The 237847-nt window shown below is 43.5% G+C and overlaps 2 protein-coding genes across 4 annotated transcripts; one reads left to right on the forward strand and one right to left on the reverse strand.

Moving 5' to 3' along the window:
• The first annotated feature begins 37252 nt into the window (after window positions 1-37252).
• SLC9A7 (solute carrier family 9 member A7) lies at window positions 37253-164713 on the forward strand. 3 transcript variants are annotated; one of them, XM_027607350.2, is made up of 17 exons: window positions 37253-37698; window positions 95222-95421; window positions 98755-98832; window positions 104609-104685; window positions 107583-107695; window positions 118013-118118; window positions 118440-118581; window positions 120287-120392; window positions 121821-121909; window positions 122002-122115; window positions 124715-124826; window positions 128540-128693; window positions 137647-137706; window positions 141819-141882; window positions 151067-151149; window positions 159039-159144; window positions 162982-164713. In XM_027607350.2, the coding sequence occupies exons 1-17, from the start codon at window positions 37374-37376 to the stop codon at window positions 163231-163233; spliced, it is 2181 nt and encodes a 726-aa protein (XP_027463151.1). In that variant the 5' UTR covers window positions 37253-37373; the 3' UTR covers window positions 163234-164713. The 3 variants fall into 3 exon arrangements, with proteins under 3 accessions (XP_027463151.1, XP_027463152.1, XP_027463153.1); XM_027607352.2 differs by lacking the exon at window positions 37253-37698 and adding an exon at window positions 86729-86769; XM_027607351.2 differs by lacking the exon at window positions 137647-137706 and having other exon boundaries at window positions 37254-37698.
• Window positions 164714-169781: 5068 nt separating this feature from the next.
• Window positions 169782-194851, reverse strand: CHST7 (carbohydrate sulfotransferase 7). The gene is made up of 2 exons (XM_027607383.1): window positions 193155-194851; window positions 169782-170391 (listed from the first exon to the last, which is right to left on the reverse strand). The coding sequence occupies exon 1, from the start codon at window positions 194654-194656 to the stop codon at window positions 193196-193198; it is 1461 nt and encodes a 486-aa protein (XP_027463184.1). The 5' UTR covers window positions 194657-194851; the 3' UTR covers window positions 169782-170391; window positions 193155-193195.
• Window positions 194852-237847: the final 42996 nt, after the last annotated feature.

The following is a 237847-nucleotide window of genomic DNA, read 5'->3' on the forward strand; positions in this document are numbered from 1 at the left end:
AGCACAAGCAGGGGGAGTGGCAAGCAGAGGGAGAAGCAGACTCCCCACTGACATCCATTCAAATGGATGTCAGGTGATATGTCATTGTGGTTTTGATTTGCATTTCCCTGATTAGTGATATAGAGCATCTTTTCATGTACCTGTTGGCCATGTGTGTGTCTTCTTGGGAAAACAGTCTATTCGGGTCCTCAGCCCATTTTAAGATCAGATTGTCTTTGTTTTTGTTTCTATTCAGTTATAGGAGGTCCTCATGCATTTTGGATATTAATCCCTTATCAGATCGATGGTTTACAAATATTTTCTCCCATCCCACAGGTTGTCTTTTCATTCTGCTGATTGCTTCTTATGCTGTGCAGAAGCTTCTTAGTTTGAGGTAGTCCCACTTATTTATTTTTGCTTCTGTTGCTGTGCCTTTGGTGACATATCCAATGTAGCGTATTTTGAGAACACTGCTTTGACTGGTTCAGACATGTGGTTGGATAGTGTAGCCAAATTTTTGGAGGTTTAATTTTCACTGCTTGGTTCAAGTTGGCTCCCCATATAAAGAAACAGGAACTGATGTTTAAAATTCATTTCAGATGGCAGCACATTTACTAATTCATAGGGCTGGGAGGGAACTTCATAGAATATTTATTTAGCTCCTGTCTCCAAGCAGACTTATACTAGACAAATAGAGAGCAGGCCTTTTAAAGGGACTAGGAGATTTATCTTAAAGAAACCATGGTATAGTGGTTAAGAGCACACAGTCTTTAAAGCTAAACCACCTGACCTGAAGTCTGGTTTATACTATGAACTAGCTGTGTGACCCTAGACAAGTTATTTACTTTCTTTGTGCCTCACCATCCTCATCTGTGAAATGGGGATAATGATAACACCTACTTCACTATCCCCTAGATGAGTTAACACATACAAAGGCATAGTAAACACTCAGGAAATATTTACCATATTAGTAAATCACTCCAGTGTTTAATCACATCTTCAATATCAAAAGCTTTCCTAAGCTTTTCTTTTTTTTAAGATTTTATATATTTATTTGTCAGAGAGACAGAGAGAGAGAGAGAGAGAGAGAGCACAAGCAGGGGGAGGGGCAGGCAGAGGGAGAAGCAGGCTCTCCGCTGAGCAGGGAGCCCAACGTGGGGCTCGATCCCAGGACCCTGAGATCATGACCCAAGCCAAAGGCGGATGCTTAACTGACTGAGCCACCCAGGCGCCCCCCTAAGCTTTTCAATATGTGTTTCTAAACTCATATTACAGAACAAAAAAGAAGAACACGTAAGGGAGAGTCTCATTTGTATTTTACCTCCAGCCATGGAGATAAGAGTATGTTTTCATTTAATAAATACAGATTGAGCACCTAGAATGTACTGGGCTCTGTGTGAGAGGAATAAGAGACAGTACTCCTGATCTCAAATCTTGCATTTTATCATAATGGAAGAAACAAAACACATAAATAAGCCAAACCAAGATAGCCATAGACTCTAAAATTGCTGAGACAGAATTAAACAAGGCACTGTGATAGAAAGTACCTGGCAGGGGTAGGATAGGAGTCGCGCCTAGATGGGGTTGTCGTCAGGAAAGGTCTCTTGGTGAGCATGACATGTCAGCTGAGACCGGGAGCATGAGAAGGAGCCCGACACAAGGCGCGGGCAAAGGAACAGGTGGTAGGCATTTTCAGGAAAAGGAAGAAACAGGGAAAACATACCTCTTCTATATTTCTCTGCTACTTAAAAACACCGTGAAAGTCATCGTTTGCTGGCATAACAGAAAACTGCTGCCCAGAGGTCTGCTCTCCATTATTTCTGTCATTTTGTTTCATTCGTGAGCAGATCACGGTGTTTCATGATTACAGCAAACTGTAAAGACTGCGCGTGCAAGAGCAAGAATTTAGACCTGCAGCCGAGGTTGATCTGAACACATTTGATGATACGATGCGGTCAACTTGACCATCAGAGCTGCTCCTCCCACTCATCTTCCAAATGATGCCCTTTTTTTGTTTGTTTGTTTACAACTCTTAGTATCCGATATTGATTAAAAATAGAAAAGGGTAAGTGAACAAATACATATACATGATTACGTTTTCAAGAAGCTACTCTTTGTGGAGGTATACAGGAAAGGGGACTTTTGGGAAGCTATTGATGGGAACTGGGAGTTTTATTTTTATTTTTTTTAAAGATTTTATTTATTTGAGAGAGAGAGACACACAGTGAGAGTGAGAGAGAGAGAGAGAGAGAGAGAGAGAGAGAGAAAGGAGAGGGAGAGAGAAAGCAGGGGGAGCCCAATGTGGGGCTCGATCTCAGGACTCTGGGATCATGACCTGAGCCAAAGGCAGACGCTTAACGACTGAGCCACCCAGGCGCCGCTGAAAAAGTATTTAGAACACTTAAAACAAGGCAACATTTATTCTTTCTTCTCGTCTTCCAGTGCGGGGGTCTGTGGACGGCTCCTTCACCATGGCCCTGTTGCTCTCTGAGCCAGTGTTACTATCTCTTCATTGCTGAAGCCAGAGCCAGAGGACCCACACAATCACCAAGTCCGGTCACTTCTCCCAAGTCAGTCCTCGCTGTCATTAATTTGGTTCGGTTCTTATCATTTATATCCTTCGGAATTACAAAAAGTAATCTCCCGGCTGGTGTGGTGCATTGCAGTAGTAGCCACAAATAATTGCTGCTCACTCCATCAAGAGATGGACTCTCTTTCTCTGGTCCTTGACCCTGGGCTGGCTGTGAGACTCGATGTGCAGCTGAAGCAACATCGTGTGAACTTCAAGCGTGAGACTCGAGGGAAATTGTGTGCTTCGTGTCTTGCTCCAGGAACACTTACCCCCACTGCCATGGGGGCAAAGCCAGACTAGCCTGCAAGAGGATGAGAGCCCGTGTGGAACGGAGATGAACCATCTCATCTGAGCCACCCTAGACCAGCCTGCCCCCCAGGCGCCCCAGCCGTTGACAGTAAACGCACGAGCCCAGCCATATTCCTACAAAGTTGGCTTAGATCAGCAGAATTGCCCATCTGAGCCCCGCCTACGTTGCCAAACCACAAAGTTGTGAAATAAAAAAATATGTTTCTTTAGGCCATTAAATTTTGGGGTAGTTCTTTTCACAGCAAGATGCTAATCGATAAAACTGACTCCCTGGCTTCCAGTTTTGGCTCCACCACAGTCAGTGGTCTTTCTAAAACATGACCCAATTATGATGCTCCCCAATGTTCTCCCATCGCTTTTGGGCAAAACCCACACTTCTCGGTTATGTCTTATCTTTCACCGTAATTTCCTGCAGTTGCCCAAGCATAAATTGTATTTTCCACCCCCATGCCTTTGGGAATGCCTGTTTGGGGCTGCACTGTGCACCCCCCCTCCAAATTCACACGTTGAAGTCCAACCCCCAGGACCCCAGAATGTGACCGTATTTGGAGATGGAGCCTTTGAAGAGGCAAATAAGGTAAACTGAATTCATGTGGCTGGGCTCTAATCCAATATGACTACTGTCCTTATAAGAAGAGGAGGTTAGGACCCAGATAGGTACGGAGGGATGACCATGTGAGGACACAGCAAGAAGGTAGCCACCCGCAAGCCAAAGAGAGAGGCCTCAGGAGAAATTCTGCTGCCAACACCTTGATCTTGGACTTCCAGCCTCCGGAACTGTAGGATAATAAACGTCTATTGTTTAAACCACCAAGTCTGGCATTGTGTTACGGCCATCCTAGCAAACTAATACAATGCCATTCCTTCTCCCAGGAAGTTCTTCCAAACTTCAGTACACCCGCACCTTCTACTTCTTCACCTGGCTAATTCTGACTTCACACACTGAACCCACTGCCTTGGGGAAGCCTTTCATAATTCCCTTCATGCTGGTCTGTGGCCCTGGTCTGTGATTCCTCCCCTGTATAGAGCACTTATCCAGGGGTATTAAAATTTTTGTGTGTGGTAAGGGGATCCTAGGTGGCTCAGTTGGTTGAGTGTCTGACTCTTGGTTTTGGCTCAGGTCATGATCTCGGGCACATGAGATCGAGAGCCTTGCCTTGGATTCCGCACTCAGAGTGGAGTCTGCTTGAGATTCTCTCCCTCTCTCCCCTCAGCGTGCTCTCTCTCTTTCACTCTCTCTAAAAATAAATAAATAAATCTTAAAAGGTTTTTTGTGGTAAGAATACCTAACGTGAGATTTACCCTCTTACCAAAATTTTAAGGGCACAGTACAGTAATTTTAACCATAGGCCCTATGTTGTACAGCAAATCCCTATTCCTTAATCATATTGTATAACTGAAACTTTACACTCATTGTACAATAATGTCCCATTTCTCCCTTCCCCCAACCCCTGAAAACCACCATTCTACTCTCTGCCTCTATGAGTTTGACTCTTTTAGACACCTCATGTAAGTAGGATCATGCAGTATTGTCCTTCTGTCACTGGCTTTTTTCACTTAACATAATGTCCTCCAGGGTCATCCTTGTTGCCACATATGGCAAGGTTTAGTTCTTTTTAGGGCCGAATAATATGCCATTGTATGTTTATATCACATTTGTTTTACCCATTCATCCATTGATGGACAGTTAAGATTGTTTCCACACCTTGGCTACTGTAAATAATTCTGCAATGAACATGGGAGTGCAGATATCTCTTCGAGATCCTGGTTTCAACTCTTTTGGATACATACCCAGAAGTGGGATTGCTGGATCATAGGGTAATTCTATTTTTTATTTTTTGAGGAAACTTCTTACTGTTTTCCAGAGTAGCTTCACCATTTTACATTCCCACCAACAAGGTACAGGTGTTCCAATTTCTCCACCCACCAACAAGGTACAGGTGTTCCAATTTCTCCACATCCTTGTCATCTTTTGTTGTTGTTGTTAATAGCCTCCCTAACAGGTGTGAGGTGATAACCTCATTGTGATTTTGATTTGCACTTCCCTGATGATGAGTGATATTGAGCATCTTTTCATATACCTGTTGGTCATTTGTGTGTCTTCTTTGGAGAAATGCTTATTGAAGTCCTTTGCCCATTGTTTAATTGGTTGTTTCTTTTCTTTTCTTTTCTTTCTTCTTTTTTTTTTTTTGCTCTTCAGCTGAAGGAATTCCTAATGCATTGTGTATATTTCTTCTTTAAAAAGATTTATTTATTGATTTGAGAGAGAGAGAGAAAGAGAGCACATCAGCAGGGGGAGGGGCAGAGAGAGAGGGGGAAGGAAACAAAGAATCCTTAAGCAGACTCCCTGCTGAACCCAGAGCCAGACGCAGGGGTTTGATCCCAGGACCCTGACATCGTGAACTGAGCTGAAATCAGTAGTCAGCTGCTTACCTGACTGAGCCACCCAGGTGCTCCCCCTTATACATTTTGGATATTAACCTCTTATTGGATAGTTGGAAAATATTTTCTCCCATTCCATAGTTTGCTTTTCCACTGTTGATTGTTACCTTTTCTGTTGCAGAAGCATTGCAATTTCATGTAGTCTTGCCGGCTAGACTGTGAACACCTAAGGGCGAAGAGTGTGCCTTTCACATCTTAGCCCCAGTGCCAAACAGAGTGCCTGGCACACGGCATATGTTTAATAAACACTTGTTGGAATAAAATCCTGTCACTTCCTGCCTCCACATCGTCCCAACTCTGTGTATTTGTTTGCTCATGCTGCCCCCTCACTTGTAATGTTCTTCTGCACATCTCCCCAAATCCAAATCATACATAAGATTCACCTTAAAAATCATCATTCAGAGCAAATTTTCTCCATCGCATCAGCTAGAAGTAATCACTTCCTTTGAATGCCCCTTATTTTATATGTAGCTCACTTAATGGATTTTTGTTTGTCACATTGCCCAATATCTAAACCCCCTACTTCTGTTGCTCGTCCTATAAAGTTTTTGAAGGAGCTCACTTTCCATTGTAAAATCAGAAAAGTTGGTGCTTGCTTTGCCTGCCGTCCTTGAAGCTAGGGGGCTGGCATGTGACCTGGCCTGAGTGATTAAAACACATCTGCGTGGCACTTTGTATTGGAAGGCAAAGAACTTTTTCAAGATTTTATTTATTTATTTGACAGAGAGAGAGAGAGAGGAAGAGAGCACAGCAGGGGGAGAGGCAGAGGGACAGGGAGAAGCGGGCCTCCCACTGAGCAGGGAGCCGGATGCGGGGATCATGACCTGAGCTGAAGGAAGATGTTTAACCGACTGAGCCACCCAGGTGCCCAGAAAGCTGGAAAGGTAAAGAACTAACAACAGTGAGGAAGCTGTCTGCTGGTGGTGGTGATGGCGGCAGCAACATCCAGTCTCCAGGGCAGCCATGCTAATGAGACGCCAGGACCCCATGGTCACGGTCTAAACTGCAGCCTCCAGGAGTCACAGGAAGCAGCAGGGGTGCTCCTGCTGGATGGTTTGGGGATGTAGTTTGGCCTGTGCTGGCTGTCTTGCTTCCCTTGGTCTCTGCTCATTTTCTGAGTGTGACATTCCAGCCTTACCAATGGTTCTATGGAAAGCCGCCATCTGTGGCTGGAGCAGAAGGGTCCTGACCTATAAAGAATGGTAAGGTCTTACCTCCCACCTGTCAGAATGGCTGAAATTAACAACACAGGAAATGACAGATGTTGGTGAGGATGTGGAGAAAGGGGAACCTTCTTACGCTGTTGGTGGGAGTGCAAGCTGGTGCAGCCACTCTGGAAAATAGTATGGAGGGTCCTCAAAAAATTAACAGCAGAACTACCATATGATCCAGCAATTGCACTACTGGGTATTTATCCAAAGGATACAAAAATATTTATTCGAAGGGGCACATGCCTCCTGATTTTATAGCAACATTATCAACAATAGCCAAATTATGGAAAGAGTCTAAATATCTATTGACTGATGAATGGATAAAGATGTGGTGTGTGTGTGTGTGTGTGTGTGTGTGTGTGTGTGTGTGTGTAATGGAATATTACTCAGCCATCAAAAAGAATGAAATCTTGTCATTTGCAACAACATGGTTGGAGCTAGAGCATATTATGCTAAATGAAATAAGTCAGAGAAAGACAAATACTGTATGAGTTCATTCATATATGAAATTTAAGAAACAAAACAGATGAACGTAGGGGAAGGGGGAAGAAAGAGAGAGGGAGGCAAACCATAAGAGACTCTTAACTATAGAGAACAGACTGAGGGTTGCTGGAGGGAGGGGGCGGGGGATGGGCTCGATGGGGGATGGGCATTAAGGAGGTCACTTGTTCTGTCGAGCACTGGGTGTTATATGTGAGTGATGAATCACTAGAGTGATGAATCACTAAATTCTACACCTGAAACCAATTTACCATATATGTTAACTAGCTAGAACTTAAATAAAAACTTGAAACTAAAAAAAAAAAAGATGAATAGAAGAAAGAATGGTAAATTCCTGTCTCCCATTGAGGTCTTTCATCCATTTTGAGTTTATCTTTGTGTATGGTGTTAGAGAATGGTCAAGTTTCATTCTTCTGTATATAGCTGTCCAATTTTCCCAGCACCAATTATTGAAGAGACTATCTTTTTTCCATTGCATATTTTTTCCTGCTTTGTTGAAGATTATTTGACCATCGAGTTGAGGGTCCATATCTGGGCTCTCTCTTCTGTTCCACTGGTCTATATGTCTGTTTTAGTGCCAGTACCATGCTGTCTTGGTGATCATTGCTTTATAATATAGCTGGAAATCGGGCAATGTGATGCCCCCAGCTTTGTTTTTCTTTTTCAACATTTCCTGTGAGACAGGAATCCATCAAAATCCGAGAGGAGAACATAAGGCAGTAACCTCTTTGACATCGGCCACAGCAACTTCTTTCAAGATACCTCTCCAAAGGCTAGTGAAACAAAAGCAAAAATGAACTTTCAGGACTTCATCAAGGTAAAAATCTTCTGCACAGCAAAGGAAACAGTCAACAAAACAAAGAGGCAACCCACAGAATGGGAGAAGATATTTGCAAATGACACTACAGATAAAGGGCTGGTATCCAAGATCTATAAAGAGCTTCTCAAACTCAACACCCAAAAAACATAATCAAGTCAAAAAATGGGCAGAGGACATGAACAGACACTTCTCCAAAGAAGACATACAAATGGCTAACAGACACATGAAAAAATGTTCATCATCATTAGCCATCAGGGAAATTCAAATCAAAACCACATTGAGATACCACCTCACACCAGTTAGAATGGCAAAAATTGACAAGGCAAGAAACAACAAATGTTGGAGAGGTTGTGGAGAAAGGGGATCCCTCTTACACTGTTGGTGGGAATGCAAGTTGGTACAGCCACTTTGGAAAACAGTGTGGAGGTGCCTCAAAAAATTAAAAATAGAGCTACCCTATGACCCAGCAATTGCACCACTGGGTATTTACCCCAAAGACACAGATGTAGTGAAAAGAAGGGCCATATGCACCCCAATGTTCATAGCAGCAATGTCCACAAATAGCCAAACTGTGGAAAGAGCCGAGATGCCCTTCAACAGACGAATAGATAAAGAAGATGTGGTCCATATATACAATGGACTATATTAGCCATCAGAAAGGATGACTACCCAACTTTTACATCGACATGGATGGGACTGGAGGGGATTATGCTAAGTGAAATAAGTCAAGCAGAGAAAGTCAATTATCACATGGTTTCACTTATTTGTGGAACATAAGGAACAGCATGGAGGACATTAGGAGAAGGAAGGGAAAAATGAAGGGGGGGAATTGGAAAGGAGTGATGAACCATGAGAGACTATGGACTCTGAGAAACAAACTGAGGGTTCTAGAGGGGAGGGGGGAGGGGGGATGGGTTAGCCCGGTGATGGGTATTAAGGAAGGCACGTACTGCACGGAGCACTGGGTGTTGTACGAAAACAATGAATCATGGATCACCACATCAAAAACTGGGGATGTATTGTATGGTGACTAACATGACCTGAAAAAAAAAAAAAGAATGGTAAGGCCTTTGACGGCAGGGTGCTGACTCACTGAATTCACTAACTTAATTACAGAACTTGTACATAGGAGAAATTCATTAAATATTTCCTGAGTCAATGAAAAAATAGTGACTGTATAGAGAAACCAATTATTTATAGCTTTCATTGGTGTTAGCTTTTTGCAACTCTCATCAATATCGTTTCCTTGATATGTGGGTACTTACCTTCAACACACTATATTTAGAGAAAAGATGTTAATTACTGAAACTGATTCTATTAATCTTTAATGGCCACTATAAACTATAGTTTATCATATATATTATCATATATGTACTTATCATATATAGTTAAACATGTATATGATTGACCCCAGATATTTCAGTATTTGGTGAAATGGAGAGTTAAGAGGAGTACTTTGATAATAGTTCTTTCATGATCTGTGTGGCTGAATATGGGGAAGGAAGAAACTTGGGTAGAAGACACACTTTTTCCAGGGATGATCTTACATTCATCCATGCATAAGCAAGTAGAAGGCTACACATGAAGAAGGGATGTTCTTTTTTTTTTTAATTTAAATTTTTATTTTAATTCCAAGTAGTTAAGTAGGCGATGGGGATCAAGGAGTGCACTTGTTGTGATGAGCACAGAGTGATGTATGGAAGTGTTAAAGGAGTGATGTTCTATGAGAACCAGTGTGTGTGCATTTGATTATAAACATGGCTTTTTCCCACCCACGGATACACTGAATTTAATGCACAGACGGTGATAGAGGAAGCTTATCTTGGTCAGTTCAAGCAAAACTGAAAGAAGTAGATTCAAACAAATAATAGTTGGACATGAGATTTCTTGTTTTGTTCCTGTTTTATTTATTTATTTTTACAATCTCTTATTACGGTATTATATTACAATATTGTAGTAAGAAAAAATATCCAGATGACAGATGCCCACAAAATGTGAAGCTATGGTAGTTAATTTTGTGAGACTGTGCCTATGATGCAGAAACCTCTCTGAGGGTTCTAAGCCATAAGAATCCTCCCGTTACCTGATTATACCAAAAATCAGGTAGCTCCAAAAGCCCATTATATGCCATTCAAGGATGTTTATTAGAAAGTAGAATAGAGATCAACTCTGTTTTGTTCTGGTTCATTATTTCCTGCTTTTCATGTGTATCTCTGCAGCACTTTGCTCTTTTTCCAGGTCTGGCTATTGCTTCTAATAATTGCTGTGACATTTTTCTTTCCTGGCTCTGAGAGATTGTGGAATATGGTTGGTCTGGAAGAATTTGGCATGGCTTGAGTCTCATGGCTCGTTTTTTGGTGAAAAGAGGAACAGACTAAAACCCTGTAGTTTCAGTTTTAGTCAGAAACAAACCTAGCTCTTAAAGGGAAATGCACACAATTTTGCCTTCGGAATATGATTTAAAAACCACCCTTTTCTTTCCTGAGCTCCTTTCAAAATGCACTGTATCAGCTGGGGATGTTTTAGGCCAGTGCTGTCAAGTAGAGATTTCTTGATGAGATATTCTAAAACTCCAGCTGTTTAACACATTAGCCGCTAGCTACGTGTAGGTATTGAGGACTTGAAATTGGGCTAAGTGCAAATGGGGAGGGGGGCTGAAATTTTAACTTAATTTCTTTTTAATTAATTCAAATTAAAATTTAAATAGTTACATGTGGCTACTACATCATATAACTAGTAGCCAGCCGAGGAGCGATAAAGCCATCTGGTAATACTATCGAGATGCAATCCTTTCCATGTTTCTGCCCCAGTATCCTTAGTATGCAGGCTTTGATCCTTACGCTCCTTGCCTTGTGGCTGCAAAGGACCACTGTGCCTTCAGCCGTCATATCTGCATTCCAGTAAGGAAAAGGAGGAAGTGGAAGGAGAAAAACTAGAAATCATCTGTATATGTCGCATGGCTACTCTTAGCTATAGTAGAGAGTGGGATACAGAGTGCTTAGTTTTTATGGCCTCTGTAGTAGAGGTAGGCAAAGAGAAAATAGAGTTTGAGTTAGCCAATCTATAATGTCTGTTTCAACATCAAAATTTATGAGACCCTCATGGATTACAGAGAAACTAAATATGTGCTTAAAGAAAAATAGCTGATTAGGTAGCTGCCTGGCAAGGGGACAGGCAGATATCTGGAAGCTACCCCAGTGATTCTGGTGTAAAAGTAATTGCACCCATTTTCAGTTTACAATATCAGAGAGACTTAAATGCAGAAAGAAGTGATATGTTTAAGATCATACAGATAATACCTTAAGGAGTAGAGGTTCTCAACCTTGGTTGAGGAATGGAATTACCTGGGGAGGTTTAAAAAGTCCCAATGCCTAGGCTACACCCCTGACCAATTAATTCATCCTCAAGGGGAGGTGTTTGGAGTGTAGCTAAGGTTGAGAAATGTGTTGTGGTTACCTATTGCTGCATAACAAAAATACTCCAAGAAGAATTACACAAAATGAGAATAGACCTAGGGAACTCAGTGACTCCATCAAACATAATAACATTCATATTATAAAAGTCCCAGAAAAAGAAGAGAGAAAAAGGGGGACAGAAAACTTATTTGAAGAAACAGTAGCTGAAAATTTCCCTAAACTGGGGAAGGAAACAGGTATCTAGATCCAGGAGGCACAGAGAACTTCCATCAAAATCGACAAAAGCAGACCCACATCAAGACATATTGAATTAAGCTTGCAAAATATAGTGATAAAGAAAAAATAGTAAAAGCAACAAGACAAAAGAAGTCATTAACTTATGAGGGAAAACCCATAAGGCTAGCAGAATTTCAGCAGAAACTTGGCAAGCCAGAAGAGAGTGGCATGATATATTCAAAGTGCTGAATGGGGAAAATTCTGCAGCCAAGAATACTCTGACTAGTAAGGCTGTCATTCATAATAGGAGGAGAGATAAAGAGTTTCCCAGACAAACAAAAACTAAAGGAGTTCATGACCACTAAACCAGGCCTGCAAGAAATATTAAAGGGGACTCTTTGAGTGGAAAGGAGAGACCAAAAGTGGCAGTATAAGGGTAGGAAACACAAAAACAGTAAAAATGAATATATCTGTAAAAAATCTGTCAAGGAACTTGCAAAAAAGGATATAAAATATAATAACATATACCTAAAATGTGGGGAGGAGAGGAGAAAAGAATGGGTTCAAACTTAAACAACATCAACTTAATATAGACTGCTATAAGTAAAAGAGGTTATGTATAAACCTAATGGTAACTACTAATCAAAAACCAGTAATAAGCATGCAAAGAATAAAGAGAAAGAAATCCAAATATATCACTAAAGAAAATCAGCAAACCATGAAAGAGGGAAAGACAGGACAGGAAAAGGAAGGGTCAGACAAAATCTTCAGAAACAACCACAAAACAAGTAATAAAATGGCACGAAATACATATCTTTCAATAATTACTTTGAATGTAAATGGACTAAACTCTCCAATCAAATGATACAAGGTGACAGAATGGATAAAAAACACGACCCATCTATATGCTGCCTATAAAAGACTTATTTTGGACTTAAAGACACCTGCAGATTGAAAGTGAGGGGATGGAGAAACATCTATCATGCAAATGGATGTCAAAAGAAAGCTGGAGTAGCAATACTTATTTCAGACAAAATAGACTTTAAAACAAAGACTAACAAGAGACAAAGAAGGATACTACATAATAATAAAAGGGACAGTTCAACAAGAAGATATCACAATTGTAAATATTTATGCATCACACATGGGAGCAACCAAATGCATAAAACAGTTAATAACAAACATAAAGGAACTAACTGATAATAATACAATAATAGTAGGGGACTTTACCACCTCACTTACATCAATGGACAGATCATCTAAACAGAAAATCAATAAGGAAACAATGGCTTTGAATGACACACTGGACCAGATGGACTTAACAGATATATTCAGAACATTCCATTCTAAGACAGCAGAATACACATTCTTTTCAAGTGCACATGGAACATACCTCAACATAATAAAAGCCATCTGTGAAAAAAACCCATGGCTAACATCATCCTTAATGAGGAAAAACAGAGCTTTGCCCCTAAGGTCAGGAGCAAGACAATGATATCTACTCTCACCACTTCTATTCAACATAGTACTGGAAGTCCTAACCACAGCAATCAGACAACAAAAAGAAATAAAAGGCGTCCAAAGTGGTAAGGAAGAAGTAAAACTTCCACTATTTGCAGATGACACGATACTCCATATAGAAAACCCAAAAGACTCCACCCAAAATCTGCTAGAACTGGGGTGCCTGGGTGGCTCAGTCGGTGAAGCGTCTGCCTTCGGCACAGGTCATGATCCCAGGGTCCTGGGATCGAGCCCCACGTCGGGCTCCCTGCTCAGTGGGAAGCCTGCTTCTCCCTCTCCCACTCCCCCTGCTTGTGTTCCCTCTCTCACTGTCTCTCTCTCTCTGTCAAAAAATAAATAAAAATCTTAAAAAAAAAAAACCCTGCTAGAACTGATAAATGAATTCACTAAAGTTGCAGGATACAAAATCAATGCACAGAAATCTGTTGCATTTCTATACATCAATAATGAAGGAACAGAAAGAGAAGTTACGAAAACAGTCCCAATTACAATTGCACCAAAAGTAATAAGATACCTAGGAATCAACCTAACCAAAAAAGTGGAAGACCTGTACTCTGAAAACTGTAAAATAATGATGAAAGAAATCGAAGATGAAACAAACAAATGGAAAGACATTCCATGCTCATGGATTGGAAGAACAAATAATGTTAAAATGTCTATACTATCCAAAGCAATCTACACATTTAATGCAACCCTATCGAAATACCACCAGCATTTTTCACAGAGCTAGAACAAACCATTCTAAAATGTGTGTGGAGCCACAAAAGACCCCGAGTAGCCAAAGCAATCTTGAAAAAGAAAAGCAAAGCTGGAGGCATCACAATTCTGGACTTCAAGTTATTATTACAAAGCTGTAGTGAACAAAATAATATGGTACTGGCACAAAAATAGCCACATAGATCAACGGAACAGAATAGAAAACCCAGAAATAAACCAGCAACTATGTGGTCAATGAAGCTTTGACAAAGCAGGAAAGAATATCCAATGGGAAAAGGACATTCTCTCCAACAAATGCTGTTTGGAAAACTGGACAGCAACATGCAAAAGAACGAAACTGGACCGCTTTCTTATACCATACACAAAAATAAATTCAAAATGGTTGAAAGACCTAAACTTGAGACCTGAAACCAAAAAATCCTAGAAGAGAGCACACGCAGTAACAGATAGCAACTTCTCTCTAGATACTTCTCCTGAGGCAAGGGAAACAAAAGCAAAAATAAGCTATTGGGACTACATTAAAATTAAAAACTTCTGCATGGCAAAGGAAACAATCAACAAAACTAAAAGGCAACCTACAGAATGGGAGAAGATATTTCCAAATGACACATCCAATAAAGGGTTAGTATTCAAAATATAAATAACTTATAAAACTCAACAGCCAAAAACCAAATAATCCAATTAAAAAATGGGCAGAAGACATGAAGGGACATTTCTCCAAAGAAGACATCCAGGGGTTCAACAGACATGTGAAAAGATGTTCATCATCGCTTCCCATCAGGGAAATCCAAATCGAAACCACAATGAGATATCATCTCACACCTGTCAGAATGGCTAAATTCAACAACACAAGAAGCAACAGGTGGTGGCGATGATGTGGAGAAAATGGAACCCTCTTGCACTAGTGGTGGGAATGTGAACTGATGCAGACACTGTGCAAAATAGTATGGAGATTCCTCAAAAAGTTACAAATAGAATACCCTATGATCCAGCAACTGCACTACTGGGTATTTACCTAAAGAATACAAAAACGCTGATTCAAATGAATACATGCACCTCTATGTTTATAGCAGCATTATTTACATTAGCCAAGATATGGAAGCAGCCCAAGTGTCTACTGATTGATGAGTGGATAAAGAAGAGGTGGTACATATAGAGAATGGAATATTATTCAGCCACAAAAAAGAATGAAATCTTGACATTTGCAACAACATGGATGGAGCTAGAGAGTGTAATGCTAAGTGAAATAAGGCAGAGAAAGGCAAATACTATATAATTTCACTCATATGTGGAATTGAAGAAACAAAACAAATGAGCAAAGGGAAAAAGAGAGAGACAAATCAAGAAACAGACTCCTAATTATAGAGAACAAACTGATGGTTACCAGAAGGGAGGGGGTGGGGAGATGGGTGAAACCGGGGATGGGGAGTAAGGAGAGCACTTGTCACGGTGAGCACTGGGTGATGTATGGAATAGTTGAATCCCTATGTTGTACTCCTGAAACTAATAGAACACCATAAATAACAACAACGACAACACCCCAAATCTAGAATAGAGCCCAGGATTCCATAGGGGGATGCCAGTGTTACTGGTCCTCGGACAACACTTTGAGTAGCAGGAGTGTAAGAGGATTCAAACTTCAAGCGGGTCAGCGGTGTCTTTCTAACTGTCCCTCACCAAGCATAGTCACTCAGGGTCTAGTCCTTGCTGCCTTTGTGAGTGTGTGTGTAATAAGTAATAAACAGTTGTTAGAGGGGCACCTGGGTGGCTTAGTCGGTTGGATGTCTGCCTTCGGCTCAGGTCATGATCTCAGGATCCTGGGATCGAGCCCCGCATCAGGCTCTCTGCTCTGTGGGGAGTCTGCTTCTCCCTCTCCCTCTGTGTTCTCTCTCTCTCAAATAAATAAATAAAAATCTTGAAAAAAAGTTGTTAGAAAGAAAGCTCTCGTCCCCTCCAATAAAAAGATCAAAATATCAGATCAAGCTCAAGTGGTGAGCAAAGAAATAACAACTGAGTTTTCAGGAAGAACCTATGGTCTTCTTAAGCAGTCTCTGTCATTTAGCTAAACGCTTTTCCTGGACAGCCTGGGACCTGGGCCACACAGTGAAGCCCAGGCTCTAATTCTGGCTTTGCCATCATTTACCTGTGCAAGCATAGGTAAATGACGTGTGTCCTTGACTTTTCAGATCTGGAAAATTATGTAAATGCAAATCTCCCCTAAGGTCTCTTTCAGCTCAAACTCATTCCACAGCCCACAGTTTCAGAGAGCGGTTACACTTCTTTCACTGAAAATGTATGTTTGTCCCCAAAATGTAACCGAAGAGACAGTATAGCATATTCTGAGGGAACCTGGCCTGGTTTGCCCTCCTGTTTGGTTGCCTCAGTTAGAAGCACCTGCCTCAGCCTCAGTCCTTTCCAGAACCCTTCCATGTCAACCTTAATCCCCCCATGCCCTAGCCTCTCACCATGATGCCACTGGTCCCTCAGACGGGCCATAGGTCCCTCAGACACTGAATTAGGACCCTGAATTTTGATAAGGACAACCGTTTCTCCAATCAAAATATTTGGCCTCTATGCCAGAATTAATATAATGGGTAATTAGGTTTCGGCTGTGGTAATGCTGTATAACAAACAAGCCCCAAATTTAGTGGCACGCACAAGTGTGTATTTCTCACTTGTAGGCTCCAGGGTTGGTTTAGGCAGCTCTGCCTTGGGCTGCAAGTCAAGTGCAGATCTGCTGTTTAATTCTGATAATAGCAGCTACATGGGTCATGTTTTCTTTTCATGGCAATGGCAGAGGGCCAGGATGCCCTAAACCAAACGAGCACATTTGGTGGCTCTGCTCATGTCAGGTCCACTAGCGCCCCATCGACGGAAGCGAGTCACGTGACCAAGTCTGGACCCCGTGGCACAAGGAAATCTACTCTCCCTCCTTTACTGGGGGTCCCTGCAAAGTCACATAGCAAGGGGTGTGAAGATCTAATTTCAATAAAAGGAGGGAGTAAAGAGTGGGGACAATAATCTCCTCTGCTACAATGGGGCATAGCGTTTTTCTCCCCAATGTTTCATTATAAAAAATTTCAAACATAGAGTATTTGAAAGAATTTTACAGGCAACACCCATATACTCACCACCTAGATTCTATAATTAATAGTTTACTGCACTTGATGAATGACATTAGCCATCTCTCTTTTTACCCATTCATCACTCAATCTTATTATTTTTTTAAATTTAATTTAATTTTATTATGTTATGTTAGTCACCATGCAGTACATCATTAGTTTTTGATGTAGTGTTCCATGATCCATTGTTTGCGTAGAACACCCAGTGCTCCATGCAATGTGGGCTGCATTTTATTTTATTTTATTTTAATTTTTTAAAAACTTTATTATTATTTTTTAAGATTTTATTTATTTGACAGAGAGAGACACAGTGAGAGAGGGAACACAAGCAGGGGGAGTGGGAGAGGGAGAAGCAGGCTTCCCGCCGAGCAGGGAGCCCGATGCGGGGCTCGATCCCAGGACCCTGGGATCATGACCTGAGCCGAAGGCAGATGCTTGACGACTGAGCCACCCAGGCACCCCATTCCATGAGTTTTGACAAATACATACACCTGTGTATCCCAAACTCTGCTCCAGATATAGGACATTATCATGACCTCGGAAAGTTCCCCGGGGACATAGATTTTTCAGTGGTTTTCTTTTTCACCTCACAAATGGATCAACTTGCAGATCCACACGAGGTAGTCTAAAAATTGCCCCACGGCTAAGCAGAACACTGTGATGCCGGGGACACAATAGTCTTTCCTGGGGCAGCCAGAGGCTGTGGTCTGAATTCCAGATTGCTCGCAGAAGGAGTGTGTGTGTTTTGAGAGCCTTTCGGAACTGTTGCCACTCTACAAGGAACACAAAAATGCTCACCCTCGGACCTTTGCACAATTAGAAAAGGCCCCCTTTTCCAAATGGAAGTAGCCCCCACCGGGGCGCACCCTTGGTGAGCAGGAGGTGCCATGGTTTCATCCCGGCTGCCCCGCTCTCTCCCCTTGGCCAGCACTCTTGAAAACAACCTGCACAAGTGTGCCTGAGGCCCTGGGTGACTGCTCTGCTCCAGGCTCTGTATGCTTGGTGTTGGTGAGACGGTGGTGAGAAAGACAGACGAGATTTCTGGCCTCAAAGAGCTTCCGTTCAAGTGGGACCAACTTCTGTTCCAAGTTGTACAATCCATTCAGTGGCAACTGGGAAGTAACAGTAGTTAGAAGCCTGGACTTATAGCTGATAAGTGAACGGTCTATCTATCTATCTATTTATTTATTTTTAGAAAGAGCAAGCGCACGTGCAAGCAGTGGGGTGAGAGTGCAGAGAGAGAGAGAGAGAGAGAGAATCCCAAGCAGGCTCCACACTCAGTGCGGAGCCCCACATGGGGATCAATCTCATGACCCCGAGATCGTGACCTGAGCCAAAATCAAGAGTCCGACGCTTAACTGACTGAGCCACCCAGACACCCCAATAAGTGAACAGTCTAGAGTTGATAAAGACAGACTGAAAATCCTTGAAGTCCAGGTACAGGAAAACACTGACTCTAACCCAGTTGGAATTCAAGTCCAACGGGACAGAGAAACACTTCTTAATCACATCCTAAGGCTTTCTCTTAATGGAGAGAAATTAGAAATGAACATTGGAGCCATGGGGTATATTATTCATTGCCTGTTATCAATACATTCATCTTTCAGTTCATCGTTAGTGAATCATTGCATAGTGCATGCTGAAACATTCTCGATGAATCCTCTCCACTTCTATTATTTGTAAAGTCCCACGTTGAAAGACTCCTTTCAAAGGGTAGTTCTCATTAATGCCTTCAGGAGCCCAGTAGGTTCTGTACCTATGTGAAGCCCTCAGTCTGAGAAAATACACAGTGGGTGGATCCTGGGAAACTGGAGAGTGTATGCCCCTTCACCGTAATTCAAGTATACTAAGTAAATAGAAAAAAAATAGTCACAACAGTATTAGTAATAAAATAAACAAATGAGCTGGTTAATCAAAACATGCTTATGGAATGGGTTTGGCTAATCTGCGACCTCTGAGGTCTCTTGATAGAAATGTACACTTGGTGTACCCATTGGACAGACCAAGTAAGTGGCAGCAGCACCTGTTAGGGTATAGCCCTGTAAGTGGGTCCATTCTTACCTTAGAGTGGAGTATGTTACTCGCACTCTGGGCTGTGCTATCTTAAATAAGTTAAAGAATGAAGAATTGTCAGAAGGACTTTATGCCGCTGTATCAGTTAAAAGTAAGTTTGGCTGCAGACAACAACCTCCTCCCCCTAACAAATAACAAGGTAGAATTTTCTCTCCCATTTCTCTCGGGTAAAGGACATCTGAAAGTAGGCTGTCCGTGAATGGTATAGGATCTTTGGATGTCACTGGGGACACAGTCTCTTCTCTTTTTGTCCTACTGTACTCAGCATATAGCTTCCATCTTCGGGGTCACCTCATGGTCCAAGATGGCAGGTGATGCTCCAGGCCTCAAGTCTGTTTTCCAGGCTGGAAGAAAGAAAATAAAAGAGGAAGGACAAAACATCATACATTGTTAAGGATTCTCCCTGGAAGACCCACCCAATGCTTCAACTCACATTTCACTGAACGTTTAACTTAGCCCCATGACCATACGTCGCTGTAAGGGAGGATGGGAAATGTAGTATTTTGGTTTTGTTTTTTAGCGGGGCACATTGACTAGGTTTCAGTTATCAAGGAAGAAAAGGATAGAAGGGGATATCGAAGGCTGACTAGTTCGTTATCTCTGCAGTAAGTGCAAATAAGTGGCATCTGTTGAAACTACAGGGCTTGAATAAACACTGTATAAAGATTATTTGCACAAAGCTGGTCTTCATTTTTTCAGAAGCCGAGAGAAATGCACATAAGATCAGATTAACCATTTTATTTTATTTTATTTCAAATGAACCATTTTATTATTATTATTATTATTATTATTATTATTATTATGGTGTGTTAATCACCATACATCATTAGTTTTTGATGTAGTGTTCCATGATTCTCAAATGAACCATTTTAAATGAACAATCCAGTGGCATTCAGTATGTTCACAATGTTGTACACCCATCATCTCTCTCCGGTTCCAAAACATTTTCATCACCCCAAAAGGAACCCCTGAATTTGTTAAGCAGTTACTTTCTATTCCCCATTTCCCCCAGCTCCTGGTAACCACCGACATGTGTTCTGTCTTTATAGATTCACCTATTCTGCATAATTCATGTGAATGAAATCATACCACATGTGTCTGGTTTCTCTCACTTAGCATGTTTTCAAAGTCCATCCCCACTGTAGCACATGTTTGCATTGGTTCCTTTTTATGGCTGAATGCAAGAGGAGAATCTTCTTAGCAGGTGCAGTACCACCCTGCCCCGCCACCAACTCCATGCCATATTCTGAACAAAGGCCCCAGCAAAAGTCGGTTGCCTTATACTTGGGTCTGTAGTGTTCCCAAGTATTCTTGTGGAGACAAACGTTGGTATTAAGTACCAAGACCTTGGTCTAAGTACCCTTCCCCATAGCTAATGGATCCTCCATTTTCTTTGAAGCAGCAAGGTGCCCTGCACAGGCTCACAACTGCCCTCAGCCAACCATGACAGACCTGTTCCTTATTTTCCCAACCTCTCTTGCAGCTGCTCAAGCTCCGGGCCCCGAGACCCAAGCAGAAACTGCGGGGCTGAAGGGGTCCTTACACCTTTTCTTGCTCTGATCGTAGGCCTGATGGTCGGAGCTGTGGTACCTTTCCATCACAAATGCTCAGCTGTGCAGAGATCCAGTCCTAACATCCTTGAGGCATCGAATCTGCCCTAGCCACTTCCTACAGAGAGCATTCCTGTTACATGAGAAAGAGAAATGCCTATTTGCCTCAGCCACGGGGAGACAGGTGTTCTGCTGCTTCCAGCAAAAGTATTTCTAATGAATCTGCCGAGTTCCTTTTCAGTGATCAGTTTCCCTTAGACCCATCAGAGGCAAAAATTACAGCTGCCACGGGGGCTCCTAAGCCCACAGTCTTGTGGCCAAACTCCAACTAGAGTCTAAGACAGCACTTTTCTTTCTTTCCTTTTTTTTTTAAGATTTTATTTATTTATTTGACAGAGAGAGACACAGCGAGAGAGGTAACACAAGCAGGGGGAGTGGGAGAGGGAGAAGCAGGCTTCCCGCCGAGCAGGGAGCCTGATGCGGGGCTCGATCCCACGACCCTGGGATCATGACCCCAGCCGAAGGCAGATCCTTAATGACTGAGCCACCCAGGCATCCCCAAGACAGCACTTTTCTAACATGGCTATGGAATCAGAAACCTGTAGTCTGCTCGACTTCATAAAGGCACAAAAGCAAGAGCGCCTGGATCTTCCTGTGTCTCTATGCCCCTCTTGCTTAAAGAAATGGATCATCTATTTATGCCTACGGTCGTCAACACATCCACCAAGTTTCCCCAGGGGCTGTTCGACCTTAGCTGTCATCAACTCGCAGAGTGGTGCACTGCAGGGGGAGCCCTGGCTGGAAGCCCACATTGGGAGGATGCTAAAAAAGAGCTTAAAAAATGCAATACCTACATTTTGCTTAATGTTGTGAGATGGAAACAGGCAGCTAGAAGGGACAAACCTGAGCTGTTAAGAAACGCTTTAAGGAGTGTCTTGCGCTCCTAACAAGGTCTTTGTGATTTTAAAACATCTTGCTAATGAGGGCATTCTCTCCAGTATTTGCTTAAATATTTTCAGATTACTTGAAGATAATTAAAGAGGAATCTGGAGGTTTCCCAAAGCTTTGCTTAAATGACTCACATTTAGAGGAATCTCAGTGTGGATAATGAGAAACATAAAACAAAACTAGGAGTGCCTGGAAATGACTTCGCTTTTGTTCCAGAGAATCTTCATTGAGACTGTATTTTGAAATTGAATCAGGAGGCATTTTTGGTCCTGGGACTTAGAATAAAGAATGAAGCACTCTGATTTGAAGATGACAAAATAGCTGGAAAAAAGCCCAAACCTGTCATGTTATATTTAAAGGTATCTTTTATTTAATTTGGAACATATTACCGGGGTATTGTAGCATTAAATATATAAAAGATATTTAAATCCTTTCAGTTTTCCAGGACTGCCCTGAAATTTAGCTATATATATTTACCAACAGAGATCGTAAGTGGTTCTTGGCAGCTGATAGTCCATAGCAACCGAGCAGCAAAAGTTAAGATGGGGCAGAAAAGACACTGGACAAAAGCAAAGGAGAAATAAGAAGATATAAATTCTAAGTAAAGTAGATGATCAAGAATCTACAAGATGTACCTCAAGAAAATATAGGATTCACAAAATAATTTCTAATTAAATGGTATTGTAGGTATCTAGCTAAACATTAAAAAAACATAACCTCTGCTTTATTTATATATGTCAAATCATTTATTCAACAGATGTTTTTGAACATCTACTATGTACCAGGCGTTGTGCTCAATGCATTGGTTAGCAAGAGCTAAACAAATCCAAAAAGCAACAATTAGAAAAAATACAACAGCAACAAAAACAACAGAAAGACTCAACCCCTGTTTCCCAAAGAGCTTAATGTAAAGCGGGGACATCAACAAATAATCAGGTAATGCGATACAATGTGGGAAGTGTCACATTACAAGTGTACGTCGGGTATTTGGGGAAAATATTGGAAAACAGACATAACCCAGATTAAGGAGGCTTTCTGGAGTGGGTAGCATCTGAACTGGGCCTTCAACAACTAACAGCAGGTGCCAGGGCAAAATGATCAGTACTACAAAAAGAGGAAGCATACACAACAGCCCAGAGGTGTTAAGATTTCTTGACACTCAGGGAAAGTGAGAGTAGGGGCTGTCGCCAGAGATGAATCTAGAGAGGTAGGCCGGGGACAAATCACAAATGTACTAGTCAGGATAGGCTTAGGTTTTTTTTTTTTTTTTTGAGTATAGTTGACACACAATGTTACATTAGTTTCAGGTGTACAACTTAGTGACTTGACAAGTTTATCTAAGTGTAGGAAGTGTAGCTACCATCTGTCCTGTTAGGTCACTATTAAGGTATCATTGACCATATTCCTTACTCTGTGCCTCATTCCTGTGACTGATTCATTCCACAACTGGAGGCCTGGAGCTGCCTCTCCTCTTCACCCATTTGCCCACCCTTACCCTCCTCCCCTCTGGCAATCATCAATTTTTTTCTGTATTTATAGGTCTGATTTTGCTTTTGGTTTGCCTATTCATTTTCTTTAAAGATTCCACTTATGAGTGGAATCAAATGGTAGCTGTCTTTCTCAGGCTGGCTTATTTCGCTTAACATTATATTCTCTAGATCCATCCATGTTGCCTCAACTGGTGTGATCGCATCCTTTTTATGGTTGCATAATATTCCTCTGTGTGTGTGTGTGTGTGTGTGTGTGTGTGTGTGTTTTCCTTATTCAATCGTCTATAGAATGCACACTTGGGCTTCTTCCATAGCTTGCCTGTTGTAAATAATGGTGCAATAAACATAGGGGTTGCATGTATCCCTCTGAATTAGTGTTTTCATTTTCTTTGGGTAAATACCCAGTAGTGGGATTGTTAGATCATATGGTATTTCCACTTTTAATTTCTTGAAGAACTTCCATACTCTTTTCCATGGTGGCTGCACCCATTTACCTTCCCACCAATAGTGTGCTGGGGTTCCTTTTCCTCCACATCCTCACCAAAACTTGGTATTTCTTGTCATTTTGATTTTAACGACAGGTGAGGTTTTACTGTGGCAACAGTCCCAAAGTTAAAAAAAAAAAAATCTGTCTCTAGACTACACGTCGTACATGGGCTTTTCTGTCTTATAATATTCCGATCTCAACTTGAGGCTTCAGGATTCACTGCTGCAGGGGAAGACAGCACAGCTAATCATGCACCTGCTCTTAAATACTTCTGCCCAGAAGTGACACTCATTCCTTTCCTCATTTTATTGGCCAACGTGAGTCAAAGAACCGCTGCAAACTTCAGGGAAGTGAAAGCTACAATCCTCCCTGTGTTCAGAAGGATAAGGGAATTGGACATATGGGGGACCACCAGCAAAATCTCCCAGAGGCCTCAGGTACCACGTTTTGGAATTTTTATTTTATCCCCCAAATGCAGGCACAATTCCAAACAGAGGCAAAACAAACACAAGGAACTCAGCCATACCACTGGTTGCCCTCTGATTTTATTTATTTTTATTTTTATTATTTTTTAAAGATTTATTTATTTATTTGGGGGGGCAGTAGGGGCAGAGGGAGAGGAAGAGAGAAACTTAAGCAGACTCTGTGCTGTGTGCAGAGCCCTACTCAGGGCTCGATCTCATGACCCTGACACTGCAATCTGAGCTGAAACTGTGAGTTGGTCGCTTAACTGACTGCGCCACCCAGGCACCCCAGCCCTCTAACTTTATACTGCGAGTCTCCAGAGACTGGAGTCAGGGTCCAATCAGGAGAACAGAACCCATAGTTGTTACACCAGAGGAGGTGAGAGAGGGATCAGCTACATTGGTTAGGGGAGAAATGAGAGAGCCAAAAAAACAACTGTGAGCTAACCCAGAGAGAATACTGGTAAGAAGCAGCTACTATCACCAGGGCAAGGAACACAGTAGGGGAGAGGAGGGATTGCCAGAACCCGGGCAGTTAAAGGAGAGGCCCAGTGGAATTGATTTGGGGGCCTCCTAAGAGGCTTGGTTGCTGCTGCTGAAGCTGGTTCTGGAAGATCTAAAGGAAACTGGAGGCCAGAGCAAACTACTCCTGCGAGGAAGCCCTCAGCCCCTCTTGTTGCCTTCCGCTCTCCCACAACAGCCCCCCATTGGCAGAAACTAGAAGGACATCCCACCACGGTTCCAGCTTCCACGTCCCTGACCCCTGGACATTTAGCAAACCCCTCCTTTCTCTGTCTGTCCAGCCTGGGGTCTTCCACTCACTGCTGTCTGGGGGTACATCATGCTCCCTGTTTGGTATCCCATTCTTCTATCACCCGTATCACCAATTACCTGTGTTAGGGTGCCGCTGTTGGAAGTACACAAAGTGGTTTTTGTTTTTCTTACTAAATCCTGAGTAAAGGAGTAAGTCTCTAGTTTATTTGTGAAAACCGATCATAGAGCTAAATTTGGACACTTGATTTCCAATTCTAGAAAAACAGGCCCCTAGCCACGGTGCTAAGATTTATGCCCATAGACTTGGTGGAACCTGTGGGTGTGCCTAAACTTAAGGTTTCAGCCTTCCTTTCCTGCCACATCCTGCCACGTTCCAGGGTAACTGAGCTCAGGACATAGCTCTAGGGGACTTCCTGAGGCCTTCACCACCTCTTCAAACTAACATAAAATTGGAGACTGTCCAAGGGCAACCAAAGGGGTCGTTAAGATATTTCAGGGAGGGGTGCCTGGGTGGCTCAGTTGGTTAAGCCTCCGATTCTTGATTTCAGCTCAGGTCCTGATCTCAGGGTCATGAGATTGAGCCCCACATTGGGCTCCACGCTCAGCAGGGAGCTACTTATCCTTTACCCTCTGCTCCTCCCCGAGCTTTTGCGTGCTCGTGCACACACTCTCTCTCTCTAAAATAAATAAATAACATCTTAAAAATATTTTAAATATTTTAAATATTTTTTAAGATGGTACAAGCGCTGGTCTTGTACAGTTGTCTGAATTGGACACATGTACAGAGTCATATAGCCACCACCACAATCAGAATGCAGCACAGTTTTGTCACCCCCCCCAAAACCTCCCTTGTGCTCTCCCTTTATAATTACACTCTCCTTCTCTCACTCACCCCTGGCAATGACGGATCTGTTTTCCATAGCTGCAGTTTTGTCTTTTCAAGAATGTCATACAAATGGAATCATATGGCATACAACCTTTGAGACTGACTTCCACTCCGCATAATGCCTTGGTGATTCATTCAAGTTATTAGGTATGTCAAACGGCTCATTCCTTTTTATTGTGGAGCAGTATTCCATCAGAAGGTTGGACTAGAGTTTGTTTATTCTTTCACCCATTGAAGGACTTTGGGGTTGTTTCCGGCTTGGGGCTGGTACAGGTATCCCCTGCTTTTCAAAAGTTCTCATCAAGCAACTTCACTTTTATGGCAGACCTACATTAGCGCCTGTTTCCTTCCTCTTTGGAAGAAATCAAAAGAGGATTTTTACTTTTACGAAAAAAAGGTGAAAAGCAAAAAATAGCATTGTTTTGCAGGGAGCCATTGTAGAGGAAGCTCGCACCCCGGAGCTGCAAGAGTGGCCCCGCAAGGTCCTTCCCTGGAAACTACACTCAGCGTCTCAGCATCCAGCCGCCAGATCTTTGAACTGGATCTCTGAGCATCTGTGCTTTATCTCCATTTACTTTGTACATCCATTAGCGAGATGTGTCGTAAGGTATCAGAAAAGCCCGAGAGAGGTTATTTCTTTGGGTCTGAGAATGCTCAAAATTTTTTTCCATATAAATTAATGATAACTGCTTCTCCACTTTACGTCATTTCAGCTTATAAAGGTTTTACAGAAATGCTCTACTTTTGGATAGCAGGGGAAACCTGTATAAATAAAGCTGCTATTAACACTCATATGCAGGTTTTTGTACGAACATGTTATTTCTCTTGGATATATACCTACGAGTAGGGGTGCTTGCTCTTATGGATAAATGCATGTTAATTTTATAAGGAACTGCCCAACTGTTCTCCACAGTGGCTACCCCGGTCTGCATTCTGACCTTTGTTTGGTCTTGCCTGTATTTTTATTTAAGACATTCTAGTAGGTTGTAATCATGGCATTGATTTTCTTTTCCTAAGTGGCTAATGATGTTAACTCTTTTCACATCATTATTTGTCATCCACATATCCTCTTTTGTCTGTTGAAGTCTTTTGCCTAGTTGTCAATTGAGTTAATTTTTTGCAAAGGAACGTCCAATTCTATTTTTTTTAAAAGAATGTACTTTCCCCATTGAATTGCTCTTGCACTTTTGTCAAAAATCAACTGACCGTATTTGTGTGTAGACCAATTTCTGGACTCTATTCTGTTACATTGATCTATATATCTATTCCTTCACCAATACCACCCTGTCTTGATTGCTTCATACTTTGTAGCATTATAGTGAGTCTTAAGTTGGATAGTAGGAGGTCTTCAATTTTATTTTTCTTTTTAAAAATTGTTTTGGCTATCCTAGTTACTTTGCCTTTCCTATTAATGTTAGATTTCCCTTGTCTAGATTTACAAAAAAATCCTGCTGGGATTTTGATGGGAGTTGCATTAAATCTGTACATCACTTTGGAGAAAATTAACATGTTTTCTAGGGTTAGCCTTCCAATCCATGAACATGGTAGGTCTCTGCATTTGTCTAGGTCTTGTTTGATTTCTTTCATGAGCACTTTGTAGTTTTCAGCATATAGTACATATTTTGTTAAATTTCTATCTAAGTATTTCCTTTTCTAGTATTGTGAATTACATATTTAAAAGATTTTCACCTCAAATTGTACATTGCTAGTATGTAAAAATATGATAAGATTTTTGTGTGCTGACCTTTATCCTGAGAACTTGCTTAACTTCACTTAATTAGTTCTGGGATTTTATAGATTCCTTGGGATTTTCTAAGTAGATAATCATATCATCTGTAAATAGGAGAAATTTTCTAATATCCCTTGAAAACTCTTCTTTTTTCCTTCCTTTCCTTTTAGTTCCTTCTGGTTTTTTTGTTTTTCTCTTTCTCCAATAGTCCATTTAAAATTATACTGTGATTTTTGCTACATGTGTGCCTTTTATTTATCTTTCCTGCCTTATTGCACTAGCTAGGAGTTCTAATACAATGTTGAATAGGAGTGGTGATAGTGGACCTTCCAGCTTTTTTTCCCCTCATCTTAGGGGAAAGAATTCAGTCTTTAATCTTTTTTTTTTTTAAAGATTTTATTTATTTGACAGAGAGAGACACAGTGAGAGAGGGAACACAAGCAGGGGGAGTGGGGGAGGGAGAAGCAGGCTTCCCGTGGAGCTGGGAGCCCGATGCGGGGCTCAATCCCAGGACCCTGGGAACATGACCTGAGCCGAAGGCAGACGCTCAATGACTGAGCCACCCAGGTGCCCCCAGTCTTTAATCTTAAGAATCATGTTAGCTGTAGTGTTTTTGGTGTGTTTTTTTTAATGAGCTCTTTATCAGGTTAAGGAAGTCCCTTTTATTCTTATTTTGCTCATAGGTATTATCATGAGTAGATGTTGAATTTGTCAAATGCTTTCTCTGCATCAACATGATCATATGCTTTTTTTTTTTCTTTAGACAGTTAGTATGGTGGATTGCATTGACTGATTGCTTCACATTGAACCAGCCTTGCAGTCTCAGGATAAACACCACTCATGGTGTATATGTCTTTTCTTTTTTTTAAAGATTTTATTTATTTATTTATTTGAGAGAGAGAGAGAGTGCATGTGCATGTGCATGGGCACACAAGTGGGGGAGTGTCAGAGGGACAGAGGGAGAATCTCAAGTGGACTCCCCACTGAGTGTGGAGCCTGACAGGGAGCTCGCTCTCACAACCCTGAGATCATGACCTGAGCCAAAACCAAGAGTCAGACACTTAACCAACTGAGCCATCCAGGCAATCCATACTTCTTTTTATACATTTTTGGATTCTATCTGCTAATATTTTGTTGAGGATTTTTATCTCTAAGTTCATGAGAGATATTGGCCTGTAGCTTTCTTTTCTTGAGCTCTCTGGTTTTGGTATCAGGGTAGTGTTGACCTCATAAAATAATTGCTCACTCTCTTGTATTTTCTAGAAGGGATTGTGTGGTATTGGTGTTATTTCTTCTTAACATGCTTGGTGGAATTCACCAGTGAAACCACCTGGGCCTGTAGAATTCTTTTTTGGAATGTTTCTATGCCAAGTTCAATTTCTTTGTTTGTTTGCTTTTGTTTAAAAGATTTTATTTATTTATTTATTTGAGAGAGAGAGAAAGAGCAGGGTAAGGAGCAGAGGGAGAGGGACAAGCAGACAGCACACTGAGCATGGAGCCCAACATGGGGCTCAGTCTCAAGACACTGAGATCATGACCTGAGCTGAAACTAAGAGTTGGATCCTTAAATGACTAAGCCACCCAGGTGCCCCCAATTTCTTCAATAAGTAGATGTAGTATGCTGAATTATGGCCTCTGTGAATATATTACTTTAATGGCAAAAGGGACCTTGTAAATGTGATTAAGTTAAGGATCCTGTGGTGGGGAGATTACCTGGATTGTCTGAGTGGGCCCTAAATGTAATCACAAGAGTCCTTAAAAGAGGGAGGCAAGAAGGTCAAAGGAGGAAGTAGGAGGTGTGACAATGGAAGCAAGATGCTACACTGCTGGTTTTGAAAGTGGAGGAAGGAGGGGCGCCTGGATGGCTCAGTCAGTTAAGCATCCTGCTTTTGTTTTCGGTTCAGGTCATGATCTCACAGCCATGAGATCAAGCCCTGCATCAGGCTCCGTGCTCAGTGTGGACTCTGCTTGAGATTCTCTTCCTCTCCCTCTGCTCCCTCCCCCCTCAAATAAATAAATAAAATCTTAAAAAATAGATGGAGGCTTTAAAAAGAGGGGGGGCTGGGTGGCTCAGTCGGTTAAGAGTCTGCCTTCAGCTCAGGTCATGATCTCGGGGTCCTGGGATCAAGCTCCACATTGGGCTCCCTGCTCAGTGGGGAGTCTGCTTCTCCCTCTCCCTCCCCCTGCCCCGCTCATGCTCTCTCTCTCAAATAAATAAAATCTTAAAAATAAAAGATGGAGCAAGGAGACATAAGGCAAGTAATGCAGCTCCATAAGTGGAAAAGGCAAGGAAATGGATTCTTTTCTAGAGCCTCCAAAAGGAGCCAGCTCTGTGGACACCTTGACTTTAGGTCAGTGAAACTGATTTCAGACTTTTGTTTCATGTGCACTTAAAGACAATGGGTATCCTGCTGTTGTTGGGTAGGGTGTTACATAAATGTCAATTAGATCCAGTTGGTTGATGGTGTTGTTCAGATCTTCTATATCCTTATTGATTTTCTGTGTTAGTTCTAGCTCTTACTGAGAGAGGAGTGTTGAAATCTCCAACTCTAATTGTGGATATGCTTATTTCTCCTTTCATTCCTGTCAGCTTCTTCTTCATGTATTTTAAAGCTCTGGTATTAGATATGTCTAGGATTGTGTGGTGGGCAGTCCCTAAGAAGGTGAGTCCCAATGAACTCACCTCGTGATGCTCATGCTTTTGTGTAATCCTCTCCCATCGAATGGGGGCAGGACCTGGGACTTGCTTCTAACCAGTAGAATATGGCAAAGGTGATGGGATGTCATGATCTTGATTAAGTTATGTTATATGGCAAAGAGGATGAAATGCTTCTTCCATCATTATGTCACATTATGTAAGACTCTCTTAATAGACCAGAGTGAGAGATCATCTTTGTTGGATTGATAAAGTAAGCGGCCATGTTGAGGAAGCCCACTTGGCAAAGAACTTCAGCCAGCTTCTGGGAATTAAAGATGGCCTCTCATACCTGAGGGTGGCCTCCAATGGACAGCCAGCAAAAATCTAGAGCCCTTGGTCATACTGCTGCAAGGAAATGAATTCTGCCAAAACCCAAATGAATTTGGAAGTGGATCTTTTCCCAGTCAAGTTTATGATGACACTGCAGCCTTTGCAGACACCTGGATTGCAGACTCCCTGAAGGACAGAACCCAGTTAAGCTGTGCCATGACTTCTAATGTACACAAACTGTGAGATAATAAATGTGCATTGTTTTAGGTCACAATTAACCTGAGTTTGTGGTAATTTGTTATGCAACAATAGAAAATGAATACAGATTGTAATATCTTGGTGAACAGATCTGTTATTATTATGTAATATCCCTTTTTACTCCTGGTAATTTTTTTTTTTTTTTTTTTTTGCTGGGAAGTCTAAGCTGTCGGATATTAATAAAGCCACTCTACCTCTCTATTATTACTTTTTTACATGGTATATATGTTTTCATCCTTTTACTTTAAACCACCTATGTCAGAGTATTTGAAGTGAGTTTCTTGTAAGCACTCATTTTGGGGTCCTGGGATTTTCTTTTTTTATCCATTATGACATTTCTTTCAATCGATTTGTTAAGACTGTTTAATTTAATGTGGTTATTGATAAGTTTGGATTTAGGTCGAACATTTTATTACTTGTTTTCTGTTTGTTCCCTCTGTTCTGTGTTCCTCTGCTTCCCCTTTCCTGCCTCTTTTTGGGATTCATTGAACATTTGTTAGTATTCCATTTAATTTATCTACTGTGCTTTTACTTTATCTCTTTGTATATTTTAGGGAATACAATATACACACTTAAATTTTTATAATTTTCCTAGAATCAATATTTTACCAATTCAAGTGGAATATGAAAACCAAACTAATATGGAGATCCCTTTATCCTTTTCCCTTTATGTTGTGATTGTGTATTACCTCTACATATACTGAAAATTCCATTAGACCATGTAGTAATTTTTGTTTTCTTTTTTTATAATTTTTGTTTTCAGTCAAAGATCATACTCTAAAGAACTGGCAAAAAGAAGAACTTATCTTCACCATCCTTTTATAGTAGGTCTTCTGGCAATGGATTCTCTCCATTTTCCTCCCTTGGAATATGTCTTTATTTCACTGTCATTCCTGAAAGCTATTTCTGCTGGATGTATTATTTGGGGTTGACAGTTCTTGCAGCACATTAACAGTGTTGCGTGCTTCTTTACGACCTTCTTGGTTTCTGATGAGAAATCCACAGTCATTTGAATTGCTGTTACCCTAAATGCAATGTGCCATTTTTTGTCTTTCTGTTTCAAACTTATTTTGTCTTTCTTGTCCACAGTTTGAATATAATATGTCTGGGCATTGATTCTTTTGAGTTTATCCTATTTGGAGTGTGCTGAGGTTCCTGAATCTTCAGGTTTATGTCTTTAGTAAATCTGGAATGTTTTCAGTTATTTTATCTTTATACACACACACACACACACACACACACACACACACACACACACACACATAAATATATATATATATATATATATATATATATATATATATATATATATATATATACATTTTTTTTTCTGCATCACATTTTCTCCTGCCTTGGGCACCTCAAAGACATGAATGTTAGACATTTTGTTATTATCCTACAAGAGCATGTGGCTATTTTATTTACTTCTCAATTCTCCCCTCTGTTGCTAAGATTGGATCATTTCCATTGATTTATCTTCAAATATACTGACTCATCTTCATTCTGCTATTGAGCCCATCTAATCCCTTTAAAATTTTAGTTATTATATTTTTTCAGTTATAACATATCAATTTGGTCCTTATTTTATCCTTTAATGCTTTTAAAAAAGATTTTATTTTTTTTTTTTGAGAGAGAGAGCGAGATTGAGAGAAAGAGAGAGAGCACGAGCAGAGGGAGGGGCAAAGGGATAGGGAAAAGCAGACTCTCCGCTGAGCAGGGAGTCTGACACAGGGCTCGATCCTAGGACCTGGGATTATGATCTGAGCCAAAGGCAGACACTTAACCGACTGAGCCACCCAGGCACCCCCTATCTTTTAATCCTTTGCTGAGACTTTCTACCTTTCCATTCATTTCAAGATTATTTGCTCTTACTTGTTGGAGCATTTTTATAATAGCTATTTTAAAGTCTTGTTTAGATAATTCTAACATCTGTGTCATGTTTCATCTCAGCAGTGGCATCTTTTGATTGATTACCTTTTCAATAGGCAATCAATAGTTGAGATTTTCATAGTTCTTCATGTGCTGAATAATTTTTGGGTCGTATCCTGGACATTTTTTAAAATTTATTTTTATTTATTTATTAGAGAGAGAACGAGCAGGGGGAGAGGAGAAGCAGACTCCCCACTGAGCAGGGAGCCTGATGTGGGGCTCGATCTCAGGACCCTAGGATCACAACCCGAGCTGAAGGCAGACGCCCAACTGACTGAGCCACCCAGGTGACCCATATCTTGGACATTTTTAATATTATGAGATGGGGCCTTGTGTCTTGTGTTAATCTTATAGAGGAGTATTCATATTTTTGTTTTAGCTTGTAGTCAACATGGTTGGGTCCAAATCACAAGTTCTGGCCTGCCTTTTGTGGATCATGGCTCCAAAGTCAGTTCAGTCTTCAAAAATTTTGCAGGGCTATTTTGACTTGCCCAGCAAGTGTTTTATTCAGTGGCTAGTTTCAGATCTGGGTGGTGATCTGTCTCTTAGTTCGGTTTTCACAGTCTTTGGTATGCTGTTTAGGATAAGATCCACATGCAGGTTAGGGTGAACCTAGGAGCTCATAAACTCTATAGGGTTGTTTTCCCAAGTTGCTCCCTCTCCAAAATCTCGCTGGGACTTTGCAGTTCCTTGGAGTTCCTCTTTTCAATCCTTTGGCAAGAAATCTGAGTCTTTATTTACTTCTCTCTGGCATGCACTTCCTGCAACTTCACCCATGTCTGGAGCCAAGTGGCAGGAGGAAGAAAAGAGAGAGAAAAAGGTGTATCAATGGGCATTTGCCTCCACTGACTTGGGACCATGGCTATTCCAAACCAGAGAGGGAGGTTTCCCCCTCCCTCAGCATTTTAGGTACTTTGGCAGCACTGCTCCCTCCATTGTCACTGTTGACTCAGCCACAATGGGGGATTGCCTATTGGCAAGGGTGTGAGAGAATGGAAAAAGGAAAAATTGGTGTACTTCCCTACTCTCTCTGAACATTAGGAGGTCTATTTTCTGCTCTTCTTGGTGCTCTCTCTGTCCATGTCAATGCCCCCTTCTGGGCTTGGACTGCCTTCAGTTCAGTCCAGTGGCTACTGGAGGGAAAAATTGTAAACTCATTGCCTGTTGTTTTACTTCATTTTTTTTCTTTTTAAAAAAGATTTTATTTATTTATTCACGAGAGACACACACACACACAGAGAGAGAGAGAGAGGGGCAGAGGGAGAAGCAGGCTCCCAAGGAGCAGGGAGCCTGATGCGGGACTCGATCCCAGAACCCTGGGATCATGACCTGAGCTGAAGGCAGACGCTTAACCATCTGAGCCACCCAGGCGCCCCGTTTTACTACAAATTCTGGTGCTCTGCCTCAATTTACCTGGTACAATTGATATTTTTAGAGTCCTCAAATAACTGATCCCCGCATTCTGTTCAGTGGGAGAGAATGGGTTGAGTGTGATTATTCTGTGTTAACTGGAATCAGAACCCCTGTATTGCATAGGTTAGTTTTCATATATAAACCTGTATAGATAATTGAGCATTTTCTTTGGTGTAGATTTGTGAATACTTGGGACAAATCTTCTCATACTCTACCTGAGGCAGTCTCTTTATAGCATAAATATTCTTCTGGTTATCTACTGTTATGGAAGAAATCACAGTTAAACTTAGTAGCTTAAAACAACATAAATCATTATGTGGTCATCCCATAGATTCAGGCATTGATTAGGCTCAGCTAGGTGGTTCTTCCTTGAGAGTCTCTCATACGCTTACCATAAGATGGTGGCTGGGAATAAAATAATTTGAAGGTTCACTCATTCAGGTGTGGGGTATTTGGGCTGGGAACACTAAAAAAAGCTGTCACTCCCGTGGTGTTTGTCTGTATGGCTATGTTGTCTCGACCATGGTTTCTCCAGCATGGCAGCTTCAAGGTAGATCAATTTCTTTTTAAAAAATTCCCAGCTTTATTGCGATATAATTGACATATAACATTGTGTAAGCTTAAGGTGTACAGCGTGTTGATTTGATATACTTACATTTTCACACCAGGACTACCACCTTAGTGTTAGCTAATACCTCCATCATGTCACATAATTACCATGCCTCTCTGTGGTGACCACATTTAAGATCTACTCTCTTAGCAACTTTCAAATATGTACTACAGAATTGTTACCTGTAATCACAACACTGTGCATTAGATCCCCAGAATGTCTTCATCTTATAACTGCAAGTTTGTATTCGTTGACTAACATATCCCATTTATCTCACCTCTCAGCTCTTGGTAACCAATATTCTACTCTCTGTTTCTACAAGTTCAGCTTTTTTAGATCCCACATATAAGTGAGGTCATACATATTTGTCTTTCTCTGCCTGACTTATTTCACTGAGTTATGGGATCTCAAGATCCATCGATGCTGTTGCAAATGGCAGGATTTCCTTCTTTCTCATGGCTAAATATTCCATTGTGTGTATATAGAGCTATATCTACATATCCCAATCTCTCTCTCTATATATATATGTGCATCATATTTTCTTTATCTAGTTATCTATTGACAGACACTTAAGTTGTTTCCCTATCTTGGCTATTGTGAATAATGCTGCAATAAACATAGGAATGAAGATATATATTTGAGATCCTGTTTTCACTTTCTTTGGATAAATACCCACAAGCAGAATCTCTGGATCATGTGGTAGTTCTATTTTTAATTTTTTGACGGACCTCCACACTGTTTTCCATAGTGGCGGTATCAATTTACATTCCCACCAACAGTGCATGAGGGCTCCCTTTTCTCCACAGGCTCGTCCACATTTGCTGTCTCTTGTCTTTTTGATGATAGCCTTTCTAACAGGTGTGATGTGATATCTCACTGTGGTCTAGATTTTTGTACACGGCAGCTCAGGGCTCCAAAATGAGTGGACAGCAAGAGTGTGAGAGTAAGTCAGGCAGGAACTAGATTGTCTTTTATGACCTGGTTTCACAAGTTTTGCAGTCTTTATTGCCACATTGTATTCTTTGAGGCAGTCACAAGGGTCCACTGAAGTTCAAGGGGAGAGGGAACACAGATACCACCCTTTGATGGGGAAGTGGCAAGTTCTGGAAGAGCAGGTGCAATGGGAAATACGGTTGTGGGCATTGTTTGAAAATACGATCTGCCCTAAGTACTAAGAAGTCTGCAGAGAGAAGTTCTGTCCTCGACTTACAGGAACGCAAGAGGGTGTAATATTAAATATTATGATCAACATAACCAGTTTCCAGCAAACGTGGATTTTAGTGTATCTCCAGAAACTAGATCATCTTCCTGTTGTTGTATAACTTCCTCTGTGACTATCCAGGTTTTTGGTGTTTGCAATTTCATTGGGAACCTGCATGGAACTTCAAGATATGTGGATTTTTGCAAGGGCTGGGGTACAGTCGGGACGAATTGGGAACAAGGCTAGCTAAAATCTTGAAGAGATTCCCCTGCTTTAAAGAAGGTACTAAGCAGCTTGCCAGAGTGTTCACCTAGAGGGGAACCAGGAAGGCTGCAGTGCTCCAAATATCCTTCCTACCTAATGCCATCCCTACCCTATTGTTATTACTCTTTACTCTTTTTAGTTAAGCTTTGCTTTCTTCAAGAAATTCTCTTAAATATGCAAACTCCTCTGGGAGAGAAAACGTGAACGGTTGGTATGAATTTCAGAGCAGTTCAATAAACTTATGAGCACAAGGTTAGACACTGGGAATTCAGTGATTGAGAATTTCGTCACTCCAGGGGTGCCTTGCTGGCTCAGTTAGGTAGAGCATGCAACTCTTGATGTTGGTGTTATAGGTTCGAGCCCCATGCTGGGTGTAGAGATTACTTAAAAATAAAAACAAATCTTAAAAAAAGAATTCAATCTCTTTTCTTCCTTGACCAGAGGAACAAGTTGGATTGGAAATTCTAGTTCCTGAGGAATTGTTCCAAGAGGCGTTATCCTCCAGAGTCCACTCTATAATTTTTTTCCAGAGCTGTCCTAAGAATCATCCAAAGACTCCCTGGGCTACCATAAGGTCAACATAAAAGGGCCACCAGGGTAATCTCCACCCTCACCCCCCGCTGCTCATCTAGCAGGAATGGCACCTGTTCAGTTCCTTCTGGTTCAACCCTGTTCCCCAAGAGGGCTAGTTACACAGTCCAGAATAAGAAGTCAGTCTAGTCCCCAAGGGGTGAAGGAGCTATTTTAACGCTTGCACCCCATTCCAACCCGTTATCAGTCCTCACTTTGGGACAGACTTAGAGCAGAGGTTTGAATGAAGCCTGGTAGAGTCTGGGAGGCCCTGAAAGCTGGAAGGCACTGTGAGAGCTGTGGAAAGAGAAGTGGAGGTGGCAACGCTGCTTCGCGAATCTTCGCTTCCCCCAGGCCCCGCCCCCCTGTTCCCCCCCCGTTTTACTGGGCTCAGGACAGCCGCACACTGGCCTGAGATGGAACGCTTCGCGGTGGCCCCAGAGACAGGACCCGAGATCCCCCAGCGCGCGAATCCAAGCTGACGCTCCTGCCAGGCACCGGCGACCTCTGGCGTCGCGATTAGGAAGCGCGTCGGCGACGGCCCAGGAACGGGCCCCGCAACCCCAGACGGCCCGGCCAGGTACGCCGGGACCGCGCGAGGAGCGCAGGCAGGCCCGGGGCCGACGGCCGCTCCCCCTGAGTCGGAGGGCCCCCGCCTAGTGGGCTTCGGCGGCCGGGAGCGCGGCCCGCAGAGCGCGGCGCGGCTGGGGGCCGAACAGGTGCGCGGGCGAGGGGGGCGGTGCTTGGCGATCCTGCGCACTGCGCGCGCCCCTCCCCCACGCGGCTCCCGGCGCAGCCCCGGCCCGGCGCGCGCGGGGGGAGGAGCTGCGGCGGCAGCGGCCACTCGGGCAGGTCGGCGGCGCCGCGGGAACCCGCCGACGGCGCGGGCTGCTGGTCCCCCGCGCGCAGGAGGCGCGGGCGGCCCTGGGGACCATGGAGCCTGGTGACGCGGCGCGCCTCGGCCCGGGACGGGCGGCCCGGGCGCTGCCACCGCGGCTGCTGCTGCTGCCGTTGCTACCGCTGCTGCTGGGTCGGGGGCTGCGCGCCGCGGCCGCGGCCTCCTCTGGGGCGGCGGCCGAGGACAGCAGCGCCATGGAGGAGCTCGCCACGGAGAAGGAGGCGGAGGAGAGCCACCGGCAAGACAGCGTGAGCCTGCTCACCTTCATCCTGCTGCTCACGCTCACCATCCTCACCATCTGGCTTTTCAAGCACCGCCGGGTGCGCTTTCTGCACGAGACGGGGCTGGCCATGATCTACGGTGAGCACCCCCTACCGCGCCTACCACCCCGACACCCCTCCGGCCGCCCGGCCGCTGCGCTCCCCCCGACCCCGCCCCGCTCTGCGCTGCGCTCCCCCTTCACTTGCCAACGTGTTTCTTTTCCGTTTCCCGCTGCCACGGGGTTGGTTCCCAAGGTCAACTGTCTGCATTTTCTGGCTTTCTATTACCGTTAAAAAGAATTCCAGCACATTTCGACGTTTCTTAATCGGGGAGCCAGGAAAATGAAAGGCACAGAGGTGGCCTGGTTCTGTCCGCCGGGTTCTGTTTTGCGCTGCCCCCCCCCCCCCGCATCGCTCTTCCGCACCCGCCCCCACCTCTGCCCCAGTTCAGCTCAACAGGGTCTGTGTGCCGCGGCGGGTGACTATCCTGGGGACCGCGTCACCCCAAGAAGCAGGCCACAGTGAGGGTGGGGGCGAGGGCTGAGGGTTTCTGGGCTTGGGTATGGGCGGCCGGGGCCTGATGGATGCCACACATCCATGGTCAACCTGGGTGAGCGCCCACTTCTGAGATCTATGTTCCCGGGTCTCTTGTTAACAAAGTCGGAGCCTGAAGCGCTGTGAAAGGTGAGCGTGGTCCCGGATCCAGAGTGGTGCACCGACGTGATCAGGCCTAGTCGGGTATATGGGCACGCCTCCCGCTCTTCTGTCCAGGTGGGACGTTATACCCAGGTACTTGGCTTCTCCAAGGGAAGAGGAGCTTTTGTGTTCTTCAGATTTTAACATGGACGTGACTTTGAAGATCCGTTTATAAGTGGATGAAGAGGAAAAGTAGTGAGTGGTTTTAACTCCGGAGTCAGCCATTCTTTTGTTGTGAAGGGTGGGCTGATGCCACCTTCCTTTTCTGGATTTAATAACACACGCTGTGTTCCGCGCAGAGTGGTCTGCACAAATCTTCCATTATTACATGGATGTCAGTTAACTGTAATCTGAATCATCCCTCTCACCACACCCCCCCTCCCGTTATGACTCCAAAGTAGAAACGTATTCTCTTTTTGAATTGAATTCAGCGGAGTTAAGGCCCAGGTGGGCATCCTCATGGGAAATAGATGAGCCCACCTCATGACTATTCCCAGTAGGGAACGTTTTACTTCATCACTTTTACTGGAGGGATCTCTCCATTTAATTTCCATTCAGGGTTCTCTGATAAAGGATGAAAAGCAGAAACCTGAATCTTTAATGTGAAAATTACCCTTGGCCCTGGGCCTTGCTTCTCGGGGCTCTTGATCGGTCGTTGACAGCCCAGGCTCATGGCCACCAAGGTTACAAAGTGCTGTCAGGATCCCTCTAGTTTTAAAGAGGTAGAGTTCTAAACAGATCTGTCACTGAACCAGGACCAGGTCTAAGACTGAGTTTGGTTATTGCAGATTACAGATGTGAACTCAAACTTTGGCCTCGATACCTGGCCACTCTTGAGCTCTGTGGTTTGTGTCAGCGGGTGACAAATGACTAATGCCAAGGCTGCAGGTAAGCTAGGAGGCCTACTGAGCAGCTAGCAGGGTGGGAGTTGAAGCATGTTGTCATTTCAGGTGGCTGACTCTGAGAGATAATGCAAATAAAGATTACCCTTCTATGTCTATAGATAACTATGAGAAGATTTTTATTTTATAGCCTCTAGATCCATTTCATTAAAGCACAGCGTAGAATACTTCCAGAAGGTAGATTGGACAGGCTCATAAATACACGTTCGAGCGCATGGAAAATGAGAATTTAAAAATATTTTTTTTCTGAGGGAGTACTCCATGTTCTTAGGAGCTCAGTCACCTTTATCTTAAGGCCTACAAACAATAGTGGAATTTTCCTGTGCTGATTATGTACTTTTTAAACTCATCTCAACCTTTTAGTCATTGGGGCCCTGCTGCAGTGTACCGTGTCATTTTGTGGTACTGAAATCTGGTTTAATTGATGATTGTTCAGAAAAGGCAACATCATCTCATAACATTCTGTGTCATTTTCGGTTTTAGTGTTACTTTGAAATATACTAAGAAATTTAGTTTGTCAATATGCAATGTCCTAGGTTCTGCCAGATACTAATATTCTGATATGAATGTTTTGCCTCTAACTGTGAGAAAACAGTTGTCTGTCTCATGGATATCTAGTCTTCTGTTTTAGTGCACACACACGCTTCATTTGAATTCTAATGTCATTTGATTAGCTAATTATTCATTATTTTATGGAGGCTATTGGGATAGGGATTCTGAGTTTTAAAAATTCAGTATGAAAATCTTTGAACACTTAAGCGAATATAGTACAGATTTTCAGGACTTCTCTTTGTTAATAATAGTAAGAAAACAGATTTCATTTCTTGATATCAGTAGAGGAAGTGAGTAATTGTCCTGTTGCCTCTGAGTAATAAAGGACAAAAAGACCTAAGGAAACATTTGTTAAGTATCTGCTGGGTGTCGGGTGCCCAACTTAATTTCTGGAGATAAACAATTTCATTTTTAAATGTTGGTAAGTTTTTGAGTGAAAAGAGTTCAACTGCAAGTTTCAAAACTCTTTGAAATTTAAAAAAATGTTAATTTCTGCCCCTTTAAAAATATTTAAGCGGCACTTTAATCTGCAAGGGAAAGTTTTAATATTTATAATAAGTTATATATATAGCCATATTAAAATAAATTGTGATTATATAAGTTTGCTGGTATAAAATATCGCTGGAAGGACAGTCAGTAGACTAGTAACATTGGCTTTTTTTTTTGCTGGAGAGGAACTAGGTGGCTGTGACATGAGGTGGGAGGGAAACATCACCATATACCCTTTTGTGCTTTCCGATTTTTGAATTATGGAAGCCAAATTACCTCTTGGTGTGTCCTCGCCTCCATTCTGTGGCATTTGTGATGGCATTTTAAGATGCTCCTCAAATCCAGTTTGATGCCCACTTCTCCCCATTTTAAACTTTACGTTATCCATTTTCTGTGACCTTTCAACTGTTGATTGTACCCATGGAACTTCTGGAGCCCTGTGCCTGGAATGGACACCAAATGGGAAAGGGGAAAGAGATTTTCCTTCCTTTCCCTCCCTCCTTTTTATTTCATTATCCCCAGCGAAGAGTTGATGTTTTACTAGGAGTGGCGCACGCCGAGAGATCCCATCTTAAGCGCTTGCTTAGATGCAGAGGACCCGAGGACAGTAAGAGACACACTGTGAATGCTCAACATTTAAATGGCAAGGTACAGTTACAAGCACTCCTCCCTGACAACAGACCCAGGTAGCTGTAAGGGCTGGTGACCACAGACCAGACTCTCCTCCAGGGACATTGAAAACAGCGTTCCTCCCCCCCCCCCCCCCCCCCCCCCCCCCCCGCCCCGGCCCTGTGATGGGAGCTGCACACAGCAGTGGACCGGGAGCTTACCTGGCAACCTGTTTTGTCAGGGCAGGGAGCTCCCAGCTGTCTGCTCCTGTACGTGACTAAGTGCCCTCCGAAAGTTCCTGGTCCCAGCAAATCTGTGCAGCAGAAATAGCAAGTGTTGGAGGAAGGGAAAGGTGGCATCAGCAGACTGTGTCAGTTAACTGTGGTTCTCTCTCATGTGTACGCTAGTCCCACTTCCCCCATACTGTTTTTATGACAACTGATAACAGGTCCAAAATATCTCGCTTGGCCCTGGCAGCCCACCACCTGCTTCTCGCTTCCTCCACGGCTATCAGCTTTCCAAGTATGTGTTGGTCAGCCTCTCTGGGTCCCGCGGACCGTGGGCTCCTTGTTGCTTTGTCGGAGCTGAATTGCTAAGCGCGGCCCGAGAGGGGGTTCACAGGGGAAATACAACCCTTTGAAGTAGCATACAGTGAACATTTGGGCCTCTGTGTGAGCAAACATTTTGGAGCCACCCTATTAACCAAGGTTAATTGGGAGCCCTCTTTTTTTTTTGTTTTTTTTTTTTGTTTGTTTTTTTAAGAGCCCTTCCCTTTGGCCCCGTTTTGGGGCAGCTCACTTTGGCACCACATCCCTTGGGTTCAGATGCTGGCTCTGTTACTTACAAAGCTGCATAATATTGGGTAAGCTCTCTGAGCCCCGCTTTCCTCTTTTCAAAAGACGGGGACAATGTCACTCACCTCACAGGATTAGTGTATTATTGAGATGTTGTAAAGGTCAAGTGCAGTGGCTGATAAACACTTGGTAAGTACTAGTTCTCATTCTCACTTTAGACTTTGTGATTCTTTGGCCAGCTTTGCTACTTGAGGCTCATTCAGTAAAGGCCTGCCGTAATTTAATAATGCATCAGCAATCAGTTAGTGGGGATGAGCGGGACTGACTTTTTTTTTTTTTTCGGGTGGGCTATTTGTTAATACCTAGAAAAAATTTACAACATACCTACCCTACTCTTTTAGCCAGCAGTCTCAATTCTTGGACTGTGTCCTTCAAAAAATACTTGCACTAGCACGTTACATAGATGGCAATATTTGTTGTCCCAGAAGCAAGGGGCAATACTCAAGAAGGGACTGGTTAAGTTACAGCACATTCCTGCCAAGGAATACTATGCAGCTGGTAAAAAAAAGAGGTGTTGTGCAGCTACCCACACATACCGTTGTGGGGAAAAACAACAAGGTGCAGAATAGTCTGCATAGTATCATCTCATTTAGTCTTTAAAAATTAAAGTATGCACGTAAACACGTGCACACATTTATATATGATCTATGCTTCTCTGGAAGCAGATACAAACTTACTTAGCAGTGGTTATCCTGCTGTTGTAGAACCAGTTGTTGGGAGAGTGGGAGGGGTGGTGGTACTTTTTTCCCTTTGTACTCTTCTGAATGGCTTGAAATTTCTATGACACTGACACATTACTTTTGCAATGGGAACTTTGTTTAAAAATAAAGCAACTTTCATGTAGCAAAAAATACATTAACACTAAGAGAACACAGGTGTTAGCATTTTCCTTGGATATTAAGATGTTCTTTTTAAAGGAATGTCTAGGCATAAAACTTGCAGTTATTTAAAAGTAATAAATGGAAATAAAATGAATCTTAAAATGAGAAAATGACATTTCCTGAAAGTGTTTCTTAGAACTTTCAGAAGGTAACCTTTTTGGAACGATGTAATTCGAAAATCACCATTTCACAACCCTCAGTGATGTAGACAAGGATTTTTTCTTTCTTTTTTTTTTAAAGATTTTATTTATTTATTTGACAGACACAGCGAGAGAGGGAACACAAGCAGGGGGAGTGGTAGAGGGAGAAGCAGGCTTCCCGCCGAGCAGGGAGCCCGATGCAGGGCTCCATCCCAGGACCCTGGGATCATGACCTGAGCCGAAGGCAGATGCTTAATGACTGAGCCACCCAGGCGCCCCTAGACAAGCATTTTCAATGAATTCCAAAGCTGTAGGGGAGAGGTTGTTGGGGAACATGGTACTTACACGGTGCCAAGGATCACGCCACAGATCGCTTGCCTCTCATAGAGGAAAGAAGGTATCTTTACGGTGGAGAGGTCCAGCAGTCACCATCTTATGTCCAAGTCCTCAAATTTATTCTTGCTCCTTGTGGAACTATCTAGTAGTACGTGCCTCCTGCTGAGATGCAGTAGGAAGCATATGGCTTCACCTATGTAGTATTCATCCTCCAAATGTTTTATTTGAATTGAATTCAGGTTTTAGGCACATCTTCCAGTTTACAGAAAATATAGGGGATAGAGAAACACGCTATCAAATACCATGTGAAAACAATGAGACATATCCAAAACACAGGGTAACCTACAAGACCATCGTCCTGGTTTCTTCAAGAAGTCTATGTCAAGGGAAACAAAAAGACAGGTCAAGTGTCTGTTATGGACTGAATTGTACCTCCCAAGATTCATTTGTTGAAGTCGTAATCCCTAAGGTGATGCTATTTGGAAGTGGGGTTTGGGGGAGGTAATTAGGTTTAGATGAGCTCACGAGGGTGGAGCCTCTATGATGGGATTAGTGCCCCTCTAAGAAGAGAAAGACCAAAGCTCACTGTCTCTATTATGTGAGGATACAGGGAGAAGGCAGCCATCCACAAAGCTGGGAAGAGGGCTCTAATCAGACACTGAATCTGCCAGCACCTTGATCTTGAACTTCCAGCCTCCAAAACCGTGAGAAATAAATGTTGGTTGTTTAAACCACCCAGTCTACGGTATTTTGTTCTAGCAGCCTGAGCAGACTAAGCCAGTGTTCTAAGCTAATGGAGACCAAAGGGGCATATGCAGTCATAGCACAGGAAACTTGACTGGTTCCTGGTTCATGGAACTAAGCTATAAAGTGTTTTGGGGACAGTCAGGGATGTTTGAACACCGGCTTGAGGTTAGATGACATTAGGGAATTACTGTTATTTTTCTTAGGTGAGATAATTGAGGTTATACAAGAGAATGTACATATTAATTGGAGTTGTAAGCTAAAGTATTCAGGGATCAAGTGTATGAGTCCTCACTCATGCAGCTTACTTTCAAAAAGTTCAGTCAAAAAAAAAAATACACATACCACGTATATCTAGGTGGTGGGTAAAAGGGTGTGCTTTATATTCATCTTTCAACTTTTTCATATGTTTTGAAATTTTTATTTAAATAGAAGATTGGGGAAGATGTTAACCTCTCTGTTAACCTCTTAGCTGGTAACCTGTTAAACTTCTCCCTGAAAGGACGTACAGGTGAGGCTGTATACAACCTGTTACTCTCCTTAAATGCTGACATTGAGTAATGCTGTTTGACATTAGTTTATAGGAGCTGATGTTAGGCTTTCTTGACTTGAGAATCAGTAACACCTTCTTAATTTTAATTTTTTGGTTTGATTTTAAAGCTCACATATCTTTTGAAAAATTGCCTCTATTCCACTTGCAAGAGAATAGGTGTTAGGAGGCTTTTCTCTTTTGGTTAAAGCATGCTACTTGGCTTTTCATCAGTGTGGATATTTGTATTAAGGTAACGCTAGCTGTTAAAACAGACCAGCCCCAAATTTCAGTGGCCTAACATAAGAAAAGTTCATTTGTAACTCATGTCATGGGCCAGTGCAAGAGACTGGCAGGTGGTTCTCCATGTGCTCACTCAGGGACCAGGTGCCTTCCATCCTGTGGCTTCCACATCACTTAGGGCCTTGGAACCCTCCCTCCCCAGCCAGTGAATGAGGAAAGGAAAAGAGGATTACATGGGGAGGAGTTTGTGCCAAGCCCAAAAGTGTTGCACATCGCTTTGCCTGTTTCTGTTGGGCAGAACTTGGTCATGAGGCCACATCTAACTGGAATGGAGGCAGGGAAATATAGTCTAGCTGGAGGCAGAGGAACAGGTTTGGAGAGCAGCTAAGCCGATCTCTAATGCAGTATTTGATGAATCCTTTGTCACACATAATCCAGAAAAGAGAGGTTGTAGGATTTGCATGCAGTTTTGTTGATGAGAAACTCAATTTTGTAAGTAATCCAGTTCGAGGGCAGTATATTCATCTGGAGTTTGTGAAGCTGTTTCAATAACTCTTGTCAGCATCACCCAGGAGCTTGTTAGAACTAGCGGGTCTGGCCCCAGACTTAAGTATCTCAGAGTGGGACTCAAGAATCTGTGTTTCAGTACATTAGCAGGGTTGTTTTTTTTTTTAAAGATTTTATTTATTTATTTATTTAGAGCGAACATGAGCAGGGGGAGGGGCAAAGGGAGAGCTCGAGAGGGAATATGTAGCAGACTCTGTGCTGAGCACGGAGCCCCAGGTGGGGATTGATCTCACAACCCTGAGATCATGACCCGAGCCAAAACCAAGAGTCAGATGCTTAACGGACTGAGCCACCCAGGTGCCCCTAGTAGGGTTGTTGTGTTTTTGTTTTTGCTTTTTTTCTAAGTTGAAGTTTGAAACTCATTGCTGTAGAATATTGTTTTCACCATTTAAATACATTCACCTGCTATGATAGCCAGGCACTGTGTTAAGTATTTTGCATACTTCAAGCCATTTAAACTTCACATCAAATGTATGAAGACTGTATCATTGGTCCCATATTGCCAAATGAAGAAATTGAAAGTTACGTCTAGCAGCACATTTGTTTAGGACCATATGTCTGAGATAGGTAAGTGGGAGTCTGCTAAAGGATGAGATCAATATGGTTCAGGATATGTTTGGCCAGGAGAGAGCAGAATCTGAATCCTGCCCCTATGACCTGGTTCCAGGGGTTCTCCGAGGGATATCTATGCCCAGAGTATAAGATAAAGCAAAGTGTACCTTTTTATTATTTGCTGGGGCTTTGGCTCCAAAGTCCAATGTACCACTGCAAGGAGTGAGGCTGGCCAATTTGGAAGACTGGATTTTCCTATGCTACATTGGCCTCGGGCCCTTGGATCCAAGTAGAGCCAAAATACCTGTTTGTTTTCATCCCAAAGGTGTTATGCACTGATTGGTTGGGCCTCCCCTAATTCATATATTGAAATCCTAAGCCCTAGTGTGATAGTATTAGGAGCTATGGCCTTTGGGAAGTACTTATGTCATGAAGATGGAGCCCTCATGAATGAGATTCGTGCCCTGATAGAAGAGACCCAGAGAGCTCTCTTTCCACCATATGTGTATGCAATGAGAAGTCAGTAGTCTGTATTCCAGAAGGAGAACTTCCCAGGCCTGATCATTCTCCTACCCTGATCTTGCACTTTCAGGCTCCAGAACTGTGAGAAAAAGAAATGTCTGTGGTGTATAAGCCACCCAATTTCTGGTACTTTGTTAGAGCTGGCCTGACCAAGACAATATGGCAGAAGGCTACCAGTCGTTACTGGGGAAAACCCAGAGAAACCATCAAAGGATGTTCAGAGTGGCTGTGCCAGGCCTTCTCAGGTGGGAGCAGGTGCTTAAAAGCTTTCTAATCTCTAGACGTCACTATCGCAGAGGTGGGGAGGCAGGTGGAGCTTGGCCTGTCGAGCTCCCAGGTTTCCCTGCTCTTCCTATGCCGGTTCTCCCAGGCATGTCACTGTCTCCTCGAGAGCGCTTCCGAAATCCATGAGAACAGCACCCTGAATGGCAGTGTAGGCAGGCGTATCTGTCTTTCGTTTACTGCTCTCTTCTGTCCCTAGAATAGTGCCAGACACATAGTAGGTGCCATGGAAATATTTGCTTAATGGATTCTATTTTGTCTAACAAACATAAGGTGCTGGTAACACTGCCTAGCATTAAAGGTCCTTCCTTCAAGTTCTCATGCCTCAGATTCATGCTGGCTGTGAAGTTTCTGAGAAGGAAAACTGTATGTGTGAAAACATCTGCCTGAATCACAGCAAAAGCTGTTTCAGGAAGGAGGAATGAAGGGATAGGTGAGTATACATTCGCAAAAAATTGTGTATTTAGCTGATAAGCCACATGGTGGTTTTTAAATTTTTTTACTGTGGCAAAATGTAGCAAAATTTTCCATTTCTTACCATTTTTAACTGTATAATTCACTAGCATTAATGGCATTTGTAAAATTGTGTGACCATCACACCACTATTTCCAAAAAAATGTTTTTATCACCTCAAACTCTGTACCCATTAAAACAGTAATGCCCCCATTCCTTCCTCCCCCCTACTCCCTGATACCCTCTAATCTAGTTTCTGTCTCTACAAATTTGCCTATTCTAGATATTTCATTTAAGTGTATTCACACACTTTGAGTCCTGACTTATTTGAATCTGACTCTTTCACTTGGCACAATATTTTCGAGGTTCATCCGTGTTGTCGCATGTATGTGAACTTCATTCCTTTCTATGGCTGAGTAATATTCCATTCTGCATTTTGTTTATCCATTTATCAGTTCCTGGACACTTGGGTTGTTTCCACCTTTTGGCTATTATGAATAATGCTGCCGTGATACACAAGTATCCGTTTGGGCCCCTGTTTTCAATTCTTTTGAGTATATACCTGGGAGTAAAATTGCTGGGTCATATGGTGATTCTATGTTTAACTTTCTCAGGAACTGCCAAACTATTTTCCACAGCAGCTGCAGTATTTTACATTCCCACCACAAGAATTCCAGTCTCTCCACATCCTCTCCAATACTTGTTATTTTCTGTTGTTGTTTTTTGTAGTCATCCTAGTACTTGTGAAGTGGTAGCTCATTATGGTTTTGGTTTTCATTTTCCTATTGACTAATGATGTGGAGCATCTTTTCATGTGCTTATTGGCTGTTTGTACATCTTCTTTGGAGAAATGTTCGTTCAGGTCGTCTGCCCATTTTTAAATTGGGTTGTCTCTTGTTGAGTTGTAGGAGTTCTTTATGTATTCTGGATGTTAATCTCTTATTAGATATATGATTTGTAAATACTTTCTCCTAGTTCATGTTGCCTTTTTACTCTATGATAGTGTCCTTTGCACAAAAAGCTTTAATTTTGATGAAGTTCACTTTATCTATTTTTTTTCTTTTGTTGCCTATGCTTTTGGTATCCTATCCAAGAAATCTTTGCCAAATCCAATGCCAAAAAGTTTTTTCTTTGAAGAACTTTATAGTTTTAGCTCTTAAATTTGGGTTTTTGGTCTCTATTAATTTTTATATATGGTATAAGGTAAGGGTCCAAATTTATTTATTTTTTGTATGTGGATGTTCAGTTATACCAGCACCATTTGTTGAAGAAACTGTCCCTTCCTCATTGAATGGTTTTGGCATCCTTGTCAAAAATCAGTAGACCATAGATATGAAGGCACATTTCTAGGCTCTCAATTCTATTTCATTGGTCTATATGTCTGTCCTTATACCAGTATCACACCGTTTTGATTCCTGTAGCTTTGTAGCAAGTTTTGAAATTAGGAAGTGTGAGTCCTCCAACTTTGTTCTTTTTCAGGATTATTTTGGCTCTTTGAAGTTCCTTAATTTTCAATAAAAGTTCTAGGATGAGTTTTTTCATTTCTGCCATTGAGATTTTTTTAAAAAGATTTTATTTATTTGAGAGAGAGAGAGAGAGAGAGCACAAGCAGGGTGAAGGGAAGAGGGAGAAGCTGAGCAGGGAGCCCCATGTGGGACTCAGTCCTGGGACTCCGGGATCATGACCTGAGCCAAAGGCAGATGCTTAACCGACTGAGCCACCCAGGCACCCTGCCATTGAGATTTTGATAGGGATTGCATTGAGTCTATATATTGCTTTGGGTAGTATTGTCATCTTAATGATTTTAAGTCTTCCGGTCCATGAACATGGATATCTTTTCATTTATTTAGATCTTTAATTTCTTTCAGCAGTGTTTTGTAGTTCAGTGTACAACTCTTGCACCTCCTTGGTTAAATTTATTTTCAAATATTTTATTCCTTTTTATGCTATTGTAAATGAAATTGTTTTCTTAAGTTCCTTTTCGGATTGTTCATTGCTAGTGTATAGAAATATGACTGATTTTTTTGGTGTTGATTTTGTATCCTGCAACTTTGTTGAATTTGTTTATTTTCTCTAACAGTTTTTTGGATTCTTTATAGAGTTTTATATGTATAAGATCATGTCATCTGCAAATGGAGATAGTTTTACTTCTTCCTTTCTAATTTGGATGCCTTTTATTTCCCTTTCTTGCTTAATTGTTCTGGTTAGAACTTCCAGTCCTGTGTTGAATAGAAGTGATGAAAGTGGGCATCCTTGTCTTCATCCTGATCTTAGGGGAAAAGGTTTCAGTTTTTCACCATTGAATATGATGTTAGATGTGGGTTTTTCATATATGGTCTTTATCACTTTGAGCAAGTTCCTTTTTTTAAAAAAGATTTTATTTGTCAGAGTGTGCACGTGCGTGCACAAGCAGGGGGAGGGGCAGGCAGAGGGAGAAGCAGGCTCCCCACTGAGCAAGGAGTCCAAGGCGGGACTTGATCCCAGGACCCCAGGATCATGACCCAAGCCAAAGGCAGATGCTCAACAGACTGAGGCACCCAGGCATCCCTGAGGAAGTTCCTTTTTATATCTAGTTTACTGTTTTTTGTTTTTTTTTATCATGACAAGGTATTCTTTTTGTCAAATGCTTTTTCTACATCAATTACGGTGATTATGTGGGTTTTTTTCTTCATTCTGTTGATGTGGTATATTACACTGATTGACCTTCATATATTGAGCCACCTTGCATTCCTGGGATAAATTACATTTGATCATGGTGTATAATTCTTTTAAAGTGCTGCTGAATCTGGTTAGCCAGTATTTAGTGGAGGATTTTTGCATCTGTATTTATAAGGACTGTTGGTCTCTAGTTTCCTGTTCTTGTCATGTATTTGGCCTTTATATCAGGGTAATGCTGGCTTTATAGAGTAAGGAAGTATTTGCTCTACTTCAATCTTTTGGACGAGTTTGAGAAGGATTGTTGTTAGTTCTTCTTTAAATGTTTGTAGAATTAACCAATAAAGCTATGTGGTCCTGGGCTTTTCTCTGTTGGGAAGTTTTTGATTACTGATTCACTCTCCTTATTTTTATAGGTCTATTCGGAATTTCTGTTTCTCCTTGAGTCAGTTTTGATAGTTTGTGTGTTTGTAGGAATGTGTGAATTTCACCTAGGTTACCCAATTTGTTGGTGTACGGTTATTCATAGTATTCTCTTATAATCTTTTTAACTTCTGTAAAGTTGATAGTAATGTCCCCTTTTTCATTTCTGATGTTAGTAATTTGAGTCTTCTTTCTTTTTTTCTTAGTTACCCTAGCTACAGTTTGTCAGTTTTGTTGATCTTTTCAAAGAACTAACTTTTGGTTTTCTTGATTTTTTTCTTCTGTTCTTTATTTTATTTATCTCCTCTCTAATCTTTTCATTTCCTTCCTTATTCTAGCTTTGGGTTTGAATTGCTCTTCTTTTTTTTTTTTTTTTAAGTTCCTTCAGGTATACAGTTAAGTTACTAAATTGAGATCTTTTCATTTTTAATGTAGACACTTACAGCTAAGAATTTCTCTCTGAGCACTGTTTTTGCTGCATCTGATAACTTTTGGTACATTATGTTGTTTTCATTTTTCCCAAGTTATTTTCTAATTTCTTTTATGATTTCTTCTTTGACTTATTGGTTAAGAGTGCATTGTTTAATTTCCACACATTTGTGAGTTTTCCAGTTTTCCTTCTGTTACTGATTTCTAGTTCATCCCATTGTGATTGGAAAAGACACTTTGAATATTTTTAGTCTCTTTAAATTTAATAGGACTTGTTTGGTGACGTAAGTTATGGTCTGTCCTGGAGAATGTTACATATGTACTTGAGAAGAATGTGTACTCTGCACTTGTTGGGCAGGGTGCTCTGTATGTGTCTGTTAGATCCAGTGGTTTATAGTATTCTTCAAGTCCTCTAGTTCTTTATTGATCTTCTGTCTGGTTTTTCTATATATTATTGATAGTGAAGTTTCCACCTATTATTTTTTTTTTAAGATTTTATTTATTTGACAGAGAGAGACACAGCGAGAGAGGGAACACAAGCAGGGGGAGTGGGAGAGGGAGAAGCAGGCTCCCCGCAGAGCAGGGAGCCCAATGCGGGGCTCGATCTCAGGACCCTGAGGATCATGACCCGAGCTGAAGGCAGACGCTCAACGACTGAGCCACCCAGGTGCCCCTCCACCTATTATTATAGAACTGTTTCTTCCTTTAGTTCTGTCAGACTTTGCTTTGTATATTTCAGGGGTCCATTTTTAGGTATGTATATGTTTATAATTGCTGTACCTTCTTGACGGATTGAACATTTTACCAATATACATCTTTCTTCGTCTGTTGTAATACTTTTTAAACTTAAAATCTATTTTGTCAGGTAATATAGCCACCCCACTTCCCTTGTGGTTGCTATTTGCATAGGCTATTTTTTTAACCATCTTTTTACTTTTAACCTCTTTGTGTCTTTGTATTTAAAGTGATTCTCTTGTAGACAGCATATAGATGGATCTTGTGTTTTTACCCATTCTGTCAATCTCTGACTTTTAATTGTAAAACTTAATTTATTAACATTTAAAGTAATACTAATAAGGCTGGACTCACTTCTGCCATGTTGCTATTTGCTTTCTGTATGTCTTATGTGGTTTTTGTTCCTCAATTTCTCCATTACTGCCTTTTTTGTATTTGATTTTTTATAGTGTATGGTTTTGATCCTCTTCTTTCCTTTTCTGTATATTGTTATTTTCTTGCTGGTTATCTTGGAGATTTCCCTTAACATCTTAAACTTTTAGTAACGTATTTTGAATAGTACCAACTTAGTTTCAGTAGTATACACAGTCTGCTCCTATACATCTCTCTTCCTTTAGGGAAAGGAATAATATTGTTATTGTCAAAATTACATATTTACACATTGTCTGTTAACATAGATTTATAATTATTATCTGAAATTGCCTTTTTAATCATATAAAAAAAGAAGAGTTATAAACCAAAAGTTTTTTACATTTACTTGTGTTCTTTACCAGTGTTCTTTATTTTTTCATATGGCTTTGAATTACTGTCTGGTGTCTATTCATGTCAGCCTGAAGTACTCCTTAAGCATTTCTTATAGGTCAGTTCTACTCATAAGGAACTCCATTAGCTTTTGTTTATCTGAAAATGTCTTAATTTCTCCTTCATTCTAGAAAGATAGCTTTTTACCAGGTACAGAATTCTTGGTTGACAATTTTTTTTTCTTTCAACACTTTAAATACGTTATTTCACTTTTCTTCTAACCTCCAAGGTTTCTGCTGAGAAATCAGATTTCATTTTCTTGAGGATCCCTTGTATGTGACAAGTCACTTCTCTTTGCTTCTTTCAAGATTCTTTTTGTCTTTACCTTTCAACAGTTCCATTTTAGTGTGTCTCAGTGTGCATCTTCCGAGTTTATCCTGCTTGGAGATTGTTGAGCTTCTTGAATGTGTAGATTAATGCATTTCATCAAATTTGGGAAGTTTTCAGGCATTATTTCTTCAAATATTCTTTCCAGTCCTTTCTCGATCTCTTCTTCTGGGACTTCCATATTGCATTATTGGTCCTCTTGTTGGTGTCCTACAGGTCCCTTAGGCTGTGTTCACTTTTCTTCATTATTTTTATTTTCTGCTACTCAGACTTGATAATTGCAATTGTTCTATCTTCACATTTGCTAATTCTGTCTTCTGCCTGCTCAAATATGCCATTGAGCCCCTCTAGTCAGTTTTTTATTTCAATGATTGTACTTTTCAGCTCCAGAATTCTAATGCTTCCTTTTTATAATTTCTCTCTCCTTATTGATATTCTCATTTTGTTTATACATCATTTTTCTGGTTTCCTTTATTTCATTGTTCATGGTTTCCTGTAGCTCTTTAAACATATTTCAGATAGTTGATTTAAAGTTTTTATCTATTATGTCCAGTATCTCAGCCTTCTCAGGAAGGAGATTTTGCTTGGTTGCTGTAAACCTTTGGGTTTTTTCCAGAATTCTGGAAAAGTTGGTTCTGACAGTTTCTGCTTATTTTTTGATGTTTCTGTGAGGAACAGGAGTTTGTAGCTACCTACTCCATCATTTTGCTGACATTCCTCACCACACTGTGCTTCTAAAAAATTAGATTCTGTATATTTTCAGAGACACTGTGATCTCTGGGGAAAAAACAGTGTTAAGTCTTGTGTTTTGTTAAATTTGTGTACCGTGTTACTAAGCGAGTAAAAGCCCTGAAGTAGTCCTTTAAATTTTATCGTGGGCTACTATCACATGCATCTGCTACGAAGCCAGAAAGAGAAAATTCTAATTAGGGTGTAAGTGATCATACATAGAGTTTAAGTTTATACTCAACAAATCTCTTCTTTACCCACCCCCATCTACCTCTAAAACACATTTTGGGTAAAGACACATTGACCTCAAACTGTCTTGGGTTATTAAAAAAGTTGATTCACAGATAACTTTGTGTTGAATGTAGAACTAAGTGTAGCAGAGACTCCAGGTACCTCCCAATATTCATTCTCCCTTTCATCTTTCTAACAGGACCATGAGTTTTAGCCCAGCATATTTCTATGCAGTGAAAGCACTGTATTTCCTGGCCTCTCTCATAGTTAGGTGTGGTCATATGACCAACTTCTGGCTGAAGACTGGAAGTGCTGTGTGGGATTTGTGCAAAGTATCTGTAAAAGGAAGAGAATGTGCCCTTCTTCTGCCCCACCTTCTGTTTTCTTGAATGTGAATGTTATGCTAGAGCTCCAGCAGCCATATTGGATCCAGAGGTAACTTTGGGAATGGAAGACACTTCTAGCAATACAGTAAGATAGGCGGAGCTGGGATCTCTGAGAGCATAGCGCTGCCATGCTAGACTTGGACTGAATACTTCCAGACACCTTACAAGTGAGAGAGAAATAGGTGTTTGTTATTTGCTGCTGAATCTAATTGTAACTTTTACACCAGGCTCTGGGTTCCACTTGAAACTTGACTGTGATATACCGGGCTGTTTTGCAGACCTGATGTGGATGTTCATGACTACAATGGATAAGACACTGCTTGGGATTCTAGAGGAGGCCAAAGAATAGGCAGTACAGGTCCAGAGAAAGGGTTTGAAGAAAGAGTTAAAATTTAAAGTACCATTTATATTTGGTAACTGCTTGGGCATCTGATGACTGCCCACACATTTGGTGATTTGCTAGAAAGACTCATGAGATTCAGAGACATATATAGTCAGAGCTATGATTTATTACAGTGAAAGGATAAATGGCAGGATAAGCAAGGGAAAAAGATGTATTGGATAGAGTCTGGAAGACTCTAGATGTGGGCTTCCAAAGTTTTCTCTTAGAGGATTCGGGGTAGGGTTTCACAGAACAAGCTTCCTCCTCCAGCAATTAAATACAGCTGCACATGCACCGGGTTTCTGCCTAGGGAAGCTTGTTTAAGACTCCGACTTTTTTTTAGTAAGGACTGATCAGGACTCTTACTGAAATTTCTGACTCCCAGAAGGAAAGCGGGTGTTTGCCATAAATCACATTTGCAAAAACAACTTAGCCGGGCTGGTATGGCAGAATTCAGTGTCCTAGGCACACAAAGCAACCTTATCAATTGACATCGGGAGTATTCTACACACCAAGTTCAAATGGGCTATTGCAAGGATCAGTCATGCAAGCTGGACCTCCTAGAGAACACAGCATCAGGCCTATCATGTTAACCTTTTCCTGCAGAATAACATGTGGTGTCAAGTGACTGTAGCTTTTTGTATTCCTGAGGTTTCTTTAGCTTCATCCACACTCTTTTATTTTTAAAATCATCAGTTTTTTAGATTTATTACTTTTATTTTTGTGTGTGGGTGTACGTGTAAATGTCTTTAGTTCACCTTCATTTTGAAAGATGTTTTTGGTGGGTAGAGAATTCTAGATTCATTTTTTTGTTTGTTTGTTTTTCTCCTGTCTCCATTTCCTGCTCCATCATCTTTTTGCTTGTATTGTTTCTGATGAGAAATGTGATGTCAGCCTTGTCTTTGTTCCTGTGTGTGTAACATGTCTTTCTCCTCTGGTTACTTTTAAGATTTTCTGTTTATCACTGGTTTTGAGCAATTTGATTATAACTTACCTTGGTGTAGTTTTCTTTGTGTTTCATGCGCTTAGGATTCATTTGGTTTTTTGGGTGCATATTTTTATAGTTTCCATTAAGTTTGTAAAAATTTTGGCCGTTATTTCTGCAAATTTTTTTCTATCCTTTTCCCCTGCAGGGCTCCAGTTACCTGTATATTAGACCACTTCTAAGTTGTTACACAGCTCACTGGTGCCTTTTCAGAAATTTTCAGATTATTTTTTTCCATGAGTTTCATTTTGGATGGTTCGCATCTAGTGTATTTTTTTTTTTAAGATTTATTGATTTATTTGAGGGGGGAGAGGCAGAGGGAGAGAGAGTCTTAAGCAGATTTGGCCCTGAGTGTGGAGCCTGAAGTGGGGCTTGATCTCATGACCCTGAGATCATGACCTGAGCTGAAACCAAGAGTCGAGGCTTAACTGTGCCACCCAGGCACCCCCCCAACCCCATCCAGCATATTGTTCATCTTAGACATCATAGTTTTTATGCTTAGAGGTTCTTCCATATCTCTGCTTAACTTTTTGAATCTATGGAATATGTTACAATAATTGTTCTAATGCCCTTACCTGCTACTTCTAAAGTTTGGGTCAGTTTCACTTTTTTTGGGGGGGTGGTGGTCAGTTTCACTTGATTGATTGATTATCCTCCCAATTATGGGTTGCATTTTCCTGCCTCTTTGTATGTCTGCTAATCTTTAGTTGGATGCCAGACATTGTAAATTTTACCTTGTTAGATGCTGGACGTGTTTGTATTCCTAAAAATCATCTTGCACTTTGTTCCTGGATGCAGTTAACTTAACTTGAAAATACTTTGATCCTTTGGGGTCTTGCTTTCATGATTTGTTAGGTAGGTCTGGAGCAGTGCTGGTTGGTTATTCCCACGACCGAGGCAAGACCATCCTGGTTATTCTACCCAAATGTCCTGTGAATTGTGAGTTTTTCCATTCTGGCTAGTGGGGACAGGTACTGTCCCTGTAGCCAGGTATCCTTCTCCCTAATCCTTTCAGATTGTTCTTTCCCCTCATCTGCATATGCTGATCTCTTCTGAATACCTGAGGGAGAGACCCTCTGTGGATCTTCAGGATTCTCTCTCTATTTAAGTCTCCTTGTTGGTCCTCTTCTCATGGACTCTAGCTGCCTGTGTATGTAGACTCTCAGCTTTGTCAGTTTAGGGAGTTGGCTAGACTTTGCCCCAGTTTCCCCTCCCTGTTTTGTGGCTTAGAAACTCTCTTAAGGCGGTAAAGCTGAAGCAACCGTAGCACTCCTCCCATTTCTCCCCATCTCTCAGGAATCAGCTCGTCGTTGCCTGATGTCTGGTGTCTTGAAAGCCGTTGTCTCATGTATTTCTTTGTTTTTGTTTCAGGCATGACGATAAATCCAGTCCCTGTTTCTCTGTCTTGTCTGGAAGTGGAAGCCTTCATTTCATAGAGGAGTTTTGGTCTTTTGTTTTCTGTTTTTTTGGGGGGGTTTTTTTTGGTCATTGTAACCCCCATTCACATCCACTGTGTCTTTTGGTATTTATTTTTTTGAACTGTGGACTTCATATGTGTGTCTGTGTAATTATGTGTGTCTGTATACACACAGACATTTACAACAAGTCTACCATGAGCTGTCATAGTCTAGGAATATGTTGGCTTCTGTACATTTTTACTGTTGAGAGAACAGGGGAAAGAAACAGTTGCATTCATTAGCAGAGTAGGCTGTGAATGAGTCCGAGTGATGCTCTTCAGCGGTATGAATGAGAGAATTGTTGCCTTTCAGTGGCAGTGTTCTGTGGAGTGTTTGTGATGGCACTGAAGAGAGACACCGTCAGGGTGGTCATCTGTAGTGATTTTGATCCATTGTGGGGAAATCTGGTAAAGGGTGGAGCTCTGATGGCAAATGAAGTCTTCCCCATCCACTCAGGAAAAAAGAGGCAAGTAGTTCAGTAGGGGGCAACTGTGAACCAAGGCACTGGAAGACCTGAAAAGCCAAACAGGGTGCACTGAAGCAACCTGGGGCTCAGCGACAGCAGGCAGCCACTGTCACCCCTAGGGCTGACACAGGGAGAAGGTAGCATTACCAGAGCCCAGGAATGAGGTCGCCTGGCAGGGATGGGAACCGCTGCGGGGGCTGCCTAGTGAGACAGGGGACCCAGAGAGAGGGCTGACTGGTGGCAGCTTCAGCCGTGGAGATCACATGGCCATTACTTGAGAGGGGGGAGGGACCGAGGGGACAGAAGGGGGGGGGGAGAGAGAGAGCCCAAGCACGTGCCTCTGCAGCAAAGAGATGGAGATACCCTGGCGTCTGTCGTCTCCCACTCCAGTCTCTCACCGTGCTGCCCATTGGACAAATCTCACTGGAAGCCACCTCGAAGGGGGCCTGGAACTGCAGTTTACCGGGGTTACCCCTTCCCCTCCCCACCCTGTCCCCTGCCAATGTAGCAGAGCACGAAAGGGCAGAAAATGGATCTGAGGGCACAGAAGCCCAGGACTGGCACGGTGACCCTGGCTCAAATTAAAGGCCTATTCTGGTGTGCAGTGTATCCAATACCTGGATACGGCCCCGAAGGGAAGAGAGAAGCTGTGTGGTCAGGTTCAAAAGAACCACTATCCGTCTCAGCAGATGCTGGGGGGAAGGAAGCTAGGTGTTGAGGAACAGGCTGGATCTGCTGTGGTTAATATATGCCTAAAGGATGGGATGACGTAATTAGGATAAACAGTCATTCACATTTGAAATGTTGAAATATATGTGTTAAAAAAAAAAAAACCCACATCGACTATTTTGGAAGCTTACCCTATCAGTGCCCTTTGTATAGTATAATTAACGTTATGATTTGACGTACACATTAATATTTGTAAGCAAGATGGTAGATATTTCTGTAACAGTGTCTTTTTTTCATAGGGCCACCTTAACAGTGATACCCTAGGCTATCTAAGCCCTTTTTTGATGAGTTCAGCTAGGGAAACTGCCTGTCAAGGATGCTAATCTCTCTGACTCATGTTATTTAGTTTCGTAGCAGTACCTCTTCAATTTCTATAATTCAGGTAGTGTTTGGAAAATTCCTAATTAGAGTTGGATTTCTGTAAAAGAGGACATCTTTAGGGGAGTAGGTCACTCAAGCACCTGCTGTGTTCTCAGTATAGAGGGCCTGATTGGGCCGGTGACATAAGGGCAAAGGTGTGATGCAGGTTTGAGCATTTTCCTCTACCTCAAAAGGCCAAATGGGCATCAAGCATTTATGTGTTACAAGAACATACAAGTTTATGAAAACAAGTTCTCTCTTTTATTGGAATTATAGCAAGTCAGGTAAGAAAATCAGTTATATCAAACTGATCAGAATCTCGATTAGATATTAATACTATAGGAATTTCCCATCTCTCTGTGTTTATCTGATTAATGAAAGGTTCAGCAAATTGTTACTTAGTGCGTTGTAATTTGCTTGACATGGTCTTTCAGTATTTCAGATACCTAATCTTTGTGGGAAAGGGCTGCATATAAGATATAAGTACACTTGAAAAATGAATAAACAGCCTTCTGGTTTCGCCTGAGAGATGCAGACCGTGGAGCTCCCATCCTTACAACAAGAAGAAAGCTGGACAAGTTGCAGACCCGTGACTTCTCTTGAATGCAACAGAAAACTGAGATTTCAGGGCATACAACTAACCCCAAATCAGGAGACATACAGGAGCCGCTGCGGGGGCGTAATAGGACTTGAGCGTTTGCTTACCCAGGACAGACACTGCTGGATGTCATGTAAGCCAATAAGATTTTTGAAAAAAGATTTTATTTATTTACTTAGAGATAACAAGAGAGAGAGAGCACAAGTAGGGGGGAGAGGGAGAAGCAGGCTCCCCGCGCCACCCAGGTGCCCCCTTATGATTTTCTTAATAACATTTTCCGTTCTCTAGTTTACTCTGTTGTAAGAATACAGTATATAATGCATACAACATACAAAACATGTGTTAGTCTGTAGTAGGCTACATTATTAGTAAAGCTTCTGGTCAACAGTAGGCTATTACGTTTTGGGGGAGTCAGCGGTTATACCTGGATTTTTGACTGCATGGGGGGTTGGTGCCCCAATGCCTGTATTGTTCAGGGGTCAACTGTTTAGGCGAAATAGCTGATAGCAGAAATGTTGACGCCACCACCATTTGAGAAACTCTAGAACACAGCCAGAAGAACTTAGGGGGAACTTACTGATGTAAATGAGCAAAGTGGTTGTGATGAGAAGTATGAAGGTTTCAGAGGAAGTGATGCCAGCAAAAAAGAGTTCCTCGGATTGAAGGAACATCTTAGCGATATTTCAAGACGTTAAAAGTGCTAAGGATATAGTGTGGAAGCTGATCCTAACCTAGGAAGGAGTATGCCCATTTGCCATGGCATAGAAAAGATGCTTGCTCTGTATTGTAAGTTATAGGACAAGAAAAAGGAAGCAAGCACTGTTCAAACTACTCAATACGTATTTTTTCCCCCAAAGAAATAGCTTTAGTTCTCAATATTTCTGATGTTTTACGGTGCACTGAATAAATATTAGTTTTACTATCTTTTCATTTTCTCTTGACATTTATAGCCAGAGTAAGGGTCTTTAATGCTTTGGCAAAATTTTTTAAAGACCACAGGACAATTATATTTTTTCCCATTGATTATTAAGATTGCTATTCTTCCTTTTTTTAAAATTTTAAATGGAGAGCCTGCATGTGCACGCACACAGGCAGTGGGGGGAGGGGTAAAGGGAGCGGGAGAGAGAGACTCTTTCTTTTTTTCTTTAAATTTTTTATTGTTATGTTAAACACCATACATTACATCATTAGTTTTTGATGTAGTGTTCCATGATTCATTGTTTGTGCATAACACCCAGTGCTCCATGCAGAACGTGCCCTCTTTAATACCCATCACCAGGCTAACCCATCCCCCCCACCTCCCCCTTCGAGAGAGAGAGAGAGAGAGAGAGAGAGACTCAAGCCACCCAGTGTGGACGCGGGGCTCAGTCTCATGAACTTGAGATCATGACCTGAGCCAAAATCAAGTGTCAGACGCTTAACCGACTGAGCCACCCAGGCGCCCCAAGATTGCTTTTCATGCTTTCAGCCTGTATAGTCATTTTTGTGGTTCCCAGTACCATGCAGGACTGTCTACACTATTCAGCAATTAAAAAGAATGAAGTGCTGATTCATGGTAAGACACGGATGAACCTCCAAAATGTTATGCTAAATGAAAGAAGTCATACACAGAAAGGACACCTACTGTGTGATTCCATTTAAGTGTAATATTTAGAAAAATATAGAAACAGAAAATATATTAGTGGTTGCCTGGGGCTGGGAGTGGAAATTGATATTAACTCTAAGTGGGTACCAGGGAATCTTATTGGGGTAATGGTGGTGATGGTTGCATAACTTGGTAAATTTACTAACAAAGATTGAATTGTACACTTAAATTGGGTAAATTTTATGGAATCAAAGTTGTTTTTTCTTAACAATGAAGGTGATGGGGCTCCTGGCTGGCTCAGTCTATGGAGCGTATGACTCTTAATGTCAGGGTTGTGAGTTTGAGCCCCACATTGGGTGTGGAGCTTACCTAAAAATAAAATCTTTAAAAAAATGAAGGTGAATATATATTCCCAAATAAACAAAGACTGAAATAATTTGTTTCTGGTAGATCTGCCTTAAAAGAAATACTAAAGGAAGTCTTTTAGGATCAAAGGAAATGACATTGGACAACAACTCAAATGCACACAAGGAAATAAAGACTACTGGAAAAATGTAAATATATGAGTAACTATAAAAAACTGCATAAGTATATACATTTTTCTCTTTTGTTCTCAACTTTTAAAGAGACATAAAATTGAATTAAACAATAATTATAATGCCATATGACATTTTAAGGTACTAGCATGAAGGAGGTATGTGAAAATGGAGCTAGGATCAAAGAAAGTTTCAATTTCAATAATTCCTTTTTTTTTAAAGATTTTATTTATTTACTTGAGAGAGAGCAAGCGAGAGAGAGAGAAAGCACGAGCGGGGAGGAGGGGCAGAAGGAGAGGGAGAAGCAGGCTCCCTGCTGAGCAGGGAGCCGGACTCGATCCCCGAACCCCAGGATCATGACCTGAGCCGAAGGCAGATGCTTAACCGACTGAGCCACCCAGGGGCCCCAATTTCAATAATTCCTTACTGGAATTAAATTAGCATCACACTGAAGTAGACTGGAATGAAGATGACTATTATAATTCCTAGAGCAACCACTATGAAAACAAAAAAAACCCTCAAAAATATAGTGAAAGAAAACCGAAAGGAATTGAAATTATACATACACCCAGATAAAGGTATGTACACACACACAGAGAAAGTGCAGACATGCATGCCTGTGCCCACAAGGAGGCAGTGAAAAAGTGGCAAAGATCCAAAATGACATGAAACATCTAGAAAATCAATAGCAAATATGGCAGTCATAAATCCAACCATTAAATGCGACTGGATGAAACACTGCAGTCAAAAGGCAGAAATGGTCACACTACAAAAAAATTAAAAACCCTGAGATTCAACTATATGCTGTCTAAAAGAGACACGCCTTAGGTAAGCGTTTCTCAGTCTTGGCATCGTTGAAATTTCGACTGGGTAATTCTTTGTTGAGGGGGTATCCTATGTGTTGCAGGGTATTCAGTAGCATTCCTGGCCTTTATAATATGTCAGTAGTAGCCTTGCAGTTGTGATAACCAGAAATTTCTCCAGCTATTGCAAATGTCACATGGGGGGCGAAATTGCCCCCAGCTGAGAAGCAGTGCTTTAGGTTAAAACACACACACAGACAAAGTTAAAGATGGAAAAATACATGCCAGCTAACACTAATCATAAAAGCACTGGAGTAACTATATTAATATCAGGACAGACTCAAAGACAAGAAGTACTGTTATAGACAAAGAGGGACACTTTATAATGCCATCAGAAAGATACAGAAATTATGAAAAAGTGAAGGTATACGCACCTAAAAACAGAGCCCCCAAACACATGAAGCAAAAACCGACAGACTTGAAAAGACAGATATGCAATTCAACAATAATGGGTAGGAACTTCTGTACCCTTTTCCCAATAATTGAAAGAACAACTAGATAAAAAGTCAGGAAGGTTATAAAAGATTTGAACGTCATCATCAACCTGCTTGACCTAACTGGCATTTACAGAACAAAAGAACAGCAAAATATACATCCTTTTTAAGCACACTTGGAACATTCTGCAGAATAGATTCGATGCTTGGCTATAAAACATGTCCTTATTAAATTTTAAAAGATTGAAATCATACGAAAAAATGTTCTTTGACCTCAAAGAATTAAAATTGGACTGAACAACAACCAAAGGAATTTGGTAAATATCCAAATAGTCTTTTTAGTTTTATAACCTGTATATATAGCCCTTAATAATATATTGTTTAGTCTTGCCTGCTTTTGTCCTTCCTGAGGCTTAAATATGTGTGTATGTACATGTGTATAGATATATTTATATATAAATCTATATGTGTTATATATATATTTTTTTCTTTTTGGATACATGGTACAAATATAAAAGCAGATTTAAGAAAGACGCACTGAAAAAGGTGTATACCGTGTCTATGCCCTTCTACGCATTTCTCCTTGACGTTGTAGTAACCACTTCTGTTAGTTAATTGTTAATCTGATCTTGTGTTTCTTTTCTTAAAAGTAAATACAAATATATGTTCTAATTTCCACCTTTTTCTGCATAAAGTGTCTTATAGTGTACCTGTGCTTTTCATTTAAGTTGTCCTGGAAGTGTTGCCATATTAGATCAAAGAAGTCTTCTTCATTCTTTTGTTTTATAGCTGCAAGGTATTCTGTTGTGTGGAGGTATCATAATTTAGTCCTTTGCTGATGGGCTGTAGGGTTGTTTCCAGTCTTCTTGTAATCAAGCAATAGTGCACTGGATAACCTTGACCATTTTATCCACGTGTGGTTGTCTCTGTGGGATAGATTCCTAGAAGTGGGATTGCTGGATGAAAAGGTAAATACATTTGCAATTTTGGGTGATATTGCCAGATTCTTATTAGAAGTTGTACCATTTTTCACTCTTACCAGCAATGTCTTGCCAACAAGACATCTGTTGTCAAACTTTTGGATTTTTGTCAATTTGAGAGATAAGAATGTGGTCTCAGTGTTGATTTAATTTGTATTGCTCTTATAAATAATATCTTTTCAAATGCTTAAGAGCCATTTCTATTTTTCTGTGAATTGTGTATTTATATTCTTGGCCTATTTCTACAGACTCGTCTTTTTCTTGATTCTAGGAGCTTTTTATACTTTTTATGCTTAGAGAGATTAGCCCTTTATCTGTGATGAATTGCAATTTTTTTTCAGTTTGTCTTAAAAAAAAAAAACTTTATGTGTTTCTCCCTCTTACAAGTTTGTTGTTGCTGTCAAGTAGTTGAAATTTTCCAGTTTTTCTTTTAAGGTATCTGGACTTCATCATTAAAAAGGTACTCCCCAGGGGCACCTGGGTGGCTCAGTCATTAAGCGTCTGCCTTCAGCTCAGGTCATGATCCCAGGGTCCTGGGATCGAGCCCCGCATCGGGCTCCGTGCTCGGCAGGAAGCCTGCTTCTTCCTCTCCCACTCCCCCTGCTTGCGTTCCCTCTCTCGCTGTGTCTCTCTCTGTCAAATAAATAAAATAAAATGTATTAAAAAAATAAAAAGTCTGTATTGAGCCTGCTGTTTAGAGATGCCTTCTCTATCATATACTAAATACCTGTATGCATTTCTGGACTTTCTCTGCTGGTCCATTGGTATGCCTCTATTCATGAATTAATGCCACCGATATTAATATTGTGCCAATATTAATTAGTACCAACGGTTGAGGCCTTTCTAGTATTTTAAAATCTGGTAGGGCTAATGCCCCCATGGCTCATTCCCCCCCACCCCGTTTTCTTGGTTCTTCTTGTGTGCTTAGTTTTACAGATGACTCTATAATTGGCTTGTCTAGTTCCTGTCCAAAGGCCTATTGGTATTTTTATTGGAAGAGCACTGGATTTAGGAATCAGTGTGGGAAGAAAAATTTTTACAGTGTTGATTCTTCCTATTCAGGGGCTTCATGTACCTTTCCATTTTTCAGGACTTTTGCATTCTTCAGGAGTGTTTTTGAGTCTTCCTCTTAAGTTTTACACATTTTTTGTAAACCTTATTCCTAGATATTTTATGTTTTTGTTACTATTATAAATGAGGTTTTCCTGTCCATTATATCTTTAAACTCTATTGTTCTGGGCTTCTTTTCTCTTAAATTTGCTTAGCCACATTATTTTTTTATTTCCTTTAATCTCATTTTAATAGCCCAGGATATTTCCTGAAAGTTGCCAAATGCTTTTTACTGTATTTCTGCCTTGTAATGAAGTAGCTTGAAAATTAATGTAAAAAATCAAAGTACTGAAAATTAATTAGGGTTTCTAGTGTAAATGTTGGTAATGGTGGGATTTATCATAGGTGCCTGAAGACAGAGGAGGCTGAACCCAGAGTGTATTTTGACATTGGTTTGGTGGAGGCTGGCTGAACATGAACCAGAACTTGAAACCCTGCAAGTTAACAGACTGATCACTTGTATTAAGGATACACTGAATAACTATTTTGCCTAATTGTTGAATGGCAAGTGTTAATCAGTATTTGGCCAAGACCAAACCAAAATATCACCAGCTTAGAGTGAACCTCTGAGAGAAATGAAATTGCAGTTTTATTCAGGAATACATAATTAATTGCAATTTTATTAAAAATGTCAGTAGGGGCACTTGGCTGGCTCAGTGCGGGGAGCATGTGATTCTTGATCTCAGGGTTGTGGGTTCAAGCCCCATGTTGTGTGTAGAGATTACTTAAAAAAAATAAAATCTTTAAAATAAATGTCAGTAGTCATATTTTTGTTAATTGCTTTTTTTTTTTTAGTTTTATTTTTTAAGTAATCTCTACACCTAGTGTGGGGCTCTAAGTCCTAACCGTGAGATTGAGAGTTATATGCTCTACTGATTGAGCCAGCCAGGTGCCCCAGTGGTCATATTTTTAAAGTTTGACACTACAGAGCATAGCTTCTCAGCACTCTCAGCTGCTGGATTGCATGGGAGTTCCTAAGGTCATGTGAGTGTAATACCAGAGAGATAACTACAAATTAAATGCAACTCTAAAAGTTTGTTTTGTGATATTATGCATGGTATTGCGCCAGACCATTCTACAGAGATTAGAATTATGTCACAACCAAGTATCTATTATTCTGTCTTGTATTGTTACTTAAAGTTTGACATTTGTTGATGTCTAAATAACAGATACATTGTTTTTCTTAGTGATTGCACTCTTAATTCATGAATTCATTCAAATACTCGCTGTCTGTTTACTTATTTCTTGATATACTCCTTTTTAAAAGCCAGGTTTATTGAGGTATACCATATATACAATAAAATTCATTCCTTTTAAGTACACAGTTTGATGAGTTTTGACATACGTATACACTTACGTGACCACCACCAGCGTCAAGATCTGGAACGTTTCTATCCCCCCGAAAAGTCCTCATGCCCTAGTCTTACTCTAGCCCTTGGTAACTACTGATCTGTTTTCTGTCACTACACTTTTGCCTCTTCTAGAACTTCATGTAAATGAAATCATATCTTAGGTAACTTTTTGTGTCTCGCTTCTTTCAGTTAGTGTAATACTTTTGTGATTCATCCATGTTGTCGTGTGTCATCAATACTTTGTCCTTTTGTATTGCTGAGCAGTATTCCGCCGTGTGGATGTATCACAGTTTACTTACACATTCCCCATTCGTTGAACATTTGGGTTGTTTTCAGTTTTGGGTATTATAAATAAAGCTGCTGTGAACATTTGCCTACACATCTTTGTGTGGGCATGTGTTTTCATTTCTGTTGGATAAATACCCAAGAGAGATTTCTGGGTTGCATGGTAAGTGTATGTTTAATTTTATAAAAACCTGGCAACCTTTTTGCAAAGGGACTGAACATTTTTGCATTCCCAGCAGCAGTGCATAAATTTCCAATTGCTCTACATTCTTACCAACTTTTGTTATTTAGAAATTTTTAATTTTAGCAATTCTAGTGTGAAGTGGTGTTTTTATTGTTGTTTTAATTTGCATTTCCCTAATGACTAATGATGTGGAGCATCTTTTGTTTCTTTTTTTAAAATTGTATTTTATGGGGTGCCTGGGTGGCTCAGTCCGTTAAGCATCTGACTCTTGATTTCGGCTCAGGTCATGATCTCAGGGTTGTGAGGTCGAGCCCCATGTCGGGCTCTGAGCCCAGCGCTTAAGGTTCTCCCTCACCCTCTCCTTCTGCCCCACCCCTTTTCTCCCTCTCTAAAAATAAATAAATAAATAAAATTGTATCTCAAATTCCAGTAGAGTGAACATACAGTGTTATATTAGTTTCAGGTGTACAATACAGTGATTCAACACTTCCATACAACACCCAGTGCTCATCAGGACTAGTGCCCTCCTTAATCCCATCACCTATTTCACCCATCCCCCTCCGCTGTGGAGCATTTTTTCTTATGCCTATTCACCATCTGTATACCTTCTATAGTGCTCTGTTCATACTTTTGGTCCATTTTTAATCTTTTTTTTGGGGGGGTCTTATTGGGCTGCATTTTTTTATATTTTCTGGGTACAAATCCTTTATCAGATAAGTGGTTCACAGTATTTTCTCCCTGTGGCTTGTCTTTTCTTTTCCTTAACACTGTCTTTGGAAGAGTAGAAGTTTTAGATTTTGATAAAGTCCAGTTTATCAGTTTTTTTTCCTTTATGGTTTGTACTTTTTGTGTCAATCTTAATACATTCTTAATTTAACTGTTTTGTATATAAAATTAATAGCTCTCACAGTCATTAATCAGTACTTTCTTCTTGGAATAATAAAGGATCTATTGTTCAAGAGAGTGATAGAATTTCTACACATAAAACACATAAGGCAATCTGCAGTCCAAGTTATAAATAGACTGAATAGTAAGCACAAATGTTTGTATTACTCATACTGTGACGCTGGTCACATGTGATACCATCATGTAGCCATTGGGCATGAACAGTTAAGGAATACCAAACATGACATTGCAAGAGACATTCAGTTACTTCTGAAGACCAGAGCTGATTTTTGTCTAAGTCAAACTCTGGGATATCCCTAATTTATGTTGATTGCTTTTTTAACTGAAGTATCATTGACACACAATATTACATTCGTTTCAGGCATACAACATAGCAATTGGACAAGTCTATACCTTATGCTGTGCTCCCCACAAGGGTAGCTACCATCTGTCACCATACAACGCTAGTACCAGACCAGTGACTGTGTATGACTGTATTCCCTATGCTGGATCTTTCATCCCCGTGACTCATTCATTCCATAACTGGAAGCCAGTATCTCCCTCCCCCCTTCACCTGCTTTGCCCGCCCCCCCCCCACTGATTGTTTTTGTGTGTGTGTGTTTATTTTGGTATTGTCTATTAATTAGAGATTTCAGTCTTCCCATAAAAGACCCAAGTGAGCCCAATCATGATTTTCACAAAATTAAGCCATATTGAATACTCAAGCCTTTACAGGGATACAGACCTTATTCACAGGGACTGCTATGAGAATGCAATGTGGAGGGGGTTATTAAGAAATGAGCTTTATGATCCCTCCGGGGCTGCTGCTTGCTCCTCTGGGAAGTGCGAGAGGGGTTTGGATGAGGCCTGTGGTCTTTAACGTTTCTTGTGTGTCCTCACTGTCGTTCAGGTAATTGAGACTTTGAATATTCCGTAACTTTCCTTCACTGTACCAGAATAATTGTGACTCAGCTTTATTAGTTGCTTAAATGTAGTTAACGTTTTTGCTGATTTTTTCGTATTTAAGAGAGTATGCTAGGGTGCCACATATGGGAAGAAGAAACAAAGAAAAGGTTTCTGTCCCTGATGAGTTGATACACTGAGTGGATCACAAGTATGTACAGTGCACCAAAATCCAGGTCCAGCTGTGTGGCTGAGGTTCGAGCATGTGGGAATCAGCTGTAGGACATAATACAGGAAACCTGTTCAGGGAACAGACTGTGGGCTTTAGTTGCCCTTTTGGAGCCCCACGACTCCATTTCGTTAGGAACTGGGTTGCCATTTGTGAGCGGAGGCTTGGGTGGATTTAGGCCCGGCGCCTGAGAATGACCTTGGTCTGCCATATTCTGTGTCTGCCTCAGTTGTTGTATGGAAGCTGCACCTGGCTTGGGGAGCTATGAATTGGTGTGTGGACTTTTGGCCTGTGTGAGGGTGGTATACAGAATTGCTGGGAAAGGGGGCTGTGGCTTCTCTTTATCAACAAGCTGTGTGGATGAGGGGATAGAAGAAGCTGTGTACTTGGGGGGCTCCTGTGCCCCCCATGGAGATGGAGCTTCTGTCTCCCATGTATTTCCAGTCCTATATCCTTCTCTAAAGGTGAGTACACGTTATAGTAACCGAAAACCTGTTTGGGTCCTGGGAGCGCCTAGTTGCTGGCTTGAACCCATCATGGCTTGGAACGAAAGGTTAGCAGTACAAGTTGGGGAGATGCCTTTAGAGAGGTTGCGTTGGGGAGAACGGGAACCGGAATCAGGGCTATAGCGGTGAGAAGGTGAGAGGTGAATATCTGCATCGGTGGAAAGCACTGAGACTCCTGCTTGCAGTTCTAGCAGATAGTGTAGGGCAGAAGGGAGACAGAACTCCAGCTGTAGCTCTGGTGAGAGGTCCAAATGAGGCCAGGGGCGCTTCCTAGTTGTGTGAATATTTTAATTTAATTTTTAAAAAAATTTAACAGTGCTTGATATATGCCAAGTACTATTCCAGGTACTTTATAACTATTGCCTCCTTTAATTCCTCATACCAACTCTTTACTGGTTACAGAACGGCGAGGCACAAAGAAGTGGAGTAGCTTAGTCAGTGGTGAGGCTGAGATTTGAACTCGGGCAGTCTGGCTCCAGTTTCCCTGCTCTGAGCCCTTCCAGTTCCTCTAGCTTCTGTCCGCATTCTTCCTCGTAGGAAACGAGTGGAATAGTTTCTTTTCAAAAATGTCACTGTTGGGGACACCTGGGTGGCTCAGTCGGTTAAGCATCTGCCTTCGGCTCAGGTCGTGATCCTAGGGTCCTGGGATCGAGCCCCACATTGGGCTCCCTGCTCAGTGGGGGGCCTGCTTCTTCCTCTGCCACTCCTCCTGCTTGTGTTCTCACTCTCTCTCAAATAAATGAATAAAATCTTTTTAAAAAATGTCATTGTTGGTCACTGACTCAGAACACTCATGCAGGTGACAGCTGCCCAGGGTCATGTCATTGGGCAGTGTCCGGGAGCACGGATTCCTAACACACTGCCCAAGTGAGGAGAGCACCTACCCTTTGGCTTGTATGCCTCCCTGTCCCACTACCAGGGAAGCCCCCGTGTTACAGTTGTAGGACCCCACTTCACATCTGTTGACTCCCCCCCTGCCCCCGCTATTGCGACAGGCCCATCTTCAAAATTCCTGGGATCAGAAGGCACATTTCCCCCTCCTCTTGGATCTTTAGAGCCTTTGTAGGGCTCGCAGTTGTGATGCCCCCGCAGTCTCCTGCTTTGCCTTTGCAGAGGGGAACGAGTGAGTTTGCTTTGGGAGGAAACCCAGGCAAAGGTCTGAGCAATGGGCGTGCGCTTGGGGCTTGCTCAGGGGTTCAGACGTTACTTGGTCATAGTTTTTGGCCCTTTCTTGGAAGCAATTCTCAATGTTAACACCTGGACTGTCCCACTCAGGCCCTTTATTCATAGCAAAGAAAGCAAATTGTTCCTTTTCGGGGACGAGCCTTGTAATACATGAACTATCACGTTACCTCTTAGGGGAAGTCTTCCAGTTACGTGTGGTCACGATTTATGTATTTTATTCTTCCTTCTTTTGCTGGGTGGGTAGATCGAAATAGCTCTCTCATCATGATTTTTATTCTTTGCTACAAAGCAGTGATGCGGTTTCTAGGTCGACATTGTCAGCAGCCTGATGTTTTATCACAGGGCACCAGCTTGCTCACATTGCTGGCTGAGCAGAGACGGCTGAAATACACTGAGCGAGCTGTTGTTATTTTCACCGTCCTACTTTGTATCGAATGAAGCATGACAGGTCCCACTCTGTGACCGAAGCTGTGCGTATCAGTTGTTTCCATGCAGCAGCCTAAAATGACAGACGGTTACCCTGCTTACTAGGGACGAATCTTCTGGAGGTTTCCCCCACCCCTCTGCTTTGAACCCACAACAAAACGTGTGTGTGGCACCTAGTGAATTACAGCCCCACTGTCGCAGTGACCTGCAGGCACAAAGAAGGACTGCCTTTGTCCCACAGGAAGTTTTGGAGCTCTCAAATCATCTGCCTCAGGTCATGTTTCATGGTTTTATTGGAATAGGTGCCTGTGAAGACTGTGATCAGCATCCATCTCTCATCTGGTTGCTGTCTTTAATACTCTGATTCTTTATGTGTAATGCCTAAATCAGGCATCAGAAATGGGGTTGATAAAACTTTTTCTTTTCTTCACAGAATTTTAGTTTTTACAATTAACCTTAGAATAATTCAAGTAACTATGGTTTGGGGAGGAAACAGTTCTTGTGCATGAAAAACTCTGTTACTCTGCATTGTGCTCCATTTTTCTGGAAATAACTATTAGCTAGATTAACAAGCATCATCACAGAAACAGTGGTTCTTTAAAAGCCATAGATTACTGCTTTTATATTTACAAAAACCATAAACAGGCATTTCTCCCTTAATAGGAGGATTTAAACAGATGTTTAAGCATTAAGGCAGTGATGATTCTAAAACATGATGAAAATCCAAGTTAAGGCTTTATGTTTGTTTCAAAACCCATATTCATAGGCTACTTCTATGCAAGTGGAACACCTTTGCATTTTGGGGCCAAGTGCTATTAAGGATATCGTTGACCCTGGTACACATTTACCCCCCTGCAAAAAAACCCAAAAAACAAAAAAAAAAACAGCGGCAAATTTTTCTTAGAGCACAGGATCATCAAAATAGATTTTTAGGGGGCGCCTGGGTGGCTCAGTTGGTTAAGCATACAACTCTTGGTTTCAGCTCAGGTCATGATCTCATGGGTTGTGGGATCGAACCCCACGTGGGGCTCCTCGCTCAGCAGGGAGGCTGCTTGAAAGACTGCTTCTCCCCCTGCTCGTGTTCTCTCTCTCTCTAAATAAATAAATCTTTAAAAAAAATAGATTTTTGATTTATCAACCCTTAGAGTAGAATGTAAACACATGTTTAATCTAGTGTTTGGACAATTATAGTTCAAACCATGAGGTTATATGTTGAGATTGAGGATGTGGGAAGCAAAGTTGAAAAAAAAAATGCTTCTCACTGGTGAATGTTACCAATTGCCTCCACTAACTGCACTTACCACATTACATCATCATCTCTTCTCCTCCCTACGTTCACTAGCTCATAAGGCCCGTGAAGGCAAGCCCCTTGATTGCCTTGTTCATGATTGCTCAAATATCAGTTGCAGGAGAGTCTCGGTAAGTCTTCAGTGGGCTGGTGGTTAGGTGTGGAAAGGAGGGTCTTCTCTCTCAATCCTGGGCCTTTGCTTTGGAAGCCACGCTGTGTTGTGATCATTATAACCACTTAAAACTGTGCAGCATCTGAAGATGACTCTGCAGGAAATTGAATTTCGAGGCAAACTTAATTTACGTCTTAGAAGCTTAATGGGTGACATTTAAAAAAAAAAAAAGAGAATCATTTACTTCTAGCTTGGAAGCCAGAGAAATCAGAGGCTGAGGGATGTGCCCTTTTCCCTCAGTCTCTTCTCTTGCAGCTCTGACTTCTATCCAGGACAACATGACATTTGCATCTTTGAAAATTCCACCGTTCTGCTGGCTGATTAGAGTGGTAAAGTGGAAACACGCCTCGTGCGTTCTCTGCCATTCTGGAGAATTAATCAGTAAAGTCTCTTTCTGGCAATTCTCATTAAATGACTTAATTTTAGAAATGGAAAGAGCCTTATCTATTGGAGCACTTGAATCTAAGCAGATTATTAAAACTGTGGCTCAGTTGGTTAAGCGACTGCCTTCGGCTCAGGTCATGATCCCGGAGTCCTGGGATCGAGTCCCACATCAGGCTCCCAGCTCAGCGGGGAGCCTGCTTCTCCCTCTGACCTTCTCCCCTCTCATGCTGTTTCTCTCTCTCTCTCAAATAAATAAATAAAATCTTAAAAAAAACTATTACGAATAAAAACTGTTTCCTGGAATTTTGTAAGACCAACTCAAAGTTAAATCAAACTATATCTTCAGATAGGATCACAAAGATCATCAATACAGTCAGAAAATGTATTTTTTTAAAAGATTTTATTTATTTGATAGAGACACAGTGAGAAAGGGAACACAAGCAGGGGGAGTGGGAGAGGGAGAAGCAGGCCTCCCGCTGAGCAGGGAGCCCGATGCGGGGCTTGATCCCAGGACCCTGGGACTATGACCTGAGCCGAAGGCAGACACTTAACTGCTGAGCCACCCAGGCGCCCCCAGAAAATGTATTTTTGAACCTTTCTTACTATCGTTGTATGAATTTGGACCAGAGGTGATCAATCTTGTGGGAATGGGTGATTTGAAGTCCTTTGTTCAGGCCATTTATTCTTAAGTTTGAATTTCCTTGTACCAGGAGAGCTCACCTTTACCATCTACTCATGTGATGCTTTCTACCACTGTTTTTGAGAGATTGTGCTGTGGGAATTCAGGATATAGACTTGTCAGTCTAAATGTATAGGTGGTTTTTTTGCTCTGACAGATCATCTCAGAGATCCCCAGGGTTTATTTGGATGATGTGCTCCAGTAGATGAGGTTCTCTTCTTTTCTCTTTTCTTCTCTTGTCTTCGTTTTTCTTTTCTATTCTCTGCCAATGCTGTGAGGGAGGTCTTGGATGACAGTATTGCCAGGATGATAGTAAGGTGTGCGCAGGGAACTCTGAAGTGTTGAAGATGATGAGTGTTTATGTGTGAGGGGCAGATGGTGGTAGGACGTGAAATTGGAGAGAGGGGCAGATGCCAGGTCTTTGTGGTCCTTGGATACCATGTTTCCATGGGCAGTGATGTCAGAATTTTAAGCAGGGCTGTGGCACGACTAGCCTTATTTATGTGAGTCAGAGAAATTAGTCGGATAGTTGTCAGAGAATGGATGATTAGGAAACCTGGTGAGATGCAGGGAGGACAGCTAAGAAATTATTGTGGAAAGTCCAGGCAGGAGACTTGAACCAGAGTAAAGATGGCAAATTGGATTGGGGATGAGCAGGGAGAATGCTTGGGAGGTAGGGTTGGCAGGACCGGGAAAGGAAAGGACGTGGCGCTTGGTGGTGCCAAGCTTTTGTGCTAGAATGAGGTAATCGTGCAAATGCTTGAACTGGAACTGCTTTCTGAGGAAAATCTTGTTTGTGATTTTAGAACCTCTCTTCAGCAGGCAAGATTATTTATTTATTTATTTATTTTGTAGCAAATAGCTTTACAACTGACACACCTGGAAACTGTAGCTTTGTAGAGCTTTGAAATGACCAGATAATGAAGTCCTCAGTAATGACCGTAGTCATGTTAGTCATTCATCTTGCTCAGGTCAGAAGCCTCGCTGAAAATACTGGTGTTTGCAAAAGGAATGTTCTTAGAGAATATATTACTTACTATTTCTTCAAAAAATAATTTTAGCCCAAACATCAGGAAATGATAGATTGGACCATATAATACTGCCCTCCAATATTCCATCCACAGAATTGCCCGTATAGAACCAAACTAACATTATGCCTTTAGTTTTCTCTGAGGGCTACTTATTTGTGGAATGCCTTTGCATTTTGGAGAAAAATGTTCTTAAAGCTATTGTTGACCTTTGGTGTGACTCCCCTCTCCCCAGTTTCTACAAAAACCCTGAGACAGAATCTTCTTAGAGCACAGGAGCAACAGAATAATTTTGTGATTTATCAACACTTAGGCTAGAATAGGAAACTCATGTTTAGTCTTGTGTTTTCCATTTTGCTCTTGTCAGAAGAATGCAAAGCTTTAAGCTTATTTTCTATGGTCTCCCTCAGATAACTTTTTTGATTACAGCTTTTCTTGTGTCCTTTGTCTTACTGTGTTCATTGATGTTTTAACTGGATTTGTGTTTCTACTTTAACCAGTTGGAATAATATTTAAAGTTTATTTTTAAGGAGAATGAAAATTTGGGATGACCCTACATCAGTATTTATTAGGATATTTAAGAGGACTGCTTAGATTTCCTTGAACAGCAAATTTTTTCTTAATGACATTAAAATACTGTATTATCCAAACATAATAGAAATTGAAATATTAAAGGGATTTTGTGGTGCTATATGGAACTTGTAGTCATTTGACCCCTTGTATAATTCATATTGATAATATATGTGTCCATTTTATAGCACTTGGAGAACCATTTGAGCATTTTCCAGGAATATAGGCTGCAGTTACAACTTTGCTTTTTATTTTTTACATAGCTCCTGTTCGCAGTGCTGAAGAATGTGACACCCCCTTCCCAATTATTTCATTATTTCTGTGGGAAAATGCAATTAGATTATTCTGGTGACTGTGTTTTTGCATAGCTTATGTGACCAGATGTCCAGGATGAGAACCAAGCCTAGGGTTTTTGTTTTGTTTCTGTCCTGGGCAGCCCTTATCCTTTTGATCAGGTTTCTGGCTTTATCTGGAAGCTAACTGACTTTAGGACAAGGTGATTTTCCCCTTCCCAAAACATCAAGGAACTGGAATCAGAAACAGAGAGAGAGAGAGAGAGAGAGAAAGGGAAAAATAAATTTTGAAAAATGAAATTATCAAAATAGCCTCAAATAGCATTTGAAAGTCACTTGGGAATTATTTGCTTGTGGATATCAGGGTCATCCCTTCCTGTTTGGGTGTAAATCATTTAGATCTCCAATTTGCTGCTGCTGGATATTTTGAACCAGAAGTAGTGCTTTCACAATAGGCTTTGAGTCCTTAGAGCTCTGTATTTCAAGTGTTTCTCAGGGTGAGTCAGTGGGGAGTTTGAGAGCAGATTTGGGCAAGGTAATTACTTCCTCCTCTCTATGCTTTCAGAGCACCTGCCTCTGCGGTAGTACTCCTGCTCTGGGCTAGAGCTTTTTGTCTTACTGAACAGGAGCCTGCCTTAGTCATCGCAGGGCTCTCAGCATCTAGTGGCTGGGTAATGCAGGCAACAGGGAGCCCTTTCTCGGATTATTTCCACTGGTGATAAGCTTAGGTGCTCTGAAAACAAACCTCTTTACCAGATGTTCTAGGAAGGCAGAGTCCTCCAAGGTCACGGACAGGTTCGCTTTACCAGTTAGCCCCGGGGTATGTGGTGCATTCAGGTCCGCTCGTATGCTCACTGGCTAAAGAGTCTGGAGGCTGGTTCAGAGTCACTGTTTAACCCCACAGTGCACACCTGTACTTGAGCAGACCACTGACTAACTCTAGATTTCAGCAGCTTGATTCACAACGCTCAGAAAGTGCACTGCCTACCTTAGAGGGCTTTTTGCCAGGGGGGAACAAACAAATTAAGTAATGTACATATAAAGATTTCTCAAGACTAAAAAATACACTCTATGTGACGTTTTGTCATTCTTAACTAACCAAGGATGATGGCGTCTTCACAAATTTTGATTCAATCCAGAACCAAATCTTCTATCGCTGGACTCCTATTTTGACATCAACGATCATGATATTAACAACATTGTGACCATCTCCAGGCACCAAGTGCACTCAAACCATTATAGAGAAAAAGCTGTTCAGCTATAAATATACCAAACTGGTCAGGTTGGTTTGGTGTTGTCATTGTTGTAATTATCCTCATGTGGAAGAAGGGGCTCAGGGTGTCTCTGGAACCTCTTTTATAAAGTTATAAAGTACTAATCCAATTCATGAGGTGTTCCACCCTCATGACTAAAGCACCTTCCAAAAGCCCCATTTCCTATGCCATCATCTTTGGGGATTAGGATTTCAGCATACTAATTTGGGGTAGGGAGACACAAACATTCAGACCATAGAAATCATTATTTTAAAATCTAACTTAGCAATCTTTTTTCAGCATGTTTTCTTCCATTGGCCATATATACTGGTCTCTCCTTTCCTCCTTGGAACCAGCTTCACCATTCTGTCTCGTTTCCTAATTAAGCAGTAAATAGCTTTGATATCTCACTATTTTTATGAGAACCTTGTTTTTGACTTTTTGAAATTTATCCTTTGACAAAAATGAGAACCAGGAAATAATGTGTACTGTGGTTAAGCCCGAATCATCCGCCCAAATACCATTAGTCCATTGATGTACTTAGTATAATATTCAATTGAACTTTAGAAAATTAGACTGTTGTAGTGACAGTAATTTAAAGATAATGTTAAGGAATTTTTTTCTTGACTTTTTGACGACAGGTAGGATTGATTAGAGGATGAGAAGAAAGCAGATGGTGGGAGGCATATTTTATAGTTATCTATTCTGATAGGGCATTTTACATGTATGTGTTCAATACCGTTAGACATTTGATCCCATTGGTTCTTTATTGTCTGCGTTTATTTCAGAGCTTCTGGTGGTTTTTTTCCCCCCTTGATGTGAGTGGATTCTAAGCCATGACTCTTACATTTCCACAAACATTAACTCAACATTACAAGGCAAGTACTCTTATTAACGCACCTGCTTTACAAGAGAAGAAACTGAGGTATGAGAGGTAATTTGTCCACAGGCATCAAACTAGTAACTGAGAAGCAGAGATTCGAACTGAGGCAGGAATTCACTGACTTAACTTCACTGAAGCAGAGCTGTCCGTTCTGGCTTTGCAAATAGAGCTCATTTAACCTTGGCTGCCAGGAGGGAAAATTGAGGTCCAGGAGGGCTCAAGCAATTTCGCCCAAGGTTCATTAGCTAATTAGCAGTGGTTGGGGCATCCAGGTGTTTACTGTATGTCTGCTACTATGCTATTCCATGTGGGGATAGATATAAAAGAAATCTATAGACCTAATTCTCAAGGAGTTTACAATCTAGTTAGGGATATGGAATAATTTAAGAACTGGGCTAATCTGTGATGAAAATGAATATTGATTATTTTAACATGTAGGGTATTAGAGAAATGAGATATCAATGTGAACAAGGAACTTGGGTAGGCTTTAGAGAATTGAGGTTCATCCAAGTGAAAAATTTTGTGAAAGTACAGAAGTAAAGTAAATGCATCTACAATGTCTAATATATACTAGATGCAAAAAGTAATTTGCTTGGTGAATGAATCTCTCCTCTAACAAATTTATCTTCCAGTTTCATTCTCTCTTCCACTGTATCTAGTCTACTGTTGAACTTGAAATAAGATTCTAAGATCATGTTTTTCTCTTCCAGAGTTTCTGTTGGTTCTTTCTAAAATCTCAGCCTTCCACCCCACGCTATTCTTCTTAACCCTTTTTCTGCTATATATATATATATATATATATATTTGCCATAGCATTTACCGTGTTCTTTTCTTATGTAATTTACTTATTTCTTCTGTTTCTCCCCCGCCTCCCCCCCCCCCCCCGTAGAATGTAAAGAAGTTCCATGAGAGCAGGAATTTCTGTTTGTTTTGTTCATGGATACATATCCCCAAAGATTAGAACAGTGCTTGGGACATAGTAAAAGCTGAAAACTCATTTGTTGAATAAATGTGTGGTCTGTAAGTGTGGAGGCAATGATGAAACCTGTCAGGTCAGATCGAAGGGGGGGGTGGTCCTTGTAGAACATATTAGGAAATAAAATGGGGGGGATGCATTCATTATGGCCAGATTACAGAGGGTTGCATGTTTTGAGGGAAGGTTTAGAGGTTCACTACAATAGGCGCACACATTATTTATAAAGCTGAGCAAAATCTTATAATTCACTTGTCATCTGGGAGGCATCAGGAAATAGCAGAAGGAACTCTTGCTTTGGAATTAAAGTAAATGAGTTCAAATCCTATAGTTTCTGTGACCCAATCAGCTATGTGACCTCAGGCAGGCTATTTACTCTTAAAGGTCTAGTTTTCTCAACTGTTAAGTACTGTAAAATAACCCCTACCTCATAAAGTTACGGTGAAAATTAAGAGATAATGTTATAAGTAAAACCTTTAGAATAAAGTGGATATTCAATAAGTATTTCTTATTCTGCATGGATTTATTTGAAATTATTTTAATGTACTAAAACATACTTTTGCTGTTTGGGGCAAATTACTTAGAGTAGTAGGAGGAAGCAAACAACACTGGGGTGGTGTACTGTAACTGTGGTTTAGGAAAAAAAACTGCCAAATATGAGTAAAAATGAAAAGAAGATACTATATTTGGGTATTTCAGAGCCATGAAAAAAAAAACCCACAGAAAGAACCAGTATCTTTTCACTTCTCCAAAATGGTTTGGAACCTTCAGTTAACTACAGAAGAGAGGAAAATCCCCTAATAATACCGGAGTCACTAATAGTAATGCCTCCAAAAGTACCGAACCACTGGGAAGCCACGAGGCTCTGGGGAAAATCAACCTTTCCTGACATCCTCCTGGGTGTCCCCTTCTGGGCAGGAATCCCACACCGACGTGAGCCTGGGTGCTAACGGGACCCTCTACATAAAATATTTTAATGTTAAGTCCTCTACTTGTTAAGGGTCAACCAAGGAAAACATCCTCCTGGAGAAGCCTTGGACATTTTCTGTATAGCTGTTTGTTAAAGACGACTTCATTATCTTTTTTTGGGGGGGGGGCTAATTGAGCCTTGAGACAGATTTGTTTTAGAGTGAGGATCCAGCAAACATTTATTTCTCTCAACTGGTTTATTTCCTTCTATCAGATGTTGTGACTGAAACAGCACCCAAGGCTTTCTTTCACTTGTCAGGAAACCCAGCACAGCCTGTAACGCTTTATTACAATCACAGAAAGTCAAGGAGGACCATACACTTCATTCCTCTTCCTATGTAGTTTAATATTATCAATTTCTCTTTTAACTGGCTTGCTGTAGGGGACTTTAAAGGCATTACCAAACAACCAGCCTGTACCTGAGACTGATCCATACAGCTTAGCATTTAACGGATTGAACGTTGCTCCAGATGTGATCCAAACACTTTGTAAATAGAATGTCTTCAGAAGACCCTGGTGTCTAATGATAGGGGAGCAGTTTAATAAATGTGGTGCATGCATCCACCCCATTGAGAATGTAGATCCTAAATTGTAAAGAAAATCGGTCCTGTAAGCCCTTACAAGGAGCACAACATGCCACTGACCGGCAGTGAACATGCATGCACTTAGGTTTTGAACAATGGGTAGATCTCAAAAACATAATATTGAGTGGGGGGAAAAAAGGGAAAGGCAGCCCAATCCACCCAGTAAACGTGGCAGAGAAGGCCACTTGTCCCCCAGGATCTGCTTTCCATTTCTTCCATAGGAGTGGGCTTTTAGAAGGAGAAATGGCTTCCCAGAAAGACTTTCTTTTCTCGCCTCTCTTGCAGTCAGATGCGACCGTGTGACCAGGTCCTGGCCGGTGGGTGCGGTGGGGTGGGGTGGGGTGGGAGTCGTGTGCACAGTTGAGAGGCGCTCCCCATAAAGGGAAGGGGAGAGCCTTGTCCCCTTCTCAATTCCTTTCTGCTCTGACTCTTCCGGGAGAGAAAAAATAGGCTCGTGTCTCAGGTAAGCCCCTGGTATTCTGGTCTTGGTTCCAGCAGCTGAACCTGTTTCCCCATGCCCCCATGATACTGTTTCTGGAAGTTTAAAAGAAGCAAAAGAATATTCTGTATTTGTGGATATGTAGGTTTAACCAGCCTTGGACTGGCCAGCGGCTGACATGAGGGGTGGGCGCCGCAGAGGCGGAGGGAGGGGATGGAGCGAAGGAGAGGAAGAATACAGCTGGCTTTCTGTCCCTCCTGTGTGTCGGAGCAGGCCGGGCAGTGATGAAGCGTGGTGATGTCGGCGCGTGTGAGATTTCTGTGAGTGCTCACGCCGCGCTCTTTCCTGCTGGCTTTTAGCAACGACTTTTGTCCCTGTCTGAGGTAAGCGACTGCATTTGGAGGACATACTGGTATTATCCGGTCCCCTGTCAGACAGCCATGGAGGACACAGCCGTAGTTGTCACTGTAGGAGTGAGCCGTGAGACAGAATTGGGAAAACAGACGCTTTTGCAGTTTGCTGTTAAGGCCTGGGGCACAGATGTTGCCAGAAGGCTGGCAGGCTGCAAGGGGCCACACAGGTAGCATGTACCTTGGCCCAGACTCTAGACAGTGATGTCACCCGCTCAAAAGCCGAAACTGTCAGCAGCCTGAGTGACTCTGTCTCTTGGGGCCAAGCTCAAGTTCATGAGGCTCAGAGAGTCTGAACCTAACCGGAGTGCAGAGTTCAGACAAAGTAGACTGTTTTCTCCGTGTAGACAAGCAGCAGATTCCTCTGTGTAGACCCCGAGTTGTTGTCAGAAGGTGACTTAGAGGACAGGGTAAAGATGGAAGCAGTTGGTTGTGATATGCTTCTATCTGGACTGGAAAAGACTGATGGCTCCGTCTCCTTCCTAGGGACAGCTTTGTCCCTCCCCCCCCCCCACGCCACCCAACTGGTTTAGGTCAGGCACTGTTTCCATTCTGTCAGCCAGTGGTCACACGGGTCATCTTACCATCTGACCTTTGGAGATTTGCTTTTCTTCTTCTTTTCACATTGTTTTTCCAAACTGGATACCACACAGTGCACTGGATTCTCCCCAGGTGAATCTAAGGTGCATTCCAACTGGGTCGCTTTGCAGTTTGGGGATTCCCAGGCTCTTCGGGGCACACAAACAGCGAATCTCCTGGCTTACTCCCATAATTTGCCAGTCACATCTAATATATGGCAGTTTTCCTGGCTGTCTGAAGAAAACCTTCATTCTCTTACCATTAATTCTTGGGGACCCTCATGTCTGCCCTCACCCCCATTCCAGGCGCATTCCACGATGTTTTTGGTAGTATTTTTGGGTGAGTTTCTTCCTGGCTACCCAGCTGTCCCTTCTTTCATTCTCTTTCCCTAGGTGCAGAGTTGCCCAAAGTCTAGTCCTTGATCCGATAAGTTTCTTTCACTCCCTGGTCCATGGCTTCAGATACCATTTTTACATAGCTGCCTTGCAGGTCTTTATATTTAGTCTTGACTGTAATTTCTGTAATACAGTCCTGAAACTCATAACTTATTTAAATGAATTTTTGATAAGATAATACATATCATGGTACAAAATGCAAAAGTTCCAAGAAAAGACAAGTGAAAAAGAGACCTCTGTTTGTCCTTGGGTAGAAATTTATCCTATTCTCTTCCTTGGAGGCAAATGTTCTCGTCATTTGGGCCATTTCCACCCTGAATGTGCCATACTCTGAAATCAGTGTATGTGATGACAGAGTTAGCACCTTTTGTTTTTTTTTTTAAGATTTTATTTATTTATTTATTTATTTATTTATTTGCGAGAGAGAGAGAGAGAGAGAGCGAGCGAGCTTGCGAGCATGTACACATGCACGCGAGCAGAGGGAGGTCCAGAGGGAGAGAATCTCAAGCAGACTCTGTGCAGAGCGTAGACCCTGATGCAGGGCTCGATCCCACGACCCTGAGATCATGACCCAAGTTGAAACCAAGAGTCAGACACTCAACCCACTGCACCACCCAGGCACCCCAGCATCTTCCATTTTTAATTCCGGCTTTCCCACTGGACATTCTCACTTCCTGTAAATGCTGTCCATACCTTACCAGCCACCTCAGCTCAAAGCCTTGGTGTTTTCTTTTGCCTCATTTATATCTTTTTATTCACCATATTCCACTGCCTTATTCTTCACAGTGCATTTTGCAACAGACTTTTCCTTTCTGTTACACTGGCCTGTCAACAGCAACCAACCAGATGGTGTGGTAACCTCCCTCTTCACACAATATTTGATGATTCCCCTGAGAACGTGAACGTCCACTACTGTACTATAACTAGAAGGATGGTTGATGGATTGTGTACACGATGCGTTTTTGTTTGCACAACTAGCCTTCAACTGGATTATGGGCACTCAGAGGACAGGAATCATTGTGCGCTCTTTCTGGTATATTCCTTTTAGCACTTGACATGGTCTTATACATCGAGCCAGTTCTCAGTATATATTTGGTAAGTGATGAGCTGAACATTGTTTTTTGTTGGTTTAAGTAAGATGTGGGCATTTTGTTTTAAAAACATGGAAAAAAATAAGTGGCAGGGAATATAGTGGCAAGACGTTGAGAAGATAGGCGGCTATATTTGGGAGCATTTTTACCTTTTCTTTTCCTCGACCTTGTGGTGGTTTTGAGGTAGGTCACTGAGGAGCATGAGGTGACTGCGAGGAAGCCTAGGAGGCTGTTAAAAGAAAAAATCCACGTGAGAAGAATGGTTGCCACTGCAGAACTAGGTGCCTGCCTGTGGGCGACTGACATGGGGCTGACTCACAGGGAAGCGGCTTTGACGGGGACAGGGTTGGGGAGAGAAACAATGTTCATAGGGAGGAGTGACAGTTACCTCTTGCACCTGCGGAGTTAGGGATGTTCGGGAGATTTGGAGGTAAGTTTCTGGAGTGGGGATGGGAAGATCGTGCTGGACCTATGGTTGCCGGGATCCCTGCTTTAAATCTTCATGTTGGGTGGATTAAGTTCTGTACTGAAAAATTGCTTATTATGGAAAATTTCAAGCACGTGAAAGTTGAGACAATACTATTATGGTATTGTCTTGGTATGGTATTATATGGATATAAGTCACCTTTTCTATGAAGTTTTCCTCAACTACTTTTTCACTTAAAAGAATGATTCATTCTGTTCCCTACTATGTCACCTGTTTCTGCCTCTATTTTATGGTGCTGGTCACAGTTTGACTGGCTTTGTAATTAGTTATGTGTTCCCAGGCTGGCAGGGGTGGGTGTGGTGTTGGTAGGGGGCTCAGGAGGGCAGGTTCTCCATGCCTCCTTAGCACCCAGTCCAAAGCCGTCTCCTCCTGGAATGCAGCATACGCCTGTTCAGTACCAGCTCTTAGAAGGATGAACAACAGATTGTCTTTTTTTTTTTTTAAGTTTATTTATTTAAGTAAACTCTACACCAAACGTGGGGCTTGAACACTCATGACCCTGAGATCAAGAGTCACATGCTCCTCTGACGGAGCCAGCCAGGCACCCCCAGCTTTTCTATTATAGCTTCTCCACTGGGTGTTTTGTTTTAAAATAATTTTATCAAGTAGGCCATTAAATATGATATAGTTTTGAGCCAGGTCGAACTTAAACCAGTGAGTAATTACATTTTATTCTGCTCTCATAAGCACATAAAAGATTTTGCTGGGAATATGTGTGAAGTATTTCTTGATGTGTCATTAATGTCGACTCTGGTTATTGACTTTGGATACTTCACAGACACCAATTTCATGACTCAAGAAATTGCAACAAAAATAGGAAAGTAATCTTTTCAGATGCTGTTTTGTTGCCTGCCAAAACTTAAACATATGGTGCAGGGGGATAAGGGCATTATGTTCACAGTTTGGGGAACTGATGCTTCCGTCTGTGTATAATCTATTAATGGTATTTGTTGTCAAATTATAGTTTTTGGTTTTCATGATTTCATTCTTTCAGCAAACATTTTTTGAATGATGACCACATTCCAGACATCACACTGGGTTCAGTGGAGTTTGCGGTATCATGGGGAGGACAGACATGCAATAACAGTTAGGTGGGCACCAGCTAATTTGTGCCAAAGCTGGTGCAGTTTCGGATGAGTCCTGCAGGTGAATAGGAACTGGCCAGGTAGACAGGGGAGGGCACGGTGGGAACTGGGAGACAGACCTGGCAGGGTGGACTGCATGTGCTGAGAGCAGAGACGTCAGAAATGGCCTGGCTTACTTCAGTATTTAGCTATCGTTTTGATTTTTAACAGGAAATATATATATTGTGCACGGTAGAAAATTCAAATAGCTCCAGAGTGAAAATTAAATCCTATCTTTCCTCTGATCCCCGGCCAACTCAGTTCCCTTCCATAGAGATACCAGGGTTATACCTTCATGTGGATATCCTTTCAGGGAATTTTGCTGCATTTAAAAACCTGAGATAGATTTTCTTTTTTCATTTCCCATGCAAAAGGTAGTGTGCTATACAACTCATTCTGCACCTTGCTTTTCTTTTTCTCCCCCACTTAATGCATTGTATGTAGCACTGCTGCATTCTTTTTAGTATAATGGCTACAGACTTCGTTATATGAAGGGACCACAATTTATTTAGCCGGCACCCTTTGGAAGAGGCATTTAGGCCTTTTATAACAATGTATTGTTATCCATCCTGTGAAACCGATTGGAATAAGTGAGCAGTAGTCCCAGAGTGCAGAGCTGAGGGTCATAAACGTATTCGCCCCTTAGTTCAGATTCTGTTAGCAAACAAAAAGTCCAGCATATTTAGAAAAGAACCAAATAGAATTTCAAGAAGTGAAAACCAGTCATTGACATTACAAACTCAATGGATAGAGTAAAGAGCTGAAGAGAGAATTGGCAAACCAGACAAATGGATCTGAAGCAATTATCCAGAAAGTGGTACAGAAAAGCAGAAGGAAACTACATCCACGTGCTCCAGCATGACACAGCAGTGAGCCATGATGCACCAGAGAGCAAGTCACCAAATAATTCATATCACACATAATTCAAAGACATACAAAATGAAACAACACAGATCCACAATTAGACTCTAGGGGCATAATAAACACCCAGTTCAGGGTAGCAGTTTCCAGGGGGTGGGGGGGTGAGGGCAAGTTCAGGTCTTGATTGGGAAGAATATAAAGGGCGCTTAGCTCTCTTGGTAAGGCATTGTTGATCAAGCTGAGTGATAGCCACCTAGAGGTCTGGTAGACCATTCTTAGCCTGATAAAGTCTTGTGAAATGTATTAAATATACAAAAGAGTGTATATAACTTAAAAAGTGGAATAAACACCTCTGTGTTTACTGTCCAGCTTAAGAAACAAAATTACCGGTACCTTTGAACCCCCCCGTGTATATTCTTTCCCAGTTATATTACTCTTTATCCCCTATATGTAGTTCTATTTTTGGGTAGCTGATATATTTCATAGTAAAGATTTTGTAGTCTTGCCATAGTTAACTTACTAGTATAGGTTATCATCAATTTAAATTCCTCCTTTTTTAGAATTGTTGTAACGATCATCTGAGTTAAAAATTATGTATTGTGTGCCTCTGATTAAATTTCTCAACGTAACACATTTCAGTATCTTCCCGAGTAGGTGATGTTTTAAAAGCATTAATGAAAATTAACCTTTTATCTGGCTCCATCAGTTCTGATCACAGAGAACAGAGGTATGGTAGTTTCTTGGCTAGTGCCCTAGGAAAATACTTTTTAAAAAGATTTTATTTATTCATTTGAGAGAGAGAGAGAGAGAGAGAGCACACACAAGCAGGGGGAGAAGCAGAGGGAGAGGGAGAAGCGGACTCCCCGCTGAGCTGGGAGCCTGACATGGGGCTCGATTCCAGGACCTGGGAATCATGACCTGAGCCGAAGACAGATGCTCAACCATCTGAGCCACCCAGGCGCCCCGAAAATGCTTTCTACAAAAGTCTGAGTTCATGCTGGGAGGGCAATACGGGGAAAGTCTCCTTTGGAAGATTAAGAAGAGTCATCGTGGTGGTAGTATGGGAAAAGGAAAGACAGACAAAAACCATCTGTGGAGTAGCGGTTAAGGACCTTGTGTTAGAGCAGTGGGACCTTAACTTTCCATCTGTAAAAGAAAGGTTTCCTAGTTGTGAGGTCGGGTGTGAGTTAGCTGCAAGGCTATTATTGACAGTCTAGAGAAGCCCCCTGCAATTTCTCAGAAATAGTGTATTAGTCAGCTCGGGCTGCTATTAACAAAACACCACAGACTGGGTAGCTTAAACAAGAGAAATTTATTTCTCACAATTTTGAAGGCTGTTAAGTGTAAGATCAGGATGGCAGCATAGTTGGGTTCCGGGGAGGCCTCTCTTCCAGGCTCACAGACGGCTACCGTCTCGTTGTGTCCTCACATGGCCTTGCCTCTGTGCACGCATGCGCAGGAAGAGGAAGCAGGTGTCTCTTCCTCTTCTTATAAGGCCACCCGTCCTATTGGATGAGGGCCCACCTTATGACCTCACTTAACATTTATTTCCTCCTCAAAGACCTTATCTCCAAATTACAGTCACGTGGTGGGGGGGAAGGGGTTAGGGCTTCAACATAGGAAGTTTGAGAGAACACAGTTCAGCCCATAGCAGATAATTTATTTTGGTTGCTTGTCTTTGAATTCAGGTGAATTCTTAAATAGGTTTTGTTTTCTTTAATTTGCAAAAACACACCGTCATCAATTAAAAGTTTGGGGAGTACAGTTCTGTTTCTGTTCATTGATGTTCCCATGTGTTATGTAGGTGCTGTTGTGGGCTCTAGTTTCGTGGCTCTCTAAGATAACTGCGATTAGTGCATCCCATTATTTCCAGTGCTACTGAACTGCAGAGCCTCTAGGAGGGTTGATTCTATAATATGCCTCATAAAAACCACTGAAAGGTTTTTAACTGGTGAGAGTGCTTGAAGTGTATTCATTAATTTGGGCCAAATTCTAAAGGCTAATAAATGTGGGTACCCTTGCATTTTGTGGCAGGTAAGAAGTTGAAAATAAGTAGTTGCTTTTTTGGGGTTCAGAACTAAGTGTCTTTTCCTATAACTCACATAAGGTAATTCTTTGTTAACAGATGGCTACTGGCTAATGTCCCCATAGTCTACTGTCATTTATTGTGTGGCTGTGGTGGGTCAGATGCAGGAATGGCTGGTGAGTACTCCCTGAGCATTGCCCTTGGGAGAATTAGCCCTGGGGATGAGGGAGGGGCTGTTAAAAAGGCCTTCACAGTGCAGTGCAGTTGTTGCTCTGATAACAGAGACTGTGTCCTGGAGATGCATGGTGAGCAGGGTAACCACATACGGTTGTATAGGTTGTGCCCTGAACAATTCCACAGAGCATCTTTCATGTGGAATTCTGCGAGGGCAGCCCTGATTGTGGAGAATCCAGTCCAGTCCTGAGGTATCAGGAAGGGCTTCCCTGCCAGGAAGAAGTGATAACTATATTGTGACCTAAAGGATAAGTAGGGCTTAACCCTGTGAGGATGATTAGGGAAGACAGAGTGCGGAGAGACTTCCAGACAGAAGCTCAGAGGAAAGATTGATTAATTTATGTCAAAGGGTAGCTGGTGTTCATCATCTGAAAGTCTTGGCTGAGCCTTTAAAGAGTGACAGGTCAGGAAAGTGGGTGATAATCCACTGTGGTAACCTTTGTAGTCCTTTGGCAGTTGACTTGAATTTGATTAATGTGTGTAATTGAAGGGGAAATACACAAAACAGCAATTAAAATGTGTTGAGTGATGACTTAGCCACAGGTGGTACTGTCCTTGATTCTGGAAAATGGCAGAGTGTGAAGCAGAAACAAATAAATCATATACCTGGTCTAAAACAGAAAACTGATACTATAATTTGAAAGGTCCCTAGACCTAATCCAGGAATTTCCTGGCTTCCCATTATCTTCCACTCAAACATGTCTGTGAATTTTATTTTAAAAGCATTTTGAAGAAAATGTGTTTAAGAATATGGGTGGTCATCTATACTGTTGGTGTTCGAGGGGTTGAATTAGTGATACTCTCTGTTCCCTACCAAAACTTTGAACCAATTGGGAGATAAAGGAATCAGGTCAAAATCTCTCATTGATTAGTGGCAGAACTTGGAGAGTGTGGTTTAGGGGGTGTGGCAATAATGGGATTCCTGAGGCTGTAACCCTGGATTAGGCAGAAATAATCCCTCCAGCCCTGGAAGTGTTGAGCCAGCATAGGCCTCACCTAGAATGAGGCAAGTGTAATCAGCCTACACTTGGGTGTACCATATTGGACTCCTCTAGTTGAAAGTTCAGTCATGGAGTCCAAGTCTGCCTCCCTGGTCCTAGTTTTCAGTGAAAGGCTCTTCCAGTCTTTCATTCTACACTAGAATGAGGATCTTCCTTTTGTAAAGATCGTCAGAAGGTTATATGGTATATGGTCACGTGTGGAGAAGTGCTATATGGCACAGCAAGGATGGGAAGGTTTTTGTGGTGGCTCACCCAAGAGCTTCATGGGACAGTATAACAGTTCTCCCATCTCTGGTGGTGTTAAGCAGATATCTAAGACCTAAAATCATTTCTTCTTTTTATTCCTGTGACATTCCATATTTGGGGAAGCTACTTATAATTGGTGGTGGTTTTGAATCACAAAAACGTGTTCCATCTTGGTCTTAGTCAAATGTCTGGAATGCCAGCTGCTGGAGAAGAGGGGCATTGGATGGGAGGGTGAACTCTTGACTGATGGGCTTGATTTTCACTATTTTAGTGTCTCATATACTGATCGGAACGAGACAGAACTTGTATCTTAAAGAGCTATGGACTCCGTTTCTTTCTTTCATCAAAGTCATCCTCTATCAGGGTAGCATTACTCCCAGGCTGGCTGTTTGGTGATTCACAGATTTTCTGGAGTATTATCAAGAGTTACTGGATGTGGAGCAACTAGAACTCTCATACACTGCTTGGGGGAAAGGGGTTGTCACAAAATGGCATAGTAACTCTGAGAAATGACTTGGCAGATTCTAATAAAGTTAAACGCACACTTGCCCTATGACTGAGCAACCCCACTCTGGGTATTTACTCTAAAGAAATGAAAACACGTTCATGTAAAACCCTGTTCATGGATGTTCAAAGCAGCTTAACTTGTGATAGCCAAAAGCTGGAAACAAGCCAGCTATCCCTCAACAGGTGAATGGATAAAGAAACTTTTGTATATTCATACAACGGAGTACTAGTCAACAGTCAAAAGGAGTGTTAATTCACTGCTTGGGTGAATCACAAGGTACACAGTTTCCCAAGTGGGAAAAATATTTTGGCAGTTTTTTAAAATAGTAAACATAGATTTACCATATGACCCGGAAGTTCCACTCCTGTGTATCTACCCTAGAGAAATGAAAACATGTCCATGGAGACTTGTATGCAAATATCCAGAGCAACATTATTCATAGTAGCAAAAAAGTGGACACAACCCAAATGCTCATCAACTGGTGAATGGATAAGCAAAATATGGTATATTCATACAGTGGAATACTGTTCAGCAGTCAAAAGTAATGAAGTACTGATACCTTCCTTCCACACAGATGAACCTTGAAAACATTACACTCAGCAAAAGAAACCAGATACAAAAGACTACATATGTTATGACTCCCATTTATATGGAATGCCCAGAAAAGGCAAATCTATAGAGACAGGAAGTAGATCACTAGTTGCCTGGGGCTGAGAGTAGGAAATAGAAAGTGATTACAAATGGAAATGTTTCAAAATTAGGTTCACTTTCTTCGCACACTTGTGTAACTGGGTGTGGAACAGGGTGCTTTCTTTTCTCAGAATTTCAGATGAAGCTTTCGAGCTCAGAACAACCCCTGTGTGCTGTAAACAAGCCCACAGTAGTAGCCAGATGGAACTGGTGATCCTCTACTCCCAATTGCTCATATAGTGGAAGTGAAACCTCCTTAGAGAACAGTGCATCCGTGCACCTATTCCCCAACTCCTTAACAAAGGCTTATTAATAGAGACATCTAAATATTACAGCAGGTGGATGGCAGTCTAGAATTAACAGCTAGCTGAGTGTCAACTTATTCGACTGTCCTCCCAACAGCTTCAGTCACAAATGCAGGAACTGGCACCTGACTCATGGGGCCTAGTTTCTTTAGTGGCTGCGTGGGGTTTTTGAACCACACTTTGTCCATAATTAAATTCCTTCCTCATACCACCAGTTTTTGGATGAGCACATATATCCACTGTATATGGAGGGAGAGGTTTGGTCTTCCTTTTAAAAATTAGAAAAGTTGGCAGTTGTACACCATCAGCCCAATATGCTAATACAGTTGTGAAGTGAGTTGTTTTAGTACCTCCATGGTGAAGCAGTCTTAAATTTTTTTTTTCCTGAAAGAGTCTTGAATTTTTGCATCCTTGGAGTTCACCATCGTAAGCCCTGTCAGATGTCAAAGGAATTTCATCCATCTTTGCTTTCTGTAAGATTTTGAAACTACATTCTTCCCTGATATTAGTCAGATATGTGTGAAATCAGTGATTCTTTTTCTTCAGCAGCTGACATCTTATGTGCTACGTTTCTGGCCCACATATGTAATAGGTTATTTCTCTTTGTAATCGAGAACGCTATGATGTTGATCCGTAAAATCTTCAATGCCTTTGTTGATCTCCATCATTTTTTTGCATGGATACTGACTTTTTTGAGCTTTTAAAGAAACTTAATGTTTTGTTTTAATTCCTTGTAGTTAGGACCTTTTTACAGTTCCCTGTCAGAGGATGTCTTCCAGATCTAGCAGATGAAAATATGCCATTTTTGATTTTTGTACACCTTTATCCTTTTCTTACCAAAATGCACCTCCACAGTCCTAATATCTTACTCTTTCTTGAAGTGGAAGACAGTAAACATGAACTTAATATCATAGCGATGACTCTGTTTCTTTGTGCCATGAACTACAGTGATAATAAATATGAATCTAAGATGCTTGAGGAGTAACTCAAAATCTGCCTTGAGTTAGCAGTGTATCCTGTTGCTTGGTATCATTTTGGTCAAAACTATCAGGACGGTGTTGACCTTGTGTCTTTGCTGTGGTGTTTTATGTTGCCACATTTTCCCACAAGGGGGCAGCAGCATCGCCTTCACTGTCTCTCATCTTTAAAATGGGTGCATTGGGCCCAGGTAGGGAGGGAAACATTTTGTCAGTACATAAAAACAATATTCATCAGTTAATAGCACTTCTAGTATGATGGTGATGGTTACTGGAGAGAGGAGAATACGAGGGCATTTCCTGTAATTGAGGAATTTGTCTGCAAATATAAAACTCCTATAAGGAAAAATTTCCTGTTTCCCCTATATACAATACTCACAGCCAACACTTCTGTAACCAGATGTGTGGGGATTTTCCCACGCCAAGCAGTTCTCCAGCTCTCTGATGGGTAGTGACTGGTTGTCCTGTGATTCAACTCAATTCTGACACTACCTGCAGATGGCATCAGCTCCCACAGGGTAAGGGCTCAGTCCCACAAGAGCCCCCCTCAAACTTCAGATGTCAATCACAAGTCCCAGGTGGTCACCTGCACTTCTGGCCGAACAACTACACATCAGAGGTTCCCATGACGCCCTCCTCAGGTTCGGTCATTTGTAGAATGGTTCAAAGAACTCAGGAAAATAGTTTACTTATTTTATTCCGGGTTTATTATAAAAGGATATAATTCAGGAACAGCCAGATGAAAGAGATACATAGGGCAAAGTATGAAGGAAGGAGTGTAGAGCTTCCGCGCCCTCTCTGGGTGCACTACCCTCCCCACACCTCCACATGTTCACCAACCCAGAAGCTCTCTGAGCCCCCATACTTTGGGGATTTTTATGGAGACTCCATTACTTAGGCATGGTTAATTAACTCATTGGCCATTAGTGATTAACTCTACCTCTTGCCCCTCTCCCCTACCTGGAGTTTTGGGGCGGGGTTTAATTTTTCAACTCTGTAATCATAAAGTTCGTTCCCTTGGCAACCAGCTCCCATCCTGTGGATAATGCAGGAGCCTCCAACCACCAGTCATCTTATTAGCATACAAAAAGACACGTGGCACTCCCCGATTCCAAGGGTTTTAGGAGCTCTGTATCAGGTGTCCCAATTGGGACAAAGACCAAATATATTTCCTATTCTAAATGACAGTATCACGCCTCATCTTTCATTAGAGTAGTAGTCATCGTGAAGACCCTGTGCTAGCATGATTTACCTTCTAGTTACCTCCAGTAACAATGAGGTAATACCGTAATACCATAAAGAAACCGTGAGTTCTGGGAAGCAGCTATTGATTTGGAAGGAGGATAGTCTTCTGTAAATGATTTACTTTGATTTCCTGATGAAGACATGAAAGTGAAATCGTGTGGCAGGTAGCCTTCAGACTCTGCAGGTCATCCTGCATTATGATGAGTGTTGAAGGGCTATGGAATCATCTCTTGTCATGTAAAACTTGATCAGAAAATAACTGCCTGACCAAGGAGTGAAGAAGAAATAATAATAATAATAATAATAATAATAATAATAATAAAAACCAACATGAGCTCCATCCGGAGTGGAGAGCAACCCCAGAGAACCTTGAGCAGAACCCCACTCTGGTGACCTCATCACCATCCTGCCCAGGGAGGAGCTGCGGCTGCCACAGCCAGCCCTGGTCACCATCCCCAGCACTGTGACCCTGAGCAGCAGGGCTGGGGCCCAGCAGCTTCCTGCCACCCCTCCTCAGCCCTGCCACCACCCAACGTGGCTCCGTGGGCAGGGTGGAGGGAGTGGTGACCCACCAGCAGGGACAAGAAGGTCATCGTGACAAAAGTGTAAAGAATAGTAAAATGGTTCAGTGTCAGAAACAAATCTGGTTTCATCCACAGGAATGACACCAAGCTATATATACTTGTCCACTAGACTGCCATAGGGAAGAGAACCCCCAGGAAGCACCTTCCCAGCGCAGAGGGTAGAGAAACTGTGTGGTTCGATGCTCCTGACAGAGGAAAGGGTGCAGAGGCAGCAACTGTTGTGGAGAATGGTGGGGAAAGAAAGAGGGCGCCAGGCCCAGCAGCGCACACCTTACTCCATACAGAGACCCTATGAGTGTTGACCAGAGTCTTCCAAGCCTCCTGTGTAGGGAGAAGGGCGAAGGGCGAAGGGCACTGACAACCAGGGTACAGGAGAACAAAGTAGACCAGGGAGACAGACTGTCCATCAAGGTTAGAAACTTGGGATTCTCATGAAGAGGAGCAGGAAAATCAAGGAGAAGGGACCCACGATCAGCAGCCACCTCAGTGTAGGGACCTCCCCAACTTCAGTTACCAGCACAGACACCCAGGAAACCCTGACCTGCAAGATGGCTGAGAGGCCGCAGCTGGGAAGTCCTTTCCGAGGCTGAGCAGGGAGAGACTAAGTGCTAGCTTACCATCTCCTGCACCATCCCGGTTAGTCACCCAACAAGCAGAAATGAATATGAAATGCCAGCAAATAAGACCTGAACAAAAGATCGGTGCTGAAGACCTCAAGTGCTTTCCCCGTAACCTGATGACCCGAACGAGCTGCATTATGGGGTTTTTATTGTTTTTTCCCCTAAAGACAATATCTCTCTCTTTTTTTTTTTTTGTAATGATCAACATGTTTTTCTTTAAAGGCTGGCTTTTTCTTCTACACCCTTAAAGGTTTTGTTTATTTATTTTAAAGATTTTATTTATTTATTTGATACAGACACAGCGAGAGAGGGAACACAAGCAGGGGGAGTGGGAGAGGGAGAAGCAGGCTTCCCGCGGAGCAGGGAGCCCGATGCGGGGCTCGATTCCAGGACTCCGGGATCATGAGCTGAGTGAAGGCAGACGCTTAACAACTGAGCCACCCAGGTGCCCCAACCTTTAAAGGTTTTAAAACTGTTTTATATCTGCTTGAGATGATTAAGAACCTCGTTTTTAATTTGTAATAAACTTTTATAATTTATTTTCCACAAAAGTCAACCAGGTGCAAGTATCTGTTAATACAGATCTTTAATAATAATAATAATAATAATAATAATGCAGTACAGACACAGAGTTTGGCTTACAGAAATGTATTTTTCTAGGGGCACCTGGGTGGCTCAGTTGGTTAAGCATCTGCCTTCGGCTCAGGTCATGATCCCGGGGTCCTGGGACCGAGCCTCGCATCGGGCTCCCTGCTCAGTGGGGAGTCTGCTTCTCCCTCTCCCTCTGCCCCACCCCCCCCCCCACCAAGCTTGTGCTCACACTCTATCTCAAATAAATAAATAAAATCTTGGGGAAAATAAAGAACTGTAAGGGTGCCTGGGTGGCTCAGTCGGTTAAGCGTCTGCCTTTGGTTCAGGTCATGATCCCGGGGTCCTGGGAGCGAGCCCCGCATTGGACTCCCTGCTCAGCGGGGAGGCCTGCTTCTCCCTCTCCCTCTGCCTGCCACTCCGCCTGCTTGTACTCTCTCCCTCTCTCTCTCTCTCTTTCTGTTAAATAAATAATAAATAAATAAAATCTTTTTAAAAAAACTGTATTTTTCTAGATTTCACATGTTGTTCTTCAACAATGTCTTGAGTTCTCATATGTCTTGGTGATAAGAGACATTATAGAACATTATGCACGGAATATAGTAAACGTAGAACTTTCTTTTTCTCATGGAACTTGCTCCATTAACGGCAAAATGAGATGGGGAGCATTTTTAGCATTCTGTCTTTTAATACCGCTAGCAAAGAACTGACTATAGAGAGAAGTCAGAAATCTTCGCCCTCAGAACTGTAGAAAGTGTCTTGTGGCGATTTATGTTTTCTTCACATATCACTCACTTTTACTGTAGCGTATGGGCCTTCTGTCCAGGACCAAGGGAGCAACAGTCCTTCGCTGTGGAATCACATGCTTATCCACAGTTTTGCTGAGTTTTTTTTTTTTTTTTTTTCCCCTAATGGGAAACCCCACCTGAGACCGGAATGAGACCTAAAGACTCGCAGCTAATTATTTTAGCTGTATCGTAGCCACAGCCCTAAGAAGACAGCTCTGTAGTCCTGGAACCATGATCATATACATTTGCACTGTGGTGTTTAGCTCCCCGAGGGATATAATTACTTCCTCCTTGATACCCAGTACTTGCAGTGACCTAAACAAAAGCGTTTCTTTTCTTTCCGTCTTCCCCCCGCCCCCCTTCCTTGGGTGTGTGGCAAAAAGCAAGTTGCATTTTTAGGAGCTAGAAATTCCTGTGGCCTGGTCCTTGCTGGCAGATGACCACAGGACTGGCCTGAGGGCTGTTGCTGGTACAGATCAAAGCTCAGCAGTTCTGCTTTGTGCTGTCCTTGGCAGAAATGACTTTGCTTCTTATTCCATCTTCCTACCTCAGAAGCCTGAGAAACGAGACACGATCACTTGGGAAAGATACTCAGTGCCGTGATAACCAGGAAAGGTACTGTCCTACCGCATCCTCCTGGTGGATGAGGGACTCGTGCTGGAGGAGGTTAACCCTTTAGAAGGACCATGCAGCTGCTCCTAAAATACACACTTAGTGCCTGGGCTCTAAGATTACTTCTGCATTTCTTAGTTGTTGCAAATCCACTGTGTCGTCATGTCCGTGCTCTTTCTGTCCTTCTGCAGGCCTGATGGTTTGTTCTCCCCCCCCACACTCTGTTTCAGGGCTCATCGTTGGGGTGATCCTGAGGTACGGCACCCCTGCCACCAGCGGTCATGACAAGTCACTCAGCTGTACTCAGGAAGACAGGGCCTTCAGCACCTTATTAGTGAATGTCAGCGGGAAGTTCTTTGAATACACCCTGAAAGGAGAAATCAGCCCCGGCAAGATCAACAGTGTAGAGCAGAATGACATGCTGAGGAAGGTGAGCTGGGGAACACTCAGCCATTGGGGTCCTGACATGATTTTTGACTTCCTGATTCCATCTTGGCCTTGGGGAGAGAAATCCTTGCAAACTCCTGGAGCATGGGTACCTTCCTGGCTCCCAGTTTTGCTAGGAAGCTTTGGGGCTCTGATGAGGAGAAGAAAGAACCAGATGTGAACTTGAGCCTGTCAGCTTTGTTAGGATCAGGAGCTGACGTGGGCCGCCATGTTGTGCCGTGGTTTGTACGTCACCATTCAGCCTGTCTGTCCATGCCCATGTCTTCCTTACGATGTCTCTTGTCAGGGTTTAAGGATGGGGTTGTTTCTTTCTTAAAATAAGATTGGTTTCGGGCGCCTGGGTGGCTCAGTTGGTTAAGCGACTGCCTTCAGCTCAGGTCATGATCCTGGAGTCCTAGGATCGAGTCCCACATTGAGCTCTCTGCTCAGCCGGGAGTCTGCTTCTCCCTCAGACCCTCCCCCCTCTTATGCTCTCTCTCTCTATCTCATTCTCTCTCTCAAATAAATAAATAAAATCTTTTAAAAAAATAAGATTGGTTTCACTTTGGGCACCTGGGTGGCTCAGTCGGTTAAGCGTCTGCCTTTGGCTCAGGTCGTGATCCCGGGGTCCTGGGTTCGAGCCCTGAGTCGGGCTCCCTGCTCCGTGGGGTGTCTGCTTCTCCCTCTCCCTCTGCCTCTCCCCCCACTCCTGCTCTCTCAAATAAATAAATAAAAATCTTAAAAAAAGAGATCGGTTTCACTTTAAGCTCATTTATTCAGTGTTCCCGATTGTAAGTCTTAGTTCTTCCTGGTTCTTTTGCCGTATTCTACAGATACTTACTTAGTGCCCATTCTCAGTGGTGAGTGATGCCAAAGGCTTAATGAATCTTTGGAGGGGGAAATACCTTGTTGTCTTAGGATTTGAGTCCAATAACTGTTTTTCATTTCACGTTGGGGGTAGCTAAAATACACGACCAAGGAATCATGCATCTCTTCACTCGGGTGATTTCCAAGAGAAGCAAGAGATCTGTATTTATCCACTTATAGTCTCTTATTCTGTAGACCCAGGCTTATCAGCAGGGAGGCTTCTGTCTAAGCTCTGGGCGATCCAGGTTGTGGGGAGTCTCTTTTCACATAGAACAAGGCTAATGCGTGTGAAGGCTTGCGGTCAAAGGCAGGGTGTAGCCTGTGCTCTGCAAATTAAATTCTTACTGTTTCTAGGATCTACCCTAATCCTTAAGGAAAATTAGTCTCAACCAGGAGCATAATGCCCATCTTCTCTGTGTCCTTAAAGGCAGTCCTAGTGAACTCTTCTCTCTCAACCCCTCATAAGAATGCCTGGGATTTCCATAAACATTTGTGAAATTAAATGCAACCGAGAAAGCTATTCAGTGCAATCACCATGCTCATGGCTGTTTTGAAATGGCAGCTTGAGTCGGTCCTGGATAGGACGGGGGAGAAAAGGGAAAAGAACCCAACCCATTTCCATCTTTTAGATCATAATAGAAGGTGACGCTGACTTTCGCTCCTACTACCTTTAGGAAAAGGTTGATTCACATCCCTTCCGTTTAAACTTTGCTGCACGAAGCAAAGGTGGGAGAGCAGACAAGGCTGAGATTGTTGTTAGCTAAGGGGCGAAGAGATGTGCTGAGGCAGCTTGATGCACAGGGTTGGAGTAGGTGGCAGGAAACGCTCGTGCTGGTTCCCACGTGACCGTGGCCCCAGCGTCCTCATACTGAGTGTTGTCCAAAGCCCTTTCTCATTCTGACGTTCCCTGTTTTTCACACTACTCCTGTCTTCAGCAAGAAGATCGAATAAAATGTAATTTGCAAGAACCATTTCACTTTTTTTTAGAAGACTTATTTATTTGACAGAGAGACACACACGGAGAGAGAGGGAACACAAGCAGGCGGAGTGGGAGAGGGAGAAGCAGGCTTCCCACTGAGCAGGGAGCCTGATGCGGGGCTTGATCGCAGGACCCCGGGACCATGACCTGAGCCAAAGGCAGACGCTTAACAACTGAGCCACCCAGGCGCCCCAGAACCATTTCACTTTTAATTAGGCTGGTTAACATTTCCAGTTTCTAAAGAGAAATGCTAACTTGACTTTTTTTTCTTTTAAGAGACCGAGAGTGGTGGGGGGAGGGGCAGAGGGAAAGGGAGAGAGAGCATCTTAAGTCCCCCCCACACAGGGTTCCATCTCATGACCCCTGAGATCGTGACCTGAGCTGAAATCAAGAGTCAAACACTTAACCGGCTGAGCCACCCAGGTGCCCCCTAAGTTGACTTTTAATAATTAGAGTGAAGCTTTAAAATTAATTTCAGTAAGAGCCAGTCAATCTACCAACATGAACAAATTCTTTAAAAAGTTTGGGATGTGTATAGACTGCTTAATTCTTTTCTGGATGTGATAAGATTTTGCTCCTTAATAGTTTCAGAGTGATTTCTGGGTATCGAGCCTACAAAGTAATTTCAGTCCCCCTAGAGCCGCCGAATTTTCATGTTGATGTTGAGAAAGCTGCTAGCATCGTTGGCGACACTGATCCAGGCCACATCAGGTCTCACAAAAGGCTGGTCACTCAAAAGAGACTTAAATTCAGTAGAACAGTGTCAATAAGTGGTTCTGTGGGAGGATCCAGAAAATTAATAAAGAATCGTGACAGCATCTTTTATTGCAGTTGAACCTTTATAAAGGCTTGATAAAAATCAAGATGTTTTTATTTCTCATTTAAAAAATGTCGGCCGGAAGCTTTCTGTGAGTCCTCAAAATTGCACTGAACTGTAATTTCTTTTTTATTTTAAGATTTTATTTATTTATTTATTTGATAGAGAACACAAGCAGAGGGAGTGGGAGAGGGAGAAGCAGGCTCCCTGCCAAGCAGGGAGTGCGACGTGGAGCTCCATCATGACTGAGCTGAAGGCAGACACTTAACCAACTGAGCCACCCAGGCGCCCCCGAACTGTTATTTCTTAATATATATATTAAACAACACACCAAGAGCAGGAGTCAGAGTGCTGTATGGAGAAGAACATGGCCATCCACAGGGGGAACTGTGGCATCTCTCTTGTGACGAGTCCACGATTTTTCACATTTATCTTATTTGCTTCGAATATCCAAACTTTAGTCAGTGGCCGAAAATATTAAGTAGATATTATAGCACCAACTGGTATTAAACTGGAAATTGACTTTTCTCCTTTTTTTTTTTTTTTTTTTTTTAAGTAGGCTTCATGCCCAACTCGGGGCCTGAACTCATGATCCTGAGATCAAGAGTCGCGTGCCGTACCAACTCAGCCAGTCAGACACACACCCCCCGACTTTTTTCTTTTTAAACTTTCAGGTAACGTTTGATCCGGAGGTCTTTTTCAACATCCTTCTGCCTCCAATTATTTTCCACGCTGGCTACAGTCTAAAGAAGGTAAGAGGTTTTTGCCAGTATTTCTTAAAGCATGGGGATCTCTGTGTTAAAGTACCTACATAATTTTCTAGTTTTTCCCTTCTCCCACATTGCTTATTACTGTGTTCTGCACCCACTCAGAGATTATAGTTGTCTCATCCTCAGTGATTCAGCTCTGTTTTAAAATCTGGAGTGCTCCTATGTCGCCGATAGGAATATAAGCTGGCGTGGCCGCTCTGGAAAGCAGTTTCATGGTTTCTTGCAAAGCTGAAGTTGAAATTACCATATGACCCCACAGTTTCATTCCTGAGGACTTCTCCCAGAGAAGTGAAAACTTGCGTTCACACAAAAGCTCTCACATAATTGCTCATAGCATTTTATTCATAAGAGTCCCAAACTGGAAACAACCAAAATGTTTTGCCCTAGGTGCACGGTTAAACACACAGCCATACCGTGGACTACTACTCGGCAATAAAATGGAACTACTGACACACACAACAATTCGGATGTACATCAAAGTCATTATGCTGAGTAAAAAAAAAAAAAAAAAAATCTAACCTCAACAGGTCACGTACTGTATGATTTCATTTATATAACGTTCTAGGCATGACCAAAGTATAGGGATGGAGAACAAATTAGTGGTTGCTGTGGGTTAGGGATGTTGGGGGTGAGGGGGGTGTGACTGTAAAGGAGGTCTTGGTGGTGATGGCACAGTTCTGCGTCTTGATCACAGCAGTGGATCCATGAATCTACACATACGATAAAATGACACAGAACTATTCACACACTTTGTCCCGATGTCAGTTTCTTGGTTTTGATCTTGTACTACGGTTATATAAGGTATAACTGGTGGAGGAAACTTAGTGAAGGTACACGGGAGCCCTCTATACTATCTTTGCAATTTCTGTGAATTTGTAATTACTCCACAATAAAAAGTTGAAAAAAAAAAAAAGCTATCCCTATCTATCCTCCTGCGCCTCCGGATTTAGGTTTTCTGTACCAGAAGACATATCTTTTTCCTGCCTACTCTATGGGGTTGTCATAGTATCTAAATCTATATGTCAGCTATTGACACGTCACAGATAGGACATGATTTTATGGGTATAAGCAATGTTATTCTCAATCTAAGTGAAGAATTTGGGAACTCCTTATCAGATCAAATGGGTGATGACTAATTTGATATCTTAAATAACTAATCTTAATGTATCATCAAGGTCATAGCTGCTTTAAAATGAGACCAAATCACTGGTTGTGAAAGCCGTTCTCCGGGCTGAAAAACACTTTAGGTTCTGCAGAGCCTTCCCTCTGTCAGCCTCATTTTCCCAGAAGAAAAACAAATAACAGGCTTTGCCAGTTAGCAATTTAAGTTGTTTTTGCAGTGCCAGTCTTTCGGGCTGTCTGCTATCAGTTCAGTCTCTTTCCTTTTTAAGCAGTCCTTAGGGTGGCACTGAAATAGTTGGTTTGTAGATGGTTTTGCCATCTGTGATTAAAGCTGCCATCAATTAACTGTGTAATAACCATTCTACCACTTGACCGCGGGTATGGAAACAGATATATTCAGACCCTTTGACCTATGCACCTATAGTTGTCATGTGGACACGGGCCTTTGTTGTTGTTGTTTTTTTTCCAACTTGAAAAAATATCATCGGAATTACCTTTGATTTTGTGCTACAGCTCCGTTTGCTTGTGGGGCCTGTTGTCGGGGAAAGAATTCACCTGTAGGCGCCTTCATGTTCTGCACACTTCTCCCGCCAAGCTCGCTCTCTCTCGGTCTCTCTCTCTCTCTGGCTCTGTGGCTCTGCATCTCGTGGTAACACTCCCCAGTGAGGAGTGGGAGGAGGAGTAGAAATGCAAGTCTTAGAATGGTGCACCTTCTCATGCTGATCTGTTTTAGGCTCATATTCTTGAAGCCTTTACCGGGGCACGCCATCTCCTTTGTCTCTTTTTGCCAGCCTGGAACGGAGAGGGAAAAGTAGGGGAGACTGAACCAGTCATGGCCATGGCAACCACACGTGACTGGCCAATTAAGAAGAAGATGAAAGACCTAGGATTCCACTAGCAGCCAGGACTAGGACTAGGAGGTGCCGTACTTTCTTCCCTAAAAGGATGTGGTAGGAGCCGAGAAGGGTGGCTGGTGTGAGTGTAATGCTCTGCGCTCAGAAGACCCGCTTTCCGGGTCTGGTGCTGCCATTTGGCAGATGCGTGACTCCGGGCGGCTCACTCCACACCTTTGAGCCTTAGATGCCTCTCATGCACAGTGGTCCCCAAGAGCACCTTCGTGAGAATTGGATGGGCTCCTCTGTGAAAGTACTTTTTAAACTGTGAAGTCGAGAGTCGAGCACTTGGTGTAATAATACACAAATAAGTGACATGGTCTACCTTTCTTATCAAGGTGTAAAATTCCAGTTCATATCAGCAAATATGAATGGCGATGGCCAATTGTGTGTGTATGTGTGTATGTATGTGTGTGTGTCATTTTAGAATATCTTATGGGTGTATTTGAAGTGGCAGATTTATAGTCCTAAAGTGTGTGTGTGTGTGTGTGTGCGTGCGTGTGTGTGTGTGTGTGTGATAACTGCTTTTATTTATATGGGTCAAAGATACCTTTGTTTATCAAGAAATACACATTTAAGATAACAGTTTCAAAGGCCCTAGTCCATTATCACAAATCATTCAAACACCTATCATTGTGCCCATTTAAAATATTTTCACTCGTTCATTTTCAAACAAATTTCTGATTGAAAACACCCTCACGTGTGCGCTGGAACAATCTCTGAGACAAATGAGACCACGAGAGAATCACTGGGCAGCGTGGAGTCGGCTTCTCAGGCGTCCACACTGAGCCGAGCCACTCCTCCCGACGCGGGCGGGCCGGGGCGAAGACGCGCGTCAGGTGCGGTGGCCGCGTGGAGGGAATGGGGGTCTGGCGTCTGTGCCCAGGCTCTCCGCGCGGGGACTCACCACGCCACTGATGAGCGCGAGAAGCAGCACGCTCTGTGTGCAGCCAACACTTGCACCTGTGCACTGCGGCCACCCTGCCCCCCTGCACAACCAGAGTGCAGCTGAGAAGGCATCTCAGTGATGCTGGTCCTGCTAGAGGTGCACCCTCACCTGCCTCGCACCTACGCCCAGGTATCCTGACCCGGCCCGTCCTGCCCCTGGCAAGCCCAGGAGCTGTGGTGCACACCTGATCCCCCCACATCTGGACCCCTCGACCACCCGCAACATCTAGTTTCTCCCCAGGCCCACAGACTAGGGCTCAGAGTCGGCTCTACCTGCAAACGCAATCTGAAGCACAGACCCATCTTTCTACTAACACGCGGGCTCTCCTCTTCGGGTGGGTCCCGGACCTCCCTCATTCCCACTTTCTTCCGGCCCACGACGTCGCACAAGCGCACCAAAGGGTGCACTTTGCATCGCCCCTCACTCCCACACCCACCCCGGGGACCCGAATCCAGCACGCCCTACAATCGAGATGCCCTCCAGGCGCGGCACAGGGATAATAAAGGCTCCACCAGGCTCTAGTCCGAACTGGTCCCTCTCACACGACCCTGAGACCCGCCTGTCGTGTGTAGGCTCTGTCGCAGCTGTGAGCTCAGAGCTGGGCTACCCAGCACGTGCACCCCCTTCCTCCCTGGGGCCCCACAAGCACTACCAGATCTTCAGCAGCCCACATTCCCTGAGATCTAACCTTCCAGGAGGAGAATCTGCAGCTCTTATATTCCTGATTTTTTTGTTTTGGCAAATATGAATTTGAATTTACTTAATGTATTCAAACCAACCATAGGGATGGTTTACCTAAAAGAGAGCCGAATGGCAAGGGAAAGCAATTCTGGGATTAAAATCTGTTCCTGGATACTTCACGTGAGTTTCCTTGGCCTCAGGTCTATCTTGATGGACTCCTAGCCCTCCCTGATGTAAGCCCTTGATTGAGCTTTTTTAAAGGCAATTAGGCTCATAGATGTTGATTCCTTTTTTTCCCTGAAATCTAAGTTTTTTGAAACACAAGTGGATCAATACATTGACTTAAAAAAAAAAAAAAAGACTGGGGACAGCGACTGACTTAAAAGGCAAACATAGCGTGTCCGTAATATATATAGGCAGCACCCTCATTTGGTGACTGTCGGTGTGGCAAGCCCTTGAAGGATTCTCTTCTGAGCAGGTGGCTTAGGGGCACTAGGCATTCCTTGACACCTTCTTCACAGCCTCAGGGAGGGCCAAGCACTGGGGAAGGCTGAAGCTAAGGCCTCAGATTGTCTGCTTAGAATACTGGCCAGAGGATACCCACAGCCCTCTGTGTGGTCACATTTCCTGGTGTCTACTTGATCCATGCTGAGTTCTCCCTAAGACCCTGTCCTTCCCTGATGTCGCTCAGCTGGCATACTGGGACTCTCTTGCCTTTTAAATTTTTTTTTTTAAGATTTTATTTATTTATTTGAGAGAGAGAGAATGAGAGATAGAGAGCACGAGAGGGAAGAGGGTCAGAGGGAGAAGCAGACTCCCTGCTGAGCAGGGAGCCCGATGCGGGACTCGATCCCGGGACTCCAGGACCATGACCTGAGCCGAAGGCAGTCGCTTAACCAACTGAGCCACCCAGGCGCCCTGCCTTTTAAATTTTTTTAAAGATTTTATTCATTTATTTGACAGAGCGAGAAAGGGAACACAAGCAGGGGGAGTGGGGAAGGGAGAAGCAGGCTTCCCACCAAGCAGGGAGCCCGACGCGGGACTCGATCCCAGGACCCCGGGATCATGACCTGAGCCGGAGGCTGATGCTTAACAACTGAGCCACTCAGGTGCCTCGCCTTTTAAAATTTTTAAATAAAGTATTCCCGGCCCCTATCAAATTAGGTTGTTTTGGGGTTTTTGTTTGTCTGGTTTTGTGAAGTAGTTCTGATTGTCCAATGAGAACAGCCTGTGCCTTGAGGGGTAAGAACCGTGCCTTAGTGTCCCAGGAACAGGGATTTTCCCCATCAGAATATCTCACAGGCTTAATGACTTTATGAGAAGTAAATTCGTGTGTGTGTGTGTGTGTGTGTGTGTGTGTGTTAAGGTAACCAGTGAATGTACAGAAGCATTGAGAGGATTGCAATTTTGCCATCTCTTTCTGAATAATTGCTAGATCTTATATTGGTATAAGTATATATGCTTATATACTATATATAAACTTATAAATTTGCCCATCTTACATGGAACTATCTATTTTTCATTTCTCCACTTCCATCTCTATTGGCCATCTTTCCCAGGCTCCAAAGATTAATCCAGAAGAATATCAGGAGACACTTCAGATGCCATGAGGCCAGATACTTGGCACAGTTTTCTGAGACTGAATTAAGCAGAAAACCCCTTAGGCAGCACTTTCATACTTCATCATTTTCAAACTTCTATCTGTAATGATCTTCTAAGGTACACTAGACCTGGAAGTGACTTGCTGAATCACTAGAGTAAAAGAGTAAAATAGTTTGGGTTAGATCTATGAAAACGATCAGTCTGCTTAAACACACAGACACACACTCTTACACTCACACATGCACTTTCTCAGTGTAACTTAATATAATCAGAGTAGTTTTCTCTGAAATTTACTAAGCCCTTGCTTGCTTGCTTGCTCAGTGATTATAGGACCAGGGATATTTTAAAACCACAATGTTTATAGCTAAATAGCTTTATTCCGGAGTAACTTCAGTTATTACTTGTTATAATGGAAGCTGTAAGTCAAGTTTCACTTTTAAGAGATTTTGTTGCATTTCCTGTGCTCAATATCAGAAATCACAGTGTGATTCCTGCCTCTTGTTTTATTCAGAGACACTTTTTCAGAAATCTTGGGTCTATTCTGGCTTATGCATTCTTGGGGACTGCCGTTTCCTGCTTCATTATCGGGTAAGTTACTCTTTGTCATTAATCAAATTAACATAACTTTCCAAAGAGATGAGATCCACAGGGGCCCGCAGAGTCCAGTGTTTTCCCCAGCTATATTGAGATACAGTTGACACATTACATTGTGTGAGTTTCAAGTGGACAGTGTGTTGATTTGATATATTTATAAATTGCAAAATCATTACCACCCTAGTATTAGCTACCGCCTTCATCCTGTCACATAGTTACCATTTCTTTCTTGTGATGAGAACGTTTGAGACCTACCGTCTTAGCAAAATTCAAGTATATGATATAGTATTATTGCCGACAATCACCATGATGTACCTCAGATCCCCAAAGTTGTTACTCTTCTAACTGGAAGTTTGTATGCTTTGAGCAACATCTCCCCATTCCCTGACAACCACCAGAGTCCAGGATTTCGATGTTTATGATGATGGCAGTTAAGATCTAGGGCTACGTTGTGCAGCATGGTAGCTGTTAGCCATGTGTAGCTGTTTAAATTAAGATTAAGGTAAACTAAAATGAAATAAAATTTACACCTAGTCCCCAGATCTTGGTTCCTGATAACATTCTCCAGTAAAAAGAACCAGGGCACTTTGTAGAAATAGCCGATTCTAGGGCTGGGGCAGCAAATATACAAGATAAGAATGGAGCATATCATAGTGCCAAGAAGTAAGGAAGCGCCCAGAAAACAAACAAAAGGACTTGGGGCGTGTCAAAGAGACACAGGGCCAACCCGAAGGCTCCCCTAAGGCCAATGGCCAGAGAACAACAAAATAAATAACATTGTACTGGACCCAAACTATAAAGTAAACATCTGAGTCTCTACGAATGTTAATAAATGATTGGATGAATAAATCCATGGCAGAGAAGTAACCCATCTCCTGTGCAGAAGAATTCCAAATAATTTATGTCGACCCCACCCCCACCCCCACCCCACAAGAGAGGGAGCTTATGTCCCCTCCAGCTTTGATTGCAGGCTGTGCCTAGTGACTTCCTCCCACAGAGGACACCAGGGAAAAAGGAGGAAGCAAGTGTAGCTTTACAGTGGGGAAAACCCGACATACACCACCTCAGCCAGATGATCAAGATCAGCAGCAATAGTGGTAAATCACGCTGATACTCTGCACCCTTGATGTTTGTGATGAGAATGGCCCTTTCCCTCCCCAAAACATATTACCTCGGTGTAATCTTGAGAAGAGGAAAAAAAAAAAAAAAGATAAGTCCCAGTTGAGGCACATTCTACAAAATACCCCACCCCTATTCCTCAAAACTGCCAAGGTCATCAAAACCACACAAAGTTGGAGAGATCGTCCCAGCCAAGAGGAGACTGAAGAGACATGAGGACTAAGTGTCGTGTGGGATCCTGGATGGGGTCCTGGAACAGAAAAGGGACATTAGGTAAAAGCTTAAGGAAATCAGAGTAAAGTCCGGACCTTAGTTACTTTTTAAAAAATGAGCTGGAAAGCTGGAGGAGATAAAAGGCCAAGGGCCTTTTGAGTCGCCCAAATAGGAGGGGCTTGGACTTGTCCTTTAAGAGAGACAAGCCACTGAAGAGTGACAGGTTAGCTGACCGGTATTGGCGGCAAGATGGGAAAAGGTTGCCAGAGAGCAGCCCCGCGCCCAAGTCTGTTTGTGGTCGAAGGAAATGGAGAAGCAGATGTAGTTTCAGGAAATGTCTGAAAGGAAGGGCAAAGGAGGCTTAAACAGGCAACAAAAGGTAAATCACATCTGCCTCACAGAGTTACTGGGAATCGAAATTGAACTGTTTAAGTGTCTGGAACAGTGCCCGGCCCACAGTAGGGAAGCACTGAGTTCTAGCTATATACTCTCCAAAGGATTCCATTCTGGAAACAGTTCCTGAGCTCCTAGCTTAGTCAGTCTGTTGTTCTCGGTGACCAGGATACAAAGTTGAGCAGGTGAGCCATGGTGTGGTCCTTAAGTGGCAAGAATATTATTATTAGTGTTAGCTGTAGGGTACAGTGAATCTATTCTGTCATTATTTTTATTCCCCTAACCCCTGCAACTGCCACCACCACACGCGCGCGCGCGCGCGCGCGCGCACGCACACACACACACACACACACACACACACACACACACACACACACACATCCTTAGTAACATGTACTAGGCCTTTTAACACTCCTCACTCCTCCCATTTTCTAAGCTCTCCTGTAGGAAATGTGCCCCGGCCAAGTGGAACTGTTTAACTTGGGAGTCTGTCTTGGACCATGTCACACCCTGCATGGCACGAGAAGGGCCCCTGCTGGCCTGCCTTAACCCCTGCAGGGAATGAGACGCCAGCTGTACCGATGGGTACAGTGAGACTTTACTAGGATGTTTACAGCGTTTTGCTCCTCCCCCCCCCCTTTTTTTTTGAAATAATTCTTGGCGGAGAAGGTTGGTCACTTGGACCTCCGTGGCCTGCCCATATCTGTTTTTCTCTCTAGCTTGTCCAGCGCACGCTCATTTCCCCAGCTTTAAACACACTGCCTTAGAATCCTGTCAGTTTTGTACAAGCCACCAATTACACACTGTGAAGCGGTCTTTCCCTTCCCTTGCCTTCTCCTCCATTACCCAGCTGCTTCAGATGCCTTAAAGTTGTTGCTCATCGAGGCCCATACTTGATAGTGGTAAGTAAGCACGACTTTAAGCGGTGGAGTAGTGTTCACCTGTTTCAGCAAGATGGCGTTGACTGCGAACCATTACTTGGTGCCAAAGTCTTATTTGCACATGTTCCTGGTAAGCGCCCAATGACAACAGCTGCCCAGGGTTTTCACGGAGCACCTTTGAGGTGCACAGTCCTCCGGGCTATGCTGCTTGCACACTGGCCAGCCTACTCAGTGAGCAGGGTTTTCGTTTTCTCTTCTGACACAGTTTCCCTTCCCTCCTTACAGAAACCTCATGTACGGTGTGGTGAAGCTCATGAAGATTGTGGGGCAACTCTCGGATAAATTTTACTACACAGATTGTCTCTTCTTTGGAGCGATTATCTCTGCCACTGACCCAGGTATTTTGCATATTTGGCTTTGTCACCGTGGCATTCCATTATTTCAGTCTTAGAAAACGTTCAGAGCAGCCAGCGACTTTGGTTGCAGCCGAGGGAGACTGTAGGGTCAGCATGGAATGTGGAGGAAGAGATCAGGAAGTGGTCTAAGAGTCAGAGGGCTTTTCGAAGAAAGGTGTGCATTTCCCTTCTGTTTTTGTTACTAAGATTTTATTTATTTGAGGGGGGAGAGAGGACGTGCGTGTGTGCATGCGCGCATGGGCAGGGGAGGGGCAGGGGGAGAGGGAGAAGCAGGCTTCCCGTGGAGCAGGGAGCCCAACACGGGACTCGATCCCAGGACCCCGGGATCATGACCTGAGCCGAAGGCACATGCTTAGCCGACTAACCCACCCAGGCACCCCCTTATTATTTTCGTATTGTGCTAAAAAATACATCACAAATTTTAGCATCTTCATCAGTTTTAAGTGTGTACAGTTCGGCAGTGTCAAGTCCCTTCACACTGTCGTGCAACCAGCCTCCAGACCTTTTCATTTTTCAAAACTGGAACTCTGTATGCAATAAACAATAAGTCCCCCATTTCCAGCTCCCTCCAGCCCCCGGTGAGCACCATCCTTCTTCCTGTCTCTGTGAGTGTGACTACTATAGCCACTTTATAGAAGGTGGAATCATACGGTGCTTGTCTGTTTGTGTCTGGCTTATTTCACTCCACGTAGTGTCTTCATGGTTCATCTGTGTGGTAGCACGGTGTCAGAGCTTCCTTCCTTTTCAAGACTGAGTAATATTCCCCTGTGCGTCTGCACCACATTCTGTTTACGCATCCGTCCACAGCGGACACTTGGGTTGCTTCTGCCTGTATTTCCCTTTTGTCTTTCATTTTAGAATGTCTAATATGGCCATAATTTTTACACTTAGCCCGTCTTCTTCCTCAGTGTTGTGCTTTCTCCTTCATTTAGGAAATCATATCATTTCATTTAAATAAGACCTTTTCTTAGTGGAAGTGCACACCGGCACCTGCAGTGAATGTACTGTCCTTTGTAAACTCCTTTTTTGCTCAGTGTTCCTGCATAACAGCACACTGTGGGCTGGTTCCTATTCATAAATCTCTTACCTTGTACTTTTAGAGTGTTAGTCGAGCCACTTCTTTTTTTTTTTTTAAGATTTTTATTTATTTATTTGAGAGAGAGAATGAGAGAGAGAGCATGAGGGGGGGAGGGTCAGAGGGAGAAGCAGACTCCCCGCTGAGCAGGGAGCCCGATGTGAGACTCGATCCCGGGACTCCAGGATCATGACCCGAGCTGAAGGCAGTTGCCCAACCAACTGAGCCACCCAGGCGCCCCCGAGCCACTTCTTAAAAGTGGAATTATTATATGCCCGCCCCGCTCTGCAGCTCAAGAACAAACAAAAAAACCCTCCCTTTTCCAAGTTGGAACCTATAATTAAATCAGTTCACATAAAATAGTTACAGCTATTCCTTCCTCTGATGTCAACCATTGAGAGGGCATCGTCAGCAAAGAACTTACGGAGAAAGAGAGGGTGCTGTCCCAATAGTGGAGGTGGAAAGGTCTTCTCAACATCTGTGATGCCCTCTAGCATTCTGGACAGTAATGATTTTAAAGATACTAAGATTCTCCCCACAGAGAACATTTCTATCATTGCACCGATCTGGAGGGCTCCCACGAGGCATGGTACAGTGGGGAGAACTGGTTTTGTAAATTAAAAGTCTTACCAGCTTCCTAAAAATCTATTATTTGAAAACTTGGGCTATAAAAGAGATAAAAACTTAAGTGCAGAGTTAGAAGGGACCATAAGACCAAATTGACTTCGGCTCAGGTCATGATCCTGGAGTCCCAGGATCGAGTCCCAGGAAGAAATTAATGGAACCAGCAGGGAGTCTGCTTCTCCCTCTGACCCTCCCCCCTCTCATGTGCTCTCTCGCTCTCTCTCATTCTCTCACTCTCAAATAAATAAAATCTTTTTAAAAATAGTAATAAATAACTAACGGGCCATCACTTAATTCAAGCATGTTTCTAAAGAGCACTCCAAAAAATAGCTTTATTATTTTCATATTACAATGTCTATGACTATCTCCAAATATGTGTCTATTTAGAAAAAGATTCAGCATAAGTCTAAGAAAGGTGTTTAGTTTCTCTGAAAATATATTACTAACTATACTCATCTGTAACTTTTTAAAAAAAGATTTATTTATTTGACGGGGGGGTGGTAGAGGGGCAGAGGGAGAGGGAGAGAATCTCAAGCAGACTCCCCGCGGAGCATGGAACCCAATGTGGGGCTTGATCTTACAACCCTGAAATGGCGACCTGAGCCAAAACCAAGAGTCAGATGCTTAGCTAACTGAGCCACCCAGGTGCCCCCTCATCTGTAACTTTATCACTAACTTCTTAAACTAGTCCCACCAATAAGCAAAGGGAGGTTAGTGTAATATAAAGTTCACTGATACTGTTTTCTGACCTATTAGTGTCGCTTCATTTAATTGGATAGAAAGGCTTATTTTTTCAGATCATCTTCCTAATTGTTTACTTCACTTTAATGTGTCCATGCTGTGGTAGAAATTAATGGAAGGCATCACCATGACACACCGTTGTTATTTGGCCTGTGAAGATTGGCACAGTAAGGGTTTTATATAAATGAAAGTTCTAGAAAATTGAAAGTTTAAACTTATTAAACACCGGGACATTCACTTTAACTGCTTTTTAATGGAAATCTTTCTGAAATGTAAACTGTTTTTGTAAATTAAAAGTCTTTTATCGGCTTCCTAAAAATCTGTTATTTGAAAACTTGGGCTGTAAAAGAGATAAAAACTTAAGTGCAGAGTTAGAAGGGACCATAAGACCAAATTGACTTCTTGTGCCTGGTGCATCAAACCAAAATTCCAGTATCAGGATATGTAGCGGATATGAAGGGATCCGAGTCCTTGTCCCTGATTACATCATATTTGGCTCGAGACACCAGTCTTCTGGTCTTGCCGTGGAAGGGGACACCATGTGTGTGGGGTGGTGTAGGTGGTTCTGTGACCCACAGCCATCTCCCTTCTGGTGTCAAGGGTGCCACATGGACTGTTACTTTAGATGGACCCACAGTTCAGCAAAGGACAATGTACATTTCCCACCCAGAGCGCATCTCTAGCAACTACCAGAGAAAATGAGTTGCTCTTCCTTCCCGTGAACCATTATGAACTGATTCCTCTCATTTTAATTCTGTCACTTTTACGCCCCTCCCGTCGATCAGGCCTAACCACAGGCTTCAGAATCTGTGATCGGTCTTGTCGGAGAGTAATTCTCTAGTTCCATCACCCAGGCTGCTCAGGCTCTTGCTTGTTCTTTGAGACTCAGTTCCAGTATGCCACCTGCCTACACACTCTGCCCTTACTCCTTCACTTACTCGCTCCCACAGCTCTTGAGTCAAGCCTGTTTTGTACATAACAATACTTGCCACTTTGTACTGAGTGTTTGCAAGTGCTAAGTGCTCTTTAGTGCACAGATGAAGTGTTCAGGTAGGTTCGTTCGTTGAATGAACAAATTCAGGTTCTTGAATTTTCCTTCTTCCTACATCTGCCATTTTATTTTTCCCCACTACTTTTTAGATGCCTGTACCAGAGGTCTTCAGTCAATTAATTGTCATTTCTTAGTCCGTGTCCAGTTAGAGACAGCTCTTGGGACCCTGCTCTCCCTGATTTCAAGGGTCCCACTGTGGGGGGAGCAGTCCATTTACTCTCCACCTTGAGAAGCCACTCACCCAGTCTGTCACCCCCTCCGTCATCTTCCGGTTGTCCGCACCCACGCTGCTCCTCTTGCTCAGGCACAGGCTGGCTCAGGAGGGGCGCATGGGGGTCCCTGCCTTGATTTATAAAGTTATGGGCAGGGAGCCTGAGAAATTGAAAATCAGAGCAGCCAAATTCAGACCGGGGCCATGTTGTTAATTGTTATCAGTATTAACTGTGTAAGCTAGCCTTTCTTGTCATAGGTAAGTGACTTAGCTGTACATTATTGTTTTGTTTTACTACTGCTAATTGTAGTATTTCAGGAAAACGGTGTTTAAAGTCAAAAGGGCTCTTGAAAATCATGGCGCTCAACCCCCCGCTTCACTAAATCTTTGGACTTGGCTGTGTGCTAAGTTCTCATAACCCATTGGTGGCTATGTGGGGTGGCTTCTGTTTTCCCCTCCAGATTTACTCGCCACCCTTCTCCGCCCTCCTTTGGGCGCCAGGAGGCTGATTTGTATGGAAGATTTCAAAGGTTCCTTTGCCTTCTGGTTTCCCATTGGATTTGTCCACAGGAGAGCACCAGTGGGAGACTGGAGGGAGGGTAGAGATGCAGGGTCTTGCGGGCTGCCTGTGTCCCTTGATCAAAGGACACAGATCCCGTCAGGTGACCCTCTCTACACAGCTCCTGGTTCAGGCAGCCTCGCCTTCTCTGGACCCTCTGGGCTTAGAGATAGTATGGGATAGTCCCTGTTTTCAGCGGCACGTACTTTTCCTCTCTCTTGTGGTTTTCCCATACTCTGCCCACATTTCTATAAACAATCCCTTCACTAAATACTTCTCAAATTGCTCAGTTGGAGGGTGTTATCTCTTTCCTGCCAGGACCCTGATTGATAAAGTCCTGGGCCCTAGGTCTCCTGGGCTGCCAGCCCTGTGCTCTGTTCTTTGAGATTAGCCTCCACCAGTCTGGAGTCCCCGAGTGACTGATGTGACCAGAGGCTTCTGGTGCCAACCCCCAGCGGACATGTCATATGAGTAATGGCCAAAACTTCGCTTGGGTTCAACCACTGAGATTTTAGGAGTTTTGATGCTGCGGCAGAAAGCAGCCCATCAGACAGGGCCTGTTTTCTCATCTCTGAATTAGGGGAAGTGATATAGTACTACCCACCTAGGGATGAGGACTAAATAAAATGTTTATCATAGTGCCTGCTTCATGGTTAGTCCTTAGTAATTGTTGTTATTATTAGCATTGTTAGTTTTTCTTCAACATTGGGTTAAAACGAGATAATTCTTTTTTTAAGATTTTATTTATTTGAGAGAGAGAGAGAGAGAGAGCAAGCATATACGAGCAGGGGAGGGGCAGAGGGAGAGGGAGATAGACAAGCAGACTCCCCGCTGAGCTGGGAGCCCGACGAGGGGCTTTATTCCAGGACCCTCAAGATGAGCCAAGTCAGATGCTTAACCAACTAAGCCACCCAGGTGCCCCCAAACAAGATAATTCTTATGTCACATAATGATAAACTACTAGAATAACGGTTTTGTATTAGTCTGGGTTCTTCAGAGAAACAGAATAAATAGGTGTGTGTGTGTGTACAGAGAGAGAGTGAGAAAATAAGAAAAGAGATTCAGTGAATATAAAGAAGTGCCTCATGTAATGATGGAGGCTGAGAAGTCCCAAGATCTGCTGTTCAAAGGTCTGAAAACTAGGAGAGCCAATGGTGTAGTTCCAGTCTGGGTCCATTGTCCCAGCTGAAAGACCGGCAGCAAGAGCAAATTCTTCCTTACTTGACCTTCAACTGCCTGGATGAGTTCCACCAACCTTGGGCAGGGCTATCTGCTTTACTTAAGTCTTCTGATTCAAATGGTAATCTCATCTAAAACCTCACAGACAAACCCAGAATAATGTTTAATCAAATATCTGAGGCCCCCGTGGCCTAGTCAAGTTGACGGATAAAATTTTTTTATTATTGTTATGTTAATCACCATACATTACATCATTAGTTTTTGCTGTAGTGTTCCATGATTCATTGTTTGTGCATAACACCCAGTGCTCCACGCAGAACGTGCCCTCCTTTAATACCCATTACCAGGCTCACCCATCCCCCCTCCCCTCTAGAACCCTCAGTTTGTTTCTCAGAGTCCATCGTCTCTCATGGTTCGTCTCCCCCTCTGATTTCCCCTCCTTCATTCTTCCCCTCCTGCTATCTTCTTCTTCTTCTTTTTTTTTTTTTAACATATAATGTGTTATTTTTCAGAGGTACAGGTCTGTGATTCAACAGTCTTACACACTTCGCAGCGCTCACCATAGCACATACCCTCCCCAGTGTCTATCACCCAGCCACCCCATCCCTCCCACCCCCCACCACTCCAGCAACCCTCAGTTTGTTTCCTGAGATTAAGAATTCCTCCTATCAGTGAGGTCATATGATACATGTCTTTCTCTGACTGACTTATTTCACTCAGCATAACACCCTCCAGTTCCATCCACGTCGTTGCAAATGGCAAGATCTTATTCCTTTTGATGGCTGCATAATATTCCATTGTGTATATATACCACATCTTCTTTATCCATTCATCTTTGACAGGTAAAATTTATCCTCACAGGTTTTCTGGAAGGTACCACAGACACTGTTTATGTAATAAATAATCCAGAAAGTAAGAATTTTTTAGCCGGATGCCTAAAGGTTTTTCCTGTTGTGTTACTGGATAAGCTGTATTTAAGGATGGGTGAAAGAGATTGACCTTGTGTCTTGTGTTATGAAGATGACATGCCCTCCAGGAACTCTAGCTTCTGGCAGTGCCCCCCATAGTGATTTGAGCAGTGGATGTGTAATTACGTGGAGCAGCCTCATGAGAGAGTCACCATCTGTCCTGTCCAAATTGTTCTTTGCTTCCTCTCAATAAATGAATTAAACTTTTGGGAAGGAAAGCATGAGGGGGACAGTGTAGTTTTAGAATTTTCCTTAATCCCTAACAGAAATGGAGGAAGCCGGGCAGTGAAAGAAAAAACACAGAAATACAGCTACCTGACAGAGGTATTATTATCTGCTGGGGTCAAACCACCAGCAGCGGCGAGACTCAGGATACAGCAGCTGTGCAGGAGGAAACAGAGGGCAGAAGAGGGGGGCCCGCTGATCATTTTTTTTTTAAGATTTTATTTATTTGAGAGAGAGAGAGAGAGAGAGAGAAACAGCATGAGAGGGGAGAGGGTCAGAGGGAGAAGCAGGCTCCCCGCCGAGCCGGGAGCCCGATGCGGGACTCGATCCCAGGACCCCAGGATCGTGACCTGAGCCGAAGGCAGTCGCTTAACCAACTGAGCCACCCAGGCGCCCCTGCTGATCATTTTGACTGCCAGGGAACTTCCCCCCAAGTATTCACATGCAAAAGGAGGGGTCCCCACTTGGAGTAAAGAACTTTGTAGGCATATCGGATAACAACAGTTAAAGCTAGGAGGCACTTTACAGGCTCCCATCTGTGGGTGACAACGAGGACATTGGAGGAGGTGCAAGGCTGCCGAGGTGGCCCGAGCCCTCAGGGCTCTCAAAAAATACCTGGTGAAAATCTTTCTGGAAGGACAGAGCCACTCCCTAAAAATAAACTGCCAAGGACCACAGACCCTGCAGTGACAGGGCATTAAAGGAGAAAGAAAGCTCGGATACCAATGGAGGAGGAGACCAGAGGAAGTAGATTTCATGAGTTATTGAGGGGGTGGCTACACTCAGAGGCCACATTTTCAGTACTTCAATGTAAAACCAGCAGAGAGAGCCCTAGAGCCATGAAACGAGGAAAGCTAGTCTGGGTCGTCCCCTCCCCACCTCACTTAAAATGAGCAGCCGAAGTAGATTGAGATCGGACTTCATGCAAGCATATTGTAAGAAAAAATGAGGATAGCACCTCTGAATAATAAAGTTGCATATAATTAAGTAATATCAGCAAAATAGGGTACAAAGCAAAATATTACTAATATTCCAATAGAAGCTAAAGGAAATTCAGGGGGTGCCTGGGTGCCTCGGTTGGTTGAGCATCGGACTCTTGGTTTCCACTTGGGTTGTGATCTCAGGGTCGTGGGATGGAGTCCCGTATTGGGCTCTGCATTCAGCGCAGAGTCTGCTTGTCCCTCTCCCTCTGCTCTTCCCACCGCCCCCCCCCCCCAACACCCCTGGCTCACTCGCTTGTGCGCTGTCTCTCAAATAAATAAAATCTTTTTTAAAAACCTCAGAAGATGATAGAAGTTAGGAAAGAACTGTATACATCAGGATTGGAAAATTTAGAACTGAGAGGAGTAAACGATAGGCATTGTGGAAAGAGCTGACAGAAAGGAACAGACAAGGAACCCAGGCAGTAGACAAGATGTTTAGAAAAAAAAAAAAAATCTCAAAAACTAAATTTAAAAATGGACAAAACCAAGCAGTAGTGTCAGGGAGTATACATTAGGTGATCAAGCTGCAAGGAAATGCAGGAAAACGATTACTATAAAATGAGGCTGGTGGTTACGTTTGAGTGAAGGAAGGGCCTTGAAATTAGGACGCAAGCTAGAGGTGGTCTTCCAGGGGGGCTGGCAAAATTCCATTGCCTGAACTGGGTGATGGCTACAGGAGGGGTTGGCTTGTAATAACTCACAAAGGTAAATATTTGTTTGGTTTTGTTTTCTAATTGTGTCCGTTAGTAATGCCTTTGGTTGCCAATAGCTGTCCATCTTAGCTAATGGCCCTCAGCTGGTGCCATGGCTCCCTCTACAATCAGGTGTCCCGGCACTCCGTCTTTCCAGGGCACTGCCCTTGTGTTTCAGATACACATTTGCTGCCTGGTGGAGGCAAGATGACGGATACATCCAGCCTCCCCCGTCTCCTCCAGGCAGGAAGAGGTGACACGCACTGCAGGGGAAGTTGGGGAGGCGAGTTTTTAGTTGTTCAGGTCCTTATGGTAGAAACGAACAAAGCAGAAGGGAGTTGGATGTGAGTGTGGAGAGGAGCCTGCCTGCATGCATATATCTAAAACAGAGGTTCTTCACTGGGGGGTGATTTTGCCCCTCAGAAGACATTTGGCAATGTCTGGAGACATTTTTGGTTGTCCCAATTGGCAGGGAGTGTGCAGTGCTACTGGTATCTAGTGGGTAGAGACCAAGAATTCTGCTTAACATCGTGCAATGCACAGGACAGCCGCCCACAAAAGAATCATCTGGCCCGAAATGTCAGTAGTACTGAAGTGGAGAAACTCCAAAATGCTTTCAGGGAGACCATAAGGTCCAAACTAATTGAATGATTTAATAATAATAGTAATACATTACTTGTCTTTTTTAAAAAATATTTCTTTACTTATTTTTGAGAGACCGAGAGAGTGAGCGAGGTAGAGAAAGGGGCAGAGGGAGAGAACATCCAAGCGGACTCCTGCTGAGCGCAGAGCCCGACGTGGGGCTCAAGCTCATGACCCATGAGATCAGGACTTAAGCCAGAATCAAGAGTCACACGCTCAACTGACTGAGCCGTCCAGGTGCCCCCATTATTTGTCTTTTTTACTTTCATTTTTTCACGAGTGTGCACTGGAGTAGAGTTTTCCAGAGGCTGCATAACATGTGATATTGACTATCTGTTGGTCGAATGCAGAAAGAGATAAGAGAACCATCTGTCTTCCATTAATCGAGATAGTAAAGAGATTTGAAAAACTGTAAAACAAATGGCTCTCTTCTCACTTTTTTTTTGTTTTGGAAAATATAATTATTTTTCATTAAAAATGTGTATGTTAAGGGGCACCTGGGTGGCTCAGTTGGTTAAGCATCTGCCTTCGGCTCAGGTCATGATCTCTGGGGTTCTGGGATTGAGCCCCACATCGGGCTCCCTGCTCAGTGGGGAGTCTGCTTCTCCCTCTGTCCCTCCCCCCACTCATGCTCACTCGCACACGCTCTCTCTTTCTCTCAAATAAATAAAATCTTTTAAAAAATAAGTACATTAACATTTGACGGGGTTTATTCCTAATTCTAAATGCATAAATATTTAATTTTTTGTTTTATTTAATACAGTAAATATCAATAGCTATTGCCCACAAAAACTACAGCTCTTTAGGGGCCTCAGTGGTTTTTAAGAGTATAAAGGAGTCCTGAGACCAAAAGTTTGAGAGCTGCTCATCTGGAGAACATCCGATTTTTCAATGTCTAAGAAATGGGAAGACTATGAGAAGTGGAATTATGTCTGGTCTGTCCTAAAAGAAGACTTTCATCATTTCACAGACCTTTGTTAAAGCCTTCTTGGTGCCCTGACCCTGTGCTGGGTCCTGAGAACACAGGGGTCAGTGGGAAAAGGGTTTCTGCCTTCAAAGAGATTTCAGTCTATCAGTGGGGCCAAATCACATTCAGTGTGATTATTTTTGAAGGTTCTGTAACAGAGGTCTTTTCCCAGTGTGATGGCATTGCATTGGAGAGTGCAGGGTTGCCCTGTGGTGTTCTTAGAACCAAGCCTTCTATAAGACCTCACTCAGGAAGATTTGTCACTTTTGTTTCGTTTGTCTCCCAAACCACCCTGTCCCGCCGGAGGTAGGAATCGCCTCTATACATTTGTCACCAGTGGCTTAAGCTGAAACTAATTGATATGCTTCCTGCCCGTTTTTAGTGACTGTACTGGCAATATTTAACGAATTGCACGCAGACGTGGATCTTTACGCACTTCTGTTTGGGGAAAGCGTCCTAAATGATGCCGTTGCCATTGTCCTGTCCTCGTAAGTAACAACAGTATTTCTGCCCCGGGGAAGAGAGCCTCTGGCTTCCGGCGTGCTCTGGGCTCAATTCAGAGGCTTCTCTCAAAAGTGTTAAAGATTGAACTGGGTGTTTTTCTAAATGAGGTTCATCAGTTCTGTCAATAAAGTTATGTTGCTTTGTCCACTTGGCCGCGATCTGAATGCTGATGGCGGCAGGTTGAAGGCCTACAGCACGGGGAGTGCTAGGCAGAGTGTAGATACCTCCGTTTGCTGATCTTTTTAGGTACCATGGTGTAAGGGCAGCGTGCTCTGTTTTAACTCTCTCTTCCTTTTAAACCCCAGGTCTATTGTTGCCTACCAGCCAGCGGGGCTGAACACTCATGCCTTTGATGCTGCTGCCTTTTTTAAGTCAGTGGGCATTTTTCTAGGTATATTTAGTGGCTCTTTCACCATGGGAGCTGTGACGGGCGTTGTGACTGCTTTAATATCCTTTTTGTGGTTTCTGCCCCCGCCTGGGTAGGATTGTGTGCTAGTACACTTGCAAGAACGAGGTCTCGGTTCTTCCTCTCAGAAATGACTTTTTTTTTTTTTTCCAGAAATGAATCTTAAGTCAATGTTTCCACTGGGGTCGGGGGTGGGGGGAACTCCTGAAATGTGTCCCTTTGGTGAAACATGACAGTCGAGTACGTAGCTAAGAGTCTGAGAAAATGGGAGTGTGACTCTAGCATGTGCCTTTGCATTCTCTCCCTCCGGTGAACCAGCTCGGGGAGGACATTGGTTTTGGAAGCGGGGGAAAGAGCCAGGAGGAGGCTGGGGAGCAGGGGCCGCTGCACGGGAGGCTAGGAGGGGGCAGGCTGGGAAGTACTTGAGCCTCACCTGCCCTTGGCTGTTGTGGGCCACGCGGGCTAACGCGGCCGTAACTACCTGGGGCCATCAGTGGGAATTACCGCGAGGTGGCCTTCCTTAAGTGAAGGATTGTATCCCACTTAGTTAAAAATCCAGCCAACCAACATTAAAGCAAAGTGTAGGACAGGCAGGCCACCCCTCGACAGGTGTGCGGAGTTCTTCGTCAAATGTTCTTTCAGTGGCATTTAGATCCCCGCCATCACAGAAGCCACAGATGCCAGCCACGTCATCTCAGCCTGCAATCAGTATACAAATTATCATGGAGATTTTATACCCACAATGTCTATAATAAGTCTTTGCAGTGTAGCACGTATTTTGCTCTTCCAGCATCTCTCAATTCGGACTAGCCCCATTTCGAGTGCTCAGTAGCCACACGTGGCTAGCGACTACCATATTGGACAGCACGGACCCAGTTGCTTTCTCCACAGAGGCCCCTGTGATGCGCTGGGGGCTTGCACTGCTCGGTGAAAGCACAAGGGAGATGGTTCCATGCTGGCCCACTGTGGAAAGGCAGTGTTACAAGGGGACTCTCTGGTCCCCAAAAGTGGCACCAGCCCCTGGAGTTGTGCATTTTATTTCTTCATTTCTCATGCATTCATTAGGCGCCTGCTGTTGGACTCAGGTCATGGCGGCCCACAGAGGTCAGAGTCTCACTGGCCTAGCCTCCCTCCCCAGACCTGCCTGAGGCACCCCCTGCACTGCAAGAACTGACCTGCCAGTCACCCCTCAGGCCAAGACCGAGCCCCTCAGAGCCATGGGCATTGCAAGGAGCACAGAAAACCTATTTCCAGTTGCTTTAGAAAGTTCCATTTTTTTTAAAGACAGCTTTATTGAGGTAAAATTGACATACCGTACAATTCACTCGTTTGAAGTGTACAATTAAATGGCTTTGGGTATGTCACATTATTATTTTTTTAAATTGTGGTAAAATACATATAACGCGGTTTGCCATGTTAAGCATTTTAAGTGTACAATTGAGTGGCGTTAAGTACATCCACATTGTGTAACCGTCCCCCCTGTTTCCAGATCTTTCTCATCATCCCAAACAGAAACAATATCACCCTTTCTCTCCTCTCTCCCAGCCCTTGGAAACCTCGTTTCTACTCGAAAACTTAGTTTCTGTTACTTTAAAAACCAAGCAGCAGCTTTGGGGCCCCCAGAAGAAGAGTTGAAGGGAAAGGATCACCCTTAGAGAACAGGGGGGGCTCCTGGGCTCACCACGTGTGGTTCTCGGTAGCCCCGATAACTTGTTCCCGGAGCCAGGTTCCTTGACAGGGGCCCACGTGACCAAGTTTACCAAGCTGCACTGCTTCCCTCTGCTGGAGACGGCACTCTTCTTCTTGATGTCCTGGAGCACCTTCCTTTTGGCGGAAGCCTGTGGGTTCACAGGTGGGTTTTCCCTACCCTTGGGCTACCCTTTCCTTCCCTGCAGCCCAGGGCTGTGCGAGCTGGAGGGGAGCTCGTGGAACAGCCGCGTGGAGTGGATACACCGCTCATAGAGCGTCCATGTGGAGGATTGCTGGGCAAGGCTGGTGTTCCACCTTAGGAATAATTTTGTTTCCCAGAGCTACACGTTTTTAAAGGATGAAATTTATTGTTTCAAGCTCAGTTGTCTCTGAGTACTCATTCCGACTGTAAGCAGATGTTTAGCTGCAAAGGTTACTGAATTTATTAACCTCCCAATTGTATCATCCCCCAGATTGCTGCTTCTCGCACAAACAGTAACAAACAACAGACAAAATCTGTATCCTTGTAAGGGTAACTCTCTATCAACTCAGATGAATGTGAACGCAGTTTGTCCTTGTTTTGGCTCTGGTCTATTTAATCATTGTTTTTCAATACTATGTTTTTATGATGCCAATTTCATGTATTATTAGTGTGAGTAACCTTGTGGTTTTAGTTCTTCACGTTCTCTCATCAAAAAAAAAAAAAAAATCACTGAATTTTTCCACTAGAAAACTCAAGTACAATTGCTATACATAATCCAGGTAATTGGGAAGCCCTTTTATCCTCTTTTCAAAATACTGCAATATATCTTTATATGCAGCATTATAAAATACCCCACTTCTTTAAAACTTGGCAATTACCTGTAAATGTATAGGCACGGTCCAGGTGCGTAACCAGGGTAACCAAGGCTTGGATAAACGGCACAGTACTCTGGATCCGTTCTGTCTGAAGCCCTGGACCGTGCAAAAATAGAAAGCATTTGCTTGCAATTAAATTCTTTGCTTCTAAGAACAGAGAACAGAGAGGAATATGACAAAAGGATATGATGGGCCGTCATGGCCTTTTTTTTTTTTTTTTTTAAGATTCATTTATTTAAGAGAGAGAGTGGAGGGGGGTAGGGGCATAGGGAGAGAGAGAGAGAGAGACTCTCAAGCAGACTCCCCGCTGAGCGTGGGGCCCGACGCAGGGCTCGATCCCACGACCCCAAGATCATGACCTGCACCGAAATCAAGAGCCAGACGCTCAACCGACTCAGCCACGCAGGTGCCCCACAGCCTCTTTGAAAAAGTGAATGCTAACTGCCAAAAATCAGTGGGAGTTTAGAGGAGAGGAGAGAATGCCCTTAAAACTGGAGCAGGAAGGGAAGTCGGGGACCTTGGCTTTGAAGGAAGGCAGTCAGAAGAAGGAAAGGTTGATATGAGCTGTGGGGGCGAGGGAGCTTTCAGCAATAGGAAACTTTCCAAACTATTCAGGAAGTTGGATATGTTGGGCTTGCCTACCTTAAGTTTTTGTTTCAGCGGGGATTTTTTTCCAGCTTTTTTTTTTCCATTGATTTTTTTTCTCTTTCTTTTTTAAAAAATCTCTCACCAGGCGTTGTGGCTGTCCTGTTCTGCGGGATCACCCAGGCTCATTACACCTACAACAATCTGTCGGTGGAATCAAGAAGTCGAACGAAGCAGGTGAGAGCGAGCTCTGGGTCCTCATGAGTTACCTGTGAATACAAGGGAGGAGACCCACAGGGTTTACTGCTTCCTTTCCCCGTCCTGTGCAGCTCTTTGAGGTGTTACACTTCCTGGCAGAGAACTTCATCTTCTCCTACATGGGCTTGGCGCTGTTTACCTTCCAGAAGCACGTTTTCAGCCCCGTGTTCATCATTGGAGCTTTTGTATCCTTTTCTGGTTCTACCGTTTTCTCTGTGGACAGGTGACCACTGCTGGGGAAGCTAAGAAGAATTCCGTTTTGGGTGGGTGACTGAGCCAGCGCTAGTTCGTGGTGGTGTTTTCATGATGAGAACAAGAAGGTTTATGGGGTTCGTAAAGCTAAATGTATTTGATTTAAGGATTAGCCTGGATCCAAGGTTGTCCTCTCGGTGTGTTCTGTGTAAGTTGGTTTTTCTGTTACACTGGTGCTTGGCAGGTGGTAGCTTGTTTTGTAGAGCACCCTTCTTTTTATTTATTTATTTTTTAAGATTTTATTTATTCATTTATTTTAGAGAGAGAGAAGAGCACGCATGTGCATATGCATGCGGGGGGGTGGGGAGCAGAGGCAGAGGAACAAGCTGACTCTGCCCTGAGCGCGGAGCCCGACATGGACCCAATCCCGGGACCCTGAGACCACGGACTGAGTGGAAATTAAGAGTCAGATGCTCAACTGACTGAGCCACCCAGGTGCCCCTTAAAGCACCCTTCTTTTTAGCAGATCTACAAGTTGGCAACTGTGTCAGTCCCAGAATCATTTTTGTTTCATTGCTCTGTGAATTCCAATCCAGGAGGTTCCCAGTTCGGGAGGCCTGAAGGTTCTGTTACTCTTGTTCTGGACTGCACCCTGGGGTAGGCAGCCCTTCCTCATGCTTTCACTGGAGCACCCCTGCTGTGATAGATCACAGTGGAAAAGACTCCTTTTTTTTTTTCCCAAAAAAGAGAGAGAGAGAGAAAGAAAGAAAGAAGAAAGAAAGAGAAAGAAAGAAAGAAAGAAAAGACAAAATGGAAAAATACTTGGCTCCCTGACTTAGTTCCATGGTGAGTGCAGTTTTTGGAAGAGAGACACAGTTTTAGGGATTGGCTTCTCTCAAGAAAGGAGGCATGTGAATGCCCAGCAGTGGATCGACAGCTCAGAGTTTTGCTCGCTTGGCCTCAGAGCCTATTGTTTTCATCGAAGTGAACTTCTCTGGGGCTTGGAATAGTAGCAGTCCAGCTCAGCGTGGATTTCAAAATACTGAGCCGGCGTCCCTTATTGCTGGGCATTTACTCTTGCCTTTTCTCAGGCCTCATGGGTAACCTAAAAAAAAAAAAAAAAGTGTTTTTCTCTTTTGGGCTTTTCATTTATGGTGCAGGACTAGGGGACACTCAGCAAGCAGCTCGATAGTGACTGTGGCCTGTTGCCATGTGGAGGTCTTCCAGTTAGAGTGTTCTCTGCTTCACCTGGGGCTCTTTTTGTTGGATTTGCACACTCACCAGACGAACAGCTAAAAATCTGGGGGATCAGCGTTCTCGTTCTCGATTCAGAAAGCCCTTGCATATCCTCTGGATTTGTATTCCTAGCACGGCATCCCAGGAGCCCTTGTTTACAGAGGAGGGCTTTGCTGGGCGGGCCACCCAGGCCCCCTGGGAATCCCGAAAGCCGCCTACCCACTTGACGACCTTTGCATGGCTTCTGGGATAGAATGTGCTTCCTAAGCAACTACCTGTTTCCTTCTGTTCAAAACAAAACAACACAACACAACACAACACGGAGCCGGGGCCGGAAGCCAGCTAAAAGCAGAGAAACAGTCAGTCCTGTACCCCGGGGAAGGCAGAAGACCAGAGCAGCGGGCCGCTCTCTGCTGGGCTCTGGTCCAGACTCCACAAGTGACGTTTCCCTGATTTCGGTGCCTTCCACACGCCCCCGTTTCCATGCCTCACCCCTCCGGAAGGCATTTGAGCCTCTTAGGTAGAAAAGTGTCCCCCTCCCATTGAGTGTTGTGACGGATAGGAATGCTGCTTCAGTGGGCCGCCCAAAGCTGCTCACTTGTAGCGTCTTCCTGGTCATGTTGGGCCCCTCCTTGTTGGCCTCCAACTAAAGCTTGTGAGCTCGTACCCAGGAAACTTGCTCTTCACTGTTTGACCTGGAGGTTAGGCGTTGCTTCTTCTTGTGACTTCCCTTCTCACGGGACCCGAGTCATTATTTGCTCCTCTCAGCGCACCCCCCAACCCCTGCCATGGTGCCTGAGCTTATTTCTGGACTCATTTTTAGAGAGATGGCAGACTTGGTCCACACCAGCGTAATTAAATCAAGAAGTTATAACAGGGGCACCTGGGTGGCTCAGTCGGTTAAGCGTCTGCCTTTGGCTCAGGTCATGATCCCGGGGTCCTGGGATCGAGCCCCGTGTTGGGCTCCCTGCTCAGTGGGGAGCCTGCTTCTCCCTCTCCCCCTGCCACTCCCCCTGCCTGTGCTCTTCCTCTCACGCTCTCTCTCTCAAATAAATAAATAAAATCTTTAAAAAAAGAAGTTATAGCAGCACACGTTTAACAGGTTAGAAATTACCTCTGGTGGGAGCCAGGAGGTTGGGAAAGTTGTCTAGTTGAGTCCCCACTTGTTGCTAAGATGCGTTTCGAGGGAGCCTGGACAGCCTGGCTGCCTTGTGCAACCCTCCTGATCTTTGTGCAGGTTATCTCCTGGTCGTGAGGTGTCAGAGCATCCCTAAAATTCTCTGCTCCTCCAGAGGCCATGGGAAGGTGCCATTCTGGAAACCTGTTGGGTCCTTAACCTCTCCGCCTGGTGGTCAGGTCGCCATCTTCCTGGGCAGAGCTGCACACATCTACCCGCTCTCCTTCTTCCTCAACTTGGGCAGAAGGCATAAGATTGGCTGGAACTTTCAACACATGATGATGTTTTCAGGTAAAAAAAACAAAAAAACATACATGTAAAGAAAATGAGCTTTATTCGGCAGGAATGTTAGCATGATTAAGATATCATCAATAAGTTTCATAAAGGGACAGAAGTTCAAGTTCCTGGTTCTTTTGTATCCCCTGCAATGCTGAGTAGACAGATGTACATGTTAGAGTTAATATTGATTTTATAGACTAAACTACCAAATGTGAACATTCTCCCTTAAAATATCCACATCTTCATTTTTATCTTTACCACCTGTGGGACCTGGAGATATTTAAGTATTTAAAGTGCTTGATGATTCTCTGATAGATATTCATAACCCTTAATCTTCCAGAAGGACTCCAGACCTAAAATTAGAAGGGCAATAGGTCTTTAATAAGAAAGAACACAGGCCAGGTCACTCAGTGCCTCCCAGCTGCAGTATCCGCTCTTGTAAAATAATGAAATTGAGCTAATTGAGTTGAGGTTCCTCCTAGCTCCAACTTTCTCTGAAGCATTAAAAAACAAACAAACAAACAAACAAAAAAAACCACTTGCATAAACAAGATGAGCCCCAAACCGGAAGTTAACGCTGTGATAGTTCTGCTTGATTTCATGCTGTCTCCCAGATGCCCCCCTCTCCACCATAAAGCTGAGAAGTGTGCAGAAGCCACTGAGGGGACAAAGGACAGTAAAATATGCGGCGGTAAAGGAAGGAGAGAGCAGTTGGCATGAATTGATGGTGCAGTAAGCGTCAGGCATTATAGAGGAGACCCAAGTTAGAGGGTCTTTGCAGAGCAGAGGGAGGAGATGGTGGGGCAGAAGGCCGCAGTGATCCTTAAAGGTACGGCTGTCCTCCGGGGGGGGGGGGGGGGGGGGAGGGGCTGCGCAAGAGGCAGAGTGAGTAGCAGCCCTTGACTGTGACATCGTAGTTCTCGAGGGCCCTCAGAGTCTTCCTGAACGCTCAGCAGCAGGCACTGCTCGGCGAAGTGGTTGCTGTGCGTAGTACTTGCTTACATCTGCACTGAAATAGGCAGCCTTTCCCTCTGGCAGATGTTCATGGAGCATCCTCTTTTTATAAGCCACAGTTCTGGATTCTGGAGGAGACAGAGACCGCCTCCTTGCAGGGCTCCCGATCCACTGTGGGGGAGGCAGGTGTGCAAAGAGCTAGCTTCCTCTGGAGAGAGGGTGACACGTTGCACATAAAAGGTGTGGAATCAAGGTGGAGAAGAGGAGGGCCTGGGGCCATCTTTACCAGGGGGGCAGCCTTCCACCTGGGCTTGCCAGACGTGGGTCTCACGAGGCAGCAGGTTGGAGAAGCAGGAGAGCATTGCCACGGGTAGCTTTTGCCAGGAAGGGCAGCAGCGTGGTTTCGCGGTAAGACATGGGCTAATGCAGAAAGAGGGTGAGGTTGGACAGGATAATTGCATCTAGGCTGCTGTGAGCCTTCAGGCGGCATCAGAACCACTTGTTGGGCTGGTTCGAGCCCTTTGCCGGGCCCCACCGCCAGAATGATTCTGCAGGTACGGGGTGGGCGCCAAGAATCGGCATTTCTCATGTATTCTCGGCTGCTGCTGCTGAGGGTGGTTTGAGGACCACACTTTGAGAACCACTGTTGGAGTCTGGACCACAGAGAAGCCCCAGGGCTGTGCCAAAGCGTTTGGGCTTGCCTCAAGAGCAGCTGGGCCGCTTTAGAGGTTTCTGAGGAGGCCACGCCAAGATCCTCCTTCCATATCAAGAAAGTGTTGCTGGAAAAGAGCAAGACCAGGTGGAGATAGCTCAGTCACCTGGATAAACTTTAAAGTATGTTCATTATTTCCTGTACTAAAAGACTGAGAAGTACACAGAGCTGTTTAAAGATATCTCCTGTAAAACTTACTTCCTGCCGGGAGCAACCTCACCATCGAAAGGAACTCAGTTCTTCAGAGTGATGAAAAACCCAAGGCTTCTCTATCATATCGCTCACAGCATTTACCTAATAAAATAAAGACACATGGAGCACACAGTGTCTCTCTCCGACCCCCAAGTTTTCTTCTTTGAGACAGCATCCCTTTAGAGGCTTAAATATTGATCGTTGACAAAGCTGGCTGTTGGGTGGTCTAGATGTGCGTGTCTCCCTAACACAGAGTAATAGAAAACTTTGTATTTAGTAATAGAAAACTTTGTTAACTTTGTATTTTCATGTCACTTTTTGGAATCATTCTGTAGTGAATTGTGAAGTTCTCAGATTAGTGAATTTGCAAAATTATCAGGAAAGGTAGGAAACTATACAAACAGTTATAGTGGGTATAACTTTTCATTCTCTCATACAGTATACACAGTCATTGTAGTTCGCCCCCCCCCCCCCCCCCCCCCCAGTGAACAGGAGCTCACACCAAGTATCTGTTAAGGACCATGGATTCAGTTTTTACTATAAAACAAATGATGAGCTTGCTTTGAAGAAGGAACAAAAGAGCTTAGAAATTAAAAACCCACATTAAAATGTGGGTGCTTAATCTTTTTTTTTAAACAAACAACATTTTATTAAATATAAGTAAAATCTAATACAAGATGAAAATATGAGAACTCACATAAAAGAACAAATATTTGTGAATATATATTAAAAGTATTCACAATTGTTTCAATTCCTTTGTGTTGCACAATGTAGATCAAAACATGCTCTTAAAAAAAACATACACTCTTAAAATTAAAGGTGAGTAAGAATATACTTAACTGCATTAATTTCTATTTCGCAGGGTTTCTTTTTTTTAGTATAGTTGGCACACAATGTTACATTAGTTTCAGATGCACAACATAGCGATTCGACTTCTCTCTAGGTTGTGTTGTACTCACTGTAAGTATTTGGTGCTTAATCTTAATACCCATTAATGTGGATGAAGGGTCAGCGAACTGTAGTCCCTGGGCCCTGTTACCATATACTTCACGGCTAACCATGGCTTTTACGGATGGGCATCTACAGTCTGTGTGATGATAGGGGACACTAACTTTGAAATCCAGTTAAGTGAAATCTCCTCCAGAAAGAATCTCATTGTTTTCATTAATGCACCTATATTACAACAAATTGTACTCGGTTATTATTACGCCACTCTTGGTTTTTGTCGATAAGATTTTGTGGAAATTTGTTTTTTCTCTTATATGTCAGTATCCTTGATTTTTCACAGTATCCTTGATTTTTCCCCCCTTGCCCCATAAAGCCTAAGATATTTAATATCTGACCCTTTACAGAAAAAGTTGCCAACCCCTGATACAGATCAGGTTATACTGTTACTTCTCTGTGTGGCTTTGCTGCGGAAATGCTGAACTGTTCTGTAGCTCATGGCACAGAAACCACAAATATGCACTTGCCATATTTATACCTAGCCTGTTACTTTAGTTTATAATGACTGTATAGTGCTTGGATCACAGACCTAGAGAGCTTGTGTTGTTATTTCTTACTTACATTTCTTTTTACTTCGTGTTACTAGCAGGAGAACTATTGCCCTAATAAGAGTGTGCTATTGTCCTAGAATGTGCCATACAAGGTAGTGCAGTGTTTTTCTCATTACATTTGGGGTATTTTGCAAATGAAAACTTCCAACAGGAGAAAACCGTATTCCCGTAAGTTTCTTCTTTCCGAGTAAGACAGTGTGGCTCCCACAGCACATGCGGATCCAGTTTATTAGCCTCGAGTGGCGGCAGTGGATCCGAGGACACATTGTCATTTGGTCTTAGAACCAAATCTTCTTCTTCGGTCCCCACAGGCCTCAGGGGGGCCATGGCATTCGCGCTGGCCATCCGAGACACCGCGTCCTATGCTCGCCAGATGATGTTCACGACCACGCTCCTCATTGTCTTCTTCACCGTCTGGATCATTGGTGGAGGCACGACACCCATGCTGTCATGGCTTAACATAAGGTCGGTCTGAAACCGCAGCCAGTTTTGTGACTAACACGGGGCGGTGGTGGTGGGGGGGAGGGGGAGACAGCTTAATGCGTGGAAGGTTCTTACGGGGTTGGGTTTGGTTTGGGGGTGGGATTGAAAATAAAAAGCAATAAGTAACACTTCAGAATATTGACTTTTCCACGAGAAAAAAAAGGTGGGCATGAAAATTTCTGTTGGTGCGAAAACACAAGGCCTTAGAAACACCTGGACCGTGCTAGAACAGTGACACTAGGGCAGGAATTCCAAAGTTTTAAGGCTGCAGGCAAGAGAACGGACGGTAACTGCCGGCAGTGCCTGGCGTTTCAAGTTCCTTTGCAATCACACCTCCAGCCTTCGAAACAGGCTCATCCACCAGAAGTGAAAAGAGACAATTAGAGTTTTGTTTCTGGGAGGAAACTGTTTGCTCTGTCTCTTCTTGCTCGAGCGTACAAAAGAGGTGACATTTCCTGCATCAGCCTCATTTGTTATAACCTCATTGATGTCCTCTGCCTGTGGTTTTGCAGCTGGGTCAGCACGGAGAGGGCTGACCTAAATTTGAATTTTTTTTTTTTAAGAGCGTTTGAATCCCAGAGGGTGCTGGCGAGCTCCAGCACCTTAGGGTAAGGAGGACACTAGAACAGAGGACAGGAGTCCCAGAGCCTAACTCTGGCTCTGGTTCGAGGCAAGCCCTTCCTGTCTTTGGGTCTCAGTTTCCCCTAATATTAAGTGAAAGCCTGCTGTCAGATCTTCTGCAGTCCCCTTCAGCTCCCAGTGTATGTGCTCTGCCTTATTGGAGGCGCCCCCACCACCTCCCTCAGTGTGGGGGTCCGCGGAGGATGAACGTGATCAGAATGTGACAACGCTCCGGGCGTGTGTGGGTGTGAAGAAGAATTCTCCGAGAAGCCACAAGGTGGCACCGTGTCTTTTGTTTTTTGTGTTTTTTTTTGTTTGTTTTTTTTTTCCTTTCTCTGCTGGCTTTCAGTTCACATTCCCTTCCTCTGAAATATAGAATGCCCCAGACTGACAGCTACAGAGCATACCTAGCTTGGAGGAGAGAGAACCTACAAAGATCTCGTAGTCATCCTTCGAGTCGGGGGCGGAGGGTACTAGAATTTGGGAGAAAACTGGAATTGAAGAGAACAGTCTTCACCCCGCCCCGTCCCCCCCTCCCCAACCCCATCAAGGACTTTTGTCTTGATGACAGCAGGGATTCCTGGGCTTGGCCTCTGCCAGCCGCACCATTTCCGGGCTAGCTAGTCTCAGCCTCACATCCTTGTGGGTCTGCAGAAGCTACTACGTGGGGCTGATAAGTGGCAGTCACTTGATAGCTAACACTTGTGTGATGCAGGCTTTGTACAAGATGCCACACCTATATTAAGACAATCTTCACAACATTCCTATGGAGAAGCCACTACTATCATCTTCATTGTAGAGTTGACAGAACCGAGGCACAGAGCAATAACTTGCCCAGGTCACAGAGCTTTAGGTGGATGAGCCGGGATTTGGGGCCTGGCAGTCTTGCCACCCAGTCCACAGTCTGAACTACTGTGCTCTACCACCTTTGAGAAGGTTGACGGTGTTAGCAACCGCCTCTGTGTCGTGAAATTCGGGATGATCAGAACTTCAAGTTCCTGGTGTGAATCTCAAGATTTGTGTTAAGGAAACGAATTCATCATGGGAATATGAACCTAGAGAAGAAAATGGACAGATTTTTGGCTCTAAACCTGACACATACAATGGTACCATCTTTGTTCTGTGTTAGAATAAGGGTAAAAAAAGGAGGCTTACCCTGAACACCGCTGAGGATCTTTAAGAATCTCGAGATCAGGGGCTCCTGGGTGGCTCCGTCCATTAAGCATCTGCCTTTGGCTCAGGTCAGGATCCCAGGGTCAGCGGGGAGCCTGCTTCTCCCTCTCCCTCTGCCCCTCCCCCGACCCCCTGCTCATGCTCACTCTCTCTCACACTCTCAAATAAATAAAATCTTTAAAAAAAAAAGAATCTCAAGATTGACTTCTGAGATTACTTTCTGCTCCTATTTGGTCACTCAGGAGGCACCCTAGATACTCAGAGCCTGATTAAATCATGTTTGTTTGTCATGCTAGTTTATGAGCCCTCCCACACACTACACACATATATAGGACCAAATAATTTCCCACTGAGAAGGGAGAGTTGACTTGTGACTTTTTGCACTTCTGGCAACCTTTTTCAAAATTGGGCCATTAAAACTGTCCTATCCAGAACTGAGAGTGTGGGTAGCTTTCCCTGAGGCACACAAACTGTATATACAAATATAACTATTGTTGTGGAAATATTGATGTAATGTATAGATAACACGTAGACCATAGCAGCTAGCGCACAGTGAGGGCTCAGGAAATGACGATGTGTGTGACTGGGTATAGGAGAGATCTCGTTTCTCCACATCCTTGCCAGCATTTGGCATTGCCACTATTTTTCATCGTAGTTGTTCCAATAGGTGTGTGGGGATACCTCACTGTGGTCTTACTTTGCATTTTTCTAATGACTAATGATGTCAAGCATCTCTTCATGTGCTTATTTGCCATTCATATATCTTCTCTGGTGAAACACCTGTTCAGACTTTTTGTCTATTTTCTAATCAGATCGTTTTGGTTTTTTAAATTGAGTTTTGTGAGTTCTTTATGTATTCTGGATACTAGTCTTTTGTCAGAAATGTGATTTGCAAATATTTTCTCCCAGGCTGCAGCTTGTCTTTTTTTTTTTTTTTTTTTTAAGATTTTATTTATTTGGCAGAGAGAGAGACAGCAAGAGAGGGAACACAAGCAGGGGGAGTGGGAGAGGGAGAAGGAGGCCTCCCGCTGAGCAGGGAGCCCGATGCGGGGCTCGATCCCAGGACCCTGGGACCATGACCTGAGCTGAAGGCAGTCGCTTAACCAACTGAGCCACCCAGGCGCCCTGCAGCTTGTCTTTTAATCCTTTTAGTAGAGTCTGTCATAGAACAGAAGTTTCCATTTATCATTTTTTTCTTTTATGCATTGTGCCTTTGGTGTTATATCTAAGGACTCTCCATCAAGCCCTAGGTCCTGAAGATTTTCTTCTGTGTTATCTTCTAAATGTTTTTTAGTTTTCTGCTTGACATTTAAGTCTGTGGTCCATTTTGGGTTAATTTTTATATAAGATGCAAGGCTTAGGTTGAGGTTTTATCTTATTCCATTTGCCTAAGACCATCCAGTTGTTCTGGCAATGTGTTAAAAGGACTAGTCTTGGGGTGCCTGGGTAGCTCAGTCGGTTAAGCGTCTGCCTTCGGCTCAGGTCATGATCCCGGGGTCCTGGGATCGAGCCCCACATCGGGCTCCCTGCTCAGTGCAGAGCCTGGTTCTTCCTCTCCCTCTGCCGCTCCCCCTGCTTGTGCTCCATCTCTCTCTCAAATAAATAAATAAAATCTTAAAAAAAAAAAAAAACTAGTCTTACTCCATTGAATTACTTTTGCTCCTTTGCCAAAAATCAGTTGGCTGTATACACATGGGTCTGTTTCTGTTCTGCTCCACTGATGAATGCATCCAACCCTCCACCAGTACCACACTGTCCGGATAACTATAGTTACGTAATAAGCTTTAGCATCAGGTGGAGCAAGCCCTCCCACATTATTCTTTTTTCAAAATTCTCATCGCTATTCTAGTTCCTTTCCATATATATTTTAGAATAAGCTTGTCTAGCTCTAAAAAAAAAAATCTCGCTGAAATTTTCACAGGAATTGTGTTAAACCTATATATCAGTTTGGGGAGAATTGCCATCTTTATTATGTTGAGTCTTTCAGTTCATGAGCGTGGCATGTTTCTTTATTTAGATTGTCTTTGATTTTTTTCATCACTGTTGTATGGTTTTCAGCACACAGTGCCTGTACATGGTTTGTTAGATTTACATCGAAGTATTTCCTCTTTTTTGAGCAATTATAAATATTATTCTATCTTTAATTTCAGTCTCCACGTGTTCATTGCTAGGATACAGAAATACAATTGGTTTTCGTATTTTTTTTAGAGAGGGAGAAGGGGGAGGGGCAGAGGGAGGCGGGGAGAGAGAGAATCTTAAACAGGCTCCATGCCCAGTATGGAGCCTGGTGCAGGGCTCAACCCCATGACCCTGAGATCATGACCTGAGCTGAACCCAAGAGTTGGATGCTTAACCAGCTGACCCATCCAGGCGCCCTAGTTTTTGTATGTTGATCTTGTATCCTGTGACCATGCCCAACTCATTATTATTAGTTCTAGGAGGGTTTTGTTTTGTAACTTCTTGGGGATTTTCTACATAGACCATCACATCATTTGCAAACGGAGGCAGTTTTATTTCTTCCTTTCCAGCCAGTGTAGCTTTTATTTCCTTTTCTTGACTTACTGCTCTGGCTAAGGCTTTCAGTGTGATGTTAACAGTAACATGAGCAGACATCCTTGCCTTGTTTCCAGTCTTAAGGGGAAAGCATTCAGTCTTTCACCAATGAGTGTAATATTAGCCTTAGGGTTTTTGTAGATGCTCATCATCATCAAGTTGAGGGAGTTTTTAATCTATTGCTAGGTTTTTGAGAGTTTTTGTTTTTATCATAAACAGGTGTTGAACTTTATCAAATCCTTTTTCTGTATCTATTGATATCATCACATTTTTCTTGTTTAGCCTGTTAATATGGTGGGTTACATTGATTGATTTTTTTTTCTTTTCTTTTCTTTTTTTTTTTTAGAGAGTGTACATACATGAGCGCGGGTGGGAGGGGCAGAGGGAGAGAGAGAGAATCTCAAGCAGGCTCCACACCCAGCGTGGATCCCAATGCAACACTCAGTCTCAAGACCCTGAGATCATGACCTGAGCTGAAATCAGGAGTCAGACACTTAACTGACTGAGCCACCCAGGCACCGCCCCCTTTTTTAAATTAATTTTCAAATATCGAACCAGCCTTACTTCCCTAAAACAAACTCCACTTCATTATGGTGTATAAATTTTTTACATACTGATGAATTCTATTAGCTATTATTTTGTTAAAGATTTTTGTGGTCTGTGTTCATGAGGGATATTGGTTTACAGTTTTCTTTCTTTCTTTTTTTTTTTTTTTGTACTGCCTTTGTCTGTTTTTGGTATCAGAGTAATCTGGCCTCACAAAATGAGCTGGGATGTGTTCCCTACTCTTCCGTTTTCTGGAAGACATTGTATAGAATTGATGTTAACTCATCTTAAAAGTTTAATGGCATTCTCCAGTAAAACCGTATGGTCCTGGAGACTTCTTTTTCAAGAGTTTTTAAATTGTAAAGGCAATTTCTTTAATAGTTGTAGGGCTGTTAAGATTATCTGTTTCATGGGGCACCTGGGTGGCTCAGTCGATTAAACATCCAGCTCATGATTTCAGCTCAGGTCATGGTCTCAGAGTCATGGGATCGAGCTCCTCATTGGGGTCCACACTCAGTGGGGAGTCTGCTTGAGATTCTCTCTCTCTCTCCCCCCGCAACTCACGTGCTCTCTTTCTCTCTCAAATAAATAAATCTTTAAAAAAAAAGATTATCTGTTTCATATTGGGTGAATTGTGGTAGTTTGTGAAATTGGTCCATTTCATCTAAGTTGTCACATTTATGTTGTTTGTAGCATTACCTTATTATTGTTTTGATGTCTGTGAGATGTATAGTGATGCTCCTTGTTTCATTCCTGATACTGGTAATTTGTATCTTCTTTCTTTTTTTCTTTCAGTCTTGCCAGAGGTTTGTCAATTTTATTGATCTTTTCAAAGAACTAGCTTTTTATTTCACTGATTTTCTATATTGTTTTTCTGTTCTCTATTTCATTGGTTTCTGCTCCTATCTTTATTCTTTCCTTCTTTCTGTCCAGCTCCACCCAGACAGCATAATGAAGCAAATAGGTAAACAATACATATGGTGTTAGTGTGTTGCATTTTCCAAATATGTATAAATAGTGATTACGTAAGTGTAGAAACTGACATTTATAGAGATCACATGAAAAGAAATTTCCTCAGAAATAAAGTAATGAGATTCATTGGTTTTTCTGGCCTGTGGTTTCTGATGTTACTCCGTGACCATGAATCATTTATGTGAACCAGTTTCTTATTCTAAATTTCTTCAGAAACCCCCTGAAGTTCAGTGTGGTGTTTTGACCTCTACACCCTAAGTAAAATCAATACCTACCTGATCCTTACTTCTCCAGGCTACTGACAGAGGCCCTTATGAGGTGTTAAGTAGCTGCTCAGAAGTCAGAAACCCAGGGTAGGATTCCAAGTTCCACCATAAATAATGAGGAGTTAGTTGTGATTTTTAACCATGGCTAAGTCCTAGTCTGTGTATAAAATAAAAATGAATGTGACCTAAATCCAAAGCCAGGTCCCTGCTTTCCAGAAATCCAATGTATCTTTTTCAAATTGGCATGTTGTGATTGATATTTTAAAACACGATGGCAGGGGCGCCTGGGTGGCTCAGTTGGTTAAGCGACTGCCTTTGGCTCAGGTCATGATCCCGGAGTCCCAGGATCGAGTCCCACATCGGGCTCCCTGCTCAGCAGGGAGTCTGCTTCTCCCTCTGACCCTCTTCCCTCTCGTGCTCTCTATCTCTCATTCTCTCTCTCTCAAATAAATAAATAAAATCTTTAAAAAAAAAACATGATGGCAAGACACTCAAATTGTTTTCTGTTAATGCACACACTACATATTTTTCTTAGTCCCTTGAGCAGGTGTTATTCACAAAGGATGTAATCTTGGCAATTTAAAAAAATGGCCACAGGATTATTTCAGCAGAGGAACCTTGTATGTGTCCAGAGCACATTTGGGCAGCATGGTGACCGTTCTCTTTGGCGCCCCCGGCTTCAGGTGACACACACATGAGGTGGTGGTGATGGTGGGGGCGGAATGGCATGTGCCCAGGCAGTCAGATGAACAGGCACCCTTCACACCCCACAGCACAGTCATGCAAACACTCCAGGACAAGGAAGGACACTCTGCTCAGTATAATCCTGTTAGAATTTACGACAAAGCTCTTTGCCAGATAATTTGAAGAAAAAATGCAGGAGCAGCCCTGAACTCTTTATGTAATAGCATTTGTAACTGGATATTTTAAAAGAGTTTAAGGACACCAGCGTGTAATCAAAGGGTGAATCCTGGGACGCCTGGGTAGCTCAGTTGGTTGGGCGTCCAACTCTTGGTTTCGGCTTGGGTCGTGATTTCAAGGTCGAGGGATCAAGCCCCTTGTCGGGCTCTGCGCTCAGCATGAAGTCTGCTTGGGTTTCTCTCTCCTTCTCCCTCTGCCCCTCCCCCCTCCTCCCCCTCTCAAATAAATAAATAAATCTTTTAAAAAAGGATACTGTGAGGTGAAGTACTGGGGCTCTGGGGTCTAAGAGCCTCAGCCACAGTCTTGGTTCCACCGTTTTCTACCTTTGTGACCTTGGGCAACTTATTTAGCCTCTTCAACTCCATTTCCTCACCAGTTTAGATGGGGACGATAGTGTAAGAATAAAATAAATGTGATGATAAATGTGATAAAGCATTCTCTTGTTAAACGTACCATCTGAAAAAGAAAGAAAGGTCCCATCTGGCACATGGTAAACATTTCGGATCTTTTAGCTGTTAATTACTACATATATCTACATCTATATCTATATATACCTCATATATAATATTATCATTACTAATCATAGCATCAGTACTGCTAGTATTGCTATTATTATTACCAGTGAATCTTACATTAATGGAGTCCAGCTTGCTTTTCTGGAATGTGTTACAATTTTTCAATAGTATGGTAAAATACCGAGTCACATTCTGAGCATGTGACTTGTTGAAGTACCACCTTAAGAAGCATATCTCGTTCTCACTTGCATATTCCAGGGGATATCAGTAGCGTGAGCAGTTGGGCATTGTTTTCACCGTTGTCCCCCCACAAGGAGCCCTTCAAAAATGTTTCCCCCCCATTACCTCTTCCAGCGAAATTTTAATACCACAGATCTGCTATATACTTGTTTATGTAGTATGACAGTTTAGAGGACTATAAACCATTATACTATCTAAAACTTTTTGCCTCACAAGAACCAATCTTCACACCCATGGGGGCAATACCACCCCCAAGTGAGAATACATGATCTAAGTGCAGTGGTTCTCAGTTGAGGGCAGTTTGCCCCCCCCCCCCCGCCCCCCAGAGGCCATTTGGCAATGTCTGGAGATATTTTGGGTTGCCTCAACTGGGTAGGGGGTTGCTACTGGTATCTTGTAGGTAGAGGCCAGGGCCCGAAATGTCAGTAGTGCCAAGATTGTGAAACCCTGCTCTTAGTTTGATGGCAAAGTTCAAATGCACCCTGAATACAACCCAGAAATTGTTAAGGCAGGTGAAAATGGACCGTGTCAACTCTAAGGTGCAAGAGAAAGAGAATAGCAGAAGTTGGCTTCCTGACCTTCAGGAACCCTTAGACAACATGGTTTACTTGTGTCAGAAAAAGGGGAAAAAAAAGGCCATCTTTGTCTTCTCAAGTATTGTTGCTGTTTTCAACAATATGATGCTTTTTGCTCTTTCTGTCAAATGTGTGTCAAAGTATGTGTAAACACTTCAGATACGTGTTTAGTAACAACTCTGCTTTCTATTTTTCGTATGGGTGTACCTTGCTTTATGAAACAGGTGAATTCCTGAAAAACTTGTATAAATTCATTTCTGTGAGCTGCATGCATTCCTCTGATTTCCTTACATGATATTTTGAGAGGCTTACCTTCATTCCCAGTTGATCCTCACTTGGCCTCGCTCCTAACATGGTTGCTTTAAATTTAAATTTAGCAGCCTCTCTGCCTCTCTGGGTTTTCGAGAATGCCGACAGTTTGAGAGAGGGTACGGACCTCTCTTCAGAGGGAGCCCACCTCTCCCTTGATGGGCGTGGTCCAGGTCCTGTGCCCAGAGCTCCCGGCTCCCCCGTGCGCCCCGTCATACTCACGTTCCCTTCTTCTGCTGCCCAGAGTTGGCGTCGAGGAGCTGTCCGAAGAGGACCAGAACGAACACCGCTGGCGGTACATCAGGTGACACGAGGAAATCCTCAGAAACGAATTAACCGGGCCTGGCTTTTCTCCTCCTCCTAACCCGCCATGTTTCTCTTTATGCCGTTTGGTCTCTTCTTTCCTTCCTGTGTGCGCCAGCCCCCTGCCCCTTTCAGCCAAAGGGGCAAGAGGTCAGGTCAAGTCTAACCCCTTTCCCACCCCGTCTCTGGGTTGATTGCTGTGTCGGTGTTCCTGAGAGTCTGTTCTCTGTCCCCGCATATTGGACAGTGTGTGTCAACACCAAAGCCGGAGTTGCAAGTGTCTCCCCTCTTAGACAACTGAGCTTAGCATCCAGAGCAGTCCGTTTTCAGAGCCGCAGATACTTTTTCCACAAAGTCTTGTTTGTGATCTAGTAAACAAGGCTTTCCACTCACAAAGAGACTTAGGATTTGACTGGTCTGCCATGACTGGGGTAGGGCTCATACCATCTTAATTAAGCACCAGTGCTCTTTTGAGTAGTTTTTAAAGTATGTAATTGTGTCCTGGTACCTTATGGTGAATCAGAAGATACAAAAGCACTTTTGTTTAAAAAAAAAACAAAACAAAACAGAAGATAAAGACTCTCGTAATGCAGTTGGGTTCTCAGTGTCCACCGAAGTTTATGATTTGATTAGGCTTAAGGGGGCCATGGGGGCCAGCAGAACAAAGACTTTAATGTTTCTTTTGCCCTTCTGCATCTTTATTGGCACGCATCCTTCCCGGCCTGATTCTCAGTGCTGGTAGATAAATCAGTGTCTGAGGGCGGTGGAGAGAAGAGCGAGGCTGCTCACTGGCCATGGGCACTGCGATATCACCAGGCTCCAGATGTCCCCTAACGATGTGTATCTGAGTAATGGAAGCTGTTAAGGTCCCTGGGTTCACACTTTTTTTTTTTTTTAATTTTATTGTATTATGTTATGTCAATCATAAACTTTTTTTCTACTGTTTAAAAACACACACGCACACACGCACACACACATTCACTTTTTGGAGGCCTGACTTTAGGTAGCAGGTAGGTGGCAGAGGAAACCCTTTCTTTTGAAATATCCCACCTTCAGGAAGGAAGGTCCTTTGGGCACTGTACAAGTTATTACAGTTGGGACCTGAGAGAACTCAGACTGTGATTTGGTGTTCAGGGTTTTACATGTAGGTGTGTGTCTCATAGTCTTCCCATTATTTAGGGCCTCAGCCATTCACGTTTTTGAAAAATTATCAGTCGAAGTAGAACACTTCTAAAATTCCTGAGATGGCAGCTAATCAGAATGTACTTACACTCATACCAGAAGGGAAATTATTCATGTTCTTTCTCTATTTTTTCATTCCAGAATGAGCACGTTAGTTTGATTGCTTTATTTTCTCACTTGGTGTGAAACTGAATGAAATGTAAAGTATACCACTAGTCATATTAGCCACATTTTTCACCTGCTCAGTGGCTGGCCACTTGTGGCTCGTGGCTAGCATGTTGGACAGCGCAGATCTAGAAAGTTCTACTGGACAGCGTGGGTCTAGAATCATTCCCAGGTTCCCCCAGACAAAATGTTGAACATTACGAGTTTGAGATGAGGTTAGGGTGGCCCTACTTTTGTGAGTGTATCAAGTTATTTCACCGTTTTGTGCTTTGCTGTTTTGAATTCTGGCCTGGCCACACAGACCCAGGATAAATAGATGAGTTCCTCCAACATTGCCAGAACTTGAATGAAAATAGTCACAACCTAGTCTTCCTAAGCAGTTCTGGTTGAACAAAATTTAATTCTTGTTAACCAAAGTTTTTTTTTTCCTTTTAATAGAAATTAGTTAAAAGAATAGAGGGGGCTAAGTTTCATTTGGCAGCTTTTATCGTGTTTGGTTTTATTTTCATTATTGTAATACAGGGAATCCTTAACCTTTTCTCCTACCCCTAGTCTTCCTATTTCATCTAGGAGAGTAAAGTCAACTTGTTTTATCTTTGCTGGCATGGAAGCCACTTACGAAGGCTAATTACACCTATTTCAAAATTCACAGTATAGAAAGGAGAGATTATTAGTGGCAGACCCAGACTACTACCATATTCTTGGCCATACTGTGCCTCATGCCCTTCAGCTCACATAATCTCATTGCTCCTGCCCCACAATCTGGCCAGGCCTTGTGGCTAGGCTGAGGGCTGCTGTGTCACCTGGCATTCTGGTAGGCTGTCCGAGAAACACCGGGGTAACCGGCGCTCTGTGTCTGCGCTGGGAAGCTCATCTGAGTAAGCGAGTCTGCCATGAAGTGGCTTTGTGCTGCTATAGAACCCACAGAACAAGGCCTAAGATTGGATTCCTAGCTGTTGATCTTACAAATGCTGACCAAGCTACCCTATAGAGGACTTTTCTCTGGGGAACGTGGGTTAAGAGTCTCTAAAATGGGTGAGGGCTCAAAATTCCCAAGAGCTGGGAATTCCATACGTGACCTCTCCTCTTAACACTTTGATACATTGGACACACCGGATGCTTTGAGGCTCTGGTGGGACATTTTGGGGGCAGCCCTGAGAGGCCCCTGAATTGGATGGGTTTCGTGTCAAGAAAATCTCTGTGAGATTTGTTGTTCAAAGATCCCTGAATAATGTCCAGTTATGAGGACAAGCCTCCAACCCTCAGAATCTCCAGCCTGGAAGCAGTCCCTAGACACATAGCAAAGTCCATCGAACTCACTACAAAGATCCTACCAAACCCCAGGCCCGCAGGGAGGAAATCTGCTGTCAGGTACACTAGATTTTAACTAGAACAGTACCTGGCATCATAGGCACTCAATAAATATTTGCTGAATACATGAATTCGTCTTGTGGTTTTAAAACTTTGCCCTCAGCAACATACAGGCTATCTGTTTCCTTTCCCTCCATAGTCCCCCCTTTCCAGGGACGCACACCTTTGGTTAGTGCTTGACGAACCTGCAATAAGACAGGGTAGAGGTTGACTTTGGGAGGGCAGGCACATCTGTGTTGTCTTCTGTTTTCCTTTTCTATTAGTCTCTTTTTTCAAGAAATAACCTGGGCATCATAGGTGGGAAAGAGGGAGGGAGAGAAAGAAAAGTAAGGTGCACACACATGGGGTTTTGTAGTCCGCTGTCTACTCATTGGAGTCAGCACCCCGGTACTGGACGACCGAAGACCCTTGGTTGAGGCCATTCGGCACCTCCCGTCCCAGCTCGGGTCAGACCTGCCAGAAATCGTGTTCTGTTTATAGGTCTTTGCAACACTGGAGGGAGCGTGGGAAGACAGAGAATTTTCCTGGCCTCTTTGTTTTCTCCCCCACCCCCCCTGTGATCGAGGTCACAGTTCTCCACCTCAGAGCGAGGAAGGTACAGGGATGAAGAATTAACAGGTGCACAAAACAACAGTTGGTGTGTGACTAAGCCAAGGCAACTACCCTAGTCAAAGCATGGGATTTGTTGTAAGTGGATTTTGCCACTTTGCCTTTTCTTTCTGTCTTCAGTTGTTGATCTTAAAAGTGTCACTTCTCAGGTCATCTCCGCTGTGGGAGGACGTGGGGGCACCAGGACAAAACGTTCATGATATGCGTGCTCAAGTATTTAGGGGACGAGTACTGGTGTTTGCAACTTTATTTGAATGCATCTAAAAATTTAGATGGGTGGTAGAGAAGTGGATAGACACGCGATAAAGAAACTCCAGCAAAATGTTAATGGTAGACTTGTCGGTGGCGGGTATACAGGTGTTCACTATAAATTCTTCCAGCACCGCCGTGGATATATGAAAAATGGCGGAACGGAAGTTTAGGGAATTAAGAGCAGGTCAGGGCAGATGTGAGGAAGCAGCAGAAAGGAAAAGGCGTGGGGCGTCGAGACCCACGGTTGGATTAACTGGGACCGTCTGGTGCAGGAAGGCAGAAGGACAGTCGCCAGCCAGCAGCCTCAAACAGGGTGTAAGCACCACTTGCCTCTCCTGCCCCCTGGGATCTGACATGGAACATGACCTCTTTCTCACGACTTTTGCATGACAGCCTTCCTCTTCTTCTAGCTAACTACTCCTTCCGCTTCCGGAAGGCGGTCGGCCTCTTGGCTACTTTCAGCCAGCATGGCTGCCGTGGTCCGAGCTAATACTCTCCATTTTTCTCCTTGTCTTTCTCCCTGGTGACTTACAGAGTTGGTGTCGATCCAGACCAGGACCCACCACCCAACAACGACAGCTTTCAAGTCTTACAAGGGGTAAGTCACAAGAGATGCTTCTTCCGGGGGAAGACACTGTGATAAAGGGCTAAAATTTATTGAGTACTTACTATAGGCCAGACATCTTTACGTGGATTCCCTCACCATGAGCTTGACAACAACCTTATGAGGTAGGTCCTGTTATCCCTATTTTACAGATTAGAAGCTGAAGTTGGAGAGTCTCAGTGAGTCATCTACGGTCAGAGGATTAGAAAGTGATGAAGCTGGGGTTTGACCCCAGAGTCAGCGTTCCTAAAGCAACACATTAAGGGGCTAGGCCGGCCAGGAAGAGTGTTGGAGCTAAGTCCCTGACTGCCTGCCTTCCAAGAATGGATAGACTGGATACGTTGGTGACTGGCTCACTGTCACTGGGTCAGAGTCTGTCAGTGGTGCCCAGGCAGGAGAAGAGAGGGCTGGGGTCTGACGCTCCAGCCTGGGGAATCTGAGGAAGAGAGGAAGGATGTGGGTGATTACAGGCCCTCCCGCTCCTCTAGGGCCTGGGATCCTCTACGGTCGAGTTCCTCTCAAGCCCAGGAATGGCAGAGCGGGGGTCCTCCCCCCCCTCCCACCTCCAGGGGCAGAAGGTCACCGCCATGCGAACCGCTAAGGTTTAGGCAGGGTGGTGGCAGCAGTGACAGCCTGGGACAGCGTGCTGGGGAGGGAAGCTGTAGAGGCTGTGATCAGAGGAGCCCTGAGCAGGGAAGAGGCCCGCTACTGCAGAGAATCCCGATGGAGTCTGCGGGGCAGAGAGGAACGTTCTGGCCTGCGGTTTTGCCGTCTGTTCCCGTTACTGTTGCTGCATAACTACCTGCACCAAACAGAGGAAAGGGGAGCAACAGTGTCTTTCACTCACAGATTCTCTAGGTCAGCAGTTTGGAAAGGGCATGATAGGGCCAGCTTGCCTTTGCTCCAAGCAGAAAGCTGGGGGCTGGGGTCATCCACAGACTCACTGGCTCGTACGTCTGGCACCTGGGGGCATTGGGCTTCCTCCCCGATGACTCAGGGTTCCCAGAGCCAGCACCACAGCAAGCAAGGTGGAAGGCCACGTCGCCCTTTCTGCCCTGGCCTTGAAGTTTTCAGGGCATCACCTCTGTGACTTGCCGGTGGTCACACTGAGTTGCTCGAGGCAGCCCAGATTCAACGGGAGGGGGAGAGAGAGAGACCACAACCTCTTTGTGGGAAGAGCATCAGCCAAGTGGCAGACGTGAGTTCGAGCTGCCACGTGACGCTTGTTACATCCCCAGGTTTGCTCCTTCCCGAGGCCAGCATTTCCTGGGCAGACAGGATGGGGGAGGGAGGGCTTATGCTAAGAGCAGAAATTTGTTACCCAAATGTTACTAATGGGCCCCCGGAGTCAAGAACTCTTTTGTGCAGGTTGGCCTCTGAAGTGCTGAGCATAGTGCCTGGCACCTGGGGGCATTCAACAGGTATCTGATGGGCAGACGGGGCGGGGGGGGGGTGGGGAACGGGAGAAGTGACAGCGTGGCGGAAAGCCTTACTGACCACATGCGTGCACGTGGTCCGTGACACTGTGTCGGGCGTTTCTTTTTCTTCAGTCAGCATGGAATTTCACTCCATCCTAAACCCAGTCTACATATGTCAGATGCCAGAGGACCTTCTAAATGACTCCAGCCCCTGACTCAGATTGAACAAGTGTCGCAGATGGTGGTGCTGTGCGGGGTCGGGGATTGCTGCTACAGCTTTTCCTGATTTCTTTCTCTTTGAGGGTGGTCGCATCTTGGGGGCAGTGCCCCTTAAGGGACACAAAGCCATGACCTCTGAAAGAGTGGGACGTTTTAGGAAGAGTTTTCAATGAGCTTCATTGGAGATGATAGGATGCCCACTTTAATGGTGCTCCAGAGGGGCGCCTGGCCGGCTCAGTCGAGGAGCACGTGACTCTTGATCGCGAGGTTGTGAGTTTGGGCTCCACGCTGGGTGTAGCGATGACTTAAAAATAAAATATTAAAACAGGAATAACGGTGCCCCGGAAGACCTTTGAGATTATATTAGAAGCGGCCACTGTGTTGGGAACTTGTGATTTCCATGAGAAATTCTTTTTGAAAAGTTGCCATTGGACTCTAGCTTGGATTTAAGGAGTTTAGAAACCGAGGGCTCAAGAATTGTGCACCTGGAAGCTAATTTAGAGTCTAACAGGGAGATCTTGAAACTCACCCTGAGAAAACCTGGGTGACGTGTCTTTATTTCACTGGAAGGGAAAGAAGGGCTCTGTTAGGATATGACTGCCCTACTCCAAAGCTTCCTCCCCAGGACCGCAGCTGGTCCAGATGAATTTTGTAAGAAAAACAAGCTGATTCCAGCTGGATAGCAAGGGTTTGCACAGATGTCATCTTGTCAGTTCCAGACCAGTCAGACACCTCCGGCCCTTTTGCTGTCTGTCTGTTTGTTTGTAATTGCTGCTGCCTCTGGATTTAAGCATCTGTAAAAGGAAAGGCATGAAATGGTTTGGTTGCTTTCCTGTAGCCGAACTCACCATCCATCTCCTAAGAACCTCACATGGAGACACAGGGCTTGTAACTAAGTTACAAGCTTGCTGTCACTGTTCCATGGAGATGTTTGGGAAAGCAGCAGGTCCTAAGTGCTAAGGGTTCGAGCAGTGCATTCAGTCTGCACAGTGACAGCTAAGACAGTGCTCCCTGCCCTAGGTGGGGCGAGTTTCTGAAACCTCCCTAGTTGGGCCTGGGGGCGATCATCGGTGTGCCCGATGGCTCCCTGGGGGGCCCTTTGGGCCAGTTGTGAATGTGCAGTTGGAGGTGACTTCTGCTGGACTCCAAGTGGCACCCAGTGGCCAGCCCTAGCCAGGAGCTGGTGTCACGGCTTCCCTGTAACCTCCCTCCTCCCCAGCCTCACACACAGTCCTGCAGAGGGTCCTCGGAATCAGTTCCACTGGCATCGTGAAAGTCTTTCAAGATTGTGTCAGACTGGGGGGGGGGGGGGGCGGAAACAAAAGGCGAACTTCAAGCTTGGTTTCCCAGGGCACCTTCTTAGAAGGGACTCATGCCCTTGTACTTAAAGGGCTTTATATCTCTCAGTCCTCCTGGCCTGACCTTCTCGGTCCAGTGAGCCACTAACAGCAGGGCTGGGAGCACTCGGTGGTCATGAGCAACAATAAAACAGAGAAATAAATGGGCTTCTCGTTTTTGGGTAAAATCCTGGGTTCTTGCAGTTTCCCCTGAAATGGATCCAGGTCACACGCTCAGTGATGTCATGAAACTGAAAGCCCAGATGTTTGTTCCCCATCAGAAAAGAAAGGGCAGTTCTCTTTACCTCATCTTCTAAATGATCTCCCTAAAAACAAACAGGAAAGTGACATTTAATGGGAATCAATTTCTTAGGACAGCATGATTTTCCTCGCGGGGTCTAGAAGCCTAAGAGTTATGGCTACAGAACTACAGAATAATAGCTCATGTGGGGGAAGGAAAGGAGCTTTTGGCTAGAACTTCTGGCTTTATGTGAGGGAAGCATAAGAATATTGTGGGCAGACTTGAGCTTCATGTCCCTGGCAAGTTTGACTCATTAGAACAAAACAAAACAAAAAACTCAGTTGCTTTGTTTCTCCAGAGGTCTTGGTGACTCTGCAACCAAAACAAAAACAAGCCCAGCTGGAGGCAAGCTGCCTGGGCTTGGGGGTGGCTTCCCACCCCATTCAAGGGGGACCTTTTCATGCCAGACAGAGACATCATTCACTTCCTTCCCCAAGTTTACAGAAGAGCACTCATCCGGGCGCCCGGGTGGCTCAGTCATTAAGCTTCTGCCTTCGGCTCAGGTCATGATCCCAGGGTCCTGGGATCGAGCCCCGCATTGGGCTCCCTGCTCCACGGGGAGCCTGCTTCTCCCTCTCCCACTCCCCCTGCTTGTGTTCCCTCCCTCGCTGTGTGTCTCTCTCTGTCAAATAAATAAATAAAATCTTAAAAAAAAAAAAAAAGAGCACTCATTGATGGGGCTGCTTTGGAGTAGTGAGGAGCACGCATCCAAATTTATCCTGGCTTTATCATCTCAGCAGGACCGGGTCACAAGCAGGATATTAGTGGAATGTGGAGGAAAGGAAACCACTGGGCTTGTGGTGCGTGTGTGCATGTGTGCGTGCATAAGTACTCGTGCACACAGAAAATCAGCTGTTTATAGTTGCGTTGACATATAACTTTCTGGGTCCTTCCCCAGTTTTTCTCCAGGCTGAAATCTGATACCCGGTCACTTAAATCTTTGACTTCAAACAGTTGCTGAAGGGCCTTTTATCAAGTTCCTCCTCTTTGCTCCCCCTACCCCCCATCACCATGCTTTTCTTTTTTGTTCTTCTGATCTCCCCCACCTTGGTCCCTGAATTCCCTTCTGGCTATTCTTTTTTTTTTTTTTTTTCCTTAGACGTGCAGAATTCACGGGGCACCTGGGTGGCTCAGTCGCTAAGCATCTGCCTTCGGCTCAGGTCTTGATCCCAGGGTCCTGGGATCCCTCCTCAGCGGGGAGCCTGCTTCTCCCTCTCCCACTCCCCCTGCTTGTGTTCCCTCTCTCGCTGTGTCTCTCGCTGTCAAATAAATAAATAAAATCTTTTTAAAAAAGTAAATGAAATCTTCAAAAACTTTAAAAAATTAAAAATAAAAAAGTGCAAAATTCACATTAATTTATTCATGCATTTGACAAATGCTTACTGAGCACCTGTTATGTTTTGGACAGTCTTTCAGGCTCAGGGGCTACATCTGCAAACAAGACACGTGAACCTCCATCCTTAAGGGTGTGGTGACAGTGTGATGAAGGGGACGGGTAAGGGCGAGAGTGCCAGAGGTGAGATCAGTAGATCTGTCTTGCTGCCCTGAGCGTCCCCACGGACCAGCAGCCTGAGCATCACCAGAGATCTTATAAACATGCAGACTGTCAGGCTCCACCTAGGCCCACTGACTCTGAACCTGCATTTTAACGGGTTTCCCACGAGGGTCGTGTGCCCATTCACAATTTGAAAAACCCTGGAGTAGGCATTGTGGAGCTCTTGATTCCCTGTTTTTAAAACCTGTTATTACTCCCTTCTGAGGGTCATTGGCTCCACCATTCCAGGGACAGGAAGAAGAAAGGCCCAAATTGGGTCACATCACTTACTTGCTCTTTTGCTCTGCATTAGATTTCTAGGGCCACCATAACAAATTCCCACAGACTCAGTGGCTTAAGACACTGGTCTTCTATTCTGTAGGTTAAAAGTTTGGTGGGCTCTTCCGGTTTCTCTGTTTCAAGGCCAAAATCAAGGTGTCGGCCGGGTTGGGCTCTGGGGGAGAACCCACTGCCAGGCTCATTCTGGTTGCTGGTAGAATTCAGTTTTGTGGTTGTGGGACTAAAGTCCTATTTCCTTGCTGACTGTTGGCCCAGGGTCAAGTTCCTGTCCTAGAAGCACCTGCATTTCCTGGTTCATGGACCCTCTGTCTTCAAAGTCAGCAACAGTGGGGCGACTCCCTGTCACACTTTGCATCTTTCCTGCTTCGTCTTCCACTGCAACTCTCTGACTCTTTTGCCCTCCTTGTCTACTTTTAAGGGCCTGTGTGATTGCACTGGCCCCCCTGGAAAACCTTAAGTCCATCTACAAAGCCCCTTTGGCCATGTAACGGAACATACAGCCTCCTGGGATTAGGACGTAGACATCTTTGTGGGGAAGGGAGTATTCTGCTCCATCTCTGAAAAAAACCGTAAGTTGCTCTCATTACTGTAATGACCTTAACTTTGAAAATTTATATCTTAATAATAAGAATGGAATGAAATATAACTCTGCCCAGAAATCCTTATTTATTAGTTGTAGAAAAAATATTCCAAAAATAGGACCTTTTGTCACTCCTCAGTTCTGGAAATGTGCTCCTTGAGGGGCAAGTGCTAATCTCATTCCTCTTTGTGTTTCTGGCACCCAGCATGGTGCCTGGCACATAGTAGGTGCTTAATGAATGCAGAAAAAATATATACACTCGTGGTTACATCCTTGAAATATGGGGATAAGGAAAGTCGGCGATACTTTCTTAAAGGGGCTTCCCTATTAATAATGTCAACAAAAAGCTTAAAAATCCCTTGTGTTACTCATAAGAACATAGGGTTACCAAGAGCTGGGGGTTGGGGGAGTTGGGGAGATGTTTAAGGGTACAGGCCTGCAGCTAATAAAAAGTTCTGGAGATCTAATGCACACCATAGTGAATATAGTCAACAGTACTCTATTATAAACTACAAAGTTGCTGAGAGAGTAGGTCTTAATTGTTCTCACCAAAAAATAAATAAATAAATAAATAAACCAGAATTATGTGAAGGGAAACAGGTGGCAGCTCATGCTACCATGGTAATGGTACTGCAACAGAGAAATGTATCAAACCAACACATCCTATGCTGTAAACTGAAACTGACAGAATGTTATATGACAATTACATCTTGCGCAAGACAGTGGCACAGCCAGGAGTAGAGCTAGGATCTGGACCCACAGACTTTGTTGAGAAAGCCTGTGATACTCGTACCTATACCTCTTGGCAGGCTCTGTTGCCTTTGAAACATTTCTCAGAGAAGCCAACCTTGTACCCAGCCTTGAAAAATGAATAGGGATTGGCCAGGTAGTTGTTGTCGGTGGGAGAAGGTGACCATCTGAAAGGATGCTCCAAGTTCGAAAAGCAGCCTGAGCTAAAGACATGGGGCATAAACCCTCCTGTGGGAATGCAGGTTTGGGGGAGCAGGTCCCCACCTTTTCTGTGGGCAGCACTTGAATGGAAAAACAAGGGTCTGCACCTGCAGCCTGAGAAGGGGGCTGCCCATTATAGGATCAGCCTGCACCCACACTGACCCCTGCTCTGCCCTAGACTGCCTGAAGCAGGAAGGGGGCCCCCAAATCGGCAAGCAGCTTTGGTTGTCTTCCAGGTCAGCCTAAAAAATTAGTCCCATTCCACAGATGCTCCCTGATTTCTCCAGAGCCACCATATGTGGATTTCTCCATGTTCTTCCTGTACCTAGTCATGCTTCTGGCACCATCTCTTAGAATAAGAAGTTGTTGAACACCCCTGTTATGAAGCCGCACTTTTTATTTGCTCAGAATTTACCCCTGGTAACCTTTCGGGGCTGTCTTTTAGTTAGGTTAGGACGACAGAGTCAGGGTTTGTGGTTTTTATTCCTGTTTTAGGGGAGGAGCAGATGCAACTGACTTGGGGGGGGGACTTGTCTTGTGCCTGATGGCTTACAGTATCCTTCCTGATGAGGTGTGTCACCGTGTTAGTTTCTTCTTTGGTAAGATTCTACAGGCACTTAGAGCCACGAGCTTAGAGCCTATCACTTTATAAAGAACCATTTAATTTTTCCATGAAGATATTTGCCCCTCAGAATTCTCATGTACCGGGGCGCCTGGGTGGCTCAGTCGTTTAGTGTCTGCCTTCGGCTCAGGTCATGACCCCAGGGTCCTGGGATCGAGGCCCACATCCGGCTCCCTGCTCAGCAGGAAGCCTGCTTCTCCCTCTCCCACTCCTCCTGCTTGTGTTCCCTCTCTCGCTGTCTCTCTCTTTCTCTCAAAAAATAAATAAAAATCTTTTTAAAAAAATGCTCACCTACCACTTTTCCACTCAGTCGAGGGGCATTCGGAAACCTCCCTCAAGTTGGCATTACGTCACCAACTAATTACCCAAAGGAATGATCATGCTCTGCAGATGGAGACATTTCTGTGCCCTCTTTCTTCCACAAGATTTATAAAAATATGAAATGCAGTTAGTCTCTGGGAACTCTCTCTCTCTCTTTTTTTTTAATTTCCTCATCCCTAGAAGGGCTCATTTAACCAAGCCATTTCCACATGTGTCCCTAAATATCCTTCAGATACCCTAGGGACTCTGTTTGTAAAAATAACCTTTGTTATTGGAAACATTAGAAATTTAAATAGTGCTTGCTAATTTCCCTCCCTTTACTTGTCCCTGTGCTCCCCCTTCTCGGACATCTCTGACCGACCCATACTATCTCAGTCACGGGTGGGGCTCACACCTGCTGCGATGTGGAACTCCTTGGAACTGTGGCTCATCTTGCGTTTGGCTATTGTCAGTGGCACCTCGCCTGTAGAGTTGCCTCTCCCTGTACCATTCCAGGGGGTGATGGCAAAAATGACTGCGCCTCCCAAGCAGTCCGTACTTTCAGAGCTTGTCATCCGACGACGCAGAACTCCAGCAACGCCCTCCGATGGCCACAGTCAGTCCGCTCTTTAATAGGAGTAATTGCGCTGCTTATACTGTTTGCACAGAGCAGATGACCCAAGCCTCAAATGAATGTTTGATTTTGCAAGTCATTTTGCCAATCAAATGACAGGGATGTTTGAGTTGGAAAGGAATGGAAGGAGTAACCACTTGAGGGCAGCGGAAATAACAGAAATGCGGGGCCCCTGGGTGGCGCAGCGGGTTGAGCGTCCGACTCTTGGTTTCGGCTTGGGTCCTGATCTCAGGGTCATGAGATTGAGCCCCACGTTGGGGCTCCACGCTCAGCATGAGGTCTACTTGAGATTCTCTCCCTCTCTCTCCCTCTGCCCCTCCCACTCATGTGCTCTCTCTTTCTCTCAAAGAAATAAATGAATCTTTAAAAATAATAGAAATGCCAGTTCCGACCCCATTTCCCTCGCTCACTGCCCCCATCTTCCTAAAGCTGCCAGGGCAACAAGTTACTGCACCACCTGGAAGGCAATGTAGGTGCCTCAGTAAGGACCACCAAGAGCCCGAGGCTGAGCCGTCAGGGAACGACCAAGTGTGACTTCCCCAGGCCAGCTTTGGGGAGGGCTGGAAAGTTGGTTTTATAGAAGCCTTCTTTAATATTCCCTATAGATCACTTTTGGCCCGTTAGGATCTACACTATGTTAGCGTAATCAATCTGCTAAAAGGCACTTCAAGGAAAATTACAGTAAGAATGCCAAAAGAAATTTTGTACTGCACTGAGTTGATCTGTCCACAGACATAACCGAGCCTTTTTACTTTGGGGTTGATTTGTCTGCCTTTTGGATTTATTTGGTTTCTTTCAAGGTATTCCCCCCCCACCCCCAGTATATCTGAAACTTTGGTGATATAGAATGTTTGACTCTGAGCTCAAAATCTCTAAAAGTTATTGGTTAAAAAAGAAGCTTCCCCCTCCCCTCCCCCCCCCCCCACACCCCATTTCAATCCCTTTTCTGCAACTAAACATCTGTCTTCTGGTTTGTTCCTAGGATGGTCCAGATTCTGCCAGAGGAAACCGGACGAAGCAGGAGAGTGCCTGGCTATTCAGGCTGTGGTACAGCTTTGACCACAAGTATCCTTTTCAGTGGCTTCCCTGTATTTGTGAAACATCGATGGTGAAATTCTCTTATTGTCAGTGAACGACTCCTGATGAGTAAGGGAGATGTGTGCTTGGTACAGGTATACTCAGTCCTCTCTTGGGCCACATGCAATGTTCATTCATGACCTGAACCAAAATCAAGAGTTGGGCGCTTAACTGACTGAGCCACCCAGACTCCCCCAGAAAAAGCATTTGACAAGATCCAACATCCTTTCCTGATAAAAAGAAAACCTGTCAACAAATTAGGTGTAAATGGAATGTATGTCAACATTATAAAGGCCATATATGACAGGCCCACAGCCAACATCATACTCAATGACAAAAAGCTGAAAGCTCTCCTCTGAGATCGGGAAGGATGCCCACTCTTGCCACTTCTTTTCAATACAGTATTGGAAATCCTAGCCAGAGCAGGTAGGCAAGAAAAAGAAATTTGATTCTCCAAATCAGAAGGGAAGAATTAAAATGGTCTCTGCAGATTAAATTTAAATTAAAATTGTCTCTGCAGATGACATGATCTTTTTTAAAAGGTTTATTTATTAGAGAGAGAGTGAGCACGGGGAGGGTGGAGGGGCAGAGGGAGAGGAGAGAGAGAATCTCAAGCAGACTCCCCGCTGAGCGTGGATCCTGATGTGGGGCTTGATCTCAGGACCTGAGTTCATGACCTGAGCTGAAACCAAGAGTCAGATGCTTAACCAACTGAACCATCCAGGTGCCCCTGCAGATGACATGATCTTACATATAGAAACCCCTAAAGACTCTACCAAAAAACTCTTTTAAAACTAATAAATTCAGGAAAGTCAGAAGATAGAAAGTCAACAGACAAAAACCAGTTGCATTTCTATACACTAACAATGAACTATCCAAAAAAGATACTAAGAAAACAATCCCAGGGCGCCTGGGTGGCTCAGTTGGTTAAGTGTCTGCCTTCAGCTCAGGTCATGATCTCAGGGTCCTGGGATTGAGTCCCGTGTCAGGCTCCCTGCTCAGCGGGGAGTCTGCTTCTCCCTCTCCCTCCGCCTCCTCCCCCTTGCTCATGCTTTCTCTCTCTCTCTCAAATAAATACATAAAATCTTTTTTAAAAAAAGAAAAACAATCCCATTATGATACCGTTAAAAACAATAAAATACTTAGGAATAAATTTAACCAAGTAGGTTAAGATCTATACACTGAAAACTAAAAAACACTGATGAAAGAAGTTGAAGAAGACACAAATAAATGGAAAGGTATTTGTGTTCATAGATTGGAAGAATTAATATTGTTAAAATTGCCTTATGAGCCAAAGCAATCTATAGATTCAGTGCATCTCTATCAAAATTCTAATGGTGTTTTTTAAAATAAAAACAATCGTAAAATTTGTATGGAACACAAATTACCCTGAATAGCTAAAGCATCGTGAGCAAAAAGAACAGAACTGGAGGCATCATACTCCCTGATTTCAAATTATATTACAAAGGCATAGTAATCAAAATAGTATAATATTAGCATTAAAACAGATACACAGACCAGTGGAACAGAATACAGAGCCCAAAAATATACCCTCACGTATTCGATCAACTAATCTTCAACCAAGGTGCTGAGAATACATAATAGGGAAAGGACAGTCTCTTTAATAAATGGTGTTGGGAAAACTGGATATCCACATGCAAAAGAATGAAACTGGAACCCGTCTTACACCACTCACAAAAATCAGCTCAAAATGGCTTACAGACTTAAATGCAAGACCTGAAACCATAAACTCCTGGAAGAAAACATAGGAGAAAACTCCTGACATTGGTCTTGGCGATGAGTTTTTGGATTTAACCCCACACGCATAGGCAACGAAAGCAAAATAAACAAATGGGCCTACATCAAACTAAAAAATTTCTGTACAGCAAAGGAAACCATCAACAACAAGAAAAGACAACCTGTGGGATGGGAGAAAATATTTGCAAATCATATATTTGCTAAGGGATTAATATCCAAATTATGTAAGGAACTCCTCCAACTCAACAGCAGAAACCCAAAGACCCCAATTTAAAAAATGGGCAAAGGACCTGAATAGATGCTTTTCCAAAGAAGACACACACTTGGCTGGCAGATACATGGGAAGTTGTTCAGCATCACTAATCATCAGGGAAATGCAAATCAAAACCATGATGAGCTCTCACCTCATACCTATTAGGATGGCTGTTACCAAATGTCAAAAGATAACAAGTGTTGGGAGGCTGTGGAGAAAGGGGAACCCCCTCCTACACTGTCGGTGGGATGTAAACTGGTGCAGCCACTGTGGAAAACAGAATGGAGGTTCTTCAAAAAATTAAAAATAGAACTACCATAGGATCCAGCAATCCCCCCTCTGGGTATGTATCCAAAGGAGATAACATCACTGTCTCAAAGAGATATCTGCACTCCCATGTTCATAGCAGCATTATTCTCAGTAACGAAGATATGGAAATAACCCAAGTGTCCATCAGTGCATGAATGAATAAAGATATATGCAAGTGTGTGTGTATATAGTGGAATATTATTCAGCCTTAAAAATGAAGGAAATTCAGCCATTTGAGACAACGTGGTTGAACCTGGAGGACATTATGCTATGAAATAAGCCAGGCACAGAAAGAAAAACACTGCATGGTCTTCCTTATGGGTGGAATCTAGAAAAGTCAAACTCAGAGTAACAGAGCATAGAATGGTGGTTGCCAGGGGCTGGGGAGTGGAGGAAATGGAGAATGTTGGTCAAAGGGTACAAACTTTCAGTTATAAGATGAGTAAGTTCTGGAAACCTAATGTACAGTATGGTGACTATAGTTAATAATCTGTATTGTATACTAGAAATTTTCTAAGGGGGTAGATCTTAAGTTTTCACATCACACACACAGAAAAATGGTAACCATGTGAAGTGATGGATATGTTAATTAGCTTGATTGTGGTAATCATTTCACAATATACACGTATCTAAACATCTCCCACACCTTTAATACATGCAGTTTTTTATTTGTCAGTCATACTTCAATGAAGCTGAGTGGGGAAGAAATTATTCCTCGAAGAGCAACAGGAGTGATCTCTAAAGTCTCTGTAAATTTTAGCGACAAGGATTTCTACTTGTTTAGTTTGGAGGAGAGAAACTAAGAACAGAAGCAGGCACAAAGTGTCTGAAGAATTAGATGAGGAAGGTGCCCATAGTTCATTCTATAGCTCCATCGATGATCTCACAAGAAAATGTGGGCTTTGGCTGCATCAGAAGAGGGTTTGGCTGGATGGGAATGATCCCCACAAGGCAGGAAGAGCAAGTGTGGTACCTCCTTCGCTGGACAAGCCTGAAAATGGAAGAGATGGGCTTCCAATTTAAGATAAGAGGCTCAGCGCGCACACATAGCTCTCTTGTTGTTCCCAGGCCTCCTTGGAATCACAAAAGAGATACTTTGGAGTATTCGCAAGACCAAATGTAGAGGTAATTGTAGCAGAGAAAACCATAGCCCAAGACCAAAGCCAGTTTGTCTAGGTGATTTATTAAAGAATGTTGTAACAGTTGCAACAGGCACTTCCTGTGTCCACAGATCAACTGGTAGCTGTTAATTTTCTCTTTAGGCCATAGCTCTCTAAAGAAAGACTTACTACCTGGGGAGGGCTTGATAGAGAAACAGATCTTGAGGCCACCAAAGAATATTCTCCCTAGAGTAACCTCCCCCCGCCACCCACCCAACTTTGGCGTGGTCAGATTCCCCACCTGCTTGATGAACTGAGAAACTGAATAAAGACGTGGGGGGCATGCCAAAGTCATTCATTCCTATATATGTACCTGCATGTCCTATATATGTACATGTACATATATACATATATATGTATATATTTTTAAGTAAACCCTACACCCAAGGCGGGGCTCTAACTCATGACCCCAAGATCAGGAGTTGTATGCTCTACCAACTGAGCCAGCCAGGTACCCTGCCGAATATTTATTTTTTAATTTTTCTAATAAAAGCCTTAGAGTTGCAAGGCTTTTCCAGTCACAGTGTAAGAACAGGCTATTAGAAAAAGGAGCAAGCAAATAAGAAACTTTGGAAATTAAACATAAAGTTTCTGAAATGAAGCCCCAAAATGGATAGTTTAATTACATGGTGGAAACCAAACTGTTGATCTGGGAGATGAAGCTGAGGAAAAAAGCTGTGAGAATTCAAGCACAAAGTCAGAGATGGGCAAGAGAAGAGTTACGAGATGAAGAGGTCCAGAGTCCTTGAACAGAATCTAAAAGGAGAAGATAGAGACTGTGGAGGAAAAGAAGAACCAAAGAAATAATGGAAGAAAAAAAAAATCCCTTGGCTAAGGGCAGATTCTTGTCTCCAGAGTGGGAGGGCCCACCTGGTGTGAGTAGCATGAATGGACACGTTGGAGCATTCCATAACTAAAGGGGAAAAGCAGGACTCTTCATGGCTTCCAAAGACAAAGACTGGCAGCCTTTAAAGAGAAAGAATCCAATGTGGCATTAACAAAATTGAAGGTTAGAATACCATGTAGCATTGTCAGAGTTCTAGGATGAAAAGAAAAAGTCTGAGCCTAGAATTCTACACCCAAGCTGAGTGGGCAAAAAAAGGAGGGTGGCTTTCAGACATGCGAGAGTTGAGAAAGTTTAGCACTGTGCAGACTCTCTAAGAAGGAGGGGGGAAACCCAACAACAGCATAAGGATCAGATAAAACCAAAATCAGATCCAACTAAGGGGACAGCAATGAAGAAGTCATTTTTTATAACCCAGAAGTGAACAAGATCAAAACAATTAAAAGAAGATCTTGTATTTCGCAAGACACTCAGGTTTCTCTTCTCACTAACAAAGTTTAAATGACACTGTATTACATTTCTTTTAATAGTGTTCTAGCCACGGGGAACCTGGGTGGCTCAGTTGGTTAAGTGTCTGACTCTTTTTTTTTTTTTTTTTTTTTAAGTAGGCTCCACACCCAACACAGGGCCTGAACTTACAACCCGGAAATCAAGACCTGAGCTGAGATCAAGAGTTGAACGCTTAACCAACTGAGCCACCCAGGCACCCCCTAGTGTCTGACTCTTGATCTCAGCTCAGGTCTTGATCTCAGGGTCATGATTTCAAGCCCCTCACTGGGCTCCACGCTAGGCATGGAGTCTACTTAAAAAAAAAAAAAAATAATGTTCTAACCACTCTACTTGGTTACAGGGAATAATATGCATATAACAATATTATTACGAATGCTATTTAGTGGTTTTTAACATTTAGACTCAATTCATAGACAAAGTATAGAAAATTTACTTATCAGTTATAAAATAGAATGCAGATGTTATATATCTGCAGTATAAAATTAATTGTAATCAAAATTAGGAAAAACTTGAAGAGGCAGGAGTATAAATGAATTAAATGTACCATCCTTCGCAGGACGGAGTTAAAAGCCTCTGACTAAAGTTTATAAATCAAGAAAGAGAAAAAACTTATTCTTCTGGTGTAGACACACACACACACACACACACACACGAGTGGAACACTACTCAGCCATACAAAAGAATGAAATCTTGCTATTTGTGACAACATGGATGGATCTTGAAGCTATTATGCTAAGTGAAATAAATCAGAGAAAAACAAATGCTACACTGATTTTACTGAAATGTGGAATCTAAAAAACAAAACAAAGAAAATCCAGATTCATAGATACAGAGAACAGATTGGTGGTCGCCAGAGGGGAAGGAGGTTGGTGGAGTGAAATGGGTGAAGGGGACCAAGAAGTACAAACTTCTTGGGGCGCCTGGGGGGCTCAGTCGGTTAGGTGTCTGCCTTCAGCTCGGGTCATGATCCCAGGGTCCTGGGATCAAGCCTTGCATCAGGCTCCCTGCTTGTCAGAGTCTGCTTCTCCCTCTGCCCTCCCCCGCTTATGCTCTCTCTCTCTAGCTCTCAAATAAATAAGTAAAATCTTAAAAAAAAAAAAAAAAGTACAGGGGCGCCTGGGTGGCTCAGTTGTTAAGCATCTGCCTTCGGCTCAGGTCATGATCTCAGGGTCCTGGGGTCAAGCCCCACATCGGGCTCCTGCTCAGCAGGAAGCCTGCTTCTCCCTCTCCCTCTCCCCCTGCTTGTGTTCCCTCTCGCTGTGTCTCTCTCTGTCAAATAAATAAAATAAAATCTTAAAAAGGTAGTACAAACTTCCAGTTATAAAATAAGTAAGTCATGGGGATATAATGTACAGCATGGGGAATACAGTCAATAATATTGTATTAATTTTGTATGGTAACTACATTTATTGAGGTGATCATTTTGCAATAGATAAAAAAGCGAAATCACTACATTGTACACCTGAAACGAAAATAATATTGTATGTTAGTTATGCCTCAATTTTAAAAAAAAAAAGGTCTTTGGTGAAGTTGTAATTACCAGAACAACTGGATGGGACAGAGACTTGATATTTCATTTTGGCCCTTCAAAGAACTTGCATATTTAAAAATCTATCTGTAAATGGCTTTTTTCTCTCTTTTAAAGAAGTTGTTAGAGGGCCTTTTGTATTTGGGGACTGTGAGAACTTGGCTTTGAACTACCCGAAGCAGGCCACTGAAAGGTAGCCTCGGGGTTCCGATGTGCCTGTATGTTACTCCTTCTGGAATCCAGCCTTGCTGTCAGCTCCGCAGCTAGACTCAAAGTAGCCAATAGGCCAGCAGGGGCCATTCCCAGAAATGTGGTTGGAGGACAGTGGTCAGAGGGGGCTTGTTCGGTTTCGTAAAGAGGTTCAGCAGAGCCTACACCTTGTTCATCGTGGAGTAATTCCCTACAAGGAGGATACTCCAGGGTCTTCCTTCCGTCTCCTCCCAGAGAAGAAGGCTTTTTTTCTCCTGTGCTGAGCAGTAAATATTGATGGTGCTCAGAGCAGTCATCCTCTGGGGTACAGATGACTAGGATACCTCCTTACCTTCCTTTAAATTCTCTTGGCCGTTTCCGCCGTGGAGGTGGCCATGGGGGTCTCCACCTTTTCCATATTGCTGGGGCTGTGGGTACCAGAAACGGTCCAGGCGCTGTCATATCATGACGCATGCTTCCTGGTGCTTCCCACACAGGCTCATGCACTTGATGGCACAGGTATCCACAGACTGACAAATCCTGAGCTCCCAGGGTAGCTGACCTTCACCTTAGGGTGGTGGTCTCAACCGAGGGCAGGTTTGCTTCTCAGGGGACATTTGACAATGTCTAGAGACTTTTTTTTTAAAGATTTTATTTCTTTATTAGAATGAGAGACAGAGCACGAGAGGGAAGAGGGTCAGAGGGAGAAGCAGACCCCCCGCTGAGCAGGGAGCCCGATGCGGGACTCGATCCCAGGACTCCAGGATCGTGACCCGAGCCGAAGGCAGTCGCTTAACCAACTGAGCCACCCAGGTGCCCCGTCTAGAGACATTTTTGTTGTCACGCCTGGGAGAGGGGTCGGGGGTGCTCCTGTCCCTACAGGGCAGAACAGTCCCCTACAACCAAGAATGACCTGACGCCCAATGTCGGTAGTGTTGAGATTGAGAAGCCGATATGCTGTCTCCTGTTTCCAAGACGTGAGCTGGTTGTGTGTCCAAAGCTGGAATGCTGATTGAAACCAAAATTCTCATGCAGCATAACAAGGGAGAAGGATGCTCTAATTAATCAAATATTCTTTTTGCCTGCAAAGCGGGAACTGCCAACCTGAGAGTTAACAGTGAATGCTTAAGGCTGACAGGATGGTTTAATCTTTGATTCAGATTATTGTAGACCCCAAGGATTTTCTGAATCGTACTGGTAAAATGTGGGGGAGGAGGCCATTTGTGGGTAGCAGCCTGGATGATTTACTCTGGGGGATTTCTAAACACGTTGTGTTGGGTGTGTGTTTTCTTTGCAGATATTTTTTCCTTAAGTCGCTTTTTAAAGTTACTTGAAGCCCATCCTCACACACAGTGGCCCGCCGTTGACCACCACGCTCCCAGCCTGGTGTGGCCTGCTTGCTCGGTGTCTGACCAGTCCTCAGGTGTACGACGTAAGTACGGCGCGTCAGGGGCGTTTTCTTGCTCACTGGGTCCGGGGAGTGTCTTCCCCAGGAAGAGGAAACCTGTTGCTCGCAAGCCTCCAAATCCATGGGTTTTGCATCTCTAAGTAAGATGATTAGAAATGGCCGACTTCCATATGTTGACCTATTTTGCACAGTAACAGGGAAACCTTTTTACCCGGGCTGTGGGGCCCCGTCACGCACGTCCACAGCTGTGGTGTAGTAGAAAGAGCACTTGATTTGGAATCCGAACAACTAGATTCAAAGCCAAGCCCTGAGGCCATTTAGGTGTTCTGTGCCTTGGTTTTCCTGTCTGTAAAGTGGGCCTAGTTGTACAGGCTGGCTGTGAGATTAAAGGCTAAGGTACAGAAAAATACTGTGAACCGCAAAGCGTTTAGCAAATGTGAGGATTCTTTTTGTGAATGCTTTATTTACATTGATATGGTTAGGCCCTTTCCATTTTCAGATTCAGACTTAGCACAGTATGAAAAGAATATCCACACTGGTGGACATCTGAGCTTTGGGACTGACTTGCGAGCTCCTTATGTGGGTTGCTGGGCAAAAGGGTGGGGAGAGCAAGCAGCTACCCACACAGAAGGACTGGAGGAGAGGGGAAAGGCCCTTCTTCCTCTCTCTTCTGCCACCCTCCTCATCCGGTCACAAATACAACCATTATAGCCTAGGAGAGAAGAACTCCTTAAATTTGTGTAGAGCTTTACAGCTCACAAAGGCCAAGTTTATTCTCTTGGCCATACTGTAAATAATCAGCTACTACAGGGTTACGGAGGAAGAAAGTGCCAAGGTCCCAGGATTAGTAATTGGCAGAGCTGAGACCCTAATGCAGGTTTCAGAGAATTCGCAAACAACCTGCAATTGACTTGATTAGCGTTGAGAAAGCAGAATGCAAAGCCCAGATCTGGGAGAGAAGACCCCTGACCAGTTCTAACGGGGCGGGGCAGCAGGCTTGGGAACGACTGTTTGCATTCAGGTGGTACAGAGGGGCAGGGGGCATAGCTGGGCGGGGGGTGCTGGGGTCTGGCATGCTAAGGAGCAGCCTCATCAGAGATGGGGCGACTTGGTCAAGAAGCAAGAATCTGTCCCCTGTTGCTTTGGGCTGGGGTCCTGACCAGGGTCTCAGTCAGCTACAGACACAGTGAGGCTTGCACTTGAGAGAGTGGGAGCATAGAGTCTTTGAAAAATTAATTGAGGAAGCCCAAGGTGAGAGAGTGGAGGGGCCCCCGGTGGGGTTTGGAGCCCAGTGAGGGTCTCGGGCAGGGCCGCTCTCGCGTGGCTGTTCGACACTCTGTGGTTCTCACCCATCACCTAGAGGGCGTTTGTACTTTTTGGTTTAGTTGGGCCATGTTGAAGATGTTCCTTATTCACTCTTTGCACTAACTCTAAACCACTCAGGTTGGATATCCACCTAGAAAACAGGGTTCTTCCATTCATGAAAGTGACCTCTGGTTGTTTAAAATGGGCACATTCCTGCAACACACGTTTGCAGGGTTATTCAACAGCATCTTCATGGCAGCCTTCAGGGGACAGCTGGCTGCATAATTTTACAAACCTCCAGCTTAAAACTTTCGTCAGTCCTATCATCTAGAATTCGAGGAAGTGGATCGGTTTCATCATCTGTGTATCACGTTCATTAAGCTCTGATTTGGAAATCCCTGTCCACTGGGTTTTACCATGTCCTTGTTTCGGGTACTATTTGTCCGGGCTTGTGAGTTTCATAATGGAATGGGTCAACATCCAATTTTGCTTTCTCCTGTTGGTGAATTTGAGCCCTGCTTCCCACTGCCTCGGGTCAGCCAGCGTGGACCACACGGGCTGGTGTGCGGGGGCGGGGGGGGGGATGGTGAGGAATGGGGGGGCCTCAGCTGGGCTGCAGTAGGGGGCGTGGCTACATTTGCAGCATTTCCCTCCAAGCAGTTGCTTCACATTCCTCTCTGTCCTCGAAAGAGTAAAATGCATGCCAGGAGAGTCTCCCCCTGAAAAGGGGGAACTAAGAGCCCTGGCTGCGGTATTTTGACATTATTACTTAGCGCTCGCAGGCACGGGAGAAATGGAACGTGCTAAAACAGGGAACACAATCCCATTTGTTGTTAGGAAAACGATCGTGGGACAGATGGAGCCTCGGGACTTTCTAAATACTGATGGCGAGGAGGAATTTGGGGAGTTTGGAGTGAGTTTTGGAATTACGCTCTGCCTGAGTAGAGGATTCTTACTCGGTTGCACCTTTGCACGCTGCCTCATTCCAGTGAGGATTTGAGGCCACAAGCAACAAGAGTTGCGTGCTCACCTGTCAAGAAAAAAAGCCGGAGCACTGGGTTAAGAGGAGTCAGGCTGTGGAGCGTGGAGAGGTCGACATCACTGAGGAGCGATGCAGAAAGCAGGCTTGAGCTTGTCACCAGTGAGCGCACACAGACAGGCTGGGACGGGAGGAGGAGGTCGGCAGACCCACGCGTCCTCCCTGGGCGCTGAACAGGCGTTCCTCTGGCACCTGCTGTGGCTTAAGCCCCTCAGGGAAGGGCGCCAGGAAGAGGAGGCGGCCACTGTGCTTTGCTGGTTTCTCACCCAGAGGGGGTTGCAGGTGCAGGCATGCCGGGGAGAATCTGCCCGTGGCCTTGGACAGCGTGACTGGGGGTGGGGGTCGGGGGGGGGAGGGTAGGAGGCTGTTGGGGAGGCGGGTTCCGTGCCCTGCACCGAGGACATCCTGCCGCGTAGACGATGCAGGACTCCAGAAGCACCTGGAAGAGCAGATGGGCAATAGGAGAGCAAGAGCACTTTGGCTAGAGCGTTCTGGAGCCGTGTCTGACAGACGTGCTGTGGGGGCAGGAGGGGAGCCAAGCGCCCCTCGTTTTGCTGGCGAAACCCATTAGAGGGTGAAGGGTTGTGTCTGACCCTGCGCTGCTTCCCGAGCCCTCCCCTGGGTCTGGAAGTTTCGAGAGGCCGCCGCTCGGCTCCCGCCCTGCCTGGCCCTGCTCGGTCCGCTCTGCTGCAGCTGCGGCTTAGCATGAGCTGCCGGCCGGTCCTCTTCCTGACCTGGGGAGTGTTCACATCCTCGCTGTGGGCCGAACCGGTCCGGAGGCAGCAGAAACCCCACCTCCGCTTCCTACCAGCTGGACCGCCTGGGGCATAGTCCACAGGTTCTCTGGGCTCAGGTCTCCTCCTCGGACCCAGGAGAAGGGAGGGGGGGAGGGTGATTCGCCAGCTCCTGTGACCAGGGCACCCTGGCGGGCCCGAAACAGGCGGTCGAGAAGGTGCCCCTTCCCTCTCGATGTCTCACTGCATCTACCAGAGGGCTTCCCGTCGGGGGTCCTTCCGTGGGGACAGGAAGGAAATCCTAATTATGCGTCCCCGTCCCTCCGTTGCTGACTAGGACAAAGAGTCGTTCAGATGCAAACCGGGTCGGTTTAGGGTGGTTCGTGTGGGGCGGGAGGCCCTCTCGGAAGACCTGCCCCAAAAAGAGAGGGGCCCGAGAAACTTCTTTGCATGTTTGCCCAGTGACCTTCCCCCTCCTTCCTTTGAGGGTTGGGAAGCTGAAGGCCCAGGCTGGCCTCCTTTTCTTCCCTTTTGTCACTGACCCCCGAGCCGTCAGGCATTTAAAATCAGAACTGCTTCCTGGGCCTCGAAGCCCTGCTTCGGGCAACGGTGCCTAACCTTGAATAGCCCTGGACAGTTGGCATCCAGTATCCGCGCTGGAGGCTCAAGGCAGGTGGGTTTCACGGGCCCCAGTTTTCAGGTGAGCAGTCGAGGTCGGGCTTGGCGCCCAGCCTAGGGGAGATCAGTCTCCCATTGGCTGCTGTCGCTCGTTGCACTTTTCAGAACCAAGAGCCGCTGAGAGAGGAAGACTCGGATTTCATCCTGACTGAGGGCGACCTCACCCTGACCTACGGGGACAGCACAGTGACTGCGAACGGCTCCTCAGGCTCCCACACGGCCTCCACGAGCCTCGAGGGCAGCCGGAGAACCAAGAGCAGCTCGGAGGAGGTGCTGGACCGAGCCCTGGGAACAGGAGACCAGCCGGTGTCAAGCCGGGGCACGCGCCTAGTGTTCCCCCTGGAGGATAACGCATGACTCGCCGCGTCCCGCCCCCCCCCCCCGCCCCAGCCTGCCGAGATGGGGGTGCAGTGAGGACGGCTGCAAGCCCCAGGCTTGTCCGACTCGGGGCACTGACTGAGTGGAACTAATGCTTCTGTTTTATTGAGGTCTGAAGCTCTCTTAACATTTAAAGTTTAACCCAAGAGGCAGAGGGTGGGGCTGAAGTGTCTCTCAATCAAGACAAACGCAGACCTATTCCCACTTTTTCACATAGTAGTGTGCTGTTCAGAGTCAAACAAACAAATAGCATGCTTTCACGGTCTAACTCATTCACCTGCAGAATCCGAGCAAGCTGTGGCAGGTATGGGGAGGCCCCCCCAGGAGAGGTTTCAGATCTGTACACAGCAGCGCAACCCTAGCTGGCCGCAGGAATAGCGAGGTGGGGGAGGGGCGAGCAGGCCAGACCTACGATCCCGAAGGAAGGCAGCTGAGATCGGACCTCCGAAGGTGATGGGAAGCCAGTGGGCAAGGGGGACAGAACTGAGGAGGAAGCAATCTGAGCGCGGAGGCCCTAGCACCGAGGGCTGCAGGACCATGATCTCACGTGATCAGGCTTCTGGACATTCTGCACTACCTGGGTTTCCTGTAGATTGAAGATCAGAACTCTATCCGTGAACATTTCAACATGGGGAAAGAATTAGAATTCCTTCTCTGGAAATCTCCAGAAAGAAGTAGCTACTGAAATGTTTAAAACCAAAGGCAAAATGGTGTTGTACTGTTGGGTTTTTAAAATTAATCCGAGGGCAGGAGAAACTGTTTAGAGACTGATGACAAAAATCAGTCAGTTCTTCAGGGCTACCACGGAGATATCTACTGCGGGGTTTAGGAATAACACCAAAATTTGTGGGATGCTTCTATGTGGGGACGAGAGAGCAGCAAGGAGCCTAGGAGGCAATAGGCTAGTCTTCAGAGGGGGGGTGGAACCACACTGCAAAAAAATTAACCACAAAACACAAGATACTGTTCTAAAGACCGAGTAGAAGTCCAAACTTTGAGCTACTAAATGCATGAGATTTCCGTGGCCGGGTGAGGCATGAGAGGCAAGTCAGTGGAAAATTGAGCATTATTCAGTCCAGTAGACGGTTCCGTCTGCTGTAAGAGTAAGAATCCAGATGTCTTAACACTCACTGAGTGCCATGTAGAGAAGGGTCATTTTCTTGGTATCTGGGGAGCCTCGTACCAGCCTAAAGTGTGAGCGTGGTTTGAAATGTAGGTTCTGAGTTGGGGCTCTCTGTGGGTGAGCTCTTCCACCTACCCACACCTGTGGTAGCTAAAATACCGAGAGAGCTCTTGGAAACCAAGTTTGAGATTCTCCCTGTGTCTCTATGCTTCGGTGCTGGTGTATTTGAAAACCCAATCCCTAAAAAAAAAAAAAAAAAAAAAAAGCTCTCATAAAATGTGGGCATTTTTCTTCTTGTGGCAGACAGAATAGTGGCCCAGTCGAGTACACCCATAATGAAACCAGCTATTTAATCTGCTTAACTCATATTTTTAATGGTTAATATTTAGATAAGACATTATACTTTGCTTTTTGAATTGATAATTTGTGCAAAAGAGACAAAAATTGAGCCATATGAAATTGCTGATATTGAACCAGTTTTCAAAAACAGAAATGGCAGTTTCGTATGGTTCGAGATGATTTTTATTCCCCTCTTTCTTTTCTGTGTACCCTAAAGTCCATTTTGATTTTATCATGGGCATCCGTGGGCTCTGTAAGCTTGAAAAACGAGCTAAACCACCCATCTAACCGCATGAGGCTCCGAATTCCCTAGGCTAGTGAAGGACTTACGAAAACCTCTGAGCCAGAGCCAGAGAAACAGCTTTTTTTAGAGAGCCCCTGGACGGGAGGTCATTATGTCGTGGGGTCAGAGTGCAGAGGGTGGCTCCCAGGCTTGGCACGTGTGCCCAGAACCAGCACAGGTTTTATTCAGTGGAGTTATCTCAGTAACAACCCGTCATGCCTATAAACTCGAAAGGTGAGGAGGCTTTTGTGTGTGTCTGTTATTTGCAGAGGTGGAGGGATAGGCTGCTCAGCTCCTTGGTTGGGTCTTTATAAAGCCTTGCTCACCTCTTAGGTTGCTTACTTATTTCATTTTGGAGGGAAGAAGCTAACAGAAAAACCCTGATAGGGTTCTTGAAAAGAGCCAACCGGGTAGGACCCACCCTCTCTTCATTCAAGTCAAGGCTTTGTTGTCATTTTGGTTTTCCAGGGAGCTTTCAGCAAATTAATAAGAAATTACCCTCATGAGGAGGAAAAATAACCAGAGTTCTCCAGCCCGGTCCTAAGTCAATCCATAGATCGTTGTGTTTCCTCCCAAAAGGGTCTTGCCGTCTTGACCGCAAACGTTTTATTTGGACCTACTTAAATCTAAGTAAATGGAGATTTGCCAAGATCAAAATTTTGCTAGCATTGTAGTTATTTAGTTGGATTTTTTTATTCAGTGGATCGGAGTCAGTCACTGACCTGTGGTCCTAATTTTTGTTTGCAAGATACGGAGAATAATCCTGACCTTACCAGGGGTCCCAGGAAAGGAGTCTGTTCATCAAAATGCTTCCGCCTTCTAGAAGCTTTATGCCTATGCTGAGAGGGGAAAAGTAGGTGTCACGAAGCCCCCAAACCATCTAACTCAAGGCTATCTGCTGCCAGTCTGGCATAAATCAGATTGAAACTGCTGAGTGCATCCAATTTAACCTCTTATACATACCTGTTCTGGGTTGGGTGGGGGGGTGACAGTTCAGAGCTGGATGTTCTAGAGCACAGGTTCTCAACCCGGGCTGCACATTAGGATTCTCTGGCTAGTTTTTTTGTTTGTTTGTTTGTTTTTAAATATCCATGCAAGGGCCCTGTGCTCAGAGATTCCCATCCAGTAGTAGGTTTGGAGCGGGGCCTGGCTTCCGTGCTCTGTTGTGGATCTTCAGGGATTCTAGTGGGCAGCCAGGCTTGAGAGCCTTTTTGTCCAGAGCTTGCAGCAGACCCTGTTTGGAACCTTAAAGAATGGCCTAGCAAACTAAGTTTCCTTTCATTGCCAGTCCTCTGGAACAAACCCAGTGTTGATCAATCATTACAGCCCGGACAGCTGTGAGTTTCATGCACCTCATCTTTGCAGAACTCTAGAACATACTCCGTAAAGCACAACCGAAAACGTCACATTTGAACACCTTCGTGCAGGAAAGGGAGAGACAGGTGACTTGAGTGGATGGACTGGGTTGGTGCGGGGCGAGGGGTTAAAAATCTGTCCCCTTTGCCCCCTTTCGTGGAAAGAAAAGGGTTGGGTCTTAACAGAGTAGCTATCAAGTGCGAAGGCTTTGGAGAAGCTGTCTTTTCAGTATAACCTGGGATTAAACGGAGTCCCCTTTGCAGTCCAGTCAGCTTGCTTTCTTGCCACAGTTAGCTTGTCCCCAGGCCCGAGTCCCTGCTGGACTCCTCAGGAGAGGGGTGGGCCCATTTAATGCCCAGAGTAGAGGCCGCGGGGTAAGGGGAAGCCCATGACCACTTCAAGGTCACGAGGCAGTGGTGTCGGCCGACTTCTGCGTCGGGCCGACAGCGGGGCGGGGCGGGGCGGATTCCAGCCGTGCCTTTTCATACTCTCTTTGGGGACTACACGGAGACCTGAACTTTGTCTCCTGGAGAAGGAAATCTGCACTACCGAAATGAGGCTGCAAATAGAGGAAGAGGGCATATGCGATTCCATGGCCTCTGCCCATCCAGGGTACTCCCTGGGGCGGCCAAACCGGCCCCGATGCCTTGCAGCCCAAAAGCCACACTGCGACATCAAATGTCTCATCAGGCAAACAGCAAGGAGCTTTCGGGCTGTGCTCTCTAGACCTGAAACTGTCCTCTGTGGTCTGGTGGACAAATGAAGTCTCTTTAGAAAACATGAAAAAGGTTCTCTCAGCTGTCCACGAACATGTCAGTCGAGGGCGATTTCCTTCCAAACTAGAGGGCTGTTTCATGACACATTCCCTACCCCCTGCCCCCGGGTGTCTCTCTCCTCTTTGCCCGCAGGGGAAGTCAATGTCACCATGTCAGATACCTTAATATGAACAGAACCATTTCCAAACGTGGAAACAGCACTGATGCACTGAGGGGAGGCTGGCGGGGGCGAGGCCACCGAGCCGCTCAACAGAGGGGAGAGGCTCATCCTCTCGGGCCCCTAGCTTGGTACCCGTTGTGAGTTCTCAGAGGTGCAGCACCGAGCTGCTTTTCCCATCTGTTGTAAGATGTCCTTCTGGAAAGTCAGCTTGCTGATTCAGTAAGTATGTGACTTCTTACTCCGCTTCAGAAATGGGGAACTTGACAAATTTCATGCCCGCCTCTCGATGCTGATTCTCTAGATGAATTCGTGTAGGAGTGCGTCTGTCACGTGCATCAAAGCGGTACCACTGAGTGCTGGTGTCTTCTGTTGGTCTTTCCTCAAGTGTCAGATGCTGTACTCCGCTACAGTGAAGTTGAAGGAAATCTAGTGGCCAAGAGTTAGGAACAACCCATCTGAATGCTACTTTCACTCTGGTACCTTGAAGAAACCTTCTAAAAAGAAAAAACCTTTCTAAAACCCAATAAGGACAGTATACAGAGGAACACTCCAGAAAGCAATGCTAGTCTCTAACTAGGAAAAGCAAATAGGCTCTTTGACAATCTTTTCAAAACCAGACCTAGAAATCAACCCCCTTTTACCCAGTTTCAATTTTCATAAGTAGGACTTTGTGTTTCTGTTTTTGAAGGAACAAACATGTCTTGTCACCCAGTGTGAGCAGAACTCGTAAAGAGCAAAACCAAAGTTTTTGATGTTAGTTTTATTTTTGTACGGCGGGGTAGAACCAGGGCCCACACGGAACACGCAGGCAGCCAGTCATCTGCCACACGAGCCTGGGAGAAGATAAGGAAGGTCTGCCTGTCCGGCCGCGTTCTGAAAAGCCCTGAAATGCACAGGAGAGCCCCGGAGAGAGGCCTCTTTCTCTTCGGGATGGCCGCATTTTAAAAAAGGGTTAAGGGAATTGCCACATGTCAGGGTCAGCAGAAACTTCCAGGGGCTGGTGGATGTGGGAGGAACTCAGACCACAGGGGCTTGTGGACAGCACGAAGAACTCTACATGTGCTGTGCAAAGCACTGAAAGGCCCCAGGGCTCTTGGGTGACTGTCCCACCACTTGGACATTTAGGGGTGGGCTTTGGGGAAGCAGAGGAATGATTTCCGGGTGTGTGTGTGTGGGGGGGTCATGTCTGGGGATTTGGGACTTATCGCTGAAATCACTGGTTCAAAGTGCGACTTCAGAGCAGGACCACCTCCTCATAGGTTGACTTTTTACATAAACTACATCTGGTCCTTCTTAGGAAGTTTCACTCTGTCCCATAACATGATTAAATGGGAAGAGGCCACCAAGATCCATTTAATAGATGAAAAGCAATTTTTAAAAATAGCATAGGATGAATTTAACCTGGGATGATATGCCCTTCTGGGGAACGTTTTACAGAGAGCTCACATAATGTACTTGGGGAGAATTTTGTCTTCTATGTCCATTCATCAGTAGCAAACCGGTGGTTTTATAAAGTTAACGTTATAGTATGTTATATAAACACGTTATATGAAATAAAAGTATGTTGAACTGTGAAAAAGTGAAGACTTGGAGTTATCAGCAACCTTTATGTGCACTTAAGGAAAACTGCAGTTAGGCCCCCAAAGTGCTACCTTTCCCTAGCATTTTACTTCACGTTTGCCTTTGTGTATATGTTTAGATTGATATTGTAAAGCTAGCTACATGTTTTCCTGCCGTTGACTGATATTTAACACATTTTTTCTCAAAGCTTTTTTTTTTTTTTTACAAAACTCAAAATAAAAAGATTAACTGGCTGAGCTCTAATCTTCTTTTGCATTTATAAAATATCATCTGTTAGTAGGAAGAAGAATGCAGTGTGATCCTTTTCTTAAGTCTGTTTCTTTCCCTCACCGGGAGGGTTTTTTTCTGGGTGGAAATTATTGCTCTCCAGCTCCCCTAGACCCAGGATCCACAAATTAAGGCTAGCTAGCCCCTCCGGACCAAATCCGGCCCAGCACTTATTTTTGTAAATGAAGTTTTATTGGAATGCACTAGGCTCCTTCATTTGCACAATGTCTTCGACAGCTTTCATGCAGAGCTCAGTAGTTGTGACAGGAGTGAGCAGCAATGTGCGCATAAAGCCTGGACCATCTGACTTCCTACAGCAAAGGATTTTGCCAAACCCTGCTTTAGGTGCTTGAAAAACTTGAGTTTCAAAATAGGGGCTAAAAATCACAGCACCAAACGTCTGCGATTATTTAAACGTGCCTTGGGATTAAGAGAAACACTTTAAATCTGGTCTGTGTTGTAACTTCTGGCCTACAACAGTGGTGAACAGACTTTGAGTGTTAGTTGCTAAGATTCTTGAACTCGATACAGTTTCCTCGATAGTCTTCATGAATTCCTTTGTATGCAGACTGGCTTTTCCCCGAACCACGCAACTGAACTTCATCAAAAAATCATCCTAGCAAAACAAAACGAATCTTGTCATTAACATGGACTCCGGAGTCATTTAATAGTATTAATTACACAAACACCAGACAAAAGAACTTGAAAGTGAAAATTCGTGTCAGCTCGTTAGGGTTCTCCCACCCCAGGGAGAGAAATCACTTCTTAAAAATTGGTTTAGGGGCAGGTGTAGGGGGAGCTCTTCAAAAAAGAGCTGAACGAGTCCGGTTTAAATTAACAGCACTCAGACCTGTTATTTAATATTAAGTAATGTAATCAAGGTACACAGGACTGCACTCGGCCCTTATTCACACTGATGTTTTGTCCAGGCACCCGCTGCTGATGGGACATGGTACCCGATCACGTCTCCTCTGTGTTCTGAGAACACCGCGTTGAAATAGCTCCAGCAGAGGCAGGTGCAGGCTGGGAACGAAAGCGTTTCCTACTGTACAGCCCTAATGATCCACATCGTACGTACTGTCACTTCCTTACTGAAAACTTCGTTTCAACCAACGTGTCGGTCGTCATTTAATAGCTGGCGACATTCCTGCTCCGCAGAGCTGCGCAGCGGGTGGTCCCCAAGCCGAGTCCCCATCTCTGCCTCCCCCGTGCTGGGGCGACATGCTGAGTGCCCCGCTGCGTGCTGGCTGACCTGAAAGGGAAGGGACAAAGCACGGTTTGAACCTCAGAACACAGAAAGCCCAAGACAGAAAGCCTGATGAACTCTGCCAATGGAAGGCCTCATTTATTTATTTATTTATTTTTTAAGATTTTATTCATTTATTTGACAGAGTCACACACAGTGAGAGAGGGGACACAAGCAGGGGGAGTGGGAGAGGGAGAAGCAGGCTTCCCGCCGAGCAGGGAGCCCGATGCGGGGCTCGATCCCAGGACACTGGGATCATGACCTGAGCCGAAGGCAGATGCCCAACTGACTTGAGCCCCCCCCAGGCGCCCCATGAAGCCTATAATCTTCCTTCTCGAAGCTACATCCTCTGGGGCTGGAAGTCCATCCCGAGTCAGGAACTGTCGTTTCTGCTCTGTGAGGACAGGCCCGGAGAAAATGTGCCCCAAGAGGGATTTGGTGAGGATCAAGATGGGACAAAGACGGGGGCACCTCTGGCAGGATAACTGCGCCTTCTGCAACTGCTGCCGGGGTGGGGGGTGAGGGGAACAGAACGCTCTGAGACCCGCTGGGCAGAGTGGGGGGGCGGGGGAGAGCTGGGACCGAAGGTGTACCTTCAGGCACGGACCGTGTAACCACCCCTCCTCGGCTCTGCACTCTGGGTCACATGTGCCAAATAAATCACAAGCCAACAACGATCGGCTGTTCCGTAAAGCGAAGGCTGCCTATAAGTGACAAAAAACCCCCCCAGCTTTCTACCTCTGGGGCATGTGAATGGTTTTCTTCTTTCATTAAGACACACTGCTTGTGTCACTGTACGGAAGCAGCAGAATGGCGGGCCGACTCGGCATGCCTGTGCTAGTTCTGCCACCAGTTTCTTGCTTTCCGGGGGCCCTTCCTCTCGTGCTCTGTGCCAAGTTGGACGTTATTTTCTAATGTGGTGAAACTGTCCATCAGCTCAAGAGGACTAGCGATGCAGAGTTTGGGGAAGAAGCATTTTCAAGATGATGAAAAGTGTGCAGTCAAGATTCACATTAAATAGTTAATTGCACAAATGCCCCGAGGCCTTTCTATGAACCTTTAGTATTGTTAGTGCAGGTTATTTGCACAGAGAAAGAGCCACCATGTCAGATTTCAGTATAATTTAGTTTAATGAAAACCAAGTTCCAGAAGGGCTAACTCTGGTTCCAGATAAGATGGAGCAAATGCACTTCTCCTTGTTCCTTCCACAAAGTGTCACTAGAATCCCCAAACATGATACATATGGCAAAGATAAGACTTTGGAGGCTGGGGAAAAGAAGGCGGACGGACTGCAGACCTTGGGAAATGAGGGACAACAGACTTGTGAGTTCCCTCGGCTTTCTTTCTGCTTCCCCCATATCCTGGAATAGACACCGAAGATACCAGCAGCCCAGAAGTGCAAATGGTCAACGACCAAAAAGCCCCAAGAAAAGCCCATTATCTCTAGCCAAAGGACAGGGAAAGGGTCAGCCTAGAAGCCAGAAACGAAGCACCACACACACAAACCCCCCCACTCCTGTCAGCAGAGGACTAGCGGGAAGCCAGGACTTCTAGAGTCCCACCCCCACCTGGCAGTAACCAGGGGGTGCACCCCTTCCTCCACCAGCAGTGTCGGTGGAGGCCTGCTAAAAGAGAAGATCTAAATAAAATTCAGAGATTCAAATGTATCCCAAATATTCAGGACACCATTAAAAAAAAATCACTTGTCAAACCAAGAACCAGGGACATTTTGACTTGAATGAGAAAGGATAAGTGACAGAAGCCAACACTGAAACAACACAGATTCTGAAATTATCCTCTCTCATCAGTATGCTTCAGTGAGCCATTAGGAACACACTTGAAACAAATTAAAAAAATAGAAATTCTTGGCAAAGATATATATATATATAAAAAAGAACCAAATGGAAATTTTAGAACTGTAAAGTACAATAACCAAAATTTTAAAACCTCACTGGATGGGTTCAATAGCAGAATAGAGATGACAGAGTAAAGAATTAGTGAATGTGAAAAGAGAGCTATAGAAATTATCTAATACGAGTAGCAGAGAGAAGATAGAGTGAAAAAGGATGAACAGAGCCTCAGGGACCTGGGGTACTACAGTAACTGACCTATTCATTTCATCAGAGTTCCAAAAAGAGAAGGACAAGAGATTGAAGCTAAAAAAAGTACTCGAAGAAATATGGCTGAAAATTTCCCAAATTTGGCAAAAGATGTAAACCTAGAGATTCAAGGGGCTGAGTGAAACACAAAGAAATCTACACCAGGATACAGCATAATCCAACTTCAGGGAAGACACAGAAAAAATTCCTGAGAGCAACTAGAGAGAACTGATGCATTACTTACAGAAACAAGGCTTTGAATGTCAGTGGATTTCATATCTGAAAACATGGAGGCCAGAGGAAGTGGCACAATACTTTGCAAGTGCTGAAAGAAAATAATCGTCAATGCGGAGTTCTATATTCCACGAGAATATCCTTCAGGAATGAAGGTGAAATAAAGACATTCTCAGACGAAGGAAAACTAAGAATGTGTTGCCAACAGAACTGCTGTAGAAGAACCACTATAGGAAGTTCTTCCAACAGAAAGGAAATGATAAAAGAAGGAAACAAAGCATCACAAATGAAGAACAGAAAATAGGAGTCAATTTAACAGACTATCCTCTTGAGTTTAAAGAATTACATTTGATAGTTGAGGCAAAAATTATAACACTGTGTGATGTAGTTCTCAACATGTATAGAAAAAAAAAATACTAGAGAATTACAAAGGGGACAGGATAAAGGAACCTAAAGGGACATGAAGTCTGTATACTTCCACTTGAGGTAGTGAAATGTTGAGACCAGTAGATTGCAATTAGTTGCAAAAGCACTAAAATAAGCATACAAACAAAAATACCTTAAAATGCTGCAGATAAAATGAAGTTCTTAAAATTATTCACATAACTCACAGGAAAACACAAACAGGGAAATGGGAACAATAAACAGAGGGAACAAACAGAAATCAAGTTTTAAAAATAGCAAATTTAAACCCTACAAGATCAATAATCATATTAAATATAAATGGTCTAAATTCACAAATATACAAAAAGAGACCAGCAGAATGGCTTTAAAACATGACCCAACAAAATGCTGTCTATAGGTGGGTTGAAAGTAAAAGGATGAAAAGAATGTGCCATATAAACATGAATTGAAAGAGGAGTCGGTGGTGTGAGTCCTGGACACTTGTCATGAAGGAGTCTAGTGAGCTACTGCCATATGCTAAGTCTGACGTCACCAACCAGCTTACAGGTTTGCAGTTGAAAATGGGCATGGTTGTAAGCTCAGACAGTTGCAGACCACTAAGTGTCCTTATGTTGCAGTGATGCTAAAAGTGGCAGTTCAGGCCAAGTAAAGAACAAGTCCTTTGAAATGACAATTTCAGAATTTCTACAGGCAAAGAAATTGCTACGATTATTGAAACTGTGTGAAAACTGATTGGTTGATAAATTGCTATCATTGCTCTAAAATCACAGGCTTCACTTTCTGCAACAAAACTGCATAAGGACCAAAGGATATTTACTGAATGAAAGTTGCATTTTGGTTTTTCCATTTTTTAAACAATAATCAGAAAAACAGGAATTAGTGGTGATCAATGCACAACTTTCTGAATGTACTAAAAGCCATTGAACCAGACACTTTAAAGGGTGAATTCGGTGGTATGTGAATTACATCTCAATAAAAAAAAAATCAGGAAAAAAAGGGCATCTGTGTGGCTCAGTCGGTTGAACATCTGACTCTTGATTTTGGTTCAGGTCTCAGGGTCATGAGACTGAGCCCCACATCAGGCTTTGTGCTAGGTGTGGAGCCCGCTTAAGATTCTCGATCTCCCTCTTCCTCTGCCCCTCCCAACCCCTCATGCTCTCTCTCTAAAAATAATCAGAAAAAAGAAGAGTGGTTATATTAGTATCAGATAAAATAAACATTGGAGCAAAGAAAATTACCAGGGACACCAAAGGAGAGTACATAATGGTAAAAAGGCTCAACCCACCAACAAGACATAGCAATCCAAAATGTCTACATATGCAGCAAACAACAGAACTTCCAATTTTCTGAAGCAAACCTGAAGGAACAGAAAGGAGAAGTAGACCTGTCCACATTTATACTTGGAAACTTCAATACTTCTCTCTCAACAACTGACAGAATTACTAGACAGAAAATTAACAATGATAGAACTATATAATATCGTCACCCAAACAAGACTGAACTGACATTTATACAACACTCAACCTAATAACAATAGAAACACGTTCTTTTTTTTTAAGATTTTATTTATTTGAGAGAGAGAGAGACACAGAGAGAACATGAGCAGGGAGTGGGGCAGAGGGAGAAGCAGCCTGACATGGGGCTCGATCCCAGGACCCCGAGATCATGACCTGAGTCGAAGGCAGATGCTTAACTGACTGAACCACCCAGGCGCCTGTGAGACACATTTTTTTAAGCATGCATGGAACATTCACAGCACAGGCCATATCCTAGTTCATAAAACAAACCTGAACAGATTTTGAAGAACTGAAATAATAATAGTGTGTTCACTAATGATGGAATCAAACTAAGAATCTATATCAGAAAGACAGCAGGAAATTCTCCAGATCCTTGGAAATTAAAGAACACACAGAATTCTAAATAATACATGGAATATTAAACAATATATTCAATTAAAATGAATATGCAACATATCAAAATTTGTGAGACACAACCAAAGCAGTGCTGAGAGGGAAATTTATAGTATTAGATGCTTAAATGATGTATGGTCTCAAATCAATAATCTAAACACCTACCTCCAGAAACTAGAAGATAAACACAAGTCAATCAGAGGGAAACAAGAGCAGAAATCAGTAAAATTGAAAACAGCAATGAAACAGGGAATCCCACTGCAGAACTCACAGGCATTGAAAGGATAAAAAACACTAAGAATAATTCTACGTACATAAATTTGACAACTTAGATGAAATGGACCAACTCCTCAAAAAGCACAAACTGCCATAATTCATCCAATATGAAATAGATAATTTGAAGTTATATAGCTATTAAAAGTGTAATTAATTGTTAAAAAACTCCCAAAGAAGAAATCTCCAGGCCCATTTACTTTCAATGGAGAATTCTACCAAATATTTAAAGTAGAATTAACACTAATTCTACACAATCTCTTCCACAAAATTATGAGGCCAGTATTACCTGATACTAAAACTAGACAAATACCAAAAAAACCCAATATCTCTCATGAACTTAGATGCAAAACTCAACAAAGTATTAGTAAATCAAATTCAACAATATGTGAAAAAATTTATATATCATGACTAAGTGGGGTTTATTCCAGGATGCAAAGCTGGTTCAGTTTCAATAATCAATCATGTGATCCACCATATTAACAAGCTAAGGAAGAAAAATCCAACACATCAATTGATGCAGAAAAGGCACTTCCATCCATTAAAGGCATTTAACATCTGTTCAGATGTTAGAATTTCTATTACAGAAATATAGAATAGAAATTCTCAGCAAACTAGGAATAGAAGGAAAATGCCTCAACTTGATTTTTAAAAATTCTACATAAACCTACATCTAACCTAATTCTTTATGGTGATAGACTGAATGCCTTCCCCCCCGCCCAAGATCAGGAACAAGGCAAAGACCTCTGCACTTGCCATTCTTATTCAACATAATATTAGAAGTCCTAGCCAATGAAATAAGGCAAGAAAAGGAAATAAAAGCCATGGTTACAGGAAAGGAAGAAATAAAACTGTCCCTATTTGCAGGTGATATGATTATATACATAGAAAATCCCAGGGAATACACACACACACAACTAACAAATGAATTCAAGTTTGCAGGTTGCAAGATCAAGATTAAATATCTATTTGATTTATATGTATACCAGAAATGAACATTTAAAACTCATACTATTTACAATCACTCAAAAGAAATGAAAAACTTAGATATAAATCTAACAAAACAAGTAAAGGACTTATACGCTAAAAACTACAAAACACCAATAAAAAAATCAAGTAAGATTGAAATCAATAGGGACGCATAACCATGTTCATGTATCGGAGGACTCAACAGTAAAAGATGTCAATTTTTCCCTCAAATTGATCTATATAGTAAAGATGTCAATCTCCCCCCAAATTGATCTATATAGAGATTTTAGAAAATTCCTATCAAAGTCTATCAATGCTTTTTGTAGATATAGACAAGCTTATTCTAAAATTTATGTGGTAAGGCAAAGAAACTAGAATAGCTAAAACCTTTCTGGAAAAGAATAAAGTTGGAATAAGCATTCTATTGTGTTAAGATACATATAACTACATTAATCAGAACAGTGTGGTATTGGTGGAAGGACCGACTCATAGATCAGTGGAGCAGTAAAAGCCGAGAAATTGACCTACATATGTGTATGGCTAACTGATTTTTGACAAAAAATGAAAAAGCAATCTATTGGAGGAATGACAGTCTTTTCAGTAAATGGTGCTGAAGCAGTTAGACATCCACAGGCAAAAACTAACCCTTTACCTAAATCTCACACTTTAAACAAAAACTAACACAAAATGAATCATAGAATTAAATGTATATAGAGATAAGTTCATTCTAAAATTTATAAGGAAAGACAAAACATACAAAATGTTTATGAGAAAACACAGGAGATACTCTTCAGGACCCTAGGGTCAGGCAAAGAGTTCTTAGACACAGCAGAAAATGCACAGTCCACAAAAGAAAAAATTGTTAAGTTGGACCTCATCAAAATTTACAAACTTTTGGTTTGCAAAAGATCTTGTTAAGAGGATGAAAACACAAGACAGACTGGGAGAAAATATTTGCAACCACATATCTACCAAAGGATTTTTATCTAGAATATATAAATAACTCTCAAAATTCAAGAGTAAAAAACAAACAATCCAGTTAGGAAATGGGCAAAACACCTGAACCTGCATTTCACCAAAAGGAGAGAGGGGTGGCAAATAGGCAGACAAAAAGATGTTCAGTATCACTAGCCACTGGGAAAATGCAAATGAAAACCACAAGGACATACCACTACACACCTAATAGAACAGCTAAAATACAACACAGTGACAATACCAAATGCTGGTGAGGCTGCACAGAAATTTGATCTCTCATACACTGCTGGTGGGAATGTCAAATGGTACAGCCACTCTCAAAAACCGGTGGGTAGTTTATTATAAAAACTAAACATGTATTTACCATATGATCTAGCAATTGTACTCATGGGTGTTCATCCCAGAGAAAGGAAGTGTTATGTCCGCACAAAAATCTACACACCAATATTCACAGAAGCTTTACTTGTAATAGTTAAAAACTGGAAGCAACACAAATGTCCTTCAGTGGGTTAACAGTTAAACAAACTGTGGTACGTCCATACCATGGAGTACTACTCAGCAACGAAAAGGAATGAACTATCAATACACGTGACAACCTGGCGACCCTCTAGAGAACTCTGCGGAGAACAGATGACCTCAAAAGGTCACATACTGCATGATTCCATTTATGTAACAATCTTGCAATTATACAGTTATAGAGATGGTGAAGAGCTTAATGTTTGCCAAGGAAAGGTTGGATGGCGTGGGGTCTATGATTATAAAGGGGTAGCCCAAGAGATTTTCTTTATGCTGGTGGAGCAGTTCTGTACGTTGATTGTGGTAGTGTTTACACATATCTATACGTGACCAGGTTCCACAGGTCTGTGTGCACACATACACACAAAATGAGTGCATGTAAAAACCGTTGAAAACTGAGGTCTGTAGGTCGTACCAAGGTCAACTTCCTGGTGTTGACAGTGACCTACGTGAAAGATGCGGCCTCTGGGAAAAGCTAGGTGAAGGATGCTCTGGACCTCCCTTTACTGTTTTTGCAACTTCCTAGGAGTCAGTAATTATTTCAGATTTAAAAAACTGTTCCTCTGCTACTGTTTCTTTGTGCAATGTGTTCAGCTCTCCATTTGGGTTGTTTTTAAAAGACCCAGCAACAACGTGGCAGTAACTCGGGACGATTCTCTGTCAATAGCTCGCCAAGTGTGAAATGTTGCCTGGTCAGAGCCCATGTCCTGACAAATGTCCCGTTTATGGAGATAGTACCAGTCCGACCTCTGGACCCCAAAGTGCTCTTTAAATCCTTTTATTAAAAATCTTTTTAAAAATTCATTTTATCTACCTGAAAGCTGTTTTCCACTCACGTTCAAATTTTTTTTTTTTTTTAATCAAATCACCGGCTGGAGAAGGTGGGAGGAGAGGAGCTCTGAAAACTCTGTGCTGCCTCTCTGGGGTCCATGAACAACTGTGCTGAAGTCCCGCTAATCCAAGCTGGGCAGCCCACAGTGTGCCTGCAGCAACCTGACAAGGCCCCTTCCTTCTTCACACTGGAGAGGGGTTCCTGTCCTCCCAGAGTTCCTGAACGTCACTGAACCAGGGCAGAGATGCTCAGCATATACCTTCCAGTTCTGACGTCTGCCTCCATGGAGCCTACAGCCCACAAATAGAACCTAAAAAAACCTCTCAGTGAATTTCCTAATATTTTTCCATTATTTTGGGTTGTGGGTTTTGGGTTTTGTTGTTTGGTTTTCTGTTTGTTTTTGTTTTTGAGGGAGAGAGTACGTGCACAAAAGTGGGGGGGTGGGAGAGGGAGAGAGAGAATTTAAGCAGACTCCCCACTGAGTGCAGAGCCCAAAGCAGCTTGATCTCACAACCCTGAGATCATGACCTGAGCCAGAAATCAGGAGTTGGATGCTCAACCGACTGAGCCACCCAGGTGCCCCTTGGGTTGCGTTTAAAACATAAGCATACCTGTGAATTCTTAATGTGATGTTCCCCCAAATTCTTAAGCCCCAGTGTCTTAGATACAGGATTAAAATTTTAATTCACTCCAGATCTCACTCTTCGTAATACTTTGGGGCCCTATTCATTTGAAGCTATGAAGGATTCAACTTTGTGGGCAAGTTTAAAAACCAGACCCTTGGTTTATCAGCAAGCTACAGTGACCAAGTACCTAGCATTGCTCCCCCCCCCCCTTTTTTTTTCAGCTGCTGGGCGTTTGACAACGAAGAATTAAATTTGAAGCTACTAAACTTCTTGGTTGAAACGATTCCCATTTACCCAGAATCTGGGGAAAATAAAAATGTTTGCTACCGCCTCCAGCACCTAAAATGAGTGTAGACCCTTCTGGATATTCTTTTTTAAAGATTTTTTTTAAATTTTTATTTATTTGCCAGAGCACAAGTAGGCAGAGCAGCAGGGAGAGGGAGAAGCAGGAGATTCAGCAATTCCATTTCTGGGTATTTATCTAAAGACAATGAAAATACCAACTCAAAAAGATATATGCATCTCTGTGTTCACTGCAGCATTATTTATAACAGCCAAGACAAGGAAGGAGGCTTACCCTACACACTACTGAGAATCTTTAAGAATCTCCAGATCAGGGACGCCTGGGTGGCTTAGTGGGTTAAGTTAGCATCTGCCTTCGGCTCAGGTCCTGGGATCAAGCCCCACGTCGGGCTCCCTGCTCAGCTGGGAGTCTGCTTCTCCCTTTCCCTCTGTCCCTCCCCCTGCTTGTGCTCTCTCATAATAAAAATCTTTAAAAAAAAAAATAAAAAGACCTATCCTGTATGATAACAGAAAACAGATAATAAAACTGCCATCAATTTACAGAATTCTAGAGATTTCAGTATATCACTGTTTGGTGAAGCTCACGAAAAGGGTTGTTTTCAAAATAGGTGGCACTGATATGTGAAGTCTTTCCTTAATACTCAATTCACAAATTCGCTTGCACTTTAAAAACAACAACAACAACAAAACCGATCATGTACTTAAACATTCAAAGTCATACTCCAAAGACCTGGGTGTATCTGACCTCCTTTGCTACAGTTCCCCTAGTCTTTAAATGACCAGCCGGGGCCTAAAGGCGGTGGGCTGCCCGACCAAGAGCCTGGCTGCCATCCAAGGGAGCGGAGCCCCACCGCGCCCCGCAGGCGGTTGGCTCGGCGGAGGCTCGGGGCGCTACGGTGCAGTAACTCAGGAAGGCACTCGTAGCATTTTAATCACACTTCTGTCGACCTTCGAGGCCGGGATGGGGGAGGAGGAAGAATTGCCTTCCTGCTGGCCTTCGAGTTAGAGAACATTCGAGTCGAACAGAGGAACGCACAGCCCCGCCGCTCCCGGCGGCCTCCCTCACCACGTTGGGAGGCAGGAACCCGTCCCACCCCCCTCCGAGGGCATCTGCCAGCTTTACACGGACATCTCACTTCCCTCCTCCTATTGCACTTGGGAGATTTTTAGCCGCCCTTCTTCCAAGTGCTGCTCAGCGTCGCCTCCGGAGGTACCCCCCCCCCCCGGCCCCCCGCCCCTGCCCACACGCTTGTGCCAGGTGAGGCACCCGGCGTGGACGACCGAAAGCCGCTACGCAGATGCTCCAAGCCGGGGCCGGGACCCGGGGCTCGGGCTGAGATTTCCGGGTATTCAGCCGGGCCCGTTACCACGGGCGAATTACTCTCCAGCCCATTGTAACAGCCTTCCTCCTGGACCCACTCCAGGACAAGTGGGTCGAGCACGGGCGTTAGCCTCCTTTTCAGCGGCCACGGGTCCTCGCGGGGGCTTCTCCCAACATCCTACCCCGGCCCCACCCTCTGGGGAATGAGGTTACTGCCCAAGATCATCTGTTAACCCCCGCGAAGCTTTCTTAACCTTCCTGTTTTCACCTCAAATCGGTGAAATGCGGTGCTAAGGAAAACGGAAATGACTGACAGTGTTTACGACAATGGGGCCATCAAGTTGTTGGGTTTTTTTTTTTTTTCTTTTTTAAGGGAGCTGCTTGGGGATAATGTGAAAATAATTCTTGAAAACCCAGAAATGTCAAAGTGCGAGCATTCCCTCACTGTGACTCTCAAGCGAAATGTAATAGGAAACATTTAGTTAGCTCATGCAACCGCACCCCCCAAATTGCCTAGAAATGTACTTAAATAGCATAAATGTTATAAATTCTTTCCAGACTTTCCGTGTGAAAAATTAAGCGGCGGCGGGGGGGGGGGGGCTGTTACCAGTACATCTGCACTAGTCATACTACTTAAAACAACTCTCACTTCAGGTGAAAACGGAGTTTAAAAAAAAAAACCCACAAAAAGAACTCTTGCCTGGGGAGCAGGGGGAGAAACTAGGGGAGAAGCCACTTGCTGGGACGTGGGCAGCCCAGGTGGAGCTGAGCCGCCCCCCCCACCCCCTCGCCGCTACACAGGGAGAGAAAAGGACTCACTTCTCTGCTCCAGCAATCCACGGAAAACCTCAACCCCTGCGAGTCATTCACTGGTCAAGCCCCAGAGTCAGCCAGGGCCAAAATTAAATGGCCATTATATTTCCTCAATAGGCCAGGATAAAATAATAACAGGCTTCTAGTTTGATCATGCCCACCCCCAGCGAAAATATCCCAAGTTTCTGAGCTCACTCGAGAAAATGAATATGCTCCAAACCAGTATTTATGAAACTTGGAAACAGCTGAGTCTGCTTAGTTGGCTTTTGTTTTTCCCTTTCACCGAGCTGCTCCGAGGTATAATTTTAATTGGCATACATAATTGCTTTTGTGAGTAAAGTCGTTCCTGACTCAAATAAAGGAACTGAGTCAGTATCTTATAATACGCATTTGATGGCCCACCTGCAGATGTTTGTCATCTACCAAGTGGGGGCAGCCCTGGTTAGTGGGGGCTCGGGGCTAGGAAGTGCCGGAGCTTGGATCTGTCATTCAGGCAGCCCTCTGGCCCCCCCAGGGGCTATTGGTTAATGGAGTGGATGAAGGTTGGGGGGGGGTGGAGGGGGTCACTGGGGTGGGTCTCTGCACTCAGCTGGGAAGTCTGCTCGAGATCCTCTCTTTCTCTCTCTGCACCCCCCACCCCGGCTCATTCGCTCATGCTCTCTCCCAAATAAATAAATATATCTTTAAAAAGCAAATGGCACAGCAGCCGAGAGCAGGTTCATGTTGGCAAGGGAGGTCGGAGCAGGTAAACCAGTCCTCTCCCGGGCCCGCAGGACCGCCAGAGATTGCCATATTTAGGAGCAGGGCATGAAAATCTCTGGAGCTCGAAACTATTTCACTTTCCCTTTGCTGAGAAGTAAAAACAAAACAAAAATAAATTTAAAAGGCATTCAATAGTGCTGGGAATTCTGTTGTTCTTTGGCAGGGTGTGTTTGTGTGTGTTTCTTTTCAGTCAACCATCTCTCTTCTTTGCAAAACAGTCCCCCTTGCCATCCCTAGCTGGGGGAGGCGGGGGAGCGGGGCGGAGTGCACAGAAAGGCAACAATTGTTTGCAGAACCTGAAAAATGTATTATTTTCCTTTATTACATCCCTGTTGGTGATACCCTTTATTAGATCAAGAAACAGCATCTACTTTTATTGCTCTTGAAATCCAAATATTCAACATAGGCCAGCTCTGGGCTGTATGAAAGGAGTCCTATTTTTGTCTGTTTTGGTTTTTTAATTTAAATTCACTGAGCCCACTGATAGTACATCACTAGTTTCAGGTGCAGCGTTCACTAAACTATCAGTTGCCTATCACACCCAGTGCTCACCCCATCCCGTGCCCTCCTTCGTGCTCATCACCCCCATTACCCCAGCCCCCCCCACCTCCCCACCCACCCAGCAGCCCTCAGTTTGTTTCCCAGAGTTAAGAGTCTCGGAAGTTCTATTTTTAAAAACATTATCTTGGTTTTAGTCTTTTTGGCTTACTGTTCCCATAATCTCTCTGAAGCAGTGACAAGCTCTCTCTCGCCAGGCCTGGTCTCAGTTGTGGGGGGAGAGTGACCTCAAAAGCTCTGGGGCCTTCTTCCCTACTGCTCCCCTGAGCTGTATGTTCTGTAAAAACTGCTTCGGTTAGCCCCCCAAGTTCATGTGGGGGCTGCTCCTACCGTCCCTCAGTTTTGTCATCTGTACAAAAGAACGCCCAGGCTCGATCCCCTGCCTGCTCCCCATACCTCACAAATGATTCTGTCGTGTTCCGTTTCTGACTTTCTGTTACGGCTGGTTTCTCTGCTTCCAGCCTGCTGGTTGCCATGACCAAGGGACATCCATCACACAACATTAACCTCTCCCAACTGGCCCTCTAGACATTTTGCATGTCAGGCCAGATTTGAGGCCTCTTGCTCAGGCAAGGCCCCGGGGACTGCCCTGAGTCCTCACAGCGCGCCGTGTGCCTTCTGGGGCTCCTTGGAACACCTGCCTGAAAGGCTGAACAGAAAGGGCTTCCATTCCACACGCAAAAACCCGTCTGCCTCAGTGGCTGTTTCCAGAATGTCGCTCTATGGCAAAGCTCCTTGCCACTCGCGTTGATTTCAGGGGAGGGGAGTCTGTTCACCCTGAACACGGCAGTCCTCGAGGTCAAACGTGGTGGTCGTCCTTTACCGCCTCTTAACCCCCTAACTGAAAACTACCCACTGTCGGCTGATGCCCCAGTTTCTGCTTGGCATCCCGCACGATGGTCTTTAATGTGACCGAGGCCAGCTGCAGATGTCACACCCGGACGCTGGCGTGGTGCCTGCAGGCTGGCGGGGGGGGGGGGGGGGGGGGGCAGGGAGGAAGGGGGCGGGGAGCAAAGCTGAAGGGCTCCAATTCTCATGAAGGCATCACTGAGCTCTGCGACTTTTCTCCAACTGAAACTGCTTCCTGTTCAGCTCCCAAACGGTTCTCCACTTCCCCGTGCTCTTGAACCTGGGCCAGGGCTGTTTCTTAGTCCTTACTGTTCTGATTCTATACCGCACCGAGGCAGAAATATCTCTTTCAACAGAGCAAATTCTTCCAGCTCCGCTCCGGGGTAAGAGGCTGAGGAGCCAGGAGACCTGGCAGAGAGGGGTTCATTTCTAAGTCACCTTGTTCAACTGGGCCAGCGGGGCCACAAAAGTGAGACCAGCTTAGCTTTTTCAGTTTCTATTCTTCTCTGGGCTGTTCAGGCAGAGGGCAGCCTGAGAAAAGGCAGACTGAGGAATTTTAAGCCAGGTTCTTATGTTTTTTAAAAGCATCGCGCGGACTATTTATATTACATTTGTATTCATGGGAAGAAAATCTCTGCCCAGGCTAAAAAAAAAAAAAAAAAAAACCTCTTTGAAAACCCTCTGAATCCTGTCTCAACAACTGTAAATGGGCACTTCTGGCCCCCACCCCCGCCCCCACCCCAGACTACAAAGAGGGCTCTCAGGAGCACAGAGAAAAATGTAGCAAGGGTTAAACCTTATTTAAAATCAGCCAGATTCCCCCAGTGAGAGTGTCCTGAAATAGCGGAAGTTCCAGTCCATAGGTACAACCCACTGCAACAGTACCAGAAGGCCATCCCAACAAGGAGCTTGCTAAAGCCCGCCGTCGTGCATCGGTGTGGCTTTATAAAAAGGTGATATTTTTATTTCAAAGTGTATCCAGTCCTTCAAAAGGATCACAGGAATGCCACTTGCCAAATACATGGGGGCTGCAGGAGGGCTAAGAAGGCAATTTCATCCGGGCATCCTGGTCACCACAACCCAAGATGTAGGCACCCCTTCACCGTCTGAGATGCGCTGTGGGGTCAGAGAGAGGCAGGGTTCGGGCAGGAAGCGTTTTTCCACCCACCACACTAGCCAAAATGAAAACATTCGGCAAAATCCACGCTGCTGAAAGTCTGGGAAACAGACACTCCCAGAAACAGCTGCGGGGAGTTGAACACTGGTACAACCTTGAAGAACTTCACCTCTCAAAATGCAAAACATGTACACCCTTTGCTACATAAGGTCACCCTACTGTAGATGTTTTTCTCAGAGATATACTTACATGTGTGCACACAACACTATTAAAAATGTAGCAATGAAATGTTGGGACTAGGAACTAGTTAAATATGTTATAATACACACCTATGGTGTTTTACTAGGTTTCATTATTTTATTTCTGTAACCTTTATTTTTTAAAAAAACTAAATACATTTTATTTAACTTATATTTTTCAGAGGAGGGGAGCGGCAGAGGGAAGAGGGAGAGAGAATCTCAGGCAGAGTCCGCGCTGAGCGCGGAGCCTGACATGGGGCTCGATCTCACGACCCTGAGATCATGACCTGAGCCGAAATCAAGAGTCGGATGCTCAACCAACTGAGCCACCCAGGCGCCCCTATTTCTATAACCTTTAGATCATACGTCACAAATAAGATTTTGTCACAACCGGATTTAGTAGAAGCAGAGGAATCGAGTCCACTATTTTCTGAAACACTGGTACAAAAAAGGCAAGGGAACAGTGCCTTAGAAAAGATTATTCATAAAAGACCATCGGAAAAACCCCTAAGCAAAAGCTAAATAATTCATCACTAAGTTTAATATGAACAGGTACAGATTTATTACACTGAGCAGGCATTCAGTTCCAGGCTTAATCCCATAAATCTTTCCCTAAACATTACCAATCCTTCTAAAGGACAAATGCTTGAGCTCGGCAGCACTTTAGACACTGCTAGCTGTTGGAACATTCCACAGAAAAATGGAAAATAATCTTGCGAGAAGAGGATGGCAACAGTCAGCAGCCAGTATTCTCAGACTTTCAAATTACCAAAGAGCATATACAATTTTAGTCGAGAAAAAGTCCACATCTTTTGAAAATTAAAGTTTTAGAATGAAAAGCAACCTCCCCTCCCCCTCTTTAACAGGCACAGAGATACTGAAAACGTTCCTAAAAATCTAACTGGTTTACGTAAAGAAAAACATGCCCTTATTAGTTGTTAAATGCAGTCCGTCCGGAGACTCTTCAAACACAGGTGCTATTTGGACCCTCGGCCGGTGGCCAGGAACGGGTGGTGAGGGGGCCAGAAAGCAGCAAACAAGTTCCCCGGGTGTGTTCTCTGCAGCGCCTGACCGACTTCAAGTACTTCTCCAAAATAGTGATTTAGGCGCTCGGAGTGGCTCAGTGGGTTAAGCATCTGCCTTCAGCTTGGGTCGTGATCCCAGGGTCCCAGGATCGAGCCCCGCATCGGGCTCCCTGCTTAGCGGGAAGTCTGCTTCTCCCTCTCCCTCTGCCTGCCACTCCCCCTGCTTGTGCTCTCTCTCTCTCTCTCTCTCTCTCTCTCTCAGGCAAATAAATAAATAAAATATTAAAAAAAGAAAAAAACAAAATAGTGATTGAGAATTTGGAACTTGTGAATTCTCTTCACCACCTTCTTCAAAGTCACGTTTTGGATAATCTCATCGTCGCTATCAGGTTTCTGGACTTGAGTAGATGGGAGCAGAAATCCAGTACAGCCAAGCACTGCGACTGCCCACAAATGGGGAGAATGGAAATTGGTGTGGCCACTTGATGGAAAACAGTGTGGCAGTGCCTCAAAAAAGTTAAAAATAGAGCTGCCATGTGATCCGGGAATTCCACTTCTGGGTACTTATGCAAAGGAAACAAACACACTAACTCAAAAAGAGATCTGCTCCCCCACGTGCACTACAGCATTATTCACAATGGCCAACACGTGAAAGCAACCTAAACGCCCATCAAGGGCTGAATGCACAGAGACAACTTGGCTTGTCTATATACCATGGGCTATCAGTCAGCCATAAACCAGAAGGAAATCTTGTCACTTGTGGGAGTCTGGATGGACCGTGAGGACATTATGCCTATGAAATAAGTCAGAGAAAGACAAATACCATAGGACCTTCCTTAGAGGTGGAATCTGAAAACAAACTCATGGAGAGAAACCGGTGAAGGGGGTCGAAAGGCACAAACTTCCAGGTCTAAAATGAGGGATTCATGGAGATGTGGTGTACAGCACGGTGACTGTTGTTAATAATACTGTATGGCATATTTCAAGGTTGGTAAGAGAGTAGATCCTAAAAGTCCTCATCACAAGGAGAAACATGGTAACTACACCCGGTGACAGGTTAACTAGGCTGTGATCCTTTCACAATAGACACAAATACGGAATCACTATGCCGTGCCCCTGAAACTAACACGATGTCCTCAGTCAATTCTATCCCAATTACAAATTTTTAAGGAATTAAAATTGAAAAGATTTAACTACCCCAAAGAGGGCAAAATACGTTTGAATTTGCAGAAAACGTTTCTAGACAAATACCACAAGAAATCTTATTTCTTCTAGGAAATACATGTGGCTGCTTCTGGAAAGTAAGACTGGTGGGTATTTTATATCCCTATATGATGTAACTTTTAAACTTTCTCCACCATGTGTTTATATTATTTCTAAAAAAAAAAAAATTGGAGGTGCTAGTTTCAACACAGCACCTGATTTCAATCCGCTGGCTGTGTTATCCTTGACAATTACCCAACCCGTCTGGGTTTGTTTCACCATCTGCAAGCGGGGCTGCTATGTACCTCACGTCCCTGCGACGAGGACCAACTCCACACAACACGCGTGTAGCGAGTAACACAGTGCTCAGGACAGGCACGCAATAAATGCCACCTCCCCTTAGCTCCAAGAAACCCCGGAAATCCTCTTAACCTCTGTTCTTACCGGCAAGAACGCTAAAGCCAAAAAGGTTTAGGGGCCTGCCTACTGACAAGATACTTCCTGTCAATCAAGAGATAACCAGGAGAGTCAGGCCCTAAAGCCTGGGTTCCCACCCCCTCACATAAAGACTTGATTTCCTATGCCCTAAGGAATGACTCTATAACTTACCTCATGGCCACACCTCACTTTGGTAGGGCCGGCCTCCTCCCCGGCCTCACTCACCGGACTGGAGGAGTCTTGATTTTTCCTTAAACACCAAATCCACCAGCAACTGAGGGGGTCCGGGCAGGACCCCCGGGAAGGCAGCCCCACAGGGGAGCTCCAATTACGTCTTGCTCAAAGGCAGCACTAACCCCATAAGGAAATAATAAGGATTTGGATGTGGGTGTGTTTAAAAAACAAAACAACACACCCCCCATCCTAATTTCCAGCCCTCTGGCTTGAACACAGCACCTGCCTCGACTTACGATCGGGAATTTATTTTTTTTTAAGATTTTATTTATTTATTTATTTGAGAGAGAGTGAGAGCAGGGGGAGGGGCAGAGGGAGAGGGAGAGGCAGACTCCCCACTGAGCACGGAGCCCGATGCGGGGCTCGAACCCGGGATCCCAGGATCATCACCTGAGCCGAAGGCAGACGCTTAAGTGACTGAGCCGCCCAGGCGCCCCTGGCCGGGAATTTAAATGGATTTTGTTGAATGAGAAATTCTATGTGGGGACAATGTTTAACGAATGACTGTTCTGTGTTTAGGCAAGAGATTCTGCTTTGAGTGATATTTACGCATTAGCCGTTTGGGGCGTAGTATCCTGATTAAGATGGAACGACATTGAAAACGCCTTGGTGGGGACTTGGTGGTAGCTGGTCATTTTCTGTTTGGATGGTTTCCTTAGAAAGCTTTCTGATCGTTGGGTTATTAGTTTACGGTGCACTTACCTCCTTTCCTAAATTCGTTCAAAGGGTCCATCTGGGGCACCTGGGTGGCTCAGTCAGTTGAGTGACTGCCTTTAGCTCAGGTCATGATCCCGGAGTTCCAGGATCGAGTCCCGCGTCGGGCTCCCCACTCAGCGGGGAGTCTGCTTCTCCCTCTGACCCTCTCCCCTCGCATGCTCTCACTCTCTCTCTCAAATAAATAAATAAAATCTTTAAAAAAAAACGGGGGTCCATTTATCTGGTCAAGGACAAAGACCAAGGTGTCTTAAATGCCTACCGGAATGAAATCTTGGGGCCTCCCCCAGGCAGAGGTCAAGGGGAGACATGCTGAAAAGGACCGGACAGCACATCCGTCTGTTTGGATAGTGTGTACAATGATGGGTTATTAGGTAAAAAGCCAGGACAGCAAAGCATTTAAAGGAATGTGAGAGGGTGATTAAGTGGAGCCGTGGATAATTGAAGACAGTTTTTCCCTTCCCATATTAACACCATCTTCTTGGAGCCTCACAGCTCCAAGTTCCTTTACATAAAATGCGGTGGCACACACTTCGCTGCTCACCCACAGCCCTCCAGTCCCCCACCTGGATCATGTTCCCGGGCAAGAGCCCCGCCCAGACGACGGACCAGGACTGGTCCGGGCCGCGGTTCTCCACTTTGGCTGGCCCGCACAATCACCTGGCGAGCTTTTGGACTATCCCAATGCCTGGACCCCACCCCGGACCAATGAAATCAGAATCCCTGGGTGTGGAGCCCAGGCACTGACATTAATTAAAAAAAAAAAAAGCCCCTCAGGTGAATGTAATGCTCAGCCAGGGCTGAGAACCACGGGTCTAAGCCAATCATTGACCATCCCGTTTTCCCTTTTGCCAATTACTGGGCTCGTGCGGGCCATGTGAACGAGTGCCAGCCAGTGAGAAATAATAAAAGGACGTCGGCCGGGGGGCGGGGCAGTTCTGGGAAGCTTTTATAACCAGATTGAAGGCGAGACACATGAGGGAAAACTCCTCCGCCCCTTCCTTACTAACCAGCTTCCTTCCTTCCTGCGTTTTAACAACCCTGCATAGCTATGTGAGGAAGTGATGCTGGCAGCTGAGGCTACCATCTTGTGACAGTGGGAGAAGACGCTGCTGAAGGAAAGCCAAGAAGGTGGCAAAGACAGCAAAGGGCCTGAGTCCTTGGTGACTTGGTTTAGGGTGCTGTGGTCCCCCACCCAGGCCTGAAAAATGGTGCCCTGACTCCCTCCCTGCCATATCCTGGCCGTCAGGCATGGGCCGGCCAGAAGCTGATCTGGTTAACTCAGGGGCAGTCCCCCTTCCCTGCTGGGCTAGGGGTGTCACCAGCTAGACCCCCCGAGGCCTGACCTTGACTGCCACCTGCTTGTACTCACTGACCCTTGTCCCACGTCTTTCCTTAAGCTCGTCTTCCCGGCTTCTCTCTTAACTCAGGCAAATGGAGACCAAAAACACCCCTCGAACTATAGAGACCGCTCTGACGAGGCCTCCAGGCAGCCCAGACCGCTTAGGCCAGTTTGAGCATAACCGCCCCCAGCCCCACTCGCACCTGTGCCGATGACCACGGAGTGACCTCTAGAATGACCGACAACTACTTGTACACCTCGTTGTAATACCAAGATCTCCGCCCAAGGAGCACAAGCCTCCCTTACATAACAGGTGTATATCGGCAGGTGTCCTTAAGGCGCATGCGCGGCCTCATGCCCGCCTCTACAGACGATCCCAAGGCTCCCCTACCTAAATATTCATCCTAACCCTAAACAAAAGGAACCCATTCACCCTTGCTCAGGGAGTCACGGCTTTGGAAGTTATTGCCCGTGATCTTATTTGATGCAAATAAAGTTTCCCTTGTGCAGCAACTCCACCTGCTGTATCTGTGACTCACCAAGGAGCCATCTCCCGTCGTGGGTTCGGTTACCGGGTGTGGATGACGCCCCGCGGGAAGGCCAGCCAGGGGGAGGGCTGCTACTGAGTCGCCGGCTTTCCTGCGCAGGTGCTCCCGGCAGCTCAGGGGTATTTTATTGATTCATTCAGCAGCTGGAGCTTATGCATAATAAGGCTAAGTGTGTTTTCCATCCCAGCCTATACTCTTGGCCTGGCCCAGGGGCCAAAGGTGCTGCGAGGGGACACGAAGGGGGCCGGGTAAGGAGAGATGCTGAGTGCGGGGCTCTAACACCCACGCTGCCCCACCCAGGCCAGGTGTGACTTTGGGCAGGTTACCTGACTTAGAGCTCTGAGTCCCGGATTCATCTGTAAAACCGATACTAGGTCAAAGTAATGACACCTGTACAATGCCTACCTTGAGGCGCGGCACAGGGGGATCCATCCCCTTCCGCGGAGAGTGGGGCAGATTTTTTGGCAATCCCTCAGTGGATCAGTAAGGTTATCTTTCTAGGAACCAGGAATACGCGCGTTATGATGAATCCACTGGCTGGTGGCGACATGGTTAAGTGCCCAATAATTCCAGCAGAAGTGTGGGACGAAGGGCTCAGTCACCAACGTACGGAAAGAGCCTAGAGCTTGCTCCCAGATGTCCCTGCAGCCCTGCAAAGGAAGCCTCACTGGCCTTCGGAACAGCGGCACCAACGTCACGCACCCAGATCCTAACTTCCTAAAGGAAGGATGCAGATTGTACCCTCTACCCTCCTCTCTATTCCTTTCTTACTTCACCCGAGTCTGAGCTCAGCAAATGCTAGTAAAAAATGAAAACAAGGAAGGTTTCTGGGAGATCGTCAGTTCTTAAAGCCATAAAAAGGCTGCAGAACTCGTCCCAGAGAGGCTTTCCCCCAGGCCTGCGAGGGAGGGTGAGGGGCCATTATGCTACTTACATCTGCAAAAACAGGATTAGCAGATGAAAGGATGTTTTTGTTAAGATGTGACAAGTCACCCTGTGCCTTACCTTCCTTTGCTCTGGAAATCAGGAAAGAACACAGACTTCCTAGCAATTACAGACTGACCATGAAAACCCCTTGATTACTGGGAGAAAAATCAGTCAGCTTCCGAAAGCATCTGCAGCCCTGGTCTATGAAACAACAACCAAATCCATCCTCATTAACATCTTCAACTTTGTCCTCAGAGCTTCATCCCAGGGGAATACTGGATTACACTATAAAATAATGAATGGAAACTTAACTCACTTCCGCCCACCCAGCCCGGCTTTTCCTCCTCCTCTGGACTGCACAGGGCAGAAGCCTGCCCCCTTCCAAGTCACACAGAGTTTGGGGAAACGCGTTCCCATACCGCTAACTAGACTCCTAAGGTCAGCATGGTGCAGAACAAACAAAGTACAGGCCAGACACGGACCCAGACACGGACCACACGCCGAGGTCGTTTACGCCCCATCTTAGCATCTTCGGATGGATGCTTTGTAGAGAAAGGACACAAAAAACTGGGAGGGGGGATGTCTTTCCGCAGCTGAAGCTGTTTCTGCCACTCTTAAGATTCCCTCTCCCAGAGGGATGGGGCAGGGTGCAGAAAGCTCAGCCCTCGGGTCTTGTCGGCACAAGAGGAAGCTGACTAGGCAGCTCCTGTGACCTGACGTGAATGGGATATGGTCCAATATCCTGCCAACGGCCAGCCGTGGAGGAGGATGGGTGGCAGGGAGATGCTCCATGAGCCAGGGGAAAGCAAAGTCCGTTCTATGCGGCTAGCCCACAGCAGGAGACACACGTGTGCAAAAACCGTCGCGAGTTAAAGGCCTTGTCTACACCTGATGCTTAGTAACTTAGAAGGCACGGCCTGGAGCTGCGCTTTAGGGAAACAGAGGCAGAGAGTAAGTGTGAAAAAGATTAGGGGCAGGGAGGATAAGAGTCGATAACTTTGCACCAAACCCTGCTTTGGGCTTTCTCCGCGCCTGCAAACACTGTTGCACAGTTTCCCCACGGGAACAGACTGGTGTCAAGATAAAATCCATCAGCCTCAAATGGCCCCCGAAATCAGATACTTTTCATGTCAATTTCCAGTCTCAAGTTCCATGATGACTGTTTCACGAACCTTCTTCACTCTCTTCAGACCTCTTCTCTCTCCCTCTCCTCGCCCCAGTCTCTCAACAGGTGACCGACCTTAACTCCTACTTCATTGGGGGGGGGGGGGACCGGGAGTGCGGAGACCTGGGTTCCGCCTCAGCCAAACTTAACCCCGCTCGTCTCAGGGCCCTCCTCTGAGGGGGAAGGTGGCTACGCTGGCGATCCCGACGAGTCTCTTCCAAATTCTACCAGCCGCGCTTTCCCACCCGCTCGGATCTATTCAGCCAGGGTGAGATCTGGGACGGCATCCGCTCCCCACCCCTTCCCCCTGCAGGCTGGTCTGAGCTCCCCAAAGACCCTTCCCTGCCCGCAACCCGCCCGGGGCCACCTTACCCGGATCCGTCCCGGGGACGCGCGTTGGGGGGGGGCAGGGGCTACGTGGCACCGTCGGTCTCGGTCTCAGGCGGCTTCTCCTCCTCCACGGGCGACTCCAGCTCGCCCTCCTCTCCACTGCGAGGGTAGGCCAGCAGGCGCATGGCTGGAGCGCAGGCCGCCTCCACCTGGCGCACCTGCTCTCGGCTCAGGCGCTCGCGCCAGGCGTGCACGGCCTCGCGGGCGTCGCGCGCCGACAGGTGGAAGGGTCGGTCGGCGCCGTAGGCCGCGCCCCGCGTCATGTTGAGCGCGAAGGCGTCGAGCGCGGCGAGCGCGCGCAGCCCGGAGAAGCGCAGCAGGCGGCGCAGCTGGGTGCGCGGCTGCCGCACCAGGTCCTCGTAGCGCAGCCTCAGGTAGCGGCGCCGCAGCCAGGCGGGCGCGCCGCGCGCGAACAGGAGGTCGCGCAGCCAGGCTTCGCAGATCACCTCGAGCGCGCCGGTCAGGAAGAAGTCGGCGCGCGGTGCGGCGGGCAGGGCGCGGGCCTGGCCCCCGGGCCGAGCGCCCACGCCGTGCGCCAGTAGCACGCGGTGGAAGCGGTCGCCCCGCTGGCGGGTGCGCAGCACCTGGATGCTCTCGCGCAGCAGCCCCTGCCTGGACTTGAGGCGCGAGTTGTGCACGGCCCGCGGGTCGCGGAAAAGTTGCACCACCTTCAGGTTGAGGCCGGGGTCCCGCAGCAGGGGCACCAGCACGCCCAGGTCGAGGAGGCGCACGTCCTTGATGACCACCACCGGGTACTTGCGGCACTCGGCCTCCAGGGCGCGTAGAGCCACGGGCGGGCAGCTGCGCTCGCAGGCGGCATCCTCGACGAGGCCGACCTCAGCGCGGGCACGGGGCGCGCCGGGGCACAGCGGCGGCGAGCAGATGACCTTGTTGGTCCGCCAGCGAAAGAGGGCGGCCGTGGTGAGATTGGCTGCGCCCGGGGCGCGCGCGGCGGAGTCCCCCGGCGGCGCGTACAGCCGCAGCACCGAGAAGTCGCAGCGGAAGAGCGAGCGCAGCATGTCGCGCAGCGCGCCCTGCAGGCTCTCGGCGTCGCCCGGATACAGCGCCTGCCATAGATGCCACATGGGCTCGTACAAGTAGAAAACGTCCGGGTGCTGGTTAAAGAGCTCGCCCAGGAACGACGAGCCGGTGCGCCAGGTGGCATGCACATAGATGTGCTGCTTCTCGCGAGACACCGCCTCCCCGACGGCGCCGCTGAGGTTGCCCGGGGGCCGGGGGGGCTGGCCCGCGTCCCCCTCCGCGGCCGGCCGCGCCTCCCCGCCCTGTTCGCGCTCGCCCGCCGCCGCCGCCTCCAAGCTCCAGACTCCCAGGCTGCGCTGCACGCCGGGGCAGTGCCCGGCGCCCTTGTCGCCGTCGCGGCCGCCGTCCAGCACGGAGGGGATGAGCAGCAGCACCAGCGTGTACAGCACCAACAGCAGCGCAAACTTGCAGTACTCCCGGCGCCGCCGCCGCCGGCCCTTCATCGTTCACCGAGCCCCCCACCCTCCGAGCGGGTGGGGCGCCCGTCCTCTCCCCTTCCTCAGAAATCCCGTCCCGAGTCCGCTCCTCCGGCCTCTTCGGGCCCCTCTGCGCCGGGAGCGGGAAGGAGGAGCGGAGCGACCGACCGGGGCCGTGCATCCACCAGGGGGAACTCAGGAGGCGGTGGTGCTGGTGGCGGCGCCCCTGCCCTCTCTCGGCTCAGCCGCTGGAGAGCCGCCTATTGGCTGCTTTGGCCACCGCCCGCCCCGCCTTCAACCTCGCTGCTTCTCCCCGCCTCTTTACCCGCCCGGGATCGCCCACGGCTCCGCCAGATCTGGGCGGGATTGCCGCGGGGTGGGGACGATGGTTGGGGCGCACCGAGCCAGACCCCACCTTTCCCCAACCCCTCCGTCGTGAAGTCAAGTCTTCATGAATCGACTTCAGGCAAGGGAGGGGCTCGTATGTACGGAATGTACCCAGGGCCTGGACACGGACCCCACCCGGAGGACTCCGCCGCCTCTCCTGTTTTTATGTCCCCTGCCTGGTCATCTCTGTCGTTGGCAGGCTCGCCTCCATCCTCTTGAGAGCGGGGCTCCTGGTCCCTATCCACGTCCAGCGCCCCCATCGGCCCCGGGGTGGGTGTCACTGAGCTCTGGGTGCGGAGAGCGGAGAACTCCTCCGCTAAGATAAAGATACGCAATTGCACATTGCGTGGTGGACCCGAGGGATTGGAAGCGCCGATGCATTCACGCAGGGCAATCAATCGTTAAGGTGTAGCCTTTGTGAAATTTCAAGTGTTGCCTTCCTTAGGGCTTTTGCCCGCCGAAGGCTATGCACATTTCTAGACACCCTGAAGATCAGTTTACTCATTTGTAAAATGCAGATAATTTTTAGCACCTCCGTACCTCCTGTCGTTGTGTGCGATTTGGGGGAGGGGTGTCGTTTGTTAGCACCAAATAACCTAACCTGTTCTGACACGTGAACAAAAAGACATTTACAGGGGCGCCTGGGTGGCTCAGTCTGTGAAGCGTCTGCCTTCAGCTCAGGTCATGATCCCGGAGTCCTGGGATGGAGTCCCACATCGGGCTCCCTGCTCAGGGGAGAGTCTGCTTCTCCCTCTCCCCCTGCCCCTCCCCCCTGCTTGTGCGCTCGCTCTCTCTCGCTCTCTCTCTCTCTCTCTCCCCCAAATAAATAAAATCTTTTTTTTTTTTTTAAAGACATTTACAGAACTAGAGTGGTAGGATGGTGGAGTTTCTCAGGAGCTCAATGTTTAAAAGGACCCATAAGCAGGGATATGTACTCAAGGTTGGATGAAAAAGTGACAGGAAGTCCAAGAGGCAGATTAAACTTAAAGTTCCTGAAGTCCAAAAGAGAATGGAAAAAGATAATTTTTGCTCTGTTTCAGCAGGGATAATGAACACCCCCTTGGAGGAAGGTGTTGTAAGGTTAACAGTAGATAGAAAGCAAATCTACTCCTCTCCACCAGGGGAAGGTGTTCAAATAGGAAAAATGAGAACATCTCCGCAAAGATCTCTGATCTTTTTCATCACAGAAACTACTCCACCTCTGAAATCACTTGCTGAAGCATCCTGCTGTCTGTCCACAATTCTCTGGCCTTTCGGCCACTTGTTCAAATCCTCTCTATTCTCCAACCTCATTGACCACTACCTCCACTTTGTTCTTAATTTTTCATATTCGGTGAAGAGACCCCAGACCGTTATTTTAATAACTGCCAATAACCTAAGTTCCCTGACTTTGTCTTTTCATTACTCATTTAGCAACATCCCCCTGTTAAACCCTGCTTTGGGCTTTCTCCCTGCCTGCAAACACTGTTGCAGGAAGTTTCCCCACAAGGACAGATAAAGTTATCATCATCCACCTCAAATGGTCCCTGAAATCCTATACTTTTCATGTCCATTCCCAGTCTCAGGTTCCATGATGACGATTTCAAACCTGCTCTGCTCTCCCCAGACCTCTGACAACCCTCTCTGCACCCGCCTCCCTGTTTTCAACAGATGAACTTACCTCCTACTTCGTAGAGAAAATGAAACTGTTAGGCAATTTCTCACTTTCCACTGTCAGAGCCATATATCCACTTACCTCTGTACCCATCTCCTCCTTTGTGGCAGGGATATTATTTTCCAATATTAAGCTATAACTTTTTCCTTCCCCGTGTTTTCACTTTTCCCTCCTCTCCTCTTTTAAAACAAGTAGATGGCTCTCTGCGCACCTGAAGGGAGGGGATGTGGCTGAGCAGAATGCAAAAAAGGCACTGGTGTTTCTTTCCAGAAGCCAAAACTCCAGTCGTGGAGGGTGGTCAGTTTTTCAAATAACCACAAAATTTCCCCCTCCTCCCTCGCTGCCCTTTGGCAGTGCCTACCCACACGGACTCTGGGACAGCCTCGTGACTTGCATGGGCAAATGGGACAGTAGTAAACATGAACCAAACGGGGCTTGGAAAATGCTTCCACCGTGGGGATTGCCCTTCCGCTGCCCTTGGGAACCTGGGGATCACCAGTTGAAGAAGCCTGGGCTAGCCACGTGGCTCCGGGAATAAGCTGTCCCAGCTGAAACCCCACCCCCCCACACCCCGACCACACAGCCTGCCAACTGGCAGACAGGTGAGAGAGGATAGCCGAGACCAGTGTTTCTTAAAAGTTAATGTATACATAAACCACCTGGGGGTCTTGCGAAAATGCAGAAACGGATTCATTAAGCCTGGCGTGGGGCCAGAGAACCTGCATTTCTAATAAGCTCTTGGGCTTTGCAGCTCTGAGGACCACACTTGGAAAAGAAAGATGCTACACTCTCCGGCCCCAGTCAAGTTGACCCAGGTCAGAAGAACCACCCAGCTGACCCACAGAATTGTGAGATATAATAGATGTGTATTGTAAGATACTAAGTTGGGGGTGGTTGTTATGCAGCGAAAGCTAGCTGATACAAAGAAGGTGTGAGGGCTTAGACGAAGTGTCCTGGAGAAGCTGAGGGAAAGAGCAGCACTCCACTGGCTCCTCCCCTAGGCTGGGGGTGGCTGAAGGGAGAGTGAAAGCTATGGGCCCCACAGCAGAGAGCACCTGAGCCCTTCTTCCTGGCCACGAGTCAGGGAAGAGCTCTACTCTTCAAGAAGTGGCTATATGGTTTATCTGACAGATAGTACCTTGACAGAGGCACTATCCCAAACCTTCCTGGGCCCCAGATGCAACTTGGAGGCAGCAGAAGGATCACAGAGACAGTGGTGGTGACATCTCAGGGGCAACTATGTGGACCAAAACCCAATGATCCCAAGACGCCAGATCTATGATACAACCCTATTTGTAGAGAAACCCTAGGAATTACCAAGGCAAATTCCAACCCAGCAGAAAGCTCAATCAGAAATAAAATTGTTTTCTGAGAGGTCCAGGCTTCCGGTTATGGAATGAATCAGTCACGGGGATGAAAGGCACAGCAAAGGGAATATCATCAATGGTATTGTAATGGCATTGTATGGTGACAGATGGTAGCTACATTTGTGGGGAGCATAGCGTAACGTAAGAGTTGTCAATCACTGTGTCGTACACCCGAAACTGATGTAACATTGTGTATCAGCTATACTTCAGTTAAAGGAAAAAAGGTGTTTTCTGTAAAGTGATTTCTATCACACCTTAGTAGACCTGCTACCCCTTTTGGTCTTTCTGGGACAATAGAAGATGCCCCAGCCCCAGCTATCCATCACCACTTCTCCTTCCTGTTAATTCAATCACATACTCTCAACCAGAGTATCCTCACCAATTCGAGAACTGAGCGTAGTTACGAGTCTCTCTCTCTCTTAAAAAAAAAAAAAAAAAATCCCGGGGCGCCTGGGTGGCTCAGTCAGTTAGGTGTCTGCCTTCGGCTCGGGTCATGGCCCCAGGGTCCTGGGATCGAGCCCCGCATTCGCTCCCTGCTCAGCCAGGGAGCCTGCTTCTCCCTCTATCTGCCACTTCCCCTGCTTGTGCTCTCTCTCTCTCTCTCTCTTGCTCTGACAAATAAAATCTTAAAAAAAAAAAAATCCCATTGATTCCCACCTTCCTCTAGCACAACTGCTGCTGACACCTTTATGGGAATCAGAAGGTGCCCTCTCCAGGCACATGAAGTTCAAAAACGGGGCTGACCACCTTGAAAAAATGACCCCGCCCCCCCCTTCGGGCCACCGCTCCAGGCCCAAGTGTACAGCTCAAATGCGGAGCCTGGCTGGGTTCCTGCCCGGACTTGCATCCTTCTGCCCGGCCCTTCCCTGCGCCCTTGCCCCGCCGCCGCGGGTTCCTCTGCCCGAGCCTCACAGGCCAGCTACTTGCTGGAGCTGTTTCTACTTGTTCTCTTCCTGCTCTCATCTCCTACTCAGTCCTCGGCACACTCCATTCTAGATTCCGGCGCCGTATTGCTACATAAACAGCCCTTTCTAAGCTTATCGATGGCTTCCATGTTATTGAATCCAGAGGATGTTTTCCCGTCTCATCTTATTTGACCTTCCCGTAGCACCTGACGCTTGACAGCTCCTGCCTCCAAATTCTCTTCTTTCAATTTCTAGGACATCACACTGGTCCTATTCTCCTCCCATGTCAGAGCTGCACCTTCAGAGCAAAGCGTTTGGGAGACCAGGCTCTGTGAAACCGTGATCCTACTAGTAGGGTTATTGCAGGATTATTGGAAGAATTAAATTTTATAAGATGATCGATCGATAGATAGATAGAGCCAACAACAGTGCATGAGATGAAGTAGGCTTCAAAAATGAGTTACTGTTGCTGTTGCAGGAAGCTCATCCTCCTCCACTTGGGCCATTCAATGTTAGAATATTAGAATTCCTTCAGTTTCAGCCCTAGACCCCTTTTCTTCTCACTTCAGTTTCAGCCCTAGACCCTTTTTCTTCAATAAGCCCAGACTGACATTGCCTGCCCAGACCTCTCCTTGGTCAGGTTGGTTTTACCTTATCATGTCCCCTTAATCCATTCATTTTTCTCCATTGCCAGTATTACCACCTTAGCCCAGGTGACCATCCTCTGTCCTGTCTCTAAAAACTGCTTAGCCTGTCTCTGTTTCTACTCTGCCCTCCTCTGATTTTTTTTAAAGATTTATTTATTGGGGGCACCTGGGTGGCTCAGTCGTTAAGCGTCTGCCTTCGGCTCAGGTCATGATCCCAGGGTCCTGGGATCGAGCCCCGCAGCATTGGGCTCCCTGCTTGGCAGGAAGCCTGCTTCTCCCTCTCCCACTCCCCCTGCTTGTGTTCCTTCTCTCGCTATCTCTCTCTGTCAAATAAATAAATAAAATCTTCAAAAAAATGTAGTGATTGATTTTAGAGAGAGTGGGGGGGGAGGGGCAGAGAGAATCTCAAGCAGACTCCCCACTAAGCTCGGAGCCCAATGTGCAGCAAAGCTCGATCTCACGACCCTGAGATCATGACCTGAACCAAAATCAAGAGCTGGGCACTTAACCGACTGAGCCACCCAGGCGCCCCTGCCCTCCTCTGATTTGGAATCAGTGGTTTATTTCTGTCATGTCACTCTGCGGCTTGCAATCCGTCATGGCTTCCAACTGGTCCTAAAGACAATCATGAAAACTTGTAAATTGAGTCATTAGGGGTCTTGAATGCAAGAGCTTATGATGGTGTTGAGCATATAGTAGATGCTTAATAGGTATCTGTTGTCTGCCTGACTGCTGGGAGGAAGCACTTTTTCAAAACATTTGGTCCTTGAAAGCAAACCACTGACTATTTTTATTGAGGGAGTAAGTAATATCAGCCACAATGACTTTCCCCCAAAAACCATCTTGCTGTGATCTGGTGGATGGGGGTCAAGGCAAGAAGACCTATTAGGACAGACGGAGAGGACAATTGGAAGTGGATAGCAGTAAGAAAGGAAGAGATGGACAGAGCCTGAGGAGGCAGAATCTGCAGGCTCCGCTGAGGAACAAAATGAGGGTTTAGGCTGGGAAAAAGAAAAAATATATATTCCTTTTGATTCATTTATTCTGGTACCTTTTCTGTTTTTCATGAGGTTTCGAACATTATCAACAGGGGTGTTAAAATCACATCTTTAATACTTTAAAAGCCCTGGGCTTGGACAACAAACTCCCTCAAAAGTGGCTGGAACTTTCCTTTGCATTTTTTTCCATATCTTGATATTTATTCAAAAATATGCATCAAATGCAATCACGTGCTGGGGTTGTGCTAGGCTGAGGAGACACATGGGGACAAAAACAGTCCCTGTCCCTGCTCTCGAGACCTTTCCAGCCTAAGAGAGGAGACCAGCGTTAACCAGTTCAAGAAACTTAGGCCACTTAGCTAGTCTTGCAAATTAATATTTCCATATAACTTTAGTATCAACTTGTCTAGGTCCAGAATAGAAGCTTATAGGTATTTTTATTGAGAGCATGGTAAAGTTTTAAAATAACTTAGGGAGGAGAGTTATCTTTAAGACATTGGCTTGTCCTGTCCGTGATAAAGGAGTAACTTTCCATTAGTTTAAGACTACTTTTGTGCCTCTCAGGAGTGTTTTAAAAACGTTCATGGTAGAGATTAGGATATTTCTTGTTCAATTTATTCTTAAGTATTTTATCTTCTTGGTTGCTATTGTAAATGGATTTTTCTCTAAGATTACATCTGCTACCTGGTTATTGTGTACATAAGGCAGCTGATTCCTATATGTTAATTTTATATCCTGCTAACTTACTGAATTCTTTCGTTGTTTGAGTTAGTTTTTATTATTGACTGTAAGGGTCTCCAGGTGTATTATCATGTCACCTGCAAATAGAAATGGTTTTACTTCTGTTTTTTCAAGTTCTTATGTCACTAATTAATCTCTTTCATCTAATTCTATTGGCTAATGCCTTCAGTTTAAATGGTAAATAGTCATGGAGATAATGGGTATCCTTACCTTGTTCCTGATCTTAGCAAAAATTCTCCTAGTGGTTCTCATTATGTAAGATGCTAGGTTTAGGATTAAGGTGTATACACTCAGACATACCTCTGTTATCATGTGAAGGAAGTATCCATCAATTTGTATTTTTTTGTGTGTTTTTAACATTCGGAAAGAAAGTTAAATTTTGTCAAGGCTTTTTTTTTTTTAGCACCAAAGGAGATAATCATATGATTTTTCTCCTCAGATATATTAATATGGTATATTATGTTAACACATTTCATAATATTGAGCCAACCTTCCATTTCAGGAGCAAATCCCCATTAGACATGGAGTATCATTTACTTAACATCATGTTGGATTCTGTCTGCTTACTGTGTATTTAGTATTTTTGCACCAATATTCATAAGTAAGTTAGATTGTAATTTTCTTTTTCATGCTGTCTTTGTTTTTGTTTTTAAGATTTATTTATTTATTTATTTATTTGAGAGAGAGAGAGAGAGAGAGAAAATGTGTGAGCAGAGGAGGGGCAGAAGGAGAGGGAGCGAGAATCTCAAGCAGACTCCTTGCTGAGCACGGAGACTGACGAGGGGCTGACATTGCGACCCTGAGGTCATGACCTGAGCAAAAATCAAGAGTCAGATGCTTAAACAACTGAGCCACCCAGACACCCCTCATGCTGTCTTTATAAGGTTTAGGTATCAAGATTATATTTGTGTCTTAAAAAGAAGATAAAGGTTTTCCTTAATTTTCCAAGCCATGGAATAACTTATATACTATTTGGACAATCTTGTCTGTAAATGTTGGACAAATTTCTCCTGTAAAACCATATGGGACAATGCTTTTCTGTGAGATTATTCTTTTATAACTTCAAAGAAACTGATTTGTTTAGGCCTTGTCTCTCTAATGGGGTCAATTTTAGCAAATGTGTTTTCCTAGGAAATTATCCATTTCATCTATGTTTTCAAATTTATTTGCATAGAGGTCTACAAAAGGTCTTATGACTTAAAATTTTTCTTGTGTTTCAGTGATTGCTTCCCTCATGTCATTTCTGATTTTGTATATGTCTGCCACCCTTTTTATTCTTGAAACACTAGAGAAATTTCTGCTAAGATCAGGAACAGGGTAAGGATATCCATTATCTCCACAACTGTTTAATGTTAAACTGGAGATAATAGTCAGTACAATAGTGGTTTGTCTATTTCATTAATTTTTTTCAAGAAAACAGGACTCTGGTTTACTAGGGAGATGTAAAAACATGCACTGTTTTTCTTTTTTATCTCATTAATTTCTGCTTTTATCTTTATTCGTTCTCCCTATGCTTTTATTTTACTCTGCTGTTCTCTTTCTGGTGTTAAGTTGGGAATTTAGTCCATACCTTTTTATTTTGTTATTTTTTCATCTTTATTGATATTGATATTATTTATTTGTTGACATTGGCTGACAGTGTCTAAAGGTATGGAGTTTCTTCCAATCATTTCTTTAAGTATATCCAATAATTTCTGATATGTAGTGTTTTCATTAACATTATTTTTTAAAAATTCCCTAATTTTATTATTTATTTCCCTTCCTCCCAAGAATTCTTTAACAGATTTTTAAATTTCCAGGTAGAATTTTTGGTTTTGCGTTATGATCAGAGAACGTTGTTTGTAATAGTTCTATCTTATGCAACTTACTGGTACTCCTTTTGTGACTTAATGTGTGATCAATGTCTATGACTGTGTCATGTGCACTGGAGGAGTTGTATTCTCAATTATCATGGTGCAAAGCTTGATATATCCACAATTATATACCTTATTAATTTGTCATTTAGGTCTTCTGTATTCTTATTTACTTTCTGTCCATTTGATCTGCCTTGTGCTGAAAGTGGTATGTTAAAAGCTTCCTATCATTAGTGAATTTTCATCAGTTTCTCTTTGCATCTCTTGCAAATTTTGCTTTATAAAGGGGACTGCTGTGGTTACTTACTTTTTAAACAGGGTGGTGGATATAATAAGGAACCACTCAAATCCCCCTTCGGGCCACTTTTTACTTCAGCTGCTAGGAGTGCTTTTGGTAGACAGCCCTCAGGTATCGGCCCCCTTTGGGATTGCCTAAGCTGAAGGACCTGCCTTACCTAAAGTCATGCTTCCACTCGGCGTGGCCCACACCCAGTGACTGATTAACGCAGGATTATAAGACCCCAGCCCTCTCATTTCAACTTCAGACAGCTCTAAATGGCCATCCCACCTTCAGAGCTCCCTACAGGATCAGCCGAGGCCTACACCGAGACAGCATCATAGCTCCACCTGTCTCCTGGCCCAATCCTACTACCTTCCTATCCCTTTCCTTCCACAGAAGTTGGTCCTAAGAGTGATCCTTCATAAAACTCCAGCAAGATAATAGCCATTTCAGAATCTGCCAGATGATAATCTGCAGTTAGGAGTCCAAAGGGCTAATAAATAATGTATAGAATTATCACAGCCCTGCCCCCCCCATCACTACCTTTACAAAGTAAATGCTCAAGCCAGTGGTCAACCCTCAGAGCAGTTGTCTGAGGCGAATTATGTTACTATTGCCAAAGACCATAGCAGAGAGTGGCCTTTTGCTCTGGGTCTTGCCTAGGTCTAGGGAAGATTTTTTTTTCCTCAGACATATCACAAAGTCCAGTGCCCCTACCATCTGAAGAGACACTGAGGGAATTCCCATTACTTTTTTTTTTTCCATTATAGGCTGACTTCTCTGTTGAAGCAGACTCTGAGATGGAGATTAGCAGCCAGGAGATTTATTAGAGAGGGCTCTTGAGATCAACACCTGTTAAAGGGAAGGGAAGGATGCAGGACTGGGCGGAGGGAAAAGCTGGGTTACAACAGGACCCCAGCAACACTTTTGGTTTACCACATGGGACATTTGCAGATGTAATGGCTATTCAGAGTTGTCCCAAGTTGGGGCAACAGGCCCCATGTCATTCAGTTATTAGATGCAGGCTGAACCATAAAGGGATGTAACTTTGGGTGAGGCTGCTGTCTTCAGCCAAGGCAATCCCTGAGGAGGCTGACAGCTGAGGGCTTTCTGTGGGCACCACTCCCAGCAGCTGGGGAACATTTCCTTTATTCCTGAAGGAGAATCTGGACAGTATCCACCACACTCTGACATTTTCAAAGTTTTTTTTTTCCTCAGGGAGGGGCCTCCATATTTTATTAGGGATATGGCAGAAGAAGAGGCTGGAACAGAGCAGCCTTGGTTGTTGTTTTTTTTTTTTAAGATTTATTTATTTATTTGGGGGGAAGAGGGGCAGAGGGAGAGAGAGAATCTCAAGCAGACTCCCTGCTGAGCATGGAGCCCAACTGGGGCTCGATCTCACGACCCTGAGATCATGGCCTGAGCCAAAATCAAGAGTCAGATGCTTAATGGACTGAGCCACCCAGGCGCCCCTGAGCAGCTCGTTTTTAATGACAGATCAATTAACTGCAGTGCAGGGATGGAGGGTGGGCACTGTGCAAGGTGCTTTACTATAGAGAAAAACAACAACAACAATGAAAAGACAGACAAGTGGACCCCAAAGACATGGGGCAGGGGAGGGCAACACCATCCAGACAGCAGGGACAACGAGTTTTCAGTCCTCTTTACTATCTCCCAAAGGGCACAAATGGTGACTTCCTGTTGAAATTCAATTATGACTCACGGTCCCTTTGTATTTTCTAATAGAAACACAAATCAGCAAACATTTTCTGGACGGAGTGTCCTTTTTTTTTAAAGATTTATTTATTTATCCAAGAGAGAGAGAGCAGGAGGAGGGGCAGAGAGAAAATCTCAAGCAGACTCCATGCTCCATCTCATGATCCTGAGATCACGACCTGAGCCGAAACCAAGAGTCAGATGCTTAACTGACTGAGCCACCCAGGCCCCCCTCAGCTTTCTTTCTTGAACTCCAGTTAGTCTTATATTTCCATTTCTTTCTCAGCACCTTCACCTGGATGCCTCCCAGGCACCTCAAATTCTTTTCATCCCAAGCCAAATTCTTTACAACCCTCCATAAATCTACTATCCTCGTGAATTTCCTGTTTTGAGTAATCCAATCATTACACACCAAGACGCCAGAATTAGACCGCTCACAGTCATCTTTGTGCATGCCTCCCCTTTGCTCAGGCACCACATCCAGTCATTCACCCTGGCCCATACAGTCTACCATGTGAATTTCTCTTCTCTTAACTATGCCTCCATCATTAGCCTTTTCCCCTTGCAAGATGTCACCATTCATCAATCCACACTGTGTTTTTCCTCTCTAGCTTTGTGTGATCCATCATCTCTCTTTTCTTTAAAGATTTTATTTAATCATCTGACAGAGAGAGACAGAGAGAGCACAAGTAGGCAGAGTGGCAGACAGAGGGAGAGGGAGAAGCAGACTCCCCATTGAGCAGAGAGCCCGATGCAGGGCTCGATCCCAGGACCCTGGGATCATGACCTGAGCCGAAGGCAGACGCTTAACCGACTGAGCCACCCAGGCGCCCTATGATCCATCATCTCTCTCTGCTCCCATCTTTTAGTACCTCCACACCTCTATAAGAGAGCTCTCTGAGGCCTACAAGATCAAGTCCATACTCAGCACACCTCATAAGGGTTTTCATAGTGCTGACCTTACTCCTTAGCATGCCTTCTAAGGGTTTCACAGTCTGGCCTCAACCTATCTCTATGTTTTCACTTCCCCCCACTCCTTCCTCATTCCCTTCCATCCTCCATTCCAGCTCTGTTGGCACGTGGTGTGTTTTATGCTGCACACTCTACCAGTTTCAGCTGGAATGCTGCACAGACTATTCCAGTTTCAGGAAAAATGCCTAATAGTTTGACGCTTCTAAAACTGAGCTCAAGTTGTTCCTTCTACCTGAAATGCCCTTTCTGCACACCTCAGTCTATGATATCCCACTCAGAGTTGAAGCCCCCATATAAAGTTCCTTCAACAGAATTAATAATTCATTTTCTGAGTTCCCATGGAATTTTGTGCAAACTTGCACTGAAATACCTCTTACATATCATTCGAGTTTGTTTCCCTTACTAGACAGACTCTGAGCTCTGCAATTAAACTTGAAACATAATAGATGTTCAATTGATGTTTGGTTTGAACTCATGAATTTAATGCCCCTGGTATAGCTAGCACATTAATTGGAAACTACTAATTACATACACCAAAGAATGAATTTAAATTAGATGCTGTACTCTAGGTTAGAAACTAGGGAAGCAAACATTAATGTGTTGAACTTAAAAGAAGGGAGAAATAACTCTACAGAACTTATTTGGAAAACAGAGAGGAATGAGGGGGCTGCATGGAAGAAAGAAATGAAGAGAAATCAAAGGTGGACATTATTTAAAGACAGATTTGCCCCCTTTAGCATTTTGTCTTCACTGTTCAATTTTTGTATATAGTCAGGCTGATGTGACCTGATGCCAAATGAGAAAATATCTAGTAAAAACACTATGCAACTAGGCACTGAAGAAGTTGAAAATTTTTACTGTCTGTATTAGTCAGGATTTTTTTATTGTTCTTAGTTTCCTTTTTTAGATGTAACTTCCGGATGAATGTTTTTTTTTTTTTTTTTTGTAAAGGAGTTCAAGATATAGATAAAGGAGAAATGAAATAAAGACAATTCTATTTTAGTCACTTAGCTCGCTGGTTCATCTGGACAATTTATCCATACTCTATAAAATGTCACCATCTGCTGGAGGAAGAAAATATGTACAATTCAAGTTTGTTGTGTGACTTATTTCTAGTCAACATGATTAACTACTTAGAATGATATAACTTTGCTTTTAGCAAGATGATTACACTAGTTCAGCCAGTGAAGAATTATCAGATCACATAGGCAAATATTACTCACCACTGTATTCGAAGATATGCTTTCTCCAATGGGCAATTCAGACCAAGTCGCCTTTTTTTTTTTTTTTAAGATTTTGTTTATTTATCAGAGAGAGAGAGAGAAAGCACAAGCAGGGGGAGCTGTAGGCAGAGGGAGAAGCAGACTCCCCGCTGAGCAAGAAGCCCCATGCAGGACTCGATCCCAGGACCCAGGGACCACTACCCGAGCTGAGGGCAGACGCTCAACCGACTGAGCCACCCAGGCATCCCAGACCAAGTCTCCTTTAAAATGTTCTAACAAGCAGTTATTTCTCAGGACCACTTGCCTTCTATTTTCGGCTGTTTGTAGTTAGCACTTAATATGGAAGTATTAGTTACTAAAATCAGCTACTGTAGAGGCAGGACTTCCAAAATGGCTTAGTGAGAAACTCAACAAATCCCTTCCTCAAAAAGCAATGATAAAACTGACAAAGGTGCAAAAACAACCACTTCAGGACTCTGCACATTGACTAGATGGAGAGGAAAGAGAGAGAGGGGCAGAAAAATCATTTAAGAAATAGTGGCTAAAACCATGCCAAATTTGATGAAAATCATTAATCTACACACATAAGAAGTTCAATGAATTCCCTGTAGGATAAACACAAAGAGCTCCAAACCTAAACACATCATATTCAAACCATTAAAAGCCAAAGATAAAATCCTGAAAGCCACAAGAGAAAAATGATTCATCAGGTACAAGGAAACCACATCGCATACAAAGGGTTCGCAATGACTTCTCGACAGTGGAGGCCAAAGGCAGTGGTATGATGTGTTCAAAGTGCCAGAAGAGTGGGGAGCCTGGCTGGCTCAGTTGGTAGAGTATGGGACTCTTGCTCTTGGGGTCTTGAGTTCAAGGCCCACATTGGGCATAGAGCTTACTTTAAAAAAAGTGCCAGAAGAAAAAAAATATGTCAATGAAAATTCCATATCCAGCAAAAATTACCTTTCAAAAATAAAGGCAACAGATAAAGGATCTGAATAGACATTTCTCCAAAGAAGATATAGAAATGTCCAATAAGCACATGAAAAGACGCTCAATATCATTATCTCTCAGGGAAACACAAAAATCACAGTGAGATACCAATTCACACCCACTAGGATGGCTTTACCAAGTCAGATATTAGCAAGTGTTGATGAGGATATGGAGAAATCAGAAGCTACATACACTCCTGGTGGGAATGTAAAATGGTGCAGCCACTTCGGAAAACATTCTGGCAGTTCCTTAAAGTTTAAATATAGAGTTACCATTTGACTCAACAATTTCACTTTTAAGTATATACCCTAAAGAAGTAAAGATGTATGTTCACACAAAAACTTACACATGAATATTCATGGCAGCATCATTCATACTAGCCCAAAGTGGAAACAACACAAATATCTATCAACTGATGAATGGATAAACAAAATGTGGTATATTCATACATGGACTATTGTTCAGCCATAAAAAGTGAATTGCTGATACATGCTACAACATGGATGAACTTTGAAAAGTGAAGTGTGTGACTGTTGTTTCTAGTCAACATGATTAACTACTTAGAACGATATAACTTTGCTTTTAGCAAGATGATTACACTAGTTCAGCCAGTGAAGAATTACCAGATCACATAGGCAAATATTACTCACCACTGAAGGAAGTCAGTCACAAAAGACCACATGTTGTATGATCCCATTTTTATGAAATGTCCAGAATTGGAAAATCTATAAAGACAGAAGGCAGATTAGTGGTCACTGAGGGCTGGGGAGGGGAGTGGGGTATTGGGAGGGTGACAGCTAAAGGGTACAAGATTTCTTTTTGTGTTTATAACATTGTATTAAAATTAATTTAGGATGATTTTGCACAGCTCTGTGAACATACCAGAAACCATTACATCACACACTTTAAGTGGGTGAATTATGTGGTACATAAATTATACCTCAATAAAGTTGTTATCAGCCATGAATCATGGAACACTACATCAAAAACTAATGATGTACTGTATGGTGACTAACATAACAGAATAAAATAAAAAAATAAAGTCGTTATCAGGAAAAGAAGTATGATTAAAGTTTATGATGAGAAAGCTCTAATGGAAAAACTACACAACAGAGAGACCAGATGTGTAATATCACCACAGAAATGGGAACTGAAAGAATTTTTTTAAAGATTTTATTTATTTATTTGACAGAGAGAGAGAAAGCGAGAGAGGGAACACAAGCAGGGGGAGTGGGAGAGGGAGAAGCAGGCTCCCGCTGAGCAGGGAGCCCGATGTGGGGCTCGATCTCAGGACCCCGGGATCATGACCTGAGCTGAAGGCAGACGCTTAACGACTGAGCCACCCAGGAGCCCCTAAAAGAATTTTTTTTTAACGCCAGAGGGAGTAACATCATTGAAAACAGTGGAGGAAGGAACCTGTTTAAGATTCTCTCTCTCCCACTGCCACTCTCCCCGCTAAAAAACAAACAAACGAAGAACATGACACAACAATATGCTATCTACAAGAGAATCATTTTAGATTAAAAAAACAACCCAGGGGTGCCTGGCTGGCTCAGTCAGTGGAACATGTGACTCTCGATCTCTCGGATTTTGAGTTCAAGCCCCATGTTGGGTATAGAGATTACTTAGAAATAAAATCTTTGGGGCACCTGGGTGGCTCAGTTGGTTGAGCATCCTACTCTTGATCTCAGCTCAGGTCTTGAAATCATGGTTGTGAGTTTGAGCCCCATCTTGGGCTCCACACTGGGCATGGAACCTACTTAAAAAAAAAAAAAGATAAAAAAAATTAAAATCTCTTTTTAAAAGATGTGTTTATTTATTTATTTATTGGAGAGAGAGAGAGAGAGGGTGCACGAGGGAAGGACAGAGGGAGAGGGGGAGAGAGTCTCAAGCCAACTCCACGTTGAGTGTAGAGCCTGACATGGGGCTCAATGTCACGACCCTCAGATCACAGCCTGAGCTGAAACTAAGAGTCGGACATTCAACCAACTGTGCCTCCCAGGCACCCCCCAAAAATAAAATCTTTTTTTAAAAAACCCTACATATGGGGGAAAGTGAAAGGTTAGAAAATGTTATCCCACGCAAATAGTAACCAAAAGATATGAGGTGGCTATATTAATATCAGACAAAATACAGTTTAAGTAAAAAATTGTTACAAAAGACAAAGAAGGCATTATATATTGATAAAATGTCAATCAAGATAATATAGATTAATGTGTTATAGATTAGATATAGTGTGTGTAAACATATACACACTCAAAAACAGGGCCCCAAAATATATATACCAAAAATTGAAGGGCACCTGGGTGGCTCAGTGGCATCTAACTTCAGCTCAGGGCATGATCTCAGGGTCCTGGGATCGAGCCCCACATTGGGCTCCTTGCTCAGTGGGGAGTCTTCTTGTCCCTCTGCCCCTCCCCCCACTCATGCTCTCTTTCTCTCTCTCTCAAATAAGTAAATTAAATCTTGATGTCAGTGTTGTGAGTTCGAGCCCCACATTGGGTGTAGAGATTACTTAAAAATAAAATCTTTTTAAAAATTGAGAACATTGAAAAGAAAAATAGGCATATAATTGAAAGAGGAAATAATAGTTGGAAACTTCAGTACCCCACTTCAATCATGGATAGAGCAATGAGACAGAAGATCAGCAAGGAAAGAGAAGACATAAAGAACATTTTAAACGAACTAGACCCAACAGACATCTACAGAACAGTCCATCTGACAGAAGAGTACACATTCTTCTCAAGTGTACATGGAACCTTTTCCAGGATAAACCATATTCTAGGCCACAAAACAAATCTCAATAAATTTAAAAAGATTAAAATAATACAAATATCTTTTAAAACCACAATGGAAGGAAACTAGAAATTAATAACAGAAGGAAAACTGAAAAATTCACAAACGTGGAAATTTAATAACCAATGGATCAAAGAGGAAATAACAAGAAAAATTAGGAAATATTTTTGAGCTAAATGAAACTAAAAACACAGCATATCAAACTTTATGAGATGCAAAAAAAAGCAGGGCTCAGAGGGAAATTTGTACCTGTAAATGATTACATTAAAAAAGAACGATCTCGGGGCCCCTGGGTGGCTCAGTCAGTTAAGCAACTGCCTTCAGCTCAGGTCATGATCCCAGGGTCCTGGGATCGAGCCCTGCGTTGGGCTCCCTGCTCAGAGGGGAACCTGCTTCTCCCTCTCCCTCTGCCTGCCGCTCTGCCTACTTGTGCTCACTCTCTGTCTCTCTGTCAAATAAATAAATAAAATCTTTTTTTTTTAAAAGAAAGATCTCAAATCAATAACCTAACTTCACACCTTAACAAACCAGAGAAAAAAAAGCAAGTGATGAAGTCCCAATAGTTTATTTTTGCTTTTGTTTCCCTTGCCCCAGGAGAAAGATCTAGTAAGAAGTTGCTATGGCTGATGTTGACGGCATTACTGCCTTGGTTCTCCTCTAGGATTGTAATGGTTTCAGGTTTCACATTTAGGTATTTTATCCATTTTGAATTTATTTTGGTGTATGGTGTAAGAAAGTTGGTCCAGTTTCATTCTTTTGCATGTAGCTGTCCAGTTTTCCCAACACCATTGGTTGAAGAGACTATCTTTTTCCTATTGGATATTCTTTCCGGCTTGGTTGAAGATTAATTGACAATATAGTTGTGGGTTTATTTCTGGGTTTTCTATTCTGTTCAATTGATCTTTGTGTCTATTTTTGTGTCAGTACCATGCCGTTTTGCTCACTACAGCTTTGTAGTATAACTCGAAGTCCAGAACTGTGATGTCTCCAGCTTTGCTTTTCTTTTTCAAGGTTGCTTTGGCTATTCAGGGTCTTTTGTGATTCCATACAAATTTTAGGATTATTTGTTCTAGCTCTGTGAAAAATGTTGGTGGTATTTTGATAGGAATTGCATTAAATGTGTAGATTGCTTTGGGTAGTATAGACATTTTAATCCATGAGCATGGAATGTCTTTCCATTTCTTTGTGTCCTCTTCAAATTTTTTCATAAGTGTTTTATAGTTTTCAGGGTACAGGTCTTTCCCCTCTTTGGTTAGGCTTATTCCTAGGTATCTTATGGTTTTTGGTACAATTGAAATGGGATTGATTCCTTAATTTCCATTTCTGCTGCTTCATTCTTGGTGTATAGAAACACAACAGATTTCTATACATTGATTTTGTATCCTATGACTTTACTGAATTCGTGTATCAGTTCTAGCAATTTTTTGGTGGAGTCTTTTGGGTTTTCTATATAGAGTATCATGTCATCTGCAAATAGTGAAAGTTTGACTTCTTCCTTGCCAATTTGGATGCCTTTTCAAACTAAAAAGCTTCTGCACAGCAAAGGAAACAATAAACAAACTGAAAAGCAACCTGCAGAATGGGAGAAGATATTTGCAAATGACACATCTGATAAAGGGTTAGTATCCAAAATATACAAAGAATTTATAAAACTCAATACCCAAAAAAGAATAATCCAATTAAAAATGGGCAGAGGATTTGAATAGACATTTTTCCAAGGAAGACATACAGGTGGCCAATAGACATGTGAAAAGATGCTCAACATCACTGATCATCAGGGAAATACAAATCAAAACTACAATGAGATATCACCTCACACCTGTCAGAATGGCTAAAACCAACAACACAAGAGACAACAGGTGTTGGTGAGGATGTGGGGAAGGGGGAACACTCTAACACTGTTGGTGGGAATGCAAACTGATGCGGCCACTCTGGAAAACAGTATGGAGGTTTCTCAAAAAGTGAAAAATAAAACTACCTGATGATCCAGCAATTGCACTACTAGGTATTACCCAAAGAATACAGAATACTCATTCAAAGGGATACATGAACCCAGTGTTTATAGCAGCATTCTCTACAAGAGCCAAACTATGGAAAGAGCCCAAGTGTCCATCGACCGATGAATGGATAAAGAAGGTGTGGTGTGGTGTGTGTGTGTGTGTGTGTGTGTCTGTGTGTGTGTAATGGGATATTACTCAGCCATAAAAAAGAATGAAATCTGGCCACTTGCAATGATGTGGATGGAGCTAGAGAGTATTATACTAAGTGAGGTAAGTTAGAGAAAGACAAATACCATATGACTTCAGTCATCTGTGAAACTTAAGAAACAAAACAAATGAGCAAAGGGGAAAAAAAGAGAGGCAAACCATGGAACAGACTCTTAACTATAGAGAACAAACTGATGGTTACCAGAGGGGAGGTGGGTGGGGGTATGGACAAAATAGGTGATGGAGATTAAGGAGAGCACTTGTGATAAGCAACGGGTGTTGTATGGAAGTGTTGAATCACTAAGTTGTACATCTGAAATTGACATTACACAGTATATTAACTAACTGGAATTTAAATAAAAACATTAAAAAAAAACCCAAGTGAAATCCAAAACTAGTAGAAGAAAGGAAATACTAAAGATTAGGTCAGAGATAAATAAAGAGAAAACAGTAAAAAAAACCCAACTAAACTAAAGATTGATTCATTGAAAATAACACAATTAACAAATCTTTAGCTAGACTTGAAGAAAAAAAGAGAGATGAAAATAACTAAAATTTGAAATGAAAATGAGGACATTCCTACTGACCTTACAGAAATAAAAAGTTCTGTAAAACAATACTATAAACAATTGTACCAAAAAGTTAGATAACCTAGATGAAATTCACAAATTCCTAGTAACAGAAATTAACAAAACTGTTTCAAGAAGAAATAAAAAAGTCTGAACAGATGTATAGCAAGTAAAGTGATTGAATCAGTAATCAAAAACTTCCATCGAAGTCAAAGACCAGATGGCTTCATTGATGAGTGTTACCAAACATTTAAAGAATTAATGCTAATCCTTTTCCAACTTTTCCAAAAATAGAAGAGGAAGTGACACTTCCAAATTCACTCTGACAAAGAAACTCCAAGAAAAGAAAATTACAAACTAAGGCCCTTTATGAATATAAATTAAAAATTCTCAACAAAATACTAGCAAACCAAACCCAGCAACATATTAAAAGGGTTATACACGACGACCAAGTGGGTTTTACCCCAGGGACATAAGGATGTTTCAACATAAGAAAATCAATCAATGTAATACAGCACAATAATAGAATGAAGGAAAAACCACATGATAATCTCAATGGATGCAAAAAAGCATTTGAAATTACCAACACCCTTTCATTATTGAAAAAAAAATAGTAAACCAGGAATAGAAGAAAACTTCCTTAACATAATAAAAGGCATTTATGAAAAACTCACAGCTAATAACCTCCTCAATGGTGAAATATTAAAAGCTTTCCCTCTAAGATTAGGAACCAGAGAAGGATGTCTCCTTTTGTAACTGCAATTCAACATTGTCCTAGAAATTCTAGCCAGAGCAATTGGGCAAGAAAAAGAAATAAAAGGCATCTAAATTGGAAAAGAAAAAGTATAACTATCTCTAACAGATGACATCATCCTATAATAGAGAAAATCCTGAAGAATCCCCACACAGAAAAGCTATTAGAGCTAATAAACAAAATCAGCAAAGTTGCAGGGCACATTATCAGCATGCAAAAAATCAGTTATATTTTTATATACTAGCAATGAAAAATACAAAAAGGAAATTAAAGGACTCCATTTACAGTAGCATCAAAAGAATAAAATACTCAGGAATAAATTTAATCAAAAAGGTGAAAGACCTGTACACTGAAAACTACAAAACAATGAAAGTAATTAAAGAAGACCTAAATAGGGGCGCCTGGGTGGCTCAGTCAGTTAAGCGTCTGCCTTCAGCCCAGGTCATGATCCTGGGGGTCCTGGGATCAAGCCCCACGTGGGGCTCCCTGCTCAGTGGGGAGTCTGCTTCTCCTTCTGCCTCTGCCCCTCTCCCCACTTGTGCTCTCTCTGTCTCTGTCTCTTTCTCTCTCTCAAATAAATAAAATCTTTTAAAAAAAGAAGACCTAGGGCGCCTGGGTGGCTCAGTTGGTTAAGTGACTGCCTTCAGCTCAGGTCATGATCATGAAGTCCCGGGATCAAGTCCCGCATTGGGCTCCCTGCTCAGCGGGGAGTCTGCTTCTCCCTCTGACCCTACCCCCTCTCATGTGCTCTCTCTCTCTCTCTCTCATTCTCTCTCTCAAATAAATAAATACAATCTTAAAAAAAAAAGAAGACCTAAATAAATGGAAAAATGTCTCATGTCCTGGCTTTAAAGACTTAATATTGTTAAGATGGCAATAGTCAACCAAAGAAATTTATACTCATATTATACTTATATTCAATAAAATCCCTATCAAAATCCCAATGGTCTTTTTATTTTTTGCAGAAATAAGAAAGCTGATCCTAAAATTCTTGTGGAATTTCAAGGGACCAAGAAGAGCCAAAATAGTCTTGAAAAAGAGAAACAAAACAGTAAGACTAACATTCCCTGGTGTCAAAACTTACTACAAAGCCATGGTAATAAAAACAATGTGGATAAGGATAGACATATAGATCAATAGAATGAAATTGAGAGTCCAAAATGAATCCATACATCTATGGCCAACTGAATTTTGATTAAGTGTGCCAAGAGCATTCAATGGGGGAAAGAACAGGCTTTTCAACAAATTGTGCTGGGACAACTGGAAATCCACAAGCAAAAGAATGAAACTGTGCCTCTGCCTCACACCATATCCAAAAACTAACTCAAAGTGGATAAAAAACCTAAATATTAGAGCTAAAATCATAAAACTCTTAGAGCTAAAATCATAAAACTCTTAGAAGTACACATAGGGGCAAATCCTCATAACAGTTTGACAATGGTTTTGTAGGTATGACAGCAAAGCACAGCAAGAAAATAAAAATAAATTGGACTTCATAAAAATTTAAAACTTTTGTGCATCAAAGGACACAGCCAAGAAAGTGAAAATACAACCCACAGAAGGGGAGAAAGTATTTTCAAATCATATGTCTGATAAAGTTTTTTTTATCCATAATACATATATTAAAAAACTCCTAAACTTTACCAAAAGGAGACAACCCAATTAAGAATGGGCAAAAGACTTGAACAGATATAGCTCAAAGAAGATATATAAATTGCCAATAAGCAATTGAGTAGATGCCAACATGCTTAGTCATTAGGGAAGTGCAAATAAATACCATAATGAGATACCACTTAGCACCCACTAGGATCGCTAATCATTGTTTATTTTTTTTAAACATAAAATAGCGAGTGTTGGTGAGGATGTGGAGAAATTGGGACCCTTATATATTGCTGGTGGAATGTAAAATGTTACAGCTGCTGTGAAAAATAGTCTGGTGGCTCCTCAATAAGTTAAACATAAAATTACCATATGACCCAGCAATTCTACTCTTGAGTATTGTTATGAACTGAATGTTCGTGTCCCACCTCCCCCACACCAATTAATATGTTGAAGTTCTAAACCCCTCCCCATGTCACTGTATTTGGAGATGAGGCCTTTAAGAAAGTGTTTAGCATTAAATGAGATCATGAGGGTGGGGTCTCACAAAATTTGTGTCCTCACAAGATGAGATACCAGAAAGCTCCCTCTCTCTCTCGTTCCCTCTCCATACACATGCACTGAAGAAAGGCTATGTGATGATATAGCAAGAAGGTGGCCATCTACAAGCCAGGAAGTGAGCTCTCACCAGAAACTGACTATGCTGGCACCATGACCTCAGACTTCCAGCCTTCAGAACTGCAAGGAAGTAAATTTCTCTTGTTTAAGCAATCTCAGCTGTGGTATTTTGTTATGGCAGCCTGAGCAGACTAAGACCAGTATATACCCAAAATAATTGAAAATAGTTGCCCAAAAAAACACACCCCTTCTATGTGAATGTTCATAGCAGCACTATTCACAATAGTCAAAAGGAGGAAACAACCCAGATGTCCATCATCTGATGAATGGATAAACAAAACATGGCCTATCCATACAGTCGTATATTGTTCAACTATAAAAAGGAATGGAGTATTGATAAATTGTATGACACAGATGAACCTTGAAAACATCACGCTAAGTGAAAAGAACCAGACACACAAAAATGCCATATGTTATTGGTTCCATTTATATGAAATATTCAGAATGGGCAAATCCATAGAGACAGAAAGCAGATTAGTGGCTGCCAGGAACTGGGGGGAAAGGTGGAGTGGAGTGTGACTGATTAGTGTGTATGGGATTTCCTTTTCGGGTGATGAAAAAGTTCTGGAAGTAGATAGTGGTGATGTTTGCAAATTGTCAATGTACTAAAAGTTACTTACTTGTACACTTTTAAATGGTTAAAGTGTTACATGTTATATATATTTTACCATGAAAAAATATTTCTAAAAAATAAAGGGATATGTTGAGCACTAAATCAAAAACTAATGATGTACTATATGCTGGCTAATTGAATATAAGAAAGAAAGAAAGAAAGAAAGAAAGAAAGAAAGAAAGAAAGAAAGAAAGAACGAAAGGAAGGAAGGAAGGAAGGAAGGATGGATAAATATATACCATGCTAACAGTAATTTAAAGAAATCTGGGGTAGCTATATACATTTCATACAAAGTGGACTTCAGAACAAGGAGAAATAAGAATCCTTAATGTGTATGCACCTAACAATACAGCATCAAAATACCTGAGGCAAAAAGTGATAGAACTGCAAGGAGGAGTAGATAAATACACTATTATAGTTGAAGACTGTAACACTCCTCTATCAATACTTGACAGGTCCAGCCAGCATAAAATCAGTAAGGATATAACTAAAATGAATGGCATCATCAATCGGCTGAATCTAATTGACATTTATCCAACAACAGCAGGATACACATTCTTCTCAAACTCACATGGAACATTCACCATGACAGACTACATATTGGGCTCTAGAAACACTTTAACCTATTTGAAAGAATAGAAATCATGTGAAGTATGCTCTCTGATTATAGTGGAATTAAACTAGAAACCAAAAACAGAGATAGCTGGAAAATCCCAAAATATTTGAAGATGAAACTCCCCACTTCTAAATAACAAATGAGTCAGAGAAGAAGTCTCCAGAGAAATGTCAAATCAACAACCTAACCTTTCACCTTAAGAAACTGGAAAAAAAAAAAAAAAAGCACATGAAACCCAAAGAAGTAGAAGGAAGGAAATAATAAACATTAATAGGGGAATAAATAAAATAGAGATCAGAAAAACATCATAGGAAAGCAACAAAACCAAAAGTTAGTTTGTGGAAATGATCAATAAATTGACAAACCTGTAGGTAGAAAAGAAGAAAGAAAACTCAAATTATTGAATGAGGAATGGAAGGGGGACTTTACTCTTGATCCTACAGAAACAGAAGGTTTTAAAGGAATACTACAAAAATTAAGCAATTTAGATAACTGATATGAAATGTATAAATTCTTAGACACAAACTTCTGAAACTTTCTCAAGAAGAAATAAAAAATGTGAAGGGACCTATAAAAAGCAAGGAGATTAAATTAGTAATAGTAATATAAAAAACTTCTCACAAAGAAAATCCCAGGACCAAATGGCTTCTCTGGTGAATTCTGCCACTTATAGAATGAACAGCTCAGAAATTCTTCCAAAAAATAGAAGAGTAGGGTATACTTCCCAACTTATTTTATGGGGCTCGTATTACCCTGATACCCAAAGCAGACAAAGACATCATAATAAAACTATAGACCAATATTTTTATAAACACAGACACACACAAAAACCCGGAACAAAATACTAGCAAACCAAATCAAGCAATATGTAAAAAGGATTACATGTCATGACCAAGTGGGAATTTATCCCAGAAATGTAAGTTTGTGATTTAACACATAATAATTAATCAATGGAATATATCATATTAACAGAGTAAAGGCCAACAACCACATGCTTATCTCTACAGATGCAGATAAAAATTGACAACAGCTAACACCCTTTCATGATAAAACCGCTCAACACACTGGGAATGGAAGGAATCTTCCTCAACCTGATAAAAGCTATCTATGAAAAAACCACAACTAACATCAAATTAACAGTGAAAGACTGAGAGTTTTCTCCCTAAATGGGCACAAGACAAGGATGTTCACTCTTCTCACTTCCATTCCACATTGTACTGGATGTTTTAACCAGGGCAATGAGACAAGAGAAAGAAATACATGGCATATTGATTGGAAAGGAAGAAGTAAACTTAAAACAGGTGAATTTTACAGTATGTATATCATACCTCAGTGAAGCTGCTTAACACATTTTTGCTACTGTGATGATAACACTTGGAATTTTGAGTCAAAGTTGTTTCAGTCAAAAGTAGATCCAGTCCAGGAAGCAGAGGTAATCATGTGTGGGTTGACTTCAGACTATTTCTTCACTAGACAGCTGTGAACAAATATTATATGTCTAAACATCAGCCTCCAAATGTTTTCAGACTGAGAAATGTGGGCAGGAGTGAAAATCCACCAACATAGAACTTCTGAGTTTGATCCATCAGAGGAACCAGAGGGTTCCTCTCTGCATTCAGATGGTTGTAGTCCAGATTTCATTGTGTCAAATCTGGAGCATGGCCATTTCCTCCTGGCAGAACTACTTGTCTCAAGTTTCTCTCCGCACCCACACTGTTGCCAGCTTAACTTTTTTTATTATGTTCAAATATACATAACATTTACCATTTTAGCCATTTTTCAGTACGTTGTTCAGTGGCAAGTGGCATTAAGTACATTCACACTGTTAGGCAGCCATCACCACCATCCATCTCCAGAAAATTTTCGCCTTCCCCAATTGAAACTCTGTACCTCTTAAACAATAACTTCTCATTTCGCCCTCCCTTCAGCCCTAGGAAACCACTTCTCTATTTTCTGGCTCTGTGAATTTGACTACTCTAGGTACCTCATTTAAGTGGAATCATACAGAATTTTTATCCTTTTGTGTCTGGCTTATTCCACTTAACATCATGTCCTCAAAATTCATCCATGTTGTAGCATGTGTCAGAATTTCATTATTTTTTATTTTTTATTTTTTTAAAGATTTTATTTATTTGAGGGAGAACGAGCACGAGCGGGGTGGGGGGCAGGGGCAGAGAGAGAGGGAGAAGCAGGCTCCCCACTGAGCAGGGAGCCCAACACGGGGCTCGATCCCAGAACCCTGAAATCAGGACCTGAGCCGAAGGCAGATGCTTAAGGTGACTGAGCCAACCAGGCACCCTGGAATTTCATTTCTTTTTAAGACTGAATAATATTCCATTATGTGTATGTACCACATTTTGTTTACTCATCCACTGATGGGACATTTGGGTTGTTTCCATCTTTTGGCTTTTGTGAATAATGCTGTCATGAACAATGGTGTACAAATGTCAGTTTGAGTCCCTGCTTTCAATTCTTTTGTGTATACACCCAGAAGTGGGATCACTAGATCATATGGTAATCTATGTTTAGTTTTTTAATGAGAAATCACCATGCTGTTTTCCACAGCAACTATATCACTTTACATCCCCACCAGCAATGCACGAGGATTCTGATTTCTCTGCATTCTTAGCCAACACTTGTTATTTTCTGTTGTTGTTGTTTTTTTATAATAGCCATTCTAATGGGTATGATGTGGTATCTCATTGTGGTTTTGATTTCTATTTACCTGATTAGTGATATTGAGTATATTTTCACGTGCTTATTGACAATCTGTATATCCTCTTTACAGAAATGTCTATTTGAGTTCCTTGTCCATTTATTAATTGGGTTGTTTGTTTGATGTCATTGAGCTGTAGTTTTTATACATTCTGGATATTATCTTTTATCATATATATGATTTGCAAAGATTTTCTTCCATAGTGTGGGTTGCCTTTTTTACTCTGTTAATATTGTCCTTTGACGCACAAAAGCTTTTTAAATTTTGATGTCATCCAATTAATTTTTCTTATTGCCTGTGCTTTTGATGTCATATCCAAAAATCATTGACAAACCCTATGTCATGAAGCTTTCCCATTATGTTTTCTTCTAAGATTTTATGTTTTAGCTTTATAATTAGGTCTTGGATCCATTTTGAGTTAATTTTTGTTTATAGTATAAGATACAAACCCATCTTCATTCTTTTGCATATGGATAACCAGTTTTCCCAGCACCATTTGTTGAGAATAATTTCCTTTCCACATTGACTTGTCTTGGAACCCTTGTTGATAATCAACTGACCATAAATGTGGAAGTTTATTTCTGGATTCTTTATTATGTTCCTTTGGTCTACATGTCAGCTGATTAACTTTTTATTTTATTTTATTTTGTCTTTAATTTAAATTTTAGTTAACATACAGTGCAATATTGGTTTCTGGAGTAGAATTCAGTGATTCATCACTTACATACAACACCTAGTGCTCATCACAACAAGTGCCCTCTTTAATAGTCATCACCCATCTAGCTCATCCCCTGCCCACTTCCCTCCATCAACCTTCAGTTTATTCTCTATCATTAAGAGTCTCTTATGGCTTGTTTCCCTCTCTCCTTTTTTTCTTTCCAACTTCCTGTATGTTCATCTATTTTCTTTCTTAAATTCCACATGAGTGACACCATATGGTATTTGTCTTTCTCTAACTGACATATTTCACTTAGCATAATACATTCTAGCTATATCCATAATTGCAAATGGCAAGATTTCATTTTTCTGATGGCTGAGTAATATTCCATTGTATATATATACCACAGCTTCTTTATCCATTCATCAGTCAAAGGACATTTGGGCTCTCTCCATAGTTTGGCTATTGTTAATGCCGCTATAAACATTAGGGTGCATGTGCCCCTTCAAATCTGTATTATTGTATCTTTGGGTAAATACCTAGTAGTGCAATTGCTGGACTGTAAGGTAGCTCTATTTTTAACTTTTTGAGGAACCTCCAAACTGTTTTCCAGAGTGGTTGCACCAGTTTGCATTCCCCGCAGTGCCAGAAGGTTCCCCTTTCTCTGCATCCTCACCAACACCTGTTGTTTCTTGTGTGGTTAATTTTAGCCAATGACAGGTGTGAGGCGGCATCTCACTGTGGTTTTGATTTGTATTTCACTGATGCTGAGCGATGCTGAGCATCTTTTCATGTGTCTGTTAGCCATCAGGATGTCTTCTTTGGAAAGGTGTCTACTCATGTCTTCTGCCCATTTCTTAACTAGATTATTTGTTTTTTGGGTGTTGAGTTTGATAAGTTCTTTATAGATTTTGGATACTAACCCTTTATCGACTATGTCATTTGCAAATATCTTCTCCCATTTGCCTTTTCGTTTTGTTGATTGTTTCCTTCATTGTGCAGAAGCTTTTTATCTTGATGAAGTCCCAGTAGTTCATTTTTGCTTTTGTTTCCCTTGCCTCCGGCAATGTGTCTAGTAAGAAAATGTTGTGTCCAATGTCAAAGAGGTTTCTGCCTGTGTTCTTCTTTAGGGTTTTGATGGTTTCCTGTCTTGCATTTAGGTCTTTCATCCATTTTGAATTTATTTTTGTGGGTGGTGTAAGAAAGTGGTCCAGTTTCAATCTTCTGCATGTTGTTGTCCAGTTTTCCCAACACTGTTTGTTGAAGAGACTGTCTTTTTTTCCATTGGATGTTCCTTCCTACTTTGTTGAAGATTAGTTGACCATATAGTTATGGGCCCATTTCTGGGTTCTCTGTTCTGCTCCAATGATCTATGTGTCTGTTTTTGTGCCAGTACCTTACTGTCTTGATGACAACAGCTTTGTAATATAGCTTGAAATCCGGAATTGTGATGCCTCCAGTTTTGTTTTTCTTTTTCAGAATTGCTTTGGCTATTCAGGTCTTTTGTGGTTTCATACAAATTTTAGGATTGTTTGTTCTAGCTCTGTGAAAAATGCTGGTGGTATTTTGATAGGGATTGCATTAAATGTGTAGATTGCTCTGGGTAGTACAGACATTTTAACAATGTTTATTCTTTCAATCCATGAGCATGGAATGCTTTTACATTTATTTTTTTAAAAAGATTTCTTTATTTATTTTAGAGAGAGGGAGCATGAACAGAAGTGGTAGAGGGAGAGGGAGAGAGAATCTCAAGCAGACTCCGTGCTGAGCACAGAGCCCAACCCAGGTCTCTATCTCCTGACCCTGAGATCACGACCTGAGCCAAAACCAAGAGTTGGATGCTTAACCAATTGTGCCACCCAGGCTCCTCTGCTGTTCCATTTCTTTGTGTCCTCTTCAATTTCTTTCATAAGCGTCCTGTAGTTTTCAGAGTTCAGATCTTTTACCTCTTTGTTAGGTTTATTCCTACGTATCTTACTGTTTTTGGTGCAATTGCAAGTGGGATCAATTCCTTGATTTCTTTTTCTGCTGCTTTGTTATTGGTATGTGGAAATGCAGTGGATTTCTGCAGATTGATTTTGTATCCTGCAACTCTGCTGAATTCATGTATTAATTCTAGTAATTTTTTGGTGGAGTCTTCAAATTTTCTATATAGAGTATCATGTCGTCTGCAAATAGTAAAAGTTTAATTTCTTCCTTGCCAATTTGGATGCCTTTTATTTCTTTCTGTCGTCTGATTGCTGAGGCTAAGACTCCCAGTACTGTCTTAAATATTAATGGTGAGAGTTGACATCCTTGTCTTGTTCCTGACCATAGGGGAAAGGCTCTTAGTTTTTCCCCATTTAGGATGATACTAGCTGTGGGTCTTTCGTATATGGCCTTTATGATTTTGACGTATGTTCTAGCTATCCTTACTTTGTTGAGGGTTATTATCAGGAATGGATGTTGTACTTCATCAAATGCTTTTTCTGCATCTTGTGAGAGGATCATATGGTTCATATCCTTTTATTAATGTGGTGTATCATGTTGATTGATTTGAGAATATTGACCCACCCCTGCAGCCCAGGAATAAATCCCACTTGATCATGGTGAATAATTCTTTTAATGTATGGTTGAATTCAACTTGCTAGTATTTTATTGAGAATTTTTGCATCCACATTCATCAGGGATATTGGCCTGTAATTCTCCTTTTTTTTTTTTTAAAGATTTTAGTTATTTATTTGACAGAGAGAGACACAGCGAGAGAGGGAACACAAGCAGGGGGAGTGGGAGAGGGAGAAGCAGGCTTCCTGCTGAGCAGGGAGCCTGATGTGGGGCTCGATCCCAGGACCCTGAGATCATGACCTGAGCCGAAGGCAGACACTTAATGACTGAGCTACCCAGGCACCCTGTAATTCTCGTTTTTAGTGGGGTCTTTGTCTGGTTTTGGAATCAAGGTAATCTGCCTTCATAGAATGAGTTTGGGAGTTTTCCTTCCATTTCTATTTTTTGGGACAGTTTCAGAAGAATAGGTATTAACTCTTCTTTATATGTCTGGTAGATTTCCCCTGGGAAGCCATCTGGCCCAGGACTTTGTTGGGAGATTTTTGATTACTGATTCAATTTATTTGGTGGTTATGGGTCCGTTTAAAATTTCTATTTCTTTCTGTTTCCGTTTTGGCAGTTTGTAGGTTTCTAGGAATCTGTCCATTTCTTCTAGGTTGCCCAGTTTGTTGGCATATAATTTTTCATAGTATTCTCTTATTTTTGTTTGAGTTCCTATGGTATTGGTCATGATCTCTCCTCTTTCATTCATGATTTTATTTATTTGGGTCCTTTCTGTTTTCTTTTTGATAAGTCTGGCTAGGGGTTTATCAATTTTATTAATTCTTTCAAAGAACCAGCTCTTAGTTTCGTTAATACATTCCACTGTGTTTTTTGCTTGTTTGTTTGTTTCTACATCATTTATTTCTGATCTAATCTTAATTATTTCCCTTCTTCTGTTGGCTTTAGGCTTTATTTGCTGTTCCTTTTCTAGCTCCTTTAGGTGTAAGGTTAGGTTGTGTATTTGAGAATTTTTTTCCTTCTGGAGGTAGGCCTGTACTGAAATATACTTCCCTCTTAGGACTGCCTTTTATGCCTCCCAGAGGTTTTGGACTGTTGTGTTTTCATTTTCATTTGCTTCCATGTATTTTTTTGTTTCTTCTTTAATTTCCTGGCCAATCCATTTATTCTTTACTAGGATGTTCTTTAACCTCCACGTATTTGTGGTCTTTCCAAAAATTTTTTAAAGATTTTATTTATTTATTTGACAGGGAGAGATAGCAAGAGCAGGAACACAAGCAGGAGGAGTGGGAGAGGGAGAAGCAGACTTCCCGCCAAGCAGGGAGCCAGATGTGAGGCTTGATCCCAGGACCCTGAGATCATGACCTGAGCTGAAGGAGGACGCTTAACGACTGAGCCACCCAGGCGCTCCATTTGCAAATTTTTTCTTGTGGTTGACTTCAGGTTTCATAGTGTTGTGGTCTGAAAATATGCATGGTATGATCTCCATCTTTTTGCACTTGTTGAGGGCTGATTTGGTGACCCAGTATGTAATCTGTTCTGGAGAATGTTCCATGGCATTTGAAAAGAATGTGTATTCTGCTGCTTTAGGATGAAATGTTCTGAATATATCTGTTAAGTCCATCTGGTCCAGTGTGTCATTCAAAGCCATTGTTTCCTTGTTTTCTGCATAGATGATCTGTCCATTGCTGTAAATGGGGTGTTAAAGTCATCTACTATTATATTATTATCAGTGAGTTTCTTTATGTTTATTATTAATTGATTTACGTATTTGGGCGCTCCTAAGTTGGGGGCATAAATACTCATAATTGTTAGATATTCTTGATGGATTAACCCCTTAATTACGATATAATGCCCTTCATCTCTTGTTATAGTCTTTGTTTTAAAATCTAGTTTGTCTGAAATAAGTATGGCTACCTGGCTTTCTTTTGATGTCCATTAGCATGATAGATGGTTCTCCATCCCCTCACTTTCAATCTGCAGGTGTTTTTAGGTCTAAAATGAGTCTCTTGTCAGCTGGTTAACTTTTTAAAGTGCAACACTTGTCTTGTCAATTTTTGCCATTCTAACTGGTGTGAGGTGGTATCTCAATGTGGTTTTGATTTTAATTTCCCTGATGGCTAATGATGTTGAACATTTTTTCATGTGTCTCTTAACCATTTGTATGTCTTTAGAGAACTGTCTGTTCATGTCCTCTGCCCATTTTTTGACTTGATTATTTGTTTTTTGGGTGTTGAGTTTGAGAAGTTCTTTATAGATCTTGGATACCAGCCCTTTATCTGTAGTCATTTGCAAATATCTTCTCCCATTCCGTGGGTTGAAACAACAAATGTCAGAGAGGATGTGGAGAAAGGGGAACCCTCTTACACTGTTGGTGGGAATGCAAGTTGGTACAGCCACTTTGGAAGACAGTATGGAGGTTACTCAAAAAGTTAAAAATAGAGCTACCCTATGACCCAGCAATTGCACTACTGGGTATATACCCAAAGACAAAGATGTAGTGAAAAGAAGGGCCACATGTACCCCAATGTTCATAGCAGCAGTGTCCACAATAGCCAAACTGTGGAAGGAGCCGAGATGCCCTTCAACAGATGAATGGATAAAGAAGATGTGGTCCATATATACAATGGAATATTACTCAGTCATCAGAAAGGATGAATACCCAACATTTGCATCAACATGGATGGGACTGGAGGAGATTATGCTAAGTGAAATAAGTCAAGCAGAGAAAGTCAATTATCATATGGTTTCACTTATCTGTGGAACATAAGGAACAGCATGGAGGACATTAGGAGAAGGAAGGGAAAAATGAAGGGGGGGAAATTGGAGGGGGAGATGAGCCATGAGAGGCTATGGACTCCAGGAATCAAACTGAGGGTTTTAGAGGGGAGGGGGTGGGGGATGGGTGAGCCCAGTGGTGAGTATTAAGGAGGGCACGTATTGCATGGAGCACTGGGTGTTATGTGAAAACAGTGAATCATGGAACACTACATCAAAAACTAATGATGTACTGTATAGTGACTAACATAACATAATAAAAAAATTATTAAAAAAAAAGTGAAACATTCAACGTGGCCTGCCCTCTCTCTTAATCCATTAGTTGTAGCCAATATCTTAAAACCAAAATCCAAGTTAGTCCAGCATTTAAGTACTGTCAAATCTGGCTGGTCAAAGCCATCTTTCCACTCTATTCCTTTGATACCCATTCTTTTGACACCAATTCAGTATTTCCTACACATATGCCCTTCATTCATTTTCTATCTCTGTACTTTATTCAAGCTATTTCCTTTGCCTGCAGTGCCCTTCCCTCCTCTTACCCTCGTTTCCATCTCTGCATGCTAAACCGTGGCCACCCTTCAATGATGTGCTCCAAAGCCACTTCCTCTATGAAGCCTTTTCCAATTTCAGTTGGAAATTCTCTCTTGTTCTTCTAAAGTCCCTGAAATGCATTTATTATCCTCCTGCTTATGTAGCATTGTTAAAATTAGAGAGGTTCCAGTCCCTCTGCTCTACTGGAAGCCTCTCTATGGCAAGAGCATTGTTTTATGCTCAACAGCCCATTGTCTGTTTTTTGTTTGTCATAGTACCTGGCACAGTAGTGTAGTAGAGGTGTATGCTCACTCAATAAATATTAATTCATTATCCTGAGCTACCCACCAAGAAAATATAACAGAATTCCTCTTCTCCTACTGCAGTTGTGAGTGTCAGTCCTACGAGGACTCTGGCTGGATTCAAGATACCAGCCAGGAAATGCTCAATAACTCTGCAGAAAATCCACATTACCAAGATTCAGCAAGATGGCAGAGGAGTGGGGGACTCCGTTTCAACCAGTCCCCTGAATTTAGCTGGATATCTGCCAAGCCACTCTGAACACTCACAAAATTAGCCTGAGATATAAGATTATACGTCTGGATCTCTACAGGGGCAGAGGATCATCAGTCGAGAGGGTGCACCTTGCCTGGATTGTGGTTGGTATTTTTGACTGTACATCCCTTCAACCACAACTCAACAGAATGACTAGGAGGAGGAACTCCCAACAAAGAAAAGTCCCAGAAACAATGGACTCTCCCGCAGACCTAATGGATATCGATATAAGCAAGATGTAGGAAATAGACTTCAGGTTAACAGTTGTGAAGATGATAGCTAGAATGGAGGAATCAATTAATGGCAACATAGAGTCTCTAAGGGCAGAAATGAGAGCTGAACTGGCAGAACTTAAAAATGCTATCAGTGAGATCCAATCTAATCTAGATACTCTAACAGCTAGGGTAAACAAGGCAGAAGAGTGAATTAGTGACCTAGAAGACAAACTGAAAGAAAAGAAGGAAAGAGAGGAGGCCTGGGAGAAACAGCTTAAAATCCATGAAAACAGAATCAGAGAAATAAGTGACGCCATGAAATGTTCCAATGTCAGAATTATTGGGATCCCTGAGGGGGTGGAGAGAGAGAGAGAACTAGAAGATATATTTCAGCAAATCGTAGCTGAGAACTTCCCTAATCTGGGAAATTAAACAAACATTCATGTCGTAGAGGCAGAGAGGACCCCTCCCAAGATCAAGGAAAACAGACCGATGCCCCAGCATGTAATAGTAAAACTCGCAAATCTTAGAACCAAGGAAATCATCTTAAGGGCAGTTAGGGGGAAGAGATTCCTTATGTACAGAGGGAGGAACATCAGAATAACGTCAGACCTATCCACAGAGACCTGGCAAGCCACAAAGGCCTGGCAAGACATATTCAGGGTACTAAATGAGAAGAATAAGCAGCCAAGAATACTTTATCCAGCAAGGCTCTCATTTAGAATGGATGGAGAGATGCAGAGCTTCCAGGACCAGCAGAAACTGAAAGAATATGTGACCACCAAGCAGGCCCTGCAAGAAATATTAAGGGGGGGTTCTATAAAAGGAGAAAGACCCCAAGAGTGATATAGAACAGAAATTTACAGAGACAATCTATAGAAAGAAGGGCTTTACAGGCAATATGATGACAATAAATTCATATCTTTCAATAATCACTCTCAACATGAATGGCATAAATGCTCCCATAAAACAGCACAGGGTTGCAGACTGGATAAAAAGACAGGACCCATCCATATGCTGTCTACAAGAGACTCATTTTGAACCTAAAGATACATCCAGACTGAAAGTGAAGGGATGGAGATCCATCTTCCATGCCAACAGACCTCCAAAGTAAGCTGGGGTAGCAATTCTCATATCAGACAAAGTAGATTTTAAGCTAAAGACTGTAGTTAGAGACACAGAAAGACACTACATCATTCTTAAAGGGTCTATCCAACAAGAAGATCTAACAATTGTAAATATCTATGCCCCCAACATGGGAGCAGCCAACTACATAAGTCAACTGTTAACCAAAATAAAGAGTCATGTTGATAATAATATATTAATTGTAGGAGACCTCAATACTCCACTCTTAACAATAGACAGATCATCTAAGCAGAAAATCAACAAAGAAACAAGAGCTTTGAATGACACACTGGACCAGATGGACCTCATAGATACATACAGAACATTCCACCCTAAAACAACAGAATACTCATTCTTCTCGAGTGCGCATGGAACTTTCTCCAGAATAGACCACACACTGGGTCACAAATCAGCTCTCAACCAATACCAAAAGATCGAGATTATTCCCTACATTTTCTCAGACCATAATGCTTTAAAACTGGAACTCAATCAGAAGAAAAAATTTGGAAGAAATTCAAACACTTGGAAGCTAAAGACCACTCTGCTTAAGAATGTTTGGGTCAAACAGGAAATCAAAGAACTTAAACAATTCATGGAAACCAATGAGAACAAAAACACATCAGTCCAAAACCTATGGGATACTGCAAAGGCGGTCCTAAGGGGGAAGTACATAGCCATCCAAGCCTCACTCAAAAAAATGGAAAAATCCCGAATTCACCAACTATCTTTACACCTTAAAGAACTGGAGGAAAAGCAACAAATGATGCCTAAGCCACGCATTAGAAGAGAAATAATTAAGATTAGAGCAGAGATCAATGAATTAGAAACCAGAAACACAGTAGATCAGATCAACGAAACTAGAAGCTTGTTCTTTGAAAGAATTAATAAGATCAATAAACCACTGAGCAGACTTATCCAAAAGAAAAGAGAAAAGACCCAAATTAATAAAATTATCAATGAAAGGGGAGAGATCACAACTAACACCAAGGAAATAAAAACAATTATTAGAAATTATTATCAACAACTATATGCCAATAAATTAAGCAACCAGGAAGAAATGGATGCCTTCCTGGAAACCTATAAACTACCAAGACTGAAACAGGAAGAAACAGACAACCTGAATAGACCAATAACCAGTAACGAGATGGAAGCAGTGATTAAAAACCTCCCAAAGAACAAGAGTCCAGAGCCTGATGGATCCCCTGGGGAATTCTACCAAACATTCAAAGAAGAAATAATACCCATTCTCCTGAAGCTGTTTCAAAAAATAGAAACAGAAGGAAAGCTTCCAGACTCATTCTATGAGACCAGCATTACCTTGATCCCAAACCAGGCAAAGACCCCATCAAAAAGGAGAAATTTAGACAGATATCCCTGATGAATATGGACGCCAAAATTTTCAACAAAATCCTAGCTAGTAGGATCCAACAGTACATTAAAAGGATCATCCACCACGAGCAAGTGGGATTTATCCCCGGGATGCAAGGGTGGTTCAACATTTGCAAATCAATCAGTGTGATAGAACACATTAATAAGAGGAGAGAGAAGGACCATATGGTCCTCTCGATGCAGAAAAAGCATTTGACAAAATACAGCATCCTTTCCTGATTAAAACTCTTCAGAGTATAGGGATAGAGGGAACATTCCTCAAGTTCATAAAATCCATCTATGAAAAACCCACAGTGAATATCATTCTCAGTGGGGAAAAGCTGAGAGCCTTTCCCTTAAGATCAGGAACATGACAAGGATGCCCACTCTCACCACTATTGTTCAACATAGTACTAGAAGTCCTAGCAACAGCAGTCAAACAACAAAAAGAAATAAAAGTTATTCAAATTGGCAAAGAAGAAGTCAAACTCTCTCTCTTCACAGATGACATGATACCAAAAGACTCCACCCCCAAATTAGTAGAACTCATACAGCAATTCAGTAATGGGGAAGGATACAAGATCAATGCACAGAAATCAGTTGCTTTCTTATACACTAACAATGTAACTGTAAAAAGAGAAATTAGAGAATCAATTCCACTTACAATAGCACCAAAAACCATAAGATACCTTGGAATAAACCTAACCAAAGAGGTAAAGGATGTATACTCTAGGAACTACAGAACATTCATGGAAGAAATTGAAGACACAAAAAGATGGAAAAACATTCCATGCTCATGGATCGGAAGAATAAACATTGTTAAAATGTCTATGCTGCCCAGAGCAATCTATACCTTCAATGCCATCTCAATCAAAATTCCAATGGCATTTTTCAAAGTGCTGGAACAAACAATACTAAAATTTGTATGGAATCAGAAAAGACCCTGAATCGCCAAGGAAATGTTGAAAAAGAAAAACAAAGCTGGGGGCATCACGTTGCCTGATTTCAAGATATATTACAAAGCCGTGATCACCAAGACAGCATGGTACTGGCATGAAAACAGACATATAGACCAATGGAACAGAATAGAGAGCCCAGATAAGGTCCCTCAACTCTATGGTCAAATAATCTTCGACAAAGCAGGAAAAAATATGCAATGGAAAAAAGACAGTATCTTTGATAAATGGTGCTGGGAAAATTGGACAGCTATATACAGAAGAATGAAACTCGACCATTCTCTTACACCATACACAAAGATTATACTCAAAATGATGAAAGACCTCAATGTGAGAGAGGAATCCATCAAAATCCTAGAGGAGAACATAGGCAGTAACCTCTTCGACATCGGCCACAGCAACTTCTTTTAAGACACATCCCCAAAGGCAAGGGAAACAAAAGCGAAAATGAACTTTTGGGACTTCATCAAGATAAAAAGCTTCTGCACAGCAAAGGAAACAGTCAACAAAACAAAGAGGCAACCCATGGAATGGGAGATGATTTTTGCAAATGACACTACAGACAAAGGGCTGATATCCAAGATCTATAAAGAACTTCTCAAACTCAACACCCAAAAAACAATAATCAAATCAATAAATGGGCAGAAGACATGAACAGACACTTCTCCAAAGAAGACATACAAATGGCTAACAGACACATGAAAAAATGTTCATCATCATTAGCCATCAGGGAAAATCAAATCAAAACCACATTGAGATACCACCTTACCAGTTAGAACGGCAAAAATTGACAAAGCAGGAAACAACAAATGTTGGAGAGGTTCTGGAGAAAGGGGAACCCTCTTACACTGTTGGTGGGAATGCAAGTTGGTAGAGCCACTTTGGAAAACAGTATGGAGGTTACTCAAAAAGTTAAAAATAGAGCTACCCTATGATCCAGCAATTGCACTACTGGGTATTTACCCCAAAGACACAGATGTAGTGAAAAGAAGGGCCATATGCACCCCAATGTTCATAGCAACAATGTCCACAATAGCCAAACTGTGGAAAGAGCTGAGATGTCCTTCAACAGACAAATGGATAAAGATGTGGTCCATATATACAATGGAATATTACTCAGCCATCAGAAAGGATGAATACCCAACTTTTGCATCAACACGGGTGGGACTGGAGGAGATTATGCTAAGTGAAATAAGTCAAGCAGAGAAAGTCAATTATCACATGGGTTCACTTATTTGTGGAACATAAGGAACAGCATGGAGGACATTAGGAGAAGGAAGGGAAAAATGAAGGGGGGGAAATCGGAGGGGGAGATGAACCATGAGAGACTATGGACTCCAAGAAACAAACTGAGGGTTTGGGGGGGTGAGGGATGGGTGAGCCTGGTGATGGGTATTAAGGGGGGCACATACTGCATGGAGCGCTGGGTGTTATATGCAAACAATGAATCATGGAACGCTACATCAAAAACTAATGATGTACTGTATGTGACTAACATAACATCATAAAATAAAATAATTAATAAATAAATAAAATCTTAAAAAAAAAGAAAAGAAAATCCACATTTCCAAAGGTACATTTCCAGAAAGGACATGGGTGCATGAATCTTTGCTTGTTTTTTGAGTTAACATTTGTTCAGATCCTGAGACATGCATTCTACCCTTGCTCTTTTGGTTTTCCCACACCAGAGAGTAACTTTAAGAAGAGTCAGTGACCAGGTCAGGGTGACTTAGTTCCTGTTGATGTGGGCTGGAACTAATGCCAGGAGTTCATGACACCAGAGCCTCCCAGGCCTACCTGTCATTCTTGCAAATGAACTTCCTGAGTGGGATGCTTTGTTTTGTTTTGCTTTGCTTTTGTTGAGCAGAATGCTGTACACCAGTTACCACCCCAGGGGAGAATTCCAAACACCTCAGTCCACCACATCTTGGTATTGGAGTCACCAAGGAAAACACAATGCAGCCAAGCACTGGATGGAACAGCGTGTTACTTACATAGATAAAAGACAGAGCAAGATCAGCTTCAATAGTGGGTGTTGGTCCCCTATGGCCAGCAGGTCTCTCCCCACAGCTGAACCAAGGCAATTCGCCTATGAACACCCTACTTCTGTTGCAGTGGAAGAACCTTGTCCTTTCCCCTTGTTGGCCAGCAGTGGGGTTGGCCAGGTGTCATATGACACACATACTTAAGCAGAACAAAGGCACATACATTGAACTTGCAACAGGGAAAGATATTCACATGAACACAGGCTGCATGGGCTCTTCATCACTTGGTAAGGAAGTATTCCAGCCCCAAGACCCATTCTTATATGGCCTGGTGGAAATCAAAAGACTGAAAGATGATACTGTGTGTCCCAACAGTTTTGTTTTTGGCAGGGGACTGGGAAGGCAGAAGAAAGGTTTACTATGAAGAGAAACCAGGACTGGAAAATGTCAGTGAACATCACAGACACATGAAGAAGCTGGCAAAGGCCAGCAACACTGAATTCAAGAGGATCTCAGTCACTTTGGAATACTGACAATAATGGCTAACCCTTATATGGTGCTCACTCTGTATCTAAATACAAATAGGCACTGATTTATTTAGATAAATACAGATCTTATCTAAATACAGATAAGGCACTGTTCTAAGTACTTTATTGATATTAGTTCCATTCAGTCCCCACTCAATAGCCCTAAGAAGTAGGTATACTTATTATTCCTATAATAATACAGACAAGAAAGCTGAGGCACAGATAGGTTAATTAACTTGCTTAAGACCACACAGCTAATAAGTGGCAGAGGCAGGCTTCAAACTCAGGCAGCTTGGCTCCAGAGCACATGTTTTTAATCACTGTGTCACGATGACTTTCAGGAAGACAAGGAACTCACTGCAGTCTGACCAAGACAGGACCAGATCACCAAGATGGAAGAATACCCCTTTGGTCTGAGAAATACAGAGACTGATGCCAAGGAGAAGAAAATGAATACAACCCCTGGCCATGTACCAGTGAGGCTGGTAGTTGGACTGGATGTTGTCAGTGTCATGAATAAGCATTGTTAATATGTTCCCTATAAATGCTTTCTTTACTGATTATATACGTGTGATAGGGAGAAAAGAGAGTGTAGGTCAGGTAGATCTTTTTTTATAAACCTAGTTGAGAGTATTTCCTACTTTTTGTGTATTGCTTTTGAGAAAATTCATTTTGAGTGAAGCATTTAATTAGGCTTCCCTTTTCATGAGGCTAATTGTCATGGAACTCTAGAGATAGGTACATGGTGTTGGTCTAACAACTTTGGTACTGGGCAAGAGACATGAAGTTGCTTTGAGGTAGCAGCACAAGGATTTTGGGAACTCCTAGAAAGGAAATGTAAGATGTGAGCGCTGCAACCCAGGCAACTGAATTAATTATAAAGAAAGAAAAGTATAGGGGTATCTGGCTGGTGACTCAGTCTTGGGGTTGTAAGTTCATGCCCCATGTTGGGTATAGAGATTACTTAAAAATAAAATCTTTAGGGGTGTCTGGGTGGCTCAGTCAGTTAAGCGTCTGACTCTTGGTTTTGGCTTAGGTCATGATCTCAGGGTCATGAAATCGAGGCCTGCATCAGGCTCAGCACTCAGCTGAGAGTCTGCTTGAGATTATCTCTTCTTCTTCCCCCTCTGCCCCTCTCATTTGCATTTGTGCTCTCTCTCTCTCTTTCTTTCTCAAATAAATAAAATCTTTTAAAAAATAAATCTTTGAAAAGAAAGAAAGACAAGTACAAACCAGTATCCCTCATGAACAAGGGATACAGAAATACACAACTAAATATTAGCAAATTGAATCCAGTAATATATAAAAAGATATAACTTATTCCAGGAATGCAAAGAAGGTTTGATATTTGGAGAAATCTATCAATGTAATGCATCATATTAACATTCTAAAAAAAAATGACTTGATAAGATCCACTGATGCAAAACAAATTTGAAAAAAATTCAACATTCATTTATGATAAAAGTCTTTAGCACAATAGGAATTCATCCTTTTGACCAGGGCTTGACTTGTGTTAGATGATGGAGGCATTTGACAATGATATGAGAGGGAATGATGAGAACAAAACAAAACAAAACAAAACTTGCCTTAGAAAAAATTCTCTCCTTCAGGTTCCTTTCACAGGCTTTTCTTCTTGTCTGTTTATCTGGACTCACAATAGAGCCCATGTACTCCAGTGGGTGAGGATATGAAGTCACACCGTTTTCACTCATAGGAGGTTACTGTAAGGGAAAGATCTCATTGATCACTGAAAGTCTAAAGAACCCATCACTTGTTCTTCAGTCTTTAACTCTTCTTGCCTTCTCTTTCCATCATTCCCTTGGCCCTCACTCCAGCTCCAGTTTTATTACTTCCTACCATCATCCATTCCCTCCATCTCAAAAGCATCATACAGACTTGATAAGTAATGTAATGAAGCATAGTATATGCAGTAGTGTGCCTCTCAGATGTCTCCCCCTTTACAATTAAGTAACTCATTCGCTCAGGTAGCTAATAACTCTCATCTGAGTCTCTGTCTAGGCACTTTCCTAGGATGAAGAAAGTTACTGACAAAAGTTATGCCCCATCTCCAAGGGCAGTCCACCTCCAAATAACTGGTATATGTGGGGTTCAAGGCCTGGCCCCTTTGCCTCAGTTAAGGATAACATTGAAGGGCATTTCCAAATCCATGAAGACTTTATACAATTCACCAATTAACATAGGGTTCCAAAGCTTGACAATTCAATTCAAAAAATTTATCCCCTATATCTGAGCTGGATATTTCTCTTTGCTTTTACAGATCCACTCACCACCTTCTCTATCCTGCCTGTGTGTCTAAGGAGGCTGGCCTCTGCATCTATCAGGCTCTCTTGCCTTCTGGTTTCTAGTTGGATTCAGCCAATGGGGGAACCATCCAGAGAGGCTACATGAAAGGCAGGAGAGAGTTGAGAAAATAGGAATCCAAAAGCAAGTATTAACAGAGTAGGAACATGGGAGATAGTCAAAAACTCCATCTCAGAGAAAATTTTTTTTTCATTAAAAAAGCTCTCTGTGCAGTTATGAGCCTGAATTAGACCTGTCATCCCTCTCTATTAAGGTCATAATGAGATTTCTGCTGTGAGAAGACAATTAAGGCACTGGTTTGACTGTAGTACTTAAAATCAGATTAATTTTTCTTAAAGATTTTTTTATTATTTATTTATTTATTTCACAGAGAGAGAGAGACGGTGGGAAAGAGAACACAAGCAGGGGGAGTGGGAGAGGGAGAAGCAGGCTTCCCGCGGAGCAGGGAGCCCAATGCGGGGCTTGATCCCAGGACACTGGGATCATGACCTGAGCTGAAGGCAGATGCTTAACAACTGAGCCACCTAGGTGCCCTAAAAGTAGATTAATTTTAAGGGTTACATATTTAAGATATTACTTCTCAAATGCACAAATTTAAGACAAGGTATAAAACCTCCCATTTATTTATCTAGTCATTCAACAACTATTTATTGAGCATCTATTATGTTCCCAACAGTATTCTAGGCACTGAGGTACAAAATATACGAAAATCCCTGTCCTCATGGGGACTTATATTCTACAGAAGTGGTGGAGAATAATAGCATATCCATGCCTGAAAAAGACGACCTTACCAGAAGATTTAAGGTGTGTTTTTGTAATTGTTAAATTAAAACTTAATTCACATAACATAAAATTCACCATTACAAAGTGTTCAATTCAGTGGTTTTTAGTATATTCACAATGTTGTACAACCATCACCACTCTCTTAACTCCCAGAAAATTTTCATCACTCTCAAAAGAAACTCCACACCCACCTGTAAGGGAAAGATCTCATTGATCACTGAAAGTCTAAAGAACCCATCACTTGTTCTTCAGTCTTTAACTCTTCTTGCCTTCTCTTTCCACCATTCCCTCCACAGGTTGAATTGTGTTTGTCCCCCAGATTTCATGTTTAAGGCCCTAGTCCCCAGAAAGCAACCTTATTTGGAAATAGGGTCACTGCAGATGAAACTAGTTAAGATGAATTCACAGAGGGGTAGGGTGGGTCCCCAATCCAATATGACTGATATCCTTATAAAAAGGGACATTTGGACACTGAAACAGACACACACATAGGGAGAACACTAGTGAAGATTAGATTTAGGCTGCCACAAGCCAAGGAAGTGCCAGAAACTAGGAGAGAAGTCTAGAACAAATCCTTTCCTAGTACCTTC

Source organism: Zalophus californianus, chromosome X, assembly GCF_009762305.2.
Source record: "Zalophus californianus isolate mZalCal1 chromosome X, mZalCal1.pri.v2, whole genome shotgun sequence".
NCBI lineage: Eukaryota > Metazoa > Chordata > Mammalia > Carnivora > Otariidae > Zalophus > Zalophus californianus.

Coding starts and splice junctions, on each gene's coding strand:
- CHST7 (XM_027607383.1), bottom strand. CDS start 194,656: ATGAAGGGCCGGCGGCGGCGGCGCCGGGAGTACTGCAAGTTTGCGCTG.
- SLC9A7 (XM_027607350.2), top strand. CDS start 37,374: ATGGAGCCTGGTGACGCGGCGCGCCTCGGCCCGGGACGGGCGGCCCGG. Junction 104,686..107,582: donor GTTTCCTGCTTCATTATCGG/GTAAGTTACTCT, acceptor CCCTCCTTACAG/AAACCTCATGTACGGTGTGG. Junction 121,910..122,001: donor CAAGAAGTCGAACGAAGCAG/GTGAGAGCGAGC, acceptor CGTCCTGTGCAG/CTCTTTGAGGTGTTACACTT.